This window comes from Podarcis raffonei, chromosome 8 (assembly GCF_027172205.1).
Source record: "Podarcis raffonei isolate rPodRaf1 chromosome 8, rPodRaf1.pri, whole genome shotgun sequence".
NCBI classification, from domain to species: Eukaryota; Metazoa; Chordata; class Lepidosauria; order Squamata; family Lacertidae; genus Podarcis; species Podarcis raffonei.
The window spans coordinates 19,262,982-19,534,324 of NC_070609.1; the positions used below are offsets into that span (position 1 = coordinate 19,262,982).

The following is a 271,343-nucleotide window of genomic DNA, read 5'->3' on the forward strand; positions in this document are numbered from 1 at the left end:
AATGTAAAGAAACAGAAGGTACATTCTTTCACCTTTGGTGGACGTGCCCGAGGATTAAGGTTTTCTGGGAGATGATATATAATGAATTGAAAAAGGTATTTAAATATACCTTCTTGAAGAAACCAGAGGCCTTTCTTCTGGGCATAGTCGGCCAACAGGTGCCAAAGAAGGACAGAATTTTTTTTATGTATGCCACAACAGCAGCAAGAATACATATCGCAAAGTATTGGAAGACATAAGACCTACCCATCCTGGAAGAATGGCAGATGAAGGTGATGGACTATATGGAATTGGCAGAAATGACCCACAGAATCCGAGACCAGGGAGAAGAGTTGGTGGAAGAAGATTGGAAGAAATTTAAAGACTATTTACAGAAATATTGTAAAATTAATGAATGTTAGAATGATGTTGGATTAAAAGTTATGTGGTTTTTAGCTATAATGCTATGAGTATGAAAAAATGGACTATTAATAAGCAAAAATCTAATGTTACATTATTTTAAGATTAAAGATTAGGATAAGCAAAGAGGGGAAGGATTTGCTGAACTGACAAATTAAACTGGAATACAAAAAGGGAGGTTAGAGGAGGTCCGGGAATTAAGTAAATGAAAGAATGTAATGGAAAGATGGAACTGTTTTTTATTTGTATTTTTCTTTTTTCTTTTTTCATTTTGTAAAACTTTAATAAATATTTTATAAAAAAAAAAGAAAGAAAAGGGGGTTAGGGGTTGGATGGAAAGAGCTGTGCCTTCAAAATTCTTTCTCGATTAGATGACAGGTCTGCCATTTCTAAGCAAATGTCTAGGTTAGAAACAGAGCACTGGAACAACTGCAAAGTGACTCACCAGCCAATAAAGTCTCTGGCTTTCCAAGAATCAATAACCTCAGCGATGTTCGTCACAACCTTCCCATTGGGTAGTATCAGGTCATCAGAGCTGTCACCATTGAAGTTTCCGCAGGATGCACAAAGCTTGCCCGCCAGGCTGTCTTTGACCTTCACTGTCACTTCCCCTCTGAGTCCATAGAGAACCTGAAGACCAGCCCCATGGCTGATTGCAACCACATCCTGGGAGAAGCTCACAGACACAACTTCAGAGACAGTCACTGGGAGTTTCACTGGCTGTCCATTCACCTGGAGCACACAGACAGAGAAAGAGAACATGACACATATCAAGGTCATTTAGCTCACGAGTCTTTGAGTTGGGAGTCAGAACCCCAAACCGGGTTGTGGGCAGAGGCACCAACCCACATGACCAGAAGGATCAAGTCAGGGCTTCTTACCCAAGCCTCCTTGTTCTTGTTGATGGCAATGAAGGCATCTCGGAAAAAGACATAGACTGCAGCCCCAGCCATCACGTCCCCATCACTGCACTCCTTGACATCCACCACCACTCGGAACCAGGCGCGGGCATGGATGTCACAGAGAGAAGCCACTTCATAGGCACCGCTGTAGAGTATTTCCCCTGAGGCACCATCAAAGGTGGTGAGCTGGGCTCCTGAGGTGAGGGTACACTGGCCTTCCTGCTTCACACAGACCCGCACGCCGTTCCTGAGGGCACATGCCTCTCCTTTCTTACAGGTGAATTCTTCACAGGTGAGCCGGCCTGAGGCATGGCAGGTGCATTTTTCAGAGCAATCCTTGGAGACGATGCTTTCTTCAGCCTACAGGGGAATCCCCAGACATGCAAGTTGATTATTTGCGCTGGTCTGATCAATAGCAGCTTTTGAACTGATAGGAAAGGTAAGGTCATCAAACTTTTGACTAGAACTGGGCTGATATTTTCAGCCTAGCTCTATTCAGTAACGCCCGGAAGTGAAAAGAACAAAAATGGCCACCATGCTGTCAAGATAAAAATTGGGAAGACAGTATCTGGGAAGATGGCATCCCAGATTTGGGCTTCAAAGTTTTGGAGGGTATGCTTTGGTCAACTTGTCTAAAAACAAGCAAAGGTAAGCCAGCCCTCTGACATGCCCTGATATTTCTTCCTCTCCCTCCAAAACAGATGAAAATCTTCCTTTCCTGAATATTGTCACAGGGGAAATGGTTCTACGAAAGTTGGATGAGAGAAGGAGATTTTCTGAACAGCTCTAGCTTTAGTCATGTAAATTCTAAACAGTTTCCTACTAAATCCTAGGATTGGAATATCACTTGTAGTTTAATGGTGAGTTTTTGGATACAATGGAGAGATAAAGGTTTTTGATTATTATAAAAGATGCAGGAGGAAATGATTAACAATAGGACCCACAAAGGGGAAGAGGGGAGGCCAAGAGATTCCTTGGAATCTTGTTTTCATGTTGGACACAGGGCCATCTTAACCATAGGTGCCAGGGTTGCGGGGCACCCTGGCGCTAGGCTCTGAGGGGCGCCAGGCCAAGAGTTCGGGGCCCGAGAGTTGGAGTCCGGGGAAGAGCCCGCCCATCGGAGACATGTGACTGTAAAGTTTTAATCTGAAAAACCAAATAAATAAATTTATTAAATATAAAGGAAAGAGGAATATATTGGACACACCTTGATGTAGTACCCGTCATGCACACAGCCACACCTTTCCATCGGCACGCAGGTTTCCCCATCAGATACGAAGCCAGCAATGCACTGGCAGCCTTCAAAGCATTTCTTGGTGCATAGGGTGGGAGCAGAAAGGCCTGCACATGTAAGGTCACAAGACCTGGTGCACAGCTCATATTGGCTGTTGGCAGGGCAAGCAAGGGCTGGAGAGAGAAGGGAAACACAGTGATACGATTGCCAAATGATACGATTGCCAAGAGTTTCAAGTTAAGAACCTCCGGAATGAATTACGTTCGTACAGTGGTACCTCTAGTTACGAACTTAATTCATTCCGGAGGTCCGTTCTTAACCTGAACTGTTCTTAACTAGAGGCATGCTTTCGCTAATGGGGCCTCTTGCTGCTGCTGCACCGCCGGCACACGATTTCTGTTCTCATCCTGGGGCAAAGTTCTCAACTCGAGGTAACTCTTCCAGGTTAACAGTGTTTGTAACCTGAGGCAGTTGTAACTCGAGGTACCACTGTAGTACTGTGCATTTAAAGATGCTTTTTTTCACCAACATATGCATTTATTCATTTTTAAATGCATGCCCAACCACAGTATGTGTATTTTTGTCCACATTACTTGGCTGGAGAACTGCACAGCAAAATTCAGAGGAGAGCAAAGTTTGTTTCCGTTTGTGCACTTTTAATGGAAAGTGTGAAGTAGGTAGGTTTGCCTTTAAATGCAAACTGAATTGAATGTCCCCTCCATCCCTAGGTGCTAGAGAGCGATAGGGCAGGAAAAAAGCCTAAGAGCAGTATGTGGAGTTGGAGGGTTAAATAAAGTGGCCCAAAGCTGTTCAATGAGTTTTGCTTGTTTGTTTTGCTGGATTAGGATGTGAGCCTGCGCCTCTCCAGCCCTAGTTCTATGCTCTAACCACTGCACTGCACTGCACTGCACTGCACTGCACTGCTCTGACTGTCAGGAAGGAGGAAGGTGGAAAACCCAGAGAGCGTGAACAGAGAGGGGACCTACATTTGGGTACAGAACTGCAGAAAAAGCTGGGGAACCATAAAAAAGCTGCAGGCTTATAGTATATGCTGACCACCAATGGAGAAGCAGATCCACATATAAACTTACGGCAGAATGAGGCTGTCCTCCACGCCTTGATGTTTGCTCCAGCTGCTTGGCACACAGCAACATAAGCCTGGAGGCTCTGGCAGAGGATGTCCTTTGCCCCATGGGCAGCACACATGCCACGGAGACAGCGGTTATAGTACTCAGTCGGCTTTACCAGGGAGTGGCATTCGCTGAAGGGGCCTGACGTGGCTTGGATCAGCCCACAAGAGCTCTCACCCTGGTACGGCTTTGTCTCTGCAGCATCGCACAAGGGACATTTCTTCCTGCAGCCATCTGAACAGCCGGCATTATTGAGCTCTACTTTCCAGGACACCCCAAACTCTGTCACATTCCCAGTGCTCTTCTCATCAGGCAGTTGGAATTCGTCGCTCCTGTCACTGTTGAAGTTGCCACAAAGGCCACACATCTGACCTTGGTACACGCTGGGAACATTTACCAGAATGTAACGGGAGGAATCATAGAGGACCTTTAGGCCAAAATCTGTCTGCAGGACAATATTCTTCCCCTCCTGATTTACCCAAATGTCTCTCCTGTCTATCACCAGCGGCAGGGCGTGCATCTCTCCATCCACCTATGCAGATCAGACAGAAGAGAAAAGAAAAGTACATGGGCCGTTGTATTAGAATGAAGACAGACAATGGTGCAAGTTCATATGATACAGCAGGGAGGGAAGCATGATTGAGTCAGTTGAAGTGTAGGAACTTCCTGTCCCCAGGCCTCCATGTTTGTACAAATTTGAACATCTAATAAGGAGATGCATGAGCAGTAGTTACCACTTTGTACATTGCAGCATGTCGTTTTGCAAATGTGTAATTGTTTTTAAATTGCTGGTTCTGTTTGTACCTTGATAAATTTGATGTCGACATTTGATTTCATTTGATTTTGTCTCAATGAATGCTTTGCATTGTTTGATGTAGACTGCTCTGATAACTGAGCAGTACACAAATCATGTTAAATAAATCAACAGCTTAGCCAAGTCTACCCAGGCATGTAATTTTTAAAACATGCATTTTTTAAAATGTACATCTGTTTTCAAATTGCTGATTTTATCTATATGTTGACACATTTTATGCCCATTTGTCTCTAATGTTTGATTTGAATCGGTATTTTATATTGCATTACGTAAACCACTTAGAAGTTTTAGTTGATTAAGCGGTATATTGTTAAATAAATAAATAAAATACACCAAGAATACAGAAATGGGAAGTCTGATTCACTCACACTTCCTCTTATCCTGCTGTAACCTGCAATGCTGGTTGGAGAAATAGTTAAGAATCATAAGCTGAACTTTTAAGTTGGTGGCAGGACCAGCATCAGTACTCTGAAGTATCCAGCAGATGTTGGGATCATGAGATCTACTGGTGCATGCATTGGGACACCTTTTTTAAGCATTCCTGTGCACCAGTCAGTGCTGAGCAGTTGGGTGTGTGAACTGCCATCTTAGCGTCACTTCGAAGCATTGTGGGAAATCTAAAGGGCAGCTAAAACCAGACACCAGATGGTGCTTGGGATGATACTGTCTGCTGCTTCTCCTTCCTATAGGGGAGGGGACCAACCAGAAGGAACTTTGTTCAAGGCCCCCCTCAAACCTGGAAACAGCCCAGCCTGGTGGATATTCCATACAAGTTCTCCATAGTAGCTCAGTGGCAGAGCATCTACTTTGCATGCAAAAGCTCCCAGGTTCAATCTCGAGGTAGACTTAGACCTGTTGGCCATCAGTATAGACCAGGCATAGGCAAACTTGGACCTCCAGATGGTTTGAGACTACAGTTCCCATCATGCCTGACCACTAGGGGTCCTGTTAGCTAGGGATGATGGGAGTTGTAGTCCCAAAACATCTGGAGGGCCAAGTTTGCCTATGCCTGGTGTAGACAATAATGAACTAAATAGACCAATGGTCTGACTCAGTGTAAGACAGCTCCCTATGTCCACTATTTCTTGGAATTGGCTACAGACCTTTCATACCTGGGGGAAATTAATGATGGAAGATCAGCAGTGCCCAGTGGAAAGGTAACAGCGCCGCAAGGAAGTTGGGGACTTTCACATAGTGTCTCTATGTGATGTTCATATGTGGACAGGAAGGAGACAACTTCTAGCAGATGAACAGAACAGGACACCTACCAGAACCTTCCAGGTCATTCCTTTCACAAGACTGATGGCGTAACCATGCACAGTGACAACAACCATCTTTGGCACAACTTCACTGTCGCCTGACCCCTCGTTCTCCACCACCACCGAAAAGTGTGCAAGCTCGGGATTCTTGCTGCAGACTTTGGCCAAGGTGTAAGTGCAGGAGCCGAAGAAGTTGAAGGTCTGTCCATCAAAGGTAAGGTACTGGGTTCCTCCAGCCATGCTGCATTTGCCGCAGCTGATGGAGTGGCAGCCTTGGATGCCGTTCTCCACCCTGCACTCCTCTTGGGCCCCACAGGAGACCTTCTGACACTCCACAGCTCCGTTGTCTCCGCAGCGGCATCTTTCATGGCAGGAGGCACTGGGGACAAAACTGTCTCCCTTCTTGTAGTACCTGCCTTGGTACACACAGCCACAGTCCCCGACAGGGACACACTGGTCTCCGCTCAGGACAAACCCAGCATCGCAGTAGCAGCCCTCTTTGCAGGACATTTGACACCCATCAGGAGCCGAGAGGCCGTGGCAGGTGACAGGGCAGCCATTGCCACAGAGATCATAGCGGGAGTTACGGGGGCAGGAAGGACCTGAAAGGAAACATCACAGACCATGAACAGCTGAGGAGGAAAAGATGGGGCGGGGTGGGGGATATCAATGCTAGGTGTTTATCTTAGCCAGGTGGAATCAGCCAGGACTTTCTGTTCTGTCATGCACACACACAAAATCATTTGAATTAGTTTAATTTTAATAATCCCCTTCCCAACTTTGCCAGCCTGATTTTAGGCTAAAATGTATGTGCAGTGTATTATTCCTGCATTGCAGGGGCTTGGAATAGATGAACCTTGGGGTTCCTTCACTACAATTCTATGATTCTATGTTTGCTCCATCTATTACTGACCCCTAGTGTTGCTGGGAACCATGGTTTGACTGGTTGTTTCACCCACAAATGTAAGTTTAGTAAATGTATAAACTGCATTTTAGAATAATGTAAATAACCCATTTAAAGACTATTTCAGAATATTAGGTGGTATCAAACTAAGTCAGAATAAACTCAATAATATCAATGGGTTGTACCCAATGCCAGTTCTACTTTGAATAAACCCAAACCTGACTAAGTCAGATCCATTATTTACAATGGATTTACTCTGAGTAAGTTAGATACAACCCACTCAACTAGTTATATAAGCCCATCATTTCCAATGGGTCTACTCTGAATATGACAAGCCCATTGATTTCAATGGGTCTACTCCAAGCACGATTCCCCATTAAATACAACCACACTCCATGATAAAGTTAGCTTGAGAACAATCAAAGCACTGCAGTAGAAACTCTGCATGCTAGCAGCAATTTTAAAAATCACTGTAGCCCAATTTAGATAAGTGCTGCCCAATACTTACTGCAGAAGGAGGCTGATCGCCATTGCCCAATCTGGATGCCTTGAGCTTGGCAGGCAGTCACGTAAGCACTGATGGCACTGCAGAGAGTCTCGTGGTGGCCCTTGTATCGGCAGACATCAACAACACAATCCTCGAAGTAGGCTGTTGCATCAATAGCTTTGTGGCACTGCTTGAATGGCCCATCCTTTCTGATGAGGATCCCGCAGTACCGGTCCTCCTTGTAGGCTTGTTTCTGTGCTTCTTCACACACAGGGCAGTTGCTGGTGCATCCATTCCCACAACCAGGGATCTCGCCTATCTTCCAGCTCTCTGCAAACTGGTTGACATTGGCTGCTGGGCTCCCGCCCTTCATGATCAGATCATCACTGGAGTCCTGGTTGTCATTGCCACAGAGGCCACAAAGCGCGTTGCGGTAACTCTTGGGAACAGTGACATGGACCAGTCTGTTCCAGCCAAAGGTCACGGTAAGATCAAAGTTGGTTATTACAAGGACATGGGCTCCGCTGATGTAGGCCTTCACCTTATCTTCATGGTAGAAGGGCAAATCCACAAATACTCCATCCACCTAGAGGAGACAGAGAAAATGTTGTCAAGGTGCCAAAACATAGCCTGCCAACCCAAAGAAGGCGATAGAGGAGGGTGGATTAAGAACTTGACCAAAAGGTCTATTGCTGGGAAGGAGGAACCTATGGCACTTCAGATGTTGTTGAGCTTCACTTCTCACTACCACAACCATTGCTTATGTTGACTGGAGAATAGGGGAGACAATGAGTAATTGTGTGGAGTTGTGAGGGTTGTTAAGGTTTAGATACAGGAATATTGTCCATGAGGGATAGCTCAGTCAGTAGATAATGTGACTCTTAATCTCAGGGTTGTGGGTTTGAGCCCCACATTGGGTAAAAGATTCCTGGATTGCAAGGGGGTTGGACTAGATGATCCTTGTGGTCTCTTCCAACTTTACAATTCTGTGCTTCTAAATGAACTAAATATGTCACAGTCTATGCTTTGGGGGAAGGGCCTTAGCTGTTTTGTGGAACATCTGTCTTGCATGCAGATGATCTTAGGTTCAATCCCTGGCACCTCCATGTAACTTGCAGGGTGAGTGTGAAAACTTTTCTGAAAACCTAGGCCACTGATGCCAGTCAGTATCAACAGTACTGAGCTAGATGGCTCAATTGATCTGATTTAATTTGAGGCAATTTCATTTGTTTATTGCTGCCTTTACTTTGCTACTGTAGCTGCTGCTTTAAGACCTGGATTACATATGTAAGTAAATACTACTTTTGCTTTTTCACAAAAACAATGTCTATGTGCAGCTATTATTTTTAAGGGGGAGAAAAGGGATAATACCACAGAAAATCCAGTCTGCCTTAAAGCATCCTGGATCATTATTTCGAGGAGGTTAAACCAACCTTGTCTTTGCTTCCAAGTTTAAGCTGCAAAGGATAGTGCACTGATGATCTCACTCTTGTGAGCAAGGAAAGATAACAGCTAAACAATATATCTTCTCCTAGTGCCTAAATCAATTGCTAAAGGAATTGCAGCCCAGTGGCTTCTGGAGGGCACCAGGGTCCCCATGCCTGCACTATCCCATACCATTTTTCTCCCTATGTCCCCAATACCTTGATTGTGTGAGGATGCTCCTGGCTGATCATAATGGTTCTGTTGTAAATGTCCAAGGTAACCACAGAGGAGAAAGGCATCGTCTTACTGCCTTGGCTGTTCTGGATCGAGATGGTGAACGGAGTGAGAGTTGGGTCCTTGGAGCAGAGCCCAACCAGCTGATAGACGCAAGTGCCTGAAAAGTCATATCTCTTCCCATCGAAAGTGGTGTAGTGATGGTCCCCACTTGCTGTGCAAGTGGCATAGCTGATGGGGTGGCAGCCCCGGATGCCATCCACCGTCATGCACCTTTCGCTAGCCTTGCAGCTGGCTGGACTGCACACCACCATGCCCAGGCTGGGATCACACCTGCAGCGAGAGCCACAGGTTTCATCGGCCCAGAACTCCTCTTCCGGCTTGTAGTAGAGGCCATTGTGAGTGCAGCCACAGCTCTTCACGGGGACGCACTTGTCAGTGCTGAGCACGTAGCCTTGGTCACACTGGCAGGTTTCCACGCAGGGCTTATCGCACATCGAAGGAGCAGATCGGTCAGAGCAACTGGCTGGGCAGGCGTTTCCACAGGCCTCATAGTGGCTATTCTCAGGGCATGACAAAGCTGAAAGAGGGCAAAGCAACAAAGACTTTGCAACAAAAGGAGAGATCAAGTACCAGCACCGCCACCTCATGGCCATCTACCACTGACTAACCTAGGTGTCAGAGACCAGACTGAGGATTACAGCTCTGATGAGGAATGGTGGGAACCTTCCCCTCTTGTTGCTCCTGACAGAAGCTCCCCAGGAACAGTGGAGCAGTATAGATTTAGAGAATTGGTTTGCAGAGGGACATAGTTCGGAGAACAACAGCTGGGCAGAGCTGAGTGGGGAACAGCTAGGAGAGAGAGATAACTGACTCCCCTTCACTAGAAAGTGTCCAGAGATTCAGTTTCTGCGACTTCTTTGGAAACTGACCTGGTCCACTCCTGCCATAACTACGTGCAGAGCAGAACAAAACTATCCTTCAGATTTCAATCTTCAAATTTTGAGTTAGTTTTTGGCTCAAAAAAATTAACATAATTTGTTTTAAAATACAGATATATTAGAATACAATTAGAATGCATATGTTGAGAATATATGCATTTCAATATGCATTTTGTAATGAAACGTATGTTAAAAATGTATTTCAATATGAAATTTGTACAGCCCCTACCTCTCACTCGAGGAAACTGTGAGTCGCATGAGACAAACCATGAGCAGAGATTCAGACTTAGCACTAAACCAAACCATGGCTGAGCCTTGGGTAGCATGGCAGCAGCTGCAGGGCTGTGCGGGGAACAAAGCAGCCATGATTCCCCCCAACACACACTCTGCAAGCCTGCACGTTTGTTCTTTCATGCTTAGCCATGGTTTAGCTTAGCAAACCGAACCAATGAAACTTTGTTGGGGATCAGCATTTGAGGACTGGGAGCACAATGCAGGGGAGCTGCTTCCCTCCCTGACTCATTCTCACCGCAGCCGCTCCGTGCTCTCCATTCGTGGATGACCACGCCTTCCTTGCGACAGTCAGTAGCATAAGCTTCCAGCGCTTTGCACAGGATGTTTTTGGCCCCGTGGTTGAGGCAGACGTCATAGAGGCAGCTGTCAAAGAAGTTGTCGGGGCTCAGCTTGTCATGGCATTTGCGGAAGGGTCCCTCTCCCAGCTGGGTGAGAAGCCCGCAGAACTCCTCGCTTCCAAAGAGCTGCCGTTGGCTCTCTTCACACGTCGGGCAGTTCCCATCGCAGACATCCCAGCAGAAAGGGTCGCGGTCGTTCACCTTCCAGCTCTTAGCCCACTCCACCTCAGAAGCAGGCTTGTGGCCTGCGGGCGTCACCATCTCGTCGTCTGGGTTTTGGTTGAAATTCCCGCAGAGGCCGCAGATGGTGCCGTAGTAGCTGCTGGGCAAAGTGACCTCCAGGATCATGCTCCAGTCGAAAGTCACCACCAGGCCAAAGCTGGTTTGCAGCACAGCGTTTAAGCCACTCTGGAAGAGCCACAGCTTCCCGTCCTCCAAAGTTACAGGCAGGCTTGTGATGATACCATTCAACTGTAGGCAGGGGAGAGAAAGTCGTCAGTACACTAGTTTCTCAAATAGCGCCCTCGACTGCCAGCTTAGGACGCAGACGCTGTCTCCCACTGCCTGCAAAACTGCCCTTTACATGAGCATCCTTGGCACACATCCCTTAACTGTTCTCCAGTCCCTGTCATAAACACCCCTCCTGGACCAGATATGTACCCTGTTTGTAGGCAAAAATAAAGTCACTATCTAGGACCTGGGAGACCAGGAAAATAAATGCAATAACTAAATATAGGTAACAACAACAACACCAACAACAATGGTTTGTTTGTTTGTTTGCTTTTAAGTTGTCGGCACTCACCATATAGTTGTTACAGTAAGTACATTTTAACATTTCGGAGGGGGGAAAGCTGCTGGTACTGCATACCCTTGAGTAGCCCAGAAAATAAAGCACTGAATAATAATCAGGGATTTTTTTGCATTATATTTGTTTATTTAATATGTCAAAATGATTGTTGGCTGTATCTGTATTATGATGTCCTATGACATTCATACATCCATATTCATTCATACACCCATATAAAATTCAGTGAATATAGCATTTATTTTTCCATGCTAGGGTTGGGCAAATATGTTGGTTTTTGTTTCTCTCCGTTTCTCATTTTCCCAGCATAATTTTATTCCCCCAAATTTCCACACTAGTGTGTGTGCCTAAGCAAAAGGAAGTGTTGCCGGGAAAGTGTATGTTCTGGGAAGAGTCCCGAGGGCCCAATGGATAGGCTTGCAGGATCACATCTGTCTCTCAGGTTCACTATCAGGAACACGCCAGAGGGCTTTTCTCCTCTGTAGCATGTCCTGATGTATGTAGATTCCCCTTGGGATCCTTCTCAACTCCACAGTTCTGTAATTCTAAGACACCACTGCAAAGACTCACCCGGATTCTCCCCGCTTCCTTCCTGCGGATGGAGATGCTGTGCCCGTACACATAGATATTGGCCTGTCTCACGTAGGACATGGTCTGGCTCCCCCGGTGATCATTCTTTGCCTCCACCGTGAACGGCACCAAGGTGGTGTCATTGCTGCAATACTTGGCAATTGTGTAGGTGCAGGTGCCCTGGAAGTCAAAGTCCTTCCCGTCGAAAGTGTGGTAGTGTGGGTCTCCCCAGCCCCAGCAGGTCTCGTTGTAATTCGGGACACATGTTGCTTTGCCATCCTCCAGCTTGCACGTCTCCTTGGTCCGGCACTTTAAGGCTTTGCAAGGATCTAAAATGAAAGAAAAGAACGATTGTGGGCTCGATGCAGAAGCAGAGGTCCCACATGGGAAGCCTTTGGCAAAAGAGGTGTACATCACCGCATGGTCGTTGAACATATGACACCCTATGGTGACAGCCCAGGTCCATTTCAATGACTTGTGAGTCTATGTGTACAGACGGTTGTGTTTTGGGACTGCTCCAGAAGTTAACCAGAATTTCTATGATCAGAGCCAGATGTTCTGAGAGGCAACCCATGTACAACAGTGCCCTATGGGCATAAACATGTGAAAGACAGACACACGATCCCAGAACACATTAAGGTATGCATTCAGTGGCAACTCCCCAATGGATGCTCAGTGTGTGCATCACCACAGCCTTCATCATGCCAAGTGCTACATTTATTACTCTGCATGCAGCAGTCCTGTTGGGAGCTGAGACTAGGGAGCGGCAGATCTGTCAATTTCAGTTTTTCTCAGTTTCTCATATTTCCAATCTTAAATTGTTTTCCAGATCAATTTATGATTTTTCTTAAGAAGCCCTCATGAAACCAGCATGCTAGTGTATATTTCCCCCTGTATGTACCTATTTATGCAAGTTTGATTAATATACACAATTTTGCAAATCATTTCCCCTACTATTTTTGCATGTCATGTAATATTTCTGCACTACTATACATGCATTTTACATGCATTTTACCTATTTGTATGCATTCCGTACACATTTCTAGATTCAAGCTGTAAATCTAGGATAGCTTCTTTCCATTGGACATAATTTATATTATTATTATTCACTCATGCTCTGTGCTTCTTGATATTATGACCATTTATAATTGTTCTTAATATGCTTATTTTTAATGGTTATATTTAGTGTTGTTCATTTTGGACCACTTTGGGCACAATTGTGGAAAAGCGGCATACTTCTAAGCTGACAATGGCTTCCCTGGAGGACTGCATTGCAAAATTCAGAGAAGACTGGACACGAAAGGATGGCTTTGTTTCAGTTTGCATATTGTTTCAGGATGTGTGGATTAAGTAGTTTCATCTTGGAATGCAAACTAAATTGACTCCCCCCACCCCATCCCTAGTTGTGACCTGGGTCAGCCAGGTCCTCAAATTGTCCTTCTGAAAATGCATCCAGCCTCTCACCTTTATTGACGCAGCTCATGACCCCATCCTGGACCTCGCAGACCTCATCGCTGGTGCAGCTGTGTGACTTGCAGGTGACTCCCCGGCCTGGGACACAGCTGCAGATTTGTTGGCATTCATTCAGCAGGACCTTCTCATGGGGCTGCCGGGGCATTTGCCAAGGGGAAAGCAAACCATTAAATGACCAACCACCATAGCCTTTACTGGTAAGCACATATTTCAGTTACATGAAGGCCAAACTGAGGAACAGGTTTCCCAAACCATATGTGCTCTACCTGTGATATCGCTTCCCCTTCTTCCAGATCATTCTAGAAAGAGAACTCAAGAATCTAGGCTCCCATATATGGATATATCGTGGTTACAATCTGCTAGTTTGATGTAGTGGTTAGAGTGTTTGACCAGGACCTGGGAGACCAGGGTTCAAACCTCCACTTGGTCATTAAACTCACTGGATGACTTTGGGCCATAGAGATTCAATTTTGGTGGAGGAGAAATGAACCACCCATGAGAGGAACCTGCAGAAAAATAGTAGCAGCCCTAAAGGGATGCCATTTCCCCAATCTCAGTGCCAATGCGGCCATTTGCAGCTTAGAGTCTGCCTTCTTCTGGAAGATAAGAAAATATCTGGCCAATTACTAAATGGCCTCGGCCCAGTATACATGAAGGAGCATCCCCACCCTCATCATTCAGCCCAGACACCGAGGTCCAGCTCCGAGGGCCTTCTGGTGGTTCCCTCACTGCGAGAAGTGATGTTACAGGGACCAGGCAGAGGGCATCCTTGGTAGTGGCACCTGCCCTGTGGAACGCCCTTCCATCAGATGTCAAGGAAATAAACAATTATCTAGCTTTTAGAAGACATCTGAAGGCAGCCTTGTATTGGGAAGTTTTAAATGTTTGATGTTTTGTCGTATTTTTAATATTCTGTTGTGAGCCGCCCAGAGTGGCTGGGGAAACCCAGCCAGATGGGCGGGGTATAAACAAACTATTACTACTAGTAGTAGTAGTAGTAGTAGTAGTAGTACTGAGTTCTGTTTACTGTTTGCCAATGCTTGGTGCTTGTGTGATGCAAGACCTTGGATAGCCACTGCATGAAGAATACAAAACTGGGATAGGCTCAGTCATACAACTGGAAGGTACTCATAGGTCACCTAGTTCAACTTACTGCCAAGGCAGAAAATTCATTGCTACAGCATCCCTGATAGATGGCCATCCAGACTCTGCTTAAAAACCTCTAATGAAGGAGCAACCACCACCTTTGTGCCATCATCATGTTCTTCCAAATGTTTAGGCTACATCATTTTTTTCTCGGAATTTGAACCTATTGGTTTGTGTTCAGCCCTCCGGAGCAACAGAAAATAAATGTGGCTCATCAGACTGAACCTCTGAGGGCCACTCCCTTCTGGGCAATGTTCTGAGGGCCACATGTCAGAGGTGGGCAGGGCCAGGGCAAAAGTGGGTGGAATTTAAATATAAACTAATTTCACCTTTGTACAGTAGTCTAGTTCCCACACACGCTCACACATTCCTCTCTATCCTCCATCCAGACAAGAAAGAGGCATTATGAGTTCAAGGACACATTCTAGCCAGGTAAAAACACTCAAGGAAGGTGTGAAGCAGGGCCAGTGAGGGGGTGTGGCCTGGGGAGAGGGGAGTGGCCTGGGGGGCAGATAGAGAAGCCTGGAGGGCCACATTTAGCCTCTAGTGCTAAGGTTCTCCACTCCTGGTTTAATAGCCCTTTAAATAGCTGAAGAGGGAACTTCCTACCTTGCACTTGTTCAAAGCAATGCAACACTATCTCCTTTAGAGGAAAGCACCTTATAATATGTTCCGTTGTCATTGCACCCGCAGGTCTCTACTGTGACGCAGCCGAGGCCATCAAAGAAGAACCCGTCATCACACTGGCAGCCCTCTGCACATGTCCCAGGGCATATTCTGGAGTCGGTGATCCCAGCACAGTGAGTGGAGCAGAGATCAGCACAGAGTGAATACTGGCTGTTTGAAGGGCAGCTGAGAGCTGCAACAGAGAGAGTACATGGTACATGATACGTGACTTTTTTTTATAAAAAAAAGATATTTATTATAATAATACTACCCATAGTTCTCAGTACTCACGACAGAAGGATGGACTCCTCCAGGTCTGGACGGGGATCCCGGCTTCTTGGCAGGCAGACATGTAGCTCTGGATATTCTGACACAAGGCCTCGCTGTCCCCATTGCCCAGGCACACATCGTAGATGCAGTCGCTGAAGTACACACTGGGGTCCACCTTTGCATGGCAAGCACTGAAGGGGCCATCAGGCGCAGTGAGGATCCCGCAGTAATGGCGCTGCTTGAAAACCTCCTCCTTCTTTTTCTCGCAGACTGGGCAGCTGCTCCCAGAGCATCCATCTGAGCAAGGTCCAACTGCCCCAGGGACTGGAACCTTCCAGGCAGCACCAAATTTAGCTACATCAGAGGTTGTCTTGCCATCAGGGAGCAGGAAGTCATCTTCCTTCTTCCCGTTGTAGTTCCCACACAGGCCTTGCATTTGGTTCCGGTAGCTTCCTGGGACGGTGATTGTCACACGGTAAACCAGGTCATAGCTCACAATGAGACCAAAGTCGGTTTCTATCAGGACTTTAGTGCCATGCTGATAAGCTCTGAGACGTCCACCAGAAAATTCAACGGGTAGGGAATGAAACACTCCGTTCACCTGGAAGAAGGGGACATGCTGAATCTAAGGGCAGATGTTCAAAGGACACAAAACTGGTCTCAGGGATCTTTGACCCTCCAGCAATAGGCCCTTCTCTCACAAGTATTGTTGAACTCCACCCAAGTTGACATGCACTGGGGCACCTTGTGAATGGTTCAATATGTAACAAGCTCATGAGCAAAGTTATCTTTAAGATCTGTTGGAAAGCAGATTCTTGTGTATAGACATATGTAAACATATCCACTCACAAGGATCCATTCACATGCAAATCTAGTGTGCAAATTGTATTATTGGAACTTGGCAGAAGGTCATACTTCCTGGATGCTAAGGAAGACATATTGTATTATAACAGCCCCATCTCGGAGTTGCTGAATTGGTGGCTCTTGTGCTTAAGACACTCATCACTGGTTATTTTTGAGTAGTGCAACCCCTTCAGCACAAAAACTACAGGACCACAGCTTAGTGGTAGTGTCCATGATTTGCATGCAAAAGGTCCCAGGTTCATTCCCCAGCATCTCCAGGTAGAGACTACCTGTCTGAAATGCTGGATAGCTGTCCTATGTCATTGCAGAGCAAATAATACTGAGCTGGATGGACCAAAAGTTTTACTCAGTATAAGGCAGCTTCCTTTGGCCTAACCAAGGTCAAATGCATCTGTGGTCTTCTTGGGATATACTAATGTAGAATTAGAGCCATGATTAAAGTACTGGTCTTTCCCCCCCCCCAAGTCTGAATTTATTCAGTGAATAGATCTCATGTTCAAACGTAGCAGCTGAATTTTTCATTGAAATGATAGGGCTGTAACTTTTCATTGGCTTAAGCAATAGCTTTATTAATGTTTAATTGACTTAAGATGTTCAGGAGATAATATATACAGCTAGCTATGTTTGCATGAGCTCCTGGCCATTGCACTTTGTGTACAAAAGTGCAAATATATGTTAGCACCACCGAGGAGATAAAATTGCCAAGTGAAACCAAAAATGACACAATTAAAAATTCAGAGAGGATAGTTGTGACTCTTATTTTAAACATACACATGTGTGTGTGTTAGATATAATTCCTTATAATTAGCTGTATAAAATGAACTGTGATGGCAAACTCCATCCGATGTGAACTGTCTGGACAAATACCTGGATCAGAACACAGTTATCTGTCAGCTCTCACACACCTCTGAATTTGGCAACGCAATTCTTGGCTCATAAATACCCCAAATGCATATACAACATCAGGTGTAGGCAGTGCTATTTTTCTAGAGAAAGAGGTGCCAGAACTCACCATGAATATCTCCCTTGTTCTCTTATAATAGCAATGGCGCCCACCTGAGAGGTGCCAGAACTGAGTTCCAGTGAGTTCTGGCAGGAAAAAAGCCCTGGGTGAATGTAACGGGCAGGTGGATGTAACTTGGCCGAAACAGCCTGGTCTGCCTAATTAGGCATCCCCACCCTACAATCTAAACAAATGTAGTATAAACACCAACAACTGGGAAACACTGGCCTGCGAGCGCTCCAATTGGAGAACAGCCTTTACCAAAGGTGCCATGGACTTTGAAGACGCTCGAACTCAGGATGAAAGGGAGAAACATGCTAAGAGGAAGGCACACTTGGCAAACCCTCACCGTGATCAACTCCTGCCCGGAAACCAATGTCCCCACTGTGGAAGGATGTGTGGATCCAGAATTGGCCTCCACAGTCACTTACGGACTCATTGTTAAAACCGTGTTTATGGAAGACAACCTTGCTCAGTTACAAGTGATTGCCAAAGAAGAAGAAAGAAGAAGACCCTTGGAGTTAAAATGGAGAAGTATGTGCACTGCCTGGAGCTCCTTGGATAAGATCATGGGCAGCATGCAGACACCTACCTTGATCTGTCCCTTCTTGTTCTGGATCAAAGTAAGTGTGGTGCCATAGACTTCCACAGAGACCATCTTGGTGACCGAGGCTTTTCTGCTCCCCCAGGCCTCATTTTCTTCAGTGATGGTGAAAGCTTTCAAGTTCTTCTTGTCTGTGGGGGCAGCCTTAGCAAGGACGTAGGTGCAGGTGCCCTGGAAGTTGAAGCGTACTCCATCGAAGGAGATGTAATGGGGATCGCCAGAGACTGAGCAAGTGGCTGAGCCAACAGGGTGGCATTTATGGATGCCGTCCACTGCCCTACACTCCTCACCAGGGCCACAAGAGGTTTCCTTGCAGGCAACCGCTCCACCAGCCTGGCACACACACTCCACATTGCACTTGCTGGTTGGGTAGAAGGTTTGCCCAGCTGTATAGTACCGCTCCTGGTAGACGCAGCCACACTGAGACATGGGGACGCAGCGGTCGCCGCTGAGCACAAAGCCTTCATCACAGACACAGCCTTCTGCACAGTGTGCTGAGCAAGGCAGAGGGGAGTAGAGGCTGCTGCAGGTCTGTTGGCAGCTCCTGGCACAGAGCTCGTAGTGGCTGTTTCGGGGACAGACTGGCTCTGGAATGGGAGGGTTAGAAAATGCATTTCCCATCAATATCATGAACTCTTCTATTTCCGTTACTACACCAGAAACTAACATAAACCCAGGCTGTTGTGACAGCGTTGCTCCCCCTGTTTCCAATGTTTGGGATGCGAGTGCTGTTGCTTATGTAGCCAAAGCTGCATCACCCACCCATACAGGAAAGGGAGATGTCAGCAGGCTCAGGAGAACCTTAAGGGGCAACCCACCTGCCCTAAACAGCCTATTGGAGACAGAGCACGCTCAGGGGGCCACAGATTATTGGCTGTCTGTTGCAGATGTGGAAAACTGTGAGAGAGTGAAGAGGAAATGGAAGGGTTGGAACCAGGGCTGAGGGCTGTCTCAGCAGGCAGATGCTGGGAGGTGGAGAGGAATGAGACATGGGAGGAAAGAGCAATATGTAGGGACAGGGAAATCTGCCAATTCTGGTTTCTCATTATTCCAATGTTAAACCCAGTTCTCCATATTTCCACATCAGTTTGCAGCCCCCACCTAAAAAACAATGCCCAAATGTTCCCACAAACATTCTTCAGCATTTTAGAGCAACTTTCTCCTTACGTATTTTAACACAACTTCCCCTTTTATAGCGTCTTTTTCCACTGTGTTATTGTCATTGATATATTCATTTGTTATCCTTTACCCTACCTAATATATGCATTTTTGGAGCACATTACTTGGCTGGAGAAATGCATTGTGGAATTAGGAAAAGTATAGATTTTGAGGGGTGGCTGCCTTTTGGTTCACCCATTGCTTTGGAAAGCGTGAATTGTGTAATTTCGCCGTCCGATGAGAACTGGATCAAATCTTTATCACTCCTATCCTTTATGCCATATAACTTGCCTTGCACCTTCTAAACTAACCCCATTCTACACAATCCAGCAATATTGAGGGGCCCAAGCTTAAAAAAAAAACTGCCCTAGGGACCTCCACCCTCTTCACAACTGGAGCAAACTGGATCATACTTACTCCAGAATATGTGGATCCTCCAGATATATATGGTCACCTGTATGGCTTGGCAGGCTGCAGTGTAAGCAGCAATGACATGGCCCAGCACAGCCTTCTGACCATTAAAGGTGCAGTAGTCAAAAACACAGTCCAGGAAAAACACCTCAGGGTCAATTCTGCCATGGCACTCCCTAAATGGGCCACTCTTATCCACCAGGAGTCCACATTCTGCACTGACGCCTCGCTGGCGCTGGGCAATGTTTTCCAAGTCTGGACACACCCTGGGGCTCACTTCTCTGCATCCCAGGGACTCGGCCACCTTCCAGCGCCGTCCCAAGGCTGTCAAACCTGAGGCTGCATCACTGGATGCCAAGTCATCTTGTTTGTTGCTGTTGAAGTTGCCACAGAGACCTCCGAGGGCCCCTTCGTAGGACTTTGGCACAGTGACCATGAGGCGGCTTTGCCAGTCAGACTTGACGGTGAGGCCGAAATCTGTTTGGATCACAACATCCCAGCCCTTCTGATAGATGAGGACTTGGTCCAGGCCCATCCTGTAGGGCAAGTTGGTCAGCAAACCATTCACCTGGGAGGAGAGATAAAGTGGGAAGGGTGAGTGGGGAAGATCATGCTCAAAATCTGGTGCTATGGCTTTGAGCTATGCCAAACGATGGCTTAGCAAAGACATTTTTGGTGCGTAAAATTTACGTGCGATTGCTGACATGTGGGTTCTTTTGGACCCAGAAGAATGCAGAACGAGGGTGGAACGGAGGGTGGAACAGGGTGGAATGGGGACGGGGCACACGCATATGTGCTCCATAGTTGTGTGCAGGCTTTTAACAGACTAGCTCACCAAAGGAGGCCTCATTTAGACTCACCAGAACTCTTCCACGATGAGCCCAGCTGACTGTTATCTCCAGGCCATAGACTTGAACCTTGACCAGTTTGTTGAGGGATGCAGACCAGCTGCCCTGGCCTGAGTTCTGGACTAAGACTTGGAAATCCACCAAGTCGTTGCGCTTCTGGCTGAGTCCTGCAAATGTGTAGAGGCAGGTGCCCTGGAAGTTAAAACTCTGACTGTCAAAACCATGGTAATGAGAGTAACCGGCTGCAGAACAGGTGGCGTAACCAGTTGGGTAGCAGTTCTGGAGGCCATTCTCCACCCTGCACTGCTCCCCAGCCTTGCAGCTGGCAGGCTGGCATTTCATCTGCTTGCTCTGCGGGTCACAGACGCAGCGCTTTGTGCATGTGCTGTCTCCCCAGAACTGCTCGCCGGGGGAAAAGAGCTTCCCTTCGAAGGCACAACCGCAAGCTGCCTTGGGGATACACTTCCCAGCTTCCAGCACAAAACCCTCGTTGCACTGACAAGTTTCCACGCAGCGTGATGAAGAGCAGTTGGAAGGAAGAGCTTGGTCATTGCAAGTGGCCGGGCAGGCTGAGCCACAGAGCTTGTACTGGCTGTTCTCAGGGCAGGAGAGCACTGCAAAAGGGAGAGACAGAGAAGAATAAGGGCACACTTATCCACAATCCCTTTCTTTTTCATTGGGATTTATTATCAGAGAGATTGCACACCCGTTACTCCCAGCACCAATGGTAAGACAGCCTTTAGGTAGATTGAGATGGATGCCCCAAGCTGCTGAGGCTGGGTGTTGTGAAATAGAAGCAAATCGTTTGTTATTTAATTTACAGTGTTACTTAATACAGTTGCCTCCTGTGTTTTATTTGTTTTGAGCAATGTATAAGTGTTTTGAATTTTTGGGAAGGAAAGCATTATGAGCACCACCAATTTTTCTTCTGGGAAACGGGCAATTTGCATTGCCCACAACAGTTTCTTATATTTCCAAATGTGATCCTGGGCCCAAAGGAGCTTGGGGACCTCTGCCATAAGCAATTAATTCTACTCACAGCAGCCCGTGAGTTTCCTCCAGTCCAACAGGGTTACCCCTTCCCTCTGGCAGGCATCAGCATAGCTCTGCAGTGCTTGGCACAAAGTCTCTCGGTGGCCTTCGTAGATATAGAGGTCATAGGCACAGTTTTCCACAAAGATTTCAGGGTCAACGACAGAGTGGCACTGGCTGAACGGGCCGCCCTCCCGTTTGCTGATCCAGCCACAGAAAGTCTCCACTTTGTATTTGATGAGCACCTCCAAGGTGACCTTCTTGCATTCTCCATGGCAGTCATCCCAGCAGAGCTTGTTGCCATCTTCCACTTTCCAGCTCTTCCCAAACTCCAGAGGGCTGGGGGCCAAGGACCCAGCCGAGGTCTTGAAGTCATCAGTAGGGTCACCATTGTAGTTACCGCACAAGCCGCAAACGTTCTCGAAGAAGCTGCTGGGAATCTTTACCCAGAGGCGGTTGTTCCAGTCATAGGAAACCTTCAGTGAGAAGTCGGTCTCGATGAAGACAGAGGTCCCGCTCTGGTATAGACGCAGCTTCCCCTCTTGCAGGGAGATGGGCAGCCGGGAGCGTTGGTTATTCACCTGATACAGAATATGTTACTGTTAGATATGCATTATGGAAGCCCCTAGCAGTGGCGTAGCGTGGGTTGTCAGCACCCGGGGCAAGGCAAGTAATTTGTGCCCCCTAACCCATGGATTTGCGCCCCCTAACCCGTGGATTTGCGCCCCCTAACCCTAACCCCCAGGTGTTGCGCCCGGTGCGGCCGGCCCCCCCCTGCACCCCCCATGCTACGCCACTGGCCCCTAGTGTAGGGTAAGGATAGAGTTGGGAGTTGTTCCAACTACCTGCTGTGAAACAGGACCAGCCACACCCAATTTGGCACCAAACCTATGCAATCCAAGTCATGGTGTGCCACAATAAGCTATTTAAAATAGAACTACACATGCCCATTCAGAAATATCAGGAGGGATAGTCCTAATAGGATGACCAGTCCTCAGTATAATTAGCACATGCAAAAGTGACACAGAATGGAAGTTGAGTGACCCATTCATCCCTACCCTGATATGGGCCCTGGTTCATGCAGTTAAGACAACGGAATGCTATTGTTCTTACCCTGACTATGCCATACTCCTTTCTGGCCACACTTATGTGGTATCCATAGACCTGGACCGTCACAAACCCTATGAAGGACACACTCCGTCTGCCTTGGTTCTCATTTTTGGCTGTGATGTGGAAAGCAGGGAGTGTTGTGTCTGATCCGCAGGTCTTGGCCAGCGTGTAGGTGCAGGTGCCCATGAAGTTGTATTTCTGCTTGTCAAAAGTACGGTAATGGGGGTCACCCAGAGACCAGCAGGTGGCAGTAGACTGCGCCACACATACAGGCTGTCCATTCCTGATCTGGCAAGTCTCCTTCTTCCGGCACTTGGTGGAACTGCAGGATGGTTGGGGGACAGGCTGAGAGGCTGGTGAGAAAAGAGGAGGGGTTAGTGTAACAGTGGGGAAGAGAGGAAGAGAATGGGCACAAGAAGAGAGGGGGGGAAAGGTCGAATGGGTGGCCTTCAACACAATCAGATTGAGGGATGGAGGAAGCCAATTTTTTCCCCTGTATAGCCCAACTCATCTGACAAGTTAAATGATAAAGTTCTGATAGCAATACTTAAGCTGTCCTCCCTGACCTTCTCCATATACACGCCGAACACTTGGAGATGAAGGTTGGTGGGTCCATGCCAATGTTTCAGGCCCTCAACATCATGCATGCTGCTAGCTAAAGCCTCTAGAAGTGCACATGCTCAAGGCAACATGTGCAAAGGGCTGCCTACCTAGGCATACACAGCTATATAGGCACTGCACACAGCAAAGGCTCTTGCACTTGGGGCTATAGGGCAAAGACCTCCCAAGGAGAATTTCAAGGATTTTTTAAAAAAAGGATTTCCCCCCAAAATCTCAAAGCTACACATGCTTTCCTGTCTTGCACACATTTTCTACTAACATTTGAATTTAGAGAAGCTCCTGGTGACATTTCTGTCCATCTTCTCTTATCTGGCCAATGCTCTGCTCCACTCAGCCAATCCTAGTCCAAATGTGTTGCTATGGCAAGAGGTCCCTCCCATGTGTTTCCGGGCAGAAAGGCCACGAGAGAGTTGTATATGACTAAGACTGTCAGCTACTCAGTACTGATTGCACACTCTCTCTTCTTGTCATGTGGGCAATCCAGGAAGACTACGCAAGACTGGGGTGGGGGGAGGGGGAAACTGCTGCTATGGCAGATGATCCACTGCCTGTCAGTGTTGACAATACTGAGCTAGGTAGACCAATAGTCTGACTCAGTATAAGGAACAGACTGCTTTGGAAGGTGGTCACCTCTCCTCCATGCAAAGTTTGTTAACAGAGGTTGGATGGCCTTCTGTCATGGATGCCTTAGTTGAGATTCCTGCATTGCAGGGGGCTGGACTAGATGACGCTTCCAGCTCTACAAATCTATGATTCTAAGGCAGGTCCTATATTCCTATGTTCACATGAACTGGAGGCTATCTTTGTATCCAACCCTTTCTCCAAGAAGCTATGCACAAGGAGGTAAGCCCAATTTATTTCCTCAAGAGCCCTGTGAGGTTGGTTACACTGAAAGAGAGAGATTGGCCCAAGATCATGCATTGAGTTCCATTGCTGAGCAAGGATTCGGACCCTGCAATGCTGATCATCCTTTGCTCAATGGAAATTCAGCACCTTGATCTCCCACCTTAACAAGCCCCACAACTCACCACGATGGCAGAGTGCCAATGCACCATAGGCATTCCTGCTGGCAATGCCAAAACTTAGCAGGGCAAAGGGGATGCTGGGATGTGTCATGGAATGGGTGCTTTCTTTCTTCCCCAGACTGTACTCGCTCCAGGAGTATTCTGTTCCTGGAATCTGTCTCCAAGAGGTGCCACTCAATGCACGACCATCCATGGTGATCCCAGAAGCAGCAGCGGTCTTAGCAACGATGAACGCAGAATTGTCAAAGTCCTCCAGGCCCCCGAGGGTGTAAGATGTGCAGTAGCTGAACACGTCAGGGATACTAAGGAGAAAGGGGTCGAAGGTCAGGCCAGAATGGGTACCACCGGTGCAAAAGAAGAAGACCTGGATGCCCACGTTGGCTGTGATGTAAATGGGACCCGAACGCGAGACTTTCAGCTGAAGCACCTGCCCGGCCACAAGGTTGTAGTTCGTATGGATCCCACCAGAGACACAGGTGACTGTGGTGGGCTGGGATGCCACTATGTACGCAAGGTCATACTTTGTCTGGAAAGAGAGTGGGAGGAGAAAGAAGGCCCGGCCCCAGCTAGACACTGGCAAAAGCTGCTCCACCACATGGTTGCAATTGGTGTTCATATTGGCGCAGGTGTGCCCACTCAGCACTGCCACTGGCCGTGCTGATCTTACAAGGGTGCCAGAGAGGTCTTGGCGGCTCTGGAGCTGGATGGCTTCGTATGGAGAAAGGACGACATTCAGCCTGCTGCCTGCTGGGTAGATGCGCCCCTGGAATCTCACGCTGCCCTTGAGATTGATCTCCACTGCAGTGAGGTCCTGCCACGCAATGATGGAGAACTCCTTGTATGAATTGGACAGCTCTCCAGGAGGTGTGAGGATGTAGTATTCAGAGCCTAGGCTGTGGACTGGGTAGATCACGGTGGTGTCGGCTGTATTCTTCTTGGAGTTGAGGGCCAACACAGAGATGTCTTGGTTAGCTTTCACCACGACGGTGTAGCAGAATTTAGCTGTGCCGGCCATCTCTGCATAAGCTGGTATCTTCACTTTTGCAGTCTGACCCCGGGCGAGGGGGAATTGGCTGTGGAACTTAGATTTGTAGACTGAGATGGTGACGGTGGTAGAAGGCGAGTAGCCAGAAACATAGAGCTGGAACTGAGCTTCAGAGTAGTCCAGCTTATGGTTTTGCAGGAAGGCTGTGATGAACTCCCGGCCAGTGGGCATTATGGCATGGAAGCCTGGAAGAAAGAAAGAAAAGTAAGCATGCTCTCTCGCTGTCCTACTTCCGGGTTTGGATCTCCAAAGCTTGGACAGTATGATGTCTGGGTATTATGACAGGGTCTATAAAACCCCCCTGCCAAAATATCTGACAGTGGGAAATACCGTATTTTTCGCTCTATAAGACGCACCAGACCATAAGACACACCTAGTTTTTGGAGGAGGAAAACAAGAAAAAAAATATTCTGAATCCCAGAAGTCAGAACAGCAAGATGGATCGCTGTGCAGCGAAAGCAGCAAACCCTCTTGCTGTTCTGGCTTCTGGGATAGCTGCGCAGCCTGCATTCGCCCCATAAGATGCACACACATTTCCCCTTACTTTTTAGGAGGGAAAAAGTGAGTCTTATAGAGCAAAAAATACAGTAAATATTTTGTTTTTCCTTTAATTGAACAAGGACTTTATGGGAAGGCAGTAAAAGAATCCAAATGCCCAAGTAATGCCCACAAGTCTTGACAATGTGCCCTACCAAAGGGTTATCCCATCAAAAAATGTCTGTACATACCCCAGAAATAAGAATATGCATTACATTATCTAACAGAGTACCCCCATGTCAGACGTTTCCAACTTCCCAGTGCAATAGGCATTTTTGGAAATTTGAGAAAGTGCCATGGGATGGGTGCCCCTCACAAAATGGATGTCAAAAGGGTGGCATAACACAAAATGGATCTAAAAGAGCAGAAAAAGAGACAGGGCCACAAAAGATCAGAGGGGGAAGCAGTGACATCAGCCCCAAAGAGAGACATTCTTTGCCGCTTCCCTCTGTTCAGCAGGGAAAAGATGGCGAGTGTCCAATCCTCACACCCAACAAAATGTAGGCATGCCTAAGGGGTTGTGTTCAAAGCAGGAGAGGCTAAGCCAGAGCAAACAGGAACTGATTGAGAAAAGCAAACACTTCTCTCATGCATTGTGGATATTTGAGGTGGCATAGACAGAGGTCATGTGTGCCAGAGAAGATACTGGCAGACCCATGAGCCCCTGGCTCATGCGGAATATCTGGGCTTCTCATGCATGTGTAGTTAGCTCTTTTTCAAAAGGTTTCATTCTGGCCATCAGCTGTTTTGCTGGGGAAAGGGAGACTGAATCCAGACTTGCCTCACTGCCCCCTAACAACCTGCTTGCTGGATTTCATTTATTATCTACGGCTACTGCTGCTACTGATACTTCAGGCATCTCTTTAACTTTAAATGAGGCTGAAGTGGAATCTACACACATATAAATAATGTGAAAATGCTTTAAAAAAATGTTTTGAAAAATATATTGAATTTGCCATAAATCACCATTGCCATCTAGTGCCACCATTGTATAATGCGCTTTACAACACACTTAAAATGTTTTATTTGCAGCTGTGTAGCTGAGTCCTATCACACTAGTCATCCCTTCAAACAGGGGACTCTTTCAAAGGGAGGGCTTCCCTCTAGGCCGTTCCTTCAGTAAAGGGACCGGCCTCTGTCAAGGAGGGCCTACTTGGAATCCTGTGTAGACATATCCCCTGCTTTCTGAAGCTTCAAACTGACACTATCTTCTATCTCATACTTTCCACTGGCTAGGAACTTGCTCTTTTTAAAATAGGAAAGAGTAGCAGGGAGGAATAATTAAATTCTCAGGATCCCAAATTTTGCTCAGGATGAAGAAATAGTACATTCGATTCTGACTCTGTTTATTCACACCCTCATATTCAGCGTCCTTGCATGCACACAGGCAGTGCTGGATTTACATATAAGCTAAACAAGCTGTAGCTTAGGGCCGCACTCTCTTGGGGACCCCCAAAAAATTTAAAGGAAAAAAAACTGGATGTACATTTCCAAAATATAAGATACAAAACAAATAAAATAAAACCTACATACAGCAACAGTCTTTTGTGTTGTGTAGGCTCCTATGATGTAAGTAATGGGGCCCGTCTGCTAGGCTGCTCCCTAAAATATCACTGGTTTGATCATTTCTATATATAGGGTGCCTACATTCTGCATGGACTGGTTGCATGGCAACATGTGCAAATGACTTTAGATACCTACTAGGTCCATAAATTACCATGTAGCATATATTCAACACAAAAAACATTGACCATTTGTTGGTGACAAAGGACAGCTGAACATATAAAGGGCCTCATTACCTCCAGTAGCTTAGGGCTTCATCAAACCTAAATCTGGCCCTGCACACAGGTACACACATCGCTACACACTGAAGTGTCTTGGCCCATCTAGACTTATCATCTACTCTTTCTTGCAGAAGCCCACAAATGTCTCAGGCAGGGTAGGGGTTAAGACACTCTTAGCCCTGTGGTCCTTTTAAGTGGTGATTCCTACTCCATGGCTGAATTGCAGGTTGCCCATTCAGTCCTCCTATTTGCAGACCTTTGTCCTTGGACAATTTCCTAGTCACACCACCCAAGTCTCTACTCACCACCGAGGAGGGTGAGCCCCACAGCGACTGGCAGCAGCATCCTCATCCCCATGGCTGCAAAACAAGAAGAGAAGAAAGAGGAATGACACTTTGGTGATCAACCTTATGATGCAAGTGCATCAAAGAGTAAGGACCAAACTAGAGCCAATGGTAAATATGTGAATGTATTATTTCTTTTTCTTTACTGGCATACAGTATGATATTCATTCTGCATCTGCAAGGAGTCAGCCTTTCAACATGGCATCATTTATGCTTTGGAGCTCCCTGTCTATTAACATTATGCAGGTACCTTTGCTATACAGTGGTACCTCGGTTTATAGACGCTTCAGGTTACAGACTCCGCTAACCCAGAAATAGTACCTCGGGTTGAGAACTTTGCTTCAGGATGAGAACAGAAATCGCATGGTGGCAGCGGGAGGCCCATTAGCTAAAGTGGTACCTCAGGTTAAGAACAGTTTCAGGTTAAAAATGGACCTCCAGAACGAATTAAGTTCTTAACTCGAGGTACCACTGTACTGTTTTAGATGCCTACGGAAAGCTTATTTCTGTACCAATTTTTGCTTTTGTTGACTGATTTCATCTGTGTTTTCTCTTTTTTGTATATACTCAGGTGGGGTTTTTTTAAGGTTTTGTGAATCTTAGCTGTGTTCTGTTGATAATTTTACTGATAATTTTTGCTTTGAGAGTTTTGTGATTAAGTGGTCTGCAAATCTTTCTGAATGAATAAATATGTCAAACCCTCCTTTAAGAAATACTGCATCTATCTATTAAGGCCATCTCATTTTGTAGGATTAAACGGTTAGGAACAAATGGAATAAAAAGTCTTTGATAGATGAATCATTATTTTATTTTATTTTTAAAATTATTATATAATTTAAAACAACAAGAGTGGGTATTAAGCAGGCATTCCCAATTCTCTCTTGCAAAGCACAGAGTGCTTCTTCTAAGATGATGCTTGCTGTGAAGTATATTTTTCCTCTAAAAACAAAGTATGTTTCCCCCATTTACTTCATTTGCAAATCTATTAAGATATAATTTTGAATATAGCCTGCATACGGACTTCTGAAACCGGATAGCACATAATCAAAGAAAGCTCAGTGGACTTATCCATTTCCTCACACTCCTCCCATGTTCATTTCACAGGTGTCTAATGAGAAAAGTCCACTTACCTGCTGGGAAGCTCCTAATTCTCTCGGTGACAAGTTTGCCACATTTATACTGGAGGGAGTCCCCAGCACATTAAGGTAGCATATACGGAGGTGTGTGATAGGTTGAGTCATTGCTTCCTGGAGGAGGCACAGTAAGCTCAGATTTGGGTCAATGCACATGCAATTCTCCTTAACACGAAAGTGTTTACGTGTTTAAGTTTGGATTACTTAAAGGATCATGAGTTGGAGTGCTTGGGGCAGTGTGGTTTACTCAGCGCAGTGTGCTTAGGGCCCAAGAGAGGCTTTCTGGAGAAAATCTCGAATTTCTTCCCAACAGTACAGTGGTACCTCGGGTTAAGTACTTAATTCATTCTGGAGGTCCGTTCTTAACCTGAAACTGTTCTTAACCTGAAGCACCACTTTAGCTAATGGGGCCTCCTGCTGTCACCGCTCCACCGGAGCCCGATTTCTGTTCTTATCCTGAAGCAAAGTTCTTAACCTGAAGCACTATTTCTGGCTTAGCAGAGACTGTAACCTGAAGCGTATGTGACCTGAAGCTTATGTAACCTGAAGCGTATGTAACCTGAAGCATATGTAACCCGAGGTACCACTGTACTAAAAGGGCATGTAGTACGTTCACTTTTGCAGATGCACCCTGTAGATGTTTACTTAGAAATAATCCCCACCAGTGGAAGCTGATTGATTAGGACAAATGCCTCACCACTGCCCAACCAACCTCTTATACAGTGGTACCTCAGGTTAAGAACTTAATTCGTTCCGGAGGTCCGTACTTAACCTGAAACTGTTCTTAACCTGAAGCACCACTTTAGCTAATGGGGCCTCCCGCTGCTGCCACTGCGCCACCGCCGTGCAATTTCTGTTCTCATCCTGAAGCAAAGTTCTTAACCCGAGGTACTATTTCTGGGTTAGCGGAGTCTGTAACCTGAAGCGTCTTTAACCTGAAGTGTCTTTAACCTGAGGTACCACTGTACTAAGAACAAGCTGGGGCTTTGTTTCCAAGCCCAATTCAACGTGCTATTGCTACTCTTCAAAGCCCTACATTATTTAGGCCCCAAAAATCTGAAAGATCATCTCCTTTCCTACAGATCCTCTCTGGGTCTATTAAGATCAACAGAGGAGCCCCTCTTGGTAGTTCCACCTTCCACATAGGTTTTGTAGTGGTGGCCTGCCAGGGGACATTCTCTGCTGTTGTGGAACTCCCTCCCACAAAGATAAGTCTGGCTTCTTCATTACAGCTTTTGGTGAATGCTGAAGACATCCCTCTTAACCCCAGCCTTTTGACACCTGAGATATGTGCTTTCCGGGTTCTCCCTATCTCTGTGGCTGTACTCTGTTGCAGCTGTTTTTAATTCTGAATTTTAAATTGTTGTTACCTGCCCTGGGAGCTGCTGGTGAAGGGTAGATAATAAATGGATTTAATGATAATGACCACCACAGTGTGTCCTTAGCCAGCCCCATCCTGCCTGCCTTACATGCTACCAGTCTAAGGGGTAAAACTTCCTGACTGTTTCCACCACTACTATTTCTTCTTCTTCTTCTTCTTCTTCTTCTTCTCCTTCTTCTTCTTCTTCTTCTTCTTCTTCTTCTTCTTCTTCTTCTTCTTCTTCTTCTTCTTCTTCTTCTTCTCACTTGTAGCTGAGTTAGATTGTCTTCCATGAATATGGTCTTGACAGTGTGTCTGTAGGTACCAACAAACTGAAACTGACAGGGGACAAATAGAAGATGTTTTTACCCCGGTATGATTACCCTTTATCACATACACAGCCCAACAAGACAACAACAAGAACCCGCCAACAGCATATGAATCAATCTGGCAAATACACACACACACACACACACACACACACACACACACACACACACATCTCACTACAACCAACCAAAGACAACCAACCAAACCCGAGGCCACCCCCAAGGAAATACAACAAGTGAATAGTAAGAGAACCCACACAACTGACGCTGACACAAAACTCCACACATACACTAAGTAGAAGAATTGAAGCATTGCCACCCCACCCCACCCCACTCACCATTCCCCCTCCCCCTCTTCTTCCTAACCTAACATTGTATATAACACTAATGTCTCACAACAAATGAAACTGATCTATAGAAAACACAGCTTGGAAAAAGAGATAATGCATGTATTTTTGTAAATTAAGAAATCTTTGATAAAATTTTATTTTTTTTAACAAGTGTGACTGTAGGTGACTATGGAGGACAATTCTGGATCCGCTCATCCTTCCGCAGTGGGGACATAGGTTGATCAAGGTGAGGATTTGCCCAGCATGCCTTCCTCTTAGCTTAGCTTAGCTTAAAGGATCTTCCTTTATTAACGTCTCCAGCCTTTGTATCTTGCTCTCACACCACACGCCCCATTCCTCCTCTAGCACCCCTGTCTTCACTACTCAACGCTACCACACCTCTTACTCTAACATTTCTTGGAACCCCCTCCTTAAAAGAGTTTGCTGAGCCCTTTGGTCAATATTTGTTGCCTCCTTTCACATGGGAGGGGATGGGAATGGATCTCAGCAGTCATGGCTCCTTAACCCTCTGTTGACTTAAATCATGTCAGTCAAGAGGATTAAGAGCTCATGCCACCCACTGGAACTCGCCCACTACAAATGTTTTCTGTTATTTGATGCCTTGTGTTGCATGTTACACTGAGAGACTTGGCCAGGGGTGGCCAACTCAGTCATCCAACCAATGACATTTGTGGGGACATAGAGGCCACCTTCATAATTCTGCGAGCCAACCTAGCACTTACAGACTACTGGGCCATTTCCCATGAGATTCCATTAGTTTCACGTAGCACTTGAGGACAAATGGAACACACAGAATGTGTCCATTTTGCTGCAGTAGATGCAAGAATCCACCAGAACTTTCCTGTGACCATCTGTGCAGAGCACAAACTTGAGGGTTTAAAGTGACTGATGTCGGCTGTGACATTACAAAATGCTCAGGATGACAGGCATCACTCTTTACTTGTGAGCAAACAACAAACTCAAGATCCTGGATTGTGCACCCGGTACAAAAACAGAGCTGCTGAATGAAACCTTATCTCTGCATCGACTTTTTCTCCAGTGAAGTCAGATACCACAGATGAAAAAGATGACATTATGTCAAAGGAAACTGTTTGCAAAAACATCTACACTGGGAGAAATGTACACGTAGATGCTGACAACTTTCAAAAGGACTATTTTTTTTTATAAAAAAGGGAACTAATGTGGGAATCACCGCTCCCTGCGGTGGGGGGGGGGAGCCCTTTGCGTGGATGTGCGCAGCCCCTGGATCTGAAGCGGCTCCATCAGCATAGGCTTGGCTTCGCCTTCCCTCAGGTGGGATACCTGGAGGTCTCCGCCTACCTCAGTCAGCTGCCCAATCCCACCTGGGGGAAGCATTGCCAAGGAGGCCAGGTAGGGGAGGGACTATCTGCCCACACAATAGAGGGAGGATCTTACCTGGGAATACTCACTTGGCTCCAGAGCTTCTCCCACCCTACCCACCCTCAGTTAATGTCTTGTTTTGCAGGTTAACTTTTCTTCACATGTACGCGGGCACTGCTATGTCAAGGTCGCTGTTAAAGGGCCGGAAAGCAATTCCCCTGCATTGGCAGGTTTTGCCTTTCCCATAGCAAAACATCACAACTTTGGTGGTATCAGGCCTTCGGCGGAATCCTTTAATCTATCTTCCTCTTTGCAGCGGTGATACCAGGGTTTCTGAAGGGAGGCTTTGACCGTACGCCGAGAAGTCGTCATTGCTCTCCCCTGTGGCGGCGGTGTAACGGCGGTGGCTATCTCTGCTTGAACATATGTTCTCCAGAGCTGGCCCATCCCCCCCACACACACTTGATAACCCTGATGCTCCCTAGGTCCCTGGCTGGGGACTGGGGAGGGATAACGCCCAATGCCTGAGCCAAGGTCTACCCACATTTGTAATTTAATAAAGTTGTGGCCAATTTAATCCCATAGCAGGTTGTCTTGAGTCGTTATTCCACATGACGGGGGGGCGCCTGGGATCTGGGGGACTCCGCCTGTCCACGCAATGCACAAACTGACTTTAATATTTTTTAAATGTGTAATTGACAGGCTCATCCTAGGGTTGCCATACATCTGGAATTTCCCGGACATAGCTGTTATACTGGTAACCCATGTCAACAGTGTCGTTTTTGGCGATTAAAAAAAAAACATAGCTCAAAAACGTCTTTTTTGCGATTATGCCAAAAAAGCTCAACAACCCTAGTTCATCCAAACCTACTCCTTTCCAGCTGAGTTGAGTTTTTTTGTTTTGTTTCATTTAATCCATACTTTCTGGCTGAGGCATAGGATATTGTAAAATAAGCAAAACTGCATACAAAAGTATGTGCACTTGGGGAAATGTTGAAAAAAAAATCATGTATATTAAACTTTTAAAAAGAACTACTGGTGCAGGAATGTAGCAAGCTGAATCTCAGACTGGAAAAAATGAGAAACTGAGACAAACAGATTAGTTCATGGTCCCACATACCCAGCATGAGTTGCAGATTTTGCTGGATTGAGCAATACAAGAGAATGAATGTGGAAGCCAAGCTTGCTTCTCACCCCTGTGTATTCAGGAAACTGCTGCTGCAATATATCTGAAATGACTCAAATTGGAGGGGAATTCATTTTATGCTTGGTGTTTCCTGCTTACAGCAGGGCAACATGAAAAGCAATTTGCCTTAGGGGTCCCACTTAGGACATTTATGAGCTGGTGCTATTGTGAACCACAGCACAGCAGGCCAGGGGTTGCCCCGCGGTGTTGTAAGGATTGTGGATGTGTAAGAACAGCAAGAATGGCCCAGCAGCATTTTGGAATTGAACATGCCGCAACTTTATTGATTACAGATGTAAGCAGGCATTGGCTATGTATCCTGAATTAGCCAATGCACCTGCAGGATGATAATCCATCATAGTTGATCCTACTGATAAGGAAGCCCCTCACAACACAAGTCATAATGAGGCGAAACCCGCCAGGTCACCATTTGAGGTGTTTCTATGGCTTCAGGACATAACACTCCTCCTGGAGCCCTTTAACCCTGAAATTTGATCCTGAAGCTGAATTTGATCCTTAGCTTTAGGCTAAGGATCCAACCCAATGCCTTTTCCCACCAAAAGTTGTGACAATTGCTCCTAATAAGGCAAAACCAAACCAAAACAAAACAAAAACCTAGACAGGCTGAAATTCCTTTCCGGCCTCAACCACAGCAACCAAATAATTCCACAGCAAGGCCAAACATGTGCCCTGCTGCTTACCTTTGGACAGAGCCACAGTATTCAGGGTGGGCAGGTGGGACGTCCAGTTTGTGACTGCACTGCCCAATTGTAGCACAGCTGCCTTTGGCCTGTTACCTGGGCATAACAGACCCTGACAAGTCTGCCACCAAAGCCCCACCACACCCCCAGGGCTGAGATTGGCCCGTTTGGCGGGCAATGCCACCAGCACCCACAGCTGCCATGATGATGGCTGGCCACACAGGACAACTATGTTACCCCTGGCTCACCAGCACCCAAGCTGGGCCGCAACTGCTGCCACCCTAGAAAAGGTAAGCCCTCTTTATTAGTGGAGCCACGCCAAATAGTTATTCCTCTGTTTACTTTCTCTCCATATGCCAATAACCCTTATCTGTAACACGACACAAAGCAATTCCAGCCGCACAATCAGCACAAACTGCTTCCTGTTCTTTCCTGATTCATATGGTCGCCACAAAGCTCCGTTGCTGCAGGAAATATCTCATGGTTGGGGGTATAGCAAAAATGTCCCTTGTTGACTCACGGCTCTCTTTAAGAACTGGACTCCCCTTGTCCAAACCTCAGATAACTGAGCACTCATGAAGGCTCAGAGACACTCACATCAACTGCCTGCTTCTGCTGCCTCTCGTGCTACCATGTTCCCCTTCCCTAACCCTCAAGACTATGACACAGAGACATAGAGACAGAGAATCATAGAGTTGGAAGGAATCACGAGGGTCATTTTGTCCAAGTCCCTCCAATGTAAGAATCTTTTGCTCAACATGGAGCTCAAGCCCACGACCCTGAGATTAAGAGTCTGGCATGAGAGCGACAACGGCCGCAAGAGTTCTGGTAGCACAAGGATGGAAGACTGAAGAAACCCCAACTAAAGAATCATGGCACGAAAAACTGATGGACTATGCAGAACTGGCAAAACTGACATATAAGGTACAGGACAAGGATAACTGTGACTTTAAAGATGAATAGGAACCCTTTACAAAGTATTTGAAGACACAACAAAATGAATTGGACTCATTGGGAGGTTTTGAATAAACACTCACAAACTCTTTATTGATAATAATCAGTCAGATAATTTAAGGATTTATACAACTTTGTAACATGCAGAGAATAGCATTCACAGAGAAACCAAAGACTGGAACTGAGGGAAGTCGGGGTGGGTGGGGGGTGGGTTTTACATGGGAGAGTGGGGGGAGGGAGGAAAATGGGGGGGAATTAAGGATGACATGTTTTTGGATAATATGTTTTGTTTTAATTTTGAATAAAAAAACTTTTTAAAAAAAGAGTCTGGCATGAGCACCTGACATCCCTGGGAATGCAACCATGTTTTAGCTAACAGTGTCAGCCAGTTACACTGATTAGTGAAAGCTGAACCATTTGTATTCTGTGTACCCTTTTGGACATTTTACTTGGTACAGTGGTGCCCCGCAAGACGAATGCCTCGCAAGACGGAAAACTCGCTAGACGAAAGGGTTTTCCGTTTTTTGAGCTGCTTCGCAAGATGAATTTCCCTATGGGCTTGCTTCGCAAGACGAAAACGTCTTGCAAGTTTGTTTCCTTTTTCTTAACACCGTTAATACAGTTGCGACTTGACTTCAAGGAGCAACTCATAGAACGCAGTGTACATAGTAGCCTTTTTTGAGGTTTTTAAAGACTTTGGTGATTTTTGAAGCTTTTCCAAAACTTCTTTTGCAGCCATTTGGTAAGTTAAGCTTTTAAAACTTTTTTGGGGGGGTTTGGATTTTGGGTTGGGGTGTTTGGAATTCAAGGACTTGGTGTTGAGGAGGGGTTTGCAAGAATCTGGAAGCTTGTGTTTTTTTTCCTGCATTTTTATGATTTTTTGTGACCATTGGGGCACTCTGCTGTTTTTTTAAAAAAATTCTGGATTTGAATTTCTGTGTGCTGGGTGGCTGGGGGAACAGTTGGGGAGGGGTTTGCAAGAATCTGGAAGCTTGTGTTTCTTTTCTGCATTTTTATGATTTTCTGTGACCATTGGGGCACTGCTGTTTTTTAAAAAAAATTCTGGGTTTGAATTTTGAAATGCTCTTTACAGTATGTGTGACTTTAAAGAGCACTTAATAAACTCTTGTTGTACCAAATTTGGCTTTGTTTGGACTTTTTTTGACCATAGGAACGCATTAATTGATTTTCAATGCATTCCTATGGGATTTCGTGCTTCGCAAGACGAAAAATTCGCTAGACGAAAAAATTCGCGGAATGAATTAATTTCGTCTTGCGAGGCACCACTGTAATGTATCTCTTATTGTGCAATGACCATTTGTAGAATGTTCAGGTATATCATCTCATTTATTGTATTTGAATGTAATTGGTTTTATTTAGTATTATTACCAGCTGAGGAAGAACATTTGAAACAGGTGGTTATCCTGGAAGGTCTGTCCTGCTGCTGTTTTTGGAGCACCAACATCCTTCAACTTATTCCCTGCAAAACACTGCATAAGTTGTGCTTTGTCTGACTTTACACTTACCTAGGAAGGCATGTTGCCTCAAGCTCGAGTGATTCTTTGTGATGTCATACTAGCCAAACAATCCCTTACTTTGGGACATTTTCTTAACTCATATTAGTTGGTGTCACCATGTATATACAGTGGTACCTCGAGTTAAGTACTTAATTCGTTCTGGAAGTCCGTTCTTAACCTGAAACTGTTCTTAACCGGAAGCACCACGGAAGCTAATGGGCCCTCCTGCTGTATTGTAGGCTATCTGGTTGTAAATTAAGATACAATGCAGTAGTGATATAGAAGTGTTGTACAGTGGTACCTCGGGTTACATACGCTTCAGGTTACAGACACTTCAGGTTACAGACTCCGCTAACCCAGAAATAGTACCTCAGGTTAAGAACTTTGCTTCAGGATGAGAACAGAAATCGTGCGGCAGCAGCAGGAGGCCCCATTAGCTAAAGTGGTGCTTCAGGTTAAGAACAGTTTCAGGTTAAAAATGGACCTCCAGACAGTTATGGACCACCGGTATAAAGTTTACGGCATGTAATGCCTTAAGAGAGAATATTATGAAAATGATTTATAGGTGGTACATGACTCCAGTCAAGCTTGCAAAAATCTATCATTTGCCCAATAATAAATGCTGGAAATGCAATGAAACTGAAGGTACTTTCTACCACCTTTGGTGGACGTGCCCAAGGATTAAGGTCTTCTGGGAAATGATCTATAATGAAATTAAGAAGGTTCTTAAGTGTACCTTTCATAAGAAACCAGAGGCTTTTCTCCTGGGCATGGTGGGCCAATTGGTGTCAAGGAAAGATAGGACGTTCTTTATGTATGCTACAACAGCAGCAAGAGTTCTTTTAGCAAAGTATTGGAAGACACAGGAACTACCCACGCTGGAAGAGTGGCAGACGAAGGTGATAGACTACATGGGACTGGCTGAGATGACTGGCAGAATCCATGACCAAGGAAAAGAGACGGTGGAAGAAGATTGGAAGAAATATAAAGTTTATCTTAAGAACTGTTGTAAAATTAATGAGTGCTAAAATGTCATGGGTAATGTAAAACAGAATTGCAGTGGTAAATGATTGGGTAAGAGAAGAAGGATTAAAGAAAGTGAATTATAAGTTAATTGAAATCAGGGGTTGCTGGAAAATTTTAAAACAGGGATGCAGAAAAGGGAGGCATGGGGAAGTCGGTGAAATAAGGCTTAAGAAAAAGAGGTTATGAAATTATACGTGTCTATATGTTTGTTTGTCTATGTATTGTGAGTTGTAATGTGTTTAATTCATGTTGGAAAACTAATAAAAAATTTATTTTTTAAAAAAATGGACCTCCAGAACAAATTAAGTTCTTAACCCGAGATACCACTGTGATATTATTAGCCTACCGTGTTGCTTTGGGGTTGTTAGATTGTTCTGTTTGCAACACAGGGGATCTTTGTTGTTCCTGAAGAAGTGCCTGAGTCCTGCAAGAGCCTACCACCGATGCCTTCCCTGGGACCCCACTTTCTGCTCTCCCCCCAACCTGACAGGGGCTCTGAGAACCACATTACAAAATTCAGAGAAGTGTGAATTTTGTAGGATGACTGTGTTTCAGTTGACATGTTGTTTCAGAAAGTTCACAGGAGATTTGCTTTTCAACTGAATCAGATTTCTCCCCCATCCCTATAAAGAACCCACAAAGGAAAAGCATAATACTTGGAATCCAATGTCTGTTTGCATTACAGGGGAAGGGCTACAGCTCAGTGGTGGGTCATCTGCCTTGCATGCAGAAGGTCTCAGGTTCAATCCCCAGAAACTCTTAATAATGCTGAACGAGACCCTCATCTGAAATTCTGGAGAGCCACTGCTACTCAGCGTAGACAAGGTGGGGAGAATGTTTTTGTTATGTATCTCCACCCCGGCTGGTTGTCGAGTGCTTGGGAACCACAGCACAAGGGGCTTTCTCAGCACTGCACTTGGCATTTGCAAAGCTGCTCATCAGCTCAATGAACTTCAGGTGATGGGCGCTGAAGTCAAGCCTGCCAGCTGCAGGAATCGCTAGCATGAAGTGGGTTGCATTGAAATCACTGCTAAAACATCTGAAAAAGGGAACAATCAGGAGCTAACTTTAAGTTCCAGATTGTCCCTTTGTAGCCAGGTCAGTACATGCCCCACACGTGACATCCTAGATGGCTTCAGGTGTGGGGCAGGTGGGCGTGGTTTGTGAAAAACAGCCTCATGGGCCAAATTGAGACTTGCTGGAGCAAATTTGGCACATGGTGAGCCACAGCTTCCCCACCCCTGGTGTAAACAATGCTGCACTAGATGGGCCAAATGGTCTGATTCTGCAGTTCCCCCGGTTCCTAGGATCAGATCACTTGCTCTGCAAGCACAAGAACCTTCGCCTACACATTGCTGGTTCATAACATAAATGCCCAATTTTGTTCCATGCCCATGTAACAAACAAATAAACAACACCTCCTGAACATGCGGAATGATGAAGGAAATATATTTAATTTCCTGACCTAGGGACTTGTTCCGGAAGATCAGTTTTTGACTGGAATTTAACCGCTCACTACGAAGTCTCAGAGAGCCTATTATTCTGTGGTTTGTGGCTCTCAGCCAAAGCTCTCCCTGGGGAATATGCATTGCTTGTAAATCACTGTGTAAGTTTACATTGCCAGAGGATGGAGTTAAACAGAAACCTCTCCTGTGTTAGCTGAAGGTGTTAGACAAATAAAACACCTGACATCCTACTCACGAATATGAGATTTCCACTGAAGCCTGAAGACGTACACCTCAAGCCGCCCAGACCCAATGACCAAAGCAAACCATCCCTTTTTCCCCTCTTGGAACCCATTAGGATATTGGTTGCAATTTTCATGTGGGCTTACTGCAAAAAATATCTGATTTAAATAATTGCATCTCCATCTAAAAACAAAGCTCTGTTCACTAGTCATTCAGACACACCTTCCTTCACAATACTCCAGTTTATTTGGTTTTTCAGATTAAAATTTTACAAACACATATCCAACATACAACATAAAACAAAATTCCAAAGAATCTCCTGGACTTCCCTGCTCCCCTTTGTGGGTCCTATTGTTAATCATTTCCTACTGCATCTTTTATGATAATCCAAATCTTTTACATCTCCATTGTGTCCAAAATTCACCATTAAACTACAAGTGTTATTCCTTTTTTTGTATATATTTTTTATTAGTTTTCCATTTAATAATATACAATCATATCATTGTTATCCACTTTACCTCTCGGGCTCTTTAGAGCCCATCAACTTCCTTCCCTCCCACCTTATGGCTTTCAAAATCATCCTTTATATCATTGCATTTTATACGTTTTCCAATTCTAGTTTCATTCCTTACAAAAAGACATTAAAATTTAGGTTAAAATAAAAAGGGAGAACGTTTCTCATTACGGGTCTTCAGACAACCCTGCTAGTGATGCTAAATTGCTTACAGTAATATTTCAAATATCGTATAAATTTACTCCAGTCCTTTTGGAATAATTGATCATGCTGGTTTTGGATTTTTCCTGTCAGTTTTGCCAGTTCTGCAAAGTCCATCATCTTCCTCTGCCACTCTTCTTTCGTTGGTACGTCTTGTTGTTTCCATTTTTGGGCTAAAAGAATTCTTGCCGCTGTTGTTGCATACATAAACAGTCTTTTTATCTTCCCTTGGTATCTCTTCACCCACTACACTATACTTTTGGTTTCTTAACAAAAGTATTTTTAAACATTTTATTTAACTCATTATCTATCATTTCCCAGAAAGCCTTTACCTCTTTGCAAGTCCACCTCACGTGGTAAAATATACCTTCCTTTTCTTTACATTTCCAGCACTCAATAGTTCTTGTCCTGTACATTTTGGCAAGTTTAGATATCTAAACTACAAGTGTTATTCCAATCCTACTAACAATTTAACTGTTTACAATGGTTTTTAAGATAGATTATAAATTTCCCCATTCTTTTTTAAAATTTTGGTCTTCCTGATTTCTGATTCTTCTGGTCATTTTTGCCATTTCAGAATAATACTCCCGTTCAGTGGTAGAGCACCTGCACCTGCTTTGCATGCAGAAGGTTCCAGGTTCAATCCCGCCATCTCCAGGTGAGGCTGGCAATGTCCCCTGCCTGAAACATTGGAGAGCTGCTGCTGGTCATTGTAGACCAGGGTTTCCCAAACTTGGGTCTCCAGTTGTTCGAGGACTACAATCCCCAGCTGGATACCCAAGTTTGGGAAACTCTGAAACACTGAGCTAAACCGACTAGTCTGGTTTTTGCCCTTCCAAAAATATGTATCCCGAGTCTGTTGATACTTCTCTGATACACAGTGAAGGGAAAGTTGTGGCTCCCCAGATGTTGTTGGACTCCCCAGATGTTGCCTGCCATCAGCCCCCGCCGGTATGGGCAACAGCCAGGGATGATGGGAGTTGTAGTCCAAGAAGACTTGGAAGGCCACAGGTTCTCCATCCCTGTGGTAGGAAAAAGTAGCTTACCAGGGATAGAGGTATTTAGCAAAGGGAGGGCTCATCTACATTTACCTTTAGTCCCGTTCTTCCTAGGCAAAGGTCTCACACTCTGTGCCTGAGCAGCTACTGGCTAAAAACACTGTGAGGTGCAGGGCCGGATTTGGGTTTGATGAGGCCCTAAGCTAACTAAAGGTAATGTGGCCCTTTATATGTCTAGCAGTCCTTTGTCAACAACAAATTGTCACTGTTTTTTGTGTTGAATATATGCTATATGGTAATTTATGGACCTAATAGGTCTCTAAAGCCATTTGCACATGTTGCCATGCAAACAGTCCATGCAGAATGTAGGCACCCCTATATATAGAAAGGAGCAAACCAGTCATATTTTAGGGAGCAGGCTAGCAGGCGGGGCCCATTACTTACATCATAGGAGCCTACACAACACAAAAGACTGTTGCTGTATGTAGGTTTTATTTTATTTGTTTTGTATCTTATGTTTTGGAAATGTACATCCAGGTGTGTTTCCTTTAAAAAAATTTGGGGGTCCCCAAGAGAGTGGGGCCCTAAGCTATAGCTTGTACGTAAATCCAGCACTGGTGAGGTGGAACAGCCACCCAAGCTCCTTTGACAGAAATCCCTTAGAAGAGTAGCCGTCCTCTCATAGAATTACAGAATCGTAGAATTGGACCATGAGAGTCATCTAGTCCAACCCCCTGCAATGCACGTTTGCATCACACTTTTCCCTATAGGAGGGCTAGAGACTTTTTAAAAAAAGAAAAGAAAAGAAAGAAAGCACACAGTTTGAGGCCTCTGCCCAGGGCCACCAGTTAAAACCTTCGCAGGCACCCTGGTTCCTACAAGCATCAGGTTGGCAAACCCTTCAAAAGGCTGTGGGTCTGCAGGATATCAGGCTGGGGCCTCTCATAGTTCTGGGGACTCACTGGGGGAAGTCATGCATTTCAAATAGCTCAGTTGGTTAGAGCATGGTGCTGATAACACCAAGGTTGCAGGTTCAGTCCCCGTAAGGGACAGCTGCATGTTCCTGTATTACAGGGGGTTGGACTAGATGATCCCCAGGTTCCCTTCCATCTCTATGATTCTATGAAATGTGTGTTAAGTGTACTTCAAATGAATGACATGGTGCATGTGGCCATAGTGGAGCACACACATCTGTAAATGTCATCCACCCAAGTGACCATGGCCAACTCAGTCCCTAGATTGAGCTGAGTCTCAGCCGCCCATTCCAAACCAACAGATTTCGGCGAGGTTCTTGCCAAGTTAAACAAAAAAGTGTGGAAGCCAAATTTCATGGGTTTGCATAAGAGGAGGTTCAGGATTCCACTGGACAGAGCCCAGAGTAGGAGTCTCAAGCCTGTACGGACCATTACATACCCCAGAGCCAACATTTGTTCATCATTATTTGCAAGAAGGGGAGTGGAAACAGATGGTGCCCTGAGGGAACAGCTGACGAATAGTGGTCTCCGTTGAACATAACAAAATAATTTATAATAATTGTGGAAACGAAAGGAAAATGTGAGCAAAGGGGAAGAAATGAATGAAGTGGGATGATATTTGGGAGACTTAGAGAAATGGATATGAGTATTAATGCACCACTGTTATGAGATGCGGGTGGCACTGTGGTGTAAACCACTGAGCCTTGGGCTTGGCAGTTCGAATCCCTGCGATGGGGTGAGCTCCCATTGCTCGGTCCCAGCTCCTGCCAACCTAGCAGTTCGAAAGCATGCCCAAAAGTGCAAGTAGATAAATAGGTACCGCTCCAGCAGGAAGGTAAACGGCATTTCAGTGCGCTGCTCTGGTTTCTCCAGAAGCGGCTTAGTCATGCTGGCCACATGACCCGGAAAAAGTGTCTGCAGAGAAACATCAGCTCCCTCAGCCAGTAAAGTGAGATGAGCGCCGCAACCCCAGAGTCGTTTGTGACTGGACTTAACTGTCAGTGGCCCTTTACCTTTTTTTATTTTGAAACTGCGATATGTACTGTTGTATGTACAGTGGTACCTCGGGTTACAGATGCTTCAGGTTACAGACTCTGCTAACCTGGAAGTAGTTCCTCGGGTTAAGAACTTTGCTTCAGGATAAGAACAGAAATCGTGTTCTGGCAGCGCAGCGGCAGCGGGAGGCCCCATTGGCTAAAGTGGTGCTTCAGGTTAAGAACAGTTTCAGGTTAAGAACGTGTAGCACCCTGCTTGTGGTTAACGCTTAGCTGGAATGAAATATTCAACGCAGCAATAGAGAAATTAAAATAATAATTTATTTGTCAGACAAATAAATGAGAGGCACAGTGGTATATGGTTACCAAGCTCTGGCCTGCCCTCCTGCCATTATGGCCAGCACTTATATTTCCTCAATCCAGCCCCCTTTCTCCTCCCTTTGGCTGCCTTTGTCCAATCAGCCTGGTTGAAATTCCTATTGGCTGTTTGCTAGAACCAATCATAAAAGATACACCCATTTCCTATTACCTTTTATGGGAGACAGAGAGCTATATTTTCTTCTATTTATAAATGGCAAACAAGTAGCCATTAACCTCTACAAGGCACCTTAATTACCAGATAACCTTTGGCCCCTCTTGCCCTATTCCCTGCAAAACAGATGGCTAATGGTTCTAATTTTATCTGAACAGATCTTTTTGTTCACCTTCTCACACACCATCTATGAAAGAGCTCCTTCTTTGGAGGTCATATGTCAGGAGTGCTCTGATGGTGTTTCCTGCTTGGCAGGGGTTTGGACTCAATGGCCCTTGTGGTCTATTCCAACTCTTCTATGATTCTACGAAATAAGAATCTAACATTTATTACTTTCTAGATGCTTATTGCATTCAGGCAACAGAATATCATATTATAAATAACATAAATAACCTTTTAAAAGGAAAAGAAATCTTTGCAGAGTAAAAGGATCTCAATTTAAAAGGAACAAGGAACAGCTTAAAAAACGGCTCTTTACTCCCCCTCCTGCCAGCCAGATGCTTTGACCTTTTTGACCTTTAGGCAAATGACCCTTTGTATGTTGAGAGGCCAAATGGCAAAACCTTTTACTATTTACTAATTCTTAATTTAGCCGCTTTATTACAGCTTAATTATGTTCTGTAATATGTAGGGTCAGTGACCTTTTGCTCTCAGCTTTTTTTTTTTATGACCGCAATATTTTTTATGACCGCAATAAACCAAAGGGGCCTCTGACAAAGACCTTGCCTGCTGGTTTCCTGCCTCGAAAGAAACATTTGTGAATTTAAGCTCATTTTTAGAATACAGGAATCTGATCAAAATATAAGCCTTGATTAAAATGCAGGCTATGATCAGATGCCTCAAACGGACCTCTGGTACCACTGTATTTGTATATGTGCTGCTTATTTTAGGGAACCTAGCATATTTTTATATTGCTTTATTTATATTTTATACTGCTTTATGCATGTATTTTGTATGGCTATTTATTTTATATCGCTTGTATATAAAGCAATGTTTTGTGGGACACACCTTTTCTGCTGCATTTATACCGTTCTGTTCCATTAGGAACGGTTTTATTTCGTAAATAATTGTAGCGGTTTTGTCTCTTTTTACAACTGTGCATTGTAGTCTGCCCTTGGACCTTGGACTTAAGGCTGAAGAACACTGCTCTAGATCATATTGCTTCCTTGCCTTCTTGCTTGAACATCGCCATGAGTTTCCTCCCAGACCTCTCACATCTCTGCATATTCCCAGAGTTAAAATCATGCCGACAAAGTGAAGTTTGCAAAAAAAAGCTTTATTGATTCTTAAGCAAAAGTGTCATCATTTTATTAGGCAGTCAGAGTAAACCTGATAACAGGTTGAGCAACATTGAACTGTGAAGCCAGGGAATATGCCACACCAAGGAATTTTGCCTGAGAACCTAAATGCGAAGTTTCTCCCAGAAGCAGCATAGGGAAGGGTTCATTTTGCTTCAGGCACCTTTTAGGCCTCACTAGAAGAGAAAATTGTGAAGAAGGCAATGTGAGTGTATTTATGTCTCAGTGAGAAACTTCCCAATGCTTCCCGCAGCACTGTAGAATTTTATCTAACATGTAACGGCTCAATTTGCAATGACTTTGCTCTCTGAGTGTAATTAATCAATTACTCCTGGTTTTACAACTTGCTTATTGCTACCAGATGCTATTTTTTTCTGTCAGTAGGCAATAACTGCCTGCCATCCAGCCTGCTTTCTGGGGAAAGGGCTGCATGGCAGGAGCTGCCTTGTCCTCCTGGCCTGGACACTGTCACCTTCTCTGCTCCTGGATTTGATCTGGGATGTAAGGACGCTTCCAGGGAGAGGCTGCTCTGTTTAAAAGACAAGAACTTAGAAAACTCCAAGACCCGTAACTTGAAGAGTTGAGTCTGCGTTTGAGTTTTCCATCCTTCCTCTTATTCCTGGTTTCACCCCTTTTGTGTCATGACCTTTTAGACTGCAAGTCTGCAGGCAGGGATTTAATAACCAATTTTTGAAAACTGCTCTGAGTGCCTTTTTAGCTAATGAGCAACTTTCCATGGCCTTACTTCTGCTAAAAGACTGATACTGATACATTGGAAAGATAATACAGCCGTGCCTTGGTTCCCGAATGGCTTAGCTGCCAAACAAATTGGCTCCCAAATGCCACAAACCCAGAAGTGAGTGTTCTGGTTTGTGAACATTTTTCAGAAGCCAAACATCCGACACAGCTTCTGCTTAAGTGCAGGAAGCTCCTGCAGCCAATCAGAAGCCATGCCTTGGTTTCTGAACGGTTTCGGAAGTCGAACAGACTCCCGGAACAGATTAAGTTCGAGAACCAAGGTACCAGTGTACCATGCCCCCCTTTGAATGAAGAAGAGTTTGGATTTGATATCCCGCTTTATCACTACCCTAAGGAGTCTCAAAGCGGCTAACATTCTCCTTTCCCTTCCTCCCCCATAACAAACACCCTGTGAGGTGAGTGAGGCTGAGAGACTTCAGAGAAGTGTGACTAGGCCAAGGTCACCCAGCAGCTGCATGTGGAGGAGCGGGGAATTGAACCCGGTTCACCAGATTACTAATCTACCGCTCTTAACCACTACACCACACTGGCTCATGAAGGATAGAAGATATGACCACACTTGCAACATGCAAATGGATTCCTTTTAGACATAGAGTATGTATGGATAAATACAATGATATTTGAAATCCATTTATTAAAAAAGCAAAATGACTTCTTAATAGGTATATATACTTGTTAGAATAATTGCAACACTTACTTGTCCTCTTTGGTCAAAGACCTTTCTCAGAGCCACTCACTTAGCACAGAATTCCCCCTCCTTCCAGACAGCAATGACCTCAAACAAGCTTCTTGCTACCTTCCCACTGGGCAGCTTCAGGTCATCAGCACGATTTCCATTGAAGTTCCCACAGGAGGCACAGAGCTTTGCTGCCAGGCTTTTACAGACTTGCGTCTTCATTTCCCCACGAGGTCCGAGCAGAATTTTTACTTCAGAGGCCAAATGAATAGTTATCCCGTCTTGAGAGAGGCTCACGTGGGCATCTTCAGAGACCTTTGCTGGGAGCGTAATTTTGCGCCCATTAGCCTGAAGTGCAGAAAAGGAGGGGGGAAGGTGTTGGGTTAATGGGTGGAGCAGGGCAGGGAAACCTTTTCAGCCTGAGGGCCACATTCCCTTTTGGGAGGGCCACGTGCCAGTAGTGGGTGGGACCAGAGGCAAAAGAGCCGAGGCAATGGATGGCCGCACACTTATCTTTGTATAAAAGGTAAAGGGACCCCTGACCATTAGGTCCAGTCGTGGCTGACTCTGGGGTTGCGGTGCTCATCTCACTTTATTGGCCAAGGGAGCCGGCGTACAGCTTCCAGGTCATGTGGCCAGCATGACTAAGCCGCTTCTGGTGAACCAGAGCAGCACATGGAAACACCATTTACCCTCCCGCCGGAGCAGTACCTATTTATCTACTTGCACTTTGACGTGCTTTCAAACTGCTAGGTTGGCAGGAGCTGGGATTGAGCAACGGGAGCTCACCCCGTCACGGGGATTCGAACCGCCAACCTTCTGATCGGCAAGTCCTAGGCTCTGTGGTTTAATCCACAGCGTAGGCTATAATTATGTCAATTTTTTATATACATATATGTTGGAAGCAGTCCAGAGTAGCTTGGGCAACCCAGTCAGACAGACAGGGTATAAATAATAAAAGGATGATAATTGAATATGATGTCCCTTCTCTATTATCCATCTAGGCAACCAATATGCATTATTCCTGCTGACGTGCTATGATAAGAGGTGTGGCCAAGGAAGGGGGAGTGACCCGGGAAGAGTCCCATGGGCCAGATAGAGAGGACTGGATGGCCTCAGTTTACCCTCTCCTGCTTTGGTCAATGTGGTGATCTCTGGATGCTGCTCAACTACAATTCCCAGCGTCTCTCACCTTGCCAGGATGACTAGTTGCTTAAAGAAGCCTGTTGCTCTATTGGTGAAAGCCTAGCAAGGCTTTGCACTTGGGCAGCACAACATTAAATCTACTCAGGGTAGATCCACTGAAATGAATGGACCTAAGTTAGTCCTGTCCATTGTGTGTGACTAACATTGGACGCAAACCAGGATCCTGCACCGGGAACTTACCCATGCCTCCTTGTTCGGTTTTACAGTGAGAAACAGGCATTTGAAAAATACATGTATCGTTGTCACAGCTGGCAAATCCCAGCTGTTGTGTTTGTCGACAACTGCCACGATCTTGAACCAAGAGGGGTCACTGCCATTGCAAAGGGTAGCAACCTCGTAAGCCCCTAGATATAGAATTTTCCCAGAGACACCGTCAAAGGAAGTCACGTGTGCTCCAGGGAGGACGGCACATTCTCCATTCGGCCTTATGCAACCGCGCACACCGTTATGGAGGGCACAGATTTCTCCTTGCTGGCAACTGTTTTCTGCACAAACCAGTTGGCCTGATGGGCGGCAAGTGCATTTTTTCAGGCAGTCTTCTGAGACAATATTCTCTCCAGCCTGTAAGATTTACAGCCCAAGAGAGAGGGAGGGGAGAAAAAAGAATTAAAACTTAAATGCAAATGTTTTAAAATATTATTATTTTTAATTCAACATGAACAAGCCTGAGTACTTAGAATTACCTCTATAAAGCTACAATCTAGTACACCAGTGCTGCATAAATGATAAATTGATAGTAAAATGGATATTAAAATAGGTCACATTTTGTACTTTAATACGTTTACTCATACTATTTTTGCATGAACTCTACGCCATGCTAATCAATGGATGTGAAACTGACATAGACCAGAAAGAGACTGATATATCTATCCCTGTTAACAACAGAGACATTCAATGGAGCAGAGAATAGGGAAGAATCTAATCTGGAGTCTTCGAAGGGTCTGGGCAAGCTTACAGATTTATATGCCATAGCATTCTGCATATAACATTATCAGGATCACAAAAAGTCCCAGAAGCCTTTCAGATTTTTCTGGCCCCTTGTCAAACTCCAAAATGGAAGCAAATAACTCCCCCTCCCCAAATACAGTGGGCAGTTCTGGACTCAGTCCATCCATCCTCTCACTAACTCCTTTGTGCTCAACATGTTTGGAGGTGAAACCCTGTTCTTCAGGGGTCAAATAAAGCTTTGTTATACAGCTGAGGTTATATAGCTCTGTTGGAGCACAGCCTGGACAAGGAATAGAGTGTCCATCTGTCCTCCTTTGCAGTCCTCTGTTTGAAGGCATACTCTGTTTGAAGGCCTGTCTACTGTCCAGTATAAAGAATCATAAAAAGGGAAAACAGGAGTTATTGCCCATCAACAGTTCAGTGCAGATCAGTGGCGTGCAGTCAGTGGACTAGGGGACTAGGCTAATCTCTTAAATGTACCCCTGCCACCTCCTTCCTGAGTCCTGGGAAGTTTCTGCCCAGCTTAGGGAGGGAGGCACGATGCTCACCTGCACTACGTCTCTCCCCCCCCATCACCCTCGCAAGCTGGCACCTCTGGCCCTAACTGTTCCCCTAAGAAAACATTCACCACACGCCACGGGTGCAGATCACCTGGTCGCAGCCTCTCCCACTCTGGCATAATGTATTGTATTCCTACTTAAATGATACTAATTATTTCAGATGTTAGGTTTTCTTGTGTCCATCATCTCCAAGGATTTTCACACAGCCAGTTGCTTATTACAGGTTCCATCTCTTGGCTCCTCAACTACCCAAGGAGGAAAGTGCTTTTCTTATCAAAGGTTCTCTGCTGTGATGTGCAGGTCTTCTTGGTTACCTTTGTTATAACCTCAGGTCTCCCTCGCCACCTATCTCTTTCTCCTTCCCAGCTGTTCCTCTCACATCTGCTTCCCTCAGCCTCCCTCCTTGGCCTCTCCAACAGCCAGCTTTCTCTCGCTGTCCTCCCTCTCTCCATCAGTTTCACTGGGCCAGAGGCTGCCTCCCTCTATTCTTATTGTATCTCCTTTGCTCCACAATCTTGGCCTTTATCAGCAACTCTTTCTCCTTTTCATCTCTCTGTGTTTTGCTGCTGCTGTCAACCTCACCAGCTGTCCTTTATGAGGCCAAGGTGGGTGTGAGAAGGTGACAAGCACCCTTTAACATGGTGTGCTCCTTCAAGCCTCTCACTTATAAGCATGCATATACTGGTACATTTGCCTATCTTAAAGGTAAAGGTAAAGGGATCCCTGACCATTAGGTCCAGTCGTGGCCGACTCTGGGGTTGCGGCGCTCATCTCAGTTTATTGGCAGAGGGAGCTGGTGTACAGCTTCCGGGTCATGTGGCCAGCATGAGCCGCTTCTGGCAAACCAGAGCAGCGCACGGAAACGCCATTTACCTTCCCACTGGAGCGGTACCTATTAATCTACTTGCACTTTGACGTGCTTCCGAACTGCTAGGTTGGCAGGAGCAGGGACCGAACAACGGGAGCTCACCCCGTCACAGGGATTCAAACCGCCGACCTTATGATCAGCAAGCCCTAGGCTCAGTGGTTTAACCCACAGCACCACCCGCATCCCTTGCCTATGTTACTGTTGTGAAAATTTGAGTTCAGCACAAAGTAATGCATGAGTGGCAATCTGAAGGAGGGAAGAGATACTAGCCCTCACAGACTCACTAAGGGCTCATGTAGACTTCCGCTTGTCCCTTGCCTAGATGTTTTCCACTTGTCCTGTGCTTTCCAAGCTGTTTTGCCTTTGCCTCACCTCTTCCCCTTGGAAAACCCTTTCCATAATGCTAAATTGGAGCAATCGCCAATCTGCAGAATACCTAATTGCCATTTGTTCCAATTTAGCGCTAAACCATGGGTTTTCCTGGTAGAAAGCGGCAGGGCAAAGGGAAGTGTGGGTGAGCTCTTAAAGTGGCACATTCACACAGACACAACAGTTTCCACAAGTGCTGGACTTACCTTGATGTAGCGCCCCTCATGCACGCAGCCACAGTTCTCCATTGCCACGCACCTGTCACCGTCAAACAGGTAGCCACTGTCACACTGACAACCTTCGAAGCATTTCTTTGAACATTGGCCTGGAGTGGACAAGCTGGTGCAGGTGGAACCACAGGTCCTTGTACACAACTCGTAGTGGCTGTTGGGTGGGCAAGTGAGAGCTGAAAAGAAGGAGAGAGAGGACCTGGGGTTATAGGAGGCAGGAACAGTCCAGGCAGGTATAGCTAACCATTCTTAAATTCTGAAGCATTTCATCCATACGGGACACCCCTCCACTCACCATTCCATCTCTGGCTGCTTTACTGTCCCGTATCAGGGCTTATATTTAAGGGCAGCAATAAAAGGACATAGGTGCTGCATCGTCAAAATGAGGGCTGGAGAAGCAGGCCAGATCTTTATTTTCCCCAACCCCGCAGGACAACTTTGACAGGTGAGTGGGACCACCTACCTGCCCATCATCTGATGTCATAATGATGCCAGGTGCTTCACACGTGTCAAAGTTGAAAGAGATTGCAAAGTGTGTCCCAAACACCCAACAATCTGCAAATTGACACGGGACTGGGAAGCACACAGTGCTTCCAGCTGGTGGTGGAGCATTTGGAAAGCACTTGCACAAAGCGGTTTGTAAGTCCTGTGCTCAGTGCTTCTCAAATGCCAGGCACAATGTGCAAAGCTTGCAAAGCACTTCCAAAGCTCCTGGAAAACCATGACTCGGTTAGCAGGGCCTGCAAAGCCCCTTTTGGCCAAGCCTCATTCTTACCTGTGCCACACCTGACATCATAGCTGATATCAGGTCCATGTAGGGCAAGTGGGTGTAGTTTAACCAAAATGGCTTAATAGGCCAAATGGAGCAGTGTGGAGGGTCTCACCCTGATCTAAATGCCAGACCCTTCAAGTGTCCCTATTTTCCAGGGACAGTCCCGGATTTACAGAAGCCATCCCGGTTTCTGATTTGATGCCAGAATGCCTTGCTTTTCTTTAGGACATCCCTATTTTCATCGGAGGGAATGGAGTTATGTGACCACCGAGCCAAGGAGATAATAATAATAATAATAATAATAATAATAATAATAATAATAATAATAATAATTATTATTTATACCCCGCCCATCTGGCTGGGCCTCCCCAGCCACTCTGGGCGGCTTCCATAAAAACCAAAAATACAGTAAAATATCACACGTTAAAAACTTCCCTGAACAGGGCTGCCTTAAGATGTCTTGTGAATGTCAGGTAGTTGTTTATCGCTTTGACATCTGCTGGAAGGGCGTTCCACAGGGCGGGCGCCACTACCGAGAAGGCCCTCTGCCTGGTTCCCTGTAGCTTTGCTTCTCGCAATGAGGGAACCGCCAGAAGGCCCTCGGCGCTGGACCTCAGCGTCCGGGCAGAATGATGGGGGTGGAGACGCTCCTTCAGGTATACTGGACCGAGTAACTATATAACCTTTAGAAGACATCTGAAGGCAGCCCTGTATAAGGAATTTTTTTTTATAAGTTTAATGTTTTATTATGTTTTTATATATGTTGGAAGCCACCTTGAGTGGCTGGGGCAACCCAGTGAGATGGGTGGGGTATAAATAATAAAATTATTGTTATTATTATTATGGAGCAGGACATCCCTATTTTCATTGGAGAAATGTTGGAGAATATGAAATGCTGATTTAAATGTTGACCATGTTCTCCCACTGTGCTCCTCCCAATGGCATATATCAAAGTGGCTGTCTATTCTGACACAGTGGAGTAGCCAATATGGTGCCCTACAGTTGCTTTTGGACTCCAGTTCCCATCAGCCCAAGTCAACATGGTCAATGGCCAGAGTTGTTGGGAGCTGTAGTCCAGCAGCATATGCAGGGCAACATCTTGTCTAATATAGCAGAATGAATATTTTAAGCATCAGTGTGAGTGGGTGGGATAAAAAAAAAGGTGGTATTTCAGGTTGCTGTGCAAACTTACGGCAGAAATTGTTTGTTCTCCAGGCTCCAATTGTAACTCCTGCAGCCTGACATACAGTGACGTAGGCCTGGATGCTCCTACAGAGAGTTTCTCTGGCACCATTGGCTGCACACATGTCATACAGACAGTGGTTGAAGAATTCAGCAGGGTCTACCAAGGAGTGACAGCTCCTGAAGGGGCCGGATTTGGCTTGGATCATTCCGCAGGAACTGTCCGGTCGGTACGGCGCTGTCTTGGCTGCATCACAGATGGGGCATTTATCTCCACAACCATCGGAGCATCTGACACCATCAATGGGAACCTTCCAAGAGGCCCCAAACTCGATCACATTCTGGGTGCTTTTCCCCGTAGGTTGAGTAAAGTCATCGGTCCTGTCACTGTTGAAATTACCACAGAGGCCAGTGACATGTCCCTGGTAGTTACTGGGGACAGACACCAAGATGTACGAAAAGGTATCAAAAAGGACTTTGAGACCAAAGTCAGACTGGACAATGATATTGTTGCCTTCCTGGTTGGCCCAGAGTTTCCCATCCTTTGTCTTCATGGGCAGCGTGTAGAGCTGTCCATCCACCTGCAATAACCACAGAGAAGGTGACCATGTAAGGTGACAGTTTTAAATTACTATTATTTATTATTAAATGGATTTATCAACCACATTTTGGGGGGGGATACCTCCTAACACAGTTTTCGAACTAAGGGTGTCTGCAGGCTGATACTATTTTGCAGGAGGGATTCAAACACATGCCAGAAATTTAAGTTTGCTTAATTGAAGCAGATTAAAGTACCTTTCTCCCCAGGGCAAGAAATCCACTTTTTTAAAAATGGACTTTTTGCAGGTAGGAAAGTGGTGGGGAAATCCACTGAAATGTGTGGAATGCGCAAATGTTTAACAGGAAGATGTGTAAATGCCCCTCAAGCAAATTAGGATGAATACTTGGTGACATATGACCTGCCTGAAAACAAATCAGAACAAATGCTCAGTAAAGATCAGGCATAGTCTAGCCACCGCACAAGATTTGTACGAGAAAATCAGGATGGATGCTCAATAAGGAGGTCATCTGAAGGAACCCTATATTAACACAATATCGATGCATCAAGTATCAATATATCAAATATATCAAAGCACAATATCAAAGCACAATGTTTCCTTCAACAAAACCATTAAAAGCGAGCATGAAACATACAATAATAATAATCCAGCACTACTCTAATATTTCAGAGCCAGGCCATACAATACCATTACTACAGCCCAAGTCATAATTTGTTAGCTACTAAAGACTACAGTCGAAAGGGAAATCCTTAAGGTCTATTTGAAAGAACTGAGGGATGGAGCTTGCCTGTTCTCACTCAGGATCAAATCCCACAGCTATGGTACAATTGCATGAATACATGTGCAAAATCCATGCAGCCATACCCTCAGTATAATCAAAAGCATCTTTAAAGTAGTGGTGGGTGAGTCCCTCAAGGCTCTTCTTGCATTGAATTAGGATTTTCCTGAGTTTCCCATGGAAAGAAGAACAGTAAAAACCTGGAAATTGTCCTGAGTCATTCCATGGGCTTGGAATGATTTTCCTCCACACTCCTTTCCTTGTCTCCACTTAGCAGAAGCAACAGCTACAGAACACCGAGGGGAAAGCAGAGAGAGGTTTTCCTCTCCTACCCTTCTCCCCTCCCCACCACACTTGCTTACAGTGTGATGGGGCAGAAATTTGGTCTTGTTTGCATTTGAATGGCAAACTCCTGAATTTGCACCTCCCAAAAACAATACATGAAGTGAAATGATCAATTCTCCAGATTTTACAATGCAGTTCTCCAACCGATGCATGTGTACAAAAACACATATATTTGGGGAAAATGTTCATAAATGTAATTTACTGGCCAGAACAACATATGAAAATACATTCTGTTGGAGAACGTTGCTTGCCAAAATGTGTGTATTATTTATTTTATTATTTAAAGAAGTTCTAAACCACTTAATATTTTAAAAATCTTTCAACAATCGAGACTGCGTATCACTAAAATGTTGATGGATTTCTATGAGGATTTTTTAAATTTAAAAAATCACATATTGCTGCAGAAATCTGGAGAACTGAACTTGGGGGAAATGAGAAATGGAGAGAAAACAAAATTAGCAGATTAGTCAATATCTACTGATAGGGAACGGGGGACAATGGGAGATGAAGTTCTCCCCAGGGCTCCTGAAACTGTATGTGAACTTTGTCACCATTTCTACCATGAAGAGACAAAGCCTGGAACAGGACTTACCTTGAGCTTCCATTTCATCGCCCTTTCAATGACAGCGGTGTATCCATGAAAAGAGACTGTAAGCGTCTTGGTCAGTGACCTGTCATTCTCCACCAACACCGAGAAGTTTGCCAGCTGAGAATTCTTCCCTTGCAATTTAGCTAAAGTATAAGTGCAGGTTCCTTGGAAGTTGTAGGCCCGTCCATCAAAAGTTACGTAGTGGGAGCCCAAAGCCAAACTGCATTTCCCGCACCCTACCGCATGGCAGCCTGGGACACCATCCTTTACCCTACATTCCTCGTGGGGCCCACAGGAGATTTTCTGGCATTTGACAACTCCATTGTCTGCACATTGGCAACGTTCCTGGCAAGAGGAACCAGGGTAGAAAACCTCTCCCTTCTTGTAGTAGTTGCCCTGGTGCTCACAGCCACAACTGCCAACAGGGACACACTGGTCCCCACTCAAGACAAACCCAGGCTTGCAATAGCATCCTTCCTTGCAGGACGTCATACACCCCTCAGGAGCCGAGAGACCACGGCAAGTGGCAGGGCAGCCGTTTCCGCAGAGCTCGTAGCGAGAGTTCGCTGAGCAGGCAAGGCCTGGACGAAAGGACAAAAACAGAATGTGGAGAATTTCAAGCTAGCATGTAAGTGATTTTGGCAGACACCTGGTTCTTTGGACACCTGGAGTTGAATAGGTCTGTTGTGCTCTGTTGCAGATTCTGTCTACAGAGTGACATCTGCTGGTTAGAGCAGATCCTAGTCTGACTAAAAAACAGCTTTCTCATATGGCAAGCTCGCGACTTTGTGCATTTAACTTGTGCACATTCAGCTTTATGCTCTTGGCAAATAAGAATAAATAAATGAAATGGGGGAGGAAAGGGGGCTGGGGTTCCAGGAAGAATGACTTTGGCAATCCCACATGCCATTAATAATATTTTTGGTTTATTTTTTTTTTATTTATACCCCGCCCATCCAAATGTGTTTTGATTATACACAATTTGACTTTTGCTGCGATCCCCAGAATGTAATCCCTGCATAAGTTGTGGGCTTACTGTATTTCCTATGTTACTGGAGTAGTTGAAACAACATAGATGTCTGTCTATGCAAATACTACTATTACTACCTGGCTTTGTCCTGCAACACCTAAAATTGCTGAACAATACCAAGCACAGATATTAATGATGTAAGACCATTCATAGTGTCTGGATGGATCAGACTAAGATCGATAGTGCTGCCCAGCTGTTCACTGGGATCAAGACTAAAAATTGGACAGATGTGAACCAGGGGCATGAATGATCAGGGTTGAAATGAAATTGATGTGGAGATCAGTAAATTCAAAACACTTGAAATCTAATGTCAAATTTCTTATATGACCTTTTTAACAGAGTGGATCTTTCAGGTGGATCTGAATTCTTAAGTGGTCTGTACATGCCAGGACATAAATGTTGGCTGACAAGTCCAGAGGATCAAACAAATTAAAAAATATTCCAAGTAGTCTTTGAAATCTATACACTCTGGGTTGCATCCAACTAAGCTGTACTCAAAGTTTTCCCACTGAAATGAATGGACCTGAGGTAGAATTTCCGATATTTATAGTTAGTCTGCTCTGAGCATGACTCAAGTTAGTACCAAAATAAAAACATTTGGAGAGAGGAGAAATTTTACTTCCAAACCTCAAATTTTACACTTGTCAAGGTTTGTGCAATTTGTTTTCAGCTCATGCACCTTTACATTTGGCACACAACTCCCTGCAGCAAAACATGGTAGGGGTAAAAGGTACTCGGTTTAATCCCTAGTATATCCAGATACAACTAGAAAAGGGCCCCTGTCTGAGATGCTAGAGAATGCTCTGACTTGGCATTAGGTTGCTCCTCATATTCCTATGCTAAAGCAGCACCAGGAGGTGATACTTACTGCAGAAATTGTTAGATCTCCATTGTTCAATCACAGCTCCCAGGTCCTGACACGCTGCCACATAAACACCAATGGCATCACACAGAATGCTGTGCCGGCCACGATACTGGCAGACGTCAAAGATGCAATCAGTGAAGTAGGGTGTTGGGTCGATGAGCTGATGGCATTGCCTGAATGGTCCGTCCTTTTTGATGAGGACCCCACAGAATCGATCACCCTTATAGGGGAGTTTCTGTGCCTCTTCACATGGTGGGCAATTCTCTGTGCAACCTGGCGTACAACCAGGGACCTCTGCCACCTTCCAGCTCTCTGCAAATTGGGATATGCTAGACGTTTGTCTCCCATCCTTCATGATGAAGTCATCATTGGGGTTCAAGTTGTTGTTGCCACAGAGGCCACCAACAGCGTTGGCATATGCACTGGGTACAGTGACTCTGGCGTAGCTGTTCCAGTCGAAGGTGACAATCAGGCCAAAATCAGTCTTGATGAAGCCATGAACACCACTGATATAAGCCTTTATCTTGTCTCCTTGGTAGAAAGGCAGGTTCACAAAAATGCCATTAACCTGGAATGTGATGCAAAGGAACCATCACCAGTGCTATAGTAAGTATCCAACATTGGTGAACACCAGTCGTCCAAATAAGTAGACACAGTTAAATTAATGAGCATGACTGAATTATATCCATTAATTTCAATGGGTATATTTTGAGTAAAACTATCACCACTGTCAAAATGCAAGAGCTACTTCAATGAGTGTAAATTGTATTTTGCTGTGGCAGCACCTGCACTTTGAAACCTCCCGCTCCTTGACATCAGGTAGGTAACTTTTATGTATTTTTTTTGGTGCTGGTTTAAAATAATTTGGCTTAGGCAAGCTTAGTAAGATGCATAGATGGTGACTTGCTGTAAATTCACTTAAGTCTACTATTAATTTTAATTAATTTTAAGCATTTTTAAAAGTGTTAATCAGTTGTAGCTAACTGTTCCATTATTTCATGTAAACCACCCAGAGGTTTCATTACAACCAAGTGGTGTGTAACTTCTGTGAAATAAATGAAAAGTTTACAACATTGGCTAGCCCCCACCCCCACCCTTGGAGCCACAGGCACCATTTAAAAGGATCCTGTAATGATCCAAGGAACCAACACAATGATCCAACTATTGCCCATGTCGGTACCTGGATTCTTTGTGGATACTCCTGGCTCAACATGATGGTTGCATTGTAGACTTTCAGAGTCACCACCTTGGTGTAGGAAACATCTGTGTTGCTGCTCCGGTGGTTGTTCTCCACACTGACAGTGAAAGGCTTGAGAGTCGGGTCCTTAGAGGAGAGCCCAGCCAGCTGGTAGATGCAGGTACCCATGAAGTCAAATTTCTTCCCATCAAAGGTGGTATAGTGAGGGTCCCCAGTTGCTATGCATGTAGCAGAAACACTGGGGTGACAGCCACGGACACCGTTGACCACAGTGCACTGCTCACTGGCTTTGCAGCCAGCTGGTTTGCACACCACGATGCCCAGGGTGGGATCACATGTGCAGCGGGAACCACAGGTCTCATCAGCCCAGAATTCTTCTCTAGGTTTGTAGTAGAGCCCATTGTAGGTGCAGCCACAGCTCCCGACAGGCACACACTTGTCGACGCTGAGGACGTAGCCATCGTTGCACTGGCAGGTTTCCACGCAGGGCTGTTTGCAGGCAGAGGGAGCATTGCGGTCGGCGCAGCTGGCGGGGCAGGCATTGCCACAGAACTCATAGTGGCTATTCTGAGGGCACGGCAAGGCTGTAAGGAGGAGAACAGCGGGGGTCTTAAAACTGAGAGAATGCGCTAAAGCTTCACGTTGGCAAAAGCTGATGTAATTAATGTTAGACGTACAGGTACTTTGGAAATTTATGGATGAAACAAAGCTGCTCTTTGGTGTGGTAGAGGGTGCCAGCATAAAATAAGATTCAGCTGTCAGCTTCTGTATATATACATGTTAAACATAATGGGAAACAAGATGGAACCCTGTGGGACACCACAGGCAACTCCCATGGCACTGAACAGAAGCCTCCCATGACTACTTTCTTGAAATGGCCCCAAAGATAGGAGCAGAAACACTGAAGTACAGTGCCACTAAACCTCCACCTCCCTGAGATGCTGCAGAAGGATCCCAGGGTCAACAGTATGGAAAGCCACTGAGATATCAAAATCAAGGAGAATGAGCAGGATTGCACTCCCTGCATTCAGTGCCATGACCTGGCCTGAAGCCAAACCAGAATGGTTCCAAGTAATCAGCTTCCTCCAACATGCATGAAGCTAAACTGCCGCCACCTCCCCAAGCACCTTGCCCAGAAAAGAGATATTTGCTACTAGCTGATAGACATTGTAGAACTTCTGGTACCTCGCCCTTCTCCAGTGTAGCATTAATCACTCCTTGGACCCACCCGGTCAATCCCTTATGGCTTGTTTGAAGAAGCAAAGATGGGCAAGAGCAAAGGAGGCAGGTGGTCGGCTGTGCTTCTTCAAACAGCATGTCCATATCCACAGGCTGCAATAATCTATAGGCCTTACTGAGACGACTAAGCTATTGTGTTTCTGTATAGAGGAAGAGCACTCACCACAGCCAGAGGTTGTCCTCCAATCATATATGGTGGCCCCTGATTTCCTACAGGTTTTAGCATAGGCCTCCAAGGCCTGGCAAAGCATTTTCTTGGTCCCTCCGTTGAGACACACATCATAAATACAACTATCAAAAAAGTCATCTGGATTCACTTTGGCATGGCATTCTCTGAAGGGCCCCCCTGAGGTTTGGCTGATCAGCCCACAGTAATCTTCCTTTCCATACTGCTCCCTCTTGCTCTCATCACATGTTGGGCAATTCCCTTGGCAGTGATCCCAACAAAAGGGGTCCCCGTCTTTGACTTTCCAGCTGCTGGCCCAGCTTTCGATGGAGGCAGCCTTTGTGCCATTGGGGTAGGCCATGTCATCTGCAGGGTTTTGATTGAAGTTTCCACACAGTCCGCAAATGGCCCCATAGTAACTACTGGGGATTGTGATAAGCAGATACCAGTTATAGTCATATAATACTTGGAGGCCGAAATCTGTTTGCAGGATAGCATAGGAACCACTCTGGTACAGCTTGATCTTACCATCTTCAAGGGTCAGTGGCAGGCTGGTAACGATGTCATTTAACTAAAGGCAGAATGGCAAGACAGAACGCACACAGGAATTATTGGAGGCTTTTTAGAAACCGTGCCATACAATCCCACAAAGCTTTAGGTTGCAGTTCCAACTGCACATACCTGGGACTAAGCCCCATTGAATTCAATATGACTCATATCTGAGTAGATTTGGTTAGAATTGTGTTGTTTGATGTTAAAGTTGTCATTGGGACCAGTAGCTGTATATGCAGTAGCAGCGCTTACCTGACCTCCCATTGCCAGCATCACTGCGGCTTATCAGGAAGGGGAGGGTCAAGGGGTTAGTGAGGCAGCAGAAAGGCAAACACACCAATGGTGCCAATCCAGTGCTCCTGCTGGTGCATTTTCATTGCACTGAGCTTGCTGTGGTCTCAGCCCTCCCATGAAGCCACAGTGACACCAGTGACAGGAGGTTAGGTCAGTGATGCTGCACCATCCCATTGACCAATACTGGATTTAGTATTTAACAGAACAGCCTATTTTCAGAAGAGTTTTGACAACCCCTTTGGGGTTCTTCTTCTTCTGAGATGTCATCTTCTAAGATGACACTCTTCTAGACTATATCTGTAAAAGGTTGGAGTGGGATATTTGATATCAAAGTTGGCTGTTTGTAGGTTGTATTCCTAAAAGAGATACAGACAGATAGACAGAGACACACAGACAACAGCTAAACAGAGAAAGAGAAAAGTTCCCTGTATGGAAGGAATTACCCTTCATAATGTAAATCAGGGATCTCTGCCAAATCCAGCCTGGATGTTTTTCTTATTTAATTGGCTTGGCGTTGTGCCTTTGTATTGGACTACATTTGTACTTGCTGGTGGTTGACATCATCCTGATTCATGTTTGCTGAGCTGAGTCACAGCCACCTTCTCATTCACTGACGTCTCTGTTAGCGATGGCTCATTTCATCCCAAGAGACCATGACTTATTTACATGATCAAACAACATTACGCACAACAAGGCCTTGTTTAAACATAGGCTGGAAAATCTGCATGCATGAGGAACCTGTAGGCCACCCAGATGTTCTTGGACTACAGCTCCCATCAGCCCCAGACAGCATGGCCAATAGTCAAGGAGGATGGGAGTTGTAGTCCAGCAATACTTGGAGGGACACAGGTTGCCTATCCCTGACCTAACCTATTGATTGCAGGTGACTCACAAGGAACTGAGACCTTTGCTAACTACCACTATCCATTGTTCTGCTTCGCATGACCAATGATCTATTTTTGGTAGCTTAAACTGTTCAATGGTCCTTGGGAACATTACTTGGCAAGCCAGACAAGTCAAGTGAACACTTCTGGTTTGGCAGTGCGTTCACATAAGGGGGTCCATAACCAAGCCAACTCCAAAAGTACTAACAGCTGCTCAGAACCCAGCTTGAACCCATGAGCTCAAGACAAGGATTCAAACTGTGTGTGTATTTATGCACCATTCAGTTTTCACTTTGCAGCATTTATAGCATCATTATTTAGTGTAATGCAAAGTTGTGTGTTGGCGATTACCACATTTTTCTGAATTGTATAGATATCTGAATTCTTGACACTGGCCTGCAATCATTGGCCTCTATTCCCCCTCCTTATTGTTCTTGTTCTACATTAGCCCAATATTAAGGGACGGGGTGGCGCTGTGGGTTAAACTACAGAGCCTAGGGCTTGCCGATCAGAAGGTCGGCGGTTCGAATCCCTGTGACGAGGTGAGCTCCCGTTGCTCGGTCCCTGCTCCTGCCAACCTAGCAGTTCAAAAGCATGTCAAAGTGCAAGTAGATAAATAGGTACTGCTCTGGCAGGAAGGTAAACGACATTTCAGTGTGCTGCTCTGGTTCACCAGAAGCGGCTTAGTCAGGTTGGCCACATGACCCGGAAGCTGTATGCTGGCTCCCTCGGCCAATAAAGCGGGATGAGTGCCGCAACCCGAGTCGTCCGCAACTGGACCTAATGTTCAGGGGTCCCTTTACCTTTACCTTTTAGCCCAATATTGGGCTTTCAAAGTGCTGTATAGCGGAATGAATTCCATTACACTCAGTGGGGTCATTGCCCCCTGACTATTTAACATACCCGGATTTTTCCAGTTTCCAGTTTGTGGATGGAGATCTTGTACCCATAGACATAGATGTTGGTCAGACGCACATAGGACACAGCCTGGTTGCCCCTGTTGTCATTCTTCTCATCGATAGTGAAAGGCACCAGTGTAGCATCGTTCCCACAGTACTTGGCAATAGTGTAAGAGCAGGTGCCCATGAAATCAAACTTCAAGGTGTCAAAGGTGTGATAGTGTGGGTCCCCCCAGCCCCAGCAGCTTCCTGAGAAGTCTGGGATACATTTAGCTTGGCCGTTCTCAATCCTGCATGTTTCCTTTTCTCGGCACTTCAGGGATTTACATGGATCTGAAAAGGAAGGAGGAAATATGAGAAAGTGCTAAATGCTATTTAGGGATGGCAACTATCAGTGGAGAGGTGGAGCTAAGTTTTAGGCATGGCGAAAGACAACAGGACATCTTCTTGCCAGTATATCTGTGCCATGAACAACGTTCAGGGCTGAGGTAAATTGTAGTTCAACAACATCTGGAGGGCCACAGGTTGCCCATCACTCTCTTGAACGAATCTTTCCTTACCCTTATTTACACATCTCAAGACGCCATCTATGGTTTCACAGTTCTCGTTTGCTGCACAGCTATGGGCTTCGCAGATAACCCCCTGGCCTGGGATGCAACGGCAGCTCTCCTGGCATACATTTTGCAGAACCTTTTCGTTGGGCTGATGGGAAATTTGGAAAAAAATAAAATGTAGTAGGGATAGAATATGGGCAGAATCAAATCTACAGATGTAGGTGTGTATTGCTAATAGTATCCACTAGGGCTGTACAAAGACCACCCACGGAATGGGAAGAACTGCCCTGTGTGTCCCCAGGGGCCAAGCAGGTGTTCTCTGGTGTCAGGGACTGGAATGAAGAGACGGAGGAGTGGTGGAGATCGCCTCCCCCATCTCCTGTAGCTGACAGGGGAGAGAGAGACAGTATTGAATTACAGCCAAGCTACGAGGGAGATAACAAAGCAAAGACTGGCAACCAGCCAAGCTTATATGGAGTAAGGAGATGTAAGGGGGGAGATAGAGCAGCCAGCGAACACTTCAATAGACAGCATAGAGGACCCTCCGTCCCCTAAAATGTGACGGTTGTTAAGGGTACAAGAGCAATGTATGCAGAGACCTTTGGCAACAGGAGGCTTCCGTAGGGACCGATGCTGTTGAGGAAGGGGGAAGGAGGAGGAGCCAGAGTGAGCAATTCAATCATGGAGGAAAGATTGGAATGCTTTGTCTGTTAGCGCAGTGACTGAATAAATCATAAGTAAAAGCTTCCTTGTTTCCTCCTTGAAACCATCGGGATTGGAGGGAGGCCTAACATCTGGCTGCTTTCTTCCTAAGCCCTCCTGGCTGTTCACCTCTTTGGAGCTATGTAGGCTACATGACATGTCCTGCCTCTCCTAAACTATCCTGCTGGAGGATTTGATTTGAAAAGGAAGGGAGGTAGATAAGGTTTGGAAAGCCACCTACCTTGTAGTAGCGTCCATTCTTTAAGCACCCACAGTCTTTTGCGGAGACACAGCCAACACCGTTAAAGAAAAAGCCATCATTACACTGGCAGCCCTCAGCACAGGTCTCCGGACATTTCGTAGAGTCTGTGATCTTGGCACAGGAGGTGGCGCAGAGCTGGGCGCAAATCTCATAGTGACTGTTGGCGGGGCAGCGCAGAGCTGAATTGGAACAGAAGAAAAACACTCATATTAGGCAAAAAGATACCCAGCGATACTTAAGATGACTGGGAAGCTGGAGAATGAAGTCAGAGAGTGTGACTAGTAAACTACAGAAAACACAGCCCTGCTATGCAGCCTGCTTGAGTGTTTCTGCCTGACTAGAATTATTATTAATTATTAAAAATTCGTATATTAATTAATAAATTAATTTTGTGCACTGCCCTATACCTGCAGGGTGAGCCACAAGATAAAATCACAATATAAAACACAAAATGCATGATAAAAACAAGAACAAGAACAAGTTAATAACGCCCCCTTCTACAACACATTTTAAAAGGGCATTGGATGTCAATCAGCCAAAGGCTTAGTTACAAAGTAACATTTTTGCCTGATTCCTAAAGGTGTATAATTAAGGCGAAAGGCAAACCTCCCTGGGGAGACCATTCCATAAACAGGGTGCCACTGCAGAAAAGGCCCGTTCTCATGTTGCCACCCTCCAGACCACTCGTGGAAAATGTATCCTTGAACTCAAATAATGTCTCTTGCTTGAAGGGGTGCATTTGTGTATGTGTGTATATTAGCCTACTGTGCAATGGTACAAATTACATTAAATGTTCCACCCCTGGAAGGTTATATGACACCATAATATAGTCAATTATAGAGGCTCCTACGTTTGATATGAACGTGAATTCCCCAACCTTCTCCCCTTTGGTGCGACCATTCATTATGACCAGGTCCAGCTTGTTAGACAAGCGCAACAGGCACAGGCCTGCATAGTTGCAACCCTTATCTTTTGAGTGCCTGATTTGTATAGAATGGGCTTCCTCTAAGATGGGTGGTGATTCGTGGAAGACAGGCCAATTCTAGCATTTAAGTCGCCTGCCACTATCACTGAGGCTGCAAGGAACTGATTCATCAGTTTGTCAATGTACGATTCCAGCCTAGACCAGATGTTTTTAATCAACTGCTTTCCTCTTTGAGGAGGAAGATATACTGTACATTAATTAATAACAGGCCATAGAATTTACATCTCACTAACAGGGCTATGGCCAGGTGGTTCAGGGTCGCCCTCAGCCCCTGGAAGGTTTCCTACAAGGTTTCTTACAAGAGAATGGAACTTGAGCTGAAAAGTTCTCCCCAGTGGCCTTACACTGCTGGCTCTGGCAGGAACTCATTCCTAGCCATTCTCAGCACTCTTAGCAAAGGACGGTTGCCAGGGTTTCTTGGGGGAGGTCATGACTATCAAAGTAGCATATGAGGATTTGAAATATATTGGGTGCATTTGACCACACACACCTTGGACTGTGTCCAAAAGCCATAGGGAGTCAGATCAGAGTCAGCTCTCCTTTCACCTCTCCAATTAAAAGCACAGCACTGCTCAGTCCCCAGTACTTACGACAGAAGGAAGGGCTCCTCCAGGGCTTGACAGAGACCTTGGCCACTTGGCAGGCAGACACATAGCTCTGGACGCTGTCACACAACACCTTGCTGTCCCCGCCACCCAGGCACAGATCGTAGACGCAGTTGCTGAAGTATAGCCTGGGATCGACCTTTCCGTGGCAAGCACTGAAGGGGCCATCAGATGCAGTGAGGATCCCACAGTAGTGGCGCTGTTTGAAGACCTCCCTTTTCTTTTCCTCGCAGACTGGGCAGTCGCTTCCAGAGCATCCATCTGAGCAAGATTCAACTGCCCCACGGACCCGAACTTTCCAAGCAGCGCCAAACACAGCTACGTCAGAGGCTGTCTTGCCATTGGGGAGCAGGAAGTCATCCTCCTTTTTCCCGTTGTAGTTCCCACACAGGCCTTCCACTTGGTTCTGGTAGGTGCTTGGGACTGTGACTTTTATGTCATAAACCAGGTCGTAGTTCACAATGAGACCAAAGTCAGTTTCTATCAGGACTTCGGTGCCATGCTGATAGACTCTGATCCGGTCAGCAGAAACGGTTATGGGGAGATTGTAGAACAGGCCATTCACCTGGGAGAAATAAACAGAACATCCTCTGGTTGAGTAGGGCTGGTTCTTGCAGAAATGTTGGAAGAATGTTCATGAAGCATATGCAGGGACCCTATTTTATCCCACTACTCTGATATATTAGTCCAGGCATAGGCAAACTCAGCCCTCCAGATGTTTTGGGACTACAACTCCCATCATCCCTAGCTAACAGGACCAATGGTCAGGGATGATGGGAGTTGTAGTCCCGAAACATCTGGAGGGCCAAGTTTGCCTGTGCCTGTATTAGTCCCTTTCTGTGTGTTATAGACATGAGAGGAAGAGACTTTGTGTGTATGAGCTTACTGACAAATCAGGGGGCAATAAATATCTCTGATAACAAGGAGAGATTGAAGATCTACATTGAGAACTAGGGCAGGAGAGAATCAAAGGAACCTTACCTGATGGTTGAAGTGGTTATCAAAGGACACAATGGAAGTGGGAGGGTTCTGCTCTGAATCACGCCAGTCAGGTGCAAAGCCCAGGAGACTCCAGAGGGCAGCCCCACCATTTCCTTCTTAGAAGACGAGCAGTGCCTCCTACTCACCAAGAGGCCACTGTAGAGGACCATGGGGTGGGGGTTTCTGAGGATGCATCAGATCTGGCCTTCAAGGAGTGTGCAGCAGCTGTTGTTGCTTCTGTGACAGAAGCAGGCAATGCATTTTTGAAGGCCAGGTGTGCTGCCCCTATGGATCCTGCCACCTGAGGCCTTCCCTCATGGGTGAGCTTGTCCTGGTTATTGGACTCCAACTCCTCTCAGCCTTAGCCTGCAGAATCAATCGTCAGGTATAACAGGAGTTGGTCCCATCTGGAGGGACACAGGATCCCCATCTCTGTTTTAAGTGCTCTGCCCATTCATAAATTTACCAGAGACAGAATCGCAAGACTTTCCCCTCTCATACATGGATAGCTCCCAGTGCCAATCTGATCTACTGCATAAGCGTACAATCACACAGAAGCCCAGATTTCATTATTCATTCCTCTTCAAGAAAGGAGGGTAAGAATCATGCAAACAGAATGCTGTTCGCATGGTGGAAGAGAGGGGCTCACGCTGCTCTTTCCTATGATACTCAATTGGGGATACTGAGGCAGGAGATAAATTGGGTTTGGTTTTCATTTTTATGGAAATCTACGTAATTTGTGCTTCCAGAAACCATAAACAAAACAAAACACCTTTCTGAATTTTGCAATGCAGTTTTCAAACCAAATATGTACAAAAATACGTACAAGTGTCCTTTAATGCATACTTTTAAAGCTTCCTATTAGTGAAAACAACATACAAAATGCATCCTGGTAGGGAAAATTGATTGCAACAAAATGTATATTAAACAAATCTGCATACAAAACTTTGCATGTTAAGAGAACTTCGCAATAATGTGCACAGCTGAACTTAGGACTGGAAAAATTAGAAACTGAGAGAAACAGAAATTGGCAGATGTTTTCATGACTCATTGAATAAATGAACAAAGACAATGCCTTAATGGAAAAAGGGGGTGGGGATAAGTAAACATTTAAAGATTGTCCTCCCCTTTTAGCATGGACTCACCTGCACTTGACCGTCCTTGTTCTGTAGTAATGTGAGTGTCATGCCGTAGACCCTGACCGAGACCATCTTGGTGACAGACGCCTTTCCATCCGCCCAGGCCTCATTTTCCACATTGACAATAAAGGGCTTCAAACCTCGGCTGTTTCCGCTGGCACTAGCCAAGGTATAGGTGCAGGTGCCTTGGAAGTCAAAGGCCAGTCCATCAAAGGAGAGATAGTGAGGGTCACCTGAAGCAGAACAGGTGGCGCTGCCAACAGGGTGGCATTTCCGAATGCCATCTGACAACCGGCATTCCTGATTGGGGCCACAGGAGAATACAGCGCAGCTCACACTCCCCGCAGTTTGGCACGTGCAACGTTCCTGACACAAGGGGTAAAACGTATCTCCTGCCTGGTAGTATTGGCCTTGGTGGAGACAACCGCACTGGAATTCTGGGATGCATCGATCACCACTCAGCACGAAGCCCTTGTTGCACACGCAGTCTTCCTGGCACTTAGTGGGACATGGGGCTGCAACACAGGTCTTGGCGCAGCCGCTAGCGCAGAGCTCGTAGTGGCTATTTGGAGCACAAGAAAGACCTACCAAATCAAAGCAAGGTGGTAAAAAACTGGCAGGAAGAACATGGCTGAGAAAGCAAAGTTCTAAGTTGACCTGCTAAAAGAGGTTATGGGCCGAGGGACTACTGTATCTCAAAAAGGCTCCCAGGGTTCCGTTCTATTCTCAAAGTGGCTAATCAGATGACAATGGGAAGTCCACAAGTAGGACAGAAGCACAAGAGCAGTGTCCTACTTGTAATTCCCCTGCAGGGGCGCCAACTTCAATAAAATATCAGGGGAGGGCAGGTAAGGCCAACCCCACATAACTGATCACAGGTTGTGGTGCATGCACACCATTTGAATGGCAATTACTTGGGGGGGTGTTCCTCTTCAAATATTTTACTGGGGGCCCTGGAGGGACTTTGGACTTAGAAGAGGCACCGTGTTCTACCCAACATGGGGAGGGGGTCATCATTTGCTCATGATGTCAAAAGTGTGGCACACACGTGTGATCTCACAGGCACTGGGAAGAGGCTGTGAGGCCTGATTAGGCCTGCCACCACTGTGCGGAGGCCCAGGAAGGCCTGACCCCTCAAGATGGGGGGGGCGGTGGCTCAGCCCAGTCCCCACATATTTTGTGCGGGGAGGAGATGTTCTCAACCCTATAGAGTTGGCGTCTATGGCTCCTAGGAGTTGGCGCTTGTGTTTCCAGCATTGTATGGACAGTTTGAAGGCAGATTCCAGGCTGTGAACTAGTCTTTGACCTATTACTCTCATCTGGGTCCATGCCCCACAAAACACAGTTACATTTCCCCCCTTTTTGATGATAGTATGTGCAATTCTTCATAGTGAGTGCCTCTACCGATTTACCAAAGTCCCCTGCTCCTTTGCAGCTGATCACTGAAGAAGTGAATGTTTGGCCAGGGGGTCAGGTGGGGCAATCAGGAGCCCCTGGGGCACAGGCAAGGCAGAATTGCTTGCTGGGCTTGCCAATACTGCATAAGCAACGCTGTCCTGTCCTGTCCAGGCCATGCCACTGGCCACTACTGGGGTCATTGCTACATCCCACCCATCTGCTTCAAGGCAGATCATCAGCAGGGAGATTTTTGGACATAAGGTTTTACCCAAAATGGCACAGAAACAAAGTTAGTACAGTGGTACCTCGCACTGGCCCATAGGGCGCACCTCGTTGTTTTTTTTGGGGGGGGAATAATAAAAAAATTATTCCCCCCCAGCTTCCCCGACCCCAGCCCTCAGAACAGGCTGCTATCCGCAAGCCTTGTGAGCCCGGTGGGAACTCCCGCCGGGCTCGCAAGGCTTGCGGACATCTGCGCGAAGCATGGGGCGCGCTCCGGAACGCACCCCGTGCTTCGGGCTGCAGGCTGCTGCCTGCAAGCCTTGCGAGCCCGGCAGGCACTCGCTCTCCGGAACGCACCCCGTGCTTCGGGCTGCAGGCTGCTGCCTGCAAGCCTTGCGAGCCCGGCAGGCACTCGCTCTCCAGCAAGCCTTGCGAGCCCGACGCCTCTCGCTCTCCAGGCTTCAGCGAAAGCCTGCATTCGCCCCAAAGGACACACACACATTTCCCCTTCATTTTTGGAGGGGGAAAAGTGTGTCCTATAGGGCGAAAAATACGGTACTTAATTCGTCCCGGAGGTCCGTTCTTAACCTGAAACTGCTCTTAACCTGAAGCACCACTTTAACTAATGGGGCCTCCCGCTGCCGCCATGCCACTGGAGCCCAATTTCTGTTCTCACCCTGAAGCAAAGTTCTTAACCTGAAGCACTATTTCTGGGTTAGCGGAGTGTGTAACCTGAAGCATATGTAACCTGAAGCGTATGTAACCTGAGGTACCACTGTATATATATTTCAGAAGCAAAAGCAGTGTTGGTAACTTTGTGTGCCATTTCAGATAAATTACCATGTTCTCTGAAGATCTGAGGAATATTAAAAAACAGCTCTGGGCACTTACTGCAGAAGGTGTCCGATCTCCAAGGATAGAGGGTCACCCCAGCTGCCTGGCACGCTGAAGCATAGCTGGCAATGACCTGGCAGATCACAGCTTGTTGGCCATCAAAGAAGCAATAATTGTATACACAATCTTGGAAGTATCCTTCTGGATCCACTTTGCTGTGACATTCTCTGAAGGGGCCGCTCTTGGCTAGGATGAGCCCACACTCTTTGTTGAGGCTCCGTTGACGTTTCTCGATGGTCAGCCGTGCAGGGCACTCTCCCTTGCCCCCCTCACTGCAGCCTGGCACCTCCCGCACTTTCCAGCTCTGACCAAAGGCCGATGGGCTTGGAGCCACTGTGCCATCTTTCATGGTCAGATCATCCTGCTTGTTGCCATTGAAGTTCCCACAGAGACCACACAGGGCGCCATCGTAGCTGCTGGGCACAGTCACAGTGGCGCGGCTTTGCCAGTCATAGGTGACGGTCATCTTGAAGTCTGTCTGGACCACTGCCTCTTGCCCTCTCTTGTATATGGAGATTCTGCCGTTGCCGATGCTGAAGGGCAGGTTGGTCAGCAATCCATTCACCTAGAGCGCATTTTAAAAGGGGAACATTTCAGAAGTGCCTTTGTAATAGCCTTGCCAGTTAGCTCAGTTGGTTAGAGCGTGGTATTGATAATGCCAAGGTCACGGGTTTGATCCCCGTATGGGTGCATATTCCTACACTGCAGGGAGTTGGGCTAGATCAGTGTTTCTCAACCTGTGGGTCCCCAGATGTTGTTGGACTACAACTTCCATCATTCCTAGCCAGCATGACCAGTGGTCAGGGATGATGGGAGTTGTAGTCCAACAACATCTGGGGACCCACAGGTTGAGAACTGCTGGGCTAGATGATCCATGGAGTCCCTTCCAACTCTATGATTCTGTGATACTTAATATATCTGTGGCAGCTTTGCTTAGCCTTATGTATTCTGATCCTTGGGAGATCAATACTATCTGGAATGCATAAGGCTAACCAAGGCTGCTCCAGAGTACAGAGGTCAACAGCAAAACTTATCATTTGGGGTAGGAAATTCAGCTCTTGTAGTCCAATGCCTCTGCAATGCAGGATTTTTTTGTCCAACGTAATACTTCATTAAAAAAAAATACTGCTGGAAAATAGATTTTATATAATCACAAAATGGTCTCTTTACAAAAGCAATGAAAAATGGACACAGCTCACTTCATCTTTCTTCTGGGCACTAGCCATGGAGAGGAAAGGAACCATGCCAAGAACAGTCGTAGCTTGGAAGTCAAATAGAATCCGTTCCGGAAATCCGTTCGACTTTCAAAACGTTCAAAAACCAAATCGTGGCTTTTGATTGGCTGCAGGAAGCCAAAAGAACATTCAGCTTCCAAAAGAACATTTGCAAACCGGGTTCACAGTGTTTGGGAACCAAAACGTCTGAGCTCCAAGGCGTTCAGCATCCAAGGTACGACTTTACCTTAATTATCATAATAATCCCCTCCCCTGTTCTTAGTAGTTTCCAACTGTGATGTTCCAGATGAGGAGCGGGGAACCTTTTTTCAGGCTGAGAGCCACATTCTCTTCTGGGTGACTTTCTGGGGGCCACATGCCACAGGTGGGAGGGGCCAAAAGCAGAAGTGGGCAGAGCAATGAATGCTAATTTTACCTTTGTACAGTAGGCTAGTTTCACACGTGCTCATATATCCCTCTTTATCTTTCTTCCAGAAAAACATTATTAGGACTCAACGGACACTTTCAAATCAGGAAAAGCACTCAAGGAGGTTACAGTGCAAGCTCAGGGAAGGATGTACCCTGGAGAGAAGTATGGCAGGGCAGGGGGTGCACTGTTGGGAGAGTCCTGAGGGCCAGGAAGACTTGGAGGGCTGCATTTGGTTCCCCACCTCAACGACTGGGCATTTGAAACATGCCACAGTGTGTGTGCGGAGTAGACCACACAGATGAAAACACTGAAGAGACGCAAAAATATCTTTGCATGGTTTAATAAGAAAACTCCTCTAACATACATCTTACATAGTGTCTATAATCATCACCCATCCATCCACCAGGGCAGAGTAAGCTACATCCTGCACATTATATATCATTCACAATTGCTGACACGGCTAATTACAGTGACTTATCAGCACCTGCTACACAGCTGTAAAAACTAGGTCAGGATATGCACCCTGGCTTTTAAAGTGGCACACATCCTGTGATACAATAACGAACCCTAACATTTAAACAAACTATTCAACAAAACTCACCACGACTTTTGCAGGGTTGTCTCTGCTGATCACAATGGATGCCCCATCAACCTTCACTTCTACAAGCCGGGTAAAGGATACAGACTGGCTGCCTCGATGGTCATTTTGGACGAGCACCTGGAAGTCAACCAGGCCCCTCCGCTTCTCACACAGCGCAGCAAACTGATACACGCAGGTGCCTATGAAGTCGAACTTCTGGCCATCAAAGCTAAGGTAGTGGGGGCCACCGAAAGCAGAGCAGGTGGCATTCCTGGTAGGGGGAATGGTGGTGGTAGGGGAACTGGGGGTTGTGGGGGTTGTGGGGGCAGGATTGCTGGGGGGAGGCTGTATGAAAGGGTAACAGTCCTGGACTCCATTCTGCACCTCACACCGCTCCCAGCTTCTGCAGCTTGTTGCCCAACACCTCACATCTCTGGTTTTTGCATCACAGACGCAGCGCTTTGTGCATGTCTTGTCTGCCCAGAACTCCTCACCCGGGGAGAAGGCGTCCCCCTCGAACACACACCCACAGACCGTAGTGGGAATGCATTCCCCTTCATCCAGCACAAAGCCCTTATTGCATTGGCAGCCCCCCACACAAGGCAACGAGGAACAGTCCTTGGGCCCAACTGTGTCACTGCAGGTGGCCGGGCATGGAGACCCACAGGCTTCATAATGGCTGTTCTCAGGACAGGATTTTGCTGTCAAAAGAGAGAAGATCCCAGTTAACAGTGCAAGATCAAACTATTAAAAGATAGTCCTCGACAGTGCTCTGAATTCTTTTAGCCTAACACGGGTGGCGCTGTGGGTTAAACCACAGAGCCTAGGGCTTGCCGATCAGAAGGCTGGTGGTTCGAATCCCCGTGACGGGGTGAGCTCCCGTTGCTCGGTCCCTGCTCCTGCCAACCTAGCAGTTCGAAAGCACGTCAAAGTGCAAGTAGATAAATAGGTACCGCTCCGGCGGGAAGGTAAACGGCGTTTCCGTGCACTGCTCTGGTTTGCCAGAAGTGGCTTAGTCATGCTGGCCATATGACCCGGAAGCTGTACACCAGCTCCCTCGGCCAGTAAAGCGAGATGAGTGCCGCAACCCCAGAGTCAGCCATGACTGGACCTAATGGTCAGGGGTCCCTTTACCTTTACCTTTTACCTCCCAAACATAGCCTCATATGCATCTTCCTGAGCTGCTTGGGGGAAGTCTTCTATGCAGATGTGCTAATATACCCTCCCTTTGCCTTCCTTGCCCATGTAACTCAATTCCTCTTCTGCTGCAACATGGAAATAGCCATAAAGATCAATAAGAGCAACTTTTCCTGCTGCTGCTACTCCTACAACCACCTATATCAGCAATGAGGAACCTGTGCCTTGCGAGATGTTGCTGGACTACAATTCCCATCATCCCTCACTATGGGTCATGTTGACTGGAGATCATGGGAGTTGAACAGCATCCAGAGAGCCACCGGGTCTCTATTCCTGATTTCTACAGTAAATTTGCCTATAGTCATGTTCCTTTCTCTATGGGAAAAAAAAAGAGCACATTCTGTTCTCAAGTACAGAGAAGATAATCAAACTACTCATTCATAGCACAAATTATATGTGCAACTTAGGATACTTACCACAAGAGCAAAGGGCCACAGAGCCATAGCCATCGGCAGATGCACCTCCAAGGATGAAGAGCCCAAAAGGAGTGCTGGGATGCTCTACAGAGAGGGCACTGGCTTCTTTGCCCAAGCTAAGTTGACTGAAAGAATACTCTGTTCCGGGGATGCGTGTCCACTTGGCATTTGTAATGGCTCGCTTCTCTAATGTGATCCCATTTGAATCTAAGGTTTTTGCTACAATGACAGCAAAATTATCAAACGCCTTAATCCCATCAATGTGATATGATGTGCAATAGCTTTTTAAAGCAGGAACATTGATGAGGAAAGGGTCGTAGTTCTTGCTGTTACCAGCAAAGAAGAAAAGGACCTGGATTCCTGCATTGGCAGAGAAGAAATAGGACTGAGATGGCTGCATTTGGAACTGGATGACTTCCCCAGCCACCGCGCGGCGGGAGCTTGGAGTGGCCCCAGACTGGTACTGGATCAAAGTGTTATCTTGGGAAGCGACGACATACACAATGTCAGTCTGAGTTTGGAAGGGCACTGGGGGAACTATGAAGGTGGTGCCCCAGCTGGAAACAGGCAAGAGCTGCTCAGCAACATGGTCGCAAGATGAGAACTGCTTGGCACAGCTGTGCCCACTCAAAACAGCCACGGGCGCAATGGATTCAACCTTGCTGCCAGACAAATCAGCTGAGCTTTGCAGCTGGATGGCTTGGAAGGCTTTGAGGTCAGCAACAAGCCTGCTCCCTGCAGCATAAACCTTCCCTTGGAATGTCACAGCCCCTTTCAGGTGAATAGTGACTTGAGTGGGGAATTCATAGGCTACAACTGCAAATTCCTTGAAAGTGTTTGCGTCATTCCCCGCTGGGGTTACCACATAATATGATGTGCCCAACTGATGAGTTGGGTACACAATTGTGGTAGCACTTGTGGAGATCCTGTAATTGTGGGAAACAACTGAGATCTCTTTGTCGGCTTGAATCCACACAGCTGCGTCAAAGATGTCAGTCCCCTTCATCTCCAAAGAGGTTGGGACCTCAACTGACACTGTCTGCTTATTGACAGAAACCTTTTTATTGAATGTAGACTTGTTTGCTGTGACCGTGACGGTTGTTGCAGGATGATATCCAGTGATAAGCAACTCAAACTTAGGATTGGGTTGACTTTCCAAGAGGTTCTGAAGGAAGGCTGTGACAAATTCCTCCCCACAGGAACTTGCTCCACAATACCCTGAAAGGCATAATTAACAAAGTGCAATTAACTTGCAGCTTGCGCAGGGATTACGTTCTGGAGATAGTGCATAAAGCTGAAATTCTGTATAGTCAAAACAATCCTCAGAACCAACTCTTCATGAGAAATCTTACCTTTCCAGAACAGTGCACCGACTGAGCCTTGCCCCCCATGTAAAGCAGATAGTTTCTGAGCTCTTCAAGTTGTTTATTGGGCTCTCGGAGGTTCTCGCAAGATCTTGGATAGCCCCACAAGATCTTCCAGTAGCCTCCCAGAGCCCGGTAAACAATGTGGAAAACTTAAAAGCTCTTTCTGCACTGGGAAAACCCAACACAGAAAGGTCTTTTAAGCTCTCCACCTTGTGTGCTTTTAATTTGTGAGGTTTTAGATGGTTGCCAAACCTGTAAAGCTGCACAAAGTTCAATACAGCTCAATACGGTGCCATAATCCCATGGTGTTGTAGCATTTGAAATATTGTGCACTCCTCTGACTATATTCTTGTAGGACAGGACAATTGTGATAATGGAATCAAAATTATTAATTAAAGGAAACCTTTAATAATGCTACTTGGTTATATCAAGGACATGGCATTTCAAGAAGCTAAATAAATGGGTATTAATCTTTTAATAGCAGCTCACATGCATGACCTAAACATGGGGGGGAAATGATGATGATGATGATGATTTATTTATACCCCGCCCATCTGGCTGGGTTTCCCCAGCCACTCTGGGCAGCTCCGAACAGAGCATTTTATGCAGCTCTCTACACAAACCACTGCAAGCAAAGTGACTTCTAAGCATCTGAATTAGAAACCTGGATGATTAAATTTTGGGATTTAATAAAGATGGCAAAATTTCAAGATATAATCAGGGCCAGGAAAGGGAGGCAAAGAGATAATTGCTTTATTGAAAAACTGAGGGTTTTAAAAAAATGTCATATGGGAATGAAAGTATAATAATAATAATAATAATAATAATAATAATAATAATAATAATAATTTATTTATAATAAATTATAATTTATTATTTATACACCACCCATCTGGCGGGGTTTCCCCAGCCACTCTGGGTGGATTCCAACAAATGATTAAAAATACATTAAAACATCAGTCTGGAAGATGATGGAAGTATGGAAGATGAATTGAACCCTGAAATGTTCATCACTCTGCTACAAACACCAAGCCTTAACAGATGAATAATTGCTGCCTCTTTTATCTGTTAAAGCTTGGTGTTCATAGCAGAGTGTTAAGTGACCTGAGAAAAGACACACTGCAGAACTACACTTTGTAAATACTTGGCTGCAGGGATGAAGAACTGGTGAACTCCAGATTCTAATGGACTACCACTATCATCCCTGAATATTGGCTGTGCTCTCTGGGGCTGATCATTATTACTGTTCCCACCCTCTGGACCTCTCATGGAGGAGGTGGCCCATGAAGAAGGGCCTCAGATGATGATCACAGGGTCTGGGAGCTGAGCATCATCAGGCCAAAGTCTCCCCACCACTGCAGGGGAAGGGCAGGTTTTCCCCCACCAAAAAAAAAGGATATTGGGCTCTGTACCAGATATCCATCGCCGTGCACTGTACACTTTTGTCAAGGGGAATTTGCCAGGCTCTGAGCAAGTTACTGTTCTGCCAATATCTCTAACTGCCCCGAAGAGGTCACACCCACACCATGCCTCTGTAGTACCCTTATACAGTGGTACCTCTAGTTACAAACTTAATTCGTTCCGGAGGTCCCTTCTTAACCTGAAACTCTTCTTAACTAGAGATGTGCTTTTGCTAATGGGGCCTCTTGCTGCCGCTGTGCCGCCGGCACACAATTTCCGTTCTCATCCTGGGGCAAAGTTTTCAACTCAAGGCAACTCTTCCAGGTTAGCAGAGTTTGTAACCTGAAGTGTTTGTAACCTAAGGCCTTTGTAACTTGAGGTACCACTGTACTACTGTTAGTTATGGCTCCCCCCAAAGAATCCTGGGAACTGTCATTTATATATTCTAAGAGTGCTGGGACTTGTACCTCTGTGAGGCGTAAGGTATGCAGTTCAATTGTTCTTTGGGAGAGAGTTGTGACCAGGTACAAAACTGGAAGGAGTTTCTGTCTAGATGGGTCAACCTGCAAGTTCATAGTTAATTCCAAACTCACCACATAGGAATGCCAACCAGGTCCAAAGCAGTAGCTGTTTCCTTGCCATGGCTACAAGACAGCAAAATAAAGTAGTTCAGATATTATTATTCAGGGTACAATTCAGTCCCCACCAACCCACCCTGGCTCTGACCATCTGGTTCAAGCATCTCCTTTTACCTAACACTGGTAAACTCCACTCCCCAAAGCTCTTGGCAGTAAAGAAATATGTACGGTATTTGTTTATGTCAGTCTGCATTTCTTGGTACAGAAAGTATTGATCTGATGTGTAGAGATCTTTCCTATTCTAATTCATTCAAAAGGGTTCTGGGAGCTTCTATGTGTGAAAGAAACTGGTGCTGACACGTAAGTTTCTATTCTGCCTAGAAACAAGCAGACACTTCATGATGTTTGGGTTATTGCTTCAGAGAAGCTGAGTACAGCTGGCTTAAACTAGTTCTGTTATCTCTTTCTGTCAAGGTCATGCTGGTTATAATAATAAGACCAGAAGGAGCCTGGGTTTCACTTTCTATCTCTCTTTCCTTCTGGTGTGGTGTTCTGTACATAGTATGGTTCATGTTATGGTTTTAGTCTTACTATAAGTTATTGTAAATTTAAGTTAAGTCTGTTGCAACTGGATTTCTTATTGATGGTGCCATTCCTGAATGTATTGGATCTGTGACCATTACGCTCATTTGCTTTCAGCAGCAGTAAAGCTCTGCTGGATGAAATATTAATCGCCTCTGGTCTATTTTGGGAGGAATCCTGCAATGTGTATTACGGTAAGTTTTTACCCTGCTAACTATACGTTGGAATCTCCCCTATTCAATATGAGTAGAATTTCATGACAGTTTATTGTAATAATCGGCAATTTCCTGTCAGGGACTGGCAAGATGCTGACATGTGTGCATCGGGATAAGCGGGACTGAAGTCTGACTGGGGGGGGGTCAGTGATTTGTGGGGAACTGTACCAATCAGGAGGCAAGAGTTGGAGGCAGAGGAAGCTTCAGAGCTGGAGGGTGAAGCACTGTATTGATCAGAGGAAGAGGAGGAGGAAGCAGGGCAGGCAAATGAAGGACCAGGTACTTCCCCACCCAATCCTGAACCACTTGAACCAGAACCAGGAGGCTTGTCTACTGCTCCAAGGAGAAGTCTCTCTATCAAATATGTATCTACGTGGGGCTTTGAAGGTGACCCAGAAACTGCAAATAATCCAGAATGCGACAGCTAGACTGGTGACTGGGAGTGGCCACCAAGACCACATAACATTGGTCCTGAAAGACTTACATTGGCTCCCAGTAAGTTTCTGAGTACAAGTCAAAGTGTTGGTGCTGACCTTTAAAACCCTAAATGGCCTCAGCCCAGTATACCTGAAGGAGCGTCTCCACCCCTATCTTTCAGCCCGGACACTGAGGTCCAGCTCTAAGGGCCTTCTGGCGGTTCCCTCACTGTGAGAAGTGAGGATACAGGGAACCAGGCAGAGGACCTTCTCGGTAGTGGCACCCGCCCTATGGAACACGCTCCCATAAGATGTCATGGAAATAAACAACTCTCTGACTTTTTGAAGGCAGTCCTATTTAGGGAAGTTTTTAATGTTTGATGTTGTTGCTTTTTTATTATTGTTAGTGGTGTTCTGTTGGGAGCCGCCCAAACTAATAAATTGTTGTTGTTGTTAAAATATAAAATAATATTTACTTCACTTATTTATCACGATGGTGTAAAACAATACATGCAGGTACGACAAAACATAAGATACCATAAAAGAATACAAAATCATAAAAAGAAAAAAGAAAATGCAATGAATAGAGCCTAAAAGTGTCTTCTTAAAGGTAAAGGTAAAGGTACCCCTGCCCGTACGGGCCAGTCTTGACAGACTCTGGGGTTGTGCGCCCATCTCACTCAAGAGACTCCGCAGCACACGGAACGCCGTTTACCTTCCCGCTGGTAAGCGGTCCCTATTTATCTACTTGCACCCGGGGGTGCTTTCGAACTGCTAGGTTGGCAGGCGCTGGGACCGAGCAACGGGAGCGCAGCCCGCCGCGGGGATTCGAACCGCCGACCTTTCGATCGGCAAGCCCTAGGCGCTGAGGCTTTTACCCACAGCGCCACCCGCGTCCCCCTGTCTTCTTATATATATATAAAATAAATGTTCATAAATATACAAGTCAAACACATACATAAGTATATAAACCACGTGTCTGAAATAGTACAGGAGAACAATCCTGAAGCCATTTTGACTCTCCCAAATTGACCTCAAATATTTCTCTGCAAGGAGAAAGGAAATGGGAAAAGCTTTCCAATTGTCTTTGGACTGTAGGGGCTTACACCTCCCTGTAAATATAGTCTGGCAAGTATCTGTTAAGCTGAGCAACACTATCAATATCAATATCTGAAGAAGTGTGCATGCACACGAAAGCTCATGCCAATAACAAGCTTAGTTGGTCTCTGAGGTGCTACTGGAAGGAATGTTTTTATCAATATGCGTAAGAGATTCAGGAACTAAGTATTTACCATCTCAAAGGAATGGCCTGGCTACCCAGAAAAGGCAATCAGATAAGGCATTATCAGGTATCCTGGCACACAGGAGAGAAGCAACACACTCAGATTTCTGCTGGGGACCACCTCTTTCTGTGATGTATGTGTGATATTTTGGGGGGTGGTCTTGAGCTACGGGGTAGGCAATTTCAAAAGTCTATGTAAGAGCTTGCACACCAATGTTCTGGGTTCCTCCCCTCCCTCCCTGCATGGGGTGAGTGGGGGACCCTGCTGCAACAGTTCGTGCTTATAAAGATCATGCTTACTAGCTGCTTTGCTGCTCAATATTCTCTGGTTGGCCTCTGTTATTTTTTCCTACCAACAGAAAACTTACATAAGGACTCTGTAGGGCTCTTGGATACCCTATAAGGGAAAAAGGAGCAGTTTATTCTTATAACAGTGTCTTCAAGAGACAGCAGTGGATTTAGGGAAGCGCAACCAGTTTGGTTGCACTGTCCACGGAGCCTCGGGGCGCCACTACTATGAGGTAGAATGGAAGGCGAGAGGCAGGGTATTTAAATACAAATGTATGTGAAAGTACAAAGGAACTGACGTGAATGGGCAAATGCAGAACAGACAGGGACCTTTAATATTCCTGCTGTGCCATTCACACACTTATAGCTGTTTTCCTCTATCCCCTCAACCCCAACCTTCATGCCGTTATTGGCAGCAGGCTACTTCACTCTGCTGCATGGCATACCCTCCAACACGCCGCAAAGGGGAAAAAGTTTGCCCTTCTTTCAGGTCCACACTCCCACAGGAGCCAGGTGACTCGCGCCAGAGTGCGTGCCACCCCAAAAAATGCACCTTTTGGGGGCCATGCTCTTGCAGGAGCCAAAATGGGACATCCCAGGATCCAATCAGAAGTCAAGATGGCTTCTTTAATTCTGGGGTGTCCCAGTCAAATCGGGACAGTTAGCAGTTTGGCCATGGTAGGGAGAGCCCTGATGTGAATCGCTGCAAGGTTGCTCAGTATTCCCAAGCTCAATTCTTCTTCTTTTTCTCTAGTTTCATATCTGTAGCTCTCTGGGCCTGGCCACCCTCCAGAATGCATAGGTTTACATGACGTGGCACACTGCCAAAGACGCAACTGGAGATGGAAATCTGTGCTTGTGGCGGTGGTGGAGGAAAGGAAGAGTGAGTTTTATTAGGCTAGTGAAATGTAGTAATGTTTTCCCAGGACTGAGCAATTAACTAGTTTGCATGCTTCGTTAGCTCTGAAATAAATGGCCCTGCAACAACGGCCTGATAACAAGGAAACTGTTGGACTTCAGTGGAGAAGCACACAGGCAGAGAATGCTTTTTCTGCAGTGTGGGCTGGCACCAAAGAGGGTTGCAGTGTGCCATGTGCAGTGGTACAAAAGGGAGATGTAGTCCATAACATTATTGGTTACAACAAGGCATGGGGCTAGTATTGGTGACGAGAGGGCCTGACTGATATCCGATGCTGTTCCCACAGCCCATTTGCTAGGGCCCCACCAGGGAGCTGCATATTATCTTCCCATATACATGAAAATGTAAGGTGTCGTCATGCAGCACAGTTTGTGTGGCTGCCAGTAGGTGACCACACCCCTTGCAGCACGAGGAGAGGCAGGCAGGCCAAGGAAAGCTGTTTAATGCCAGAGGAGAGGCTCTTCACGCAGCAATTATTATTATTATTATTATTATTATTATTATTATTATTATTAATGCATTTTATATATTTATACAGTGGTACCTCAGGTTAAGAACTTAATTTGTTCTGGAGGTCCGTTCTTAACCTGAAACTGTTCTTAAACTGAGGTACCACTTTAGCTAATGGGGCCTCCTGCCGCCACCGTGCAATTTCTGTTCTCATCCTGAAGCAAAGTTCTTAACCCAAGGTACTATTTCTGGGTTAGCGGAGCCTGTAACTTGAAGCGTATGTAACCCGAGGTACCACTGGATCTCACCTTTCTCCCAAGTTAGGATTCAAAGCAACGTACAATATTTAAAGAAACACCCAATATAAAATACAAAATAATAAGCCCTGGATATGAGCCCCATCCACCACTGATATGTAGCTCTTGGAAAGTTGCCTGTGAGTGAATATGACACTCATGCTGGAGAAGGTTCCACATTTCTGAACTTTGGGATTGCGTTTTGAAATATTGTTTTGGTATGTTGAATTAGTATCCCCGTTGAATTGCTCAGGAAGTAGTGTGGCAGAAGTCTTTAAAAATAATGAAGCAAAGAAGCAAGCATTATATAGTTGCAGTGAAAGAACTCTACAATGTTGTTGCTGTTGTTGTTGTTATTTTAAAAATGAATTTAAAATTACCTTCTGGTCACCATCATTATGGTTAATAGTGGTGACCAGAAAAGGTCCCTTAGCTCAGGTACGACCTTGGTTGGCTTCATTTAGCAGAGGTGGTTGACAAAAAGAACCCAAAGCAATATCTTACCTTCAGCCCTTCAGTAGACCTGTTGCGGCACGGCGAAGGAGAGAAAAGGAGGGTTCTGCCCGCCCACCCCTCTATCTCTTCACCATTCGTTCCCTTTTTATAGGGACGAGGTGTCTTAAGTAAGCCCAGTTCCACCAAACTGTAGAGGAAGCAGCCGTAGGGACACTACAAAGGTCAAATAATGGTAGGATAGAGAATATGAAACCAATGTTGCAGATATAATTCAGTTGTGAAATTTGGCTGATCCTGCCCTCCACCCAAAATCTTATCTCTCTCTTCTTTCTGCACACACACCCAGTTCTAATTTGTGTGGCTTGGTTCAGTTCTTTGCTTCAGTTTATATATATATATTTTAAAAAATATTGTTTACCATTTGTGAGCTGTGTTGCAAGGATCTGAAAAGGCAGGATATTGGGAAAGAGATGGTGGGGACCTTGATCTTTCAGCGACTTTTGATACAGTTGACCATTGTATCCTATGGGTGCATCCCAAGGGTTTGGGGGTTGTGGGAACTGTGCTTCAGTGATTCCATTCCTACCTCCAGGGCCATTTCAAGGAACTAGCTATGGAGCTAGAGATTTGCTGCCATGTCCTGCACAGTTCCAAGTTCTGGATTCAACACCGTCACTGAAGGCTCAGGTGAGCTCAGTGGCTAAGGGTGCCTTTTTCAGCTCTGGCAGATTCGCCAGTTGTGACACTATTTGGACAGAGGTGACTAGGTAATTGTACTTCCTGCTCTGGTAACTTCTAGGCTTTCTATTTTTTTTTATTTTTTTTTTGAAATGCACTCTACGTGGGGCTGCCCTTGAAGATGACTCAAAAAACCTTCAATTGGTGCAAAATGCAGCAATCAGATTATTGGCCCATCTCACATAAGCCCTGTTTGAAAACAGCTGAGCTGGTTGGCAGTTCATTTCCAGGCCCAAGACAAGGTGTTCACATTCGTGTTTAGGGCAGAGCCCAAATACCTAAAAGGCCACTTCCTTCCCTACAGGTGGAGCACACAGGTGCTAAGTTCAGCAGATGGGGCCCTCTGGGTTGTCCCACTGCCCTCAGAAGCTTGGGGTATGGTGACCCAGGAGAGGGCCTTCTCTGGGGCAGCTGCTAAGTTGTGGAATTCCCTTCCCTCAGAAGTGCATCAGGCACCTTCATTATACAGCTCCTGGCAAATGCTCAAGACATACCTCCTTACCCAAACTTTTGATAGTTGAGTCCGCAATACCTCAAGGACCGCCTCTTTCCATATGAGCCTACCTGCAGGAGCGTAGGAAGGGGGCAGGGGTGGTCCTCCCCGGTTGTCATCCCAGAGAAGGGTGACAAAATCCACCCTGGGCAGATCGCCACATGCCGCGTACCCCTCTAGGTGGATCGCCGCGTGCCAGTCACCCCCTGGTTGAATCGTCTCGCCCCTGAGTGCCGCTCTGGATGCCTGAGCAGCTAGCTCCGCCACTGCCTACCCAGACACTGAGATCATCTTCTGAGGCCTTCTTTGTATGCCTCCTCCTCGAGAGGTCCGGAGGGTGGCAACATGAGAACAGGCCTTCTCTACAGTGGCTCCCCATCTGTAGAATGCTCTCCCCAGGGAAGTTCAAATGGCGCCTTCATTATACACCTTTAGGTGCCAGGTAAAATTGTTCATTTTTAACCAGGCCTTTGGTTTATCTGATTTACATCCTATGCCCTTTAAAAAAAATGGGGGGGGAGGCTATTGAGTTGTTGTTTTTGTTTTTATTATGTATTTTGTGATTTTATATCTTGATTTTATTCTGTGAACTGCCCTGAGACCCCCAGGTATAGGGGAGTATATAAATTCAATAAATAGTAATAACAATATTTTTAGAACCCGCCTTATTTCTGTAATTTAAAGTTGTTTAAAACTGTTTTTAATGTTGTGCTTTAATTGTTGTAAGCCGCCCTGGGAGTTTTTAACCCATGGGTGAAGTCAGAGCTGTAACAGGTAAGTGAGCCATTTTGTGTTATGCCATGAACCACAGAGCAGCCATATTGTGACTGCCACCAAGAGCACTAAGGACAGATTCCAGTCAGACAAAAAAACTCATGAAGAGCACACCCTCCGACATGGGAAGGTGTGAATCAATGCTGGGGATGGGTGTGGCCTGGGGAGAGCCCCCATGCCAGATAGAGAGGCCTGCAGAGTGACACCCCCCTAATGCTTGAAGATCCCAGCTCTGGTTTAGAGAAACTGTGAAAGTACAAGAGGTAACGAAATATTCTGCATGCCCCTTGTGGCCATTACAGTTCCCCATTGTCTGTGGCATTATCCCATGTGAAGGTATTTAAAGCTCTGCCCTTAAGTTCCAGTAGTATAACCATTGATTTTCCATGGAATGCCAAGCCTTGGGGCAGAGCATTTTGGCATCGCCATAAGGCAGATCAAGAAAGTGCTTAAGAGATGTCAGTCATTTAGGCTGACCCATTTCTTGGACCTTGCTCACCTGAGCCCTGTGATTGCAGAGCTTCTTGTCAAATCTCAGGGGCTTGACCAGATTTCCCTGCAGATCCCCAAAGCCTTAAAAATTACTTGTCCAAGTCTTGGGGGCAGGGATGTGGAGGCAGGTTGAAAATGATTGGGCGATATGGGGTGGTGTGGGGGGAGATACCCGGCCTCTTTCTGAGCATTCTGCAGTGATACTTGCAATTGGCTAATCAGATTCCAAATTGAGTCAAAAGGTAGCTTGCCCATCAAGTGTCAACTCCAGTGCATTGTGTTCTTTTCAGAGCAGTTACTCATTTCACAACCTAACTATTGCAATACTATATGAGGAAGGCCCATGGCTGAATGCAGATGGTCTCAGGGTCAATCTTCAGCAACTCCAGGTGAGATTGGGAGCATCCACTGACTGAAACTGTGGAGAACTTTTGCTAGTCAGTGCAGACAATAGCTAGCTAGAGCTAGATGGCTCAACAGTTTTATTTGGTATAAGGCACCTTCCTATGTCCTCATGCCCCAGGGGCCTGTTGCAGTTTTAGGGACTGTACATTTCTTTGGAATGAGATGTCGAAACTTGAGACATTGTGGTCCACTTTGCAGAAATTGTGGTATTCATTGGAAAGGCCTGCTGAAATGCATTATTAGACCAGAGACCCACAGCCAAGAGTTGGGTGTTTTCTTCAAATCAATAAGTGAAATTCAGATTATTTTCCCTCTCCCTCCCCAGTACGTGTCCCTATTTATGAAAGTCTCTACCTGTGGGTCCAGGTACAGGGGAGCCAGGCGCAGTGGGGTGAAGGCAGGGGCGTAGGAAGGGGTTTGGGTGGGTGGGTGTGGTCTGCCCCGGGTGTCATCCCTGAGGGGGTGACAAAATGCCACACCCCAGGGGGCGGCACTTACTGCGGGGCCCGGCCTGCAGCGCCCCAAGCCACGCGTCTCTCTCTCTTTTTTTAAAATGAATGATTTTATGTTACAAAAAGCATTACAGCCATACTACCACAAAATATAATTGAGAAATAAAAATTACATACAATATTTTGTTTGTTATTTGTTATTTACTGTCTTATTTCCTCCCAAACATTCCATTCAAAACACACACCCGCACAAACACACACACACACACACACAAAATAGTGATAATAAAGGAGAGACACGGTGGCTCGGGGCCCTGCTCTGCCCAAAATGGCAGCGTGGGGCTTGCGTCCACCAGGCAGACTCTGTGGGCAGCTTGCCACGGCGCCCCCCTGGGCAGATCACCCTGCCCCCGCTGCTCTGGGTGAAGCTACGCCCCTGGGTGAAGGCATGATAAAGATGCCATAGCCACAGGGCAACTAAACAGGATTTCAACAGGTCGCAACTTTGTTGATTATAGATGTTAGCAGGCTTTGGCATAGGCATTGGGTGTGTATCCTGAATCAACCAGCCCCTCTGGAATCCAGTGACAACTGAGGCCTGGGCTTTTATAACCAGAGAGTGGATCTTGTTTCCTTCTGGTCTTCTTCCAAAACCCTGCCCTCTGGCTCACCTGCAATGTGCTACAACCATGAACAAGCACCAGCAGCCAGCATGGCCAGTAGAGGAGTCTGTGGTGAAGTCAAGAGGCCACCCTGACTCACTGTGGCCGTGTCGGACTGCAACACCACTCCCTTAGGCAACTTGGGCTAAGCTGTAATTTCTGCTCCTGTTTTTAATTAAGTGAGAGAGCTGTAGCTGTTTGCCAGTCTGGCCTGTTCCGCTGCCAGAGCCTTCATCTGCATCACAGACCCTCCAAGTGTCCCTATTTTCCAGGGTAGTTCCTGATTTAGAGAAGCCGTCCTAGTTTCTGATTTGATCCCGGAATGTCCCAATTTTCCTTAGGATGTCCCTATTTTCATTGGAGAGATGCTGGAAATTATGGAGTTTTCCGACCCCCGAGCCAACTGAAGGCAATCCTGCATAGGGAAGGGGGGTTTTCTGTTTGTTTCTTAAAGTTTAATGTTTTATTATGCTTTTATATATGTTGGAAGCTACCCAGAGTGTCTGGGGCAACCCAGTCGGATGCGTGGGGTATAAACAGTAAAATTATCATTGTGGAATGGGACGTCCCTGTTTTCATCACAGAAATGTTGGAGGGTATGGCATTGGCCTCTGCCCACTGAGGAGATGATGGATGCCCAGTCCGATTCTAAGCCAGCATGGCCACCTCCATGCCTGGGGCATGGAAATGCCAGTGTCATCATGAACTCAACCCCAACCCCCATGTGGGTTTTTATTTGCTTGCTCAATCCAAAGCTGCCTCCCTGCTAAAGCCCCATTTGCCCCACTCATTTATAACAGGAATGCAGGGGGCATGTCAGCTGGTGGATCAGTGCCTCCACTCGCATAGCCATGTCCTGCACCTGCTGCACCAGTGCTCCTTGCTTTGTCTGTGCATCCCATGGATATGAGGGATATTACTGGCTAGCAGGGGGTTAGACTAGATGACCCTTGGTGTCCCTTCCAACTCTACAGCTCTACAATTCTGTAAAGTTTTTAGCAGAAAACCAGATCCGGATCCGAGTCCTTTGTCCATTAAGAGCCAGGAAAATTGAAATGAACTAATAGGGATTTTGGCAGTCTAATAGGATTTCCAATACCAGGGTTAACCCTAGGTCATTGCGCTTAAAATAACATTTCCATTTTAATGAGAAACTACTTATTTCAGCACAGAGCCTCTGCAATTGTTGTTTCTTTCTTTTCTCTTTTAAATGTTTGATACCATTTGAGGAAATAGCCAAAGCAGATGAGGCAGGTTTAAAAAGAATTCATCCAGGATGTGGTAATGATTTCAGAAAACTGCTGTTTTATTAAGAAACTACAATTTATCTGGAAGAGATTAAAGACCAGCAGCCAGGGATTTGGGCGGTTCCTTTAAATTCATACAAACCTCATGTGGGGTGGGAGTGGGGCTGAAGAATAGATGCCAGTGATTTCTGCTTTCCCCCCACCTCTGCCCAGCCAGGTGATACCAGAAAGGGATGGAGCTCAGAGTTTGAGAATGGGAAGCAGGTCCAACTCATCTCAGCCACATTTCTAGTTGTGTTGAACGAGGATCGCCCACGTTGCTGCCCCTGAAGGCCAAAGCTGTGGTTTAGCCTTCCATCAAGCTGGTACCCTCAAGATGTTGCAGAATTACAAGCCCTTTACAAGCTTGTAGTTGGAAGCAGTAAGAAAAAAGCTCAACAACTTTTGTGTCCAGAATGTCACTTTTTGAACTCGTTTCACCCTTGGCCATTGGCCAGGCTTTGCTAGGGCTGATGGCTGAAGGAATTGAGCTCTTGAAATTTTAGAATTCGTTGGCTTTCGAAATCACCTTGTGCAAAATCGGCTTGCTAAATCATTCAGTTTGCCAAATACCTTACAACCAAACCCCAACTAGTTTATTGTGAAATTACTGCAATGGACCTCAACCTTTATTTGTCCCCAAAACTCCTTTCATGATTGAAAGTGCAACTTACGGTAAGTTTGACTAATGTTAATCATTCATTCTTGGCTGCCAACTCCATAGGTGGTATTTCTCTGCGCCCAGTGTCTTGCGTTGTCATTGTTCTCAGAAAAACAAAGTTCTCACCTTACACTTCCCCCGGGATTCACACCTTCCTGCAATCTTTCTCCTCCTCCTCTAAAGACTGATTGCTCCACTCAACTTGAAAGGACCACACATTCTTGGTGTCTTTTGATAGCTAAAATGTTCTGGGATGTTCTTTTGTTTGCTATTGTTATTGTTATTTTTTAATAAAAAAGAATTGGGATGTGTGTGTTGTGTTGTTCACATTGTCCTACCTATTGTCTTCCTTAGTTATTTTGTTTTGCCTTCCCATTTGTATAATACTTTCGTGTCTCATTTTACTCACCAACCATGTCCTCACTGACCCCTGCTCACCTTACCAGTCCCTGCCTGCTGTCCCTAAAATTTTATCCTGAGGCCACAGACTACCTCGCATCATTTTTGTTGTCATTTAGTCATTTAGTCATGTCCAACTCTTCATAACCCCATGGACCAGAGCACGCCAGGCACTCCTGTCTTCCACTGCCTCCCACAGTTTGGTCAAACTCATGTTAGTAGCTTCGAGAACACTGTCCAACCATCTCGTCCTCTGTCGTCCCCTATGCAATTTTTTTCTTTACAGCATTGGACTTTCCTTTCACTTCCAGGAACATCTGCAACGGAGCGACCTTTGGCTTTGGCCCAGCCGCTTCATCAGCTCTGAATCTACTTGTACTTGTCCTCTGCTCTTCCTCAGTAGCATGTTGGATGCCTTCCAACCTGAGGGGTTCATCTTCCAGCGTCATAACTTTTATATGCCTGTTGTTTTTGTTTTTTAAAGATTTTTATTAAGGTTTTCAAAATATTACAAAAAGAAAAAGAAAAAATACAAAGTAAAAACAGTTAAAAACAATTCAATCTTTCCATGTCTTATCTTTCATTTGCCTGTTCCCCGGACCTCCTCGCACCTCCCTTTTTTGTATCCAGTTCAGTTAGTTGGTTCAGCAAATCCTTTCCCTCTTTGTTTTTATCCTAATCTTTAGTCTTAATATATTATAACTTTAAATTATCACCTGTTAACAATCCATTTTTGCACATCTTTTTACCATTACTGCTGAAAACCACTTAACTTCAATCCAACATCATTCTACCATTCATTAATTTTGCAGTATATATGCCTGTTGTTTTTGTCCATGGAGTTTTCTTGGCAGGGATGCTGAAGTGGCTGGCCAGTTCCTGCTCCAGGTGAATCACGTTTAGTCAAAACTCTCCACTATGACCTGTCCGTCTTGGGTGGCCCTGCACGGCATAGCTCATAGCTTCTCTATTCAAGCCCCTTCGCCATGACAAGGCAGTGATCCATGAAGAGGTCACATCATTTACTATAATTCAAAAGAGTGATCCATTGCCAAAAACATTAGGTTTTGCTACAATCTCCCCTGCCTTGTCCTGCAATGTTCTGTTATGGGTTTGCAAGGGGTAAAAAGATCCCATAAAATTCCTGGGTGCCAGGTTCTCCCCATAATTTCTGAAAGTAGTAAATGCGGGGTTTGATCGATGGATTTCACAAGGGCTAAAAAATAAGTCGCGCCAGCTTCCTCAGGAGATTGGCTGAGAGAGATGCCATTAAAAAAAAAAAAAAAACAGGTGATGGCAGAGCCATAACCCTGAGAAAAGGTGTCACACAAGAAGGGAAGATGTGGTTGGATTACAGTTCCCATCATCCCTGTTCATTGTCATGCTGGCTGGGGAAGAATTGGAGTCCAATGATATAGCCACTTCCAAGCTAGGGAGGAGGAGGGGTTGCGGGCTTCACACCCTCCCCACGTGCACAGGGGCTGACTCACAGCCCCCGCGAGACTGGGGAATCCTCGGTTGTGTCATATCACGGGCCAGCCCACCCTATTTAGGGCCAGCACGGCCGAGGATTTCCCTCTTGCCGCGCTACAGCTGGTTAGGTTTTCCCACCCCTCCCACCCGTTAGGTTGGCTCTCTGACATTGCTGTGGACTTTGGTTGGTCACCGTCAAGGGGCCTGGTAGGAATTTTTTCCACTTGGCAAATTGGCAAATTGGCACCAGCCATTTGGTTTTTCGCCTACCTCATAGCAAATCATCACAACTTCCTCGGCATTAGCGGTTAGGCATTGATAGGGGTATTGTTATGCAGATGAAGGGGGGAGGAAGCGCCATCACCTTCCCCCAAATTGAAGGGTAGTCCGATAAAGGACCCCGGGGGAGCTCCTAGTTGATGTGCATCAGCAGGACTCCCCCTACTGGCGGTTAACCCTTGCCAGTCTTCAAGCAATCAGGCTGAAGCCGGTTAGTCGATAGTACCAATGCCTAAGCCAATACCGCTCAATTCCTGTAATCAATAAAGTTGTGGCCTATTCTGCCCATTAACCTAAAATACTGGTGTCTTGTGTCTTTATTTCCAAGGGGGGAGGTGGGAACTCACCATGCAACTAGAAAGCTCCAGGTTTCCATCCCTGGTTTGAACAAATAGACCCATGGTCTTCAGGCCCTTGGCATATTTGGCAGGCAGAGTTCTTCTAACTGTAGCCACTGCTGATCAACGCCATGCAGCCATCATTTTAATTTTTTTGCAGTGTCTGAGCACATGCAAAGAGCCTTTCTGTCATCACCATGTTACTTTAGCCATGCGTCCTATGCTACTGGCATCAGAAGACATGAGTTCTGGGTGAGGTGGGCTGGACCTTAGCAAGGGAACTGCTGGCAATTCTCATTCTTTATTCCACTTTTTATCAAGCAAATACATTCTGCAGCTGCGTTGTGCTGCAGGTGTTCTTGACTCCCCGAGAGAGCAGTTAATCAGCGGAGTTCCTGGGAAATAATAGGGCAGAGAGCAAATGATTTTTGGCCTTTGCTTACCATCTCATCTGGATGAGAGAACTTGTCATACTTGGAGCCTTTTTGCTGACAGGCAACTTTTAATAACTATTTCCAGAGAAAGGGGAATTAGAACTCTGGAGGTTTCCTTTAAAAAACGAAGTGGAAACTATAACTGGCCTCCAGTTCCTCTTGTTGCTGGCCAAAATGCAGAGAGCATTTGACAGCTGTCAAGTTCCAAGGCCTTGGTAGTCAATAGAACATGAGACCCTTAATCTCAGATTGTGAGTTCGAGTCCCATGTTGGACAAAAGATTCCTCCATTGCAGGGGGCTAGACTAGATGACGCTTGTGGTCCCTTCCAACTCTACAATTCTATCATTCTATGACTCTAAGGCCATGGAAGCACATGGAAGCAGCAGCCCATTCCCCCACTTTTAAACATAAGAATCCCCTACCATAATCTGTCTTTGAAAGTTCCCAAAGTGAGACATGGGAGGCTGGTGCTTGCAAAAGACAAAGCACAGTCATATGTATGGAGTTTTGTGGGGGTTTCAAGCCCACAAAAAGCAAAAAAAATTAATCGTACCTATTTAGACAGGTTATTGTGCCTAAACCCAGCAGCAAAACGGAGTCTAATCATCATGCCAAAGGTGTGGTGTATAAATTAATTAAATAAGCAAGCAAGCACTGAATCAGAGCAAATGGGTGGGGCCCCTGCTTGTGAATAATTTGAAGTATGAAGCCAGAGTTTAGAGCTGAGTTGCAGTGCTTTGGGCCAGATGTAATGGAGCAAGCTGGGAGAAGACAGAGAGAAAGAGCAATATTTGATGTATGTTTGAATCCAAGGAGACCCATTGGGGTGTTATTGCTGTGAGCCCCTCCATCATAGGCTCAGGCTGTATATATGCATAAATAAACCATCTATCCTAAAGACACCACAGTCTCCATTGTGCCTCATTTCCAAAGGAAACATGAACCATGGGCAAGCGCCTAGAAACCCTGAAATCTCTCACCATTCAGGGATTGGGGTGACATGCAGCAGTAGGTACGAGAGGGCTCTCCTGATAGCCTGTGAGGAGGAGGAGGAGCCTTTTGTGAGGGTGTCTAAAATGGCTGCTGACATTAACTGCAGTGAGAGGTTCTGAGCCTCCACAGGTTTACATACAGAATAAACAGGCTGGGGTTTCTCCTTTGCTGGAAACCTCTGGAACCTGACTGCAGCAGTATATGGAGGGGAATGGCAGCTCTCTCTTCTTGTTCTCATGAGAAAGCAGATCCCTCTTCTCATTCCCTCATGAGGCAAAGCTGGCGTTCGAAAAAAGACTTCACTGAAGCCCAGCCGTTCAGGAAAAAGCAACACAGAATGGATGTACAGCTCTGTGTGCCTCCTTCGCTTTTTCTTCTTCCTCATTAGGAGGAACAGAGCTGGAGTGTGTCAACGGCCTGGTCTTTAAAAGAAGAACAAAACAGAGAAGGATGGTAACTTCTACTCTTGGCATGAGGCTGAGGAATAAGCCCAGAGCTTCCCAGAAGCTGAGGCACATATTGGAAACTGAGTTGAGATGACTGAATATGCCAGTTTTCCAGTTTTCTAGTCTTAAATTTCATTCTCCACAATTCTATATTTGAATTTTCTTTTTTTTAAAAAAGTCCACATGAAAATTCATCAGTGCTTTAGTGCAAATTTCTCCCAATTTTCACATGTGATTGCAATTATGCTCCATATGCACAATACTTGGCTGGAGAACTTCTTTGAGAAATTCAGAGAACTGTGAATTTTGAAGGAGGATTGTGCTTTCCTTTTTAAAAAATTGTTCCAGAAAGTACTGATTAGGTAGGTTCACCTCTGAATGAAAACTGAATTAGCTGTACTCTAAAAGCATAAGAGGCATAATGTTTAGGCACTGTCCTCTCCGATCATTTTGTGAGAAACTAACCTGCTCCCAAGTGTCAGGGTTTTTAATGAATGAATGAAGCCAGTAGCCAGAAAAGAATTCAGACTGTCTTTATTCTAGGAAATGAAGTATAGAAACCAGGGCAAAATGAACACCACCATCACCCTGGCAACTGGAATAATGTCCACGCTGCATCTGAAAAGTCTGATTGTGGGGATTATTCAAGCAATTCAAGGTATGTGTGTGCTTAAACAATTTCCTGCCCACTCCACCTCTCTTTGCTGATGTGAAAAATGTGCACCAGATACGGAGTGTATTCCACAAGTAAATAATTGTTCAGCTATTATTGGAAGGGATGACAAAATGGTAATAATGGTAATCTCCAAGGCTGGCAGTGGCAATAAAGCTAAGAAAATCCCACGTAACCATTGTCCAGGCAGGACAATGAATATTTGTGCCAGAAGCAGAGCTCATAATGCTACATCTAGAGACTCTATTCTAAAATCTCTGCCACTGCTGAATAAGGACAGAGAATAGGGATGGGGAGCCTGTGACCTTCCAGATTTTCTTAGACTACAACTCCCATCATCCTAACTGTTGGCCAGACACAGGCTGGGGATGATGTGAATTGGAGTCCAACAACATTGGAGAGAGGGGCACAACGTTCCCATCGCTACAAAAGAGGCAGGTATCATCTGACTTGTGGGGAACCCAGCCTGGTTTTTGGAATGGAGGGGGTAACACACACAACTTCAAATGCTATTAAAACAAACAGATAAAAAACCCTCACATGCAGAAGTACAGTGGTACCCCGGGTTAAGAACTTAATTCGTTCTGGAGGTCCATTCTTAATCTGAAACTGTTCTTAACCTGAGGCACCACTTTAGTTAATGGGGCCTCCTGCTGCCACTGCGCCACCGGAGCATGATTTCTGTTCTCATCCTGAAGTACTGTTCTTAACCCGAGGTACTATTTCTGGGTTAGCGGAGTCTGTAACCTGAAGCGTCTGTAACTTGAAGCATCTGTAACCTGTGGTACCACTGTATCGGAAATCTTTAGGAGTCAAAAACCCTAAATGGGGGAGGCAGAGGGAAGAGAACTCTCAGGAAACAACTCAACGTGGAGTGTGCTCAGTGATCACGGAATATGACAGACTGGTCCATCTAGGTCAGTGTTGTCTAGAATGACAGGCAGCAGCTTTTCAAGATTTCAGACAGGGGATATTCCCAACCCCACCTGGAGATGCTGGGGGTTGAATATGGGACCTTCTGCATGGAAAGCAGGTGCTCTTGTGGAGGAGGGCATGAATGAATGACCGGCACAGTAAACATTTTGTTGCAGTTTCCACTTCTGCTATGGTTAATGGGTGTTATTTCTAGATGTTCGATCTGATTTATTTAATTTTGCAGGCACGGCCGTGAGAAAATTACAACAGCTACCCTCCCTGGTTCCAAGAGGGAAGAAAGGAATAATTTGTTTTGGTCATTGGGTCTGGGAGCTTAGAGATGTATATCTCCACATACGTGAGTAGACAGGCAGGTGTTTTATTTGCCTAACACCTTAAGCTAACACAGAGAGGTTTCTATTTAATGCTATCGTCCGGTAATGTAAACTTACACAGCGATTTGCAAGCAATGTAAATTCCCCATTGAAAGATTTGGCTGAGAGCCACAAACTACAGAATAAAAGGATCTCTGAAAAGTGAGCGATTAAATTCCAGTCATATTGCCTAGTTCTCTAATAACCCTAGTTCTCGTGTTAATCCATGCTCCTACGAGTAAATTGAATATATTTCCATCAGAGTATTCCCTCCCCCCGCCCCAAGGGAAAATGTCAGCTCAGGAGGTGTTCTTTGTTTATTACATGGGCATAGAACAACACTGGACATTTATGCTACAAACTAACATGCAATGGAGGCTTCTTGTGCATGCAGAACAAATGTTTTTCTCCTAGGAATGCAGGAAGATGACTTATGCTCAGTCCGACCATTTGGTTCACCTAGCTCGGAACTGAATGTGCAAACAAGTACAGCCATACCTCATGTTACGTTTGCTTCATGTTACGTTTTTTCAGGTTTCATCCCGTGGTGACCCGAAAGTACCAGAAAGGGTTACTTCTGGGTTTCACTGCTCGCGCATGCGGAGTAACACTAAATCGCACTTCACGCATGCTCACAAGTGCCAAATCATGCTACACACCTGCGCAGATACGGCGCTTCAGGTTGCGGGCTTTTCATGTTGTGAATGGGCCTCCGGAACAGATCCCATTCGCAACCAGAGGTACCACTGTACAGTGGTGCCTCGCAAGACGAAATTAATTCGTTCCGCAAGTTTTGTCGTCTTGCGATTTTTTTCGTCTTGCGAAGCACGGTGTCGGAAAAGTTTTGGAAAAATCACCAAAGTCTTCAAAAACCTCAAAAAAGGCTACCACACCGCGTGCTATGAGTTGCTCCTCGAAGTCAAGTCGCAACTGTATTAACGGTTTTAAGAAAAAGGAAACAAACTTGCAAGACGTTTCCGTCTTGCGAAGCAAGCCCATAGGGAAAATCGTCTTGCGAAGCAACTCAAAAAACCAAAAACCCTTTCGTCTTGCGAGTTTTCTGTCTTGCGAGGCATTCGTCTTGCGAGGTACCACTGTATATCCATCAATGGGCAAGATGCCCCAAAAGTGACTGAAAAAGAGTACGAGTTCACGTGCAAAGTTGTGAAAGGTTGAGTGGTCCACACAACATTCCAACAATCACCACATCAAAAACATTTTAGATCAATATAGCATTCACAGAAAAGAGAGCAAAGCATCATAAATTGTGCTGAAAACAACACATGAAGACCAAACATGGTTCCGATGAAAGGCCTGGAAGAATATAAAGGTCATCTTATGGTACCAAAATATGTTAATGTGCACACCTAGAGGGCTGCACTTATGGAGAATATTGTGCAACTGAGGTGCTACCACCAAAACTAGGGTTGAGATAGGAAAGCTGAGGGCCAAAGGCAGCTCCCCAACCTCTCTATTTGCTCCTGTGGGTTCCCCCTAAGCCACACTCCTGGAATGAGGATGGAGAGATGTCACTTGGGTGTGTGAGTGTGTATGCACCACCTCACGCTCCTTGGAAGAAAAATTGGGTCAAAATGCCAGAAATAGAGCAGACAAATGTCTTTATCTACTTGATTTATGACTGGGGCAGAAATTGCACCACCTACAGAAAGACCCCTGTCTATCCCTCTCCCTTAGCATTTAGTTCTGCCTGTAATCTGCAATTCCAAACTGTTCCAACGATGGAGATTTACTGTCACCCTTTTTAAAAAATAAAATAAAATAAATGCAGGTGCTTTCCCTATTATTATAGTTCAATGATGCCCTCTGCTGGAAGATTTGTATGTTGGCACTTCCAGTCATTTTCCAGGCATGGGTGAAAGCTGCATGGTTGATTTCCCAAGGCTTCCCCTGTGGGCTAGATTTCTTTCATGAGGTTAAGACTTCTCCCCCCAAAGAAAACTGTACCCATAGTGGAGCTCCTATGTGGTCTGGACGTCTTGATGCAGAGGCTGGACAGCCACCTCTTGGGGATGCTGTAGCTCTGGGTTTCCAGCATGAAACAGGGATCTGGACCAGGAAGGAAGTCCACAAGTCATAGGGATGAAGGACCAATTAAATTCAGTTCACATATAAAGGTGCAATATACCTAATCAATACTTTCCAAAACAATATGCGAACCAGAACACAGTTACCCTTCAAATTTCACACTTTCCTGAATTTTGCAGCTTAGTAATGTGCCCTACATTGTAAAGTGTGTATTAAAAAATGCAGATATTTGTGAAAATATACAAAAATGCATGTATTAGGGCAAACATAAATATTGATGGAGCGGAATACTGTGGAACCTCGGGTTGCGAACATGATACGTGTGGTAGGCACATTCGCAGCCTGCAGCGTTCTCAACCCGCAGCGCCATGCCTGTGCATGTGCATGCGCAGATCGCAATTCAGTGCTTCTGCACATGCGCAAAGCACGATTTAGCGCTTCTGCACATGTGCAAGTGCCGAAACCCAGAAGTAACCCATTCCGATACTTCCGGGTTCGGCGTGGTGCGCATCCCAAAAATGCATAACCTGAAGCGTCTGTAACCCGAGGTACCACTGTATGCTTTGCAAAAAAAAAAAAAGTATTCTTCCATGCTAACCCAATCTCCAAGTGGTGCAAGATTCCAGGGATTACAGGCACTTACCCAGGGTTCATATTTCCTTTGGAGTGATGCCCAGTGGAGACTGTAGTGTCTTTAGGTTATATGGTTTATTTACAAATATATGCATGCTGTACCACTGAGCTATGACCCTTTCCCAGGACAAGAGGGTGCTGAGAAGACCAGATAGGATTGCCACATTTCTTTACTGTGCCTTTAAAAAAAAAAGGAGTCATTTTGGACTCACAGCTGTCCATGGAGGTGCAGGTCAATTCTGTATCCAGGGCAGCTGTCTACAAGCTCCACCTGGTATGCAGGCTGAGACCCTGCCTGCCCGCAGACTGTCTCACCAGAGTGGCACATGCTCTAGTTATCTCCCGCTTGGACTACTGCAATGCGCTCTACGTGGGGCTACCTTTGAAGGTGACCCAGAAACTACAACTAATCCAGAATGCAGCAGCTAGACTGGTGACTGGGGGTGGCCGCCAAGACCACATAACACCGGTCTTGAAAGACCTACATTGGCTCCCAGTACGTTTCCGAGCACAATTCAAAGTCTTGGTGTTGACCTTTAAAGCCCTAAACAACCTCGGCCCAGTATACCTGAAGGAGCGTCTCCACCCCCATCATTCTGCCCAGACGCTGAGGTCCAGTGCCGAGGGCCTTCTGGCGGTTCCCTCATTGCGAGAAGCAAAGCTACAGGGAACCAGGCAGAGGGCCTTCTCAGTAGTGGCACCCGCCCTGTGGAACGCCTTCCTATCAGATGTCAAAGAGATAAACAACTACCTGAAATTTAGAAGACATCTGAAGGCAGCCCTTCAGGGAAGTTTTTAATGTGTGACATTTAATGTGTGACATGTATTTTTAATCTCTGTTGGAAGCCACCCAGAGTGACTGGGGAAACCCAGCCAGATGGGCGGGGTACAAATAATAAATTATTACTATTATTATTATTATTATTATTATTATTATTATTAATCATTTTTTCGATACAAACATCAACCGCAAAAGACACATACAACAAAAACCATAATAGCAATAATAACACAATTTGACAATTCAGATTTGAATACACTGAGATTCCTACAACTACACCTTTTAAAACAATATTTCCCCATCTCTCTCTCCTCTCCCTACCTCCCACCACTATCCGCCTTATCGCTGTGCCTTTCAACCAGCTTGGTCTGCAGACGTTGGCCAGTGATCATGCTTATGGCCAAGTGTCACCTTCCTGCCAGTTTCTGCAGACTGAATTGCTGCTAAGGAATTGCACAAGAGCAAGCCAGACAGGGTTCCTCCCCAAAGTCAGTTAGCACCCCTAAGATAAGAAGGCAAACAGCAAGGAAGGGCAGAAAGAAACTGGAACAAATATTGGAAATATATTGGAAATAATTTGTAGATGATATTAGCGGGGATGGAGTAACGCTAACAGCAGCTAATATATAAGTTTAAAAACAAAGTACATGATTATAGAATTTTTATTTGATACTTACCAAAAGGGTAGAGGGGAGTCCAAAGGTTTTTTGTTTGTTTGTTTAGGGAAGGGATATAATAAACTATGTAAATGAAAGATATGTACATATATTGTAAGATTTATTAGCATGTTTATTTGTGTACCTTACATTTATAAGAATCTGTTTATTTACAAAAATTTGAATAAAAATGTATTGAGAAAAAAAAAAAAGGAAGGGCAGAAAGAACCAGTGGAGAAATTGTTTCTGCGCTGTCATTATCCTCACCACAAAATGATGTAGCTGGGAAAGAGATTAAGATGGTCACAGATGACCTTTTCCCAAGCAACAGTTGCTTGTTAATCTTTTTGCCCTCTTTCCTGCACAAAAAATAAGGGTCCCCTCCAGACTCATGTTTTGTAAGGGGTGTATTGTGCAACATGTAATTGAAGCATTGCTAGTGCATTTGTGGTAGATTTATGCTGGACTGGACACATGGAGTTCTACTTTATTAGTTGTCCTGCAATCGTTCCCCATTGTCATCTGGAGGGGCAGCCTTGCACTGCAACACGGCTAAACTGGGAGAAATAATAATAATTTGGAATGTCTATGGCAGGGGTCTGCGACCTTTAAGACAAAAAGAGCCACTTGGACCCGTTTCCGAAGACAAAAAAACTGGGAGCTGCAAAAAACTGGGAGCTCGTCATTATAAAAATAACTTTTTTGTCACTTTTTTATTATTTCTTTGTTTGACCCCTCAGAATTACTCCTCCTCATAGAAATAAACGTTAAATTAACAAGTTACCTTTTTTTGTGTGTGTGTTCTTCACTCCCCTTCAAAACAGTGACCAGTGTACATGCCCCCTTTCAATGCAGTGACCAGCGTACATGCCCCTTACAATGTAGCGGGCGGGCGGGAAGGTGACGTTGGGACGGTGCGTGACTAACGCACGCACCGCCCCCATGCGACGTCACAACCAGTACAGCGCCCGCCACATTGGGGAGTGTCGGGGCGCACAATGCGCCTCCTCCCCTCGCTAATATCCGCCCCAGAGCCACGGCAAAGGTGTAAAAGAGCCACATGTGGCTCCGGAGCCGCGGGTTGCTGACCCCTGGTCTATGGTACAAAAATCTTCTATACAGCAAGAAGTTGTAGGATATGCAGCAGTTGGATACAAAGCAATATGCCCACCCCTAAACCTTTGCAGGCAAGGAGTATTGAAAGCGGGATTGTTTATAACCACCTTGATACCATCATGAGCGCAAATAATCATGACTTCACAACAAAAGGGATGTCTGGAGGGACCAGAAGTATATCTCAGCCGCTATGCAACTTGATTAAAGGCACATCCTGAAACTGTAACCAGTCGGGACACATCTCATCCTTTGAAGAGAAGTCTTAACAAGCAAAGGGGCAGAAATTGCCATTGTTTTATACTCCTGCTTTACTAAGGTTGTCTGAAGGGATGTTGACACTGGAGGGGTCACTGTGGTCCTTCAGGCTGCAATTAGCCATGGCTCCCATTGTCATCTGGCCCTCTTGTGTAGGGCTGCAAATCCTCTTTCCATAGCTGAGGTCCCCGTGCTCCCGTGCTCGCAATAATTGAGCCTTCCAGGAGCCGCTGTGCAGATCACAAGCTTAATGGCTTTTGTTCTTGATGCAATACATAACTCATAAGTGCCTCAAGGTCTTTAAAAAAAACAAAAAACACCTTAGTCACTGAAGAGTTCCAGTTTCCAATTTCCAATCACCATTTTTAATGCAGCTGGAAGGTCCTCACAAAGCAACTTAGCAGGGTGGCTTAAGATAAAAAACAGCCCTGCCAGATCAAGCCAGTGGTCTGCCTAGGTCATAGTTCACTATATCCTGTTTCCCACAGTGACCAAGTGCCTTATTCCTTTGGTATTTTAATCTTAGGAGTCATCCAAGGAGGTTCACTAGCAGGATGTCCTCCTGATACAGAAGCTAGGGATAAGATCATAGAAAGGTCATGCTGCATCAGACCAAAAGTCCACCCAGGTCACAATCACACCAAACATTCAAAGTGCTCTTTAGCAATCATGGTTACCCTGCAAGAATCTTCAGAACTGTAATTTCATAGAATTGCAGAGTTGGAAAGGGTTCCAAGGGTCCTCTAGTCCAACCCCTTGCAATGCAGGAATCTCAGCTAAAGCATCCATGACAGATGGCCATCCAACCTCTGCTTAAAAACCTCCAAGGAAGGAGAGGAATTTGTTAAGCATGCTGGTCATCGGAGCTCTGTGAGAGGTCTCCTAACAACTCTCAAGATCAGGCATAGGCAAACTCCAGCCCTCCAGATGTTTTGAGACGATAAATTCCCATCATCCCTGACCACTGGCCCTGTTAGCTAGGGATGATGGGAATTGTAGTCCCAAAACATCTGGATGGCCAGAGTTTGTCTATGCCTGTTCAAGATGCTTAACAAGACTTAACAAGAGAGCCAGTGTGGTGTAGTGGTTAAGAGCGGTGGACTCGTAATCTGGTGAACCGAGTTCGCTTCCCCGCTCCTCCACATGCAGCTGCTGGGTGACGTTGGGCTAGTCACACTTCTCTGAAGTCTCTCAGCCCCACTCACCTCACAGAGTGTTTGTTGTGGGGAGGGAAGGGAAAGGAAAGGAGAATGTTAGCCGCTTTGAGACTCCTTTGGGTGGTTATAAAGCGGGATATCAAATCCAAACTCTTCTACAGATCCCACAATTCTTTGGAAGAAGCCATGGCTGTTAAATTGTTATAAAAGGTAAAGGTACCCCTGCCCGTACGGGCCAGTCTTGACAGACTCTAGGGTTGTGCGCCCATCTCACTCTATAGGCCGGGGGGCCAGCGCTGTCCGCAGACACTTCCGGGTCACGTGGCCAGCGTGACAAGCTGCATCTGGCGAGCCAGCGCAGCACATGGAACGCCGTTTACCTTCCCGCTAGTAAGCAGTCCCTATTTATCTACTTGCACCCGGGGGTGCTTTCGAACTGCTAGGTTGGCAGGTGCTGGGACCGAGCAACGGGAGCGCACCCCGCCGCAGGGATTCGAACCGCCGACCTTTTGATCGGCACGTCCTAGGCGCTGAGGCTTTAATCCACAGCGCCACCCGCGTCCCACCTGTTAAATTGTTATAAGAGTGCTTTATTTTTATTTTTTTTAAATGATATTTATTAAAGTTTCAAAAAAAGTTACAATAATAAGAAAAAGAGGGGGGGAAAGAAAAGAGAAAATACAAAATACAGAAAAATAAAAACAATTAAAAACAAATCAATCTTTCCATGTCTTGTCTTTCATTTACTTGTTTCCCTGACCTCCTCACACCTCCCTTTTTTGTATTCCGGTTCAATTAGTTAATTCAGCAAATCCTTTCCCTCTTTGTTTTTATCTTAATCCTTTATCTTAATATATTATAACTTTAAATTCTCACCTGTTAGCAATCCATCTTTACATACTCCTTTATAACATTGCTGCTAAAACCACTTAACTTCATTCCAACATCATTCTAACATTCATTAATTTTACTGTATTTCTGTAAATAATCTTTAAATTTCTTCCAATCTCCTTCCACTAACTCTTCTCCCTGGTCTCGGATTCTGCCAGTCATTTCCGCCAGTTCCATATAGTCCATCACTTTCATCTGCCATTCTTCCCGGGTGGGTAAAACTTGTGTCTTCCAATACTTTGCAATCAGTATTCTTGCTGCTGTTGTAGCATACATAAAGAAAGCTCTATCCTTCTTTGGCACCGATTGGCCAACCATGCCCAGGAGAAAGGCCTCTGGTTTCTTCAGAAATGTATATTTGAATACCTTTTTCATTTCATTATAGATCATCTCCCAGAAAACCTTAATCCTTGGGCACGTCCACCAAAGGTGAAAGAATGTACCTTCAGTTTCTTTACATTGCCAACATTTATTATTGTTATAAGAGTGCTTTAAATGTATGCTGTGGATGTGATCCCAGCCCAGCAACCAGTTTCCCACAGTGGCCACCTAGGTGCCTCTGGGGGCATGAGCCCAAGAGCATTCCCCTGCTCATGGTCCCCAGTCTCCACCCCATCATTCAGCCCAGACACTGAGGTCCAGCACTGCGAAAAGTGAGGTTACAGGGAACCAGACAGAGGGCCTTCTTGGTAGTGGTGCCCACCCTGTGGAATGCCCTCCCATTAGATGTCAAGGATATAAGTAACCTTTAGAAGACACCTCAAGGCAGCCCTGTACTGGAAAGTTTTTGGAAACCCAGTCAGATGGCTGGGGTATGATGATGATGTTGTTGTTGTTGATGATGATGATGATGATGATGATGATGATGATGCTTATGCCAGGTCAGTCTAAGTGTCTTTCTTGCTTATTGGCATCTGCTCTCATTGGCAGCACCTCTTCAGGGTCTCAGTCAGAGGTGTCTCCTACCACCTGCTACCTGATCTTTTTAACTGCAGGTGCCAGGGATTGACCATCCATGAGAGACATGTGCTCTGGAACTCTATCGGTCCACAAAGGAAGCTGTGGAGTGAAAGAGAATGAAGCCCCGCTGAAATTCAGTGCAGAAAAGTGCTTAGCTTTGCCTTGGCTTTGCCCACAAAGTCTAGTCTTGAGCCACACCTGCCGAATCAGAGATGGAGAACATGCAGCCCCTGCCAGCCTGGCCCAAGGTCAGGCATGTTGTCATTCGACAGCCTTCTGAAGCTTGATTTCTATCAGGGTTCATCGCATTTTCAGTAGAATTCTTGTGGGTTTGATTCCAAGGGCGTTTTTAGTGATAGCACCCTTTACAGTCATACCTCAGGTTACAGATGCTTCAAGTTGAATTTTTTCAGGTTATGGACCGCCAAAACCTGGAAGTACTGGAACGGGTTACTTCCGGTGGTGGTGCATGCACAGAAGCGCCGAATCACAACCCGCAAGTGAGCAGATGCGCCGCTGCGGGTTGCCAAAGTGCATCCCACACGGATCATGTTCGCAACCCGAGAGTCCACTGTATTTGGAATGGCTTCGTGGGACAGATTCCTGAGACATTTACATAATTCAGGCCCCAGATTTTGTTCACAAAGTAATATTTTAATCATTATGTTTTCAAAATGCATTTTTTTGGGGGGGGGAGTAGTCCCTTCCCTCCAACATTTCTCTGATGAAAACAGAGACATCCTAAGGAAAAACAGGACATTCCGTGATGAAATCAGAAACCGGGGTGGCTTCTATAAATCCGGGACTGTCCCTGGAAAATAGGGACACTTGGAAGGTCTGGGGGCTTGTTGGGGCCCCTGCGTGATTCTTCATTTCTTCTCCCTCTCACTTAACAGCGGGCTAAGGGCACCTTTGCCTCTCTGAAGAGATATAGTACAGTCAGCTCACACACTCCTCCCAGGCTGGGATTGAGATCAATCAGACACCCCAGCCATAAATCTCAGCACAGTGACTCCACAGTGACCATGTCTTTACTTTTAATTTCTTGAGCAGTTAAGGAAAGAAAAGGCATAATTGGGCATTGACATGATCTTGCTTTGACCCACAGCATAATGGCAGAGCGTGGCTCGCAACTCTGGTCACAGAGGGACAAATAAACAATGCCTCTTGGGTCGGTCTCCTATCTTTCATTGGGCGCAAGATCCAATGAAACTTGTATTTGCCACAAGGAGACAAAATACTCAAGTGGCATTCATAGTCTCTGGCTTATATTCCACATAAGATGTTCATTCAATAAAGTAGTGGGTGGGGGATCAATTTCAAGAAGGCCCCATGAAAACACACTGCAGATTCAACCGTGTAAAGGACAAACCAGGACTTGCGACACTGTGACCGCCTAAATACCAAACATGGCTTTGAAATCACGAGCTTTTCATGCTGATCAAATGCCGCTCTCCTTGTGCTTTGAGGAGATAAGAAGCTACAATACCCAGCTCTCTTGGTCTGGCCACACTTTAACTCCTGCTGAGATAAAAAAAAATTAAAGCTACAATTGGGAATAAATTTGCCTCTTATCCAACTTGTATGGCTGCAATGTTTAGTTGGTGAATCAGTTATATTAGTTGGTTATAGGGCTGAATGAAAATGAAGGGGATGACACATTTCATGAGCAACTTTGACCTCACATGATGATGTCACTGGTGGCAAACGGAGTTAAATTCGGAGTGAATGAAGTTCCCTTACTCTGCACTAGCTTAACTCGCCTTCAATGAGATCATTACAGACAAATCTCCCTAGATACCTGAAAATGGTACTGTTTCCATGAAAAGAAGTCTGCCAATCTGAGTGGTGAACAACAGTGAATGGACAGGTAAGCACTGGGGAAGTTGTTTCGGGGACATTTTAGTTGCGTGACAAGGCCCTCTTTTTGTCCTAAAAACAACAACAACAAACAAAAGCTTATTATTGAACATTCAGCTCAGCCTCCTAATTAAAAGCGCTTTTTTTCAGCTTACCTTTGTTATTTCCAAACATTTCAAGGCATTTCAAAACAGTGTTTGTTTTATTTGCTTTGACAATTAAATATTTAACCATTGTTGTGACAATTTAAATACTTTAAAAATTACATCTTTCATTAAATAGCAACAACTTTGCTCAGTTAAAAAGGTGCTCCTAATTAATCAGGCAGCAAAACTGGTAGTTCAAAAAATGTTAAATATGTTTAATGTAACTTCTTACATTCTCACAGGCCCATATAAGAACAGCATAAACAGCTGGGCCCGATGAGCATTTATTGTTCCCAACCCTAATCCTGCCGAAAGCCATCTAATTAGATGGGTTTCGGCAGGGTGATGGGATGCAAATAAAAGTTGCTTATCATTATTATTATAAATGAAGGGGATGGTCACTGTATTAGAAGAGGCATTCCACCTCCCATCTTAGAAAGGAAGAAATGCCTCTCAGTAGAAGGTAATTTTAGACTCTGGACTTGATGGTCTTACATGAGCTCCCCTTTTCAGATGTTGTATTATTTTAAAATTTGGTAAACCAGCTGAGTTTGAGAGCCCTTCTGTTCATTTTCAGAAGAATGATGAGATAGTGCATTTGGGCATTGTCCAAAAGTCCTGCCTTGTCTGTGCCACTGTTGCCTCCTCTAAGGTGAGTACTGCTATGAAATGTGCATGCATCAGCTAAATATCCCAAAATCAATGCTTTGTTTTCATCACAGGTACTGTTTTACACATATGCATATATGTGCAGATGGTATCAACTAATGAATAAATTGAAATTCATTTGACTAATTAACTGGGTGCCACCCCTGTTGTTGTTTAGTCGTTTAGTCGTGTCCAACTCTTTGTGACCCCATGGACCAGAGCACGCCAGGCACTCCTGTCTTCCACTGCCTCCCGCAGTTTGGTCAGACTCATGCTGGTAGCTTCGAGAACACTGTCCAACCATCTTGTCCTCTGTCATCCCCTTCTCCTTGTGCCCTCAATCTTTCCCAACATCAGGGTCTTTTCCAGGGAGTCTTCTCTTCTCATGAGGTGGCCAAAGTACTGGAGCCTCAGCTTCACGATCTGTCCTTCCAGTGAGCACTCAGGGCTGATTTCCTTCAGAATGGATCGGTTTGATCTTCTTGCAGTCCATGGGACTCTCAAGAGTCTCCTCCAGCACCATAATTCAAAAGCATCAATTCTTCAGCAATCAGCCTTCTTTATGGTCCAGCTCTCACTTCCCTCCATCACTATCGGGAAAACCATGGCTTTAACTATACGGACCTTTGTTGGCAAGGTGATGTCTCTGCCACCCCTAACAAAGCCCTAACAAAATTGCTCTGTCTAGTGGTCCTTTTCCAGAGATTTGTGGGATATCCTTGCCTTCCTTCAGGAACTTGATTGAGCTTGGAAATGATGGGGAATGTATTCTTTCCTGTTCATCAGGAATAGAGCCGTGGTCCTCCAGATGTTGTTGAACAGAGGTGGAGTCCATCAACAGCTGGAGGGCCACAGTTTCTCTGTCCTACTGTACACGATGAGTAACTGAGCATCTGAATACCCCCAGCAGAATAATCCGTCGCATCCATTTATTCTGTCATGTACGATATTAGCTGGGCAGATAAAGAAGCAAAGAAACATTTGCCTGCTTTGGAAGAAATCAGAGTCTGAAGCAAACATGTTTAAATACGCCAAGTCCTCTCAAGACCCAGACTAAGTGGCGCCCGCTCAGGGAGTTCAAAGGCTATATTGTGTTGTGGACAACAGGATTTGCAGCTTTCTGTTTTACACCCCCCAGTATGAGTGGAGGAGAAATTCAGTTTGGTTAATTTTTTTAGGTGAACCTACCTTATTTGCACTTCCTGAAACAATATGCCAACCAGAACAGAGCTATCCTTTGAAATTCTAACTTCTCCAAACCTTGTGATGTAGTTGTGTACAAAAAAATTCACATTCAGGGAAAGTGTGTATTCAAATGCACACACTGAAAAGAAGTGTGTTCTGTTAGGAAAAGCTGATAACCTTTCACCAGGATCTTTTGCTGAAAATTGCAAACTGACACCGAAAAATGTTGAACTGAACTTTATGAATGGGGAAATAAAAACTGGCGACTCACTCACCCCTAACGCTCACCTGTGTGGCCCATTATGCTCTCTATTTTATTTTTTTAATTAACTTGTTCATGGCTGGTGATTCAAGAATGGAAGACTGCTCTCAGGACAGAGACTTGCTTGCTTGCTTCTCAATATACACAAAACTCTGGAAATATTGTAGTTTGTATCGTAGGATGCATTGTGCTAGAACTGATGGTCTTTCTTTGCTCTTCCCAGTGTCAGTGTAGCTCAGATGGTTAGAGCAGCGGTCAGCAAACGTTTTTAGCAGGGGGCCGGTCCACTGTCCCTCATACCTTGTGGGGGGCCAGACTATTTTTTTGGGAGGAGAACAAATTCCTATGCCCCACAAATAACCCAGAGATGCATTTAAATAAAAGCACACATTCTACTCATGTAAAAACACGGTGATTCCCAGACCGTCTGCAGGCCGCATTTAGAAGGCGATTGGTCCTGATCCAGCTCCCAGGCCTTAGTTTGCCTACCCATGAGTTAGAGCATGGTGCTGATAATGCCAAAGACAGCTGCATATTCCTACAACTCTAGAATTCTATTTCTTATGGGATAGAAGTTCAATGAAAGCCCTTTCGTAGCCTTCAACACACCCCACACATATGTCAGGGCCAAACAACACTTTGGTGGCACTATTTCTTGCCATTATCTGTGAGTTTGTGGGCTGCGGGGTGAACATTATGAAAATGAGGACAGGTGTATTTGACATTTCCCCCCTTTCTCTGTTACATCTTGAATTTGTTGTTAGGGACAAGCAATCCCCCCCCCCAACAGATCTGAGACTATGAGGCATTGAAAGATGAGGAACCCCACATGATATGGGCACAGGGCTGCCCCCACATGGCAGCTGTTGGAATTACCGGTACCATTTCATCTTTGGTTCCCAAGGGAACTGTGCAAAAGAAAGATCCCGCCTTTCTTGCTCTCAGGCATCCAATAGGCAAGTGACAATTAGAATAGTGCTGAAGGGTGTCAAAAAGGAGTGTCCCTTCACCCCATTGGCTAGAATCCGGATCACAGAGGCTAGAAAACCAAGATTTTGAGACCAGGATCTCAGCCAGGAGCTAGGAATGAGGTAAACCAAGACTGGGAAGACTAAGTCAACCAAGGTAGGAAGGAACAGATCTTATAAGTGTGGGGGAGGGGAGTGGCGGGGATGGAGGAGAAATACATTTGGTTCACATTTTAAAGCAAACCAATCTAATTCACTAGTTCCAAGATTATATGCAGGTTGTAATGCAGCTACCAATCAGACTACAAACTTTTCCAAAGTTTATGGTACAGTTTTGTTAAAAGTACATTTTAATATTAATATTTATTTCATTTATGAATTGCTTCCTAAGAAGCATCACAGAGCAATTTCACAATAGAATTATAAATAGATAACAATTGCATGCGGTAAAATTGCAGATATTAAAGCTGCTTAAACAATTGCATTTAGCTTTCTTTTAAAAAAAATTTAGGGGCCATCTATAACTTTTCTCTTTTGTGGCCGAACTAGATGAAATTTCAGGAGAGGTTCTGCTGTATTTTTCCTGCAAGGGCAGCCTTTACAGTTTCACGGTGGTTTAAAAACACACTATTCACTTAATCTTCGCTTAATCCACTTAATCATTGTTTTGTGACCAATTTGCATGAAAGAGGCATATGTCATAGAGGTGCCCCTAGGTAAGAAACCTGCCAAATTTCAGAAGGATGGGCACAGGATGATTTGGAGGAGCCAAAAAAATTTGCTCCCCCATTGCTTTGGTTTGGCGGCCAATTTGTATGCATACACCATAGAGGTACCATTAAGTCAATAACCTGCACAACAGAAAGAAACTTTTAAGTGTTTCATCCGTGATGGAATGGGTGATTAACACCCTCTTGAGAAAATATGAGATGGACTCTTGTGGACATCTTACATTCTGAGCCTTTGAAATGCGGGGTGTTTTTAAAAGGGATTCTCTGTCCCTCTTCAGTGAGAAATTTGCAGTACAGTCGTACCTTGGTTGTTGAACAGAATCCATTCCAGAAGTCCGTTCGACTTCCAAAAACATTTGACAACCAAGGCTTGACTTCCGATTGGCTGCAGGAGCTGCCTGCACTCAATCGGAAGCCGCAGAAGCCACACTGGAAGTTCGGGTTCCAAAGAACATTCGCAAACCGGAACACTCACTTCCGGGTTTGCGACGTTCGGGATCCAAGGTATGGCTGTACTTTTCCCTATGCGACGGTGCTGAACACCAACCCTGGTGTGTTTGTTGCAACCCTAAAACCCTACTTGTCTTCTTGAAAGTCCCTCAAAGTACCCCTTCACCTACCGTATTTTTCGCTCCATAAGACGCACCTAGTTTTTAGAGGAGGAAAACAAAAAAAATATTCTGAACAAAACAGTGGATGTATGATTTTTGTGGTTCATGCTGTGGCCACAGACATGTGATCTGACGGTGAATTTGGGGTGACCCAATGCAAAAATCCTGAGAATCCATGTGGATCCGTGCTTTGTAACCACGTTTTTGCACCATTGCAGCCCCAGGAAACAGTGGATGTGTGATTTTTTTTTTTTTGGTGCAGGCTGTAGCCATGGACATGCTATGTGATCTGATGGTGAATTTGGGGTGACCCAATGTAAAAATCTTGAGGATCCATAGGCTTTTACATCCCCCCTCCCAGGCAGCCTCCGTTAGCATCCCTTATCTCTCTCCCGATCCCACCGATCAGTTGTTTCCTTTCAACACTCTCTTCCCTCTTGTTTGCCTTAGTGTCTTTACCTTAGCTGGAGCAGTTTTTTGCTCCTCCTTTTCTTCAAATTTCTCTCCTTATTGCTTTAGTCTTCCTGTTTCCCCCCCTTTGCAAGTTTGCTGTCTTTACCTCCCCCCTCCCAGGCAGCCTCCTTTATCTCTAGCGTCCCTTATCTCTCTCCCCAATCAGCAAAAGATCAGCAGCTTTGTTTCAACACCCACTTCCCTCTTTCAAAAAAAAAAAAAAAGGCATGATCTGCTTTTCTCCCCTGGGCAATTTGGCTCCAGGGACCACACATTCGCTCCATAAGACACACAGACATTTCCCCTTACTTTTTAGGAGGAAAAAAGTGTGTCTTACGTAGTGAAAAATACGGTATATTCTTTCAGTAAAACAGGACGTGACCTCACTCTTTGGTTCAGAGCGGGCAGCCTAGCTCACCACTGGGTTTTCCATTATGCTGCAGGAGAAAGGTGGCATGGCCATTTCTTTCCCTCACCAGTTATGCTTCCCTAGTTGTTTATTCGAAACATAGGAAGCTGCCCTATACCAAGGCAGAGCAAACTGGTCCACCTACCTCTGTACTTCTGACACTGACTGGCAGTGGCTCTCCAGAGTTCCAGCCATTCTCAGCACTACTTGGAGAAGGGTTGTGACTCACTGGTAGGGCATCTGCTTTGTATGTAGATTGCCCCAGGGCCAATCCTAGCATCTCTAGGTAGGACTGGGAAAGACCTCCGTCTGGAGAGCCTCTGTCAGTCACTGTAGACATTACAGAGCTAGCTGATCCAATGGCCTGACTCCATAGGTTGCTAGGATTGAATCTGGGGTTTTATGCATGCATTGAGCCAGTGGCACAGTCTCAAAGCTACTGTGAAGGCATCATCATTAAAAGAGGCAACTTTAAGAGAGCCCAACCAGTTCGGTCACACTGGGCATGGAGCCTCAGTGGCTCGACAGGGGATGCTGCAACTGTGGTGTTGAATGGAAAAGGCAGGGGTGAATTTTGGTGTCGCACAGAGCACTGCAGAAAATTGAGATGCCAAGGTCGTCCACTGCCTTTAGCAGGAAGGGATGCCTTACCCTCTGCTCTACCAAGCAGCCAGGGGAAACGTGCTTGGTTGGATTGACCTAGGTTTTTCGGACTTGGTGGACTTCACATGCCTACTTGGGGAGTTGTCAGCTGTAGTCCCCTGCTGAACAGGCAGCAGCTGGCACAGGAGCAACCTTGTTCAAATTCCCTTCGCCCTGTGATCAAAAGTAAAAAGGAGAGCCCCTGAGAAAACTATTCCCCAGTTGGAAGCCAAAGCTGTCAGTCACAAAAGTACACCACTAATCTCTCTCCCTCTGTATGTGTCCCACCCTAGTTTTTCTTCTTCTTCCTTATATGGAAAGTTTGAGGAGAAACATTGTCACTTTTGCTGGCACACGGTTTGCCTCTTCCGTTGCCTCTGAAACTCTGAATGGTTTGTGAGGCTTCAGGATGATCCAGATTGTTTGGTGTGAATCAAAGGGAAGCTGCTTTAGCTTGGATGCCTCTCAAATCTCTCTGAATCAGATCTATGTGGCTCGGGATGATGGGCTGGAGGTGCAATTGTTATACCCAATGCCTATGCCAAACCTTTACATCCGGAATCGATAAAGTTTTGGCTTGATTTGACCCCAAGCGATGTTGTTCTCTCTGTTCTTTCTGGGCATGGGAGGAAGCGATGCCTGGCCCACACAAGTACTACAACAGAACTTCCAAGTACAGCAGTAACTTGGGTTAAGAACTTAATTCGTTCTGGAGGTCCGTTCTCAACCTGAAACTGTCCTTAACCTGAGGTGCCACTTTAGCTAATGGGGCCTCCCGCTGCCGCCGCACCACTGCCATGTGATTTCTGTTCTCATCCTGAAGCAAAGTTCTTAACCCGAGGTACTATTTCTGGGTTAGCGGAGTCTGTAGCCTGAAGCGTCTGTAACCTGAAGTGCCTGTAACCCAAGGTACCACTGTATCCCTATTTTCTAGAGATTGTCTTGGATTTACAGAAGCCATCCTAGTTTCTTATTTGATCCCCCTTTTCTTTAAGACGTCCCTATTTTCATCAGAAAAATGTTGGAGGGTATGCTACAATTGGGAACAATGGACAGGCTATTTTCCCCTACAGCAACCCTCTTCCCCCAATTTATGTTTGCACATATATGAAGCTGTGTTTTTTTTAAATATAATTTTTATTAACAAACCAATCAAATCACATTAATTCCAAATTACAGAGCCAAATTTTTAAATTTTTGTTGGGGGTACCCATGCTTCGAGCTCAGAAAGGGATCCAAACATCTCTCTTGCTGCTTTAATATCCACAGTTCTGTCCAAATAGTATTCACAGTTCTGTCCAATCTTCTCTTTATTGTTTTCCTCATCTTCTTGTTGTTATCATATATTCCTTTCTTTGTGACCTCTGATAGTCTCCACAAGCGGGTTAAAAACAAACGTTATATCCTGTGTGGATTTTCCATTCCTCCAAGAGCCATATTCAAACAGACAGACGCCATTTCAACATTTCCATACAAAACATTCTTAAAGTCTGCCCATTAATCCTCGCAGGCCTGTCACTCTCTCCTCTGTCTTCTTAGGGGGTTCTGCCAGGTCAAACTCACAGTCCAATATAATAACAAAGCCATGGTCTCCTCCCCCTCAATCGTAAATCCTGCAACCAGGCCTGCTTCCTAGTGAGTCTCTTTTTATAACTGCGTCATTCCAAAGGCCTTTCATTCCTTTCCAGATATTCCACAAACCATGTCTTTGATTAGTAATTCATTTCCACACAGTTCTTAATCATCCCGCTTATAATCAGTAGTTGCAACGATTCTTGGGGGGGGGATTGTTAGGTAATCACATAAGATAAAAAAAGAAAAGTCCCCCCCCCATTCCATCCCGTTCCGACATACCGACCCTTTGATGTGTCTTCTTCTTGATATATTTTCCTGTTAAATCCAGCCCGTCACTCCACTTCACAGAGGTCACTTCAATTAGCAGTTTTAACTCCCGTTCTTCACTCGAAATATGCACATATATGAAGCTGTTAATCATAGTTCTGGGTCGGTGCCAGAGTAGTGTAAAGGGGCAGGGAATGTTCTGTTTCCATAAGGAAATGATTGTCCATACACAGCCCAAGGAAGCTTCTTTTCTGTATCTGTTCTCATCTCAGAAAATGTAAGGTATTAGGCTGCAATCCCAAACACTCTTACTAGGAAGGAAGTCCTACATATCCTCCAATATTTCTCCAAGGAAAATAGTGATGTCCTATTACAGTGGTACCTCGGGTTAAGAACTTAATTCGTTCTGGAGGTCCATTCTTAACCTGAAACTGTTCTTAACCTGAGGTTCCACTTTAGCTAATGGGGCTTCCGCTGCTGCTGCACCGCTACTGCACAATATCTGTTCTCATCCTGAAGCAAAGTTCTTAACCCAAGGTACTATTTCTGGGTTAGCAGAGTCTGTAACCTGAAGCGTCTGTAACCTGAAGCGTCTGTAACCCGAGGTACCACTATACATAATAAAAATAAGAATAATAATTTTCCTCTTTATACCCCGCCCATCTGCCTGTGCTGCCCCAGCCACTCTGGGTGGCTTCCAACATCTATAAAAACATAATAAAACGTTAGACAATTATTATTATTATTTTTAAAAAACCTCCCTATGCAGGGCCACCTTCACATGGCTTGGGGGTTGCATAACTCTATTCCCTCCCAACATTTCTCTGATGAAATAGAGACACCTACCATACCCTCCAACATTTCTTTGATGAAAGTAGGGACGTCCTAAGGAAAAGTGGGACATTCTGGGATGAAATCAGAAACAAGGATGACGAGGAAAATACCTGGAGGGTCTGAGTCTCACGGAACACATCGGGACCACTTCTGAATAAACATACACTGGATTTTACTGATACAGTTTGTGTTTACTCAGAAGTAAGCCCCATTATGGTCAGTGAGCCTTACTGGTGTAATTTGTGCCTCAGTGGTGCAAACATTATCAAAACTGCTCCCTCATGTGGAAAAACCGCAGACCCTCCAAGTTTCCCTATTTTCCAGGGACATCCCTGATTTAGAGAAGCCGTCCCAGTTTCTGATTTGATCCCAGAATGCTCCACTTTTCCTTAGGATGTCCCTATTTTCACTGGCGAAATGTTGGACGGTATGGAGTTATCCGACCCCTGAGCCATCAGAAAGCAATCCTGTATAAGGAAGGGATTTTTTAAAAAAAGTTTAATGTTTTATTATGTTTTTATATATGTTGGATGCTGCCCAGAGTGGCTGGGGCTACCCAGTAAGATGTGTGGGGTATAAATAGTAAAATTATCATTATGAAATGGGACATCCCTATTTTCATTGGAGAAATGTTGGAGGGTATGGAACCAAGAATAACCCAGTGTTAGTGCTGAATACAGCTTATTCCAGAATTCCAATAGATGTTTTATACTTTTACATTCCAGGCTGAAGTATGTTCAAAATGTTGCTTCTATGGGCCTGGATAGCTCTTCTTTGTGGTAAGTATAATCATAGCTATAAAATTTTGTGTGGTGAATGTGGAGGGCATTAACCCAGAATAACAGAGGACTTCTGTCAGAAGTGAGGAACCCTTTTCAGACCAAGAGCCGCTGAAATATACTCGGAGTCCTGCAGTGATTTCATGCTCTTTATTGCAGCTTGTAAAACAGTGATTGAATTTCCCCCCAAACCTCAGGCTTTTATATACATTATTTACACAATGAGTCCCATCTGATTGGCTGATTCTGCTTTCCTCCTGGAGCCTGATTGGTCTTCTCCTGCAGGCCAATCAGTTGTTGCATTCTACGATCCTACCTGTCTGTTGTTCTAGGATCCAAGCTTAGTACATAACAGCCACATTCCTGTCTAGGCAACTTCCTGGAGGCCACATGCCAGGGATGGGTAGGAATGTCTAACAGTTTTCACAAAAAGAGAGATAGAAGTAAAAATTGCTTATGATAACTTATTGGTCTCATCTTCAGAACAAAAATCAATCCAACAAATACGATTGGTATTTGCTGTTGTTACATTCAGTCTGCAATGATAAGTATTTCATTATGTGTTTTTCCCTCATTTGCAATGCATTTCCTTTGCATTGAAATGAATGGGGTGGAATAACGTAACAACAACATAGCTCACATAATTTATGTAATTACGTAAGTTATGTAGCTGCGAGAAAAGCCATTCTGCCATCACAAATCATTTGTTTGTTTGTTTGTTTGTTTGTTTGTTTGTTTGTTTATTGTTCATTGGCTGCCTCTTAAGATGTAGCCCTTAGAAGGCTTAGAAAAGGTAAAGGACCACCGACAGTTAAGTCCAGTCATGAACGACTCTGGGTTTGTGGCGCTCATCTCGCTTTACTGGCCGAGGAAGCCGACGTTTGTCTGCAGACAGTTTTTCCAGGTCATGTGGCCAGCATGACTAAGCCGCTTCTGGCGAAGCCAGAGCAGCGCACGGAAACGCCGTTTACCTTCCCGCCAGAGCGGTACCTATTTATCTACTTGCACTTTGACGTGCGTTCGAACTGCTAGGTTGGCAGGAGCTGGGACCGAGCAATGGGAGCTCACCCTGTCACAGGGATTTGAACCACCGACCTTCCGATCAGCAAGCCCTAGGCTCAGTGGTTTAGACCACAGCGCCACCCGTGTCCTATATATTAAAAACAAGAACATCCTACATTGTAAGTCAGCAGCAGTATGCACAGATAAAAAATTGGAGCAATTAATTTGAACATTAATAAAACTTCACCATAGATTCCAATAAATAAATAATACTGAAACATTTTCAGAACAGCTCAATCAATTTAAATTAGTTGCATTAGAAGACAGGAGTGGGAAACCTTTTCAGGGTGGGATATTGAAGTCTCCACACAGCTGTGACGATGAAGGATAGAAACCTAACTTATATATATATATATATATATATATATATATATATATATATATAGTTAGATGTCTCACAGTTTGAACAGAAAACTATAGATTAAAGTGCTTTGGGGCCCATGTGCAACCTGCAATCTATGTTGCACTCACTATTTTTTATTTAACAAAATTGATATACCTCTTGCTAGAACAAAAGACCTCTAACTTGTTTACCAAAAAAAGTCTTTAAAAAGTCATGCAAGTCACTTTTAGCTCTCTTTAGGTAACAAGTAACTAGTAAGTAGTAGTAGTAGTAGTAGTAGTAATAATAAAACCAGTAATTATTACAAATGTTGCAGTTACATACCTGGATAGGCTTGCTAGAATAAAAATGGTTTAGCAGCCCCTGAAAACAGTACAGCTCGCTGTCTTCCCATAGGCATCAGGTTTGCCACTGTGAGAACAGTAGGCTGGGATATATAAACCTTCAGCTTGATTCTGCCTTCAGAGGCAGAATACTGCCTTGAGAGCCATTTTGATTTTCAGTTATTTCAGCAAATGCATCCCTCTCTCATCTCTTTAGGTAGAGTTTCTGGGCGAACCCAAGGGAAGCACTTCATAACAGCCTTCATGCAGAACGGGTTGCAGAAAAGCTTTGAGGATGGCAGTTTCAAACTCTTCGTCACTGGCCTAAAAGACGGCACCTCTGTCACTGTTGCCGTCTACAAGACCAAGTTCCTGAGGGACTTTGCTGTCAAGCGTGGTGAGACCGTGCCAGTACAGTTGCCAAGTAACGTCGAAATGGTTGGAAGCAACAAATTCCACTCTGCCGTCATCGTCAGGGCCTCCCATGATGTCACGGTCCTCTCACTTAGCTCCAAACCCAACTCAGTTGCCACCACAGTTGTCTACCCCAGGTATTTACTTGGGAATACTCACTATGTGGTGACACCTTCTGGAGAGCCTTCCAAGGGCTTCCAGGAGTTCTCCGTGGTATCCAGCCAGGACCCTACTCAAGTCTTCATCTATGTCACCGGCCAAGTGACTTTCCATGGGGTGACTTATGGGCCAGGAAGCAAGCTCGTTGTCTCCCTTGAAGCTTACCAAGCTGTCCAGATCCAAAGCCACCAGGACCTTTCTGGCACCAAAGTGGTCTCTCACAAGCCGGTTGTAGTCTTGTCTGGCCACAGTTGCATTTGGGCACATGACAATTGCCAGCATGTTTTTGAGCAGCTGCTGCCCACCCGGAAATGGGGCAAAGAATTCTTGGTAGCCCCACTGCCCTTCCAGACCAATTACGATGTGGCCTATGTGGCTGCTTGCCAGACAACACACCTCCAAGTCCGTTCTGGCACCCATTATGCCAAGCACCATTTACAAGATGGGCAGGTGATTGCAGTTGAAGTGAGAGGCCAAAAGCCCCTGTACATCTCTTCCAATGTGGGTGTCCAAGTGCTGTTCTACGCCACAGGAGGGGTCAAAGAGGGTGTTCCCTATGACCCCTTCCTCTCTGGTGTCCCTGCAATGTCTGACTACTCCAAATCCTACGGCATCCTGGGTCAGGAAGGCTTCCACAACCTGGGACTCATTGTCGCAGAGAGCAGAACGTGCCAGAGCATTACCTTAGACAAGCAACCACTGCATTATGCACACTGGCGGGTCATACCAGGCACTTCCTACTCCTGGACTGAGTTCATCTTCAGTGGGCACCAGGCAATGCACTTTGTAGAACACCCCAAGTCTACCTTCAGCCTTCTGAGCATTGGGGTCGCCCCACACAATAGCTATGGCACTGTGGCCTTTGCCATCCATTGTAAGTCCTGCCTTCCTTCCTCCTTTCCATCCTTCCTGTTACATGCTGCACATCCAGAGTTCCCCTGATGTATCCAAGATCTCAAAGTCATCTCCAGCTGCCATATCTATTTCTTCTTCTTAACCTATATCACCATATCCCAGAGGTAAGGAAGCTGCGGCCTTCCATATGTTGTTGGACTCCAACTCTCAACTACATGGCCAATGAACAGGGATGGCAAGAGTTGTAGTTCAGCAACTATTGGAAGACCACCAATGTCCAGTCTCTGGTGCAGGAGCTATTGTGTCTTTTTCAGTCTGAGCACAATTAAGGCAAAGTTTGCTTCTGCACTAGAGCCATTGAGCACTGCTAAGGCATTGCTTGTACCCAATCAGCTGGAAGAGGGATTAAAATGGTCATTCCATTCAGTATTTAATGCTGTTACTAAATTTAGCAAAGCCCACCAGCAATGCTATTTTTCTAGAAAAAAAGGTGCCAGAATTCACCATGAACGCCTCCCTCATTCTCTTAGAATGGCAATGGCACCCACCTGAAAGGTGCCAGAGCTGAGTTCTAATGAGTTCTGGCTGGGGGGGACCCTGCCCACCAGCAAGGCCAAGATCCTACAATAATGTTTATTCAGAGGCCTCATTCAGTAAAAATCCCTACAATTTTAGAAGTTCCCTCTGTGTGGCTCCTACCAACTGTAGTATTAGAGAGGAATTGCCTCTTAAAAGCTTCTTAATGAATTAGTTCCTGTTCTAATCAGAGGGGCTTTGATTCTTCATTTCCTCACTTCTTTCTTTTTTATAAATTGCAGTTGACAAAAAGAAAAGAAAAGAAAAAGAATGAGAGCAAACCAATGAACAAAGTTTGCCTCCCTTGAGAGAACAGGAGCTAAGAAATTCAATGTTAAATGTACTTACGATTTGCTTAATGATTTTATTACATGTTCACTTTCACTGAATACTGTGCACAGCCTAAACACACACACACATCAAGCAGTCTAGAAATTTTCAAAATAAAATAAATCTATAATGCCATGTCCCTACTGAGCAGGAAGCGTAAGATCCAAGAAGGAAATTTCTAATTAAAAGGGCATTAGCCCTGAAAAACTTCAGTAACATTACCTGTGCACTCTGTTCCATTTTTAATTTTAAAAATTGATGCAAATCAGGTCTGAAAAAGGTGGATGGGGAACTCAGAAAGCACTGGAATGCAATAGATTGGCAATTCCATTTTCTGGATTCTCTCTGACAAGTGAGTTATCAAAGGATTAAACTGCTACTATGGAACATTTAGGCTGCTTTAGTAAGGGAATTACAGAAGTTTGAGAGAAGTGTCATGCAGCACTGTGTTCTCCCATCTTGGGTGTCCAGATATTGCTGTATCCCATATCTCATCATCCCCAGCCAGCTTTGGATGGTGACAGTTGTAGTTCAACAACAGGGGGACCCAAGGTTGAAGAGCACAGGTACATCACGCAATTTGGCAAAAAAGGGAAACAGAAGTGATCTTATGACATGTCGGACCATTTGCTCACCTAGTCCAGAACAATCTGCTTTCCTTGGCAGCAGAGCTGCAGGGCCCTACCCAACTCCTGTTACCTGACTTGTAAACAGAGGTGCCAAGGACTGAGCCTGGAACATAGACACAACCTGCAAATGGTCTAGAACTGACCAAGCAACAGTTCCAGCTGATCAGCCAGCTAGCAAGGGAGTGAGGGGCACCAAAAGTGTAAGGAAAGGCAAAGAGGAAGAAGTGCTTGAAGAACTGCTTTGCATGCAGAAGGTCCTTGGTTTCTCCTGGTAAGGCTGGGAAAGGCTCCCTATCTGAAACTTTTGCAGAGCCACATCCAGTCAGTGTGGACAATGCTGAGCTTGTTGGGCCAATGGTCTGACTTTGTAGGAGGCCGCTTGCTGTGTTTCTATGTGCTTTTGTACTTACATGACCTACTTCTCCTTAGGGCTGAACACAAAGAGCCTTCTCTAATTAGCTGAGTGCACAGGTAGGTTGATATGGGAGGAAAGAAGGGAGGACAGTGCTATATGAAGAAACCTGCAGTCCCATGATCCCTTTCCATCAGTCATGCTTGGCTTGGGCTGATGGAAGCTGATGCCCAACAACATCTGGAAGGCCACAGTTTTCCTCACCTATGATGTACAGAAATGGTTGGTGGTGGGGGACAGGCTTTGAGATTCTGTGGAACAGGGCATTATTTCATAGCCTATTATTTCCTTTTCTCTTTCATGTCTTTCTGGGCCTTCCAAGATATTTCTGTACTGATAGCTCTTCCATTTACCCTCAGTGATTCTTTGTGTTTTCTAGCAGCCCTGCCTCCACTGAGCCCTCATCCCATCCCCTGCAGTGGAACGAGTTGTGGAAAGGGATACGTATGCAGCATTACGCACAATCAGCCACAATGCGTCCCAGAACCTCAGACCTGCAATACCATCCAATGCCAAGAGGGGACAGTGTGCAAGATAGTAGAGGGCCATGCCAGGTGTGTCCCTCACCCACCATCTTGTCATCAAGTCCAGTGCCAAGAAGGGTCAATATGTGACCTAGCTGGTGGCTTCCCTAAATGTATCCCAGCACCGGCATCCTGTGAGAATACTCAATGCAAGCCGGGAACAGTGTGCAGCCTCATCAATGGCTGGCCCCAGTGTGTGCCCCACCAGCCTTCCTGCCACAAAGTCCAATGTGAAGTTGGGACTGAATGCGAGGTTGTCCATGGTCAGCCTAAATGTGTCCCGGTAACAGCATCATGCGGTGTCCTTCTTTGTGATAAAGGGGCCATGTGTGAAGTGATCAATGGCTATCCGACGTGTGTCCGATTGCCACCATCCTGCCTGCATACTGTCTGCGAGCAAGGGACTGTGTGTAATATTGTGGATGGTTGGCCTAAGTGTGTCCCAGGGCCATCCTGTGCCAATTTAAATTGTGTGGCTGGCACTGAATGCAAGACTGTGAACAACTTGCCCAGGTGTGTACCCGTCCTACCGTCTTGTGACAAAGTTCACTGCAAGCAGGGGACAGTATGTAAGATCGCTAATGGGATTCCCGCCTGCGTGCCCATTGCCCCTTCCTGTAGCACCATTCACTGCAAAGAAGGGACAATCTGTGAGATCACCGATGGCATGCCCAAGTGTGTGCCCACCGTAATATCCTGTGACAAAATCCAGTGCGCAATGGGAAATGTCTGCAAAATGGTGAACGGGTGGCCCAGCTGCGTGCCCCTGCCGCACTCCTGTGAGAATACTGAATGCAAAACGGGAACAGTGTGTGATATTGTCAATGGCTGGCCGACGTGCATCCCAGATAAACCAACATCGTGTGCGTCCTTTGTTTGCACAGAAGAGGCCGTGTGTGAAATGGTTGATGGCAAGCCAACATGCATACCCATCCCGCTTTCCTGTGACAGATATAAATGCAGACAAGGAACTGTATGTGAAATAGTGCATAACTGGCCCACGTGTGTGCCTTTGCCATCTTCATGTCAGAAAACAAAATGCGCAGAGGGGACTGTTTGCAAATTCATTGATGGAAGGCCCAAATGCATTCCCATCCCTCCCACCTGTGACAAGTTGCAATGTAAAGTGGGAACCATCTGTAAAACAGTTAACGGATGGCCAGAATGTGTTCCAGCCCCTCACTCCTGTGAAAACGTCTACTGTAGACAAGGGACCGTTTGTAAAATCATCCAAGGTTGGCCCCAGTGCACAGCAATCCAACCGTCCTGTGACAAAATCCATTGCAGTGAGGGGACAACTTGTAAAATGGTTGATGGTTGGCCTCAGTGTGCGCCTATCCCACCCACCTGTGACAAACTCGGCTGCAGGGATGGGACTACTTGTGAAATTATAGATGGTTGGCCAATGTGTGTTCCAATCCCAGCCTCTTGTGACAAAATCCAGTGCAAAGAAGGAACACTTTGTAAATTAGTTGATGACTGGCCCACCTGCATTCCCATTAGAAACTCATGTGAAAAATTCACCTGCAATACAGGAACTGTGTGTGAGATATATGAAGGGCATCCAAGGTGTATTTCCGTCTCACCTTCTTGTGACAAGTTCCATTGCAAAGAAGGGACAGTTTGTGAAATCAGTAGTGGTTGGCCCACATGCGTTCCCCGTTCCAGCTTGTCATCCTGTGAAAAAGTTACCTGCAGTGCAGGGACCAAGTGTGAGATATACGAAGGGCATCCAAGATGTATTTCCGTCTCGCCTTCCTGTGACAAGTTCCATTGCAAAGAAGGGACTGTATGTGAGATCAGTAGTGGTTGGCCCAAATGTGTTCCACATTCCAGCTTGTCCTCTTGTGAAAAAGTCAGCTGCAGTGCAGGGACCAAGTGTGAAATATACGAAGGGCATCCAAGATGTATTTCCGTCTCGCCTTCCTGTGACAAGTTCCATTGCAAAGAAGGGGCTGTATGTGAGATCAGTAGTGGTTGGCCCACATGCGTTCCCCGTTCCAGCCAAGCTTCCTGTGAAAAATTCAGTTGTCATGCAGGGACCAAGTGTGAGATATATGAAGGCCATCCAAGATGTATTTCCGTCTCGCCTTCCTGTGACAAGTTCCATTGCAAAGAAGGGACTGTATGTGAAATCAGTAGTGGTTGGCCCAAATGTGTTCCCCGTTCCAGCTTGTCATCCTGTGAAAAATTCAGCTGCAGTGCAGGGACCAAGTGTGAGATATATGAAGGGCATCCAATATGTATTTCCATCTCACCTTCCTGTGACAAGTTCCATTGCAAAGAAGGGACAGTTTGTGAAATCAGTAGTGGTTGGCCCAAATGTGTTCCCCGTCAAAGCTTGTCCTCTTGTGAAAAATTCACCTGCAGTGCAGGGACCAAGTGTGAGATATATGAAGGGCATCCAAGATGTATTTCCATCTCACCTTCCTGTGACAAGTTCCATTGCAAAGAAGGGACAGTTTGTGAAATCAGTAATGGTTGGCCCAAATGTGTTCCCCGTCAAAGCTTGTCCTCTTGTGAAAAATTCAGCTGCAGTGCAGGGACCAAGTGTGAGATATATGAAGGGCATCCAAGATGTATTTCTGTCTCGCCTTCCTGTGACAAGTTCCATTGCAAAGAAGGGTCAGTTTGTGAAATCAGTAGTGGTTGGCCCAAATGTGTTCCCCGTCAAAGCTTGTCCTCTTGTGAAAAATTCAGCTGCAGTGCAGGGACCAAGTGTGAGATATACGAAGGGCATCCAAGATGTATTTCCGTCTCGCCTTCCTGTGACAAGTTCCATTGCAAAGAAGGGACTGTATGTGAAATCAGTAGTGGTTGGCCCAAATGTGTTCCCCGTTCCAGCTTGTCATCCTGTGAAAAATTCAGCTGCAGTGCAGGGACCAAGTGTGAGATATATGAAGGGCATCCAAGATGTATTTCTGTCTCGCCTTCCTGTGACAAGTTCCATTGCAAAGAAGGGACAGTTTGTGAAATCAGTAGTGGTTGGCCCAAATGTGTTCCCCATCAAAGCTTGTCCTCTTGTGAAAAATTCAGCTGCAGTGCAGGGACCAAGTGTGAGATATATGAAGGGCATCCAATATGTATTTCCATCTCACCTTCCTGTGACAAGTTCCATTGCAAAGAAGGGACAGTTTGTGAAATCAGTAATGGTTGGCCCAAATGTGTTCCCCGTCAAAGCTTGTCCTCTTGTGAAAAATTCAGCTGCAGTGCAGGGACCAAGTGTGAGATATATGAAGGGCATCCAATATGTATTTCTGTCTCGCCTTCCTGTGACAAGTTCCATTGCAAAGAAGGGACAGTTTGTGAAATCAGTAGTGGTTGGCCCAAATGTGTTCCCCGTCAAAGCTTGTCCTCTTGTGAAAAATTCAGCTGCAGTGCAGGGACCAAGTGTGAGATATACGAAGGGCATCCAAGATGTATTTCCATATCGCCTTCCTGTGACAAGTTCCATTGCAAAGAAGGGACTGTATGTGAGATCAGTAGTGGTTGGCCCACATGCGTTCCCCATTCCAACCCAGCTTCCTGTGAAAAATTCAGCTGCAGTGCAGGGACCAAGTGTGAGATATACGAAGGGCATCCAAGATGTATTTCTGTCTCACCTTCCTGTGACAATTTTCATTGCAAAGAAGGGACAGTTTGTGAAATCAGCAGTGGTTGGCCCAAATGTGTTGCCCGTATGAGCCCACCTGCTTGTGAAAAAATCAGCTGTCATGCAGGGACTGTGTGTGAGATATATGAAGGGCATCCAAGGTGTATTTCCATCTCGCCTTCCTGTGACAAGTTCCATTGCAAAGAAGGGACTGTATGTGAGATCAGTAGTGGTTGGCCCAAATGCGTTCCCCATTCCAGTTCACAATTTTGTGGAAATGTCAGCTGCAGTGCAGGGACTGTGTGTCAAATGGCTTATGGTTGGCCCAGATGTGTTACAATCTCACCCTCCTGTGACCAATTTAGTTGCAGTGCAGGGACTGTGTGTCAAATTGTTTCTGGTTGGCCCACATGTGTTCCCATCCCACCCTCCTGTGGAAATGTCAGCTGCAACGTCGGGACTGTATGTCAAAAGGTTTTTGGTGGGCCCCAATGTGTTCCCAGCCCACTTTCCTGTGCAAAATTCAGTTGCAGTGCAGGGACAGTGTGTCACATGATTTCCGGTTGGCCCCAATGTGTTCCGAGCCCTCCTTCCTGTGACCACTTCCGTTGCCAAGATGGGACAGTTTGTAAAATTGTGGACTACTGGCCCAGATGTGTTGCTGTCCCACCATCCTGCGACAGAGCACATTGTCAAAGAGGGACTGTTTGTGAGGTCATCAGTAGCTTGCCAACTTGTGTACCCATTCTGTCTTCCTGTAACAAAACTCACTGTACACAAGGAATGGTGTGCCAGATTGCACATGGCCGGCCAACATGTGTTCCAGCAGCAGCACCTTCTTGCGCTTCTGTACATTGTCAAGTGGGGACTGTGTGTCGGCTTGTTAATGGATTCCCCCAATGTGTGCACAACCCACCTTCCTGTGACAAATTCCGCTGCAGTGTGGGGACTGTCTGTCAGATTGTGAATGCCTGGCCCCAGTGCGTCCCTCTGCCGAGCTCCTGCCATAGCACCCATTGCCAAAGGGGAACTGTATGTCAAGTTATAAATGGACAGCCCAAATGTGTGCCAGTAGCAGCACAAGCATGCCGCACAATTCACTGCAAGAGAGGGACAACCTGTAAAGTTGTGAATGGTGTCCCCAAGTGTGTGTCTGTTTCGCCCGCCCAGTCAATCTGCTGGGCCTCTGGACAACCCCACTACCACACCTTTGACGGACGCAGCTACGATTTCCAAGGTACCTGCACTTACACCGTGGTTAAGACCTGCCAACCCACTTCGGCTCTACCTTTCTTCCATATCTACACCAAGAGCCAGAAGAACTCCCGGTTCTCTTTCGTCAGCCAGGTCACCATCTCTGTCTATGGCTCCAACATCACCATGGTCAAGTACGAATATGGCCTTGTCAGAGTAAGAGCCCATCTCTGTGTGGTTTTATTAAAACTGAGGAAGTGGCGCCAGGGGTTGGGAATCTATAGTTGTTGCTGGACTTCCAGACTGTTGGCCATGCTGGCTGGGGCTGATGGGAGCTGAAGTCCAATAACAACTGGAGGGCTACAGTTTGCTTATTTATTTTATTTCTCTCACACACTATAGCATTCCAGGGTAGGTTACGAGAGAGAGAGAGAGAGAGAGAGAGAGAGAGAGAGAGAGAGAGAGAGAGAGAGAGAGATTGGTTCAGCAGCCTCTGCAGGGCCAGCAGTTTCCTACACCTTTTTTCTTTTAATTGCTGCATTTGAAGGTGGTAGAGATTTTGTCTCCTATCTACCTTTGTCAGAATCCACTTATCTGAAACCATCCTTCTTTACTGCGCTATTCTCACAGTTTTTCAGACACTCCCTGATTTTCCAAATTTGCATTTGTCATCTCTGGGTGCTTCCCCACAAAAGTACTTGACTATTCCAAGTATAAGGATCCGTACGGATCAGGAATAAATATGGCTCTGTTTATATTTTAATGTGAGCCTACCAAGTTCACATTTTCTGAAATGATATGCAAACTCAAACAGTTCACTTTCAAAATTTGCAATTCTCTGAATTTTGCATTGCAGTTCTGCAACCGAAAAAAAGGGCCGAAAATGTGGCATTAGGGGAAAGCATGAATAAAAACACCAATAGCCGTGAAATGCATTGTTAGAAAAACCTGCTTGCAAAAATGTGCATATTTGGAGAAATGCACAATGAAATGTTGACAACTTTGTGAGAACATTATTTTTAAAAGAAACGAATTGCAAAGTGAAGCAGAAAAGCAGCAAAGTGAACTTAAGCCTAGAAAAAAGAGAAGCTGACAGATTCACGCAGACCTACTCCTTTCTCGGTGTTGTTGTTTTTAAGTAAACGTGTTCTGACTGAGCCACAGAAACATAAGAAGCTGCCTTATGAAAAGTCAGATTATTTTCCCACCTGGCCTAGTATTGCCTGTTTTGACTGGCAGCAAGTCTCCAGCTACAAAGTCTTCTTGATCCTTTTTTGAACCTGGAGATATGCAAGGGACTGTCTTTTAAAATCAGAGAGCTTGTTTCATGTCACCTGGAAGTCACGTGATCACAAATGATTCTACTTTATTAGTCAGAATCACAACTAAAGTTGCTTCTTTAAATAGAAACTTTCTGAAAGAGAAGTTTGACCTCACTAGAAATGTTGGCGTTTTGCTTCATCACAGCCTTTGCAAACCTGGATTCCTCCAGAGGTTGTTGGGACTCCCAACACCCATCATCGCTCGCCATTGGCCACACTGGCTGGGGCAGATGGGAATTGGAGCCCCCAAAAGCTGGAGGGCATCGGGTTAGGGGATGCTGCTGTGTCACTTCAATACAATTAAATTGCAGAGTATATGTATATAATCTTAACTAAATAATAATAATAATTATTTTATCTGCCTATGCCGCTTCCAGGTCAACCAAGTACGCTCCCGCCTGCCCATAAGCATGCATGATGGGAAGCTCTCTTTATACCACAGAGGAGGCCAACTGGTTGTTGAAACATCATTTGGTCTGAAAGTTTACTATGACTGGAACTATTACCTAGTGGTGAAGGTCACTCCAGCCTTTCGGAGCCATATCTGCGGCCTCTGTGGCAACTACAACGGGGACCCCAATGATGACTTTATGACATCTTTGGGAGGCTTTGCCACCGATCCTGTGGAGTTCGGCAGGAGCTGGAAGGTGGAAGATGGTGATAGCCAATGCAGTCATGGCTGCCACGGAAAATGCTGGCGCTGTTCTCCAGAGCTGGCGACCAGATACAGAGCGGAGACTTATTGCGGCCTGCTTACTAAGCACAGAGGTGGCCCGTTCCGACATTGCCATGCCTTGATTGACCCCAAGCCCTATTTGAACGACTGTGTGATTGATTTGTGTGCCTTTGAGGGCTACAAGCAGATATTATGCCGAGCACTGAAGACTTACGCTGATGCCTGCCAAAGAGAAGGGGCAGTGATATCTGCCTGGAGAAAACATGCCGGCTGCCGTGAGTACTGCAGAGCATTCATGGAGAGAGGGATCGAGCTACTTATGCAATTATGGGCACCTAGATGAGGGTCATATTGTAGTATTTATTATTTACGTGTGAAATACATATCCTGCCCTTCCTCCCAAAGGAGTCTAGGGAAGCAAACGCACAAAAGATAAAGTCATTAAAACATCTAAAATATATAAGAAAGTTTCCAACACAGATGCAGACTGGGAACGATCTCTGCTTAAAAGGCTTGTGCAAAGAGACAGGTGTTCACTAGGAACCAAAAGATAACAGAGGTGGTGCCTGTTTAATATTTAATAGGAGGGAGTTCCCAAGGGTAGGTGCTATTACGCTAAAGGACAAATTACTATATTGAACGGAATAGCCCTCCTGATAAGATGATGTCTGCAGGAAACGCTCTCCTGGAGAGTGCTGTGATCAGTTGGGTATATAAGGGATGAGATGGTCGTCTAAGTAAGCTAGTCCTTGAACTTAGCCCAGTATTAATTGGCAGCCGGTGCAATTCTTTCAGCTGCATCATAACATGGTGGTAATATCCTGCCCAAGTGAGCAATTGAACTGCCACAGTTTGCACTTGCTAAAGCTTCCAGACTAACCTCAAATTCAGCCCTGCATAGACCCATTGCAGTAATGCAACCTGTGGTTCCAGAAGGGAATGTGTTTCATAACTGAAATACTGAAATACTGTGCACATATATGGGCATATATTAAGTAAGTGTATTCAGGAATACACTATCATAAAATAAAATAAAATAAAATAAAAAGATTTGACCCTGCTATTTAGCTAAAAGGCTCTCCCACAGTTCAGTAGTCCTGAACCGTCTTGTGGGGAGGGAAATGGCTATTTTATTTTGATAGGTAAGCTTGCAGCAAGGATGGGGAACCTATGGCCCTCCAGATGTTCTTGAACTACAGTTCCCATGATCCCTAGCCATTGGCCTTGCCAGCTGATAGGAGAACCCTGATTTAGAACCTCAATGTATTAGATGAAATGTTGCTATCAAGCAAAGATAGGGCTTTATGTAAGAACAGTGGATGTGCTCACCTCTGCTTTCCTTTCTGCAGCCATGTCTTGCCCTGACTACAGTCAATACATGCCCTGTGGCTCAGCATGTCCTGCCACCTGCACCAACCCTGATGCTCCAAAGCAGTGTCACCTGCCCTGCGTCGAGACCTGCCAATGCAAGGCTGGCTACGTGCTGGATAGTGGCAAGTGTATTCCCAAAAACCGGTGCGGCTGCGCCTACCATGGTCGTCTCTATGCGCCCAATGAGCAGTTCTGGGGTGACCAGCAGTGCCATCAGCGTTGCTTGTGCAGGGCGCAAGATAAAAAAGTGATCTGCCATGAGTCCCGTTGCAGGGAGATGGAAGGGTGCCATGTTGTCAATGGCATGAGAAAGTGCTACCCCACCTACTATGGGACCTGCACTGCTGTGGGACAGTTGCATTACGTCACCTTTGATGGGTTGCGCTATGACTTCTACGGGACCTGTGTTTATCGCCTGGTTGAAATCTGCCACAAGAGAGCAAACCTGACCCAGTTTCAAGTCCTGGTTCGGCATGAAAGGAAGGGACACAAGGATTATCCTGCCACCAAAGCCATTGAGATCAAAGTCTATGGTTTTACAATCACAGTCAGCCATAGTAAAGTCTTGGTGAGTGCACTTCTTCTGCCCTTCTGCTAGAACTCATGCAATTTCTTGGATTTATCAATCACTTCTTATTTCTGAGGTTGATTATTCAGTATGAAAGGAGCAAGCAACCCAAACAAGATGGTTTATTCACAATTATGTATTGATGTGGAGCTTTTAAAGTTCTTCTGTCTCCATAGTATCTTCTCCTAGGGCTAGGCACAACTCATTTTCATTTATGTATTTGCTTCTTTGTTTCCTTTCCTTTCTTTTATACCCACACTTTCTTCCATAATGGAATCCAAGGTAGCATACATGAACAAAGCTATCAATGGTTACCAGTCATGATGACTATGTTCTACCTCCACTGTTAGAGACAGATTGCCTCTGAATACCAGTTGCTTGGAATTGCAAGGGGGGAGAGTAGCCCTGTTGCACTTGTATCCTGTCTGTAGGCTTCCCAGGGGCATCTGGGAACTAGAATAATGAACCAGATAGACCATTGTCTTCATCCAACAGGGCTGTTCTTGTGTTCTTTTGTTCCCAAATATCTTGACTTGCAAGTTGAATACCTACAGGTGGTCCAACTATGTGTTCATTTATTTGCTGTGGTGGTTAGGACTGATGAGTGTTATAGCCCAAAACATCTGGACAGCATCCAGTTGGGGAAAATTTATCTAGCACATTACTGTTTACTTAGACTGGCAGTGGCTCTGAGACAGTGATTGGCAGGCAGAGTCTTTCCCATCACCTACTGCTACCTGGTCCATTTGAGTGAAGGCAAGACCTTTTCCCTGAAAAGCATGTGTTGTCCCACATCTGCTTTATACAACATCTCTAAATTCTTTTCTCTCTTTCTTTCTCCCTGCCTCACCTACCTTTTCCAGTTGAATGGATTGTTGGTCCACCTGCCCTACAACATTGAATACAACAAAGTTGCCCTCTACCGCCACGGCTGGGATATTGTGATCACGACTGATTTTGGTTTAACTGTCGCATTTGATGGGGCTAACAATATCCGTCTCACGGTGCCAGGAGCCTACAGGGGTGACGTGTGTGGCTTGTGTGGCAATTTCAATGGGCGGGCAGATGATGACATGACTCTGCAACACAGCCAAGTTCTGACAACCAACCCAGGGGACTTTGGCCGAAGCTGGAAAGTTCGGGACATCCCAGGGTGCATTGAGAAGGAGAAGGAGGCCTGTGCAGACCTTGTGAACATTGAACACTCACAGAAGACAAGCAAGGAGTGTGGCCTCCTGCTGGACATGCGTGGCCCTTTCAGGGAGTGCCACAGCAAGGTGCCACCTCAATCATATTTCAAAGACTGTGTCTTTGACTTTTGCTCCAACAAGACCAATAAAAATGCCGTCTGTCACATCATCTCCTCCTATGCCGCAGCTTGCCAAGCTTATGGCACCAGGGTCTATGAGTGGAGATCTGCCAGTTTCTGTAGTAAGTTCATGGGCAATAACCTTGCAGAAAGTGAACCCCCAGTTCCTGCCAAGGAATGATGAGTACATAAACTCCCAGGCCAATTTTCAAAATTATTTTATTTGATGGAGAAAGTGGATAGAAAGTTTTCCCCTTTCTCAGTACTTAGAGCTTGAGGTCGTCCACACTGATTGGCAGGTGATTCAGGCCATCTGTTGCTACAGATCGTGGTGGTTGCCACTTGCATACACAAAATGGGGATTTGACAGCTATCCGTGGAATGAAAAGTGGTATATAAATACATTGTAATATGTTATGTTCATCATCAATGATAGCTATAGTCATGATAGCTATAGGCGATCTCCAGGTTTCAGAGTTCATCTAAATCTGGGTAGCAGTTGCTGGAGAGCCTGATGGAAAAACCAGTTTCTTCACCCTCTGCTTGTGAACTTCTCAGAAGAATCTGGTTGGAATTTGTGGAAAATAGGATGTTGAATTGGATGGACTTTTTGATCTGATCCAGCTTATGCACTTATTCCTAAAGTCAGGATCAGGAGGTCTCCCTGCTAGAAACAAACTTAAGATTTGGAGATGTCTGAAATTAGTATCTCTTCCTACACTTACATTTTAGGTTGGGGGGATTAGGAGAAGACGCCAGACTGAGTGGGGTTCAACCAGGTCAATAATGTCTTCCTGTCTCTCTCCAGCTCCTAAATGCAGTGCAAACAGCCGCTATAAAGTCTGCACCAGCAACTGCCCAGTGACGTGTCTCAGCCTCTTTAACCCAGTAGCGTGCACTACTAGATGCCACGAGGGATGCGAATGCAATGAAGGTTATGTTCTGAGTGGCGACCAGTGTGTTCCCATCTCCCAGTGTGGCTGTGTCCACCAAAGCTTCTACTACAAGGCGGGTGACTCTTTCTATCTCAACGGATTCTGCAAGGAGCGATGTGTATGCCAAGTAGGTGGCATCATGGACTGCCACCGTTCCTCCTGTGGTCCTAATGAGGAGTGTCGTGTGGTGGAAGGTGTCCAGAAGTGCCACTCACTTGCCCCCAAGAGGAGTGGCTCTTGTCATGTGGCTGGTGACCCACACTATCTCACCTTTGATGGCACCACATTTGACCTCCAGAGCAATTGCACCTACACCCTGGCTAGGAGCTGCACGCAGAAGACCTCCCTTCAGCCCTTCTCTGTCAACGTGGAGAATGAGAGGCGGTCCAGGGGCAAGGTCTCTGTGACAAAGGTCGTGTCAGTCACAGCTTATCAAAACACCATCTCCATCTTGCGGGAAAAGAGAGGCATTGTCCTGGTAAGTTTGTGAAACGGAGAGCAATGGAACATGGTTGCTTGCTCGAAAGACATGAGGGGTTGAATAAATAGGGTGAACGGTTGCAGCAATGAGGTATGGGAAATATTGGCTCAGGGGGTGGACTGTAGCTCAGTGCAGAGCATCTGCCATGTATGAAAAAGGTTCCAGGTTCAATCCCCAACACCTAGGGCTGGCAGAAACCCCTGAGAAACCCTGGAAGGTTCCTGCCAGTCAGTGTAGACAATACTGAGCTAGATGAACCAATGTTCTGGTTCAATATAAGACAGCTTCCTATGTTCGAGATGTGCACAGTAGAAATGTGTGGCTGGTGGGCAACAATCAATATACAATAGTCATATTAGCAAAGCTAGATCTAGGTTTGGGGGAGGCCTTGGGAAAGTCTCTACAGGTGGGCCCCCTACTTCATTAGTGAGTCCCTGTGGCCAAAGCTGGCAGCAGCAGCACTACAATTAGTGTTTGGCAGGGCCATATTACCCATAGGTGCTAGGGGTGCGGGGCACCCAGGCGCTGGACTCTCAGGGGCACCAGCCAAGAGTCCGGGCTCTTCTGCGGGCGGCTCTGCGCTGTGAGTTCGGGGGCGACCAAGCCAGTGAGATGCTGAGGTGGCCAGCCGGCTCCACCCTCATGTGTGCCTGGGACTGGGCAACTGGGGGGGGTGCTGGGTGGGTCTTTGCACCCCGGCACCACATATGCTTAAGACAGCCTTGGTGTTTGGGCAGCTTAGCAACACTTTTTTTAATTTTCTGCTTTGACCACAGAGTAAGTCCTTGACATTACAGGAAATCTAAAATGGTGGCTCCAAGCCATCCAGCACAAGGGGTTCAGGGCAGGTGTCAGTACAGTGATGGGCCCTGCTTGCAATCTGGAGAGCCTAGTGCTCAAGGATGCTATGTGCTAATGCTAGGTTTGCACGTATAAGGAACGTACGTAGAAAACAGACCAATAAACAAGGGCAAAAGGTGAAACTACATCAGATGTTGGTTTGGACACATCAGAGGAGTGGCCATTGTCTTAAACTGTCTGTCTGCCTGATTCTCACTAACTTTCCACTGCCACAGGTCAATGGTGCGATCACCTACTTACCTTTCCGGTTGGTAAGTGATGGTATGTGGGCGTACTACCATGGTGACAACATTGTGATTCGGACAGACTTTGGCTTATTCGTCTCTTTTGACCAGCTCTACCATCTTGTTGTCAGAGTACCTGAATCCTATCAGGGCCAGACCTGTGGCCTATGTGGTAATTATAATGGCAGATCCAATGATGACCTCTTCCTGCCCACTGGCTACCCAGCCTCAAGCGTCCAAGTCTTTGCAGCTGCTTGGAGAGTGGACGTCCCCACGGCTGTCTGTGCAGATGATTGTGCCGCTTCAGTATGTGGTGCATGCAGAGAGAGCCGGAAGGCCAGCTATGTACACAGCAGTCAATGTGGCATACTTCAAGCCCCATATGGGCCTTTCAGCGCCTGCTTTTCCACCATCAATCCTGCAGACTTCTACAACAATTGCGTGCATGACCTCTGCAAAGCAAGAGGGAACACTGTTATCCTCTGCCGGGCTATCCATGCCTACGTCACTGCTTGTCAAGCTGCAGGCGTCAAGATCAAGCCTTGGAGGACAGCAGCATTCTGCCGTAAGTCCTCCTATAGAACTAGCTTTCTAAGGCCATGGGCACCTAACCCCACTTTCACAACCCCTGCCAGCATCCTTCTTGATCTGTGCACACTAGTATCTATTAACAATCTCAACTATACATCCAAGAACAGGTATTACCAACTTGTCTGCTCATAGTCCGGGCTTGGTGATGGAAGCGGCAGCATGTAACATCCCAATTTGTACTTTGCAAAACAATGGTAATTTTCCAAATGCAGTGCTGCAACCCAGTGTACAAAAGTGCATATACTAGAGTAAAGTGTGCATAAAAGTTCATATATTAAGGGGAAATAATTCACAAAGATGCTTTATATTAGGGGAAATCGCTTTGCAAAAATGTGTGTGTTAGGCAAAACTGCATACAAAATTGTGCATATTGGCAGGGGAGGAATCACATTGAAATATTGTTGAGTTTTCCCAATGACTTTAAAAAAATAAAAAAAAGCAAACTGATATGGAAAGGTGGAGACCTGAACTTAAGATGGAAAAAACAAGGAACTGGGAATAAACAAAACTGTGAGATTTACCAATCCCTATTCTCCATCTGCCCCCCCCCCATATGTGTGTGTGGCGGCTGAGTCCAATTTTGGGCAAATGACCTCACAGTTCAAATTTGTACCCTTGATTGGCCAAGTTTGGCATGTGTGATGACGATTTTTTATCCATGGTGCAGACAATACTGAGCTAAATGGACCAGTGGTTTGAACTGACTCAGTATCCTAGCTCCCTATGTTCCTAATCCACACTCATCTTCCCCTTTCATATAGTAACTTAATTTCCCCCAATCTTCCTTACAGCTATGAAGTGCCCGGTCAACAGTCACTACGATATCTGTGTCAGAGCTTGCCCCAGAGGTTGCAGAGAAGCAGTCAGCATCACCAAGTGCTCTAGCAACTGTGCCGAAGGCTGCCAGTGCAAAAAGGGTTACTTTATGGCTGGGTATCATTGTGTGCCTATTAGTCAATGCCGGTGCTTTCACCAGGGCACATGGTTTAAGGCAAGTGACAAGCACTTTCTGAAATAACAAGAACATGTTATCCCAATACATAAGCTGGCTATACTGGAATGCTTGAATTTAAAGGCATTTTGTTCAGTTGGGCTGTGATTTCTCTAGAAAGATCAGGAAGAGATGCTAGTGTGTGTGTGTGTGCGTGCGTGCGTGCGTGCGTGTGTGTGTGTGAGAGAGAGAGAGAGAGAAGGAGAAGGAGAAGAACTTTAACATGCACACTTACAAACAGAGGCATAACCACAGCTGCACACTCACAGATTGTTCTTGTTAAGAATTCTTCTGCACCAAGGGGAAATAACACCTGGAGAAGGCTAGCTGGGATATTTATGGAGCAACGGGAAGAAATAATGTTGCAGAGGCAAAAATGGGAGTGGTGTAGGTTCCAGAAGCACATTTGTGGGTGTCACACACCCCTGAAGTTTGTTAGGCAGAGCTTTCAGTGTGGTGGCATTCATGTTTTGGAATATGCTCCCACTGGAAATTAGGAGGCACCAACTATTTATTTTTTTTTTACTCAATGATGTGATGAAAGTTTTTTTTTTTCCTGTGTCAAACTCACACACACAAATTTGCAGTTGGGTCAGCAGAACTGTGATGATAACATATGGAAGATACCATGTAAACTCACCATACATTATATGATTTCAAATATGGCAAAATGCAAGACTCACCTGCTTTCAACACAGCTCCTAACTGTGTTTTTATTGGTAGGTTGGAGTGAAGGTGATCACAGCCAACTGCAGGGAGCAATGTACCTGCCATCGTCAAGGTCGGGTCGTGTGCACACCACTACCATGTGCAACTGGACAAACCTGTGTCCTGAGTAATGCCAAGTGGACTTGTATCCGGCAAGAGGGCCATTGCACTATTTCCCAGGGGCACATCTTCACAACTTACGATGGGGTCTCCGGAAAGGTTCCCCCTGTAGGGTCCTATGAGATTTCTGTGCTCATCAACGCCAAGTCTACATCTTGGTTCCGGGTGGTGATTCAGCTGCAGAAATGTCCCGCATGCCCCACACCCCTTGTGGTCACTGTCACAATCTATTTTCACAAGCTTATTGTGCTGGTGAAGCAGGACAGCTCAGTTACGGTAAGAAGTAAAGAATGGAAGTTGACAGAACTCATATTCTATCAGCCATTACACCTTTCAGTATCCACTTCTTATTTCCACAAAAGCTTTCTTCCCAATCAACACACCACCATCTCACTTCTCACTCTTCCCACTAAGTTGTCATCCTTTTTATCTATCTGCCCTGGAATGCTGTAACTAATGAGCATTAAATTAGCGTATACAGTTGCAATAGACACTCTATAAGGGTGGGTTTAATTCTCTTTGGCCAGCCTTCCATAGGATTCATGCCAGAAGTGGGCAGGGCCAAAGCCAATAGCGGGAAAAGCAATAACTGACAAGGGGTGGAGCCACTCTACACTTTCACACATGCATGCACCATACCCACCCACATAAATACACACATTACACATTCAGCACTCACCACACAGTCAGTTGGCAATAGAGATGCTGGTTGGATGAGACTAGTCTGATATAGGAAAGCTTTATATGAAAACTCTGGAGAGGTGAATGCATTGAAAAATGTAGAGCATAGAATTGCAGGGGCACAGAGATCAGAGAAAGAAACAAAGATGTTAAGAATTGCCACTGAATCAGCAAATTTAAGGGTAGTTTTGCTCAAACAAAATGCCCAGGGATATAGAAGACTATCAGTAGTTTTCTTATGGGCTAGTGACATAATTCAGTGTGTGTGTGTCAGAGAAAAAGTGAGCAAGCGAATAGATACACTTCTGAGTCATAGGCAATGGCGTAGTTGAAACTCAAGTTGAACTCGAAGGTCCTCTCAAGAGAAACTTCTATACAAATTCAAAGGAAAATGAAAGGAATTTTGATAAGAGTTTCAAAATATATGGGTATGTATACATACATTTCTGGAAAGGTTCCTTAGCAAATGTGCTAGATGTATGATACAGAAAATGGAGGGAGGGGTGGTAGTCTAAGGCCATGAGCTTTAGAAGTTTCGTGACAAAAGCTTGAAATTGATGAGGCTTGCGGTAGCCAATGCAGAGGCTTAAGGGGTAGGTCATGATCATATCATGGGGAAGAACAGTGAGTTTAGCAGAAGCTATATCTCTCCAGCAACCACACATCTTCTAAAGTTATATTGTTGTTCACCTTGTTTGGTATTTATCATCTGTAGCAGCTCTAAATGACCAGTTGGTTTACATGTTATAGGTTAATGGGCACCCAGTGCATCTTCCAGTCCAGCCCTCAAAGGAAGTATCGATAAGCCTGGCTCAGGACTTGGTGACAGTGGCACACAGATCAGGTGTGCGGGTTCTCTATAGCACCAGAGGAGACCTGACAGTGGCCATCAGTGGTGAACTGGCCAACAAAGTATTCGGAGCCTGTGGAAACTTCAATGGGAATGGTGCAGATGACTTGCGGTTACCCAATGGTAGAGTAGCACACACCATTACAGAGGTCATTAGCCACTGGCGAGTCACGACAGCTATGCAAAATGGTATGTAAGGACAGAAACCTAATCAATGTCTTATTTCACTAATCTATTTAATGATCCCCACTGCTTAAGTCAATGGGCAAGGGTGCAATCCCCCCCCCAAAAAGCAACTGGGACATAAATGATGGCAACTGGATACTTGGTTGTTTAAGAAAGTAGGTTTCTACTGGTGCTATTTATGCTGCTCTGTTGAGCATCTCAAGGTTGCACCCCATGACCCAAGCATGGAGGAAGAAGGATAAGAACGAACAGTTTATTGGGGCCTGTTGATCATGGAAGACTGGGCCTCAACTGTAAACCCATTACCATTGGGGGGGGTGTCAAATTGTAGCTCATGCTTGAGGGTGTTAAGGTAAACTTATTTCCCTTTCTCTATTTATGATTTCTGCTCTTCTTTCCTCCTCTTTTCTTTCTTCCATTATTTCATCTTTGCTTCCTTTTAATTCTTTTCTTGCTTTCTTCTCTTCACATCCTTCCTTTCTTCCCCCTCTCCACAATACGTTTTCCCCTAGAAGCAAGACTCAGTCTAAACGAGGACTTCCATGGCACTGCTTGAGAACCAGCAGACTTTTCCACCCTGGTGCTCTCCAAGTGGTCTGGACTACAGCCTGACCATTGGTCATCCTGGCTGGGGCTGCCTAGCGTTGTTGTCCAAAGAATCTGGAGGGCACCAGGTTGGGGAAGAATGATATAAAAGTGCTTCTTCACCATCGTAGCTCTGTGGTGGAAAGAATGTTTTGCATGCAGGAACGGGCCAAGGGGAAACCTACTCTGACCCATGCCTAGAAATAGGGTTACCGTACGTCCAGAATTTCCCAGACATATCCAGAATACTGCATTCATCAGCAGCATCCAGGCAGAAATCAACTAAATGTCTGGGAAATTCCAGATGTATGGCAGCCTATGTTGGCAGTGTTGATTTCCCCGATTTCCCCTTAAAATAGCTCAAAAACGACAATTTTATGACACGAGTAGAAGTGTGGGCAAGCCTCGACAGGTTTACTCATCCTTAGCAATGGCTCCTTAGCGTCTCCTGTTAAGAACAATGTCTATACACAGTTTGGAATTGCCCACCATGATACATGTCCAAGTATGGGTATACTCCCGCAAGGGATTTGGAATACTGTTGTTTGATATACAAGGCACTGAACGCTCTGTTATTCCCTTATATTTTTAGCTCGTTTTAAAATCCACTCCTACTGAAACCTAGAATCGAGATCACTTTTGGATGCCAACCCCTCTGAGGCAATATCTGGACTGGTATCGTGACAGAAACAGCTTCTCCCTGGCTGAATCCCAGGGATAGGACAGGCAGCTGCTCTCCCAAGCACAATGGAACACCTCTTGCTGTTAAATAAATGTACTTCCCTGCAGCAAAGCAGATAGGGTTCACCAGCTCAGTAATGCTGAGATTCAGCCCCACAGAGATTGTACATAAGTTCGGTCACTAGCTAGCCTCTGCTTCCTTGAATTTGCATTGTTTGATGTTTTCAGTTTGTTTCACTAGCTTATTCACATTTGACTCAAAGTGTCACATAGCATACATAGAGGGGTCCCTCTGCCAAACAGTACAACACATTCCAATCTGATGTGTGATAGCTGCTCCCCAGGTACACAGCAGTCTTTCTTGGTTCAAGGCTACAGCTGTCTTTGGGGAATGGCAACGGGCGTTTCACGGCAATGTCTTGACCCAGACCGAGTCGAATCTAACAGACAAATCAATAAAAAGCTTTTGGTAAAGGTCTTGCATTTGTGTGAGTCCATCTTGACAGCTTTTTGGCAAAATAATGATTTTACACAGCTGCCTGGGCTACGGTGCTGGTCAAAGAAGTACAGGCCTGGATGGTTGTAGCTGGCATTTGGATCAGTGCCAGGCCTTCCACAAGAACGTAGTCCATCAGCAACTGCCCAGGTTTTCCTGGTTTGGAGTGTGTGTGCAACAAGTAGGATTGCTAGACAAGAACTGGTGGTCATGTTTGGAAGAGTATTTAGTGAGAGGGAGCAAATAACCCCAATTCATTGTTTCTGTAAGCTGTTTTGGAAATAGAAAAGCAATAGAAAAAAATGTGTTAAATAAGCAAATAAATCACCTCATAAGAAGACTCCCACAGGACTAGGGTGAAGCAAGAGGCAAAAATTGACCTTATGATCATATTTTGGTGATGCTGTTTCTCATGGCCAGTATGTAAAACATGACAACCATTCAAATGGTGGATGATTGCTAATACTGCCTCCAACTCTTTCATTTTTCTCCTTCCTCCAATCTTGATCAAGACTTAAAGCCTTGGGCTTCCTGCCAACATTGCCCTTCCACAATTTGCCCATCTCACCTTGATGTAGCTCAGACCTGTAGGCTGTAGACCAGCCTTTGTCAACCTGGTGCCCTCCAAATGTTTTGTAGTATAACTCCCATCACGAAGTGCCCTCTCTGGATCCTGAGTGAGACCCTGTTAGCATATGAAACCTCTGCTCAGAGATCTGCACTGGTTGCCAATTTGTTACTGGGCCAAGCAAGGTTACTAGTGGTATGTAAAACCCTTAATGGCTTGAGACTAGTTTATTTGCAAGATCACCTTACCCCATATACAGTAGTACCTCGCAAGACGAATGCCTCGCAAGACAAAAAACTCGCTAGACGAAAAGGTTTTTTGTTTTTTGAGCTGCTTCGCAAGACGATTTTCCCTATGGGCTTGCTTCACAAGACGGAAACGTCTTGCAAGTTTGTTTCCTTTTTCTTAACACCGTTAATACAGTTGCGACTTGACTTCGAGGAGCAACTCATAGAACGCAGTGTGGTAGCCTTTTTTGAGGTTTTTAAAGACTTTGGTGATTTTTGAAGCTTTTCCAAAACTTTCCTGACACCGTGCTTCGCAAGACAAAAAAAATCGCAAGACGACAAAACTCGCGGAACGAATTAATTTCGTCTTGCGAGGCACCACTGTATGCCCATTTGACCACTGGAACTTGCACTGTTACAGATGCTGCATATTACTCGTCCCACACTTATCTGAAATTGACCTTTTAGTGTGGCAAGGACTACACTTATTCTCTGCCTACTGAAAACAGGCAGGCCCCTTCACAAGCCTATCCAGACAAAAATATGTTGACATGTTTTAATCTTTTTTACTATATATTTTAATTATCTTTAACTGTTTTCGTTGTTTTCAAATGGTTTTCTTGATAATTTCAATATTTTTTGTAAACTGCTTAGAGGTTCTACTACAATCAAGCAGTGTATAAACTTTGTTAAATAAAAATGAATTTTCTTAGGGTTTTATGTTACTTTGGGTTTTGTGCTGCATTACACTCTTCCAAACAAATGTTCATACAAACTGAAATGAGCAGGACATTATCTCTTCTGTGCCCACAACATGCCCATTCATGTGGCTCCACAACAAACGAAACTAGGTGGACTAAGGTACAGGGAAAGATGGAGGCCCTCTGGTCACAGTATCACATTTTTATTGTCAGCTGTGGCAGGGGGGGAACTGGGGACAAGATAAGAAAGGAATATTGCTAATGGTGGTGAGTTCAGTCAGAGTAAAAAGACAAAGCTTCCTCAGAGCTCCAGGCAGCAGAGCCTAGGGACTGTTTCGTGACAGACAGCTTGCATCTGATACACAAAATGGAGGTTGTGGATCGAGGGCCCGACCCCCGCTATGTGAAATAAACACACAAGGACACGTGATATAAGGTTAATGGGCAAGAAAAGGCCACAACTTTATTGATTACAGCAGTGAAAAGGTATTGGCTTAGGCATTGGATGACTATAGGAGGTGGGTTTATTCAACAGTAGGTGGAGCCTGTTGATGCTAATCCAACTATAGGCTCACCCCCTGATGTCACCGAGGGTCGTGCCATGGCCTCCCACCAAGCAGGCATCGGACGGAATACACGACCACCAGATTCCTTTAACGGAATAACCCACGGTAGATAGCATAGGCGATGGCCACACCTAGCCCTTGACACACATGAATCCAATGCCTAACCTACCCACCAATACCACAAAAGTTGTGACGATTGCTACAAGGTAGGCGAAAAAACCAAAAAGCCTAATGCCAAATGGAAAAATTCCTACCAGGCCCCCCAGACAACCAGGGCGACCAACCTAAGGTCCATAGCAAGGCCAAAAAACCTAGACCCTGAGCTAAATGGGAGTGGAGGGTGGGTGACTCGCTGCGGGACGACGACGACTGAGGAGGAGGCGGAGCTGGAGCCACAGCATTAAGCTGCTAAACACGCCCCCCGGAGACACCTGGTTGGTTGCCTCCGGTGGGCTTGGGGCCAGCCAGGTGAGGAGGGGCGGGGGCTAAGGCCCCCGGCCAGGGGCGGAGCTCGGGCTCCCGCCCACAACCACTCCCCTCACTTCCAGGGAGGAGAGTCTTTATAGCTCTCCAACTTCTCAGAGGCAAATGCGACACATGTTTTGAATAAGCAGATTCCATACAACTAACACCGCTAGGCGACATATGCAAGAGGTTCTAAGGGTGCAATATATCATCACAAGCACGAAGTAATATTTGAGGTTCTTCCTTTACATAGCTTTTTGTTGTGTTTATTTACCTCAGAAATTTTACCTCAGCGGAAGCTAACCAGGGAGGGCAGCAGCAACAGCCACATTTCCTGAATCCCCAATAATTCCCCTCAGTATCCACATGGTATCTCATAATCTGGCCTGCTGCCTCAGGGGCAGTGAGGAATATTATCCTGCCACCAACGCTGAGGTTAAGATTCAACTGCCAGTCTGGAACATGAAATGGGTAAGTGGGGTGGGGGGGTGCCATCTTGTCCTTTGTATCAGAAAGCAAACTACCTTCAACCATTGCAGGTGCGTTTCAGCTAATATGTGCAGTGCGTGAACTGAATTATTCATGGCACAATCTACTGCCCTGTTCTAGAAAACTCATCTCATTCCTCAGTTAGTTTAACTGCTAGTCAACCTGAGGAGACTGTCATGGGTGGTGTATTGAAGGGCCTGTTCAACAGCAATGTCCTGACTGAAACATTCTCCTCAGACAGGCTGGCCTGGTTCCATTTTCCAAACACTTTTAATTTATTCTTGCCTGTGCCGTAAAACTCTTTGTATTGGTTCCGGGGACCAGCTGCTTCAATCTATTCACATGTTTGCCGTTTGATTTTATTGTACAGTTGACTGTGTTTATTGTAAGGCTGCCGATTATGCAATGTTTAAATAAAAACATAAATTGAAGCACCTCTTTAATCTAGCCTTTGACACAAGAGATGTGTGCTTTCAGGACTCACCGTATTCCTGTGATGGTAATCTGTTTTAACTGTTTTTAATTCTGAATTTTAAATTGTTGTAGTCCACCCTGGGGCCTGCTGGCAAACAGTGGGTAATTAATTAATTAATTAATTAATTAATTGTGACCTGAGCAGTATTTTTTAACTTTCAGTGAGGGGATCAAAATACAGAAAGCTATGCCTAGCCTTCTTTCAAAACTTTCCTAGGAACAATGCTGAGGGAAACCTCCCCCCATGTACTCAGCCAAGTCATTGTTACATATTTAGACTCAAGAGAGATTAAGACAAAATTAAGCCAGATGTCTTTATTAGGCATAATCTGTTCCCTCTCACATACCTTTAATTAAAAGATCTGAAGAATTAGATTTACTGAACAAAATCATTCTAATGAGATTTTGCCAAGGATTACCCAAATTATAGGATTAAATTCATCATTTCAGCATTCACCCAAACACCAGTTTCCCCTTAGCACAATTCAGTAGCTTCAGTCTGGAACTTTCAGTTTACCAAGTGAATCTTCTCTCACTCCACACTGAGAAGGGAAAAGAGAAAGTGAGAGAAAGTAGCAGTTAGAACAAAATGGACTGAACCAGTGGTGCAGTTAGGCAAAATAAAGACTCAATGGTCTTATAGAACATCTCTTTTTTTAGGTCCTTCGAAATGTCACCTTTTCTGTTTGGGATCCCTCCAGTCCACCGTACTGAGTGGAGCTATAGACTTCCACCCTCAAGTCCCACCCCGTGGCATTGCTAGACCAAACAAGCCTCTACTTTAGTAAATTCAGTGAAGCTCCTAATGTAATAATTGCTGAGTTTGCTCTCATTCAAGGCAGCAGGGGAAGCCCTGTGTTCCCTTGGTGTTCTTTCTTTCTTTCTTTCTTTCTTTCTTTCTTTCTTTCTTTCTTTCTGGCCAGGGATTCTGAGCACTGCCATGTGCCTGGATCTACCTACTTTTTAATTTCCAAAACGCACATGATTATAGTGTTTCTCTGCGGCATCATGAGAAATAGGAAGCTGCCTTATTCCGAGTGAGACCATTGGTCCATCTAGCTCAATTGTATGTACCATGAGTGACAGCAGGGGTTCAGATAGGAGTTTTCCCCTGAAGGCACCAGGAATTGAACATGAAACCTTCTGCATGCAAAGTAGATGCTCTACCACTGAGCTACTTCCCTTCTCCAAATCAAAAGGGCGGCTAGGCCCAACTGCTCCTGTCAGAGAGGTCTGCTAGAGGAACTTGGCCCAAGCCCACCACAAGCCTTGTTGCCTGAAACCTTGTTTTGCGCATTGATGAATAATTGGAGCATATTGCACAGTAAAATAATTTGCAAGATGCATATTGGGCGACACACACACAAAAGGAGTTGATTCAAGTGCTCGAGAAATCTAACCATAGCACAATTTGATAAGATACTAATTAAGAAGTCATATCACAGTGGTTCTTCACAGTGGTTTATTTTCCCTTTTCTAAGTCATTTTATGGTTATTTAAGGAGAATTTTTGGACACCCTTCAAAGTCATCCAATTTAATTTTCTCTGCTGTTCTTAGTAATGAATGTTGTATTTTAACTTTGTTATTGTATATCTGTTTCTTCTTGTTAACTGCCTTGTGGGGGCTTGTTAGGGATGAATGCTGGTGTGTGTGTATCTAAGTTTGCTGACAGAAAAGCACAGAACATTTATGAAAGAAGCCCATATGGCTTGCCTCACCTGGTGCGCTCTTCATTTCATACAGGTTTTCCCATTCATGTCAATAGACGGGGCAATACTACCTACCCATACCCATGAGAACAGAGAAGAGTTGCTTCCACTGAAATGAATGGGTAAACCATTCCAGTTGGGAAATCCACACATATATTTGAATCCCATCACTTGCAAGGGACTGTAGAATTCCAGGGCATTTCTGAAGATCCAATTGGCTGGATCTCATCCAGTTTTAATAAAATAGTCTGTCAGACCAGATTCCAATTTTTCATCACTCTAATTTTGTTAGTTTTGTGGTTTAGATAGAATCCAACACATTCTTTACTCCACTACTGCCTTCCCCACCAGTGGAGCCAAGTAGAAAGCTGCCAAATTCTTGGTGGTGGCAGCAAAAAATCTGGATTGCTGTGTTACAGCCAAACTTTTGAATTGGATCATCTTGGTGGTGAAATGTGGGGAGGGGAGAAATAGAGAGATTTGGAACCTCTTATGGGGCACCATATCACCAACATGCTTTTACAGTTGTCAGCGTAGCTCTTTTTGATGGCCTCCATTCAGTCATCCACAAGGAGGAGCATTTAAAAGCTAACTTACCAGGGGGTGAAATCTCTGGCTGTCCAAGATGTTAACAACCCAGGAACATCAATTACTTTCACTTCATTTGGGCCAATTAGGTCATCCGTCTGATCATTGTTGAAGTTTCCACACGCCCCACATACTTGTCCTTTCAAATCTGGACTAGCAGTCACCTGCACCCCTCCAGCTAGGTTCAGGTTTACTTCAACTTGAGGCGAACTCAGGGTGATGACTTCACCAGACAGATTAAGTATTATTGACTCTGTGATTTTGGATGGGATCTGAACTGGCAGCCCATTCACCTGAAACACACAAAACAGTTAAACAGGACAGAGAAAAGAGAAGCATACAGTGAAACAGGGTTCTCTTCCAAGTGCTTGCCTTCAAACTAGAGCTATAAGGTTTAACTGGTTTAATCTGGAAGATTGGGGATGGGGTACATGTGGCCAACCAGAGGTTGTGGGAATACAACTCCCATCATCTTTTATCATTGGTCATGGTTTTGGGATGATGGGAGCTGGAGTCCATTAACATCTGAAGGGTCATAGGTTCCTCATTTCTGCAGAGTATACTGATTTGTTGATGACTGAGAGCAACCTTGGGGGCTAGACCCTGCACCACCACATGGAGTGGTTAGGCGAATGCCGCTGGTCTCCATGAATACCATGATTTTTGTAGTGGCAGCCATGTTTTCATAGAATCATAGAATCATAGAGTTGGAATAGACCACAAGGGCCATCGAGTCCAACCCCCTGCCAAGCAGGAAACACCATCAGAGCACTCCTGACATATGGTTGTCAAGCCTCTGCTTAAACACCGCCAAAGAAGGAGACTCCACCACACTCCTTGGCAGCAAATTCCACTGTCGAACAGCTCTTACTGTCAGGAAGTTCTTCCTAATGTTTAGGTGGAATCTTCTTTCTTGTAGTTTGGATCCATTGCTCCGTGTCCGCTTCTCTGGAGCAGCAGAAAACAACCTTTCTCCCTCCTCTATATGACATCCTTTTATATATTTGAACATGGCTATCATATCACCCCTTAACCTCCTCTTCTCCAGGCTAAACATGCCCAGCTCCCTTAGCCGTTCCTCATAAGGCATCATTTCCAGGCCTTTGACCATTTTGGTTGCCCTCCTCTGGACCCATTCCAGTTTGTCAGTGCCCTTCTTGAACTGTGGTGCCCAGAACTGGACACAGTACTCCAGGTGAGGTCTGACCAGAGCAGAATACAGTGGCACTATTACTTCCCTTGATCTAGATGCTATACTCCTATTGATGCAGCCCAGAATTGCATTGGCTTTTTTAGCTGCCGCGTCACACTGTTGGCTCATGTCAAGTTTGTGGTCAACCAAGACTCCTAGATCCTTTTCACATGTACTGCTCTCAAGCCAGGTGTCACCCATCTTGTATTTGTGCCTCTCATTTTTTTTGCCCAAGTGCAATACTTTACATTTCTCCCTGTTAAAGTTCATCTTGTTTGTTTTGGCCCAGTTCTCTAATCTGTCAAGGTTGTTTTGCAGTGTGATCCTGTCCTCTGGGGTGTTAGCCACCCCTCCCAGTTTGGTGTCATCTGCAAATTTGATCAGGATGCCCTTGAGTCCATCATCCAAGTCGTTGATAAAGATGTTGAATAAGACCGGGCCCAAGACAGAACCCTGTGGCACCCCACAAGTCACTCTTCTCCAGGATGAAGAGGAACCATTGATGAGCACCCTTTGGGTTCAGTCAGTCAGCCAGTTACAAATCCACTGAGTGGTAGCATAGTCAAGACCACATTTTGTTTTTGTTTTGTTTTTGTTTCTTACCCACATTGTGATGGAAATTCCATTTCAGATCCAGGGAATGCCCAGATGGAAACCCAGGCAAGGAGGGCCCTGGGAGAGCATCTTTCATTTTCCAAGGGCACCTAGAACAGCTCTGTTAAGGGTCCCATGTTTGATTACATTTATATCCTACCATTTCTCCAAGAACCGTATGGTGTTGTACATGATTCTCCACCCCAGGCCCCTCATTTTATCCTCATAAACCCTGTGCAGTAGGTTAGCTACCCCACCCTGTATTTTTGGAAGCCTTGTAAGAAGCTACTGCAGAAAAGTGAATGTGACTAACATCATGAGATGAACTGGTGCCTGAATGGTGATACCAAAGGGGCAGTGATTCTTTGGGGAAGCTGAGGCCTAGGCATTTGATCAGACTAATCAGGCTACCTTTGAAGGTGACCCGGAAACTGCAATTAATCCAGAATGCGGCAGCTAGACTGGTGACTGGGAGTGGCCGCCGGGACCACATAACACCGGTTCTGAGAGATCTGCATTGGCTCCCAGTACGTTTCCAAGCACGATTCAAAGTGTTGGTGCTGACCTTTAAAGCCCTAAACGGCCTCGGTCCTGTATACCTGAAGGAGCGTCTCCACCCCCATCGTTCAGCCCGGACACTGAGATCCAGCGCCGAGGGCCTTCTGGCGGTTCCCTCATTGCGAGAAGTGAGGCTACAGGGAACCAGACAGAGGGCCTTCTCGGTAGTGGCGCCCACTCTGTGGAACGCCCTCCCATCAGATGTCAAAGAGATAAATAATTACCTGACATTCAGAAGACATCTTAAGGCAGCCCTGTTCAGGGAAGTTTTTAATATGTAACGCTGTACTGTTTTTAACACTGATTGGGAGCCGCCCAGAGTGGCTGGGGAAACTCAGCCAGATGGGCGGGGTATAAATAATAAATTATTATTATTATTATTATTATTATTATTATTATTATTATTATTATTATTATCCTTGGATAATTGTAGCTGACATAGTAGTAGTGGCTAAAATAGGCTTGCCATATTTCAAAAAGTAAAATTTCGTTTTTAGGAAACCACCATAGTTGTTGAACTTTGGTTTTGTTATTGTTTTTTTTTTTAAGGAAGCTTCCTCTTTCTGGCTAGGCCCTGGGTGGCATATTTCAGTTCTGCAAAGCTGGGCTGTTATGGACTCCTTCACAAAGGGAGAGATTTTAGATTTAGATTTGCAGAGTTGGAAGGGACCCTTAGGATCATCTCGTCCAACCCCCTGCAATGCAGGAATCTTTCACCCAACACATGGGATTCAAACCCACAACTCTGAGATTAAGAGTCTCATGCTGAGCTAGCCTCAGAGAGAGAGAATGCTTAATGCACACACAAAAACAAAACCCTCCCTGCTCAGAATTCCTTTCCTGACAGATGTGGAGCATTTCAATTCAAGAGATCCGGGGGGGGGGCAGAAAACAAAAGCCGGGTTGCCATACGTCCGGGAAATTCCTGACATCTCTTAAAATTCAAAAAATTCCCCCTGGACACCATTTTAGGTGTCTGATTTGCTGGCATGACCATAATTTTCCAGACGTGTGGCAAGCCTAGGCTAAAACATCCAGGACCAAGGTGAAACTGTTCAAACATCCTTGTCATTTTTGCTACTGCTAGGAGTAATGTCGCAACATTGATACTACGGAAATGTTGGTGAGGGGTTTATTTGCCATTACGTACATTTACCTTATGTTGCTTCTTTATTATGGCTGTTAATATGAAATTATTATCGCAATTGTTGATTTTATGATGTTGTGTTCTCATAAGCCAGTTTGAGCATAATTGCGTGTGTGTGTGTGTGTGTGTGTGTGAGAGAGAGAGAGAGAGAGAGAGAGAGAGAGAGGGAAAGCAGCATACAACTAAAGTGGTTGTGGTGATGATGTTTATAATACAGTGACTGACCCAAAGTCATGGCAAAGTGGGGGATAATAAAATATATATTGTATAAATAAATATTTTAATACGTAAGTAAAACTTCTCCCTTTCTTGTTCAGCTTTCTACTTACCCAGGCCTCCTTCTGTCTATTCACAGTAATAAATAGACCCTTGTAGAAGAAATAGAGCAAGTTGGCAGTGACTACTCCATTGGGTGGACATGACGAAACTTCCACAATCACACGGAACCAATAATCAGAGTTGAAGTCACAAAGGGAAGTCAGTTGAAAGGTGCCAGGAGCAGGGACTTTCCCAGAAAGGCCATCAAAGGTGGATAGCTGAGCTCCAGGAATCAGGGAGCAGCGGGACTCTGTTGGGAAGATAAGTTTGAAAATATACAACCTGAGGTGTATGGAATTTCAAAAGCCTAAGCCTTCTGGGGCAGGATGAAACCAGGACATTGCCCTCTTCTATGTGGAAGATTTGGAACTAGTAGTTTAAGAGATCTGCTTCCTCCTTAGTCTTCTCTTTACTAGATTCAACATAACCAGTTCTTTTAGACTTTCTAAATAAGACCTTTTATAATCTTTGTTGCTCCCCTTGAAGCCTTTTCTATTTTGTAAATAACCGTTTATTGTGGCACTGTGAACTGTGACTCCCTACTTAGAAACATTGGAAACTGCAATAGTCAGAGCCATTGGTCCATCTAGCAATATGTTGTCTATGCTCACTGGCAGTGGCATTCCAAGATTTCAGGCAAGGGACATTTCGCGGTTGACCTGGAGTTGCTGGGGACTGAACAACCTTGAAAAGTGCTTTTTTAAAATTTCAAAGGAAGTTCCCATTGGCACCAATGGAGGGCTGAATCTATAATGCCCTGTCAATAAGGAACCCAAGAAAATATAGAGAATCCAACAGTGTTTACCCCTCTGTTCACAAGAACAAGCAATCATCAAAAGTTACCTATCCTGTTGCATCGCATGATGCCATCGATCACCTCGCAAGTTTCTTCTCCTTGGCAAGTGATGGCCTCACACCTGAACCCTCCAACTGCAGTGCAGATGCATTTCTCCTTGCAGTCATTGAGCACCACGGGTTCATTAGGCTAGGGATCAAGAGATAACACTGGTATACAGGGGGAAAGGGTCAGAGAACACAGCCTAGGACCACTTGGAAAAGAAAGATTTCCATAGTAAAGGAAACCATCATTGAAAACTTAAGACGAGCTGGGCTTGATCTGGCCACTGGGCATCGAGACCAGAATTCTGTTCTCACAGTGGCTAACAAGAAGCCCTATAGGAAGTCTGCAAGCCGAATCTGAGTACAACAACATTCTTGCTCCAGCAGCAGAGATAGAAGCTAGCCATGGTGACTAATAGACATGAATAGCTTTCTGTTCTGGAAATATGTCTAATCCTCTTTCACAACCATTCAAGTTAGTGGCCACCACTGCCTCTTGTGTGAGTGAATTCCATAGTTTAACCAGAGATGGCTGACAAAAAGGGTTGTGTATAGGCAATCCAATACTATCCCCATCACCACCACTGCCTCCCTCTCCACATACCGGGAAATATCTGCCACGCTCAAAGCAGCCACACTCATCCAAGGAGATGCATTTCAGGCCATCAAAGAAGAAGCCAGGATCACACTGGCAGCCCTCAACACAGTATTCCGGGCATCGAATGTGGTCAGTCAGTCCAGCACAGTTGGTTTCACAGATGTTGGAACAAGTGGTATAATAACTGTTGGCAGGGCAAGTCACGGCTGCAAGAAAAGGGACACAGAGGGTTAATCGGGGGGTCCCGCATATAGCAGAAGCAGCAGGATTAAACCTGCCTGCTTTGGATGGGCATATGTGATGCTGGCCAGAGCAATGCTAGTCAACAAAAAGACCAGGTCACAGCACCAATGAGATTTACCCCTTGGAGAAGTGGAAGGAAGCAATGGAGGTTGATCCGTTAGAGATGATGAGATGCTAGCCCAACAACCTCAGTCAGACCCCAAGTGGTCCTTGCTTACTTGCAACACCTTTTTACTTACAACAAGTCGGCAATGGCTCTGCCCGTCATTGCCTCAGGCACCACTTACTCCTAGTCTCCTTGCCTTGTGCCTTGCCTATCTCAGTGGATACCAACCACCACTGGAAAGAAGGGAAAGCAGAATCAAGGTTCTCTTGGTACTCACGACAGAAGGTTGCACTTCTCCAAGGCTCAATAGTGACCCTGGCCTCCTGGCAGGCTTTCATGTAGCTCTGGAGGCTCTGGCACAGGATCTGTTGGTCACCACCTCCTACACACAGGTCATTGATGCAGTTGTTCAGATATGGCTCGGGGTTCACTATGGCATGGCACGCACTGAATGGACCATTGGATGCAGTGAGGAGCCCACAGGAGCTGGGCTGTTTGAAAGCTTCTTTATTTTCCTCCGCACAAACTGAGCAGCCCTCTGCACCACACCCATCTGTGCAGGATACGCCCAAGACTGGAATTTTCCAGGCGGCACCAAATTCATTCACATCAGTAACCACGGTGCCATCAGGGAGCTGGAGATCGTCACTCTGGTCTCCATTGTAGTTCCCACACAAGCCGCCTACGTGGTCCTGGTAGATGCTGGGAATAGTGACCCTCACGTGGGAATACAGGTCGTAGGTCAGTGCAAAGCCAAAGGTGGAGTCTATTGTGATACTGATCCCATGCTGAAAGATTCTGAGATGCCCAGACAAAAGGTTCACAGGGAGGCGTTGCCATACTCCATCCACCTGGAAAAATAAAGGGGATTGGCCTACTGAGTAAGGTGTGCTAAGGAGAATACCGTATTTTTCGCCCCATAGGACGCACTGGCCCATAGGACGCACCTAGTTTTTTGGGGGGAAAATAAAGAAAAAAAACTATTTCCCCCCCAGATGCGGGGCTGGGGCAGGGGAAGCCCGAGCTTCGCGAAGCGTAGAGCTTCTGGGTGCTGGTGAGCGAAAGTCTGCATTCGCCCCATAGGATGCACACACATTTCCCCTTCATTTTTGGAGGGGGGAAAGTGCGTCCTATAGGGCAAGAAATACGGTAAGTGCCAATCTAGCCAAGATGCCATTCACACAATTAGCAGCTGGCAACTTAAAAATATATTGCAAGCTCATATGGAATGGACCTCGGTGAGAGAGGTAGGGTCTTTAATGTTTTTGTGCTTTGGATGGGTCATCTGCAGCTGCTATTTCTGTTGGGCTAGAGAAGGAAAGCTTCCATTCGTTCAAATGGGATCTCTTTTCCAATGCAAGGAGCAAACACAGGGAGGGGATGACTCAGATTTGAAAGTTTAGCAGTGGGTGGAGGTGACGGTGATGATGATGATGATGTGTTAGGCCTCCCTACTGCACATACTCACCCATCAGGGTGCAAACTTGGATCATGCTACCGAGCCTGCAATTGACTTCTTAGAACCATTCACACAGTAGTTATGTGTGTGAAAACTACTGCTTCTACTCTGGCCCTAAAAGAAGGATGATGAGCAAATCATCTCCAAAACAATCTTCTAAGCCTTAGGTAAATATCTCAGGATGATTAGCGGGTGGCCTGATCCTGGTTACAGAGTGAGTAGGAGATGAACGCCCACCCCACCAAGCTTGTCGATTTAGCAGCATGAAGAGACTCACCAGCACTACTCCCCATTTGTTCCTCAGCAAAACAAGCTGCCTGTCAAGGACCTCCACATGGACCATCGTGGGAAGTGTGATCTCCCCATTGCCCCAAGGCTCATTCTCGACAATAACAACTAGGGGTTTCAAGCTTTGGGTTGGCTTCTGCAACTTGGTTAAGACGTAGGTGCAGGTGCCCTGGAAGTTAATGATTCGGCCATCGAAGGAAAGATAGAGGTCACCAACCACCGAGCAGGTGGCATTTCCAACTGGGTGGCACTTGCGGTACCCTTCCACCGTTTTGCATTCTTCATTGGGGGTGCAGGGAGCGGTAACACACACCACATTTCCACCAGCCTGGCACCTGCAACGTTCTTCGCAAGTTGGATAGAAATCTTCCAAGGCTGTATAGTATCGTCCCTTGTAGAAGCAGCCACACTCAGACATAGGGACGCAAGTGTCAGAGCTCCTGACGAAGCCCTCATTGCACACACAGCCCTCCTCGCACTTCTCCGGGCATCGAGGCGGGACATGCAGGCTGCTGCAGGTCTGGTCACAGCCCTTGGCACAATGTTCATAGTGACTGTTGAGCGGACAGGGTAGGGCTGCAAGTGCAAAACAGAGAGGTTAGGCAGTGTTATGCTTTAGTGGTCTCGTGCAAATCTTGCATCTACAAAGAAGTAGAGGCTGGTCCATTCGGGACAATGTGGACCTGCCCCACCAAACTCGGCCTGGCTTTACCCAGACCCACCTGAGTGCTTTCTTATTTTCAACCAGTGCAGTGGGTGGCAATAGCTGCCAGCTTCCTTCCCCTAAGTCTTTGTGTTGCCCCGTAAAACCCTGCAAGGAGGAGGATGGGGAGAAAACTAGGATTTGTTGTCTCTGTTTCTCATTGTTTCTGGCTCCAACTACTCTTGAGCTCCCTGACTTGCTCCCTACACATCCTGCCATCACTACTAAGAGAGGATCGATGTGCAGCCACATCACAGGTGCATGGTTGCTAGAGTCACAAACAGGGGATGGCATGATATCATATTCTCCCACCTTTTCTGGCAGGAGGGGGAACAATCAAAAGTGGAATCTTCTTCTTCCTGTCACACTTTTCCAGCAGAGAGCACACTGTATTTTGAATTGGACTATGAACTTTTGCAACTTTAAAGGATGGTTGCCTGGATCTGTCTAAAGCCCTGTAGCCTGGGCAAGACATATATTTGACTAAACATGTGAGTGTGTGCATTTATATAGACAATTTGAGACTGATTTCTTTGTTAAAAGGGAAACATAGAAGGGAGATGATGAAAGTCTGTCTGGTGGGCTTGGAGAGTTACCTCTTTCTTCTCTCATTCCTTCGCCCTATTTCTAAACTGTTCTTTTATCTGCACTGTTCTCTCCTCTCATTATCTGCCCCCAGACTCTGCTGGAAATGAACTTGACCTTCCTAGCAGGAACTGCTTCAAACAATGGAACACTCACGGCAGAAGGTTGCAGACCTCCAGGGGTATATGGTGACCCCAACAGCTCGGCAGTCTGCGGCATAGCTGGCGATGGCCGCGCACATGAAGGCATAGCGTCCCTTGTAGAAACAATAGTCATAAATGCAATCTTGGAAGGCGCCCTCTTCGTCAACCTGGCCGTGGCACTCCCGGAAGGGCCCATCCTTGGCCACAATAAGCCCACATTCCTGGCCTGCTGCACGCTGCTGGGCAGCTAATTCTTCCATCCCTGGACATTTGGGGTCCACTATCTCCTTGCATTTTGGGTCAATGTTCTCAATTCCACTGCCGCCAAATACTGGCCTATCGGGAATGAGAATGCTCCCAGGCACAAGGGCATCATCTTCAGGGTTCCCATTGAAGTTTCCACATAGGCCACGCAGAATGTCGGCATAGGTGTTGGGCACCGTGACTGACACCTTGCTGTCCCAGTTAAAGGTCACCACGAGGCCAAAGTCAGTCTCCATCACAGCATCCTGGCCCCTCCTATATAACTTGATTCTTCCTCCAGCTGCACTATAGGGAAGGAAGGTGAGCAAGCCTTCGACCTAGGAAGACAGGAGAAGATGCTGCTGTTGAAAAAATGAAAAGGATATTTGGAGCTCTTGTTTCCCACCCCCATAATCTCAACAGGAGGTGTGGCAAACTCCAGTCCAGGGGTCTAGTGTGGCCATGCAAGTCTCTATCTGACACCTTCGACCTTTCTGCGTTCACACACCCAGCCCCCGATTTGCACCCCCCTTGAGTGCTCTTGTCTGGTTGGAAAGTCAAACTCCCACTGGTATATGCCCCAGTGTAGTCCTTCCACAACTTAATAGGGATGTGGTCAGAATTAGTTTTCGTTGGCTCTCAGCCAGCAGGCAGTGGCCACAACGCAACAGTCCTCTTCAAATTGCACCAGAGGGGACTAATCACTATCATAATGATATCCCAATGTTAGCCAGACTTACCAAGACTTTGCCTGAATATTGCCTGCTGACTATAATCTCAACATCATAGACGTTGACTTGAACACTCCGGGTCCAGGTCACAGCAGTATTTCCCCGGTATTCATTCTGAACATAGACGCTGAACCCTTCCAGTTCCAAGGGTCCGTTGAAAACCTCAGCAAGCACATAGGCACAGGGCCCTTGGAAATCAAATCTCTTTTTGTCAAAGCTCAAGTAGTGGGGATCCCCGGATGCAGAGCAGGTGCTGTTCCCAGTCGGATAGCATCCCCGCACGCCTTTGACCACTTGACACCGTTCCGTTGGTTTGCAAGCACTAGCTGCACAATCCACCACCCTCGTGGTCGGGTTGCACACACAACGCTTCTGGCACATGTCATCCGCCCAGAAAGCCTCATTGGGGGCATAGGGGCGCCCTTCGTACAGACAACCGCAGCTGCTCTTGGGGATGCATGATCCTTGGCTCAGCACAAAACCCTCAAGGCACTGGCAGCCTTCGACACACACAGCTGGGCAGAGCTTTGGCCCTTGAATTTGGTCATCCATGCAGGTGGCTGGGCAGGCTGTTCCGCAGGTTTGGTACTGGCTGTTCGGAGGGCAGTCCAGGTCTGTAGGGAAGAGAAGGGGTTGGGTGGGTCACAGTAGTGATGTTATGTTGACCCTACTGGCAACATGGACTAACACAGCAGGTGGATTCCTAATACAAATCTTGAGAATGAGAGCCTGGTCTTCTTCCCTGCCACCCAGTTCCTACACTGAGAGCACTACTGTGCATTTATATTGGATCACATCCCCACTATGCATTCATAGCACTTTTAGACCACTTTAAGAATTATGATTTCCCCCAGAGAATCCTGGGAACGGTGGCTTGTTATTTAGGAGACCGCTCACCTTTAAGACCCCCATCTGAAACAAGGCCCCCTTCCGTTAGTTCATCCCCTTCTTTTCCGTGCTTTGCATACTCACAGCATCCAGAGTCCCTTCTCCAGTCACCAATTTGGGCTCCCTCGCTCTGGCAGGCATCGGCATAGGCTGCCAGGGCATCACACAAGGACTGTTTGTTGCCTTCGGTGGAGCAGACGTCAAACACACAGTTTGTAAAGTAGATTGTGGGGGGCACCTTGGCATGGCAAAAAGCAAAGGGGCCATTGGAAACCTTGGTTAGCAGACCACAGTAGGCCTCTGACTCATACTTCTGGGCCTGATCGGATTCGCAAGGCTTACATGGCCCATTGCAATCATGCCAGCAAAGGCTGCCAATAGTCGTCACCTCCCAGCTTTCACCAAAGGCCGGGATGTTAGGGGCTGTGGTGCCTGCAGGGGTTTCGAAGTCATCGCTGGGATTCTCATTATAATTCCCACATAAGCCACCGACAGCCTCCTGATAAGCACTGCTGATGGTGACACGGAGATGGTGACTCCAGTCGTAAGATACCTTCAGCTGGAAGTCCGTGGAAAGTATGACAGAAGTGCCAACCTGCAAAATTTGCAAGTTCCCACCCTTCAGATAAATGGGCAAGTGTGCCCGGATACCATTGACCTGTATTACAGAGGAAGAAAGACACAAGAGTGTAAAATCACCTTTTGCTCATGTGTAGCAGCAGAAGCTAAACTAAGCTAAGCTTCTATTGGACTACAGGTTTTGGCTATTTTTGGATACGATTGGGCACCATCTGGATGCCACGAACCTTAAAAAACTGCATGGATTTGAACCAAATTGGACATGTTTGTTCCTGAGATCCATGAGCAGGTTTTCCTCTTTCTTTGGATATGAGTGGCTGGCATTTTGAATCATGGAAGGAACCTTTAGAAGCTGCACTGATCCTTTGGTTTCTTCTCCTTCCCTAGCAATGCCAGGTACAAATTTGCTGGTGGCTTATATGTAAAGATGTTTCATAAGTCAAGATGGCAGGGCCTAAAAATGTCACCAATCTTTGTTTTACAACTTGAACATGTGCAGTAACCATCAGCTCCATGGCCGTCATGGACCTGTAAGTGGCATTGAACTTGCCTTCTGAATCACCTCTGAATCGATCAATACTCACCTGTACAAAACCAATTTCTGATCTGGTCATGGTGATGGTATACCCATAAACCTCAGTTGTCACCACGGACACATAGGACACTGCTTTGTTCCCCCGGTTTTCATTTTTGGCAAAGATATGGAAAGATGGAAGTCTGAATCTTTCAGCACGTGTTTTGACAATAGTATAGGTGCAAGTGCCTTGGAAGTCATACTTGCGTCCGTCAAAAGTGTTGTAGTGCGGGTCACCCATACCCCAGCAGGTATCATTAGAGGATGGCACACAGTGCGGTTGACCATTTATCATCTTGCACACCATTCCTCTTCGGCACTTTACAATGGTACAGCTGGGTGGTGGTACAACTAAGGACAGGAGGGAGAAAGTTAGTTGTCTGTAAACCTATTGGAGTTAAGGGAAAGCTTCCTACATCATCATTATTAATATTATTGAAAGAATATCAGGTTTCTAACTTCTGATACACTATTGCATCTAATATCCCTAAATCCAGGGATTCAAAATTGGAAACCCTACTTTAAAAATGAAAGAAGAGAATAATAATTTAAAAATTCTGCAAGCAAACAGATGAGGGGGTCACATCTCTCACAACTTGCTATAAGATTACAATGAATCACTGTTCCCTTCACAGCAGCATTGAGGAGGCCAACACAGTTCTGGAACCGTGGGGAGGGAATGTTCAATTCTGTCTCTATGTGCTGCTACAGTCTTGAAAAATACTGCCTCTCTGAAAGTGCTTTTTACGTTTCAAAGGAAGTGCCCGTTGCCACCAGTGGAGGGCTGAATTCATAATGCCCAGCACTCCTTGCCTATTTCGCAGGAATCCAAGAGAATACAGGGAATCCAAAAATCCCTCTGTTCATTTAGAAAAGTAATCATCACAAGTCACCTTTCTTGTGGCATTGCATGATGCCATCGATCACCTCACAAGTTTCTTCTCCTTGGCAAGTGATGGCCTCACACCTGAACCCTCCAGCTGCAGTGCAGATGCATTTCTCCTTACAGTCATTGAGCACCACGGGTTCATTAGGCTAGGGATCAAGAGATAACACTGGTATACAGGGGGAAAGCGTCAGAGAACACAGCCTAGGACCACTTGGAAAAGCAAGATTTCCCCATTGAAAACGTAAGACGAGCCAGGCTTGATGTGGCCACTGGGCATCGAGACCAGAATTCTGTTCCCATGGTGGCCAACAAGAAGCCCTATAGGAAGTTTGCAAGCCGCAGCCGAGTACAACAACATTCTTGCTCCAGCAGCAGAAATAGAAGCTAGCCATTGTGATTAATAGCCAAGGATAGATTTCTGTTCCGGAAATATGTCTAATCCTCTTTCACAACCATTCAAGTTAATGGTCATCACTGCCTCTTGGAATGAATTCCTTCGTTTAACTAGAGATGCCCGACAAAAAGGGTTGTGTATAGGCAATCCAATACTATCCCCATCACCACCACTGCCTCCCTCTCCACATACCGGGAAATATCTGCCACGCTCAAAGCAGCCACACTCATCCAAGGAGATGCATTTCAGGCCATCAAAGAAGAAACCAGGATCACACTGGCAGCCCTCAACACAGTATTCCGGGCATCGAATGTGGTCAGTCAGTCCAGCACAGTTGGTTTCACAGATGTTGGAACAAGTGGTATAATAACTGTTGGCAGGGCAAGTCACGGCTGCAAGAAAAAGGACACAGAGGGTTAATCGGGGGGTCCCGCATATAGCAGAAGCAGCGGAATTAAACCTGCCTGCTTTGGATGGGCATATGTGATGCTGGCCAGAGCAATGCTAGTCAACAAAAAGACCAGGTCACAGCACCAATGAGATTTACCCCTTGGAGAAGTGGAAGGAAGCAATGGAGGTTGATCCGTTAGAGATGATGAGATGCTAGCCCAACAACCTCAGTCAGACCCCAAGTGGTCCTTGCTTACTTGCAACACCTTTTTACTTACAACAAGTCGGCAATGGCTCTGCCCGTCATTGCCTCAGGCACCACTTACTCCTAGTCTCCTTGCCTTGTGCCTTGCCTATCTCAGTGGATACCAACCACCACTGGAAAGAAGGGAAAGCAGAATCAAGGTTCTCTTGGTACTCACGACAGAAGGTTGCACTTCTCCAAGGCTCAATAGTGACCCTGGCCTCCTGGCAGGCTTTCATGTAGCTCTGGAGGCTCTGGCACAGGATCTGTTGGTCACCACCTCCTACACACAGGTCATTGATGCAGTTGTTCAGATATGGCTCGGGGTTCACTATGGCATGGCACGCACTGAATGGACCATTGGATGCAGTGAGGAGCCCACAGGAGCTGGGCTGTTTGAAAGCTTCTTTATTTTCCTCCGCACAAACTGAGCAGCCCTCTGAACCACACCCATCCATGCAGGGTACGCCAACAACTGGAATTTTCCAGGCGGCACCAAATTCATTCTCATCAGTGACCACGGTGCCATCAGGGAGCTGGAGATCGTCACTCTGGTCTCCATTGTAGTTCCCACACAAGCCGCCTATGTAGTCCTGGTAGATGCTGGGAATAGTGACCCTCACGTGGGAATACAGGTCATAGGTCAGTGCAAAGCCAAAGGTGGAGTCTATTGTGATACTAATCCCGTGCTGAAAGATTCTGAGACGCCCAGACAAAAGATTCACAGGTAGGCGCTGCAATACTCCATCCACCTGGAGAAATAAAGTGGATTGGCCTACTGAGTAAGGTGTGCTATGCAGAATAAGGGCCAATCTAGCCAAGATGCCATTCACACAATTAGCAGCTGGCTACTTGAAAATATATTGCAAGCTCATATGGAATGGACCTCGGCGAGAGAGGTAGGGTCTTTGTCATAGTCCCGAAACAGGATGGGTCATCTGCAGCTGGTATTTCTGTTGGGCTAGATAAGGAAAGCATCCATTCACTCAAATGGGATCTCTTTTCCAATGCAAGGCGCAAACACAGGGAGGGGATGATTCAGATTGAAAGTTTAGCAGTGCGTGGGGGTTATTATGATGATGTGTAAGGCTTCCCTACTGCACATATTCACCCATCAGGGTGCAAACTTGGATCGTGCTCCCGAGCCTGCAATTGACTTCTTAGAACCATTCACACAGTAGTTATGTGTGTGAAAACTACTGCTTCTACTCTGGCCGTAAAAGAAGGATGATGAGCAAATCATCTCCAAAACAATCGTCTAACCCATAGGCAAATATTTCAGGATGATTAGCGGGTGGCGTGATCCTGGTTACAGAGTGAGTAGGAGATGAACGCCCACCCCACCAAGCTTGTCGATTTAGCAGCATGAAGAGACTCACCAGCACTACTCCCCAGTTGTTCCTCAGCAAAACAAGCTGCTTCTCAAGGACCTCCACATAGACCATCGTGGGAAGTGTGATCTGCCCATTGCCCCAAGGCTCATTCTTGACAATAACAACTAAGGGTTTCAAGCTCTGGGTTGGCTTCTGCAGCTTGGTTAAGACATAGGTGCAGGTGCCCTGGAAGTTAATGATTCGGCCATCGAAGGACAGATAGAGGTCACCAACCACCGAGCAGGTGGCATTTCCAACTGGGTGGCACTTGCGGTACCCTTCCACCGTTTTGCATTCTTCATTGGGGGTGCAGGGAGCGGTAACACACACCACATTTCCACCAGCCTGGCACCTGCAACGTTCCTCGCAAGTTGGATAGAAATCTTCCAAGGCTGGATAGTATCGTCCCTTGTAGAAGCAGCCACACTCAGACATAGGGACGCAAGTGTCAGTGCTCCTGACGAAGCCCTCATTGCACACACAGCCCTCCTCGCACTTCTCCGGGCATCGAGGCGGGACATGCAGGCTGCTGCAGGTCTGGTCACAGCCCTTGGCGCAATGTTCATAGTGACTGTTGAGCGGACAGGGTAGGGCTGCAAGTGCAAAACAGAGAGGTTAGGCAGTGTTATGCTTTAGTGGTCTCGTGCAAATCTTGCATCTACAAAGAAGTAGAGGCTGGTCCATTCAGGACAATGTGGACCTGCCCCACCAAACTTGGCCTGGCTTTACCCAGACCCACCTGAGTGCCTTCTTACTTCCAACCAGTGCAGTGGGTGGCAATAGCTGCCAGCTTCCTTCCCCTAAGTCTTTGTGTTGCCCCGTAAAACCCTGCAAGGAGGAGGATGGGGAGAAAACTAGGATTTGTTGTCTCTGTTTCTCATTGTTTCTGGCTCCAACTACTCTTGAGCTCCCTGCCTTGCTCCCTACACATCCTGCCATCACTGCTAAGAGAGGATCGATGTGCAGCCACATCACAGGTGCATGGTTGCTAGAGTCACAAACAGGGGATGGTATGATATCATATTCTCTCACCTGTTCTGGCAAGAGGGGGAACAATAGAAAGTGGAATCTTCTTCTTCCTGTCACACTTTTCCAGCAGAAAGCACACTGTATTTTGAATTGGACTATGAACTTTTGCAACTTTAAAGGATGGTTGCCTGGATCTGTCTAAAGCCCTGTAGCCTGGGCAAGACATATATTTGACTAAACATGTGAGTGTGTGCGTTTATATAGACAATTTGAGAGTGATTTCTTTGTTAAAAGGGAAACATAGAAGGGAGATGATGAAAGACTGTCTGGTGGGCTTGGAGAGTTACCTCTTTCTTCTCTCATTCCTTCTCCCCTGTTTCTAAACTGTTCTTTTATCTGCACTGTTCCCTCCTCTCATTATCTGCCCCCAGACCCTGCTGGAAATGAACTTGACCTTCCTAGCAGAAACTGCTTCAAACAATGGAGCACTCACGGCAGAAGGTTGCAGACCTCCAGGGGTATATGGTGACCCCAACAGCTCGGCAGTCTGCGGCATAGCTGGCGATGGCCGCGCACATGAAGGCATAGCGTCCCTTGTAGAAACAATAGTCATAAATGCAATCTTGGAAGGCGCCCTCTTCGTCAACCTGGCCGTGGCACTCCCGGAAGGGCCCATCCTTGGCCACAATAAGCCCACATTCCTGGCCTGCTGCACGCTGCTGGGCAGCTAATTCTTCCATCCCTGGACATTTGGGGTCCACTATCTCCTTGCATTTTGGGTCAATGTTCTCAATTCCACTGCCGCCAAATACTGGCCTATCGGGAATGAGAATGCTCCCAGGCACAAGGGCATCATCTTCAGGGTTCCCGTTGAAGTTTCCACATAGGCCACGCAGAATGTCGGCATAGGTGTTGGGCACCGTGACTGACACCTTGCTATCCCAGTTAAAGGTCACCACGAGGCCAAAGTCAGTCTCCATCACAGCATCCTGGCCCCTCCTATATAACTTGATTCTTCCTCCAGCTGCACTATAGGGAAGGAAGGTGAGCAAGCCTTCGACCTAGGAAGACAGGAGAAGATGCTGCTGTTGAAAAAATGAAAAGGATATTTGGAGCTCTTGTTTCCCACCCCCATAATCTCAATAGGAGGTGTGGCAAACTCCAGTCCAGGGGTCTAGTGTGGCCGTGCAAGTCTCTATCTGACACCTTCGACCTGTCTACGTTCACACACCCAGCCCCCGATTTGCACCCCCTTTGAGTGCTCTTGCCTGGTTGGAAAGCCAAACTCCCACTGGTATATGCCCCAGTGTAGTCCTTCCACAACTTAATGGGGATGTGGTCAGAATTAGTTTTCGTTGGCTCTCAGCCAGCGGGCAGTGGCCACAACGCAACAGTCCTCTTCAAATTGCACCAGAGGGGACTAATCACTATCATAATGATATCCCAATGTTAGCCAGACTTACCAAGACTTTGCCTGAATATTGCCTGCTGACTATAATCTCAACCTCATAGACGTTGACTTGAACACTCCGGGTCCAGGTCACAGCAGTATTTCCCCGGTATTCATTCTGAACATAGATGCTGAACCCTTCCAGTTCCAAGGGTCCGTTGAAAACCTCAGCAAGCACATAGGCACAGGGCCCTTGGAAATCAAATCTCTTTTTGTCAAAGCTCAAGTAGTGGGGATCCCCGGATGCAGAGCAGGTGCTGTTCCCAGTCGGATAGCATCCCTGCACGCCTTTGACCACTTGACACCGTTCCGTTGGTTTGCAAGCACTAGCTGCACACTCTACCACCCTCGTGGTCGGGTTGCACACACAACGCTTCTGGCACATGTCATCCGCCCAGAAAGCCTCATTGGGGGCATAGGGGCGCCCTTCGTACAGACAACCGCAGCTGCTCTTGGGGATGCATGATCCTTGGCTCAGCACAAAACCCTCAAGGCACTGGCAGCCTTCGACACACACAGCTGGGCAGAGCTTTGGCCCTTGAATTTGGTCATCCATGCAGGTGGCTGGGCAGGCTGTTCCGCAGGTTTGGTACTGGCTGTTCGGAGGGCAGTCCAGGTCTGTAGGGAAGAGAAGGGGTTGGGTGGGTCACAGTAGTGATATTATGTTGACCCTACTGGCAACATGGACTAACACAGCAGGTGGATTCTGAATACAAATCTTGAGAATGAGAGCCTGGTCTTCTTCCCTGCCACCCAGTTCCTACACTGAGAGCACTACTGTGCATTTATATTGGATCACATCCCCACTTTGCATTCATAGCACTTTTAGACCACTTTAAGAATTATGATTTCCCCCAGAGAATCCTGGGAACGGTGGCATGTTATTTAGGAGACCGCTCACCTTTAAGACCCCCATCTGAAACAAGGCCCCCTTCAGTTAGTTCATCCCCTTCTTTTCCGTGCTTTGCATACTCACAGCATCCAGAGTCCCTTCTCCAGTCACCAATTTGGGCTCCCTCGCTCTGGCAGGCATCGGCATAGGCGGCCAGGGCATCACACAAGGACTGTTTGTTGCCTTCGGTGGAGCAGACGTCAAACACACAGTTTGTAAAGTAGATTGTGGGGGGCACCTTGGCATGGCAAAAAGCAAAGGGGCCATTGGAAACCTTGGTTAGCAGACCACAGTAGGCCTCTGACTCATACTTCTGGGCCTGATCGGATTCGCAAGGCTTACATGGCCCATTGCAATCATGCCAGCAAAGGCTGCCAATAGTCGTCACCTCCCAGCTTTCACCAAAGGCCGGGATGTTAGGGGCTGTGGTGCCTGCAGGGGTTTCAAAGTCATCACTGGGATTCTCATTATAATTCCCACAAAGGCCACCGACAGCCTCCTGATAAGCACTGCTGATGGTGACGCGGAGATGGTGACTCCAGTCGTAAGATACCTTCAGCTGGAAGTCCGTGGAAAGTATGACAGAAGTGCCAACCTGCAAAATTTGCAAGTTCCCATCCCTCAGATAAATGGGCAAGTGTGCCCGGATACCATTGACCTGTATTACAGAGGAAGAAAGATACAAGAGGGTAAAATCACCTTTTGCTCATGTGTAGCAGCAGAAGCTAAACTAAGCTAAGCTAAGCTAAGCTAAGCTAAGCTTGAATCTCCATCTATTGGGCTACAGGTTTTGGCTATTTTTTAGATACGATTGGACACCAACTGGATGCCACGAACCTTAAAAAACTACATGGATTTGAACCAAATTGGACATGTTTGTTCCTGAGATCCATGAGCAGGTTTTCCTCTTTCTTTGGATATGAGTGGCTGGCATTTTGAATCATGGAAGGAACCTTTAGAAGCTGCACTGATCCTTTGGTTTCTTCTCCTTCCCTAGCAATGCCAGGTACAAATTTGCTGGTGGCTTATATGTAAAGATGTTTCATAAGTCAAGATGGCAGGGCCTAAAAATGTCACCAGTCTTTTGTTTTACACCTTGAACATGTGCAGTAACCATCAGCTCCATGGCCGTCATGGACTCGTAAGTGGCATTGAACCTGCCTTCTGAATCAACTCTGAATCGATCATCACTCACCTGTACAAAACCAATTTCTGATCTGGTCATGGTGATGGTATACCCATAAACCTCAGTTGTCACCACGGTCACATAGGACACTGCTTTGTTCCCCCGGTTTTCATTCTTGGCAAAGATATGGAAAGATGGGAGTCCAAAGGTTTCAGCACGTGTCTTGACAAAAGTGTAGGTGCAAGTTCCTTGGAAGTCATACTTGCGTCCGTCAAAAGTGTTGTAGTGCGGGTCACCCATTGCCCAGCAGGTAGCATTAGAGGATGGCACACAGTGCGGTTGACCATTTATCATCTTGCACACCATGCCTCTACGGCACAGCACATTGCTACAGGTGAGTTCTGGTTCAGCTAAGGACAGGAGGGAGGAAGTTATTTGCCAGCACTCTGAACCAATTAGAATTCATACAAAGTTTGCTACCACTTTGAAGATTTAGCATAGCTTCATATTTTTAGTTTCAAACACTTTTTCAGATCTTGAAACTATTAAATTAAACATGCTGATTAATATTATCGCAACAATGGAAACTTTTTAACTTGGATGCCGTATTGCACATCGCTTCATCTACTATCCCTAAACTCAGTTGCTTTCAAAATTATGAGCATTATTTTTAAAATAAATGAGGAGAATAAAAATTATTGCAAGCAAATTGCGTCAAATCTCTTAAATCTTACTATAGGTCTACAATCAATGACTGATACCTGCACCACATTGCCCCCTAGTGCTGCTCCTGCTTAGTGAGACTAGGCGTTATTTATACTAGGAATGGGGAACCTTTGTCCCTCTATATGGTTTTGGACTTCAAGTCCCATCAACCATAACAGGCAAGGCCAATGGTCAGGCGTGAAGGGAACTGGAGCCCCTTGACACCTGGTGGGAGACAGATTCCTCATGCCTGATTTAAACAGAAGACATTTCTTTTCACTCTTACTCTGAATGGGGGCATTGACTGAGATTAGAAGCCCAAGTGAATTGCCCTCCCCCATGAACTTGGCACTGGCAGCAGGGGTCCCACAGCTGTATGTGTAGCCATTTTAGTGCTGAGGGGGTGCTACCCACTTCTGAATGTCCTCCCACTCTCTGCAGCATGAATCCCCACATAAGGTACAAGTTTTTTGAGTTGTCTTCTGGAAATTGGTAACAGAAGGGTCCTGAGGCTACTGAGAGACTGTAGCCCCTGCATGCCAGGAAGAAAGTCAAGGCAGGGGGAAGACCAACCTGGCCCCATCAATCAGCCAAAGAAGCAACGGGTGCTTGCTTCCCCCCTCCCTACCTTAAAGCCTACAGTGGCACCTTGGTTGTCGAACTTCATCCATTCTGGGAGTCTGTTTGACTCCTGGAACCATTCTAAAACCAAGGCGCGGATTCTGACTGGCTGCAGGAGCTTCCTGCACTCAATCAGAAGCCACAGAAGCCACGTCAGATGATTGGCTTCCAAAAAACGTTTGCAGACTGGAACGCCTACTTCCAGGTTTGCGGCATTCAGGAGACGATGTGTTCAGGAGTCAAGCCATTCAACAACTAAGGTACCATTGTGCTCAGCTCTACCTGTCTGTGGTCCTGGAACTGCAGAATGGAACAGAAAGACACCCTAACCCCAACCATTGGCCGAAGGAACAAAAGCCTTCAACTGCTATTGAAGAAAGAACACTAGAGTGGAGGCTGACCTAGTGGGGCACAAGGGTCATTGCCCCGCCAACCTGAGTCTGCCCTCAGCCAGCTTCCATTCTTAATTGCATCTAGTCCAGAGGATGGCTCTGAGTGTCACCTTCCTCCTTACTCTCAGTGTAGCATTTGTATAACTCAGAAGCCAGAAGGATGAGGACTAACCTCGAGTTAGCTTGCCCCACCTGTCATTGATTCAACTCCACCTACTTTTGGCCTCTCTGCCTTCTGTCTCCACCAGTCCCAATGGACTCTGGCTGCCAATGCTAGCAAAGGAAGATGTGCCTGGTCTGAACTGGATATAAGCACTCTCTTGTAACTCCCTACCTTGCTCTTACCTTGAAGAACCAATCTGCCCTTTCTAACTTTTCCCTCTGCTTCCCTTTCTTTGTCAGAGCCCTCATGTATTTTATTATTATTCCTTGTCTTAAAAGCAGGATAAAAAGACAGCAAACACATGGATAAGCTTTGGAACCTTCTACTTACGGTCTCTGCCGGCACCACACGACCCATAGCCATTCATATTTGCAATGCCCACACTGATGACGCAAAAATGGGACAGGGGGTTTGCCACTATGTAGGGCACAAGTATATCTGGCAGGTCATAGCTCCCCCAAGAGTACTCTGAGCCAGGAACTGGACTCCACTTCACTCCGCTCAGGAGATTCTCATTCACTGTGAGACCACCAGTCTCCAAACTCTTCACCACCAAAAGAATAGAGTTCTGAAAGCCGACTTGCCCATTCACATTGTACGAGAGGCTGTAACTTTCAATGTCTGGAATCCCTATCAAGAAGGTGTCGTAGCTAAAAGACTGGGTGCTCCCACCATTACTATAGAGGAGCACCTGTACCGGAACATCGGCCGAGAGGTAGATTGGGGTTTTGGGTGAGATCTGAATCTGCTGGATCTGCCCACCTCCCAGGCTTATCGTCTGCTTTGATGTACCCATCTGGTAGTTCAGGATGGTGGCTTGGGATGCTGAGACATAAAGGGTGTCAGTTTTGGTCTGCCAAGGTATAGGAGGGGCCACAAACGTCTTCCCCCAGTTGGACACGGGCAGGAGCTGCTCAAAGACATGGTTGCATTTAGTGTACCTCCACGAACAGGCATGGCCGGACAGGACAGCCACTGGTAGCTGAGAGACAATCCTAGTGCCGGAGAGATCACCTTTTCCTTGCAACTGGACTCCAGTGAAAGCATTTAGTGTCACACTCAGTTTACTTCCTGCGGTGTATGTTTGCCCATTGAAGGTCACTGGGCTCGTCAGGTGGATAACGACCACATTAGGTCCCTGGATGGTTAAGACAGCAAACTCTTGTAAATATCCTGTAGGGCCTATTGCAGGACCCACAACATAATGCTCAGTCCCTAAACTGCTCACAGGGTAGAGCAGAGCAGTTTCTGTGCTGTAAGGCTTGGAGCTCAAGGACACCACCGACACATCTTTGTCGGACTGGATCTGGACAACGCTAGAGAAAACTTTGCTGCCGATGATTTCTGCAAAATTTGGGAGCTCAACTTGCACCATCTTCCCCTTATCGACAGTGAGCCTTCTTTCAAAGTTCTCTTCCTGCGGGCAGCCTTCACAAGGGACAGAGACTGTCACGGTGGTCGAGTCAGAGTAAGCGATGATCTGCACTTCAAGCTTGCCTTGCTGGTCAAAATTCTGCATAAAGGAGGTGGCAAAATGTGTCCCAAAGCTCCTACCAAGGCAGGTAACTATAAGGGCAGGCAGAAAAGAGAGTGAAGAAGAGGGTGGTAAAGGATATTGTAAGGTTAGACATGCTGAGTTAGAATGATCTCAGTCTCCTCCAGACTTCTTTTTGCAATATCAACCTCTCAATGTATTCCCTTGCCCCCTAAAATGAATGCTCTCGTCCAGGTCTTCATCTAGCCAGGAGAAGGGCTGTGTACTCCCACTGAGGTAGAAATGGATGGCTCTGGTCCACATCAATTTCTAAGGATTTGTAAGAGCCACATTTCATTCTACGCAACTTTCTGAGGGCCCCAGGGCAGGCTGGGCTGGGCCAGAGGCAAATGTGGGCAGAGCAGCAAATGTAAATCTTACCCTTCCACAGTAGGCCAGTTTCTACACCTGCTCACACACCCTTCTCTATCCTACATCTAGACGTGAGCCAGAGGAGCATGGGGCTTCAGTAAGCTGCTCAGCTGAGGCACAGAAGGCTCCCCATGCCACAGCTGAGGAGCTCAACAAGTCTCTGGCTAGCAAGGAGACTCTCCCCAGTACCCAAAGAGATCCTCATTTGGCTCTGGGGTTGGTCTACTGAGTGAGTTCCAGCACCTTTTTTCTACCTAGGTTTAAGGTGCTGGTTTTGACCTTTAAAGCCCTATGCAGCCTAGGACCCATGTACCTATGGGACCGCCTCTCCTGGTATGCCCCGCGGAGGACCTTAAGGTCCACAAATAGCAACACTTTGGAGGTCCTGAGTCTCAAGGAGGTTAGATTGGTTTCAACTAGGGCCAGGGTCAGCACTGGCCCCGGCACTCTGTCACAAGAGACTAGGGCCTTGCGGGACTTGACATCTTTCCGCAGGGCCTGCAAGACAGAGCTGTTCCTCCTGACCTTTGGTTTGGACTCGGTCTGACCCTTATGTTTCCCTCCCCTTATGGTCTTGATTTATCAGCTACTTTAAAATGAGGCTGCATTTTAAATTGCATTTTAACCTGTATTTTAAATTGGGGTTTTACTGTGATTTTATTCGTGTTAGCTGCCCTGAGCCTGGCTCTGGCCAGGGAGGGCGGGGTATAAATAAAATTTATTATTATTATTATTATTAGCAAAAAAAGAGAGAAAGCACTGGGAATTCCTATGTTTCCTAGATAACTGGAGTGTTTTAACTCCTATAGCAAGGGTGTCAGGGGACCTTATGTTACAACTTATACAACAGAAAATAATATTTAGAAGTTATCAGACTCCACTACATTTGTATAGAAAAGGATTGTCTAAGACATCATTTTGTTGGAGCTGTAATAAGTGTAATGCTTCTTTATAACATATGTTTTTATAATGTCCTATGCTTAGTAAGTTTTGGGGGGACGTCATGGATTATATAAATATGACTGTGTGGAAAAAGCTAAAATTTTCAAAGGATAATATTCTTTTGAACTGTATGCCTACTGTAGGGAATTTGACAACCAGACAGCGTAAATGGATTCTCTATGGCCAAAAGACTGATAATGCTGCATTGGAAAGATAAATATAAAGCTCCATTTATTCAATGGATTGAAGACCTGACTTCACTTCCCATTTATGAATGGGCTGCTTATAGACATAGACTCTGCAACGACAAGTATACTGAAATTTGGAAGTCATTTATACAAAAGGCAGTAGGTTAAAAATGGTCATTTTTAACTGTTAACAATTGTACTAGCGGTATACTATTTTCTTTTTTTGCTTTTTCTTCTTTTCTTCAGGTTTTTCTTTTTTAAAAAAGCATCTGTTTCGTAAAGAAAAAAGAAAGAAAGAAAGAAAGAAAGAAAGAAAGAAAGAAAGAAAGAAAGAAAGAAAGAAAGAAAGGGTTCTCTCAAACCCCTAACTGAAGGTTGTAGGTAGTGAACCTGGGATCTTCTGCAAATGTTTTATCATTAAACCACAGCCTTCCTCCTTCCTCCTGAAACATTCCAGCAAGCATTTCCTCTGCAACCAAGTTCTCATCCTCTACCAGATACTCACGTCAGTGGTGGAGTGTGTTTCCATAGCACTGGGGGCAGGGGTATAGCTACCTGTCACGGCATCCGGAGAGGTAGGGGCAGGACGATCTGTCCACGGGGGCGCTGCTGCGATCCCACCTCCATGATCTGTGCATGGCACCACTGCTGCGATCCACGCATGGCGCTGCTGCTGTGATCCGTGCACAGCACTGCCGCAAGCCCACCGCCATGATCACAGCAGTGGCAGGGGGGCGAGCGCCACTCCACCGATCCGCCCAGAGGATTTGGTCACCCTCCCCCAGGGATGGCACCCAGGGCGGTGCCCCCCACCCACCCTCACCTTCCTCTGCCAGTGACTGAGGGGCATGCGTTTTGGGGGCAGAGTGTGATGGGCTAACAGAGCTGCCATGCACTAGCTCACCCAGAGCCAGAGCAACACCAGCCCCGAGCCACTTTGTGAGGCAGGAATGATCCCAGCCTTGCAAAGTGCACCTGGCCCTGCAGTGCTTTGCGAGGCTGGGATCTCAGGGAGGGTGGCGTGAGAAGGATGCCATGCACCCTTTGATCCCAGCCTCACCTTTGAGGGCCTGGGATCGAAGGGTGCATGGCTGTCATGTCCTCCTCCCACTGCCCTCCCAAGCCAACTCCATGGTGGAGGGCTGGCTCAGGGAGGGTGGCATAAGCAGCACACTCCCAAGAAAAATGTTCCTTGGACGCTCACCCCAGCAAGCCTTCCCTGCTATGCCCCTGACTCACATTTATCTGCTAGGAAACTGAGCAGCCTCCCTGTTTTCCCTATACCTCCCCTGCCCCATTTTCTTTTCTCAGTTGATACATCAACATTCCAGAGCTCTTGGAAGCTCCCAGGTGCCTGTCAGGCCATTGGGAGAGAGAGAGAAATATTATTTGCCTTCTAATTACAAAAGCATATTGTTCTCCCACCTGTTTTCTTCAGTTGGAAGCCATTGCCTCCATTCTCATTAATACTCACCCCAGAATGCTGAGTTCCAGACCCAAAGGCAGATGAGGAAGAAGCTTGTCCTCCCCATGGCTGGACAAGGAAAGAGAGAAGAAATCGTGTTTGGATATTATTTATTTTTGTATTATTTCACCAGATATATATATATATATATATCACTTGATTATAGAAAAAGAACTCAAAGGCGTTTACAGAAAAGATAAAATATAAAGCGACAGAATTATTACTTTTTTAAACATGCAACCATCATTTAAGACATACAGAAAGTTAAGGCTACAATAAAATAGCCTAAAACAAATTAAAACTCATACAAACTGGACAGGCTTTCCTAAATAATAGTATCTTCAGCAGGCACCCAAAAGAATACGGTGAAGGAGCCTGCCTGATATCAATAGGCAAGGAGTTCCAACGTTTCAGTGCTGCCACAGTAAACAATCAAGTTCTTACACATGTGGTGTGAGTATTATGCGGCACCTGTAAAAGTGCGAATTCTGCTGGTTGAAGTGGTCGAGTGGTTACATATGGGGTAACTTAATGGGGTATGGAGACTGGAGCTTATGGGGCACTGTCCTCAGCCAGACTCTGCCTGCCTGCCTGCCTGCCTGCCTTCGTATTTGCAACCAAGCCTGGCTGTCAGTGTCCTCCTTCTTAGTCTTGGTTTCCCTCCTAGAACTCCGCAGGGAAGGAGATGGGGACAAATCTAGCAGCAATCAGTTCCATCTGTCGATATTTTTGCCTTTGCCTGTTAGCCTCTCTGCCTTTGCTGATCCAATCACAATGGGCATCAGCCACCACTAAACATAGCTAGTTTATTATTGTTCCAGACCATGGGTCAGCAAACTTTTTCAGCAGGGGGCTGGTCCACTGTCCCACAGACCTTGTGGGGGGACTATATTTTGGAAAGGAAAAAAAGTGAATGAATTCCCATGCCTCACAAATAACCCAGAGATGCATTTTAAATAAAAGGACACATTCTACTCATGTAAAAACACGCTGATTCCCAGACTGTCCGCGGGCCAGATTTAGAAGGCGATTGGGCCGGATCTGGCCCCTGGGCCTTAGTTTGCCTACCCATGTTCCATGGGTGTGTCACACTGCTGTCACCTCCCAAAGGTTACTGTGAACTTATCTTTCCATCTTGGCATGTAGGAACAAAACACTCCTGAGGCTCCCTGAAGACTAACTTAAGAACCTAAGAAGAGCCTGCTGGATCAGGCCAATGGCCTATCTAGTCCAGCATCCTGTTCTCACAGTAGCCGAACAGGTGCCTGAGAGAAACGGGCAAGCGAGATATGAACGCACCAGCACTCTGCCCACCTGTGTTTCTCCACAACTGGAATTCAAAATTACACTCTCTTTGACATCTCCATTGTGGGTATTAGCCACAATGTAGTAGATTTGGCTAATCCCCTTTTAAAGCCATCCAAGATGGTGGCCCTCCCTGCCTCCCGTGCGAGCAATTAAGGGTGTCCATTATAGTGGTGGCTAGATTGTGCCTCCCCAATCCCCACCTCCTTAAGCGAGAGCCGACTTCCCCGACTAAAGACTAAGGGTGTCCTTCATGAAAGTTAAGCCCATCCATGGCCAGCATGAGCCATATGCCTCTGGAGACCAGTTCCTGGGGAGCACAAGTGGGGAGAGCTTGTTGCACACAGGTCCTGCCTGCATGTTTCCCATAGGCATCTGCTGGGACCCATGAGACCAGGTTGTTGGGCTAGATGGGTGTTTAGTTTCATTTGAAATAGGATGGGGCTGTGCTGAAGGACAAAGGAAGTTAAGGAGAACAGTAAGGAACTCTGTAGCTCCTAAAAAGACCAATAAAGCTATGTTGTTGCATTTGCTTCTATAGGCTCAGGGGTGCCAACCTGGATAAAATATTGGGGGGGCGGCACATGCACACCATTTGAATGGCAAGCCCCTGGCCCCCTCAAATATTTAATGGGGGTGTGAAGGGACCTCAGCACCTACGAGCTGGATCCTATGTTTAGGCTAAAACCCTCTATCCTTAGATGAAATTTGCAAGGTGGCAGCTAAAACCAATGAACATGATCCAGCCAAAGTTTAAACATTCTCAGATTCTACGAGAGCCAACTGGAGTTCAATCTATGCTGAATTCCCCAGCTGAACTCAATTATGGCTGGAGTACAACTCCCACCATTCATGAGGACAAGCCATGGAGCCCAACAACATCTGAAGAGCGAGAGATTCTCTGGCCCTAGTTTGGTCCAGAATCTAAACCCACTAAATGTTGTGATGTTCCCATTTTCTTCTAATTCCAATATCAAACATGGAAATGTCTACTGCCAGCCTTGCCATATTGTCTGCAATGGTCATCCTCAAATCATCCAGAAATGCAGGGCACGACCATCATTTAGCATATACTCACCTGCAGAAGGGTGCTGTGCATCCCACAATTGAGTTCTTTTCATCCCCATATATAGGCTCCCTTTATCCTCATCCCAGAAGTGTGTTATTTGCATTTCCTCATGGCTGGAGAGAAAGACAGGTTCAACTGGATCCTTTAACATTCATCCATAAAATCTAACATTCCAGGTGGGGTACAGAATTCTAGTTACAGGGTCCCAGTGGAACCTAATATTTCCACATACAATGGTTTTTTAAAAAATATTTTTTATTAGGAATTTGAACAAAACATATTATCTTAAAACATATCATCCTGAATCCCCCCCCCCATTTTCCCCTCCCATAAGACGACCCACCCTCCCCTTCCCCCTGACTTCCCTCAGCTCCAATCTCTGGTTTCTTTACAGATGCTATTCTCTGCATGTTACAAAATTGTATAAATCCTTAATTTATCTGACTGATTATTGTCAAAAAAAAGTTTGTGAGTGTTTATTGAAAGCCTACCAAGGAGTCCAGTTCACTTTGTTGCTTCTTTAAGTACTTTGTAAAAGGTTCCCATTCATCTTAAAAGTCACAGTTATCCTTTTCCCGTAGTTTATGTGTCAGTTTTGCCAATTCTGCATAGTCCATCAGTTTCTCTTGCCATAGTTCTATAGTTGTGGTATCCTCATTCTTCCATCCATGTGCTATTAGGACTCTTGCCACCGTTGTCGCATACATAAAGATCTTTTTCACCTTCCTTGGCAAGACTTTTCCTACAATCCCTAACAGAAATGCTTCAGGTTTCTTAACAAATGTTAGATGGAACAATTTCTTCAATTCATTGTACAGTGGTACAATCGGGTTAAGTACTTAATTTGTTCTGGAGGTCCGTTCTTAACCTGAAACTGTTCTTAACCTGAAGCACCACTTTAGCTAATGGGGCCTCCTGCTGCTGCTGCGCCGCCAGAGCACGATTTCTGTTCTCATCCTGAAGCAAAGTTCTTAACCCGAGATACTATTTCTGGATTAGCGGAGTCTGTAACCTGAAGCGTATGTAACGTGAAGCGTATGTAACCCAAGGTACCACTGTATATCATTTCCCCAAAAATTTTAATTTCAATACAGTCCCACCACATATGGTAAAATGTCCCCTCCTTTTCCTTACACTTCCAACACATTTTGGGCTGGTTAATATTTCCACATACAGTGTTGACCACACAACATAAAAGGCAGCTAAAACACACACAAATACACACAGAATGAAATTTAACTGAATTTTTAAAAACACCCTGGTCCTATATGTCTCTGTAGATATTTCTACAGAATATTCTGGGTAAATTCAGAGAAGGTTTTTCAGCAGTGGACTGTGGCACACAGCGGAAGCTGAATTCTATGGGATTGCCAGGCCTCTATGAAGCAGGGGTGAATGCTGTCCACTGAACAACATCAAGTTCTGCAACTTTCAAGGGGCCTGCTCAATGTGCACTGAAAGCAAGTGGCAATCCACTCAGGGAGGGGGGCTTAAATGGGGGGGAATGAGGAGGGGAACATAGAAGGAGCATACAACCCTCAGACCACTTCGTAGGTACTTTTAAATGAGAAAGTCAGTGTTTCCAGGAGCCTGTATAAGGACTGCCCATGAAATATCCACCTGAGGCATACTCTTAATGGGTCATACGTTGCCATCTGCAGTGGTACCTCAGGTTACATACGCTTGAGGTTACATATGCTTCAGGTTAAAGACTCCGCTAACCCAGAAATAGTGCTTCAGGTTAAGAACTTTGCTTCAGGATGAGAACAGAAATCGTGCTCCAGTGGCGCGGCAGCAGCGGGAGGCCCCATTGGCTAAAGTGGTGCTTCAGGTTAAGAACAGTTTCAGGTTAAGTACGGATCTCCGGAACGAATTAAGTACTTAACCTGAGGTACCACTGTACTGTACAAAGATACCCAAGATCCTTTGGCAGCTGCAACCACTGAACCTCTCCTATGCCCTCCTTTGGGGTTTTCCGAAGAAAAACTCAACAATTTCAGTGTTTTCCTAAAAAAAGAAGCTCAACAATGTTGGGGTCTCCATAACTTTCAGGGTGTCCTGGTTTTTACTTTTTGGGTTTTTTTTAAAGAAATATTTATTAAAGTTTTACAAAATCATGAATACAAAAACACATAAAAAGGGAAATACCTGAAAGAAGAAAAAATACATGAAAAAAGAAAGGAAAAAAAATAGAAAGTAAAAAAATACAACATACAAAAGACATAGAAAAAACAAGAAAAAATTAAAAACAAATCCGTTTTTCATAACTTTAAACTCCTTTGCTTATTTCTTTGACCTCCTCACACCTCCCCTTTTTGTATTCCCATTTACATATTCAAGTCAGCAAATCCTTACCCTCTTTCATGTACCTTAACTCTGTATCTTAACATTTTATAACACTGTATTTTCATCCAATATCAATTCATTTTTGCATATTCTTGTTAATTTTGTTGCTAATACCACTTATTTTCAATCCAACATGGTTTTAACATTCATTGATTTTACAATATTTCTGCAAGTAGTCTTTAAATTTCTTCCAATCTTCTTCCACCAACTCTTCTCCCAGGTCTCGGATTCTGCCAGTCATTTCCGCCAATTCCATATAGTCCATCACCTTCATCTGCCACTCTTCCAGGGTGGGTAAATCTTGTGTCTTCCAATACTTTGCAATCAGTATTCTTGCTGCTGTTGTTGCGTACATAAAGAAAGTTCTGTCCTTCTTTGGCACCAATTGGCCGACTATGCCCAGGAGAAAGGCCTCTGGTTTCTTCAGGAAGGTATATTTAAATACCTTTTTCATTTCATTATATATCATCTCCCAGAACGCCTTAATCTTTGGGCACGTCCACCAAAGGTGAAAGAATGTACCTTCATTTTCTTTACATTTCCAACATTTATTATCGGACACATGGTATATTTTTGCTAGCTTGACTGGTGTCATGTACCACCTATATATCATTTTCATAATATTCTCTCTTAAGGCATTACATGCCGTAAATTTCATACCGGTGGTCCACAACTGTTCCCAGTCAGCAAACCTAATGTTATGTCCAACATCTTGTGCCCATTTAATCATAGCAGATTTAACCGTTTCATCCTGCGTATTCCATTTTAACAGCAAGTTATACATTCTTGAAAGTATCTTAGTTTTGGGATCTAACAATTCTGTTTCCAATTTTGATTTTTCCACCTGGAAGCCCTGGTTTTTACTTTTTGAAATATGGCAACTTTGCAGTGAAATAAGTCCGCTGAATTTAATAAAATTCTGCAGCTGGCTCAGGAATACTCAGCCTCTGATGAAAGAGAGCAAGACAACACACCTATTTTAGTCCCTTGTACCCTTGTTTCTATGTACAGGGCTGAGAGGACACACACATTCATTGCATTTTGCTTCTGAAACCAATTAAAGGCAGATTGCAAGAGAAGATGTAATCTGGCCCCACTGACATCCTATGAATGCAAGCTACGTGCAGTTCCTGGAGACAGCTCTGAGCATGTTATTAGATCTTGGGTTCTTCTGCCCTGACTGGAGCCTGTAAGAAACACAGAGAGCCAATCACAGCTGTCCAACCCATACATACCCACACAGAAGAAATGTGGGTGTGGCCATCTAACATGACAGCTTCAAGGGCAAAATCTCATTATCTTTCCTTTTCCTCCCCTATGAGGCAATGTTTTTTATGTACAAGTTTAAAACTATTTGAAGAAGCCTTTAAAGAATTTTATCGCTTGAGATCATTGTCAGAGCTCAAGGATGGGCAGCTAAGCAAACAAAGGGGTATGAGAGCTACGTCAGAATATCACCCTCGTTAAACATACTTTGACAGAAAAGCAATAAACTGGGATCGGGCCAAGCAATATTCTATAAGTTTACATGTCAGTGGGTCAAGGAGTCTAGCAGCTTGATCAGCAAAGAACCAGGGAGGAGTCATTATCTTCCACTGTCCTGCCAGGAACATTTGAGGCAAGACCTGCACCGAAGCCTGCAATAAAATGATTGGCTGAAGGTGTCTTCTTTCCATCACAGCTATATTTTTGTTGTTGTTGCAAAAGGGAGAGTTATTCAGCGACGTCTGGAGAGCCTAAAGTTCCCCACTCCTGCCCAAGAATCTAGAGCTGTATTAGCACATTCTATCCCATGTTGTGGAGCGGCCTCTGCAAATACTTTTCTTATCCTCTAGAGGGTGCATTAGGCTAAATACTCCATAGGCATTCAAAATACAGTGGTATCTTGGTTCTCAAACTTAATCCGTTCCGGAAGTCCATTCCAAAACCAAAGCGTTCCAAAACCAAGGCACACTTTCCCATAGAAAGATAGGTAAAGTGGATTAATCCGTTCCAGACTTTTAAAAACAACCCCTAAAACAGCCATTTAACATGGATTTTACTATGTAACGAGACCATTGATCCATAAAATGAAAGCAATAATCAATGTACTGCAGTCACACAATCAATCAATCAGTAGCTGAACTGGGTTCTACACAATCACAAAAACAAAAAAAGAGCCATGAAACAAAAACGCAAAATAAATACCAAAACCAGGCAGACCTCAGCGTAACACTCAAAATGGAAGTGTGGCACTCAGAACAAAAGCATAGTGCTCAAAATGGAGCACTTTCGGCTTCTGAAAAAGGTTCGCAAACTGGAATTCTTACTTCCAGGTTTGCAGTGTTTGGATTCCAGGTTGTCTGAGTACCAAGGCGTTTGAGAACCAAGATACCACTGTATCCAGCATGTTAAATAATTATTTTAATTGTACGCCGTATGCTGCCCCATAGCAGTTCAAGCTTCAGGGTCCCAAAAATGTAGGTCAGAATTCCTCAACCTCGGCCCTCCAGAGGTTTTTGGGCTACAACTCCCATGATCCCTAGCTAGCAGGACCAGTGGTCAGGGATGATGGGAATTGTAGTCTCAAAACATCTGGAGGGCCGAGGTTGAGGAAGCCTGATGTAGGTCCACCCGTTGCCCTCACCCCTGCCCTGCTCCACCCTGTCACAATCCTCATATATAAATTTAATAAATAAATGAATTAAAAGTGGCAGAAATCCTGGTGTTGGGAGGGTGGCTCTGTGGCACCATCATACCAGTAACTCCTGAGGGAGGTTTAAAACAACTCAGTGAGAACTGAGCTTTATTGGTTGAAAACTGCATAACATAACATACTCCTTCATAGGATTAATTGCAGCAATCAAGATGAATGTTTTGAGAAAAATGCTGTTTTTAATTTAAACAATACCAGCAATAAGTGATGCGGCTTCCCTCAAGAAGTGGCAAAAAGATATATCTAAATTTATCTGGAAAGGGAAGCGGCTGAGAATAAAATATAAAATATTAACAGATGTGAAGGATAGAGGAGGCTTCTCTCTTCCAGATTTAAAATTGTATGATGAGGCAAGCTGCATTACTTGGATCCGGGATTGGATTAAATTAGAAAATACTGATTTATTAGACTTGGAAGGACACGATAATAGATTTGGTTGACAGGCATATTTATGGTATAATAAAGGGAAGATACATAAAGGATTTCATAATCATATAATTAGGAAAGCATTGATAAAGGTATGGAAAAAAATAAAGATGTATTAGAGCAAAAAACACCCTGGTGGGTGGCCCCTACAGACCCAATGTCAATCAAAAGAATAAATATGGAGGCAAAATGGCCGACATGTAGAGATTTATTGATAGAAAGAGAAGGGAAATTAAGATTAAAAGATTATGATGAAAGCAAAGATTCGGTTTATGATTGGCTGCAACATCGGCACTTAAATGAGATCTTTAAGGAAGATAATAAGAAAGGATTTAACTACACCATATCTAGATTCCAAAGAGAAATAACAGAAGACAATAGTAGGTAACTAAAGAAAACCAACAGTTTATTGCTAGAATGGGAGACAAAAGATGAGGAGGTGAAATCAGTAATGATTAAATGGGCACAAGATATAGAACACAATATACAAATGGAAGATTGGGGAAAGTTATGGAAGAGCAATTTAAAATTTACGGATTGTATATTGTTGAAAGAGAATTATATGAAAATGATGTACAGATGGTATATTACACTGGTGAAAATGGCAAAAATGTATAGAATGAGCTCTAATAAGTGTTGGAAATGTAAAGAAAAGGAAGGTACCTTCTTTCATATGTAATGGAATTGCAAAATAATCAAAAATTATTGGGATATGATTTATAATGAAATGGAAAAAATGTTTGTTAAAAGTTCAGAAGCATTTTTATTAGCCATTGTAGGGCAAAAGTTACCAAAAGAGAAAAAGAATTTATGTATGCAACAACTGTGGCCAGAATCCTATTAGCTCAAAGATGGAAAAGCGAGGAAATGCCAACGAAAGAACATTGGCAAGAAAAGTTGATGGAATATGCAGAAAAGGCGAAGTTAACTGAGAGACTTAAAGATAAAGACAATAATGACTTTAAAAAGGATTGGGAACCCTTTAAGATGTACAAAAAGAAACAATGCATGAAAATGAACTCACTTGCAGGATTTGACAAATGTAAATAGAAAACACAAATACAGTGGTACCTCAGGTTACATACGCTTCAGGTTACAGATGCTTCAGGTTACAGACACTTCAGGTTATAGACTCTGCTAACCCAGAAATAGTGCTTCAGGTTAAGAACTTTGCTTCAGGGTGAGAACAGAAATTGTGCTCCGGTGGCACGGCAGCAGCGGGAGTCCCCATTAGCTAAAGTGGTGCTTCAGGTTAAGAACAATTTCAGATTAAGAATGGGCCTCCGGAACGAATTAAGTACTTAACCCGAGGTACCACTGTATGAGGTTAAAAAGGTCAAGAATAGATTAAGAATATAATTTTAGTTTTAGTATATAAGGTATACAAAATTATGAACAGAATGAATAAATATATTATAAACCAGAAAGGGAAGTTGGGGGAAGTCGCATGGGGGGGCGTGTAATTGAAAATGTAAAATGCAATTTGAATTTCTGAATATGTTAAAAATTTGTTGAAAAATCTTAATAAAAACTTATGAAAGAAAACTGCATAACATAACAACTCAATCAGTTGATGTTAAACACACACAAAAAATAGAAGTGTACAATCTTTCATTCCTTGATTGATACTTGCTTCGTACATCGTTTTGTAATTCAGTTTAACTTGACCTCCAATCCCCCCATTGCATTCCCTGATTAAATTCTTTAAATACGCATTTGCCTAAGGTTTTACCATGTTGTCTGACTTACTTTGAGTTTTATCAAATTTTCCTATTTTACCCACAGAAGTTAAATCAAAAGCTGCCAACAGATTAGTAATTTGACACACATTGCAGCATCTCATGGCAACTCCAACTTGTTGAAACTTGTTTATCTCAGTTCTTCGTTGGCATGATGCCGCCTTCCACTGGCCTCACGCTCACCGTGAAAGTAAAAGAACAACAACAACCTTGCTACATCAGAGCGTAGCTCTATCCAGTCCAGCAGTAATCAGTTTCAAGAACAGCCAGTCATACCTCTGGAAAGCAGCAGAGGTGCAGCAGCTGGAAAGCCCAGCAGAACATTTGACAGCAACACATTTCAAGAAGCAGCCATTCTTATAAAGGTAAAGGTACCCCTGACCATTAGGTCCAGTCGCGGATGACTCTGGGGTTGCGGTGCTCATCTCACTTTATTGGCCGAGGGAGCCGGTGTACAGCTTCTGGGTCATGTAGCCAGCATGACTAAGCCGCTTCTGGTGAACCAGAGCAGCGCACGGAAATGCCGTTTACCTTCCCGCCGGAGCGGTACCCATTTATCTATTTGCACTTGATGTGCTTTCGAACTGCTAGGTGGGCAGGAGCTGAGACTGAACAACGGGAGCTCACCCCGTCGTGGGGATTCAAACCGCCAACCTTCCGATCGGCAAGCCCTAGGCTCTGGGGTTTAGACCACAGCTCCACCCGCGCCAGCCATTGTTATAGTGTGCAAGTAATTTTGCATGGCTGCAGCTGAGATGCCCCTAAGTCTATTATCGCTGCCTGTCGTTAAGCAGAAACCCCCTTTTCTTGTTTGAAATGGTTGGCTTCCAAACGAGGACTGGTTTGGCCAGCTAATCAATCTCCCCGACAGTTTAGCAAGGGAGAAGGAAAGCAGGCAAGCTGAGAAGTGTCACACAAACATCCTTGGTGTGAGCTCTGCATGCATTTTTGCTCCGCATAGGGCAAAGAGCTCTGCAGCGGACTTGGCTGTACTCAGTGTGGAGCCATCACCTTGCTAGTGTATTTATCTTGTCCCATTCCTAGAGACTGGATTCGAGGCAGAAGCAGCAGAGGGAGGGGCTGGCTTTGTGGGGCTGAATCATGACGGGGGCCAACTGCCACCACCACTACCCTTCTCCTCTTCCTGAACATTGCGGTGGCAGCCTGTCCACCAGTCCTCTCCAAGAATGCAAATGAGATCACCAGCCTCCATTTGCATTGCCGTCTCCTTCTAGGCGGTGGTGAAAATTGAGCACGCTGTCTCTGCATGCCAGCAGTGGTGGGGAAGATGGCGAGGAAGGTGGCAGTTGTGCTATGGGAAGGAACTACATTTAAAAAAAAAATCAGTGCAATTCTTGTTACAAATTCAGAAGCCACCCTGAAGTACAGTCATACCTCAGGTTACAGACGCTTCAGGTTGCGCGTTTTTGGGTTACGGACGTGCCGAAACCCAGAAGTACCAGAACGGGTTACTTTCGGGTTTCGGCACTTGCTCATGTGCAGAAGCACTAAATTGCACTTTGCGCATGCGCAGAAGCGCCAAATCGCAACCCGCGCAGACGCGGCGCTGCGGGTTGCGGGCGCTGAGGGTTGCGAACGTGCCTCCCGCATGGCTCACGTTCGCAACCCGAGTGTCCACTGTAATAACATTATTATCATTATTCCTGTTACGGAAATGACGGGGAGGCACATATTTAAAGTTGTTACAATGTTACAAATATTATGCGTAAATGCATCCTTTCGACTTGACAGCTCAGGCAAAATATGGAGCTTTATAAATTCGTAGAAAATCCATACTTTAACCCACTCTCCTCATTCCAACCCCACTTTAACCCTTAAAGAAAGGTGAATTTGGGCTCCAACTCCCTTCATGAACCAAGAAGCAGGAAGTCAGTAGGCAGCAGGGACAGGGCATACCGCCATAATTCCCCAATCTTGAGAGCACATACTCGGCGCCCAACCCAGGGAGTGACCAAGGGGGCAGCAATAGATATCCACAGAGGCAGTTTAGCAAGTCGGGTGTTCTGAAAGCCCATCTCAAGACAAGTCTTGACGGCAAGGAAATGTAAAGAGTTTTATTGTACTTTTGGTGATGAGTACTTAAGAGGTGTTGGGAAAGGTGGCTGATAAAGTGACCTAAAGTTGAACTTGTGTAACCCTTGTATACCCCTCCCCATTTGTGACATGCTAGTGATGTAGTGATGATGTATCAATGATGCTGCTCAAAGTGTATTCTGGAGGAAAGAGGGAAGTTTTAAAAGAGGATGTCGCCCAATGCTCAGGGTTCTTACTCCTGTGGGGACCTGTTGCGCAACAATAAAGATCATGGTCTGAGACTGCTGTTTTGCTCCAAATTACTTGGCTGGAACTTCCTTCTTTTACTGATCGCATAGACCTGTGGGGGACTTGCACCCCGACGAGCTGGGCTGTTGAGTAGTCTCTCACCCCGGAATTTTTTTCCTTTACATTCCTTAAAATAAGGTACAGTGGTACCTCAGGTTAAGTACTTAATTCGTTCTGGAGGTCCGTTCTTAACCTGAAATTGTTCTTAAACTGAAGCACCACTTTAGCTAATGGGGCCTCCCACTGCCACCGCGCCGCCGGAGCATCATTTCTGTTCTCATCCTGAAGCAAAGTTCTTAACCCGAGGTACTATTTCTGGGTTAGGGAAGTCTGTAACCTGAAGTGTATGTAACCCGAGGTACCACTGTACCTCATCTATCTCTCACATTAACGGCAAGGGTGAAGGATGTGAAGCTTCCCTTCCACATGACATGACGGGGGAACTTCCCTTCCTTGTGGAGCTTTGTCGCTGTGCAGAAATGATGAAATATTTCCTTCCAGTCTGTCCACTACGCCATGACAAGCAACTTATAAGAGAGCCAGTGTGGTGTAGTGGTTAAGAGCGGTAGTCATGTAATCTGGGGAACCGGGTTCGCGTCTCCGCTCCTCCACATGCAGCTGCTGGGTGACCTTGGGCCAGTCACACTTCTTTGAAGTCTCTCAGCCCCACTCACCTCACAGAGTGTTTGTTGTGGGGGAGGAAGGGAATGGAGAATGTTAGCCGCTTTGAGACTCCTGAAGGGGAGTGAAAGGCAGGATATCAAATCCAAACTCTTCTCTTCTTCTTCTTCTTCTTCTTCTTCTTCTTCTTCTTCTTCTTCTTCTTCTTATAAAAGGTTTAAGGTAGGGATGGCAGGCTCAGAGTGGGGAGGTCAATGTGGCCGTCCAGACTTCTCTATCTAGCCCTCAGGGCTCTCAATGTGGCCCTCCAGAGCTTTCAATCAGGCCCTCAGGACTCTCCCCAGGCCACCCCCCTCTGCAATCACAATATTCTCTTCAGGCCAAGCCCCTCATGGGCCCTGCTTTGTAACCCTCCATTCCTAGCTGGAATATGGCCTTTGTCGCCTGAATGGATAATAGATAGGGATGTGTGAGACACTTAACATTTTTGTTCCACCCACTTTTACTTCTGGGCCTAACCACCATGGCATGTGGCCCCTGGAAGGTTGCTTAGAAGATAATGTGGCCCTTGAGCTGGAAAAAAGGTCCCCCATCCCTGGTATCAGGCTTAGACATCTGACACCATGTCAAGTTATTTCTGAGAAAAGGCCAGGCCAAAATGTAGGCGTTACTGAACAGCTTTATTGCTAAGAACTGTCTAGAACAGCAGCTTTGCTGACTGGCACAATTCAGACACAGTGCCACCTACAGTTGGAAGACCAATAAAACAGTTAAGGTCCCCATTACAGCATTGCAGAATTTAAATCTGACTACAATTTTAACATTTTGGCTTCTGATATTTACATTCTGAGGGATATTAATGAATGAAAACGTTAACTCTTGCTGAGGAATTTAAGAGGAAGATTGTGACATATTAACTTGCTAAATTTTGCAACTTGTATTATTATTATTATTATTATTATTAAAAAAACACTTAAATCTCAAAAATTATTAAATGCATCGATCCCTGATAATGATGGGGGGGGAACTGAGGGTGTTTCCAGATGCCCAGTTTACTGAACATTCATCCTGATTTGACTATTTAATGAGTAATATTTCTCATTTGTTTGCAGGGAATTTAGGTGGCAGTTGCTTCCAAGTGAGTGATATCTCACAATTTCCACTTATCTCACATCTTGTCCTTCCCCCCACTCTCATTATCACATAAAAATTCAATCATCTGGGGAAGTGGGTTTGTTGCACAACACCTCCCAACCAACAATTATTGTGCAGCCTGAATTTGCCAGAGATTGCATCCCACCTGAAAATAATGACCGTCTGGAAGTGCCTTGATTGAGGAGAATAAATACATTTGAATTGTGGCAAGTGCATTTGAGTTAGGAAACATGTCTTGTGAATCTTCCTTCAAAATTAATTTCAGTTTTAAACAAAAACTATACAAGACAATGCATCACAATTACAAAACTAACCAGCCAACAAAAACTGGATTTAAATGTTCTGCAAGAAACCTCTAGTGGAAGCTCATCCCAGGTAGCAAAAGGCTGTCCCAATGCTACTTTAAAAATAAATAAATAAATATTTGCTTTTGTAAATGTGTTGGATGTCAAATATATCCAGAACAGGAAAAAAAAATCAAACAACCAAATGAACGCAATGTGACATTTGACTTGAGAGTACCATTAGGACAGGTGTATCATAATCCAAATGAAATTAGTTCATAATATGAAAGATAAAGAGCATATGAAAAAATTACCATTTTGAAAGGACTAGGGCAGTGATGGCCAAACTTGGCCCTCCAGCTGTTTTGGGACTACAACTCCCATAATCCCTAGCTGACAGGACCAGTGGTCAGGGATGATGGGAACTGTAGTCCCAAAAGAGCTGGAGGGCCAAGTTTGGCCATCACTGGACTAGGGTGTATAGTTACACAAAGTGCCACTTGTCCAATGCTCCTTTTTTTGTCGGTACAATTCTTTAAACTCTTCTTTGGAAATTAACGCGAAGGACACCACTCAATGAGCCAGGATTACACCAGGAAGAAACGGCATGTCCTTTTAAATAAGGGGTGAGAACCTGTGTCCCTCCAGATGTTGTTGGACTCCAACTCCCTTCATCCCTGACCATTGACCATGCTTTAAAGCCTGACCTTTAAAGCCCTAAACGGCCTCGGTCCTGTATACCTGAAGGAGCGTCTCCACCCCCATCGTTCAGCCCGGACACTGAGATCCAGCGCCGAGGGCCTTCTGGCGGTTCCCTCATTGCGAGAAGTGAGGCTACAGGGAACCAGACAGAGGGCCTTCTCGGTAGTGGCGCCCGCCCTGTGGAACGCCCTCCCATCAGATGTCAAAGAGATAAATAATTACCTGTCATTCAGAAGACATCTTAAGGCAGCCCTGTTCAGGGAAGTTTTTAATATGTAACGCTGTACTGTTTTTAACACTGATTGGGAGCCGCCCAGAGTGGCTGGGGAAACTCAGCCAGATGGGAGGGGTATAAATAATAAATTATTATTATTATTATTATGCTGGCTGGGCCTGATGGGAGTTGGAGTGTGAAAACATCTGAAGGGCCACAGCTTCCACACCCCTGCTTGAAACAGACACAAAGGATTTGACAGGTAGCAAGCACAGCAATTGTCTTAACAAAATTCTAAATGCATTAATAAAGACGGATAATATTTATACATTAGCAAAACAATTAGGCAGCAATTTTTGACTCATTTACATGGGATTAAACTCTCACTGACATCAGGCAATAGTTGGTGCGCCCCCCAGAGTGACAGCAAGATATTGGGGACAATCTTGTGTGTGCCACATGGCCTCTGCTCTATCACCTAGCTAGCCTGCTGCTCTCTGGTGTGGTAGAAAACATCCCATCGGTGTTAAAATTCAGTTGCTGTTGTTGTTTCGATTTACTACCCACCCTTTGCTATCAGGTTCCTGGATGGGACTCAAAGCCATTGAAAAGTCAATATTAAAAACAGTTAAATTACAGCCACAAGATTAGGGTGGGTCCTCACATATCTCAGGTGTCAAAGGGCAAAGGAAAGAGTTGCATCAGCATGCGATGGTGCCAGATACAATTCTGCGGGGAGGGAATTTGTAACCTAGGAGGTGGCAAAGAGAATGGCCTCTCTCAGGCCACCACCCCCAAACCTCTGAGGACAACATCATCATCATTATCATAATTTTATTTGTATGCCGCCTTTCCATAGTTAAAACAATGCTCAAGGCAGCTTACAACATGACAAGATTTACATAATTACCAATGTAACAAAAGTCATAAGCAATAACTAAAACACATCAAAAAGTGCACAACCAAATGGAAAACAATTTCCACATAAATCATAAAATCGAAAACTAAGAATACAGCATTCATATCAATTACAATTTAAAATGGCATAGCTAAAAAAAAAGCAATTTAAAAAACAAAAACAGAGCCCTCTCTGCCCAGATGGAAGGAGGTAGGCAAGGCCCTTCAGGCCCTCAGCAGCAGGTGAGTCCCTCAGCCGAACTATGAAGAAGACTCCTCTGCTGATCGTAACACCAGAAAGTGAAGAAACAGTATTTCATATATTTGGGGCCTGGGTTGCTTTAGAACTTCAAACACTAATACGAACACTTTGAATTGGGCCTGGAAACAAACTGGCAACCAGTGTAGCTGCTTTAAAACAGGAGTTACACGAGTTCTACAGAGAAGCCCAGCCAGGAATCTGGCTGATGTTTTTTGGACTTGTTGACGTTTCCAAGGCATCTTCAAGTCCATTTAAGTTGATGGAATTGGTGAGGTGGGTGAGCAGTGATGACATCTCATCCTTTGGTCTCTTTTCTCTCCATTCTGATTGTGGACTAGATTGTAGATCACGGCCCACAATCTGACTCCCGCCCCTCTGACATCTCCCTTCCCCTTTTCTGAGGTTTCCTGCTTGAAGCAATTTCAAGTTCTCCTTCCTTGCTCTTCAGCCAGAGACAACCACTGCTGTCTCTGGGGGTTTGGCTTCCACACCCTTGGGAACCCGGAATCGGATCATCCTCAGCCAGGGAGACGTCAGCATCAGATTGATCCCCGATTTAGGAGGTTTCGCCATGGGCCGTCCAGGATTCCCTGTCCTCCATGTTCTTCTGGGCTTGGCTTGGGCACAGCTGGGTGAGTTGGATCAAATACTTCCCATCTCTTCAGCCTCCTCTGAACTTCCTGATTCCTCCTCTGCCTACTGTGACTCTTCTTCCTTGGCTACGATCAGCCCTTAACCAACCAACCAACTCTCGACAAATGCGACATCTCTGCATTGTCTTGGGCTACATAGTTTTTCTTGTCAGAGTTTGGGACAAATTGCCTTAAAGTATGTCTCCAACCTTTGCCCAATGGTTGTTGTGTCCGTCCCAGAGTAACACAACAAGCAAACTTGAATCTTCCCCTCTTCCACACACACCCCGCACAAACTCACAGGTAGTTCTATCGGACCATCACTTGTCTCTCAGTGTCTGGCAGCTTCCCCATACCCATAATCTCACTAGGATATTTTCTTCCCCCAAATTTAGGGGCAACTGACACATACGTGAACAATATGACTGTGTGATTGTTTCAGCTGTTCTTTCTCTTTTTCTACCTCCCCGTGTTGCTCAATCAGCTTCGTACTCATTCTCATTTTATCTTGGGGAAGGATCCTAGCTCAACAATTTAGCATTTGCTTTGTATTTGGAATACCCCAGTTTCAATCCTCAGCATCTGAAGGCTGGGCTGGGAAGTAAGCTTGCCTGAAGCTGCGAGTCACCATCAACAAAACTGAGCTAGATGATTCTGTAGATGACGGTTTCCTATGTTCCTATGTTCAGTTTAAAAACTGCCATTTTAAAACATCAGCTTAATTGCATGCCTTATTACTATGTTCAAACAGGGACTCCCCAGGGTGTCAGCGGCTCAGCTTATCTTCTCCCTTAGCAGAGAGAAAAGTGGTTGTGGGAAGAGGGTGAACAGGGCAGGAGCCCAACCATAAATACATTGCATCTCCAGGTCTGAGGCGACATACACACTATCCCTTTAAATCACATTCAAAGCACATTTTCCCCCTCAAAGAATTCTGGGAACTGTAGTTTGTTAAGGGTTGCTGGGATTTGTAATTCTGTAAGGCAAACTGCAGTGCCCAGAATTCTTTGAGGGAAAAGGTGTGATTCCAATGCGCGTATATATTTCGTGTATGCAGCCTGAGTCTCGGTGATGTAGATTGGAGAATGTTTGGGGGCTGGCAGTGCAGGAAGCTGAGCAGCCAGCCTCTAACCCAGGGGCAGCCATCATGGCAATCTCCAGGTATTTTTGGACTCCCAACACCCATCAGCCCCAGGCAATATGGTTGGGATGGTGGGAGTTGTAGTCAGATAATATCTGGGGGGCAGTGGTGGTTATGTTCTTCTGTGAGAGTTCCTGTTTCCCCCTTCATTCACCTGGGGTGGGAAAATTAGTCCATCTGTGTCCACTACCTCTTGCTTTCAACACGGCTGAGGCTTTCAAACATCCTGTTCTTGCAGGAAGGTTTTGCTTAAGCATAGTTCTCCTTCAGCTGGTGTGGTGGTTGCAGCTTTAACATTTCAGCAGCGCCCGGTTTGAGCTGGTGCCCTCCCCAACCTCTCACATTCCATTGTTGGTCCTGCAACACCCTCTCGGCTCCCAGTGCAGGCAAACTGGTTGCGCTCCCCTAAATCCACCTCTTATGGATTTATTAGACCTCCTTGGAGACTCATGGAAAAAAGGGTCCCTAAGGATTGATTAGGAAACTGCGTCATAAGGGAATAAATTACATGTTCTCTATCTCCTTGGTAACATCTACAGTAGCAAAATACATGAGACGCTGTTTCAAACTCCAAATGGGGGCAAAGACACCATCTATCCTTGTCCTGTCTAGGATATTGGTGGGTAAAACCAGGCAATAAAACTGCTCTTCTGTACTCGGGTACTATTAGAAAATAAAGATATGACATCTGTTTGTTAGAAGCAGACCAAGTCAGGTCCAGCAAGCATGGTGTATATGAGTCATTAGCTGGTGTGTGTAACTCTTGAACACCCATTTCCGGTAATACAGAGAAAGGAGAACTGACGTGTGTGTGTGCGCACACATGCTTGCACACTTAAAATTTTAAAATGCTTACATCAGTATGACAGTTTCTAAACCAGCCAGACCTCCCCACACCTTCAGTTCCAATACAAAAAACTCACCATGGGACATATATCTTGTTTGTTTTCCCCCATTAACCCACTAGCCCAAAACCCCAGGAAGAAGAAAAAATGCCACAGCAACATTCATTTAGTTGTCCTGATTAATCGGTGATTAGGCAAGACCACCCACTGATCAGAGGTAGCCTTGGGAGATACAGGTACACTCAATTACCTGGGCTAATTGTGTGACCTGTGTCTCACTATAGTTTGAGTGGAGAAGCACCTGTACTCTACCCTAACCCCACACTGGGGTGGGAGTGGGCAGGTTAGGACTGCAGCCTTTGTCTTCTATCTCTCTTTCTATCCCTTTCCATCTTGTGAGAGAGGAAGGAACTCTAGAAATGATCTTTCCCTGACTTTGATAGAAGCATTCCATCAGTGCCAGCTGGGTGTTGTGGTCATCAATGCCAGAGGATGGCACGAATCCTACATAAGATATTAGGTGCCTTCAACAGGGCTGCTCTCTCACACACACACCAGATCAAATCTGGGGCCTGATCCGGTGCTTTGGAATGGCCCTGATCTGACCCAGGATGATCAGGGACTGAGTGGATCTCAGAAGAAAATCTATTGAGGGCCTTGCACAGCCATGTGGTCAGGAAGGAGGGAGACAAAGCTATGCCTCTTCTTCTTCACCCCCCCCTTCCACCCACATGCAGCGGGGAGCTATGGAAGGAGGAGATAAACACAGGCTTCCTGCGCCTCTCTTTCTCCTTGCTCTCACTGCTCCCAGAATGTCCTCACATTTACAAAGCCCCCGATTGCTCAGGGTTGACCCTATCCAACTCAGGGCAATCTGGGGTTGCATCAACCCAGTCTGCCCAAATCTAAAGTCAACCCAAATACAATTAGCGTACCACTCTACCCCATACCAGAGGTGTACAGTTTTTTACATGTAATGTTCAGTGAATGCAGAGCCTGTACACTTGTGCACAGAAGATTTGAGTGGTACAAGTCAACAAGTGTAAATGATTTCACCCAAACGCTTGTATATGTGTCGGACCAGCTTGTAGTTGTATTCAGTGTAATGTGTGAACAAGCCTCTTGCCTTGCTGGATCAGTCTAAGGCGGGTGAGCTATGGGTCCAGTGAGTAAGCCCCACTGAATGCGGTGAAGCAGACTTTAAAGTAAACATAGGTTGGATTGTGCTGCATCATTCCATGATACCCAGTATTCTGTCTCCAACAGTGACCAGCCAGATGTCTCTGGAATGATCTGAAGCAGATCTGTGTTTCTCTGCAGCATCTGATAGTCGACAGACTTAGACAGAAACACAGAATTCTAGAGCTGGAAGGCGTCCTGAGAGTCATCTAGTCCAAACCTTTGCAATGCAGGAATCTCATACATGACAGGTGTCCATCCACCCTCTGCTTAGAAACCTCCAAGGGAGGGGAGTCCACCACTTCTCTTGTGAGTGTGTTCCACCGTCAAACAACTCTTCCTGTCAGATAGTTCTTCCTGAAGATAATGGTTTTGTTTTTAAGTGTCACCGTTGTCATGAGCCCAGGCTGATCTTGTGGCATTATCTCTCTTCTGAAGGGCCCATCTCCTGAAAGTGACAAGCCATTCAGGGCCAAAGCAAACATGCCTTGTGAGATCTGTGAGCAGATCCCCCAAACTGGTTTCCCCTCCAACCACTTTAAAACCACTTTCTGGTAGCGTGCACGATCAGTGCATTTGTTGTGAAGGAGAGCTTGTTTATCACCCAAGCTGCTATTAGATCTACTGGGGAACCAAAGAAAAAAGAAAAAGACAAGTTCTTATACTATGCCTGTCTTTCTTCTGCTGCTGTAGCAATATTTTCAGCTTCCTTGGGGAAGGTATGTCACTCAGCTAATAGGACACCTGCTTTGCTTTCAGAAGGTCCCAAGTTCAATCACTGGCATCACCAGGTGGGGCTAGGAAAGACCTCCATCTGAAACCTTGCTGCTCCATTGCCCATCTGTGTAACAGAAAATTCTAAACTAGATAAGCCAACTTATCAGGCTCACTATAAAGCAGCTTCCTCTGTGTGGCAGAGCAAATTAGATCAGGGGAATGGCGTGGAAAAAAGGCTTAAAACCCACTCTCCCAGCTCCAGTGCCTCAATCCAATAAGTGTCCCCTGAAGAAGGCTTCCTTTTGTCTGTCCTCAGTGCACCATCAATCAGTTCGACTACAGAGCTACATGTTCTAGCATTCACTCTCACCATTCTCATCTGTTGTTCAGCTAGATGATTTTTCACTCTGAATTTGATAATCTTACCGGGGAGTGGGGGAGCTTTAGACCAAGTGGTGAACCTGTAGCCCTCCAGATGTTGGACTACGACTCCCATCAGCCTCCACCGGGATGACTAAAGACCGGAGCTGATGAGAGCTGGAGTCCAATAACTTCTGGAGGGCTACGGGTTCCTCATCCCATCACCTAGAATTGCAGCCTTACTCCCTAGACACCCTCAGCATTGCATAAATCAATACATAAAACATTGGTGCCCCACTCTGCAAGGGCTCCCTAGGCAATATGTAAGAAAAGTGATGACAGGGACCTAAACTTTCTTAGAGATGCATAAAAACATGCATAATCCATGTGGATTAGTGCTGCATCCATGCTGGGCATCCCCGCACCAATGCCCCATGCTGCTCACTACGCCATTCTCCTCCCTGCTCCCCCTCTGTTTACAAGTTACCAGACAGTGGGAGAAGAGATTCTGATGTTGTTGTTGCTGCTGCTGCTGTTAAATGGTCAGCATGCCAGTCAGCATGCCACAATGTGCCCTCCATGGTTGTTTTTGCCTGGATGGAATGTGTCTTTCAACTTTGACAATGCCCCTGGCAAATCTAGATGAAGGGTAGAGAGACATGTGTTCATCCATGTAGAAATGAGCATACTGTATAAAAGTAAAATTAATGTTGCTTGCTCCACCCATTTTTCCCCTCTGGCCCTGCCCACTCAGGGCATGCGGCTCCTGGAAGGTTGCCGAGAAGGAAATGTGGCCCTCAGGTTGAGAAAGTTCCCCCTCCCCTATGATATGTGAACTCTCATACACAGATGATCCCACCTATAGGACACACAACGATACTTGTGATTCAGGGATGCTGACTGCTGTGGGGCTCAAAATCAGGAACCTGACCTAATCTATAGGTCAGTGATCTTAGGGCAGGATGTCTAGGGTCCCACTCTACAGAATGAGTTGGAAGGGGGAAAGCAGCAGGGCTATCTTATCACATTTCCAAGTAAGTAAGGTAATGTGCTTGACTGTTAAGTTAAAAGTCTACAACTGCCTAGTTGCAACACTGGTCCTATGAATTAAGTAAGGGGTGGGGAATCTGGGAACATTGAGATGTTTCTGGACTGCAGCTCCCATCACCCCTGATAGTCGACCGTGTTGACTGGGGGTGATGGGAATGGGAGTCCAGCAATATCCAGGTTCCCCACCCCCTGGATTAGGAATTGACTTGTTTTACTGTTGGGGCTGCTGTTCAGAGGAGAGTTGTACAGGCAGTTTCAACATGGGCATGTACCAAGTGAATCCATCAGGTTTTAAGTCTGCAGCCTATCCAAAGAATCTTGAAAGGCTAAAGAGGAGATCCGCCTGAGACCTTGGAAAGTGCTACCAGCGAGAATAGATCAGGCGGGACTAGCAAGGGTGAAACGTAACTTCAGATAGTTATCCTGTTTATAGACAGACTTGAAGAGATGGAAGGGACATGTTCATCCACAGATACATTAAGGCACATGGTTATTCCAGCAGATGTGGCTAGACCCAATCACACACTCACACATATTAACACACACACACACACACACACACACGTACATGCCCCCCCCAATGCTGATCTACAGGCACATTAATATGCATTCACACATGCACATGCACACTCATACTTGCACAAACTCATGGGGAGAAAGACGCACAGGACTCTTAGTAAGGTAACTGAGATCATGGCTTTTCCTGTTATTTGTACATTTATGATCCATAGGGATCCAAAGAAAGAAAGAAGAAAACTGGAACAGCTTAGAAGACTGATCTCTTTATACTTGGCTGAATCGGAGCCAATTCAAAGTTCCCTGTCTCGTCTCCAGATAGTTTGGTGATTACTTTTGGAGACCTTTTTCTTTTTTTAACTCAAGGAAGTTGATGAAGCTGCAGTTAGAAGAGGAAGGCCAGAACAGGGCAGGGAGCGGGGCTTCTGAACCCTTTCCTCTTATGCAATTATTTCCACCCTGTTTTTCCTGCCCCTGGGGAAAGTTCTCCAAAGAAGACGAAAACACTTTGGAGGGGCCATTTTTGGTAGAAAAATTATGTTAGGTGAGAGAATTAAGGAACCCCTCCCATGCATGCTGGTTTTCTACTTCAAATGGCAACATCAGCAGCTGCATTGGGTAAAAAAAATAAGAGCACATCCCAAAAAAGAATTGTGGAACTATGCATAACATGCAGTTTTCACCCTCAGTTTCCACCAGATGGATTCAACAGCACCAGCTGACTGCAGGAGGCTTAGAGATGGGTGTTGATTTTACTACCATGAGGTGGATTTTTTATTCTGGACCCTTTTTCATTGCCAGCCAGTCGAGCATCTGATTGTTCTTTGATATGCTTTGGAGCCCTTACCAATTTCAGAGAAGCCTCAGCATTGCGGTCTAGTTCACATCTCTGCTTCCGTTTGATTCCAGCTTCCTAGATTAGTTACCTGGAGGTGGAGTGTTGCTTTGCCTGTCAGTAATTCTGTGGGTGCAGCTCTGAGTACAGAAACTGATCATGAGCAAAGCAGTCATTATTCTGATGTTGCATGGCCCAGGACCCCCCTCAATTGCAGGGGCAAGGCAGCACATGTAAGATGTATCCAATGCTTCCCCTCCCTTGGTCAAAAATGTAGCGCCAGTACTCACATCACAGGCACCAGAACAAACTTTTCTGCTGCTCAGGGCAGGTGAACACCATCACAAAAAGTACTGAATGTATATATAGTGGTTTTTATTAGCCCCTGTAATCTAAACCATTTTTCAGTAATAGTATAATTTTGCCTAATTCCAGCTTTTCCTCTCTCTCTCTCTCTCTCTCTCTCTCTCTCTCTCTCTCTCTCTCTCTCTCTCTCTCTCTCTTCTTATTTTTATTTATGTATTTGCAACTCATGCTTGTAGTTTTTGAAGAAAAAAGCTTCCAAACAGTTTAACTGATGCATCTCTAATAAAAATTTTGTGGGGTCACCTAACAATTCTCAGCAGCCTTAACAAACTAGATTTCCCAGGATTCTTTGGGGGAAGCCATGACTGTTTATGAAGTGGCATGATACTGGCTTTAAATATACAGTGCAGATGGGACTGCAGATGGGATGATGGTGGGGATGCCCTGGGGAAACATGTCAAACCACTCTTTTCTCAAACCTCTCTCTTTTCTTCCTTTTCTTTTCGTAGGAGCTGTCCAAGCCCAGAGAGGTAAGAACCTTTTCACACCCTCTTTTGTATTATTTACTGTTGCTAATGTTTTAAATAAATGATGCAAGCAGAATATGGGAGCCTGTGATGAAGAAACTTTTATTTAGGCTGTTCAGTTCCTAACAGTGATATATCAAGGGGGCACCTGTTCTTTGAGGTTTCAATTCCTTGACTGTGGTTCCTCCAGATTCTTGCACCACTCACAGCCCCTTTTGGAACACTTCAGTTTCTACTTTCAGTCTCTCACTATCAAGACACCCAGCCTTGTCAGGTGGTTGTGTCCCACAGGTGCTGACAGTTGCCCAATGGTGGGGACAGGGAAGCTGCGACCCTCCAGAATTTTAATATTTTTTCTCATAATATTAAATCCTGTCTTTCACAATGTTCCCAGTCGAGAGGTTTGTGGGGGTTTTTAAACCCTAGTGGCTGCTGTTCTGTCTATCTCATGATTGCACTGCTGTTTCTCCCCAGACTGTGGCAGCTGCTACCAGCTCAACCCAGGCACCATTGCCGGCGTGGTGCTGGGAGATCTGCTACTGACTTTGCTCATTGCATTGGCTGTATACTATGTGGCTGCTTGCATATATCAACGCCAATCAGCTGGTAAGGAGAGAAAAGCCATTCTTATTGCAGATATTAATATTGTGCAGCTTGAAGCAAATGGATGCATAAAAAATGACTCATTTTCAAATAAAAATTGTCCAGACCCATTAGTATTATTCAAAGCTTTACTAACCAGGACTTATTCAAAACAGGTTAAAAAATAATAATCAATAATGCATCCAGATAGTTCCCTAAGAAATATACTTGTCCAAGCATAGGCTCAGCATCTTCTTAGAAATAGAATATAACTCTAAACCAACCTGGAATCAAAGGTATCTCTCTCCTTACAGTCTCTGTTAGCCTGGAGCTGTATTATCTTCCAGAGAGACACATTTTCACATCTTTTTCCCACTGTGCCTGGGAACACAAGACCAAAGGCAACTCCCTTCAAAATGGCAATTTGCAACCAAATAGCTTAATCACATGATCTAAGGTTAAACACCCATGTGAAAGAGCAGAGAACATAAACAGTTAGCCCATCTAGAAACTCAAAACTTTGTTTTAGCATACTCAAATAGAATTTTCTGTTGTTAAAACCCTTAGCAATACACATACAGGCATTTTCCATTTCCATGTCAATTAAAGAATTGCACTTAACAATTATTGTTCCCTGAGGTTGGTTGATCATTCCCCTTCTGAAAAAATGGCAGGGGTTAACACTACATGCATAGATGTGAACAAGGCAAGAAGCCTATAAACCTGCTATATGGGTGTCCACTGAATGCTCACGGGGAGTGGGGGATTGTTCCTGCTGACCCTGCCCGTCTACTCTGCAGTTTAGCATAACTTGGGTGCAGAACCTATATATGGAAAATCTGTACAGCTTATGCCAAAATCAGAGTCCCAGCCACCTAGTCATACAAGTTCAGTATATCTTGATCGGATATGGGTACAAGACTAGAAACTAGAGCTGAGCAGAAATACTGGGGGGCGAGGGTTGAGAAAATCTCTGAGATTCTTCTTCTTCTCACCCTACCCCTCAGAAAAAGGAGGCCACTTTGCAGAATTTTCCCCAATTATTCCACTGTTTTTTGGTGGTGGTCACCATTCTCATGTCCTCCACAATGCCATGGAGTGATATTAGGTCTTGGGCATTGGGAAGGATGTGTTGGGGAGGATGCAAAGCTGGCTGCCAGCATAATTACTACTGCTGATGTCATTTGTGGAAGGAAGGAAGGAAGGAAGGAAGGAAGGAAGGAAGGAAGGAAGGAAGGAAGGAAGGAAGGAATTGTGCAAATGTCGCTGCTAATCATGAACCCACTCCCAAGAAACTGTTGAATGATTTCTCCTCCTTACCTGCAAAAAAGATTGTGGAGTGAAATTGTCTCCCCAACTTCTCCTTTGCGTTAATTTGCGTGTATCTCTGCTAGAAACACAGAAATAAATAGATGCAAAGAAACTATTTTCTCTCTACAAGAGGGGATGTGGGAAAGCAGCTTGGGCAGACGATTATCTTTTTCTAAGCAGGCAAATGGCAGGCTAAGAAAGGACTAATCAATCCCTCCCAACTGCGCCACTGTTTGCAGCTCCTGAGCTTATTTCCCATAACTCCCTTTAATAGGAAATGGACGTGGTGAGTGGCAGAACTTGGTGTCTCATATTTCAGTGGTGTTCCATGTAATGCCAAAATCCAATGCCCTTCCCTGCCTCTCGTCTTCCATTGGAGTAATAGTGGCAGAGCTGCTCCGGCGCCCCAGAAACTCTGTGCTTGAAGTGACTGCTAGAGTCGTGCTCCCCAAGAGCACCTCTGTGGCTGGAGTCAAAACAGAACCACAGCGAGTTTGTGAGAACCAGAGGTTTGCAAACACAAGCAAGTAAACAAGCAGACAATAAATTGCAATGGAGGAGGAAACAGACTAATGCAGACTGAGTATGCTCAGTAGCCACAGGATGTTGCATGTTAATTGAAAAGGGGGGAAATGGAAAAGGGAGGATGGAATGGAGTGTCCTGGAGAAGGGCTTAGCTGGCTGTGACATGTAAGAGTGTACAGCAATCTTTTGCTGCAGGTCCCACTTGGTTTCTTTTTTTAAGGCCAAGGAGAAAAGACTTGCAGAACTCTGCCTAGCTTCTAATTTGGCCTTCTTAGCTTGCAGCCGGAGGTTTTAACTGAACCCTTTTAACCACAAACTTTAACCAGCATTACATCCTTCCTCCCTTGAGCAGGGAGGACAAAGTAACCTCAGCTCCCACCTGCTCAGCCTTTTTTGCCTCTCTATTTACCTTTGAGGAACAAGACTCTGGCAGGGGAGGGTTAGAAACTTCAGAGCCATCCTAGTTATTCTTGGCCAGCCATTTGTAGGACCCTGAAGCAAGTTTTAGCCAGGATATTGTCATGCTAGCTCAGAGGCACTGGCTTGTGAGGGTGATGGGGGGCACTATTGCATGTGTGACGTCACACATGTGCAACATCCCGACGTTGTGCACCTAACGTCAGGAAGTTGGGAGGAGCCGGACACTGTGGTCACATGGCTTCTTCTCTGCCTCCTCCTAGTGCTGCCACCAGCGAGAGCCTGCCTCACCCCTTCTTCCCTTCATGGAAGGTGGAGGAGCAGAAGGAAGCAGCCGCTGGGGTTATGCTTCCTCTCTCACCACAGTCTCAACGAAAATCCCCCCACTGGGTGAACTAGGGGTTTTCATTATAAGGTGCCTAACATTCATGAGAGGGAAGAGGTTATTTACCTCAGGAGCATGGTGGGGAGGACCTTCCTCCTTGCATATCTGATGAAAGTTGAGGTGATCCCCCATAGCAACTTTTTTTAAAAAATGGCCCTTCCAGTGAATCTTTCAATACTGTATCTCCTTTTGCCTTAAGGGGTGTGCTGGGCAAATATCTGAGAGGAATGGCTCACACTAAGGGCTCATTCACACTTCTGCTTGTCCCACGGCTAGAAAGCCCAGCTCCTTTCCCAGGGAAAACCTACTCTTTAGCTTTAAATCAGAACAAACAGCATTATGCAGAATACCCAATTGGAGTTTGCTCTGATTGAGCGCTAAAGAGTGGTGTTCCCGGGGGCAGCGGGAAGCAGCAGAACAAGAAGAAGTGTGGATAAGCCCTCAGACACGTAGCTGACAAATGTTGATATAACTCTCAAATACCAGAGTCTCGTTTATGCTTGAAAAATAGCATCTTTGTCAGCCTGTCATCCTCCAGCTATTTCACCCAAAACATACAGAGGGTGACGGGTTAGCAGCACCTGATCTACACAGATGGAATAAGAAACAGAACTATTTCTCTCCCACATGAAAACACTTATTTTTCTTCTTCTTAGGAGACCTAAAGAACCCTCCACATGAATCCCCATATGAGGTGAGTGTGACCATGTAATTCCTTACTTCGACCCTGAGGCCTACTAAGCAGGCTTGTTGTGATGAGCCAAGCGGTTGCCATGACGATGAGCCCTGAATCATTGGCACAGTGGGAAGGCAAACCAAGGCATTATACCCTGATAGGTTGAATGCTGGTGTGCGTGTTAATCTGTTTTTAGTTTATTGCTGTTTTTAATTTTTTTCCCATTTTCAATAGCTTTTTAAAAAAACATTTTTATTGATAATTTTACTATTTTTTGTAAACCATTTTGAGGTTTTTGTTTTGTTTTGTTTTTTGTCATCCAGCAGTATATAGACTTTATGAAATTTATTTAATTAATAAATTATAGTGCCAGGGCAGAAAATCAAAATGGAGCATGCATATGCGCATAGTGGTCAGGGTTGCCTCCAATTCGTTGCCCAAAAAATGAGGAAATGCATGTTCAGAAGGGAAGTCACAGTCAGGTATAAAATTTCCATGTACTAATTTGTATGTATGTATGTATCCCATAGGATGTGCAGACGGTGGCCAAGTCTCCTGCACACTGTAAAGTCAAGTCCCCTTACTCTCCATTCTTAGTAGCAAAGTATCAAAAAGAAGATTCATTCAGACAGAGGGCTGAAGCCCCTTCCACCCCCTATAAGAGACGCCCCTGTCCCGGCTGTTGCACTTCTGACAAAGGAGAAGAAATGACTATTCAGCCAGCCAAATAATGAAGATATGCCTTGACACTCTGCTTCTTTTTTACCTTACAGGAGCTCCAAGTCCGTGGAGTGGATATTTACAGTGACCTCAAAAATCCCGGCCCTGGAACCTACAAATAGTCTTCCTTCTCTGTGCTGCTCTTTTGAGCTTCTACGTACAGTGGTACCTCAGGTTACATACTCTTCAGGTTACATACGCTTCAGGTTAAAGACTCCGCTAACCCAGAAATAGTGCTTCAGGTTAAGAACTTTGCTTCAGGATGAGAACAGAAATCGTGCTCTGGCGGCGCGGCAGCAGCGGGAGGCCCCATTGGCTAAAGTGGTGCTTCAGGTTAAGAACAGTTTCAGGTTAAGTACAGGCCTCCGGAACGAATTAAGTACTTAACCTGAGGTACCACTGTACAAGATTGCTGTTCAGTTTCTCCTCTTCAGCAGGCCTACTCAGAAGTTGTACTTTAAGGAAAGCTTTCTAACTGTGAACTTTCATTTGCTTCTCAATATAGAACTTCCTCCACAGAGATCGTCTGCTCTATTTTTGTGGAGCGTGTTCTGTCCCGTCCCCCACCCACCCACCCACATGCATCAATTGCAACATGGTCGGAACTGCCACGAGCTGAGACACAATGCAGAGCTCTTGGTGGTGGGGGGTTGGGACATGTGAGCCCACCTTCTTCAACCAGGACCCCCTTCTTCAAGCATAGAAACTCTGGCTGGTAGCCAAATGCCACAGCAAACCAGGTAATGCTGTGTCATGCATAAGACTAGAGGAGAAATCCATTTCGGCTGACATTTAAAGGCCAACTTACCTAATTTCAGAAACAATGCATGAATGGAAGCAAAGCCCTCCTTTGAAATTTGCACTTCCCCAAATTTGGCAATGCAGTTCTCCAGCCAAAAATCCATATATATGAGGAAGCCGTCCATGTAAATGCATATATTTGTGAAAATGACGCACAAGCATGCATGATATTAGCTTTGCAAAAGTGGGCATCTTAGGCAAAATTGCATACCAAAAAAATCTATTCAGAGAAATGTGCACTATGATGCTGATGTATTTTCATGAGGACTTATAAAAAATAATTTGCAAACCACCTAGCAGCTGATGTTTGAGGTAGCACTGCAGCAGCTGCTGCTTTCCTCTGCATTCTTCAGCCAGCCCCAGAGCGTCATGGAGAAAGAGGTGGAGAGCAGGGGGAAATGGACATTTGGAAGCATTTTAGAGGGCGCTCCCCAATTTACATGATTTTGCTTATGAGTGTGGGGGCCCACAAGGTAACCCCAGTGCAAATGGGGGGTGTCTGTATCAAATACGCCAAATATATATTGTAATAAATGCAGTGTAATTATTCCAATAAATAATTAAACAAATCAAACATGCTTTTGTGTTGTTGTTCTACAAATATGTCACAATTCATATCTTCTCAATAGCCATAAGACAGGGATAGGGAACCTGTAGCTCTCTTAGGCTGGTGATGGACTCCAGCTCCCATCAGCCTCGGCCAGCATGGCCAATGGCCAGGAATGATGAGAGTTGTAGTACCAAAAATAAATAGTCTAACAGCATGTTCCCCAGTCCTAAGACCCCCATTGTACATCTGGCTCCACCACCAGTTATTTTTATTTTTATTTTGTTCCTGGTTCCCACTGATGGACCTGGGGTGTTGTAGCACACACACAAAAACCCTGAATCCCGGCTACCCCTGCTGTAAACTGATACTTTTGTCCGATTTATAGTGAAAGAAGCAAGAGACTCCTTAAGTCCAGCAGGACACTCTGGGACTGAAAATATATAACCCAATAAGGGTTGGGCAGGAGTTTGTTTGTTTGTTTTTACTAAAGAGAGCCACCCCTATTTGATCACTTTATTTCTTTGTCAGTCCTGCTCTAGATTTTCCTGTTAGTAATCCCCATCCACCAGGGCCATTGAGAAATTATTTCCAGACACTCATAGGACATGACACATTGCTTCTGTTCTTTTGTGCTTGATGTCCCTAAGAAGAGGGGTGGGGAAAATGGGGCCCAGGGGACAAATGTAGCCCTCTGGACCTCTCCAACTGTCCTTCATGACTCTGTGATTCTCTAAAGGGAATGGATACAGAATTCTAAGCATCCTCACCAGTGGGTGCTGCCTAACTCCTATGTGGGGATGCTTTGATGGTAAAGCTGCTATGAAACCAATTGAATGTTTTAGTCTAGATCAGGGGTTGTCATCCTGGTCCCTACCACCCACTAGTGGGCATTTCAGGATTCTAGGTGGGTGGTAGGGGGTTCTACGGCACAAGCTGAATCCTCCTTCCATCTAGCACTGGTGGGCGGTAAGGAAATTTTAACATCAAGGAAGATGCATTAGTGGGTGGTAGGTATAAAAAGCTTGACTACCCCTGGTCTAGATCTGCTAAGTTATGATCATTCAGATTCCAAACACTTCAGACATTCAGCAGTGGGGGGAAAGCGCAGAAAAGCAATCAAAGCCCTGATCTACAACATTGTTGCCGTCAGAGTTGAAAAGGGGTGACAGGGCAAGGCTGAGAAATCAGAATGTAAGATGCAAAATCATCTAGTGTGTTAGATCTAGTGTGGGCTAACTATCCTGTTTTTGAGACAGGCTGCAAAGTAAAAGTTGGGTAACCATTCACTGCGTGCCGTGTTTGCTTCTAATCTGATCTTTCTCAGTGGGAGGAGCAAGCAGTGTGAGACCACAGACAACTTCCTGCTGCCTTGTTGCTGTGGAGGGGGTGGGGAAAGCAGTTTTTCATTCCTTCCTACAGAGAGGATCCTGCTCTTCGATTTGGAGGAATCAGCAGTTGGGCTAAGGCTGAACCTAAAGAATTATGTTGGGTGGGAGGGATGGTGGGCAATGGCACAAAGTGAGTGGCTGCTGCTGCTTGGGCAGGGCGCTTTTAACACAAGAAGCTGCCTTGTATTGAGTCAGACTATCAGTCATCTAGATTAGTATTGACAATACTGATTGACAGCGGCTCTCCAGGGTTTCATGCCAAAGGTCTCATGCCAAGCCACATCTGGAGATGTTGGGGATTGGAACCTAGGACTTGCTGCAGGCAAATTAGCTGCTCTACCACTGAGCTATGGCCCTTTTAAGAACAGCATCCTTGCCACCCACTCCACCTGCTCCTAGCTCCACAAACAAATGATTCTTAGCTTAAGGCTGCCCCAATCTGAAGGACGTATTTTGAACTTGTAACATACCATGTCTTCCCCTATCAACGCACCCCAGATACCCCAGATAGGTTAACGGCGTCTCCTTTTCTCCATCCCCAGCAGTGACCCAAACATTTCATTTCATTTGGACCTGTTTGTTTGTTTTAATCATTTGACCCCCAAATTTAGCAAGCCCTGCCCAATATATACATAAGAGCAACAATAAAATGAAACCTAAAACAATCCATGGTGAAAAGCAAATTGAATACACACACACACTTTGGTACAGAAATCAAAGAAACCAGCATAAAGCTAAGGTCCTTCTGGAACACAAGCATCTTCAGATCTCTCCTAAAAATAGGGAGAAATGGGGCATTTTAGATTTCCTGGGGGGACAGCAAATCCTTGCAAATGTCAGGCCGGAGACAACGGCCCCTGATGCGCATCTCTCTTTTTTTTTTTTATCTCAGGCAGGTTCATTCTGTTAGCTTTGGGTAAAGTACCCCAGTCCCAGGTCAGATTTGGGGAACTTGTGGCCCTCTAGATGCGGTTGGTCTCCAACTCACATCAGCCGCAACCAGCATGGGCAATAATCAGGGTTGATGGAAGTGGTCATTCAGCAACATCTGGAGGGCCAAAGCTTCCCCTAGGCCATATATGCCTACGAATAGAAAAGTCTCTTCATATTTTCATGTACTAGGGGAAATCGGGGGCAGAGCTTGTGTGCACACCCTTATCCCTATGTTTAATCTTTCACACATTCAGGCAAAGGCCAGAACTTCCAACCTGGTGTTGGCTGATCAGGTTCAGTAAGCACAGATTTGATATGAAGATGCCAGGGTTATATATATATATATATATATAGGGCTCTGGAGATGGGAACCTTACTTAGTGAGTGACCATGGGTATCCAAGCTTCAGTATCCTCTGCTGGTGCAACCAAGAACAGCTGTGTGCAAAAACTGTGGCCTACAGTTGGCTGGCAGTAAAAAGCCTCTTGACTGGCCAGGCCTGGTTTTCTGATGCCTCCTTGCTGCTCTAATGACAAGCTCCATTCTAGCTGTGTGGTGTGCTGTAGCTAGAGTATTACCATACTTCCTGTGTTGTCTGAGAACATGGTGCAATCAGCACGACAGTCCCTGTTGTCTGGCTGAAGCCACAGCCTAGCAAGAAGCACATGATGTGACTCACTCAAACCACCTGACCATCCTGTCTCTCTCTCTCTCAGCTCCTTTTAAAGTTTCTCTCTGTCACACCAAGTGACCACTGGCATTCTTCATTATCAAACTCAGCAGTCCAGTCCACCCACTACTGCAGCTGTAAGGTGCTGCCTTCCAGATGTGGCTGGACTACAACTCCCATCATCCTTGACCATTGCCCCTTGTGACTGGGGCTGCTGGGAGTGGGGAGTCCAACAACCTCTGGAGGTCCACAGTAGGCATGGAGTTAAAATTCAGTTTTGTTTGCAGAATTTTAACGAGAAATTACCCAATTTGGATGTTTGAAACAAATACGCGAACTGAAATAGGTATTCTCTGAAATTCGTGCTGCACTGAATTTTGCAATGCAGTTCTCCAATCGGACAACAGGTAAAAAAATGTGAAATGTGCATATGAATGCATATTTTGGTGAACATTGCATGCCAAGATGCATTTTATTGAAGAAAATTGCTTGCAATTGGTATGTCAAAACTCCAAATGAAAATGTGTTTATTGGGAGAAAATCACATTAGAATGATTACAAATATGCATGATGATTTCTTTAAAACCCTGCAAATTACTGTAGAAACGTGGAGAATTAAGATTGGGAAAAGGAAAAACCTGGAGAACCAAAAATGATGCCTCTGTCCATACCTACCTGTGACCCCAGAAGCTTCTTTGACCCTTTGATTCTTTTTAACTGGATTTGCCAGGGATTGAACTGAGATCCTCTTTCATCCAGAGCAGGTGCTTTGCCACTGAGCAGTGCTCCCATTGCACAACGAGGACCACAACCGTGCATAAGCAAAGTGTGCTCTTCATTATGACCACCCACTCGCTCCCTGCTAAGCTTACTGATTGTGGATGGGTACTGGCAGAGTCAGGCATCCCTTTCTTTCTCTCCCCCTCCCCAACTTTCTCACTAGGGCAAAAGGCCTGGAGTGCTTGTCCTGGAAAGCAAAGGGCTTGGCAAGGCTGCAGCCACCCTCCATTTCCCCAAAATGCAAAAAAGCATACAAACGTAAGAAGAGCTTGCTAGATTACGCCAGTGGCCCTTTTAGTCCAGCATCTGGCTCTCACAGCAGCCATCCAGATTCCTTATGGGAAGCCCCAAAGCAGCATCTGAACACACGACTGCTCTCCTGCGGTTGCCAGAACCCAGACCAGCGCATCCAACAGGGACATGGCACGTTGGCTTTGCATAACCAAAGATGTCTTTGTGAAGCCGTGTTTGTGTATTTTCATCAACCAGTATTTTCAGGCACTGCTTTGGACTCCTGATGTCATTATTTTTTCAAATTTTATGATGACTATAAAGAGGAATAAATGACAAGAAAAAGAGCTAGAGGCAGCACCAAGCATGCATTATATTGCAAATCAGAAATGAAGCCACTACTGGTACTTATATTCAAAACAGTGTGAATCCATAACCTATATTCAGTACACTAGTACCTCGGGTTACAGGGACTTCAGGTTACATATGCTTCAGGTTACAGACTCCGCTAGCCCAGAAATAGTACCTCGGGTTAAGAACTTTGCTTCAGGATGAGAACAGAAATTGCTCGGCGGCAGCAGGAGGCCCCATTAGCTAAAGTAGTACCTCAGGTTAAGAACAGTTTCAGGTTAAGACTGGACCTCCAGAACGAATTAAGTTTTTAACCCAAGGTACCACTGCATGTCCTTCCTAAACCTGTTACACTGATTACAAATTGTTTTTGCCATTCCCAGACTTTCTCATATCATTCTTTGGTAGAAGGTGCAGTGGTACCTTGGTTTACAACCATAATCCTTCTGGAGGTCCGGTTGTAAACCAAAACAGGTTGTAACCCAAGGCACGCTTTCGCCAATGGGGCCTCCACACCCCCAAAAATGGGTTGTAATCCAAAAAAAGGGACACGCGCTTCCGGGTTTGACATGGTTGTAATCCAAAACGGTTGTAATCCAATGTGGTCGCAAACCAAGGTACCACTGTACACCCATCTGCCTTCATTTTATTTTTATTTTTTTGCATGTGTTATTCTGGCTGCTGTTACTATATAAACTACAAATTCTCTGTGCTTACTTCTTATGGACTTTTTCACACAGTTTAGTATATCAAAGACTGGATGCAATTAAATGCTGTATCCTAAGATCTCATCGCTATCCTTTTGCTAGAAAGATGGGCCTCTGAAAACCCTTCATCGCAACGAGACAGAGAAACTTGTCGTGCTCGTTTTTATCTTTGGATCACATATGCTGAATGTAAACATCCCACAGCATTGCAGAGATGTCTGACTGCTAACTTCACCCCCAAAGGTGACCTTGTGGAAGAGAATGCAGTTCCACAAACTGCAAGCCTGATGCAGGAAGGGAAGATAAGCTGAATGTGAATCATCATAGTTGAGGTATGCAGTACCACCATCTTGAGGCTTCAGGTGGAATGGCACATTGTTCATGAATTACTATTTTTTCCAGCAGGGCAGGCCAATCCATGTGCCAGCCCTACCATTAGGCAGAGGGAAATGACTGCCTCAGGCGGCAAATGCTGAGAGGCAGTAAGTGGTGGCAAGGTGCTGGAGGTGTGTGCCTGTGCAACCCACTGCCCTCAGATACAGTGGAAGATGTCCTACTGCCAGTGTTGAAAATTTAAGTGCTAGTCAAGTGAGTTTCTGCAGATGGTACAGGAGGGTGTCAACTTGCCCTTCACTTCAGGCAGCAAAATGTGTCAGGTCAGCCCTGACCCTACAGGAGGCAGGATGCTGAATTAGATGGACCTTTTGGTCCGATCTCCCTGGACTCCCCTTGTGCCCTTATATTTCAGAGGAAACACACAGAAGCATTTTTTGTACCAAAATAACAGTCTCAATCCAAGGAATTTTAGAACATGTCTCTGCTAGAAATTGCAGAAGTCAGCTTTATGACTCAACCAGTTAGTTGAATGGATGGATGAATGAATGAATTTATTATTTTGGTCACAGACCAATTCCAGCTCACATACAATATCAAGCAAGTCATAAAACACAATAAGGATACATTTGAATTTGCAATTAGGTATAACAGGGACAATACAGATACAGCAACAGTTTAAAAATATATAAATTAAAACTTAGTCACCAAAATATAACCTAAAATTATCATTTAAGGCCTTAATCATTATGATAGCATAGCTTGTTCCCTGAGTTTTATGGCAATTGCACAGAATTTGGCTACCCTTAACGTGGTCTCAGGATCCTTGTCCTCTACCAGGTATTTTAGACATTGAAGTTCAGATTCATTTGGAGATTTTTGCATAGCAGGAGTAATAAATACCGAGCGTATATCCCCATAGAAACGGCAGCATAACAAGGCATGAGAGACAGTTTCTACCTCCATCAAGCCGCAGGGGCAGAGTCGTTTTGCATATGGTTTACCTTCAAAACTGCCCTGCGGATGGCAGCACGTTGAATCTAGTGAGGGTAGATGACCGTCAGTATTTAGGTATTTGTAATTTTGACAAATAATTTGCTGGGGTAAATCCATTATCTTTTATTGCTGGGTGTGTATTCATCTCGCTCACGTGGCATTGCAGTTCCACATCCCAAATTCGTTGGCGGATTATTACTTTGGCTTTCTCATAACCTACAGCTATCAGGGCCTGTGGGGAAACCCCCTAGCCTCTTAGCTTTTCATGCAGTGTAGCTTTCCATTTGGATTGGTAGGAATCCAGTACGATTAAGGGTGCCAACCCAACAGGGGAAAAGATAAGTTTTAACCAATAATGGAACTTCAGAATCCATATCCGAGCATTAACAGGGATTTGCCCAGCCTCCAGGCGGACAGCTTCCAGTTAGTTGCATTTGTGCATGGGATAGGGAAGCATGTATCAAGTCAGTTTACATTTCACACAAAACCAGCCATTATATTACAAGGTCTAGAAATCATCTCCTTTAGGCCACGTTTACTGGTTCTATTGTCTGTTAACTAACAATTCTTTAATTGTAAAAGCAGCAAGGATTTTTCCCCTTTTTAATTAGCAGACCACTTGTTATTAGGTTGGGTTCCATCAGTGACTGATTCCATCATTTCTCCCTCCCCTCAACCCATTATGTCAGTGCCAGTAAATACGGTGGTAGAGCATGAGACTCTTAATCTCAGGGTTGTGCGTTTGAGCCCCACATTGGGCTAAAGATTCCTGCATTTCAGGGGTTTGGACTAGAGGATCCTTGTGGTCCCTTCCAACTCTACAATTCTATGATTCAATTATTCTAATTTGTGCTTTACAAAACAATACGCAAACTGACATACAGCCATTCTTCATAATTCACACTTCTTTGCAATACAAAGCTCCAGCCACATTATGGGTTATTTTCTGTTAGGGTGTGAAACCTAGGATGCTGGCAAGTTAGCAATGTCATGTGACTTTAAGTAGTCAAGCTTGTTAAGTTGTTAAGTTGCTCAGTATATAAAGAGTGTTTGTTTTCTCTGCCTGTGGGGCGTGAAGCAAAAATGTCTGAAAGCTCCGGAGGTGTTTCTGTTATCTTTCTGCAATAAACCTGTCTTTGGAAAGGCAGGCTTCCCTGTGTCGTTATTTCTTTGCTGCTGAGACTTTGAAGCTTGTACTGCAACAAGAATCTCTGCACTGGACTTAATTAAAGCTCTGCAAAGAGAACTGTTGCTGGTGGCGCAGCGGAAGCGTTTACTGGACCAGTACACAGACTCTCTTATTTTCAACTAACTTTTACTTAAAGAGGGCCAACTGAAATAAATGACGATGACTAACTTAGGCCTATTAATTTTAACAGGTCTTCTCTGATTAATGTTTAGTTGAAGACAGCTCAGTATGTACAAAAACACATATAAAGCTTGGATAAAAAGGCTTTTGCTAGTGATAAAAAATACACAAAAAAATCACCGTATCAGTGGGAATTCACAATAAAATGCACATCAACAGATGGAGCTAAATTTTGCCCATTGAGAGATACAACACCAAAGCCCTAGCACACCCAAAATGTCAGGTTTCAGCCCACCCAACACAAAGAGGACCGCCCCACACTGGCAAATGTATTGTAGAGGTGCTGATTTTGGTCATGTCTGCTGGATACTTGTGGTGAGTTCCAAATGGGAAGGAGTGTCATTTATTCATTCCAATCACGTTCACGTAACTGTGCATTTCTCCTGGAGAAAGATGGAAAGATTCACAATTAGGCCGAATATGGGGGCTAAGTTTGCACAGAAGGTTGACACCAGCAATGGTTTGCATAGCGGGCACAGCCAAGGAGCTACCCTCCCTGAAAATGATGTATAGATGGCATCTAACTCCAGTCAAGGGACGCGGGTGGCGCTGTGGGTAAAAGCCTCAGTGCCTAGGGCTTGCCGATCGAAAGGTTGGCGGTTCGAATCCCCGCGGCGGGCTGCGCTCCCGTTGCTCGGTCCCAGTGCCTGCCAACCTAGCAGTTCGAAAACACCCCCGGGTGCAAGTAGATAAATAGGGACCGCTTACTGGCGGGAAGGTAAGCGGCGTTTCTGTGTGCTCCGCTGGCTCGCCAGATGCAGCTTTGTCATGCTGGCCACGTGACCCGGAAGTTTCTCCGGACAGCGCTGGCCCCCGGGCTCTTGAGTGAGACGGGCACACAACCCTAGAGTCTGTCAAGACTGGCCCGTACGGGCAGGGGTACCTTTATCTTTAACTCCAGTTAAATTAGCAAAAATGTACAAAAGATAAGGAAGTAAGCGTTGGAAATGTAAACAACAGAAGGGGCATTTTTTCATATGTGGTGGGATTGCAAAATTGTGAAGAAATATTGGGAAATGATTTATAATGAAATGAAGAAGCTGTTTAAAATAACCTTTGTTTTAAAAAAAAACCAGAAGCTTTCCTACTAGGTATTACAGGAGTGGATTGACCAAGATCACTAAAATATCTATTTATGTATGCACTATGGCCACATGATTGGTTCAAAATTGATTGGTTCAAAATTGGGAAAGGAGAACGGCAAGGCTGTATATTGTCTCCCTGCTTATTTAACTTATATGCACAATTCATCATGCGAAAGGCTGGGCTGGATGAATCCCAAGCCGGAATTAAGATTGACGGAAGAAATATCAACAACCTCAGATATGCAGATGACACAACCTTGATGGCAGAAAGTGAGGAGGAATTAAAGAACCTTTTAATGAGGGTGAAAGAGGAGAGTGCAAAATATGGTCTGAAGCTCAACATCAAAAAAACGAAGATCATGGCCACTGGTCCCATCACCTCCTGGCAAATAGAAGGGGAAGAAATGGAGGCAGTGAGAGATTTTACTTTCTTGGGCTCCATGATCACTGCAGATGGTGACAGCAATCACGAAATTAAAAGACGCCTGCTCCTTGGGAGAAAGGCGATGGCAAACCTAGACAACATCTTAAAAAGCAGAGACATCACCTTGCCAACAAAGGTCCGTATAGTAAAAGCCATGGTTTTCCCAGTAGTGATGTATGGAAGTGAGAGCTGGACCATAAAGAAGGCTGATCGCCGAAGAATTGATGCTTTTGAATTATGGTGCTGGAGGAGACTCTTGAGAGTCCCATGGACTGCAAGAAGATCAAAACTATCCATTTTGAAGGAAATCAGCCCTGAGTGCTCACTGGAAGGACAGATCGTGAAGCTGAGGCTCCAATACTTTGGCCACCTCATGAGAAGAGAAGACTCCCTGGAAAAGACCCTGATGTTGGGAAAGATGGAGGGCACAAGGAGAAGGGGACAACAGAGGATGAGATGGTTGGATGGTGTTCTTGAAGCTACCAGCATGAGTTTGATCAAACTGCGGGAGGCAGTGGAGGACAGAAGTGCCTGGCGTGCTCTGGTCCATGGGGTCACGAAGAGTTGGACACGACTAAACGATTAAACAACAACAACAAACAACAACAACAGCCACATGAATATTATTAGCACAACATTGGGAAGAAGAAGGTGTCCCAGTTAAAGAAGATTGGCAAGTTAAATTAATGGAATATGCTGAAATGGCAAAATTGACAATAAAACTCAGAGGAAGAGAGGATGACGAATTTAAGGAAGAATGGAAGGAGTCTGTTGCATATATTCAGAAGCAATATACTCAGGTTAATACATTAGCAGGGTTTTAAGACTACTTGTAATTTAATTTTGAATGGACAAAGCCATTTCCGAGTTAGGGAGGAGAGGGGGTTGTGGGCTACCCCCTCCCACACATGCGGGGGCTGGCCTTTTGCCCCCGCGAGAACAGGGAATCCCCAGGCGTGCCTTCGACCCTGTCCGCCAATCAGCAGGCAAGGGAGGCGTGGCCTAGCCTATTTAAGGCCAGGCACGCCCGGGGACTGCCCTCTTTCCCCTTTCCAGCTGAGCGGTTTTCCTTTTTTTTTTAAAAGATATTTATTAAAGTTTTCAAAGTTAATACAATAAAAAAGAATCAAAAAGAAAAAAATAACAAAAAATAGAAAAATACAAAAAAGTTTAAAATCACATAAAGTTCACAATACTTATTTTTCATTAACATATTTCCCCGATCTCCTCATACCTCCCTTTTTTGTATTCCGGTTCAAATTGTTAGTTCAGCAAATCCTTATCAGTAATTTTTAGCCTATTTCTGCACCCTTTTTTCCCCCATATCACTCAAAACATTACAGCTGGAAACCACTTAATTTCTATCCGACATCATTCTAACATTCATTAATTTTACAATATTTCTGTAAATAGTCCTTAAATTTCTTCCAATCTTCTTCCGCCGACTCTTCTCCCTGGTCACGGATTCTGCCAGTCATTTCTGCCAATCCCATGTAGTCAATCATCTTCATCTGCCATTCTTCCAGAGTGGGTAAATCCTGTGTCTTCCAGTACTTTGCGATAAGTATTATTGCTGCTGTTGTAGCATACATAAAAAAAGTTCTATCCTTCTTTGACACCAATTGGCCGACTATGCCCAGAAGAAAGGCCTCTGGTTTCTTCAGGAAGGTATATTTAAATACCTTTTTCAATTCATTATAAATGATTTCCCAGAAAGCCTTAATCTTAGGGCACGTCCACCAAAGGTGAAAGAATGTATCTTCATTTTCTTTGCATTTCCAACATTTATTGTCGGGCAAATGATAAATTTTTGCAAGCTTGACTGGGGTCATGTACCACCTGTATATCATTTTCATAATATTCTCTCTTAAGGCACTACATGCCGTAAATTTCATACCTGTGGTCCACAACTGTTCCCAGTCAGCAAACATAATGTTATGTCCAACATCTTGTGCCCATTTAATCATAGCAGATTTAACCGTCTCATCCTGAGTGTTCCATTTCAACAGCAAGTTATACATCTTTGACAAAATCTTAGTTTTACGTTCTAACAATTCTGTTTCCAATTTTGATTTTTCCACCTGGAAGCCGATTTTCTTATCCAAATTATATGCCTCCATTATCTGAAGCCAATCTCACACTTTGTTTTTTAGTTTCTCAAAACTCTGCAGTTTCAGTCTATCTCCTTCTTGTTCCAAAATTTCCCAATATTTCAGCCATTTGGCCTCCATATTGAGCTTTTTCTGAGCTTTCGCTTCCATTGGTGACAACCACCTTGGGGTTTTATTTTCCAATAAATCCTTATATCTAATCCAAACATTAAACAATGCTTTCCTGACAATATGGTTTTTAAATGCTTTATGTGCTTTAACCTTGTCATACCACAGATATGCATGCCACCCAAAAACGTTGTTAAAACCTTCTAAATCCAAAATGTCTGTGTTCTCAAGAAGCAGCCAGTCTTTCAACCAGCAGAATGCTGCTGATTCATAATAAAGTTTAAAGTCTGGCAGGGCAAATCCACCCCTTTCCTTTGCATCAGTTAATATCTTAAATTTTATTCTGGGCTTCTTGCCCTGCCAGACAAATCTAGAAATATCTTTCTGCCACTTCTTGAAACAGTCCATCTTGTCCACAATTTGCAATGTTTGAAACAAAAACAAGATTCTAGGCAATACATTCATCTTTATGACTGCAATTCGACCCAACAAGGAAAGCTTCAAATTTGACCAAATTTCTAAATCTTTTTTCACTTCCGTCCAATATTTTTCATAGTTATCTTTAAACAAATTCCCATTTTTAGCTGTCATATTAATCCCTAGTGTAATGGGAATTGGGGGTTGCTCGTGCGTAAGTTGCCGCTACTCTTGGCAAGGTTGCCTGGTTAAACCTTTCCCTGGCTGCACAGCCCTGACTCCGCGGCTGTATCAGTCACTGGCAGAATCCGTCAGTGGGCGTTTCCTGAACTTCTTCCAGCATAAAAGTTCTTTGACGCCAAGTCTCCGCCTAGCCTCCCTGCACGGAAGTCTTCTACGCAGGGTGGGTGTGGCCAGCGGAGGACCCGTGCTCTCCCCGCTGGTCTCTGGCGAAGAGTCCTGGAGCCATCTCTCCGAAGCCCTCCTCTGCTCCCCTTTCTCCCTGGTGTAACGCTGATTTCCTTCCCCAGTAGATGAGTTCCCTCTCTCCCTGCTGGGCCCTTCTCCGGCATCGCTCGGGAGCCTTGCCTCCACTCCTGGCTCCGATGGCAGTTCCCTGACACCCAGGTATTTCACTTTCTTAACCACAGTCAAACCTGTTTCATTCTGAAACCTCTCTCTTTCAGTCAATGTTAAGTTTTTCTCTAAAACCTTAGTTTTTGACTTATTCAATTTGAATCCTGCCACCTGACCAAACTCTTGAATTAGTTCTAAAAAGCAATGGGGAAATTGGGCACCCCTGTCGTGTCCCTTTTTCTATTTTAAATTCTTCCGTAACCACGTTATTTACAATTAATTTAGCCTTTTGTTCAGAATATATTGCACCAATACCATTTTCAAAACCTTGGCCTACCCCCATACCCTGTAAGTTCTTTTTCATAAAACTCCAAGAGATGTTGTCAAAAGCTTTCTCCGCATCCACAAATATCAGAACTGCTTTAGTGTTTATATTCACTTCTAACTTTTCCAAAATGTCAATTATATTCCTCAGGTTGTCAGATAGGTATCTTCCCGGGAGAAAGCCCGCTTGGTCCTTATGAATCTCTTCGATCAATACTTTTTTCAGTCTCTTAGCCAAAATGTCAGCAAAAATTTTGTAATCCACATTTAATAAGGATATGGGACGCTAGTTCTTAAGTTGAGTCTTTTCAGTCTCTGTTTTCGGTATAAGTGTAATATAAGCCTCTTTCCATGACTCTGGTGCCCTTTTCCCTTCCAAGATTTCATTGCAGACTTCCTTCAAAGGTTGCAATAGCCACTCCTTCAAAGATCTGTAATATCTGGAAGTCAGCCCATCCGGTTCTGGAGACTTGCCTAATTGCATATTTTGGATGGCACCTTCTATCTCCTGGTCAGATATTTTGCAATTCAACATTAGTTTACTTTCTTGTGAGATTTTTTGTAATCCATTTATCTTCAAAAATCGGTCAATGTCCATTTCATTCTGTGGCCCTTGTGCGTATAGTTGTTTAAAATACTTCTGGAAGCAATTTCTAATCTCAATTGGATTGTGTATATCTTTTCCTTCTACTTCTAAATTTGTGATGGTATTTAATTTTTGTTTTTTTTTTCAATTGCCAAGCCAATAGTTTCCCACATTTGTTCGCTGACTCAAATGTCTTTTGTCTCATTTGTTTAATTTTCCATTCTATTTCCTGATTCATCAATTCCATATATTGTACTTGATATAATTTTATTTCTCTCAAGATCTCCTGCGACTTTGGCTTTACTCTCAATTTTTTCTCCCCTTCTTTTATTTTCTCCAAAATTTTATCTTTTTTCTCATTTTGACTTCTCTTCTTTATTGCGTTCTGTTGTATCAAAAACCCTCTCATCACAGCTTTACTTGCGTCCCAGATTACTCTTTTTTCAACGTTGGTAGTCATATTTATTTCAAAATAGTCTCTCAAAGTTTTTTGGGCCTTTTTATATACTTCTTCATCTCTAAATAAGGTGTCATTCATCCTCCATCTAAAGGAGCCGGTTGTTATTTGCTTCATCTCCATCTTTACAGCGTTATGGTCGGAGCAAGTTTTGGGGCAGATTTCCACTTTCTTTATCTTTGGTGCCATTCCTCTAGTAATCCATATTTGGTCAATTCTAGTCCATGTCATCTTGGCTTCAGAGAAAAAGGTTCCCTCTCTCCCCAGGGGGTTCTTAGTTCTCCAAATGTCAATCAAGTCCATATTGTCAGTCAATTCAAAAAAAGTTTTTGGTAGTCTGCCATCTTTGGTGACTACCTGTTTTTGTGCCTTGTCCATATTTGTAGATACTACTCCATTCATATCCCCCATCAGAATTATATTATAGTCCATATAGTCCAACAGAATCTCATGCAACTTCTTAAAAAATTCAGATTTCCCCTCATTTGGTGCATAAATTCCTACAATCAAAAATTTCTCTCCTTGAACTTGTATTTCAATTGCTAAAAATCTTCCTTGTTCATCTTTAAAAATTAATTTCGGTGATAATCTCTCCTTTGCATATATCACAACTCCTCTCTTTTTAACTTTATCAGATGAAATAAATTCTTGTCCCAATCTCTTGTTGATGAGTATTTTCCTATGTAGCCTCATTACATGTGTTTCTTGTAAACAAATCAAGTCCAATTGTTCTTTTTTCAATATATGAAAGACATTTTTTCTCTTTCGAGGCGAATTCAAACCATTACAATTCCAACTTACAGATAGGTAGCCGTGTTGGTCTGCCATAGTCAAAACAAAAAAATTTTTTCCTTCCAGTAGCACCTTAAAGACCAACTAAGTTAGTTCTTGGTATGAGCTTTCGTGTGCATGCACACTTCTTCAGATACACAGATGTGTATCTGAAGAAGTGTGCATGCACACGAAAGCTCATACCAAGAACTAACTTAGTTGGTCTTTAAGGTGCTACTGGAAGGAAAAAAATTCCAACTTAGAAGTTGCAGAGCCATGGTGATGGGGTTACTTCGCTTTACCTCCTACTGCTCCAAGTAGCTGTTCTTGTTCTGTCGGTGGTGTCTCTTTCCCTGGACTGTGCAGTCCAAAAGATAAGTTTGCTATGTCAATTGTTTCTTTTTCCAGTGCTCCTGGTTCTTCTCCGGATTCTACTTCTTTTTGCAAGTCTTCTCCGTAGTCTTTCAAAAATCGGTCTTTATCACTAACTGTTCTCATTCTTGTTTTTCTTCCTTTATACTTAAACGATAGGCCTTGAGGAAATTCCCACCTAAAGGGTATTTCGTTTCTTCTCAGCAGAGCGACTAGGTCTCCGTATTTTATTCTTAAGTCCAGAAGTTGTTTTGGTATGTCCTTAAAAATTTCCACTCTCAAATCTTCAATTTCTAAAGCTCTTTGATAGTGCAAGTTCAAAATTTTATCTCTCTCCTCTTTTGTTCGAAAGATGATCAGACAGTCTCTTACTTTGTTCTTCCTTTGTCTTTTGCCAAGTCTAAATGCAGTCACTATCTTGAATTCTTATTTCTCTAATTCCTGTTGCCAGAAATCTGTAAATTCCTGTGTTAAAAAATCAGCCAGACTGTCTTTCTCCCTTTCTGGTACCGTCCTGATTCTTAAATTCCTTTCTTTATCTCTTAATTCAATCATAGAAAGTGTCAGGTCATGGTCCTCCAATTTCTTGTATACTGGTGGTATCTTCTCTTGAGTGGCCGTTGCAATTTCCCTTGCTTCCTCCGCTACCTTTCGGGTCGAGGCAGATTCTTCTAGTAATTTTTCAATAGACTGTGTGTTACAGTTCACCTTCTGTCCCAAATTATTAATACTTGTGGTATTCACATCAATTTTAGCAGATGCTTCAGTCACTTGTTTATTTGTCTCAGCTACTTGCTTAGCCAAATTTTCCAAAGATGCATTAATTTTCCCAAGTGCCTGTGCCAAGACGTCTTCAGACATAACTTATTTTAGCCTGTGTAGGTGCAACCCCTGAAGTACCAGATGCTCCAGATGTTGAAGCCCTACGCTGGTGTGTAGTGTCAACTCGGTACTGTCTGCCAGACCTCGTTGTCTTTTCCTGTGTCAACTCTAATTTTCCTTTATCATTTGCCATAACACTCTCATGAAAATCCAAGGTCGCTCCCACAGCTGGTGAAGATTATTTTGAATGGAAAATTTCCTAAAGCCCAGTTGTTGTTGCAACAAGAGCAATGTTCCTCTAGGGGGACACAGTTACCGTCCAAAGTTTGCTACTTTCTTGAAACAAATTTAGCTCTTTAAAGTCCCCCAACTCCCTTAAAAAACACAGCAGTTTCAATGTAATTCAATGTTACTTTAAAAATCAGGAGAAGTCCAGAAACACTGTATCCATTTCGCAGAGTCAATTCTCAAGTTCATAAATTGCCGACAGGCTTTTCCACTAGCCGGCTTATCCTATCTGAGGGCAACCCATTCCCAGGGATTAAGCAGCGGATTTAACTTTCCTTCCCCCCTTTTTCTTGCAGATAAGTATTCTCAATTCTTTTTCCCCTCCACTCCTGCAATCTGGAGGGGAATCAACCTTCTTGATGTCAAGATCAACGTCTTTTAAACAGTCTTTTAAAATTTCAAGGTTTCCGCTTTACAGTCTCTTTGCTTTGATCTATTTACAAGTCCGGAAGGCAGACTTCCTGTTTATACCTTCCGTTTCGGCATCCAATTTGCTCAAAATTTGTCTAGATTTCTCCAATTAAATCAATAAGCCTACTCACGGGTAGTTACTTTTTAAGCCCGAATGTTCCAAGAAGAAGGCAGCGCTCTCCGGCAACGGCTTTGCGGCTTCACTCCACGGAAGAAGCAGACGACTCACAGCACAGCGCCACTTCCCCGCTCCGCTCCGGAGCCCAAAACTGGACTCCTTCACCGATTTGGGGGGCGCAAAAGGTGCCCGCCGAGTCCCACGGTCACAGGCTTCACCCGCCTGTGATTTTTAAGGGGTCCCCGCTGCGCCGTAGCGGTGTAGACCCAGTTTCCGCGGAGCCAGTCCCCTCCAAATTAGCGGGAATCAGCCATTTTCCGATGGCGCCACCCCGGAAGTCCCCCCCAGCTGAGCGGTTTTCCCATCCCACCCACCCTTTAGGCTTAGCTAGCTATGACCTTGCTATGGACTCCAGCTGGTCGCTGCAAGGGGCCTGGTAGGAATTTTTCCAATTTGGCGCACTTCTAGCCTTTTGGTTTTTTCGCCTATCTCATAGCAAACGTCACAACTTCCGCGGTATTGGCGGTTAGGCATTGGCAGGGGTAAATTGTTATGCAAATGAAGGGGGGAAGGAAGCGCCATCACCTTCCCCAATGAAAAGGGTAGTCCGTTAGAGGACTCCGGGGGGCGTTGCCTTGTCCGAAACCTAGGGAGGTAAGGGCCTCCGGCACGCCCCCGAACGGTGACACCCGTGGGATCCTAGTTGGCGTACTTCAACAGGACCCCCACGGCTTGTGGATAACCCTTCCCGGTCCCCATGCCAATACCTTTCAATTCTGTAATCAATAAAGTTGTGGCCTTTTTATGCCCATTAACCTTAAATAATGTGTCCAGTGTCTTCATTTCACATGAGGGAGGGGACTTGCCACACAATAAGTAATTCAATGGTTTATAACTTTACAATGGGCATGCAATATGTTGATAAACAATGGAACCAAGGAAGGGACTAGGGGGAAGTCAATTTGTTTTGCTTTGTTTCGATATGATATTGTTATGGTTTTATCTTTGTTATTTTTGGGAAATTAATAAAATGTTATATAAAAAAAGGAGCTACCCTCCCTACAACAGCATTGCTGCTGCTTACCTGGGGAGGTAAACCGGAAAGGTAAACCACCACTGCCAGTGGATCCTGCACTCTCACCAGGAAACCCACCTCTGTCCTGTGCTGCATCATCATCCCTATCCAGGAAAGCAGCAGAGAGGGATGGCCCATTCCATTTCGCCACCTGAGGCAAAATAGAAGGGTGCTGCCCTACACATGCCACCCACCATCATTGCCACCCTCACCCAAGCCTTGCTAACCAGGGTCGCAAAGCTGCAGCTTCTGGGTTCTGGCAAGATCTCGTAGGGCTTCTGTATACAGAAGCAGGGGCGCCATTTTGTCTTTTGCCTCAGGCAACAAATTGTCCTAGGCCAGCCCCTCTAGGCCTTACCAGGGAGAGCACAGGGTCGCAGCTTTCAGTGGCGGCCCTGCATCTGTCATAACTTCCGCCCTGGAGCTTACTGGGAAATGATATATAATGAAATGAAAAGGATGTTTAAAATAAACTTTGTAAAAAAATAACAACAACAACAACCCAGAAGCTTTTCTTTTGGGAATTATAGGGACAGAACTACCTAATATTCATGTATGCTGCTATAGCGACAAGAATGTTACTTGCCCCAAAATGGAAAGAAGCAGGTGTCCCAGCAAAGGAAGAATGGATACAAAAACGTATGGAATGTGCAGAAATGGCAAAACTTACCGGAAGAATAAGAAATCAAGATAACCCTTTTTTTAACAAAAGAATGGAAATGGTTTATTTACAGATAAATTATAAACAGATAAAAACATGGACAGGATTATTGTAATAACATGCAGTTTTATAAGAGTATATATTTAAAGAAGACAAATAAATGAGTAAATTAAGTTAATTTGGATATGCGGAAGATATTAAAAATAAATTGAAGGAACCACAGAAAAGGGGGAAGGAAGTCAAGTTTTGAAATGTCAAAATGATTGTAAAATTAGTGAAATGTAGAAACTTGAAACGTATGAATAAAAGAAAAAATGAGAATAACTTCTGCCCTGGATCTATCCTACCCTTTGGGGGGGGGAGTGTGTGTTAATTATTAGCACTTTCAATCAGACCTTTTATGAAAGCCAGCATGGTGTAGAAGTTAGAGCAAAGGACTAGGACCTAGAAGACCAAGGTTTAAATTCCCACTTAGCCATGGAACTCAGTGGCCAATCTCAGTGTAGTCATGATCTCTCAGCCTAACCTATTTCACAGAGTTATTGTGAGGGGGAAATGAAAGAGGAGGTGCTAAGTCTGCTAACCTTGAACTCCTTGGCCGAAAAGTGGGAGGTCAATCAATAAAAATTACTCTACCGCAAAACAGGCTTCAGAAACCACCTGTGGGACGCTAAGGGCTATGAATCTGCCCTTCTTCCAAACAGTGGCGGAGCATATGCCCACGCTCCCGGGGGGGGCAGGGCACACTCCTGAGGGGGGTGGGATGCGGAGGGTGCCCACCCAGGTGCGGAATAGCCACTCAGGTGTACGGAGTGGCGTGCATGCCCTGCAGCCAGGGGTGGAGCGAGCCGCCAATGGTGGACATTCGGCACACCGCCCCCCACAACTCCCAAGCATCCCCCAAGATGTCAAAACGAAGGGGGAAGGGGGAATGCCGCCAGCAAAACAGCTCAGCTCCCCCTTTCCCCCAACGGCTTGGAGTAGGCTCGGGAGTCACTGGCGGTGCGCCATATGCCACCCCCCTCAACGAAGACACCCGGGGCGGTCTGCCCCCACTGCACCCCCCTTCCTCTGCCCCTTCTTCCAAAGAGCCATTCCTTCAAACTGGCACAGTTCTCCAGAACGGATCCCACCATTTCACTTTTCTTGCTTCTCGCAGGAGACCAGCTTGAGTGTGCCTCACTTACCAGAGTCACTGTTTTTGCTGCCCTTTGGACGTATGCAGTAATAGACAGGGATGAGGAAGAGCAAGGTGAGAGCAACATCTCCAGCCACAATTGCAATCATGATGCCTGTGGTGATGTGATAGCAGTCTTCATAATGCCCTGTATGTGAGAGGAAAGAACCAGTCATGGAAGCTATCAGCTTCTCTTCTCCCATTTGAGTCAAGGCAGCAGCAAAATGCAGTGACTCCAGATCACAACCAGAGGGCACTGTGTCACCATTTGTCATCAAGTTGTCCCTCCTCTTGAGAATCAGGTTTATGCACAATCCTTCCGTGCTTTCCAGGCACGGTCTGTGCTTAAAAGCTGCATGTCTGAGCACTCTTTATTTTATTTTTCCTCCAGAGCTTTCCCCGCAAAATCCCGCTCTTTACTGCTGAATCGGAGCGAACGGTAATCTGCAGAAAACCTGAATTGGCGTTTGTTGTGCTTCAGCTTTAAAGAGCGGGTTTTCGTGGGGGGAACACCAGAATGGGGGGTGGGCGCTCAGAGACGGAGCTTTTTAATGTGGAGCTGTGACTGGAAAGTATGGTGCAAAAAACAAAAGTGTGTATAAGCCCTAAGATCTGATGGGACTCATTAGATGGGCAACTCAGTTGGTAGAGCATGAGACTCTTAATCTCAAGGTCATGGGTTCAAGACCCAAATTGGGCAAGAGATTCCTGCATTGCAGAGGGTTGGACTAGATTACCCTTGTGGTCCCTTCCCTACAGTTCCATGATTCTGATTCGGATCAGGCCAAAAGCCCATTTAGCCTAGCAATCTCTTCTCACAGTGACCAGTCCAATCTCAATGGAAAAGCATGATAACCCTTTCCCACTCGCAAGTGTGAATACAATAGCCCTCCCCTATTCATGATCTCCAGGTTACATGGTATCAGAGCAGGCTTCCTCAACCTCGGTCCTCCAGATGTTTTTGGCCTACAATTCCTATGATCCCTAGCTAGCAGGACCAGTGGTTAGGGATGATGGGAATTGTAGTCTCAAAACATCTGGAGGGCTGAGGTTGAGGAAGCCTGTATCAGAGGCTCATGATGACCTCATGAGGAAGGAGACATAGACCAAACATTTTCAGAAGAGTTTTAATGCAATTTTCACCTAGATTTTCCCCCTTCAGCCCCCTGCCCCCTTGTAAGAAGAGGTCATTTTGTCAAACATTTGCTCCGCCATTTTTATAGTGGAGGCCGTCCACACACACACCCCATCCCACACAATGCCCCCAAACAAAATTACTTGAGGGTATTGTGAAGGGAGGGCCGCAAAATGGCTGTCAGACTGCCCTAAACTGCTGTTGCTGCTGCTGTAACCTGTGGTGGAGGGATAACAAAACCGAGAGAACAAGAAGGAAATTAAACTGCCTGCCACAGGTGTGAATGGTGAACCCTCACAAGAAATTGTTGATGAATCCTTCCACCACCAAAAACAACAAAATTCAACAAAATGCTTCGACCCCAATTTCACCACCTGCAAACAGGGCGCAGAACTGGGGTGGGGTCTTTTTTGCTCAGCCCCAAATAATATTTAGGAAAGCAGCAAGTAACTTCACATCAGAGTTGTCCTCTGTCTTGTAAAGGGAAATTTCAGCAGAGCAACAAAAGATTGGTGTGTGGGTGCCGGAGGAAAAAGTAGCACCTGCTGAAATAAAACTTCTTTACATCTGCTAATGATCTATCCACTGTTCATCTGGACACACACACACACACACACACACACACCCCATATAGCTCAGTGGTAGAGCATCTACTTTGCATGCAGAAGGTCCCGGGTTCAAACCGTGCCACCTCAGGTAGCACTGGGGGAGACTACCTGTCTAAAACCACAGGGAGCCACTGTTAGTCAGTGTTGATGGTACTCAGCTAGAAGGAGTAATGGTTTGATTTGGTATAAGGCAGCTTCCTTTGCATAAAGGTAAAGGTAACCGACTCTGGGGTTGCGGCGCTCAACTTGCTTTATTGGCTGAGGGAGCCAGCGTACAGCTTCCAGTCATGTGGCCAGCATGACTAAGCCGCTTCTGGTGAACCAGAGCAGCGCACAGAAACGCCGTTAACCTTCCTGCCGGAGCGGTACCTATTTATCTACTTGCACTTTGACATGCTTTCAAACTGCTAGGTTGGCAGGGGCAGGGAGCTCACCCTGTCGCGGGGATTCGAACCACCGACCTTCTGATCGGCAAGTCCTAGGCTCTGTGGTTGAACCCACAGTGCCACCCGCGTCCCATTTCCTTTGCATAGCCGTGCATAAATACAGATGTCAGATTGTGGCTCCCTCCCTAACCTCTGACAGTACATAACGGGATGCATTTAGACTAACATGTGCCCATGAAGGGGAGTTCTCTTCTGGGTGGGCAGCTTCCCTCGTACTTCCCCCAGATTTTAAGAACACGGATGCCTTAATCAGACTACCGTATCACAACAAGGAGTGGTGCTTAGAGGGAGAGGGGAAACCCAGTGAGTCTTGCTTTGGTGTGGCACCTGACAAAGAGCTCCTCGGTTGTTGCTCAAAGGCAAAGTCGGGTTAACCTTCCCAGCTCGAAAGCATTGACTCAAAGGCCAATTCCCCAGGGGTACAGGTTGAGTTTGGGGTGGGGAAACCCAGTGGTTTCGAAGGCCCAAGTGCACTTGTTGTTTTTCACACGCTTGGCTGCATAGCTGTTTCCATATGTGTGAATCACTCGTAGAAAACGAAGCCGTCCTTCCGGACCCCGTGACGATGTGCTGAAATCTCTTACCTGTTGTCCCAGTGGCGGTGCTTGCTGAAAAGGATAGAGGGAAAGAAAACAACGCTGTCACTCCAGAGGTATAACAATCCCTTCCATCTCCCAGGGGCGGGGAACCAAATGTGGCCCTCCAAGCCCCTCTGTCAGGCCCTCGCGAATCTCGCAAGGCCATGCACCACTCCCAGCCATGCCTAAAAGCAAAAGAAGAGCTTGCTGGATCAGCTCAATGTCCCAACTTGTCCCGAATCTTGTTCTCAAAGTGGTCAACAGCCACTGCAAGCAAGACCCAATAATAATAATAATAATAATAATAATAATAATAATAATAATAATAATAATAAATTTATACCCCGCCCCAGCCACTCTGGGCGGCTTCCAACAAAGTATTAAAATACAGTGGTCTGTTTAACATTAAAAGCTTCCCTAAAGACCCAAACATAATAATAATAATAATAATAATAATAATAATAATAATAATAATAATAATAAATTTATACCCCGCCCATCTGGCCGGGCCTCCCCAGCCACTCTGGGCGGCTTCCAACAAAGTATTAAAATACAGTGGTCTGTTTAACATTAAAAGCTTCCCTAAAGAGGGCTGCCTTCAGATGTCTTCTGAAAGTCTGGTAGTTGTTGTTCTCTTTGACATCTGGTGGGAGGTCATTCCACAGGGCGGGTGCCACTACTGAGAAGGCCCTCTGCCTGGTCCCCTGTAACTTGGCTTTTTGCAGTGAGGGAACCGCCAGAAGGCCCTCGGCGCTGGACCTCAGTGTCCAGGCAGAACAATGGGGGTGGAGACGCTCTCCTCCTGTGGTTCCCAGGAGCTGGTATTCAGAAGCTTTACTGCTTCTGACTGATAGCCTTCTACTCCATAATCCTGTTTTAAAGTCATCCAAGTTGGTGACCACCACTAGGGTGAGTTCCCGAGTTCAACTAGGCACTGTATGAAGAAATACTTTCTTGTACTGCCCTGAATCTTCCTCCAATGTTCAGCTTCATTGGAGGTCCCTGAATTTTAGCGTTGGAACTCCTCTTTGCTTGCCCTGCTTTCGATGTTTTTGCCTGGCTGGAACATGTCCTTGAACTCCAACTTTGCCTTTTGCTTGCGTGGATGGCAGAGAGAGAGGGGTGAGCAACTCATGAAATGCATTTTGCTGCCTGTGTCGAATAACAAAATAGCTGCCCCCACTCCAACCATTTCAGTTGCCCAGAATGCCGGTTGAATCTTTCCCCAATGCCGGAGCCAGACTAGTTTACAGGGCACGGGTGAAGGCCACTTGGCACCCACAGAGCTGGCCTCCAGCCCCTTGCTCCTGCTCCCCGCCCTCCACATTTGCTGCCTGAGGCAGCTGCCTCCCTCTTGGTAACAACAGGGCCAGCTGCGCCTGAAGGGGTTCTCTGTGCACCGCAGACTTGCTTCTCATAAGAAGGGAGTGGCTTCCTAACTTGCAACTACTGTCGCATTTTCCGACCCAACATAGATAGCCTGATAAGTGTACAACACAGCCATAATGGCCTTAACTGTTCTGCTGTTTTAATAGGCTTGTTTATTATGTATTTTAATTATGGATGTTTTAATGTTGTTTTACTATGTCTTTTAATTTATTGGTAGTTGTGTTTTTTTGTTGTTTTATTTGGTTTTGGTTTTGGTTTTATTCCTGGTATTTTGCTGTTGACTTTTATTTGTTTCTGCACTTCCTTGGTATATCTTCAAATGGAATAATAATAATAATAATAATAATAATAGGTTCCTTTCAACTTTTTCTGGAGAGAAGGAAGCTTGTTAGCCTTTCCCCAATCAATATCAAGTTGCAACCAGTTCCTCTGGTCCCACACAACTCAAGGGATTAAATTTGTATAGCCTATCAGCTGTTATTTTAGCTAATTGTATTTTACACACATTTTACTATTCATGCTTTTTATGTTTTAGTTTGTCAGCCACCTTCAGAAAGCTTTTTATCAGAAGCATTTTGGGAAAATTCCTTTATGCTCTTAGGCTTTTGGTAATATTATGCTGCCTTGCCAACTTTAAAGGGTGAGTTAACCGCGGAAAGTGAGATGGGGGAAGAAGCCAATTATACTGCTCTGAGCTTTTTGGACAACACTTATATAATTCAAGAATTACTTGTGTGATCCCATTCTGACCCTGCCATACACCACCCTGAGAACTTTTATTGAAGGGCACTCTGATCATCACTTTTACCATTCTTAGGGTAAATTCTCCTTTTTAAGAGGATAATATGTGCCTAGATGGATAGGCACCAATCACCTCTGAGGAAGAGAGAGTGGAGGCTGGCTCACAGTCTGTTGTTAATAAGATATATATGAGCATCATGTTTGTGCAAAGGAGTGTCACTTGTAAAGGACATTTAAAAATAGAATAAAACAAAATGGTGGCAACCAAGGGTGGAACTACACACAGGGGGAAAAACATTATAAGTAAGTCAGAAATTAAATTATTAGAACGAAAAGGGGAAAAACCTATGTAAAAAAGCTATAGAAATGTTTTGTGCTCTCTGGTGCCATCTGGTGTTGTGTGTTTATAACGCAATCAAATCACTGTTTTTTGACTAATGTAGCTGAGCCCATTATTATTATTATTATTATTATTATTATTATTATTTTAATTTATATACCGCCCTATATTATTAGTTAATGGAACAGGCTCTGTCTGTGGGGAGGTTTGATACAGAGAGGAGTCTCTGTGTAGTAGCTAAGAGACTGATGCTGAGATTCTATACACAGCACATTAATTTGGGATTCAGCCTGAACTTAATTGGGTCCAAGCTGTGTACATACCATGCATTTCAAACACATTTTAAAGCACACGATCTCCTCCAAAGAATCCTGGGAACTGTGTAGCTTGTCCTTCACAGAGCTGCAATTCCCAGCACTCTTAACAAACTAGAGTTCCCAGAATTTGGAGGGGGGGCATGTGTTTCAAATATATGGTGTTTACGCAGACCTGCATGTGACTCATAGGCTAGCACTGTCTGTGAGTGCGAAATCAGGAACGCCTAGACACAGACCTTCCAAAACAGTAGTGAAATAGGTTGCTGTAGCAAAAATAACATGAAGTCTCGTGGCAGTTTAGAAACTAACAGGTTCATAATAGCTTGAAAGTTTGTATCAAAATTAAAATGTTTGTTGTTAAGGTGTCACAAGATTGCCTGGGGACTGGTTCTATCATACGTAGAGTAGACCCACTGTAACTAATGGACAAGTTATCAGAGTCTACTGATTTAAATGGGTTTGCTTTTGAATGTGACTAACGTTGGGTATTACCCTATATTGTTTTTGCCAGTTTAAAACTTGAGTTTGCTAGATGGCTTTCAGAACACAACTTTCCATTAATATCACCATCAGTATTTGAGGGGAAGCAGGGAAAGGGTTAATAATAATTCCTGGCCTACCTTAGAGGACTGTTGCAAGAGAATGTAAGACAATTTGAATAATTGTATATATTCAAAGGAAAAATGTGTGACTTTCACAATAAGCAATTTGAATGAACTGTCATGAAAATAAACAAGATTGGCTTTATTTTGGGTATACCCAGCGTGGTGTGGTACATTGGGATGAAACAAGGATGGAAGGATCTGTCATTTTGGGTCTCCCGGTTTCTCATTTTTCTAATCTTAATGTTGGTTCTTCACATTTCTGCAGCGATTTGTATATCTCTCTCTATTTATATATCATTTTATTGCAAAATTACCCCATTTTATGCAGTTTTGACACATGTACACATTTTTGCAAAGCAATATTTTTTTATATATATATATATATATATATATATATATATATATATATAATTACATTTTTGTATATTATTTTCAAATTTATATTCATTTGTGGGCACACTTTCTCGTCATCAATGCATTTTGCAAAGATGAGTTGATTGGAGAACGGCATTGCAAAATTCGGAGAAGCGCAAATTTCAAAGGGTGCCTGTGTTTTGGTTCCCCCATTGTTTCTGAAAGTGCAAATGTGACAAAGTTGGTTTTGAATGTGAACTGAATCAAATTTCTCCCCATCCCTTTGAAGGAGACCTGGATTCACAACCCCATTCAGCCATGAAGCTCCATGCATGCCCTACAGCCAGTCATTCTCACTAAGGCTCCGTTGAAAACAAAATGGGTCGTAACCTCATGCATCGCTTCCCTGAAGGAAAAGCGGGGTGCAGTTGCAAGTAGTTAATGTCTCGTGCAATGATGGGGAAGCACTTTCAGATTGAGGCCTGCATTCCCTCTTGGGCATCCTTCTGGGGTCTGCATATCATTGGCTGGCAAGGCCAAAGGCAAAAAAAAAATGGTCAGAGTAACAGATATATGTTTCATAGAATCATAGGGTTGGAAGGAACCCTGAGGACCAGCTAGTTCAACCCTCTGTAATGCAGGAATATGCAGCTGTCAAGGACCGAACCTGCAATGCTGGCATTGTCTGTGGGAAGTAATCCACTGAGAGCAGTCAAATACAACATTCCTTGTTTTCCTAGAGTGTGCATGCAAGGGGATGTTTGGTCCAGCCAGTCAGAACTTCCTGTTTCCTCCTGGGCTGGAACATCCTTCCTTTTGCATGTGACTAGAGGTGGGCGTGACCTTACCTGCCCAGGTAACAAAAGGCCAAGGCCATGCTGCCACTCTCTTTTTCACTTTCTTCATCATTGGACCAGCTTCTTACCTAGAAATGCTAGCTTCCCAGCTAGCAGAAGCACTGGGATTAGGCCCCCCGATGGGGTAGATCCACACGTACATATTTGTAACTAAGTCTGCCTTCAGGGATCCAACTGTGAACTGATGTGAGTAAACAACTTGTATTGACTTTAAATAAGATTGCCGTGCCTTTATTCTTTTTAAGAGGGATAAAAGGGAACTTACCAGGAACATACAATTCAATACTGAACTGTATGATAGTGAGAGGCTTACACAAGCCTGCAACCAGCTATCTGCTGTGCGTTAGAAGGGGAATGTAAACTCTGCTGAGTAAAGGAACTTGGTATTGCAAGTTCGGAAGGATATTAATAAACAATATATCCTCTCTTGCCACCCTGAACATTCCTACATTATCAGTACCATGCTCCAACCAACTGAGCTATGAGGTATGACAGGAGCCAGGGGTCCATGCAGGCCACCAAGTGAGAAGCATCGTCACAATTCTGGGTCTTTGACAAGATCATAGAACAGGACAAGTGAGGGGGATGACTTAGGCAGAGAGGATGGGGCCTAGAGAAGAGGTTTCACCTGTGGAGACTCCTGAGGCTCAGGTAAAGAGGCCCAGAGTGCTGCATTTGGCCCCTGAGTTTGAGGTTCCTCGCCTCTATTTATTTTGTGGGATGAGGGCAAGCTGTGAATTCTGGGGACTAGATGTATTGAAGGAAAGGGAGAGGTTATCTGGGACACTAGACTGTGTGAAGGCTGAAAGAGCGGTGGTTACAGTGCATATAGTTTTCCTGTCAGCTGCTGCGACTTCCTCTTGCCACACCATCTTGCATTCCCACCCCCTTTCCTCCCACCAGACACACACGAATACAGACACCGCTAGCAGTTTCAGTTCCTCCGACACATGGGCAACCCCCCCGTCACACTCTGCAAAGAACAGCTTTGAGAAGGGGACCCTCTCTCCCCACGTAAGACAGACCCACAACCCCCTTAGCTTAACCTCAGCTTTGCACAGCTATATTGGCACAAAGCAAAGGCACATGACATCACCGTCACCACCCATAACAGCAACATGACTTTATGCACATTGCACGGGTGTTCAAAGCTGTTTGCATGCATGGTCTCAAGAGAATAGCAATTTGGGTGTTGAGTTTAGGCTGAGGAGACTGGGGTTGGGATCCCCACTCATCCACAAGGCATATTGTGTGATGAATACTAAGCAGGACCTGCAACAAAATGTTGCAGCGTGGAGAGCTCCTTTTTCATGGCTGGCACACTGGCCTTTTCCCAGGTAGTCTGTTCCAGTCTCCCATTGCACTAGCTTTCCATTGGTTCCCCACTTCTCTAGAACAGCCACGGAGCATGCTCAGTCCTCAATAGGGGGTGGGGAGGAAGGTTCCTCTTACGGTTTCTCTCTTTTTTTGTACTTCTGTAAACCTTGGGATTCCCCTAAAGAAGTTACCTCCCTCTTTGACATAGCTGGCACTATTTCAGCTACATAAGGACAAGCACTTGCTGAAACAAGATCCCTCTTAAACTATGGCTCCATACATACCACACATTTAAATCCCATTTAAAACACACTCCCTGTCTAAAGAATCCTGGGAACTGTAGTTTGCCCCTCACCAAGCAGCAATCCCTAGCAGCCTTAAAAAAAACTACAGTTCCCCCACTCTGGAAGAATGGCAGATGAAATTGATTGATTGTATGGGACTGGCAGAATTGACGAGCAGAATCCGTGACCAGGGAGAAGAGTCAGCTGAAGAAGATTGGAAAAAATTTAAGGACTATTTACAGAAATATTGTAAAATTTAAGAAAGTTAGATGGTGTTGGATTGAAATTGAGAGGCTTCTAGCTGAAATGATATATAAGAACATAGATGGGGGGGGGAAAGGGGGTTTGAAAAATAAGGTAATGCTACAAGCTGTAATGCTTTAAATGAAGAATTTGCTGAACAAATAATCTTAATTGAGATACAAGAAGGAGAAGTATGAGGCGGTCTGAGAAATTTGTTATTTAAAAGTATGGATTATGAAATTTATGCTTCTGTTCAATGTTTCTGTTTGTTTTGTTTGTTTGTTTTGTTTAAAAAATTGGAAAACTTAATAAATATTCTTTTTAAAAAAAACTACAGTTCCCAGGATTCTTTGGACCAGGGACAGGGGGTGCTTTAAATAATAATAATAATAATAATAAATTTTATTTATATCCCGCCCTCCCCAGCCGAAGCTGGGCTCAGGGCGGCTAACAACAATAAAACAATACAAAAGTACAACACAAACAACACTCTAAAATCATTCATTATAAAATTAATTAAATGTGTATGTTTATATGATATTTCCTTAATCCTGATAACACTAGTGTAAAGTTGCCTCAGGTTACATACACTTCAGGTTACATACACTTCAGGTTACAGACTCCGCTAACCCAGAAATAGTGCTTCAGGTTAAGAACTTTGCTTCAGGATGAGAACAGAAATTGTGCGGTAGCAGCAGGAGGCCCCATTAGCTAAAGTGGTGCTTCAGGTTAAAAACAATTTCAGTTTAAGAACGGACCTCCGGAACGAATTAAGTACTTAACCCAAGGTGCCACTGTAGTCGGGAGTGGCAGGGGAGAGGCTGAGGCTGAGAGAGAAGCAGCTTGGTTAAGGTCACCTCATGAGTAAAGGGCTGAGCTGAGATGTTAAGCTAATGCATTTTCAAACCACTAGAAGACAGCTAGCCGAATCCCACGCAAAGAGTTTGGTTATAGCACTGCAGGATGGTTCAGTCAGTAGAGCATGAGACGCTTAATCTCAGGGACATGGGTTCAAGGCCCATGTTGGGTGGAAGATTCCTGCATTGCAGGGGGTTGGACTAGATGATCCTCGAGGTCCCTTCCAACTCTACAATAGGGCATCCTGACAATTCTGTGTCAGGGTGCCCTTCCTCTCTATGTATTAACTTCAATTGGCACTATTATAGGTGCCCCATAATACCCGTTCTAAAAAGTGTGGCAGCACCTAGACATTGGAACTCCCTGCCTCTTGAGATTAAGCAGGTGCCTTCGCTGTACTCTTTTCGACACCTACTAAAACCATTCCTGTTGAGACAAGCCTACCCAGATGCTTAGAAAGTCAAGGTCATTTCAATCTGTTTTAGTATTCCAACTTCCGTATGTTTTAAGGTAGGGTTGCAATTTTTTCTTGATTTTACTGTTTCATCTTTCGTAAACCATTTAGAGATGATAGATAGATAAAACTTTATTCGCATTAGCCAATGGCCATACCAACAGTAAAACATTACAGTATACGCAGAAAAGGAAATTTGATATAAGAGCACAATTTAAAATTCTGAATCTGCTGTCAGTTAGTGGCCCTTATTCTGAAAAAACTGAATCTGCCGTCAGTTAGTGGCCCTTATTCTGATTGCCCCTGCTATGAACCTAGCAACTATCGTGCGGTGTATAAATTTTATGGAATAAACAAATAGGTTCTAGCACCAAATAAAGAATGATCATATTTTTTTCAGAATCAATTATCATTAAAAACAATCCACCAAATATCTTGTTGGAGCACAAGAAGTAGACAGTGGACAAAGCCATCAGCCGCATAACACATGGCTGCCTTATATACTGAGTTAGTTCATTTAGCCTATACTGCCTACTCTGATTGCAGATGTTCTCCATGGTCTCAGGCAGAGAGGTTTTTTCAAGATATTTCAGGTGCTTCTTTTTAGTAATTTTTATTTTTAAGCTTCCGAGCAACACAACAAGGAAAGTAATCAGAGGATAAGAAAGGAATGCAGAACACGTTTTTTTCAATGTCCATCACAATATCAGAGCTTTACAGGTGAGCAATCTGAACCAAGTTTGGAATAAAGATAAGCCTCCCCTTGTCCTATTTGGCCACCCCCCTGAAACACCCCCCTTCTTCTTCTTTTTTTTAGATTTACCCCTGCTTTGGTTGAGCCCTGGTTGAGAAGGCTGAGCCAGGATGGAGGACTTAGACCAGCTACCGTGCTGCCGGAGCACGATTTCTGTTCTCATCCTGAAGCAAAGTTCTTAACCCGAGGTATTATTTCTGGGTTAGAGGAGTCTGTAACCTGAAGCGTATGTAACCTGAAGCGTATGTAACCCAACGTACCACCGTATAGAGAGAGCGACGTTCATGAGCTGAGTCTCCAACAAGCATCAAACCAGATGAAGGGACTATTTGTAGCCAAGCTTCTAGAGCAGGGGTCAGCAAACATTTTCAGCAGGGGGCCAGTCCACTGTCCCTCAGACCTTGGAGTGGGGGGGCAGACTATATTTTGAAGGGGGGGAAATGAACGAATCCCTATGCCCCACAAATACCCCAGAGACGCATTTTAAATAAAAGCACACATTCTACTCATGTAAAAACACCAGACAGGCCCCACAAATAACCCAGAGGTGCATTTTAAATAAAAGGGCACATTCTACTCTCGTAAAAACACGCTGATTCCTGGACCATCCGCGAGCCAGGTTTAGAAGGCGATTGGGCCCCGGGCCTTAGTTTGCCTACCCACTAGAGCTACAGGGAGCCTGGAGGCACATAAGTACAAACTCCAACCATTTAAAAAAATATATCCAAAGACACTCACCGGCAAGCAGGGAGAAAATGCAAACAGTGAAGCCCCACATGGTCTTTCTAAAACTGGTCTCCGGACTGCACAACCAGATATGAGGTTCTTTTTTAAAAAAGGGGGGAAATGGGTTGCCTCATCCTCTGATGCTTGAGCAGGATGTGGGATGGCCCATGGAGAATCATGAGACCTGAGTTCCACGAAGCCAAAGAGCAGGCAATCCCTGCCATCTGTGTTGCTGCATCCCACTGACTTCCCCAAAGCCACAAGTCTCTGTCTTCAGCTGGCTCCGCGGTGGCTGAACTGCAGCAGATGAAAGGAGAGCACCACAAACTGGGTTGCCAACTTTCCAGCTGAACTCTGTCTTTCGCAGCAGCAGCTGGATCTGCAGGCTGCTCTGTAAAAGGTTTGCCTGCTGATTCCTGCAGGTTTCGCTGTGATGAGGGACTCAAGAGGAGCTTTTTTTCTGGTCAGTTGGCACCCCTATCTGTAAATAATAATTCTTCAAACAAACAAACATGCATTCTCTGCCCATCTCCAGCAGACACATATACCAAAATTGTGAATTAAGTCTTGTTCTTCTCTTGTTTCTCCTACTGTAAAAATGTAAAATATATTGCTCATTGGTGGCGAGAGATGGTTTTTTATATACATTTTTTAAAAAGTATTATTGATTAAATTTCTAAACCATTCTTCATCTGAAGATCACAGGGCAGTTTACAACATAAAAACACACACACACACACACACACACACACACACACACACATATATATATATATATATATATATATATATATATATATATATATATAATGATAACAAACAAAAACAATAAGTGTCCCCTCCCCAGTTTAAAAGACCATCAATTGTTTAATTAATTGTTTCATTATCTCTCCCGCCCTCTGGGGGCCATGTTTGACAAGGTTGCCCAACTGTCAATCATTGGCTGTCACAATGATGTCAGGCAACCAGCTTTTGCCCACACAAACAGTGTCCATGCAAAATCATGCATAAGAGCCATCAGTAATTAGGCCCATTGGCCAGAGGTTTCCCATCTGTATTGTAGGCAGTACAAAGCCACCATGACCTTGATAGCCTTATCTGTGGGTTTATCTAATCCCCTTTTTAAAACGGCTTAAATTGGTGCCCCCTCAGCTAACCTACTGCCCTTCTAGATCCAGTGAGCATTGCTGTCCTGTTGCCATTGATGAGCTGAGGTTCTCTTTATTTAGTCTATGAAACACTCTTCGTTAAAATCAGTTCCAGAATGGGGTTGTTACTTCTTACCTTTTATATTCGCAGAGAAGCCTATCAAAACATGTCGTGATAACTGGGTACTACCTCCAGTAGGAAGGGAGTACACTTTGGAGTATGAGTTGCTGGAACCACAATATCATGGGCCAGCTTCACCTGTTGAACAGCAGCCTGAAGGGGGAGAAGGCAGAGGGTCTCCACCTGCAGCCGATCAGCCTTCAAGGACTCAGAGGAGAAGGCGCTGATGAGAACCAGCTGGCTTCAGCCTCGGCCCAGTATACCTGAAGGAGCATCTCCACCCCCATCCTTCTGCCCAGACACCGAGGCCCAGTTCCAAGGGCCTTCTGGTGGTTCCCTCACTGTGAGATGTGAGGTTACAGGAAACCAGGCAGAGGGCCTTCTTGGTGGTGGCACCTGCCCTGTGGAACGCCCTCCCATCAGATGTCAAGGAAATAAACAACTATCTGACTTTTAGAAGACATCTGAAAGCAGCCCTGTTTTTAATATGTGATGTTTTGTTCTGTTTTTAATCTGTTGCAGCCACCCAGAGTGGCTGGGGAATTTATTATTATTATTATTATTATTATTATTATTATTATTATTATTATTATTTAATTCAATGCTTGTCATCCTGACCTTGCTGTTTCCTGTTCATCTTGATCATTGGATTCCTTGACCTCTGGACTGTCCGACCATGCTGGGACTGCTGTTTGCCCAACCTGACTCTGGATATTGACTCTGTCTCAGGCAAGACTCTCATGGTTGGCTGGCCTCCCACTCCCCTGAGCTCTGCTCCTTGTGTGCTCAGCACAGGACGATGACACACAACTGAAGTGAGTGCTGTAGGCTTCCCAGAGGCATCTGGTTCACCACTGCGGCAACAGAATGATGGACTCTTTGGCCTGATCTATCAGGGCTCTTATGTTCTTAACACTGCTCAACTTGGTTTTTGTAAGTGGATTGTGGAAGGGTGTTTAGCCTCTGACACTATCCACCAGGGGTTTCCCACCTCAATTCCCTTCTGTTCATTCCAACAAGGGCTTGTCGAGGAGAAATTCCCAATAGATGGTGCCCCGTCTGAGCTGCAGAGGGGAACGTTGCTGAAACTTATTCAAGCACCAAGCTAGCTAGTTTAGGAAAACCCAACATGAATCAGCTTGCTGCCCTCCACCAGTTCAGAGACCCTAAACTTTCAGGAGTTGACAAGTCAAGAGATGAGTGCTGGGTTTCTGTTTCAGAAGCTGTCATCGTTCCTCCTTTTGTTATCCCTCCTCCACCTTCCCAAATGTGAGGAACTGCAAAGCCCTTCAGTTGTTTATGGCTGCATCCTACCCTTCGATTTCCTCCCTCTTCTCTGAGTAATGAAGTGAGAGCCCACCAGTCACCCACAGCCCCTCACTGTTCCCATTTCCTGTTCACGTCGCCCAGTGACGCATCACTTCCCCTTGTTTTCAATGCATGCTATAATTACCGCTTCTATAAAATGCAACTTTTTAAAGTGAGGGCAAATCAGTTTGTCCAAGGCAGTTCATGTGGTGTAGACTAGAGTAGGGCTTTCTAGTATGGCGCAGCCAAGGCCATAAAAATGGTGGGCATGAACAGTTGGGACAGCAAGTAAGCCCGGCAGAAGGTGCTTCTCAAACCTGGACTGTCCTTCAGGAGAATGAGGTGATTCTGATGATGGGGGCAAGTGGTAGAATGTAATATATCCCCGGGCACCTGCCTATAACATTGAAATTATAGTCTGTCATACTGCTGCATGTGTAGGTCAGGCCTAAGTCAGGAAAGAACTCTCTTAAGAGAGAACGGTGCCATGTCATATCTCAGAGGCATTGTTTGTTGTTGTTTAGTCATGTCCGACTCTTTGTGACCCCATGGACCAGAGCATGCCAGGCACTCCTGTCTTCCCCTGCTTCCTGCAGTTTGGTCAAACTCATGCTGGTAGCTTTGAGAACACTGTCCAACCTTGAAAATAAAACCCCAAGGTGGTTATCACCGATGGAAGCGAAGGCTCAGAAAAAGCTCAATAAGAAGGCCAAATGGCCGAAATATTGGGAGATTTTGGAACAAGAAGGAGATAAATTGAAATTGCAGAGCTTTGAGAAACTAAAAGATAAAGTGCGAGATTGGCTTCATTATTATCAAATAAGGGAGGCTTACAATTTGGACAAGAAAATTGGCTTCCAGGTGGAAAAATCAAAATTGGAAACAGAACTTTTAGATCCCAAAACTAAGATATTATCAAGAATGTATAACTTGCTGTTGAAATGGAATACTCAGGATGAAATGGTGAAATCTGCTATGATAAAATGGGCACAAGATGTCGGACATAACATTATGTTGGCTGACTGGGAACAGTTATGGACCACAGGTGTGAAATTTACGGCATGTAATGCCTTAAGAGAGAATATTATGAAAATGATATACAGGTGGTACATGACACCAGTCAAGCTTGCAAAAATCTATCATTTGCCCGATAATAAATGTTGGAAATGTAAAGAAAATGAAGGTACATTCTTTCACCTTTGGTGGATGTGCCCAAAGATTAAGGCTTTCTGGGAGATGATCTATAATGAAATGAAAAAGGTATTTAAATACACCTTCCTGAAAAAACCAGAGGCCTTTCTCCTGGGCATGGTCGGCCAATTGGTGCCAAAGAAGGATAGAACTTTCTTTATGTATGCTACAACAGCAGCAAGAATACTTATTGAAAAGTATTGGAAGACACAAGATCTACCCACCCTGGAAGAATGGCAGATGAAGGTGATGGACTATATGGAACTGGCGGAAATGACTGGCAGAATTCAAGACCAGGGAAAAGAGTCGGTGGAAGAAGATTGGAAGAAATTTAAAGACTATCTACAGAAATACTGCAAAATTAATGAATGTTAGAATGATGTTGGAATGAAGTTAAGTGGTTTTAGCACCAATGTTATAAAGGAGTATGTAAAAATGGATTGTTAACAGGTGAGAATGTAAAGTTATAATATATTAAGGTAAAGGATTAAGATAAAAACAAGGAGGGAAAGGATTTGCTGAATTAACTAACTGAACTGGAATACAAAAAAAGGGAGGTGTGAGGAGGTCAGGGAAACAAGTAAATGAAAGACAAGATATGAAAAGATTGATTTGTTTTTAATTGTTTTTATTTTTCTGTATTTTGTATTTTCTTTTTTCCCCTTCTTTTTCTTATTTTGTAACCTTTTTTGAAACTTTAATAAATATCTTTTTTTTAAAAAAAAAGAGAGAACACTGTCCAACCATCTCTTCCTCTGTCGTCCCCTTCTCCTTGTGCCCTCCAGTAACATGTGAGGTGATGAAGGGGTGGCAGTAGCACCTTTGAGCATGTACAGAGTGGGCGCACATGTATCCCCCCTCCCATCCTGCTTTTTCCCAAACCAAAAATACCTTGCATTCCTCAGACAAAAATATCCCAACTTTCATCTGAAAGATTTTTGAGGGTATGGCCTTCTAAGCAGAGACTGTGGCTAAATATTTTGCTGCTGCATGTGAAACTTGGGCCAGGGACTCGTTTTACAAACTTAGAATTTTGTTCTATACGCCTGGCATTTTGCATTGCGATACAGTTATTAGAAATTCTGCCTTTACGTTTCTCTATCTTGTTTCGTTTGGTACATGTTATGTACTGAAGTTCTCACCCTGGGCCAGCAGGGGGATACTGTAGATAGTTATGAAAATGAAGGATCGAAAGTGACATTCAGTGATTGGATAGTTTTAGAAAGTTGCTACAGTTACGTTGTACTGGAGCTCTATATAAGCAGGCTGACTGAGCCCTTCAGTTCAGTTATGTTCTGGCCTCTGAATAAAGAAGATCTGTTTGAAGAATCGCTGTGTCGTCTGATATGTTCACCCACAACTTAACCGTACTGTTCTGTATATCTGTGCAAAGTTCCTTTTTTTCTGGAACAGTAGTCATTGACCATATTCAAGAGATGGGTTGCTTGGGCAGAGATCTTCCCCAGTCGGAATTGTGTTGAGATGTTTTTATCATTTGTGTGTTTGCTGCCCTGGCCCCCTTTGGGAGGAAGGGGTGGGCCGTAAATTTAATAAACAATCATAAATAAGTGTTCGAAGAAAGACACTGAACGGAGCTAGAATTTCTCTGTACACATCTGCCTAGGGGATTTTTACTTCAACTCCCTAGATCAAGGCTACTTTCACAGGCACAGGAATATACTGAGAACAGCCAGCATTCCCAGCACCACATTCTCTCTCTCTCTCTCTCTCTCTCTCTCACACACACACACACACACACACACACACACACACACGCTCCCTGGAATGATGCTCAGCCCAGGATACTGCAAATGGACGCCAGAAATTAAGCCTGGTTGTCTACAGACCTGCTGCTGCTGCCAGTGGCAAAAGGGCTGAGGGAAAAGAAGCCTTGCTGTCACAACTGCTAACAGTGAGTCTAGCCCCTGATTGAGCTGTTGGGGGAATTTATCTCCCTGCCCTGAAAAAATTATGTGAAATTCCCGCTGACCAACAGGGCTGAGAGTTTTGAGAAGCCGTTTGTGCCAGCGCTCACGTAACAAACAATAGTGTGTGTGTGTGTGTGTGTGTGTGTGTGTGTGTGTGTGTAATGGTGAGTCCACCGGTTTCTCAGGAAAGGCAGAGAACTGTTTGTGAATTTGAATACATTTCTTAGAAAGTTCAGTGGAACAGAGTAGAGGTTCTGTGGTCGGGCTTGGTGAGCTGTTGTTACAGGTGGAGGCCTTATGATGAGTCAGACCCATTGGCCCATCTAGCTTGATACTGTGTACACTGACTGGCAGCTGCACTCCATATTCACTGTGATTATGCAGAAAATTCACACAAATATCCACAAGGTGACACTGTGGAGCACCACTTGCCTCATTACAAATTTTTAATCTATTTATTTTCTGTTGAATTCAAGCTGCTGAGAGCATTTTCCAATTCTCCATCAATCCTAGAAATTTGCCTTTAGAATATTTTTTTTTATTTTAAACAAAGAAGAACATCCCTGGGTCCTGAATGTGACACGTATAAAATACTCCATCTGCACTATGCACTGAAAGCAGCATCCTACCACTTTAAGCAGCCATGGCTCCCCCCCCCCCAAAGGATTCTGGGAACTGTAGTTTGTTAAGTGCACTGAGAGTGGTTACGAGACCCCCCTCACAGAGCTGCCATTCTCGGAGTTGGGTTCACAGTCAATCCCTCATCCTAGGTAACTATGAAAACTTTAGCCCTGTGAGGGGAATACAGTATATCCTAAAAACTCTCAGCACCCTTAATAAACTACAGTTCCCAGTTCTGCGGGGAGGGGCTTGTGGAGGGTCAGTGGGGAGACTGAGTGATAAATGTCCCTCTTTTCATTTGAGGAATGTTGGAGGTTATGCAAGAAAAGGCTGTCCAGTGTCACTGCTGCTATTCGCATGAGCAATAGAGCCTGTAGCCTCTTAGACGTGAACCAGAGATACAGGCTACAGTGGAACCTTGGTTCTTGGACTTAATCTGTTCCAGAAGTCCGTTTGACTCCCAAAACCATTTGAAAACCAAGGTGCAGCTTCTGATTGGCTGCAGGAGCTTCCTGCACTCAAGTGGAAGCCGCATCTGACGCTCAGCTTCCGAAAAATGTTCGGAAACTAGAACACTTATGGCATGGGTAGGCAAACCGGATCCGGCCCAATCACCTTCTAAATCCGGCCCACGGTTGGTCTGGGAATCAGCATGCTTTTACATGAGTAGAATGTGTGCTTTTATTTAAAATGCATCTCTGGGTTAATTGTGGGGCATAGGAATTCGTTCATTATTATTTTTCAAAATATAGTCTGGCCCCCCACAAGGTCTGAGGGACAGTGGACCGGCCCCCTGATGAAAAGGTTTGCTGACCCCTGACTTACAGCATTCAGGAGCTGATTTGTTTGTCAACTAAGCCGTTCAAGAAACAAGGTTCCACTGCACTGGGTTAAGAAACGGTCAAATTAATATAGCATTGCCTGTGGGTGATATAATGTCATCTCGGGAAAACCCAATACTATTGCTGTGTTGTGATTTTAATGTTATAGAAGCTTTTGGGCCTGTTTCTGAGTGTGATAAGAAGAAAAAGAAAACAGAGGTTATTGCAATCAACCTTGATGCACAGGATAAACTACAGATCACGCAGCCATATGAGTTAGTTACCAAAAAAGCAGTAAAGTGCCTTGGGGTTAAGCTGGTAGATGATGTCAATAAAATTGGGAAGATCAATTATGTTCCTCTGGGATAGGCGGCGAAGTCTGATATAGATAGGCAGAGTAAGCTGCAGTTATTTTGGTTAGCCAGGATTAATGCAATAAAGATGAGAATATTACAGAGATTTTTTATTTTTGTTTATTACATTACCCCTGCTGGTTGTCTCAAGAGAGCTGAAAAGCTGGGAGAAAAGTCTTGAGAATTTTATTTGGCAAGATAAGCATTCTACAGCAGATAGTAACAGCATGCATACATCAAAATGGAAAGGAGGGCTCGCAGTCCTGATTCTAGCTAGATATTGCGAAGCAGCACAGCTATTACAGCTGAAGTTACGGATTTCCCAGAAGAAAGAGGAAGACCTGCATCAGTAAGATAGCTATTTATAGATTTTCCCCTCCAGCAAAACTAATGTGGGTATAATGGAAGGATGGAGGGGAGGATCGGGGAGGGTGAAAAACCCCATAGTTCCTTAGAAATTAATAAAAAAACGAGGGATAAGTATGAAACAAAACTGAGTTCTTCCGTTTCATCCATGACATGGTGATTTGGCATTGCAGCTTTATTAGGAGAAATCGGATTTCTCGGATTGGTTGAGAAATGGGATGTTGTGCTGTGGTGAGTTTATTCCAGATGGATGTCTATTAACAAGACATGAAATATCTTTAAGTCCAGGAAGGTTGCTACCATCCTGGCATCGATATTTTCAAATGATGGTTTTCTTAATGGAGCTGCTGCGGCCTAGGTTGTCCCCCAGGCTGAAGACAGCATGGAAGAAGAGTATCAAAGCTGATACAAAGGGATCTGTTTCAAGAAACTATTAGGTCTTGATGGATACAAGAGAGTGAAATAGTCTGTGGACTGAGAAGGGAAAGAGAACCAGGGAGGAATATCAGAGAGCCATTCTGGAATGAAGTGTGGAACCAAGTAGATAACATATCTTTATCAATTAAAATAACATGGTATCAGCTGCTATTGAAATGGTATCTAATGCCAGCAATATGGAAAAGAATTTACAGAGCTGACAACTTTTAAGTGTCGGAAATGCCAGGCAGACTACACACAGCAATGCGCACGTGCAGTGAAAACGTCCGTCTGTAACAAATTATCGGAGAAAACCCCTGCAATGTGTTCCAGATATAATTGGCTTTTGTAATAGGGCCTGCAGTATTGCTGATCCTGTTGATAAAAGACAAATACTTTCAGTTTCTATCTTAAGAACAGCTGCAGAAATCATTTGGGCTGGGAAATGGATGGGCAGGACTGGTTCCTGAAATGTATTGAACTGGCAGCTATGGATAAACTGTCAGAATCTGTTTGGAAGAAGGAATTGTACGAGGGGCAATCTTGAATGTTCTGAGGGATGGAACTGTTCTGCGGCCTATTAGAATGAACTATATGGAAAGGAAAGGCCTGGAATAGACTTGCTTACAATAAAATTTAATACAGTAACAGTGCAATGCCACACTATCCTTGCATACTTGGAAATGCATCTTGTTGCTTTCCCGTGGGGCTGACTTCCATTTTAAGCGTGCATGAAATGTCAGCCATAACTAAACCGTAAACATATTAAGCTACTTGTTTTGGGGTTCTGGCAGTCATGTATTGATTTGGACAGAGTTGACTTGGCTGCTCCATCCTCTGGTAGATAACCTCCAAACTGGGCCCGGTTCAAGGTGCCCCAATTGGTCTTTAAAGCTCTAAACATCTTTGACCCCAGGTATCTGAAAGACTGCCTCCTTCTCCACAGACCTTCTCAAGTGTTAAGATCGGCAGAGGAGGCTTTCTGGGCAAATCACAGCATTCCCCTTTTTTAATACAGTGGTACCTCAGTGGTACCTTGAGCGAGATGAGCGCGCAACCCTAGAGTTGGTCACGACTGGCCCTGATGGGCAGGGGTACCTTTACCTTTACCTTTTACCTCAGGTTAAGTACTTAATTCGTTCTGGAGGTCCGTACTTAACCTGAAACTATTTCTGGGTTAGCGGAGTCTGTAACCTGAAGCGTATGTAACCTGAAGCGTATGTAACCCAAGGTACCACTTGTATACAGTGTGGAGGTGACCCAGTGCCCTTTGTCCCCAAAGGAGCAGCTTGACTTTGGGAAATCACTGCTCTAAAATGACACATTTTGAAGCGTATGTAACCTGAAGTGTATGTAACCTGAGGTACCACTGTAATAATAATGATGATGATGATGATGATAGCAGAGCAGACTTGCCCAGGAGGCTTGGTGAGGCTACTGCCTTGGGTGGCAAATTTGGGACAGCTGGGAGGGGCAACAGATTGGGCCTGCAAGGAGCATGCCACTTGCCATCTCCTGCATTTTCCTCCTCCTCTTTTGCTGCCAACTTCTCTGCTGCCACCCCGCCTCCACCTCCTCCTCCAATGATGATGACAGTGACTCTGCCACTGCCTCCAGACCTCCTTTTTCGCCTCCTTTTTTTTTCTCAGGAGGTGGCAGGTAGGTGGGAGAGAGGACAGCAGTGGCAGGGTAACCAACAATGTTGGAGGCAGTGGCATAATTTTCCCTCCAGTGGCAAATGTGCTGGACCAGCCTTGGATCAAATCTATGCTTCCAGGTGGCATAAGAAAGCTGCAGAGATAGTGCAGGATAGTGCGCACCCCGGAAATGATCTCTTTCAGTTTCTGCCTTCTGGAAGAAGGTACAGGGTTATAAAGACTATGACTAGCCATCTGAGAAACAGTTTCTATCCAAATGCGATTTTGGTTTTAAACGCAGTGGAAGAAGAAGAAGAAGAGTTTGGATTTGATATCCCGCCTTTCACTCCCCTTCAGGAGTCTCAAAGCAGCTAACAATCTCCTTTCCCTTCCTCCCCCACAATAAACACTCTGTGAGGTGAGTGGGGCTGAGAGACTTCAAGGAAGTGTGACTGGCCCAAGGTCACCCAGCAGCTGCATGTGGAGGAGCGGAGACGCGAACCCGGTTCCCCAGATTACATGACTACCGCTCTTAACCACTACACCACACTGGCTCTCCAGTCTCCAGTCTCAAGGTAGTCTCTATGGGAGTATATTGTATTTAATTATGGGGTATCAGAGTTTTTTGGGGGGTTAACCAGGCTGGGATAGCTGGGATAGCAGGCTTATTGGTTTTTGAATGTCTGATGTAGATTTTTTCAATTTCGTTGTTCTGTATGGGACAATAACAATAAAGATTATTGTATCGTATTGTATCGGAAGCATTGTTCCACTTAACAAATATTAAAATGAAATATTGTGCATATATATATATATATATATATATATATATATATATATATATTCTAAATAAAATTATATGAAACCAGAATGAATAAAAACAAAGTGAAAATTCAGAACCTCCCTCGCAAAACACGGCATTCTCTCTTAAAGGTTTTTTTGCCTTCAGCCTCCCCTCCACAATATTTCTGGCTCTGTGGCCGCACTGCATGCTCCCCTTTTTAAAAAGTGTGTTATTTCTAGACAGGTGGGAAGGAGGCGTGGTTCTCTTGAAAGGGGCTGTGCAACCACTTCCTCTCGCTAGTATAAACTGAAGCTTTGCTTCCTCTTCATGAGCTCAAAAGTTCCTTTGTGAGACGGCTGTGTTGTGTCAGAAGCAGCAGAGGAAGGTGGCGGAGGAAGGGAAAGGGTCTGGTGCCCCACAAGGGCTGGAGATGGGTCTGAGACTACAGAAAGGTAAGTGGCAGATTCCTTAAGAAGCCTTGGTTTTTGGGGGATGGTGTAATCGGTTTGTTGACTGTTCTGGGGTGTAAACAGTCCCCTTTAGATGCGAAAGAATTGCTTCAGCTTTTTCCCAGAGAAGGCTTCTTATTAACAGCTGCAAGGCAGGCAATTCAACAGGTGACGCTTTTCCTTAGCATGGGCTAAAAAGTTTCATTAGTTGAATTTCTGCCTGCTTTTGCAGGTGTTAAAGAGCACAGAAGCCGACTTTCACCGTAAAAACTTGCTAAAGGAAGAGCTAAACCAATGGTAATCTGGCAATCTGGCATCTGTCCATGGGATTATGTCAATGCAAATAAACAGAAGCTAAATATGGCACAAGCTTTTCTCCAGCTCTGGGATAGACCTTGTTTTTCTACTAGAAACACAACCGTAAACATTTTTGACTTCCCTATGTGTGGTCCTGAGCGTGGCTATTTCAAGCTTATTATTTTTGCTCCTGACGTGTTGGGACTACTGGATGCACCTAAATATTTGTATCAGCACTATTACTTACCTGCAATACTTGCACCAGAAATCCATAAATAAGCAGAGAGAGAGAGAGAGAGAGAGAGAGAGAGAGAGAGAGAGAGCGCCAGCACAGAAACCCTGTCAGAAAGGAAAGATTAGCAATCCTCACTGGCAAGCCTTCTTAAAAGATGGATTTGGTATTCTGTAACATTTAACAATTAGAAGTGGACTCTCTCTCCAAGAGAAGATCATTGTGGAACCGGGCTTTTCCTTTAGACCTATACTGCCTTGAGCTCAGTGCAGTATTTATGTCCGTGCTCTGCTGGAGTTGCCCTCTTGGCATGCTAAGGGTATGGTTACATTTTGCAATTTGGGATGCAAGGGGGAGTATCATGTTCCCCCCTTGGCATGGAAATAAAGGGACATGGGAAACTGACTCAGCAACCCTAAGAAATGCTTATTCAGAGGTTCCAGTCCCCGGTAAGAGCATTTGAGGTCGCAGGCCTACTCTGCTGGAGGGTGAAGTCACTGTTCGAAGTAACAAGAGCTAGGAAACAAAAGTGATGGCGTTCTTCAGAGGTGCCGTCTACTTTCCACCCGTCACATTTTTATGTGACTCAGCTAGGGTGCCACACACTCTGGTGGTCGCTAAACAGCGATTGCCTGGTCCTGTCAATCTGTTTCCTCTCCACGCTTTTGAAGGGACATGCAGTGGTGATTCACTGACATGCAGACACTCCGCCGTCCCCCTCCTTTGCAGCCGTGTCTGTTATGGGTCACATCCACACCGTACATTCAAAGCACATGACTCCACGCCCACCCCCAAAAAAGAATCATTGGATCTGTGGTTTATTCCCCAGAGAGCTAAAATCCCTTGCACCCTTCAGAAACTACAGTTCCCATGATTCTTTGAGGGAGGGAGTTGTGTACTTGAAATATACAGTGTGGAGGTGACCCAGTGCCCTTTGTCCCCAAAGGAGCAGGTTGACTTTGGGAAATCGCTGCTCGAAAATGACACATTTATAGTTGGATCAGGAGACTCTCACATGTCACCATGCCAGGGTAAAGGTAAAGGTAAAGGGACCCCTGACCGTTAGGTATAGTCGTGGCCGACTCTGGGGTTGCGGCGCTCATCTCGCTTTATTGGCCGAGGGAGCCAGTGTACAGCTTCCGGGTCATGTGGCCAGCATGACTAAGCTGCTTCTGGCGAACCAGAGCAGCACACAGAAACGCCGTTTACCTTCCCGCCGGAGCGGTACCTATTTATCTACTTGCACTTTGACGTGCTTTCGAACTGCTAGGTTGGCAGGAGCAGGAACCGAGCAACAGGAGCTCACCCCGTTGCGGGGATTTGAACCGCCGATCTTCTAATTGGCAAGTCCTAGGCTCTGTGGTTTAACCCACAGCGCCACCCGCGTCCCTCCATGACAGGGTACTGTTTCATAAATAAACAAACAGGCCTACTGCAGGAGGACATCTGTGCTTGGGCTCCTAAAACTAGCAGATCAGAACGAAACTGCATTTGCCAGACAGGTGTGTGTTTACCTGCCATACACAATTTCAAGTGGCACCAGCCCCGTGGGGAGCCCAGTCCAGCGTAAGAGAAGGAGCCTCTTTGCGCAAGCCACATCATGCAACATGAGTTGCATCATTCTGACTCATGGCTTTCAGTGCTAAAATTAGAAGCACTATGGTACCTTGGTACTTGAACGGCTTGGCTCCCGAACAAATCAGCTCCCGAACACTGCAAACCCAGAAGTAAGTGTTCCAGTTTGCGAATGTTTTTCAGAAGCCGAACATCCGACGCTGCTTCCGCTTGAGTGCAGGAAACTCCTGCAGCCAATCAGAAGCCGCGCCTTGGTTTTCGAACAGTTTCAGGAGTCGAAGGGACTCCCGGATCGGATTAAGATCGAGAACCAAGGTACCACTGTAGTCGGGGGCAGGCTGCCTTTCCTGGTGCCCCCTCACTATACTTTTAAAAAAGATTATTGGGGGGGGGTACATTTTGGCTATAATCGGTAAGTGTCTGGGGTTTGCCACAAGCTGATTTCTACTCCGATTACACCCAGTTAAGTTAATGAACCAAATATCATCATTCCCATTAATTTCAGTGGATCTCCTCTGAATATTGGATACAACCCTGGGTGTGAACCTAGTATATTTATTTCATTAAGGACCCTCTACCTCCCTCCTGCTCCAATCACAAGTTGAAAAAGCTGCTGCCGTACCTTTAATGAGCAGCTTGATGTGTGCAGGTATTCAGGAGCTACTGTGTTGTGAAAAGCTTTAGGCTCTGCCACCTGCCATCCAGCAAAGTGTTGCCAAAGGCCTAAGAACAGATTGGGCTGTTGTGTTTGAGTGTCCTGCTTTTTTGGCAACTTGGCAACTAACACACGCAAGGAGTGATGCTGCAATAAGGAACCTGGATGTTGTTAGTCTCGGGATCCCCTCGGCCCAGCCAGGATGGCCATCAGTGGTGGGTTGATGGAGTCCAGCAACATCTAAAGACCCACAGATTTCCCCACCCCCTGGACCGCTTGTGTATTTGCAGCACAGCTGTCGGCAGGCACAGGAAGAGAGCTGTATCAGCAAAGGATGCAAGCTTGGGCCGTTGATTGGGGGGGCAGAAGAGCCAGGACGCTTGGGTTCCTGCTCCTCTTGTTTCAGAAGGGACCTCGGCAGAGTCAGCCCCTTGAGGTGGGTGGCTTCCCCCAGATCTCTCCCCCCCCCTTTCTCACACACACACACCATCTCAAGAGAACGAGCCATCTGGCCGCTTCCAAGAAGACAGGAAACAATCTGGGGTTTCCCAGTGACGCGTCGCTGGGGATTCCATTCTGCACTCGGCCTCTTTACTTTGCCGAGTGCGGGGGCTGATCACACATGGCCACACACAGCAGAACGCTTTGTCTCTTTCCTGCCTCCGGGGGCAGGGGGGCGATGGTAGTCCCTCGGCCAGAAAAAGAAGAAAGCACTGGGCTCAGAGCCAGGCCCAGATGTCTGCCGGTCTGCTGGTTAACCAGAGACTCGGAATCCCCATGTCCTCCGGCTTCCCCATGAAAGCCCCTTGCGCTCTCGGGGTTAAGTCTGGGTCTCTGGGGTTTTGACTCCTCTGCCCGCACCAAGTGGGTGGAAGTTCTTCTCACAAACCACAGGTGGTCCCTCTGTGCCAATTGCAACACCATCGTTCAAAGAATTGTAGAGTTGGAAGGGACCACGAGGGTCATCTAGTCCAACCCCCCTGCAATTCAGGAATCTTTTGCTCAACGTGGGGCTCAAACCCACAAACCTGCGATTAACAGTCTCGTGCTCTACCAACTGAGCTATCCAAGGGAATCTGTTGTTTCACAGATGCCCTGTAGGTTAGAAAAGTAATGTGGGAGGGAAGAAAACTGGGCAGAACCCATTGTCCTTGTTGGGCTGGTTTTCTTCCTGCAGAGATTTCCTCCCCCACAAAACAGCAGTCAAAATTCACAATTGTTACCTAGTTCCCATCATCCCTGGCCATGCTGGCTGAGGCTGAAGGCTGGATATACACCTGGATTTACAGCATATTTAAATATTCATGCCACCTTTACTCCAAAGAGCTAAGACTGGGGAAAATAGTTCTTCCCCCCACCCTTGCTCCACTAGGCTGTGACATAGTGACTGAAGTAAGGTCATCCAGGGAGTTTGCTGGCTGAGTAAGGATTTTAACCCTTGTCCCCATGTCCAAATCTAACGCACTAACCATTACAGTGCTAGACAAAGGGGAGATAGGTAGATTCTCATTAATACAGAAGCAAAATCAACTAATTAATGATACTCTATCTAATGAGAATCTCCCTAGTTCACACTTGGTGTACAGTATTGGTTCAAGAACTGAAACACAGCGATCTTCTGAAATTCGCATTTCTCTGAATTTTGCGATGGAGTTCTCCAACCAACCAATGCTTACAAATGTACATATATTGGGGGAAGTGTACATAAAAATGTATATATTAGTTAAAAATTTATACAAATATGCATTATAATAGGGGGAAATGCTTGTAAGACTCTGTATATTAGTCAAAAACTGCATAGAAATATGTGCTTATTAGGGGGGATTTGCACTAAAATGCGTATGAATTTTCCCAATAAATCACAAATTGCTGTAGAACTGAACGTGAGATTGGAAAAAGGAGAAACTGAGAAAACCAAAATCAACAGATTCATCCACCCCTATAAGACATACCAGCATGCAGAGGGGCACAGGTTTCCCACCGTAATAAAAGATGCTATATCTATTATATTGACCTCTTGTTTAATGATTTAAGACTTGAGAGAGACTGGCATTTCCTGCATGGGTAGCCTTGATGATACAAGGCAAGGCAAGCACTGTGTCTGCAACAGCTGCTTTTGCCAGCAGTTTGCAAACAACATAAAGTTCATTCAGCTAACGGATATTAAAATCTCTTTCAAATAAGGGCTCCTCCAGGTGATCTATTGAATCAGCATTCATATCCATTTGCTTGTGCAAAGCTTATGCAGTGCGTAGCTTACATCTGGTCTTTATTGGGTATGGGTTCTGATTCATTGGTGGGGAGGTGATAAAGCAATGAGCATTCATCCTTATTTGTTTTTGTGGTGGTTAAATGAATTCCCGTTGATCATTCTCCCCACACTTCGCAATACACTTTCCCCATCACTTTCCTAACTGCAAAAAAGTCCTCTCTCTCTCTTTCTCTCTTTTTTGAAAGTGGATTTGTTCCACCAAGGTGACAGAGTGCTTAAACCCACTTGAATTATGCAGACCTACATTTCCAGCATGCACGTCAATCCCTCCCGCAAAATTCAGGCAGTCAGGAGGTGACCTTCCGTGTTTTAAGTTGGCACAAAAATAGAAGCAGGCGAAGGTCTCCAGGGAGATTATTCCATAGCTTTGGCACTGCCGCTTGATGGTTACTAGCTGAGATGGTTTTCGAAAAGAATTGAGCGATCTCAAGAGGGATAGGTCTCCATCAACAGTGATTAGCCAATGATAGCAGTGATCAGCCTCCTCTAGAGGCCGCTTTTGCAGAAGAAGTTACCAAGGAAGGACCTTCTTAACTACTTCTGGGGTGGGGGCACCTAGAGTAGGATGAGGGCCACTCGAATGGGCTAATCAATAATATTAAGATTATTTAATGATATAATTTTGACAGCTGCACTGTTGGGAACGCTTCCTAGCATCTACACTGGATTAAAAGTCTGCTAATTGGGGTCAAACTGGGTCATACATTAGCTACATATCTGTGCTCTGCTATGGCCCCAATCCAAATCAGGAGCTCTACATTCTCCATCCGTACAGCAGTGGGTGGAGACAAGGAGAAGGCAGGGAGTTCCATTGAAGTAAGTGAGAGAGATGTGTGTGTTTTTCTCTTTCCTATGCATTCTGCAGCCACAGCAGGGAGCCTGAAAGAGATCAAGACCATAGCCGAGGGCAGGAGGTTAAAGCTTTCTACCATGCCAAGCTCCTAGTCTGGACTAGAAGGCCCAGACTGCTGGTTTGTGTTTTAACAACCCTGTACTTAAGGGCACAGATATGTCGAGCTAGTCAACCCTGGTTCCCCAGATGTTGCTGGGATGGACTACAACTCCCATCATCCCTAGCTATCTCACCCAATAGTCAGGGATGATGGGAGCTGTAGTCCACCAACACTGTCCCTCTAGTTACAGAAAGGTAGCCATGTTGGTCTGCCATAGTCAAAACAAAAATTTTTTTTCCTTCCAGTAGCACCTTAAAGACCAACTAAGTTAGTTCTTGGTATGAGCTTTCGTGTGCATGCACACTTCTTCAGATACACTTGAAACAGAAGTTGCCAGATCCCTCTATATAGTGAGAAGGTGGGGAGGGGTATTACTCAGAAGGGTGGTGGGAATGGGTGATTGGCAGATAGCTGTGATGAGCCTGTTGACGACTCTTAACGACTGCAATAGGTCTTACAGGAAAAAGCAAGGGGTGAGAAGGTGAAAAATGGCTTTGTCATGTATAATGAGATAAGAATCCAATGTCTTTGTTCAGACCAGGTCTCTCCATGGTTTTAAGTTTGGTAATGAGTTGCAATTCAGCAGCTTCTCTTTCCAGTCTATTTCTGAAATTCCGAAATTGGTCCACCATAATTTTTTAAAATTCAAAACACTGGCAAGATAATACTTCTATAAAGACCAAGAAAAGCCTAGTAGGACTCATCGCCAGCCTGGATGTTTCCTGTGAATGTGTAGGATAGCTGAAAGTAAAGGGGTATTTGGGGATATGGCAAGAATCCCCGGTCTGGGCCAAGATACAGTTTTCAGAACTGTTGAAGGTGGAATTTCTGAATTAAAAACAAACGTTAATTTCAAGCTCTCAGTTAAGATATCATTTTCAGGAATCTAGATGTTAATTTTTCTTTCATGGTGCATGAGATTGTATGTGTAGGATGGGATTGTGTGCAGGAGGGGCCCCGTTTTACTGCCTCCCCAGAATGATGGCAACTTGAAGTGCTGTAGCAAAAGAGGGATTTCCATCACAAACCTCCGTCTCCCAAATCTAGTACTCTGCTTCTACTATTTATCTAAACCAGCAAAGCTTGCTAGCAGGCCTTGGCGAAGTTCCTAAAGAGACCTGAAGTGGAGCTCTAGGAAAGGCAAAAGGTATGTCCAAGAATGGACTAATTGTTGCCACCCTCAAGTCAAGCAGGAAAGTAGTGTTGCAGAGAAAACTCAATTCGGTAAACATTCCATAGAATCATAGAGTTGGAAGAGACCACAAGGGCCATCGAGTCCAACCCCCTGCCAAGCAGGAAACACCATCAGAGCACTCCTGACATATGGTTGTAAAGGTGAACTTCTCAAATTTTCACTTTCCAAAACAATAAGAGTACTGAAACCCAGACATCCTTTCTAAATTTGAACTTCTCCAAATTTAGCAATGTATGGGGTATAACCTGCCTCATTTAACCAACATGCTTAAGTCTATTTAATGCACAAAGGGGTTAATACCATAGAGTAATCTGTCTTGCCAGCTGTCCTTAGCTGTGTTCACTTCTCTTACCTTGGGAGGATATAGGTAATCAAGACTATTGTACCTCCTCTCAGTCTGCCTGCTGATCTCGCTGTGTGAAGCAGCTAAGCTGGTTGCTCCAGCTTAGGTGAATGGCTTTCACAAGTCATTCTTGTGTTCCATACCAATAATTTACAAATTTTCGCCATTTTGGAACTAAACTAAGTTTTACTGCCTGTGCAACTTTTCCTGAATGTTGTATGGTATGGAAAAGCACATGAATCCGGCCTTTGGAGAGTTTGTAAGTAAATCATTTTAAACTTACCAGATGTGTGGGGTTAGAGGGAAGTTTTGGAACTCGCAGGGACATATTTTAAAGGCCTAAGCCCATATTTCCATGGTTTACTTTATTGCATATTTTATTATGTTTAAATCTCTGCTGGGGTTCTCTCATTGCAGAGTACTTGTCCCAGCCTTGGATCTTGGCATCCAGAATTTCTCCTTTTATACCTATATTTTTCCTTGCACCAACAATGTAGTTCCCCAGCCAAGTCATGTGTACATGAATGCATATACTAAGGCAAAGTTTGTATTTTAAAAATGCATGTATTTGTGATAATAACATAGGAAAAAATGCATTAATTGGGGGAGATTGGGGGGGGAATGTTTATCTTAGGCAAAAATTGCATACAAATATGCATATTAGAGGAAATTTGTGCTAAAATACTGATTAATTTTCCTGAACCCTTAAAAAAAAAAAGAATCACACAAACTGATGTGGAAATGTGGAGAAATGAACTTTAGGTTGGAAAATAGAGAAACAGAGAGAATCCAAATTGGACATGGGCAAGACATACTGTTCAGACTAGGGACAGAATCCTGGATGTGCAATACCTGCTCTGACCATTACAAAGGTGGCGCTGCAGCACGGGAAAGATCAGAACAGTAATTTCTTCCACCCACAGGGATTTGAAGTGCTGAAACACTGCCTGCGCCCCTGATTCAAATTTCCCAATGCCTGCCTTGCACTGTTCTCCTCTTTCTATAATAAAATTACAAAGACAGTCTGTTTCCTCTGCCCAACATTAAGTGTTATCTCTAGTCCAATGCTCCAACCACTACACCACGCTGTAGACTACAATTCCCATTGTCCTTGGCCATGGGTCATGCTGGCTGAGGCTGGTGGGGGCTGGAGTCCAGCAATAAGAGGAGAGCACTCCTTTGACTTACACACTTGCATCTGCACCAGGGGACTCACCCTGAACCTTGCAGGTTTAGGTCACAGGATCCGGAAAGGAAATGTGGAGTGGAGGAATAGCTCTGACCAGCAACCCTTGCCGGCTGAGTTTTTCTTCCACATCATTTCCTTCACAGTGTCATGCCTTCCGTCAACGGAAGCGACAGCGCTGCAAGTTGCCTTGTTTTTTACACCGGCAGCCAGGACAACAACCACAGCACATGCCTTTGAGCTGACATGCTGCCTGCCATTCCCCTCCTCCTCACATTGCTCTCAGAAGGCTTTTAACAAGGGACTGGGGAGGTGGGGGGTGGCCACAATATCTGCGTTTGAGCATCACCTGCTCTGGAAAATATCCCTTGTGCGTCGAGAAGGGAAACCACAAGTGACGGAGATGAAAGGCCGAGGTTGGGTCAAAGCAGGATTCATGAGCAGCACAGAGCTGTTATTTTCTGCCAGCAGCCTTGTCCCTGTAGCAGGCAGGGCAAACTCTGAATCATGTCACAGGAGCGCTCAGGAATTTAAGAGGGGCCTTCCGAGACTGTCAGTATTTTGCAGGAGGAACCCAAGCATGTACTGGAACTTTAGGTCTCTGTAATAAAAAATTGGATCAAATCGCTCTGTCGCCCGAGCACAAGGTTTCTCAAACTGGGGTCTGCGGACTTCATTCATGTTTCCCCATTAAAGATCTGCCTTGATTTTTAACTGTATTTTTATTGCTTCTTTTATTTCTTATATTGATCCTTAATTACCTTTTTATTGCTTCCTTATCGCTCTATGGTTTTTAATTGCTTCACCATTCCCTATGTCGCATTTTACAGCGTTGTATTTTGAATTCAGTGGAATTCAGATTGTAATGCAGTCAAATACAGTACATACAAAAGAAAAGAAACAATAGAAATGCAATTAAAAATCACACAGCACTCTGAAATTGCTACAGTGGGCAGAAATGGTCCACTAAGACCCTCAGCAATTATCAATTGGTCCATTGGTCAGGGGGTGGGGAGTTTGTAATTACAAATGTCCTGGTGCATTAATTTGATTTTTTTAAAAAAACCAACATATATTTTGCACTTTGGGAAGGGAAGAGAACATGCACTGAAAAGCGTGAGGTGAAGTAATGAGTAACAGGAAGACGTGTGAAGACCCCAGAAACAAATCAAGATGAATGCAGGATAAATACTCATTGTCCATCCCATAAACAAGTCAGAGCAAATGCTCAAAAAAAGACCCAGCATTCTAGCCGCACTGCAAGTTTTGTGCTAGCAAAATGAGGGTGAATGTTGAATATACAGGTTGCCTGGAGGAAAGATTAATTTGCTGTCAAGGCTTGGGTCTGGAATATATTGTTACTGGCACTGCAGATCCGCTGTTCCTTTGTTAGATTGCTGGTAACAGCCCAGAATGGTTTGCTGGTATTTTTTCAATGGGCTGTATGACATGGTCTCTGGGTAGCTAGAAACCTCTCTCCATTTTTGAATGAGTTTTGAATGAGTTTGGAGTTGTTTGGAGGAGGTGGTGCCCCACTGATAAGGCAGCTATGCATGTGAAATAGGGGAGCTGGCAGGTTGGTAAGGACAATGGCCATGTGTATAGATGAGACAGACAGACAGACAGAGACACCACATGCAAGAATTTCTGGAAAGCTGAAATGGACAGTCTTTGAAGGATCTGCTTCATAGGAATGTCTAATTTTGCTTTGACATACTCTGCTTCTTCACGTTGATGAATAAAGCAAATACTTCAAGGGCACTTCCGGATTGTTGCTATTCTTGAATGGGATGCAAGCACATACTAGCAATTTCAGGTTGTGCAATTGTAGTTGAATTGTGCAAGAAAACTGCTTCCCCCAAAGATCTGGGTTTTTATATATAAAAAAAGAAAGGAAAGTGATGGGGAAATGCCCTGGGAGGTGTGAGATAACACTTTCGTTGATGTAATGTCATCTAACCTCCCCGCAAACAAATCAGAATGAATGCTCATTGGACAGCCATCATTGTCTAATCCTACAAATAAATCATGACTTCCCCCAAAGGATTCTGGGAGCCGTAGTTCATTAAGAGTACTGGAAAACCCCTATTCCCCTCACAGAGCTACAATTTCCTACAGAATGGATGAGGAAGTCAGACCAATCTCAAGACCACATTCCCATTGTCTTATACATGGAAAATATGATATGGACAAAAAGCATATACTGCAGTAAAGTGCATGTAAAAATGCATAAATTGGTAAAATAACATACAAATGTATTATATTAAGGGAAATATAATTCTTGGCTTGCAAGAATTGTGTGTAGTAGGAAAAATTGAAATTTTGTTTGTTAGGAAAAATTCACACTGAAAAGCTGCTGAATTTTCATGAGCTTAAAAAAAAATTGCAGGCCAATGTAGAAATGTGGAAAAGTGAACTTCAGATTGGAAAAGAGAGAAATGGAGAGAAATAGGCATTGACATATTATTCACACATCTCTGCCCCTGACATGCTGAAATAGTGGAATCAGAGCAGTGTGAGAATTCTGCAGTTGCAATGTGAAAATGCAGTAATTAGCACTAGGTCCAAAATAGGATTTTTGTTAGTTGCAGGGTAGAGCTACCTTGCCCTGCAATATGCAGTGGAAGCAGAAAGTGGCAAAATAATTTGAGATGTGCTGGTCTGAAAATGTTCACCATCTTTTCTGCAAGAAATACAGATACCAGCTTTTCTCAGTGCAAGGTTTGTGCTAGCTGGGTGCAGTTTTGCTAGGTGCAGACTATAAACAATTCTGGGGTACGTATGCCATTTAACTTTCCTTTTAGACTTTGTGCAGGGAAGTTGTTGCATCATGAGGAAGATGCTTATCCTTTTCTTGACAGGTTAGCTTTCTGCAAGCAGGGAAGCTTTGCTGTGGGTCTGTTTTCAAGTAGACCAGGGATGGGGAAATGGATTGGATTAGTAGATCAGATTCTTAGCTTCCTCATCCCCAGTCAGGCCAACTTTGACAGGTGTGGTCACCTACCTGTCAATCACCTGACATCCTCTGCCTGGAAAATGCACAGGGCTTTGAAAGAGCCAACATTCAGGTGATTGGCAGGGCCTTCAAACCCCATTTTCAGTAGGAATTTGCAGATTTACCTCCCCTACACCTGACTGATATCATATGTTATATCAAGAGTGGTGTAGTAGGGAGTGCCATTTTAGTTGCTGAAACTAAATTTTTTCAAATTTCTTCAGTGACGGGTCTTACAAATAAGTTTTGGGGTGTGAGAAATTCAGAGCTGTTATTCTTTTTTGTGACTGGACAACATTTAGCTTGAAAGTCTACGTTTGACGAAGAAGCACATGAGGCTTTCGGGAAAGCAAAGAATTTCAATTTTGTTTTCTGAAAATGTCAGGTAATGCTTAATAATAAGAATAATAGGAATGTAATTTAACTTGGCAAATCATTTTTCATGATTTCTATACAATTTTACACACCTTTTACTTACCAAGCCAAACTAAATTATATCAATTTAACCAAAATATATTTTGAATTCCCAAGTCATGTTACAATGTTTCAGCACCCTTCATTTTTTTGAAATTTCAACATGCCCTAGTGGGGTACGTCAGTATGGCTTGGCAAAAATGGCCCCATGGGCCAAATGGTCAGGCCTGGTGGGACTAACTAGGCTGTAGCTTCTCCACTGATGAAATAGACCAGGGGTCAGCAACCCTTTTCAGCCGTGGGCTGGTCCACCATGCCTCAGATCATATGGTGGGCTGGACTATATTTTGGGGGGGGGGATGAACGAATTCCTATGTCCCACAAATAACCCAGAGATGCATTTTAAATAAAAGGACACATTCTACTCATGTAAAAACACGCTGATTCCCAGAGCATTCTCTGGCCGGATTGAGAAGGCAATTGGGCTGCATCCGGCCTCCGGGCCTTAGGTTGCCTACCCTTGAAATAGACACTCTGAAGGTGGGATGCTTGCATGCTTTTAGGAAATGATCTGATCCCAGGCTAGAGCTGTCCTCCTCTCAATCCTGACAACCCCATTTGCTCTCTCTGCTTTCAGGTTGCAAAGTTCCACGCAGCAGTTTAGCACCCCAGACTGTGCGGGAATTACTGGAACAAAAAAGGCAACAGCAGATGGTCCTTGGCCACAGCACTGGACCCCAGGTGAGTCATCCGCTGAAACCAGTTGCAATTGTTCCTTGCTTCCAGCCGCCCCTTCCAGCTAGATGTCTCCAGGAGACTCCCAAGCAGGACAGCAAGGCAGCAGCCCTCTCCTGCTGCTATTGCTCCACACAACGGGCATTCAGTGGCTGTTGCTTCTGAGCATAGAGGTGTCAGGAGCTTGGCCTACACTCAAGTAGGACCCTGGCAGAGACACATGCCCGACTGGCATGTTCTCTCCCTCCTGGTCGATCGTTCGGGAGCTTCAAAAGCTTTCTTCAGCCCGAGCATCACAGCGACCGATGCCAACAGACATCAGCACACTTAGGGATCTACAGAGTCTTTGCAGTTCGCGTGACAGACCTCAGCAACTCAGCATTTTGGCTAATCTACTTTATTTACATATAAACACACATGGAGCACTGCAACATGGCTCCTTCTCTCTCTCTAGCATCAGACAGCAAAGAGAAAAAGAACAAAGGACAATAGCCCCACTTCACAGAACACAGTAACACAAACATCCTGTCTCCGTCACTTCCCACTTTGTGGAGTCAAAACATACACCGTTATGTGATAGACAACAATCCCATGACTGCAGTCACAGAGCAGGAATTCTAACAAGAGGTTCCATGTGGCCATCATGACTGGTACCTGTTGGCAGCCTTCTCATCCAATGAATTTGTCTCAGCCTTCTAAGTTAGGGTCCGTCACCTAGGCTAGCTGCACCTGGTTTGCATTCTTTGAGACGAGGGCTCTAGCCATGTGTTAGAGCTTCTGTCTTGCATGCAGAAGGCCCAGGGTTCAATCCCAAATAAAATCCCCAGCATTTCCAGGTTGGGCTGGGGGAAGATCCTGCCTGAAACCCTGGAGAGCAACTGCCAGTCAGTGGAGTTAAACAGACCAATGTTCTCCCCCGCCCCCCCCCATAATTTTTATTAAATTTTCTGTTATACATTTTAGAATATTCATTTAAACAACCTTAAAATATCAATGACTTTACCTCTTCTCTTTCCTTGGTTCATTTTGCATAGCATAAATCCCTGCATATTTTATATAAATTAAACCATTCAGTATTCCATTATTACATCCACCTAAACTTATTTACACTGTTGAATTTATCTTAATGCTGCCCATGTTTTCAAATATACACAATTCCCCCCCCCCATATATTCAATAAACATTTTCCAATCTTCTTTAAACGTATGTTCTTCTTGTTCTCTTATTCTATATGTCCTATCAGTTTAAGGTGCCATTTTTCTTTAGCTGGGACTTCGCTCGTTTTCCATTTTGGGGCTAACAAAACACAGACCACAGAAGAGGCATACATAAATAATATTTTTTGACACCTGGGAATTTTCATCTGAATTATCCCCAACAAAAAGGACTCTGGTCTGTTTGTTTTTGAAAAGTACTTTTAAACATTTTTTTCCCAACCCTTTTACAGGTCCACCACATAGGGTAGAACATACCCCAAATGTTCATTCACGTGGTCCCCAATTCATAACATGTGAAGAAGTTACCTTCTGCTGAATCAGAACATTGGTCCATCGTCCATGAGGGTAGATGGACCATTGTTCTGACTCAGCAGAAGGTGGCTTCTTCCTACGTTATGAATTGGGGACCATACGAATGAACCTTTGGGGTCAGATTAAGGGGCAGCCTAGTCTAGGGTGACGACCATAGCATGTTTGGATTTGGATTTGATATCCCGTTTTATCACTTCCCTAAGGAGCCTCAAAGTGGCTAACCATCTCCTTTCCCTTCCTCCCCCACAACAAACACTCGTGAGGTGAGTGAGGCTGAGAGACTTCAGAGAAGTCCAAGGTCACTCAGCAGCTGCATGTGGAGGAGCGGGGAAGCGAACCCAATTCACCAGATTACGAGTCCACCGCTCTTAACCACTACACCACACTGGTCCAGACACAACCGCTTTATTACCTTTACCAGGCTCATTACTGATCCTCTTTTTTTTACTCTTCCTCTGCAGGTACCCCCGGGAGTTTTCGAAGCCAACCGAACAGGTGAGTGGATAGGGACACACTGGGATGCTTTTCTTCCCCCATAGAGTCGGTGCGCCTGAAATGGCTACTAACGTTCTGTCTGCACTGGTGGAGGCAGTATGCTTCTGTGTCCCAGTTGCTGGAAACCACAGGAAGGGAGAGGTTGTCTTGAGCTTGGGTCCTGCTTTTGGGCTTCGCATGGGCATCTGGTTGGCCCCAGTAAGAACAGGATGCTGGGCTAGAGAGACCACTGGCCTGATCCAGCAGGGCTTTTCTTCTGCTTCTGTATTCTTTGCTCACCTGAGTCCGTCTTCCTAGAGCCCCCCAGAGCAGCTGAGGGAAGAGGACCTACTCCAGGACAGACAGCTGCTCCCGAGTACCCGGTCGCGGCCTTTCCCACCTGGCAGCCAGACACCTCAAGCCAAGCGGCCTTCCCTGCCGACTGCCACTACCAGCCAGTGGACCCCACCAAGAACTACCTCCTTCCACATCCAGGGCCCCAGTATGGCATCATCAACCCCTTTACTTCTTTGGATGCCAGTGTTTATGGGCCTGCAGGACCTAGTACCACCGAGGCAGTGTACGGTTCCAAGATGGCGTCAGCGGTGGATTATGAGGTGAATGTGGAATTATGAGGGGATGTGCGTGGGTGAGGAGTGGCTCAAACTGGAGACAAGGAAAGGTCTCATGCTATCTATTAGATTGTGGGTGGACGTAGCAGACGACACAGAGATTTCCCTAGTAGTTCTTTATAAGTAAGCTGGAACTGAACTGAACTGCAAACAGCTCAGCCGGCCTGCTTTTATAGGCAGCTGGCTGTCAACATTGTAACAACAACAACCCAGGGTTTCCCGCCTAATTTAACTTAACGTGGACCTGAGTGAAAACTATATACACAATGCCCCTGGTGGCCAGGGTGAGAACTTCAATACATAACACTATCATCTTAATCTGTTTTTTAAACAGCAGTTTTCCTGTTCCAAGGAAATCCTTGGGAATGTACCTCCATTCCCCATTTGTGGATTGCTTGCCCCAGGGCGGTTCAGAGTCAGAAGCTGTTCCCAAGCCTAATTTTGGTGGGAGGAGGGGGCCCTGGAAATGCCAGGGAACGCCTCTCTGAACATATATGTGCCCACATTGGCAACCCTGGCGTATATCTGGGGGGAAAGATTGGTAATATTGCAATGCCTCTTTACCATGGTTTCTTCCACACAGACGGCAGTCTCTGAAACGGGGCCTTTGGACCTCTTCCCCGCTCCTGGGGGCGTCTGCCTGCAGCAAGAAATGAATAACCCATGCCTCCTTCCCGAGGAGAATTTCCCGGCCTCATCCATGGAAGTGGATCCTGGGGAACTGGCCCAAGCTCGGGCGGAGATCCGGAACACAGAACTGCCTCTTCTGCTACATCAAGATGAGGATGGAGACACGTAAGTCTGTTGCCGGTGGTGAGGGCACTGATTCCCCCCCCCCCGGATATCGCTTTGAATACCATCCCAGTCCCCTTCGAAGTAAGGTGGCTGTGTGTCCTATTTTATAGCAGATAGTCCTCTGTCTGGCCCAGGGTCACATTCAGTTTTAAAAATTGGTTTCCCGCAAAGAATCATGGGAGTTGTAGTGTGATATGGGTACCGGGAAATACAGCTGTAAACTGCAGTTCCCAGGATTCTTTGGGGGAAGGCATGTGCTCTGAATGTATGATCACATGTGGATATGACCCTAGTTGGACAAATAAATACGAAGAACCCTAAGAAGGGAGAGTAGGGAAATTGCCCATGAACAATTTAGTGACTCTGAGCAGGTATGCCTCAGTACAGTCTTCCCCACTATGGTGAAATGTACTCTATTTCTGTTTATAGTCATTTTTTCAAAATTTGTTTCTTATACACGTATAGATTGTTATATTGTGTGTTTATTACATTTATTTGACATTTAGACGCCACATTTCTACACATGGTTCTGTCCCCAGCTTTTATCCTCCCAAAAACCATGCAAGGCAGGCTAATTCTGAGAAAGAGGGAGAACCATTGGCCCGTGTGAAATCTATGGCTGAGCAGGGTTCAAAACCAGGGTCTCCTTAGTCCTAGTCCGAGACTCCAGCCACTATGTCAGGCGGTTCTCCCACAGCATTGCCAGGGGAGAAGAGTCTTGTCTGCCGACCACCAAGTTCTTAAACTATTCTGTGCCCCTCTCCTCTTCAGGTTTCTGCATCTATATGTGGCCAAAGGACACCGGCCGCTGGCATATGCTACCGCTGAGGTATTCCGGGAGTGTGGCCAGCTTGACGTCAAAGAGCACAGGGGAAAGGTGAGGATGAGGCCTGGGCTTAATTCTCCTTGCATGGAGGAGGCACATGATTATCTTTCTCCAGCTGTCTCATAGGGTTGTCTCCAACTAAGTCCTACGCATAGAATCATAGAATTGTAGGTGAAATATACTCGGAGTCCTGCAGTGATTTCATGCTCTTTTTCGCAGCTTGTAAAACAGCGATTGAATTTCCCCCAAAACCTTAGGCTTTTATATACAGTGGACGCTCGGGTTGCGAACGTGATCCATGCGGGAAGCATGTTTGCAACCCGCAGCGCCGCATCTGTGCACGCGCAGGTCGCGATTTGGCACTTCTGCGCATGCGCAAAGTGCAATTTAGCACTTCTGCACATGCGCAAGCACCGAAACCCAGAAGTAACCCGTTCTGGTACTTCCGGGTTCGGCACGGTGCACAACCCGAAATCACGCAACCCGAAGCGTCCGTAACCGAAGGTATGACTGTGCATTATTTACACGATGAGTCCCGTCTGACTGGCTGATTCTGCTTCCCTCCTGGAGCCTGACTGGTCTTCTCCTGCAGGCCAATCAGTTGTTGCATTCTACGATCCTACCAGCCTAATAGGCTGATTAACTTCCTCCAGGAGCCTGATTGGTCTTCTCCTGCAAGCCAATCAGTTGTTGCATTCTAGGATCCTACCTGCCTATTGTTCTAGGATCCAAGCTTAGTACATAACAGTAGGGTTGGGAGGGACCCAGAGAGGTATCTATTCCAACCCCCTGCAATACAGGAAAAACAGCTGAAGAATCCCTGACAGATGGCCACCCAACTTTTGTCTTAAAACCCCCAAGGAAGGAGAGTCCATCACCTCCTGACGGAGACCGTTCCACCGTCAAACAGCTCTTACCATCAGAAAGTTCTTCCTAATGTTTAGTCAGAATCTCCTTGCTTATCATCTGAATCCAGCATACTCATCTGAAATTAATGGATCTAAAGATAGGCTTGATCGCATTAATTTGAATGGGTCTACTCTAAGTAGGACTAGCATTGGCGACAGCCCTATAGCATTTAGAATTTATTTCATAAGCTACGTATTTGCTATGGAATATATCCAAGGTCAGTCAAACGCCAGTCCATGGAGTTATGTCCATTCATTTCAGAGGGTCTGCTATGAGTATCTTAGATGACTATCACTCTATTCTTTCCTACAGGTATCCAGGCAACCTATTTGTTGTGACTTTCACTGATTATTCTGATTTCTTTTCTTGTGTGTGTTTTCAAATGCACTTACTCTGCCATTCTAACAGTATATGTACTTCATTTCTGGTTCATACATGTTTAGAAATTCAATTTATGTTCTCTGTTATTCCATATTGCATCCTGCTGTGACAGCTATTTTAAAACCCATCAGGCAATTTATAAAATAAAGGGATAAAAAGTAAATAAATGTGAAAGAAAGAAACAACTATCTCACATTTAGAAGACATCTGAAGGCAGTCCTGTTTAGGGAAGTTTCTAAAAGTCTTTTAAAAGTCAGAGAGTAGTTTATTTCCTTGATATCTGATGGGAGGGCATTCCACAGGGCAGGCACCACTACTGAGAAGGCCCTCTGCCAGGTTCCCTTTGGCTTCACTTCTTGCTGTGAGGGAACTGCCAGAAGGCCCTCGGTGCTGGACCTCAGTGTCTCTCCCTGTGAGAAGCCAAGACATCTGAAGGCAGCCCTGTTTAGGGAAGTTTTTAATGTTTAATTGATTATTGTATTTTAATATTCTGTTGGAAGCCGCCCAGAGTGGCTGGGGAAACCCAGCCAGATGGGCGGGGTATAAATAAATAAATAAATAAATAAATGATTATTATTATCTCTCTGCTCTTCACTAAATGTGCCTCCTGTCCAGCTCCCCTGTAACACCTTGCAGTCCACGAATGCTTCTTGCTTGTTGGGATGGGTGATGGGTGTGCAGAAACTTAGCCTATGCTACAAAGGTGATATTTGCATTCATTGCTCCACCCACTTTTGCCTATGGTTCCTTCCACCATTGGCATGTGGCCCTCAGAAGGTTGCCCAAAAGGAAATGCAGACCTCAGGCTGAAACAGGCTTTGCATGCCTGGTGTATATGCATTGAAGTAGCGAATGTTCCCTTCTGTCAACTGCTGCCTGTCGCCTATCAACTGCTGCCGTAGATAGCTGCCTAGAACCAGGCGCCTGGCAAGGCTGAGCTCTGCTACTCCCAGCCACAGCCACTCACTGCTATTCTTCTCTGTGCGCCCAGACTCCGCTGCTAGTGGCGGCTGCAGCAAATCAGCCTGGGATCGTGAAGGACCTGATCATGCTGGGAGCAGACGTCAACGCTGCAGACCAGAAGGGGCAGACTGTGCTGCACCTTGGCGCCACCTATGGGCTGCCCAGTGTCATTGAGGTGAGTGTCCCTATTGCATGGCCAACATTTAAGAATGATGGGAGTCGCTACCCAACAATACCTGGAGCGCCACAGGGGAAAGGCATAGCTCAGTGGTAGAGCACCTGCCTTGCATGCAGAAGGTCTCTGGTTCAATCCCATCTCCCAGTAGGGCTGGGAAATCAGGGGCCTAGGAAGTGGGGATGTGTGGTCCACCCCGGGTGTCATCCTTAAGGGGGGTGACAAAAGAGGACACCACGGGGGGCAGCACTTACCACGGGGCCTGGCCGGCAGCACGCCCAAGCCACACGTCTCTCCTGGGAGTGACACAGTGGCTCGGGGCCCCGCTCTGCCCGAAATTGCAGCATGGGGCTTGGGTCTGCCAGGCGGACTCCGTGGGCAGCTCGCCACACCGTCCTCATGCACAGATCGCCCTGCCCCCACTGGTCCGGGTGCCGGAGCTATGCCCTTGTGGGAAATATTCCCTGCCTGGAATCCTGGAGAGCCTCTGGCAGTCACTGCAGGCAATATTAATGGCCTGATTCAGTACAAGGCAGCTGTCTATGGTCCTATCGCTGCTAGCAACGCCAGCCCTATCATCAGGCAAAGTCAGGCAATTGCCTCAGGTGGCAAAAGCTCAAGGGCAGCAGCGGGCGGTTCCTCCAGAAGAAGAAGAAGAAGAGTTTGGATTTGATATCCTGCTTTATCACTACCCAAAGGAATCTCAAAGCGGCTAACATTCTCCTTTCCCTTCCTCCCCCACAACAAACACTCTGTGAGGTGAGTGGGGCTGGGAGACTTCAAAGAAGTGTGACTAGCCCAAGGTCACCCAGCAGCTGCATGTGGAGAAGCAGGGAAGCGAACCCAGTTCCCCAGATTACGAGTCCACCGCTCTTAACCACTACACCACACTGACTCTCTACTATAGCACCCAGCCGCCACCAACTCCCATGAGCCAGCGGGGCCAATAGTTGGGGTTGGTGGGATCTGGGCCTCACGCTGCCTCATTGCAGAGTTCAAATTGCAGCAGCGTTTCCTTCATTTGTTCCTTTTTATACTCCTGCAAATGTTAGCAGCACGATAGCACATACAGCAGTCCAATGCTTTCCCCATCGCTTGCTCTCCACGCATGGACAATGGGTATCCGATAAAATACTATTTATTCGTTTAGGAGTATTTATAGCCTGCTGACCAACTGATGTTCTTGAGGCAGCTTGCAACGCCTTTAAAACACAATGAAACAAGCTGTGATGCAATTGTCACTACAGCAGGGAAAAGGTCTACAGTGGTACCTTGGGTTACATATGCTTCAGGTTACAGACTCTGCTAACCCAGAAATAGTACCTCGGGTTAAGAACTTTGCTTCAGTATGAGAACAGAAATCATGCTCCGGCGGCACGGTAGCAGCAGGAGGCCCCATTAGCTAAAGTGGTGCTTCAGGTTAAGAACAGTTTCAGATTAAGAACGGACCTCCTTAACGAATTAAGTTCTTAACCCAAGGTACCACTGTACATATTTATAGCCATCCTCCTGCCCCTTTTCTCTGCTTTTCCAGCAAATACTGTTGAAGCGGCTAGGTGTTAGGGCCACTCGGTCCTACTTGCTGGGCTTTCGTTAGGTTGGGATTTAATCTGTTCTAAGCACATGTCAGAATGACGATCTCTTCTGGATTCTTTCCCAGGCCGTCATGGTGACTGGCATCCCAGTCAATGTCGATGCCAGAAATTTCGAAGGTAAGGTGATCGGAGAGTGCTGTGTATTCCCAGAAACATTTTCAAGTTGTGAATGCATATTATTTTGCACACTGCTAATGCGTGGAGTCTTTGACATCCCTTTCTGCACTGTTCCGGTAGGTCTGACCCCCTTGCATTGCGCTGTCATAGCTCACAACGCTGCCTTCCAGTCCCAAAGCATGGATCCATTGTCTCAGCAGCAGCTCCAGAACTTCCTGCTCTGTATTCGCTTGCTCCTCGAACTCGGGGCCAACTACAAGAGCCAGGTAGGTGGGTGGGTGGGCTCTGAGGAAGGGTTCCTTCTCCCCAGGCCAGGAGACCAAGGTGGCCACTTCTGCATCAACCAAAAAGAGAGCAAAAGAAGGAGACGTAGCAAAGCATTTGCAGAATTTGGCAATTGTTGCCATAATTAAAATAGAAAAATAGATCTTGCCATGGTGGGGAAGAATGTGGCCATGCAATGTGTACCACTTAGGGTGCTCTGCAATCCTCCAGATGGCCTGTTTATTGAGCCTTCACCCTGATTTGTTTGCACAAAGCTTACACGGAGGTTAGACTGCAACCTGTCTTTACTGGAAATTCCTTCTGATTTATTTAACAATTAGCATTATTCATTTGCTGGTGTTTTCCCATTTGTTCCTCTTACATTTTTCGGTGACTTTCCTCATCACTTTCCTAACTGCAAAAAGTCTTTTTTTTAAAAAAAGTGGATTTGTTTCACCAGGGCAAGACAATGCTTTAATTCACTTTAATTGCATGAATCTAGATTTCTCGTGTACACTTCAAGCTCTCCCACTGACATCATGACATACTGACATTATGGAAGCACTTCTAAACAGGACTGGCAAAGTGCCTTACCCTGAGTCAGACCGTTTGTTTATCTGACTCAATATTGTCTACACTGGCAGGCAGCTGCTCTCTAGAATTTCTCCCCCAGTGCTACCAGGAGGTGCCAGGGATTGAACCTGGGATTGTCTGCATGCAAAGCAGATATTCTCCTACCCAGAACGGTTCAAAGATAAGACTCTCTTTTGTGATTAGCCAAGAAAGCTTGGCCAGCCCATCTGGCCTCCTGACAGTTTCCTCCCTTTTCTAGGAACTGAAGAGCAGCAAAACCATTCTGCATTTGGCTGTCCAAGCTGCAAACCTGCCTTTGATCCAGTTCCTTCTCCAGCTTCCTGAAGGAGAACTCCAGAACTTTGTCAATATGAAGGTGTGCTTCTGGGTTTTCTCTGCTAGGGGGCGCTGTTGCCCAATGTTGGGGATAGAAAGGAGTTTTTCCATTATGGTGTTGTTGTTGTTTTGTATCATGAAAGGCAGAAGGGTGGGTAGAACTGGTGGCCCTCGGAGAGCAGATCAAACCTGCTCAGCACCTTGCAACAGAGGGCCCAGCTCTGAGAATCACATGTCACATGAGGTCATTTGGACCGTAGCAGCTGACATGCAGGTTTTTGTCTATGTCAATTGCAGCTTTGGGACCTTAGGAAAGGGAGAGGGAAAGTTTTACTTTTTCTTCTTCCCTCTCTTCCATGGTCCCAATAAAGATGATCTCTCCAACGCTGCTGTTTGCATTGCGAGGGGAGCGTGCGACTCTTAATCTCAGGGTGATGGGTTCGAACCCCACGTTGGGCAAAAAGATTCCTGCATTGCAGAGGGTTGGACTAGATGACTCTGGTGCATAGCTGTCAACTTACAGATTTGAAAATAAGGGACCAGCAGCCTCGAAAATAAGGGATCAGCAGCCAAAAGAAGGGATTTCAGTCAACCAGCTGAAATACGAAGTTAAAAGGGACCAGATAATTTGGGAGAGCAGCGCCGGTTTTTAGCCCTTCGTTTCCAGAGGTTGCTGCTCAAGACACCAGCTGATGAAACACTGCAATTAAATAACTACAAGCAGCAACCACTTTTCGTGCAAAATGAAATCCAAGCTACGAAGATGCTGCTGCAGTTCTGTATCTTTTCTCTCGTGCTCCATCTGCAGCTCTCAGTTCCATCAGGCGGGGCAGGAGGAAGAGAGGGGGGGAAATAGCGCCTGAAGTAAACCCTCAGATGCTAGTCTACCACTACAAATCTATGGGAGAAGCGCTTGAGGTCCTTTCTCTGCTTTCCCCCTCTATGGTTAGCCCTTGGAACACCTGCCCGCACCTCCACCTCCTCTCTCTGAACTGCTTTCTCTATGGTTGCTGTCGCTCTCCTCTCAAGGCTCCTCAGCAATTCATAGGCCGCGCCAGGCTGCCCATCTCATCTGGGTCCATCGGCGGCGCAGCCACAGTACGGCCTAGTGGGAGAGGTGGCGGCGGGCAGAGGGGAGACCCCAGGCAGAGATGCTCAGTTCGGTGGCCGCGAGGAAGATGGCGGTGGAAGGGCCTGAGGCTCCCGCCAGTCCTGGCGGGAAGGGGCTCCCGGGGGCCAAGGCTGGTGAGAGGAGGCTGGAAGGGGGTGGGCTGGGCAGCCAAGCAACACAGTTGGAGCCTCCCTCCTCCCTGGCCGGCAGGGAGGGAGGGAGAGGAGCTGCTTCCTTTGAAACCCAGGAAATTTAAGAGACATCATCAATAAGGGACAGCAGTGGGACACGGCACTGGGATAAGGGAGTTTCCCGCCAAATAAGGGACAGTTGACAGCTATGCTCTGGTGGTCCCTTCCAACTCTACAATTCTATGCCATTGATGCCAATGGATGCTTCCCTTGAAAAGCGAAGAGGAATATTAGGGAGGTGATTCGCAGCTGCCATGGCCCAAAGGCTGCTCCAGCTTCCCCAGGACTGATCCTGAGTAGCACAGAGGCTCAGCTAAAAGGGGAAAGGCAGAAATGGCATGTTAAACAAGTGTGCTGCTGTGGTGTCCTGTTCCTCAGGGATGTAAAAAGCCATCGTTTTCTGTTCTGCCCTGTACAGCCGTACCTTGGAAGCTGAATGGAATCTGTTCTGGAAGTCCATTTGACTTCCAAAACGTTTGGAAACCAAAGCACAGCCTTGCAGGACACAAAGGAAACACAATTCAATGATGAGGGGGTTAATGCAATCAATTTCATGTCATTTGTGGACTGAAAGCAACAGGAAACAGCAAATGCCCATTGTATTTACTGTTAGTTTCTGTTTGCCACTGAGCAGCTGCTTAGAGTCACAGGAATCTGTTTACATTCCAGACACATTCCATACTGTTGGAAGTCTCATGGGAGACGAGAGACGGATGTGACGTTACTGGTTTCCTGTTCCTTTGTTGTTCAATTGCTCTCTGCTTTCATAGAGAGAGGATGTATTTTTCTTTGCTGTCTGCGTAGAAGATAATAAAACTCTTTAGCAATGTAGTTCATACTATCTCATCCTTCCATATGCTGCTGGAAACTCTTCTGAATGGGGGAACGTGCCTTGGAGCCTCATCAAAGGCTCAGGTCGTTAATTATTAGTCGGGAGGGCGATTCCGGAAGATGAGCTTTATCAGCTTGGCTGAGCAGAGATCCCGACATTCACTGGACTGAGTTCCCTTCTGGCCACTGGATGAAAAAATGAACATTGGCAATTTCTGATTCCATTTCTTTCTTCGTCAGACTCCTCCGACATGTCCGTCAGCATTTTCTGGAACTTTGGAAAGAGTTGCAATGGACCTGAGGAACTGCCTTGACCATAAGCTGTCAACGTTTCCCATTTTTTAAGGGAAATTCCCTTATTCCGAATAGGATTCCTCGCAATAAAAGGGAAAAGTTGACAGCTATGGCCTTGACCCACACATCCATGTCCAGCAATTGTACTCCCCAGATGGGGTACTGCTGAGAGTACCACATGCCCCAGAGAGGAGCTGAGTGTGCCCTAGAGGCCAGGGTTTTAGTGTTGCAGCTCCAGCCGCCTGGAATCAGTTATCAACCGAAATCTGGCAAACACCTAGCCTTTTAGCAATTAGGGGGCTATTGAAGACATTTTTTTTCTTTAAGAAACCTTTCCCAAAGTGTGATGCAGTTGCTTATGTAAAAAAAACAATAGTTTCACAATGGTAGAAAATGCTTTACTGCTTTTAGCATTGCTGAGATTGCAATCTTTTTGCATTTTGTCTTATTTTATTGCACACTGCTTCAGTGGGTTAATAAATCTGCAATAAATGGATATTATGCAGGCTAACTTGGAGGGGAAATCTCTGTCCTCAGGCCCACGGGAACACCGCCTTGCACATGGCCGCTGGTCTGCATGGACACCCCTTTCAGGAGCAGATTGTACGCCTCCTGCTGCATCACTGGGCTGATCCCAGTGCGCGGAACCTGGAGAACGAACAACCAGTTCACCTGTTGGCACCAGGCCCAGCAACAGAACAGGTCAGCTGGGGGCGGGTCTATGGTTGGTGGCAGTGGGCAGGGGGAGCTAAATTTAGTTCACTTTGCAACACACAGCTCAAAATGCAGGTGTCCTGAGAAATTCGCACTTCTCCGAATTCTGCGGTGGAGTTCTCCCACCTGCTCAAAAAAAATGCATATGTTAAGCGAAAGGGGGCATTAAAAAATTGTGTGCTTAGAGGAACTAACGTACCCCGAGAAAAAATGCATGACATTAGGGGAAATTGCTTGGGGGGAAATGTGTATGCTGAATAAAAATCGCCTACAGAAATGTCTGCGTTAGGAGAAATGCACACTAAGAAGCTGGTGGATTTTCAAGTGCACTTGTTGCAAAAAAAAAAAAAAGCAGTAGACTGATGCAAAAATGTGGAGAACTGAAGACTGGAAGGATGAGAAGCTGGGAGAAACCGAAATGGGCAGATCGGTTCATCCCTATCTGCATCGGGACAGGGAAGAGCCCAAGCAGGTATAGCTACCCTTCATCTTTAAATGATTGTTGTCTCCTTCCCTCTGCAGCTACGCCTGTTGCTTAGGAGTCGCCGTTTGGGCCCCGGACCAGCTCATCTCCCCTCTTTCCCATGAAGACCTCCTGTCAAGCTACACTCCTCGGCAGAACACCGTCTCTTTTTCAGCCACCCAGGAAGTGAAGGAGTGTCAATTTGGGGGGCGTTGTTGTTTATGTTGTTTTATCTTATGTGACAAGGAAACTTTGCCTTGTGCTGCCTGTATTTAACTAACTTATTGGATAGGGAGGGTTGTGTGCCTGACTTTCCTTGCTGATGCCGGCCAATAGTCTATCCCCAGTGGTGCCAGATTATCTCCCACTGCAATGCTGGCAGTGTGGAGGGCTTTGCCTTCCCCACTGTCACTGCATCCTTTCAGCCCCAGGCTAGTGATCAGGCAGGGAACAAAGGTACTCTTCCACCACCGCCCAGCATCACAGGGCTCACCCTCATCAGCAAGGAAACGGTTCAGGCTCCGAGTGCGAATTCTGTCTACCAGCTGCTTCCCCCACTGGAGTTCTAAGTGCTCCTGTTTGGTATCCTTGCATGCAAGGGAGGGGGAGGCAGCTGCCAGGTTCGCCCCTCTCTATCCTCTTAGCTGCCGCAAGTATCATTTCTGTGAAATGGATCGTTGTAATTGAACCATATTGGTTTTTGGCAAAATTTGGATCGTATAGTAGCACAGGACTGGCCTTTGCTGGAGGAATTACTTCAGTGAAACTGAGTTGCTGTTTAGGCCATCTCTGGTGTGATCCACTTATAGATGCTACATCTTAAAACCTAAGAGAGTCCCTTCAACTTTTTAATTCAAAGAATTGCACAGAAGGGGGGGAAGGAAATTCCACTGGTTGGAGCTTCTCGCAACTGTGGCATGGGAGTGATCTTCCAAGCTGCAGCTGCCGAAATTATCCCTTCTGTGCAAATCTTAGGACACGGGCAGCTACCTTGTGGTACCCAGATGTTGTTGAACCACCACTCCCATGAGTGGAGTCCAGCCTGGCCAGAGATCAGGGATGATGGGACTTGAAGTTCAGCAACGTCTGGAGGGCTGCGGGTGTCTTGCCCCCGCCTCTGTCTATTTCTCTACAAAATTAACCGGCTTAATTGTTGTTCCTTCTCTCTGCACAACCGGGGAACCCTTGGAACTGTAGTTCCAGTGAGAGGTCTTTTAAGAGGAGCCTCAGCTCCTTCACCCAAATGACAGTTCCCAGGTGTCCCTGCGGCGAGGCAGGAGCTGCAACACTTAAGCCAGCCTTGAAACAACGTTGTGGTAGAGAACTGCCCTTTTAAGAAGTTAGAGGTGCCCTCTCAGGAGATGAAGTTGGCAGCCGACTTAATTACGTCTCACAATAACCTGAGGCAAATGACAATATGCACACTTTTTCAGTGCTGCCCCTCTGACGCTTGGAATCGGTCTGGGGGCCCTCAGGCAAGGTGGGGGCCTTCCGTGTTCTAAGCTGTGGGGATAAACACTGCGTGTTTTTTCTCGATTTAGGCTCCGGCCTGTGACGCACCCGCTCACAGCATCTGTGTGCAGAAACCTGTAGCCAGGTCCCTGGCTTAATTGAGAGAGCTCTGTGTAGCTCACACTCTTATCTCTGGCTCATGGCCAAGGAAGCAGTCTTTCTCTCTCTCTGTCTCTCTCTCCATGACTGCATCAGCTTGTATCCCCACAAAGTGGGGAAATTAACACACCTCCCCTTTCTTTTCCTATCCTCCCCACCCATCCCATTTCTTGGGGGTCTCACCTTATTAAGCCATGCTGTCCCACCAATTCCTGCTCTTTGAGGAGTTTGACTCTCCCTTCTTCTCCCGTTGCTGGGTAGGGAGAAATCTGATCCAGTTTGCATTTAAAGGCAAACCAACCTAATTTACCACCTTCAGATGTGAATGAACTGCAAACTAATGCGGAAATGTGAAGAACTGAACTTCAGGTGGGGGGGGGGAGAAACCGAAACAAGTAGATCAGCCCATCTGCAATTGCCAGACACCCAATCCAGCGTCCCTGGGATTTCTTAACTGTTGTGAAGAAAGGGAGGATTCTGGTGGTTGCAGCTTCTTCTGCCACAAAATACTGCTGCAGATTCCAGATTCAGCTGCTGCAAAAATTATTCCTGCTCACTAACTAGGAGGGAACCATAGCTGTCAAATTACAGATTTGAAAATAAGGGACCAGCAGCCTCGAAAATAAGGGATCAGCAGCCAAAATAAGGGATCAACAATTACTTTGATAAAATACATATTTTGTTGCGTGCAAATGGCTTTAGGTATCTATTAGGTTCTCTAAATTACCATGTAGCATATATTCAACACAAAAAAACAGCAACAATTTGTTGTTGACAAAGGACAGCTGGACATAGAAAGGGCCCCATTACCTTCAGTAGCTTATTTAAGGGACATCATCAATAAGGGACAGCAGTGGGACATGGCCCTGGGATAAGGGACTGTCCCGCCAAATAAGGGACGCTTGACAGCTATGGAGGGAACCCTTCCCAAAGTGGTAGGACATCTGCTTTGCATGCAGAAGGTCCTAGGGTCCATCTCCCTGGAGGGCTGAAAAAAATTAACCCTGAAACCCTGCAGAGCTGCTGCCAGTCAATGCAGACAATACTAAGCTGGATAGACTCCGTGGTCTGACTCAGTAGAAGGCAACATCCTATAATCTTGTGTTTATCCCTCCCCATTCCCATCTCTCTCTCTCTCTCTCTCTCTCTCTCTCTGTCTGGCAACCTTTCACATGCCCTCCTCTGTGTTCAGCTTGATAAACACTCCAAGCTTGTGCTAATGGAATATTTAAATGGAGGCGAGGACATGCCAGGGTTTATGATGAACCATATGTTATTGGAACAGAAGCAAGCTAATTGTGGCAATAAAGAAGCACACTTTTTAATCTTTTCCGCTGTCTCCGTCTCACACTGCCTACACTCCGGCCCCGGTGCAGAACCTGTGAACCCATCAGCGCCTGCCTGCTTCCGCTTTTGTCTCAC

The 271,343-nt window shown here is 45.3% G+C and overlaps 6 protein-coding genes and 1 non-coding gene across 8 annotated transcripts; 4 read left to right on the forward strand and 3 right to left on the reverse strand.

Annotated features, from left to right (window-relative positions):
• Positions 1-840: 840 nt before the first annotated feature.
• LOC128419250 (IgGFc-binding protein-like) lies at positions 841-25,179 on the reverse strand. The gene is made up of 18 exons (XM_053399694.1): positions 23,971-25,179; positions 22,325-22,674; positions 21,219-21,792; positions 20,192-20,793; positions 19,338-19,899; positions 17,751-18,349; positions 15,313-15,892; positions 15,015-15,214; positions 13,201-13,342; positions 11,737-12,065; positions 10,259-10,832; positions 8,773-9,368; positions 7,151-7,715; positions 5,748-6,340; positions 3,627-4,197; positions 2,509-2,708; positions 1,281-1,661; positions 841-1,131 (listed from the first exon to the last, which is right to left on the reverse strand). The coding sequence occupies exons 1-18, from the start codon at positions 24,980-24,982 to the stop codon at positions 841-843; spliced, it is 8,721 nt and encodes a 2,906-aa protein (XP_053255669.1). The 5' UTR covers positions 24,983-25,179.
• A 19,590-nt stretch (positions 25,180-44,769) lies between these two features.
• Positions 44,770-74,328, reverse strand: LOC128419251 (IgGFc-binding protein-like). Its single transcript, XM_053399696.1, has 18 exons — positions 73,323-74,328; positions 72,056-72,410; positions 71,731-71,980; positions 69,483-70,050; positions 66,978-67,555; positions 64,837-65,416; positions 63,241-63,440; positions 62,897-62,930; positions 61,748-62,076; positions 59,112-59,685; positions 57,692-58,293; positions 56,515-57,079; positions 54,620-55,197; positions 52,355-52,925; positions 50,367-50,566; positions 47,596-47,976; positions 46,231-46,557; positions 44,770-44,950 (listed from the first exon to the last, which is right to left on the reverse strand). The coding sequence occupies exons 1-17, from the start codon at positions 74,326-74,328 to the stop codon at positions 46,267-46,269; spliced, it is 7,662 nt and encodes a 2,553-aa protein (XP_053255671.1). The 3' UTR covers positions 44,770-44,950; positions 46,231-46,266.
• Positions 70,099-70,177, forward strand: TRNAI-GAU (transfer RNA isoleucine (anticodon GAU)). The gene has a single exon. It is a non-coding gene; the product is annotated as a tRNA-Ile (tRNA).
• A 7,879-nt stretch (positions 74,329-82,207) lies between the features above and the next one.
• LOC128419262 (IgGFc-binding protein-like) lies at positions 82,208-137,806 on the forward strand. Its single transcript, XM_053399711.1, has 15 exons — positions 82,208-82,259; positions 115,672-116,901; positions 119,209-119,383; positions 122,558-123,106; positions 123,275-123,447; positions 123,571-124,355; positions 125,839-126,412; positions 127,487-128,076; positions 128,940-129,507; positions 130,194-130,798; positions 131,878-132,451; positions 133,269-133,468; positions 134,192-134,572; positions 135,728-136,016; positions 137,191-137,806. Exons 1-15 carry the CDS (start codon positions 82,208-82,210, stop codon positions 137,214-137,216), a joined length of 6,771 nt encoding a protein of 2,256 aa, XP_053255686.1. The 3' UTR covers positions 137,217-137,806.
• Positions 137,807-141,565: 3,759 nt separating this feature from the next.
• LOC128418571 (IgGFc-binding protein-like) lies at positions 141,566-171,911 on the reverse strand. Of its 2 annotated transcripts, XM_053398368.1 has the most exons (22): positions 171,845-171,910; positions 169,471-169,530; positions 165,291-166,526; positions 163,149-163,489; positions 162,038-162,611; positions 161,075-161,679; positions 160,105-160,672; positions 158,649-159,235; positions 157,448-158,021; positions 156,828-157,027; positions 156,246-156,387; positions 155,363-155,703; positions 154,284-154,857; positions 153,321-153,925; positions 152,351-152,918; positions 150,896-151,482; positions 149,437-150,010; positions 148,817-149,016; positions 148,216-148,357; positions 147,384-147,622; positions 143,573-143,856; positions 141,566-141,807 (listed from the first exon to the last, which is right to left on the reverse strand). In XM_053398368.1, the coding sequence occupies exons 1-22, from the start codon at positions 171,891-171,893 to the stop codon at positions 141,798-141,800; spliced, it is 9,060 nt and encodes a 3,019-aa protein (XP_053254343.1). In that variant the 5' UTR covers positions 171,894-171,910; the 3' UTR covers positions 141,566-141,797. The 2 variants fall into 2 exon arrangements, with proteins under 2 accessions (XP_053254343.1, XP_053254344.1); XM_053398369.1 differs by lacking the exons at positions 149,437-150,010; positions 150,896-151,482 and having other exon boundaries at positions 171,845-171,911.
• A 14,018-nt stretch (positions 171,912-185,929) lies between these two features.
• On the forward strand, positions 185,930-198,763 carry TYROBP (transmembrane immune signaling adaptor TYROBP). The gene is made up of 5 exons (XM_053398370.1): positions 185,930-186,151; positions 193,610-193,630; positions 194,102-194,233; positions 197,504-197,541; positions 198,297-198,763. The coding sequence occupies exons 1-5, from the start codon at positions 186,091-186,093 to the stop codon at positions 198,363-198,365; spliced, it is 321 nt and encodes a 106-aa protein (XP_053254345.1). The 5' UTR covers positions 185,930-186,090; the 3' UTR covers positions 198,366-198,763.
• Positions 198,764-255,205: 56,442 nt separating this feature from the next.
• NFKBID (NFKB inhibitor delta) lies at positions 255,206-268,676 on the forward strand. The gene is made up of 11 exons (XM_053399714.1): positions 255,206-255,336; positions 257,128-257,161; positions 257,548-257,757; positions 258,356-258,567; positions 259,339-259,444; positions 261,675-261,821; positions 263,482-263,533; positions 263,654-263,799; positions 264,630-264,746; positions 267,671-267,835; positions 268,370-268,676. The coding sequence occupies exons 1-11, from the start codon at positions 255,206-255,208 to the stop codon at positions 268,433-268,435; spliced, it is 1,386 nt and encodes a 461-aa protein (XP_053255689.1). The 3' UTR covers positions 268,436-268,676.
• The last annotated feature ends 2,667 nt before the right edge of the window (positions 268,677-271,343 follow it).

Coding starts and splice junctions, on each gene's coding strand:
- LOC128419262 (XM_053399711.1), top strand. CDS start 82,208: ATGTCCTGCACAGTTCCAAGTTCTGGATTCAACACCGTCACTGAAGGC. Junction 82,260..115,671: donor CACCGTCACTGAAGGCTCAG/GTGAGCTCAGTG, acceptor TCATCTCTTTAG/GTAGAGTTTCTGGGCGAACC. Junction 116,902..119,208: donor TGTGGCCTTTGCCATCCATT/GTAAGTCCTGCC, acceptor TGTGTTTTCTAG/CAGCCCTGCCTCCACTGAGC.
- LOC128419250 (XM_053399694.1), bottom strand. CDS start 24,982: ATGGCCGGCACAGCTAAATTCTGCTACACCGTCGTGGTGAAAGCTAAC. Junction 18,350..19,337: donor GAGGATCCACATATTCTGGA/GTAAGTATGATC, acceptor CTCCCATTCCAG/AGCCAGTCTGTCCCCGAAAC. Junction 12,066..13,200: donor CATGAGCTGCGTCAATAAAG/GTGAGAGGCTGG, acceptor CTTTCATTTTAG/ATCCTTGCAAAGCCTTAAAG.
- NFKBID (XM_053399714.1), top strand. CDS start 255,206: ATGTCTCCAGGAGACTCCCAAGCAGGACAGCAAGGCAGCAGCCCTCTC. Junction 261,822..263,481: donor GGCTGCCCAGTGTCATTGAG/GTGAGTGTCCCT, acceptor ATTCTTTCCCAG/GCCGTCATGGTGACTGGCAT. Junction 263,800..264,629: donor GGGCCAACTACAAGAGCCAG/GTAGGTGGGTGG, acceptor TCCCTTTTCTAG/GAACTGAAGAGCAGCAAAAC.
- LOC128419251 (XM_053399696.1), bottom strand. CDS start 74,328: ATGAAGGGGACTGACATCTTTGACGCAGCTGTGTGGATTCAAGCCGAC. Junction 72,411..73,322: donor TGTGGCCCTTTGCTCTTGTG/GTAAGTATCCTA, acceptor CTCTTTTGACAG/CAAAATCCTGTCCTGAGAAC. Junction 63,441..64,836: donor GAGGAGCCCTTCCTTCTGTC/GTAAGTACTGGG, acceptor GTTCCAATTCAG/CTCTGCGCTGCCCCGCCAAC.
- LOC128418571 (XM_053398368.1), bottom strand. CDS start 171,893: ATGGGGATGAAAAGAACTCAATTGTGGGATGCACAGCACCCTTCTGCA. Junction 163,490..165,290: donor GTGTGGTGCCGGCAGAGACC/GTAAGTAGAAGG, acceptor TCCTGTCCTTAG/CTGAACCAGAACTCACCTGT. Junction 162,612..163,148: donor CAGAAATTGGTTTTGTACAG/GTGAGTGATGAT, acceptor TCTGTAATACAG/GTCAATGGTATCCGGGCACA.
- TYROBP (XM_053398370.1), top strand. CDS start 186,091: ATGGGCCGTCCAGGATTCCCTGTCCTCCATGTTCTTCTGGGCTTGGCT. Junction 193,631..194,101: donor AGCTGTCCAAGCCCAGAGAG/GTAAGAACCTTT, acceptor GTTTCTCCCCAG/ACTGTGGCAGCTGCTACCAG. Junction 197,542..198,296: donor CACATGAATCCCCATATGAG/GTGAGTGTGACC, acceptor TTTACCTTACAG/GAGCTCCAAGTCCGTGGAGT.